Source organism: Adiantum capillus-veneris, chromosome 18 (assembly GCF_014529385.1).
Source record: "Adiantum capillus-veneris isolate H3 chromosome 18, ASM1452938v2, whole genome shotgun sequence".
Taxonomy (NCBI): domain Eukaryota; kingdom Viridiplantae; phylum Streptophyta; class Polypodiopsida; order Polypodiales; family Pteridaceae; genus Adiantum; species Adiantum capillus-veneris.
Genome location: NC_140948.1, coordinates 51,902,528 through 52,190,885, shown reverse-complemented (window position 1 = coordinate 52,190,885; position 288,358 = coordinate 51,902,528). Strand labels below are relative to the sequence as shown.

Sequence of the window (288,358 nt, the reverse complement as noted above, 5' to 3'; positions counted from 1 at the left end):
TATGTACTTAGTGTATGATTTGGCAATTCAAAACCTTAGTTGCCACTCCTCTTAGCCTTTGAAAATCGGCTCTTAAGTATCTACACCCATGGCTCAAAGTGGTTAATTATAGAGAGTAGAGGAGTAGGTCTAACATAGCAGAGTTGCTGAGGGTTAGCTCCTTTCAAACTTCTTATGGCTCAATAATGGTAAAGCCGTAGGCAAGTCTAAAAAGACTCCATTATTAAGTCCAAAGCTCCCGAGATGTGCACCATATCCCACATAGTAGGCTCAACAAAACCGATAATAGATCCCAGTTCCACTTACCCTAATATAATTAACAACATCAACCATTTATAGGCTACTTAAGGACCTCTCTTCTTAAGCAAGAAAAGAGAAACCAAATGCTCTGATACCAATGTAATGGAAATGGCCTATGAGCTTAGAGAATAGCGGAATTAAGAGAATTAGAGTGATCAACTTTGAGAGCATAGATGGTGAACTTAATTGGTAGTAGAAACTTAATTATAGCACTTAATTAACTAGGCATGAGCAATACCTTTACCATTGGCCCTGTGTTGAGATAGATCTATAAGCACATGTCTATATCTTAACCCTTGTTTTCGTTTATTCTCCCACATTAAGTGATCAATTTAATATGAGAAAATCATTTGGGTTGGTTAGATATTAGTTTTTATGACATTACCTCTCTCTTGAAATCATAGTCGTCCTCGACTATGAGGTAGAGATGGTAAAGTCTCACCTGTTAGTCCATTGGTCTTAGCGGGTAGAGGATCCATTTTTACCCTACGACATCATTCTAGAGTGGATGACTAATCCACTTGGTGCTTGAGAGACATTGTCTGCCGCAAGCATGTCTGCTCTTTTTAGTCCATATCATACTTCCAAAGTAGAGTGACAAGTTCTACTTGGTGTTTGGGAGACGTAGTCACCACAAACATGATCCTAAGTATGCATGGTTCTTAAAATTTGTGCATGAAACATAAAAAGAAAGTCTTGTAAGACAAAAACATGGATCATTGAAAATGCATTTCTTTTACATTTGCTTACTCTTTTGTGTCATTGTAAGAATCATTAACAAGGTTCATATTATCCTTAAGCTATGTTCTTTTCATGCATTTAGCATCTTTGAAAGGATAATTCTTAACTTAAATAAGATACTGTCAGTAATCTTACCATTTCTTAATACCTTGTGTTCCTGTCGAAGGATGAATTTGGGTTGGAGCTCATTTGCTTTATCTTCGATCTCTAATGGGTCTACATTTATAGCCTCTATTGGTGGCTCTCCTTAATAAGGCTTGAATAGGCTCTCATGAAAAATGATATATATGAGCCAATAGTTGGGCAACTTTAATTGTTTAGTAAGACCCAAAGAAAGATTTCTTTTTCTTGAAAGGATAAGGCTCTTTTATGCCTAATGGCAGGAGCCTCTTTTGCCTAGCTTAAAAGATGGATATAACGTGTTTAATCTTCTAAAAAGATTCGTTTTGATCTCGGCTATACTCCTTTTCAATGAAGATCTTCCCAGGTACCTTAAGCTACAAGGGATGTTTGGATCTTCCGTCTTTAGCCTCAAAAGGTACTTTCCCCTTTAGAAGTATGTTCATGTTATTAGAGACATACTGTTGTTAGGGTAAGTACTTCTCCCATTTTGAGCATTGATCTACCTCGAATCACAAGCTTTTAGTAGATCAAGGATCATTAGTTTTCTAATTTTCCTTTTGGCCATCCGTTGGAATAGTAGGCCAACATAAAAGGGTTACTCTAGTTTTGATAGAGACTCTATCAAAAATTAGTGGTCATGGTAGGATTTCTATCCGACACAATTAGATGTTGGCATGCCATGGTCCTTCTATCATACTTCATCTTTTGGCAAACCATACATTTTGAAACAAACTCTTGTATGTTCTCGTTTCTTGGTAAGCCAATACAAGTATGCTTTTACTCCTAGCATAGTAAATTCGAATTCCTCTTTGCCCCGCATGTGGGAGGAGCATGGGAAGTGAGGAAGATATAGCCTATTGAGGTATGGAAGATAACCATCCTCTATCGTGAGTGGTTCTTTTTCTTCCATTTGTAAAGGATATTATCATATCGCTAAAGCCTGGGTTAGAAGTATTTTTAACTATCATAAAACATAGTTCATTGTAAGTTGCTATTGATACCCTATCTACCCTTAGCCATCGGAAAAGTGCATCGGCTACATGTTGTGCTTGCCAGCAATGTGAGCAATGTAAAATTTAAATTGCAAAAATAAATTTGCCCACCTCATTTGATTGTCGAAGAGCTTGGTTCATATCATGGATGGAGTCCGCAAGAAGTACTTCCATGTGTCAACGGCATGTAAAATAGCTCGTAGTTCCTTTTGTATATGTCCAGCATTCGCTCATTGGATTTGAGTCTTTGAATCTTGTATTCTATGGTATTCCCTTCTTGAAGCAAATTTTTGCTTGAAGGCATGCATCCAGGCATTACATTGGACCTCAAATAGCTTTGAGAGATCCCGTAGTATAAGCATAAGTTGAGAGATAAGTTTCTCTTTGAACTTTTCAAAAATATTTTTCATGTGTCAAGAAGTACTTCCATGTGTCAACGGCATGTGTCAAGAAGTACTTCCATGTGTCAACGGCATGTAAAATAGCTCGTAGTTCCTTTTGTATATGTCCAGCATTCGCTCATTGGATTTGAGTCTTTGAATCTTGTATTCTATGGTATTACCTTCTTGAAGCAAATTTTTGCTTGAAGGCATGCATCCAGGCATTACATTGGACCTCAAATAGCTTTGAGAGATCCCGTAGTGTAAGCATAAGTTGAGAGATAAGTTTCTCTTTGAACTTTTCAAAAATATTTTTCTCTCTTTGTAGTCCATGTACACTTAATGTTGTTTTTTGTTAAGTCATCTATTGGACCTGCTATAAGCATGAATTTTTCCTATGAAGCATCTCTAGTATGCACTCATACCTTTAGAGTTTTGCAACTCATGTAGACTCCTTGGATTAGGCCATCTTTTTATTACCTCTACCTTTCGTGGATCCATACAAATACCACCTTTAGAGATAATGTGACCTAATTATTGAATCTCAAAAGAATCCACTTTTCTTTTGGTTAGAGGAAAGCCTAACCTCTCTCAAAACTTACCAGTTCATGCTATTGCCTTTTGAACTCCTCTTGTGGAGCTTATAAAGCTCAATAAGGAGGCTTATTAGGCAGTGAGCTTCATGGTAAAAGCTCCATTGCATGGTCATTGTCCCCTCATTGTGGAGATAGCTCACGGGGGTATCATCAATAAAAACATTTTGGAATCCATTTAGGAATGTAGAAAATTCTAATTCGTCTTTATTCCTGTCTTTTTTTATTATTGTTATTGGTTGAAACATTGAATTCATTTACAGACTTTTCAACAAAAATCATGTATATGAATATATAGATTTTCATTAACTTACGAAAAGCATGCATATTTACATGGTATAGGATGCTACCCGACTCATAAACATGTATGTACATATCTCCTAGCTTAGGAAAAACAAAAGCCTTTTGCTATGAGCATCCTCTTTTGGAGTTTCCAGCATAGAAACTCAAGGTGGCTTGTTGCATGCATTTCTTTGGGGACAAGCACGATAGACATGCCCTTTTTGTCCACACTTGTAGCATTTTTTATCCTTACGATAACACTCTAGCTCTGTTGGAGAGAGTCTATTCTTACCTTTGTAGACTCCTTTCTCCTTAGCTTTGTTATCGGTGTTGCTAGAGTTGCCTTTCGAGGAAGTTTGAGCATTATTCCTTCCTCTAGGCTCATTTTGATCCTTCACTTCCATGGGCTTAGAGTTTCTCTTAACCCCTTGTTGGAAATTGATTTAAGAGGCGACCATAGTATGGTGTATGACCGCCGATATGGCATTAGGCCTTTGTGAGTTGATATACTCGGCCATCTCGTCAAAAAGACCCGCACAAAATTGTTGCTTTTGCTCCTCAAAGCCTATCTTTTTGTAGACACTGGCCTTGAGAAGTAAATCCCAAAACTTATCTACATACTTCTGAATAGACTCGTAGGGAGAGAGTTTCAAGATTTGCCATTCTGTGAGGACATTGTCTTTAGTGTTGCTTGCCAGAAATTGTTTCATGATGGAGGCTCTTAAATCCTTCCATGTCCTTGGAGCTTTTCTTTGGGCTCGTAGGCTAGCCCACTATTCATGAGCGGAGCTCTAAAAATGCATAGATACCTGACGCAGTTTAGAGGACTCCATAAAGTCCTCATCACCAAAAGCCACATCAAACTGTTGGATGAAGGCCAAGATCTTGTCCGTAGCACCAAAGGTGCCATCATAGGTAAGAAAAGTGGTGTCCTTTCCTCCCTCCTTGAACTTCTTCAGCTTCTTGGACCTTCTCCATACCGGATAGGACTTGCGATGTCCTTTCCTTTTGGGATCTTTGAGAGAAGAGGCGCTACCTTCATTGGAATATGAGTAAGGTGATGAAGATGGAGAAGAGGGTGACCTCTTTCTCTCCTTTTCCTTCTTTCGGTACCTCTCTTCCTTTTTGTGATAACGAGGAGGAGGACTTTCCGGCAATCTTTCTCTCTTGGGGGGAGTTGGAGATCGTTGAGGCTGCCGTCTTCTTGGAGCCACATCTTCAGAAGTATTGGGAGACTCACTTCTTTCTCCTTCTCTTGGGGAAGACTCTATAGTAGAGACTTCACCTTTCTTCTTGGATGGAGGTAAGCCCGCTAGTAATCGTTTAAGCGCTTCATATGGGTACTCCTCTTCTCTCACCGTAGAGAGCCCTCTCTTGGAAATCTCTTGAAGAGACTTCTCAGGTGCTCTCTCTTTTGGGGGAGTTTGGAGAATCCCATAACTATGAAGTTGCTGGAAAACTTCACCTTGTAGGGCTGGGTTTCCCATAGCTTGTTGCAGCTTAGAGACAAGAAACTTGATAAACATGGGAGCATCATCATTAGCACCTTCATGTGCAAAATCAAAGTTATCAATACTCGTTCTACTCTCTTGATTATTGTCAACCATGTTAACAAAATTTATGTATGTACTTAGTGTATGATTTGGCAATTCAAAACCTTAGTTGCCACTCCTCTTAGCCTTTGAAAATTGGCTCTTAAGTATCTACACCCATGGCTCAAAGTGGTTAATTATAGAGAGTAGAGGAGTAGGTCTAACATAGCAGAGTTGCCGAGGGTTAGCTCCTTTCGGACTTCTTATGGCTCAATAATGGTAAAGCCGTAGGCAAGTCTAAAAAGACTCCATTATTAAGTCCAAAGCTCCCGAGGTGTGCACCATATCCCACATAGTAGGCTCAACAAAACTGATAATAGATCCCAGTTCCACTTACCCTAATATAATTAACAACATCAACCATTTATAGGCTACTTAAGGACCTCTCTTCTTAGGCAAGAAAAGAGAAACCAAATGCTCTGATACCAATGTAATGGAAATGGCCTATGAACTTAGAGAATAGCGGAATTAAGAGAATTAGAGTGAGCAACTTTGAGAGCATAGATGGTGAACTTAATTGGTGGTAGCAACTTAATCATAACACTTAATTAACTAGGCATGAGCAATACCTTTGCAAGAGAGAGAGAGAGAGAGAGAGAGAGAGAGAGAGAGAGAGATTTTAGAGAATATGACAACAGTTGAGGACCGGATTACGGTCCCCCCTCCAAAAGGCATTTGTATTATAGATTCTCTCATTAAGAGAGACTTGGTACAATACAATCTTTGTGTTCCTTGAGACCTCTTTGGCAGTATGGAGATGGAAGCTTCATACACCAAGATTTTGCATAATATCAACAATCAATCTTAGCTTGAAAACAATCAAGAACTCGTGAACATCATTAGTCTTTGTGTTCCTTGAATCATTTGAGTGCATGAGGATGTATACTTTTATGCATCAACTTGTGCCTAAAGCAACAATTAATCTTCCTTGCAATACAATTAATCTACTTGCATTAAGTAGCTAATCTACTTGCAATAAACCATTAGCCTTCTTGCAATAAGCATAACATGCACTTTGTGGAAAGCATTAACTATCCCAAGCCTCAGTCCCAAGACCTCAAACACCTTCGAAGGTGGAGAGAGCTAGCAGGGAATGAGGGTAGGGAAGAGGAAGAAGAAGTATTCCATAGGAGAAAGAAATAATTCCTCACTTATCATCACTCTTCTTGCTTAGCATACATAATATCATAGTAATGAAGATGGAGAAGATGGAAAGCTTAAGCATTGAATCATAGCTCTTGGTTGGATTTGCATTCCATAGCCAAGAGTGTTGGTGTAGGCTCTCAACTTCTCAAGGATCTTGGAGAAGGAGATGGAGCTCTTGCACCTTGCCTAGCACACCATGAGAGTGTTTGTGAGTGTGTGTGGGTGAGTATACTGTTAGGAAATAAGACGTAGCTAAATAGATAATTGAGTAGATTACTTAATGGAGAGAGACAGATTTATATACACGAGATTATAGAGTAGAGAGAGAGAGAGAGAGTACACACGATATACGTGGTTCACCCAATGTGGGCTACGTCCACGAGAAAGCAGCCACTCAATGGCTTTAGTACTTCAAAACAAGAATTAGTTTACAAAGGGATTATACCCTTAATGGAGCTCCCGCCTTGCTTCACTCTCACCACCTCACACTCACCTTGTTGCATCAACTTCACACTATGAAATGTGTGTAGGAATGGCCTCCTTTTATAGGCCAAAAGGGCTGCCCTCTCTTATGAGAGACAGCCATGTGTAGCCGCCCTTGTGCAAATAAGTCCAAATCGGACCCTCCAATCCGCCCATGTGTGGCCACCCTTGAGAAGACAAGTCCGCTTTTGAATTCGGCCACCGGCCACCGGCCATTGACTTCCGACCACCGGCCATCGGCCATTGACTACCGGCCACCGACCAACCCACCGGTTGTTTTCAAACCACTTTCCGGCCGCCGTCCGGCCATAATATTCCGGCGAAAAAGAATATTTCGGCGAAAAAAAGTCTCGGGCGCCTCCGCCCCCGAGGCCTTTAAAGTTGCCCCTGATTCTTGTCCGTGAAAATTTTGGTTTCCGGTGAGTGATTTTCCTTCACGCACGATGGCTTCTCCTCATAATGAGGGCCTTACAAATGTGCGCTTTTACCACAGAAAATTACAAGGGTAAATCAGGCTCCATACTTAACAATCTCCCACTTGGAGACTGATCTCCAAACCAAACCTGTGACTGCTTTCCATTCTAGCTTCTTATCCTTGAATGCCGATTGAAGATGAGCAAAAGCTCAACTTCTCCTTGTTGACCACCTTTGTAAACATGTCTGCAGGATTTTCACTTGTATGCACCTTTCCTAGCTTTAGTTGTCCCTCTTCCAAAAGAGTGCGTATGAAGTGATATCTCACCTCAATGTGCTTTGTCCTTGAATGAAAGGCTGAGTTCTTCGCAAGACTGTACAAGACACAATTGTCTTGTTTGAATCCAAGCTCTTCCAAGAATTTGTGAAGCCACAGAATTTCTTTGCTTGCCTCCGTCATTGCTACATACTTTGCTTCCGTGGTAGAAAGTGAAACCACTTTCTGCAGCTTTGAAGCCCAGCTTACTGTTGTGCCTCCAACCGTGAACACATAGCCAATAGTGCTCCTTCGAGTATCTTTGTCACCTGCCATATCTGCATCAGCATACCCTTCTAGAAAAATATCAGTTCCTCCAAAATACAAAGCATTTGTTGTTGTCCCTTTTAGATACCTAAGTATCCACTTCACAGCTTGCCAATGCTCTTTACCTGGGTTGTCCATGAACCTACTCACAACTCCCACTGCATGTGCAATGTCTGGCCTTGTCCAGACCATAGCATACATTAGAGAACCTACCGCTGCAGCATATGGAACTTTAGACATATAGGCTATCTCCTCTTGTGTCTTTGGACACATATCCTTCGTTAGTTTAAAATGACCAGCCAAAGGTGTAGAAACTGGTTTTGCATTTTGCATTGCAAACCTTTCTAGTACCTTCTTGATGTAATCTTCTTGAGATAGCTTTATTGTCTTCTTCATCTTGTCCCTTGATATTTTCATACCAAGTATCCTCTTTGCAGCACCTAAATCTTTCATTGAAAAAGATTTGGACGGCTCCTCTTTTAGGTCTTTGATGTCCTGTATGTTAGCACTTGCAATAAACATGTCATCAACATACAACATTAGGATGATGAATTTCCCATCTCCCAAATTCTCCATGTAGACGCAGTGATCCGAGTTGCATCTTGTGAATCCATGATCCAACATCCATCGATCAAACTTCAAGTACCATTGTCTTGATGCTTGCTTTAAACCATACAAGCTCTTCTTTAATCTGCAAACCATTTTCTCCTTACCTTTTACTTCATACCCCTTTGGTTCAAGCATGTAGATTTCCTCCTCTAAGTCACCGTGAGGGAATGCCGTATTTACATCCATTTGCTCGAGATTTAGATCATGAGCAGCCACAAGGCTTAAGACAAGCCTAATTGAGTTCATTTTTACAACAGGAGAAAATATTTCATTGAATTCAGTACCTTTCTTTTGAGAAAAACCTTTTACCACAAGCCTAGACTTGTACCTTTTCTTCCCACCTTCTTCTTCCTTTAGCTTGTACACCCATTTGTTTTGAAGTGCCCGCTTACCTTTAGGAAACTCAACCAACTCCCATGTTTGGTTGCGATGTAGTGAGTCCATCTCCACTTGCATGCTCTTCGTCCATTCTTCTTTGGATTCATGTTTCATAGCTTCTTCATATGATTCCGGCTCTCCAGAATTTGAGATCAAGAGATGGTTGAAGGAAGGAACAAACCTTTTTGGAGGTCTACTTGCTCTTGTAGATCTTCGGGGAATAGGTTGAGGCTCCTCATTTGGTTGACGTTGTTGCACATTGTCACCGTTTGCGGTCCTTGAGTTTTCACCGTCCTCAAGCTCCATGTACTCATCACCTGTTTCTTTTGTTTGTTTTCTTTCCAAGTAATCTTTGTACATATTTTGTTCATTAAAAATTACATCCCTACTCCTTAAGATTTCACCATCTTCAAGGATTCCATAGGCGATACCCAAAGTCTCCTTCTCCATAGCCAATGAATAAACACTTTTTGGACTTTGCATCTAACTTTGATCTTAGGCTTCTATCTATGTGCATGAAAGCCTCACACCCAAACACTTTGAGAAATGCATAATTCACCGGTTTACCTGTCCATGACTCTTCTGGAACTCCCCCATCCAATGCCGTTGAGGGTGACCGATTGATTAAGTACACAGACGTACTTACGGCTTCCGCCCAAAGCTCAGGCGATAGACCTGCATGTAGCCGCATGCTTCGTGCTCGTTCCATGATTGTCCTGTTCATCCTTTCCGAAATCCCATTTTGTTGAGGTGTCCTTGGGGTTGTCCTTTGCCTCTGAATGCCATTGCTAGCACAAAAGCTTTCAAAAGCTTGGCTGCAATATTCGCCTCCATTGTCGGATCTGAGGCATTTAACCTTGGTACCTGTTTCATTCTCCACAAAGGCTTTCCACCTTTGAAATATGGAAAATACATCGGATTTATTCTTCATGACATAAACCCATGTTTTTCTAGTCGCATCGTCTATGAATGTTACATAGTACAATGAGCCACCAAGTGATGGTGTACTTGCAGGACCCCAAACATCAAAATGAACCAACTCAAGTTTTTTATTTTTTCTTTCATTTCCTGATTTTTGAAATTTTACCCTCTTTTGTTTACCATAAACACAATCTTCATAGAACTCTAAGTCCACTTCTTTCAAACCTGGTAGAAGCTTCTTTGTTTGAAGGATTTGCATTCCTTTGGCACTCATATGCCCAAGTCGGTAGTTCCACACCGCACTGTCAACTTCTGTAGTTGCTGCACAAGCTGAAGGTTGCGTGCTAACATTACACAAGTAAAGTGTACCGACTTTTTCACCCTTGGCAACCACCAAAGATCCCTTTGAGATCTTCCACCGTTTGTTTCCGAATGCAATGTTTTGACCTTCATCGTCCAATTGTCCTGTAGAGATCAATTTTTTGCGAAGAGAAGGAACATGCCTAACATCTTTAAGCTTCCATTCATTTTCGTTAGCAGTTTTGACAGAAATTGTACCTTTGCCGACAATCTCATAAGCTTCATCATCTCCCAAGTATACATACCCAAAATTACCTTTGGTGTAGTCTTGGAAATGTTGCTTGTGTGGTGTCGCATGGAATGAAGCCCCGGAATCTACTATCTAGGAATTAGATACATTGTCTAATGAGAGAATTAGAGCATCTTGCTCTATTTTACCTGTCACATTGGCCTCCGATGTTGGCTTGTTGTCTTGAGACTCTGTCTCCTTCTTCTTCTTGGACCAGCAATCCTTCTTGACGTGGCCCTTCTTGCCGCAGTTCCAACATTCAAGAACTGACTTTGTGTGTGACTTGCTCCGCCTTGAGCGATCACGACCCTTTTGGTTTTTGAACCTCTCCTTAATCCTTCCTCTTGTTTCCATTGATAGTGCAGCACTTGATGATTCTCCTGTGCTTCTCCTTCGCATTTCCTCGCTTAGGAGAACACCCACAACATCATCAAACTTAAGAGTATTTGTGTCAGAGATAGAATTACTTACAGCCATCACAAGGCTGTCCCAACTATCCGGTAGAGATGATAGTATAAGGAGAGCTCGCACTTCGTCATCGAAATTGATTTTCACTGATCGAAGTTGACTTATGTTTGTGTTAAAGTCATTTAGGTGTTCTGCAACTGAACCATTCTCTGCCATCTTTAGATTGAACAAGCGCTTCATAAGAAATACCTTATTGGATGCCGATGGTTTCTCGTAGAAGTCGTCAAGTGACTTCATCAAGTCCTCCGTGGTCTTCATCTTCGAAACATTGAAGGCCACCGTTGACGCCAAGCTTAACCGGATTGTTCCCAGTGCCTTTCGATCAAGGACAATCCATGCTTCATCTACCATTGTTGCGGGCTTCTTCCCAAGACCGCCTAGTGGCAAATAGAGGTCCTTTTGGTAGAGATAGTCTTCAATCTGCATCTTCCAATGTTGGTAGTTTTTGCCGTTGAACTTCTCAATCTTGAGCTTCCCTTCCTCGGCCATAACTCCCACTCAATTCAAGGAATCCTTTCCTTGAGATAATTTAGCTACGAGCAAACCTTGCTCTGATACCAGTTGTTAGGAAATAAGACGTAGCTAAATAGATAATTGAGTAGATTACTTAATGGAGAGAGACAGATTTATATACACGAGATTATAGAGTAGAGAGAGAGAGAGAGAGAGAGTACACACGATATACGTGGTTCACCCAATGTGGGCTACGTCCACGGGAAAGCAGCCACTCAATGGCTTTAGTACTTCAAAACAAGAAGTAGTTTACAAAGGGATTATACCCTTAATGGAGCTCCCGCCTTGCTTCACTCTCACCACCTCACACTCACCTTGTTGCATCAACTTCACACTATGAAATGTGTGTAGAAATGGCCTCCTTTTATAGGCCAAAAGGGTTGCCCTCTCTTATGAGAGACAGCCATGTGTAGCCGCCCTTGTGCGAATAAGTCCAAATCGGACCCTCCAATCCGCCCATGTGTGGCCGCCCTTGAGAAGACAAGTCCACTTTTGAATTCGGCCATCGGCCATTGAATTCGGCCACCGGCCACCGGCCATTGACTTCCGACCACCGGCCACCGGCATTGACTTCTGACCACCGGCCATCGGCCATTGACTACCGGCCACCAGCCAACCGACCAGTTGTTTTCCGACCACTTTCCAGCCGCCGTCCGGCCATAATATTCCGGCAAAAAAGAATATTCCGACGAAAAAAAGTCTCGGGTGCCTCCATCCCCGAGGCCTTTAAAGTTGCCCCTGATTCTTGTCCGTGAAAATTTTGGTTTCCGATGAGTGATTTTCCTTCACGCACGATGGCTTCTCCTCATAATGGGGGCCTTACAAATGTGCGCTTTTACCACAGAAAATGACAAGGGTAAATCAAGATCCATACTTAACATATACCCCCTAAGCAACCCCCTAGCTTGCTTGGGTCGACCCCCCCTTGTAGCTCATTCTTGAAGCTCATTGGACCCCTCCAGGCCTAGCCAATCATAAGCAGGAGGCATTACAAGCAGCAAGGGTAGCCTTGGGACAAGTGTCCCCCTTTCCCCTTTGAGAGAGAGGACTTGATAAATGCAAAATCAATTAATTAAATCCCCTAAATTATCATTGGATCCCTTGGGTGGCCAACCAATAGGCTTTAGGCACACCATGAGGGCAACATGAGGAGGAACTTGACAAGTGTCCCTTTTGGTTTCGTTGTACCATGCATGCCTTGTGTGACTATGTGGGTGTTCTCTCTCATCCCCCCTCATGTAGGGATCACCCCCTCCTTGTAGGGATTGAATCTTTGACTTTTTGACACCTCAACCCCTCATGAATAGGCCCAGTTCCCACCACAAGTTTGGCCCTTAAGCACTTTAAGCTTGGGCTGGGTTCTCGCCTCAAGTGTAACCCTAACATCTCAAGCATGTCAGGCACCTCAAGCATCTCAATCATTAAGCACCTCAAGCATCTCAAGCACCTCAATCATCAAGCACCTCAAGAACCTTAGTCATCAAGCAGGACAAGCACCTTGAGCTGGGTCGGGTTCCCGCGCCTCAAGCTCAGCCCTAGCTTACCTAAGGTCAAAGGACTTTTACACACATTATTGGAGGTCTTCAATGAAGCTAACCCTAAGGTCTTATTCTCCATTGGTTAGCCTTGCTCTTTGATAGACCATCTCTCATTTGGGCTCCTTTACCATTGGCCCCGTGTTGAGATAGATCTATAAGCACATGTCTATATCTTAACCCTTGTTTCCATTTATTCTCCCACATTAAGTGATCAATTTAATATGAGAAAATCATTTGGTTAGATATTAGTTTTTATGACACTTGAGGTGAGAACCTTAGGCAAGCTAGGGTTGTGCTTGAGGTGGGAACCTGATCTAAACTTAGGCAAGCTAGGGCTATGCTTGAGGTGGGAACCCGATCTAAACTTAGGCAAGCTAGGGTTGTGCTTGAGGTGGGAACCCGACCTAAACTTAGGCAAGCTAGGGCTATGCTTGAGGTGGGAACTCCACCTAAGGTGCTTGTCGTGCTTGATGATTAAGGTACTTGAGGTACTTGTCACATTTAATGAGGAAGTTGCTTGAGAAGCTTCCTATGCATGGGAGGTAAGATGCTTGAGTCAAAAAGAGAACCTACTCACTTAATGAGGAAGTTGCTTGAGAAACTTCCTATGCATAAAAATCTCAAAGTTAGGGGAATTCTAAAAGAGCACATGGGACACATGTCAGACTCTCACTAAGCTTAGCCACATGGGTGCTTGAATGCTATTGGTTGGGCTAAAGAGGGGTCCAATGAGCTTTTACTTCCACCTAACAAATATCTAGATATTTTCAAGCTCTCTCTCTCTAAGGGGTAAGGAGGACACTTGTCAAAAGACTACCCATATGCTTGACTACATGCTAGATGTGATTGGCTAAGGGGAGAGGGGTCCAATGAGCTTGTAGCAAGTAGAATTTTCGCCCAAAGCAAGAAAGGGGGTTCTAGGGGGATATACACCATCACACACACTCATTAGAGACACCATTCTCACTTGGTGAAAGTTGAGAAACACCACCTCCTTCTCCAAGCTTGTGAGAGTGAAAGCCTACGCCAATACTCTTGGCTATGGAATGCAATTCCAACCAAGATTCATGCTTCAATGCTTAAGCTTTCCATCTTCTCCATCCCCATTACTATGCTATTATGTATGCTAGCAAGAAGAGTAATGATAAGTGAGGAACTACTTCTTTCTCCTATGGAATGTTTCTTCTTCCTCTTCCCTATCCTCATTCCCCGCTAGCTCTCTCCACCTTCGAAGGTGTTTGAGGCCTTGGGACTGAGGCTTGGGATAGTTAATGCTTTCTTCAAGTTTATGTTATGTTATGTTTGTGATGCATGAAGGTTTCCATCTTCATTGCATCACCAAGGTCACAAGGAACACAAAGACTCTGTATTGTAGCAAGTTTGGGAGAAACTATAATACAAATGCCTATTGGAGGGGGGACCGGCTCCATATGAATCCGGTCCTCAACTATTGTCATGTTCTCTAAACTCTCTCTCTTGCAAAAGTATTGTTCATGGGGCAAGTTAACTAAGTACCATGTTTATGTTGCTACCATCAATTAAGTTCACCCGCTATGCTCACAAAGTAATCTCTTAAAAGTGCTTCACCTACTTTCCTAATTCTGCTACTGTTAAAGTTCATAGGCCATTTCCATTGCATTGGTATCAGAGCATTTGGTTTCTCTTTTCTTGCTTAAGAAGAGAGGTCCTTAAGTAGCCTATTAATGGTTGATTTTGTTAATTATATTAGGGTAAGTGGGACTGGGATCTATTTTTATCGGTTTTGTTGAGCCCACTATGTGGGATGGTGCACACCTCGGGAGCTTTGGACTTAATAATGGAGTCTATTTAGACTTGCCTATGGCTTTACCATTAGTGAGCCATAAGAAGTTCAAAAGGAGCTATCCCTCGACAACTTCGCTATGTTAGACTCACTCCACTACTCTCTATAATTAACCAATTCGAGTTGTGGGTGTAGATACTTAAGTGCCTATTTTCAAAGGCTAAGAGGAGTAGCAACTAAGGTTTTGAATTGCCAAAGCATACACTAAGTAAACATGTAAGTTTAATTAGTATGGATGACAATAATCAAGAGAGGAGAATGAACATTGATAACTTTGATTTTGCACATGAAGGTGCCAATGATGATGCTCCCATGTTTGTTAATTATCTTGTCACTAGGTTGCAACAAGCTATGGGAAACCCCACTTTGCAAGCCGAAGTTACTCAACAACTTCGTGCTTATGGGATTTCCTTTCCTCTCCAAGAGGAGAGAGAGCTTACGAGGCCTCTTGAAGAGACCCCCAAAAGAAGACTCTCTCCCATACTAGAGGAGGAATCCAAAGATCAAGAAAGCAATGAATCCCTAAATTCCTCCGAAGATGTGGCTCCACAAAGAAGGAGGACTAAACGATCACCAACTCCTCCCAAGAGGAAACGGTTAACCCATAGTCCTCCTCGTCACTCCAAAAGGGAAGAGAGGAAACCAAGGAAGAAAAGGGCAAGAAAGAGGTCACCCTCTTCTCCTTCTTCTTCATCTTCCTCCTCTACCGATGAGCGCTATGGCTATTCTCCTAGAGAATATAAGAGGGGAGGACATCGCAAATCTTACCCTGCATGGCAAAAGTCACAAAAGCTCAAGAAGTTCAAAGAGGGAGGAAAGAGTATCTCTTTTCTCACCTATGATGGAACCTTTGGTGCTACCGACAAAGTATTGGCCTTCATCCAACAATTTGATACGGCCTTTGGAGACGAGGGCTTCACGGAGTCCTCCAAGCTATGCCATGTAGCTATGCACTTCCAAAAATCGGCTCGTCAATGGTGGGATAGTCTTCGAGGCAATGGCAAAGCACCAAAGACATGGAAAACTCTACGAATTTCCATCATGAAGCAATTCCTTGCAAGTTATGCAAATGACAAAGTGCTCACCGAATGGCGGACTTTAAGGCTTCTCTCTCATGAGTCTATCCACAAATAAGTGGACAAGTTTTGGAATTTACATCTCAAGGCTACTGTCTTTCAAAAGATAGACTTTGTTGAGCGAAAACAACAATTCTGTGTAGGATTACCTGAGGAGATGGCCGAGTATGTCAACTCTCAATGGCCTGACTCTATCAGCGAAGTAATCCATCATACCATGGTTGCTTCACGCATCAATTTCCAACAAGGGGCTAGACGGAATGTCAGACCCATGGAAAATAAAGACAAAAGTGATGCAAAGGGAAAAATTAATGCCCAAAATTTTTCCCATGGCCATTCCAACAACAACAACAACAATCGGTCCAAGGAGAAAGGAGTTTACAAAGGTAAAAAATTACTCTCTCCTGAAGAGCTTGAAACTTTTCGCAAGGATCACAAATGTTTTAAGTGTGGGGAGCAAGGACATGGCTATCGTTCTTGCCCCAAAAGAAATGCTCGCAATGAGACTCCTAGAGCTTCCACAATCGAAGCTTCAAAAGAGAATACTCATTGCAAAGGATCACCTCTCTCCTATGCTTGGGGAAAGGTAAGGGAGCATGATGCTTTCATCCTGTTTGACCCTGGTTCTGGTCTCAACTTCATATCAATGGAGTTGGCCACCAAGTTGGGCATTCAAGCTTTTGAGATGGGGGATGCTGTAACGGCCGATGCCGCTTTCAAGGGACAACAAGCCTCCATTACTCCCTTGATTGGGAAGTTGAGGCTTCATGTCCAAAGCTATGTCGACAAAAAAGACTTCTTCATCTCTTCTCTCCAACATGAGGATGTTATCCTAGGGATACCATGGTTCAACCGCATGGCTGCCAACATGAAGTTCCCTGAAAGGAGAATCTACTTCACCTAAAGGGGGAAGACTATGTATATAGATGCTAATGAGTCTGGTCGTACTATAGCACTTGTAAATCCTCTCGCCCTTGATAAATCAATGAAAAGCTCAGTTTTTGTGTACATGATTTTTGTCAAAGAATCCCAAAAAGATCATAATGTTTCATCAAAGGTGAATGGTAGGAATCAACAAGAGTTAGACTTGTCTAACTTTCTAAAAGGATTCCAAGATGTGTTCATTGATGATATCCCTATGGACTTACCTCCAAAACGAGGGGATGATGACCATCGAATTGAGTTCCCGTCAAGAAGCTCACCGCCTAACAAACCTGCCTATCGAGTTTCACAAGCTCAACAAGAGGAGATCATGAGGCAAGTACAAGAATTGGTAGACAAAGGAATGGTGAGGCCTAGCTCCTCTCCCTTTTGCTCTCCAGTCCTTTTAGTGCAAAAGAAGGATGGTACATACCGCATGTGTGTGGACTATTGCACACTAAATCATATCACTATCAAAAACATATTTCCCGTACCCCGGATAGAAGATCTATTTGATAAGCTACAAGGCTCTACCTACTTCAGTAGGATTGACCTTAAAAGTGGCTACCATCAAATAAGGATAGTGAATGAAGATATCTTAAAGACTGCGTTTCGTACAACGTTTGGCCTTTATGAATATCTAGTCATGCCTTTTGGCTTGACTAATGCACCAGCTACATTCAATCGATTAATCGAGAAAATTTTTAGACCCTACTGCAAATTCACTGGAGTGTTCTTTGATGATATCATCATCTACTCCAATTCCTTGGAGGAACACAAGCAACATCTCCAAGTGATTTTTCAAGCATTAAGGGAGAATAAGATTTTTCTCAATCAAAAGAAAAGTGATTTTTTCCTTCAAGAGATTCAATACTTAGGTCATATTATCTCTCGAGATGGTATCCGTATGGATCCATCAAAGTTGGAGGTAATAAAAGCATGGCCTAATCCAAGGAATCTACATGAGCTAAGAAGATTTATTGGTATGTGTGCATACTTTAGACGCTTCATAGCAAAATTCTCTCAAATAGCAGGACCATTACATGACTTAACAAAGAAAAACGTTAAGTATTCAAGGACTGCTAAGGAGCAAAGTACTTTTGACAAGCTCAAAGAGAAGCTTATCTCCCAACCAGTCCTTATGCTTCCGGATCTCTCAAAGCCATTTGAGGTCCAATGTGATGCTTGTGGTGATTGCCTTGGAGGAGTCTTGCTTCAAGAAGGGCATGCCATAGCCTATGAGAGCCGAAGGCTCAACACGGATGAACGGGTCTTAGGCATTTATGAGAAAGAGCTATTAGTTGTTCTACATGCCCTAGACACATGGAAGCACTATCTATTGGGGACTCCATTCATCTTACGAACAGACCATCAAAGTCTCAAGTACTTCATGACGCAAACAAAGCTTTCCGACAAATAAATGAGGTGGGCAAATTTTCCTTCACAATTTAATTTTCACATTGCTCACATTGCTGGTAAGCACAATCAAGTGGCTGATGCACTGTCGCGATGACCAAAAGTTAATGCTGTGTCAATAGCAACTCACAATGATCTATCTTCTATGAGAGATGAGTATGCTACTGACCCTGATTTTAAAGACATAGTGTCAGCCCTTGCTTTGGGGAAGAAAGAGGAACCATTCACCTTGCAGGATGGTTATCTTCTCCATGGAAATAGGCTATGTTTTACCCACTCCCTTCGTGAGAAAGTCATGTATGAATCCCACGCTCCTCCCTATGCGGGGCATAGAGGCATTCAACCTACTCTTCAAGGAGTAGAGACGTACTTTTATTGGCCTACCATGAAAGTGGACATACAAGAGTATGTTTCAAAATGTTGTAGTATGCCAAAGGACCAAGTATGATAGAGGGAAGCAACCCAGATTACTCCAGCCATTGCCAATTCCTAATTCACCATGGGAGAGTATATCCATGGATTTTATCTTTGGATTACCAAAATCTATCCATGGGAATACGAGAATATGGACAATAGTCGACAAGTTTAGCAAGCAAGCACACTTTATCCCTATCAAGAAGACTATTAAGGCACACCAAATGGAAACTCTCTTCATATCACAGATTTTCAAACACCATGGATTTCCAATGTCCATCGTGTCACATAGAGATCCTAGAATGATCAGTAATTTCTGGAAAGGTCTCTTTGAAAATCTAGGTACAAGATTGAATTTCTCTTCGGCCTATCACCCACAAACGGATGGCCAAAGTGAGATAGCCAATCTTACGCTTCTTGATCTACTAAAGACTGTTGGACCGGTACGCCGCGACAGACGTCAGCACAGCGAGAACTCACCTAACATGTAATGTCAGCTAAGGATGAAGCTCGACCTGCAGGCACGTGGAAGCAAGCATAAGGTGTCAACCTACACTCGACCGACTCCTAACTAATTCCTACAGAGGTCTCTACCAATTGTCTAAGTCACAGCCTTCAAGAGTGCATAAGACGAAACTTCCTACAACGCTGTCTAGAGCCGAACACCCATCAAACATTCTCGAAACGCCATAGAACTTGAAGGAGACCCTACTAATACCAATAGGTCGCTCTCCCTAAGGTCTTTGAACCAAAATCCCGACCCAAAACACCTGGTGCAGAAACACGTAGGATGTCTGGCCAAAATCTGCAGGTCTTCGTTTCCGAAATCTAAAGTTCCTAATGTGTAGTTCTACTCAATGTGAACGCGTGGATATGCTGCAATGCAAAATCGGACAACGTATACTCACCCAAACACCCGATGAAGCTCGTAGAAGGAGCTCGCAAAACCGGACCGTACGCGCGCAATGTAGATATTGGCGCGTAGCTCTCGTCGGGGGCAACACGCTGCACTTCTCCGCTTTCAATTCCGACCACCAGAGCACACGTAGCGTCAAGATGGAGCTCACACTCTCTCTCTCTCTCTCGTACACAGTACGCTCACTCACAGACTTCAAAACTTGTTTTAAAATGCGAAAGGTTTTTCATTAAGGTCAAAAAGTGGTATATATACCTTACAATTTCTCAAACCCTAAAGTTCCAAAATCAACCATCTACTCAATCTAACTATCAAAACTGGGATACAATCTGGAAACTTCTGTAAGTCTCAGTAATTACAAGGTGAAAAATCAGGTTTTCCTCAATGAATGAATAATTACAAAAAATAATAATCCTCCGAGTAGTTACTACCGTGGGGTGTGTCCAGCTTCTAACACTCCCCCCCTCCTTGCTCATGTCGTCCCTGACATGACCTTGATCTGCTGCTTCATCTTATCGTTTCCCGCATCTTTAGCAGTGATTCATACCTGGCATGTAGGTTCAGCATTGTTGGGCCAAAAATGTCCGTATTTATGGTGAAGAACCTTGTATAGAATGCTTCTTCAAAAGCTTGGAGGTGATAGGATGGTAGAAACATGATCCTTTGATACAGCGCATGTATCACCTCCTTGGAAGGCTGACCTGACAGATCATAGGCGCATCTGTATGTATCTTGGAAGAAGAAGATGTTGTCAGTCACCTGGCCTGGCTTGAAGGTCTCGAACACTGCTAAGATGGTTCTACAGATTTTCCTCATCATAATGCATGTAAGGTCAGGCGAGCCAGTGAACAATTTTATGGCGCCGGTTAGGATTTTGACCATGTATTGGACACTTATTCTCTCACCTGCCTTCACGCCCGGCAGCTTTGGGTAGTTCAGCCAAGTGGGTTGGCTTCTTTGCAAAATTTCCTGTGCCTTCCACGTCCTAACCCTTGGTAGAGGACAGAAGTTGAGGTTGTCTCTGATATTTTTAGGTGCCTCTACCCAGTGGATTAGGTATTGTGGGTGATGATTTTACATTTAAGACCATTTACCTTCTCCACAAGACCATTGCATTGAGGATAGTATGGCGTTGAGTGCCTGCGCTTGATTTTCAACTTGCTCATCAATTGCTCGACTAAATCAACTCGAAATCTCGGTCCCCTATCGGAGAGAATCTCCAAAGGTGTGCCAAAACGGCAACAAATGCACTCAAAGGTGAAATCACTCACGTCCTTGGCTGTGATGCGCTTTGTGGGTCGAGCTTCTGCCCATCTGGTCATATACACCACCCCCATAATGATGTACTCCTTTGCTGATTGAGTGCAAGGTAGTGGCCCTATTGCATCTATTCCCCGTTTTTCAAAAGGCCCGTAGGTTTTAATTGGGTGCTGATTTTCATGAGCAAGACGCTTTGGTCCGGCTTTTTGGCAAACCTCGCATGTGCGGCACCAGTGTTGTACATCTCGATGGTGGCTAGGCCATATAAACCCTGCTTGTAAGATCTTCCTGCTAGTGATCTCTTGTGCAAAGTGGCCACCACACACACCTTCATGACAGCTAAATAAAATATCCTTGATCTCTTGGGATGAGGGAACTCTCCTCATGACAATATCTTTCCCCTTACAATACAAGTCCTCACTTACCAAACTATATCTGGTAGCCTTTTTTGCCAGCCACCTGCGTTCACTTTTACTCATACCAGAGGTCGCTTCACAATTCTCAAGAAAGTAAAGTAAATCATGCAGCTCCTTCTTTCCCTGGTATAAAGGACTTCTCACAAGGACAGCACCTACCATGAGAGTTTGTAGTTCTTCAGCTACTAAGGCATCTGCTTCTCGATTTTGATCTCAAGGTACAAAGTGAACGCGAACTTCTTTAAAACCCTTCAACAAGGCCTTTGCTTCCCTCATCTTAATAGACAATTTGTCATTTTTACAGGCCCATACGCCAACCATTTGCTTAACAATTAACATGGAGTCACTAAAAACGTTTAGCTTTGTGATGCCTTGAGAAAGAAAACATTGTAAACCTAAAACAAGGGCATGGTACTCTGCCTCATTGTTAGAATGAACCTGTTCTAGGTGAAACCCTTTTGCAAAAATCCTCTCCTTTTCTGGACTTAGTATCACTATACCTGCAAATGCCTTGTCTTTTGTTCTCTTGTAAGCTCCATCAAAATATAGACGGTGTACCCCTACTAGAAGTTCAGGCTCCGAGATAGGTGGTACCTTACTAGGTGCCTCTTTCTTGATCTTCTCATAACACCTTTGTGTGAGGACGTCTACCAAACAAGCACGAGTGGAATCCTCTACCTGTAGTGTGTAGTCAAACTCTTGAAGCTGCACCACCCACTTTGCTATTCTTTGAGACAGTTCCATGTGTTGTAGGGCATATGGAAAGACTTCCTCAGTTGTGATCACCACAAATTGTCTCGGAAGCAAGTAAGCCCGAAACTTTTCCACTACAAACTTAAGCGCTAGCACCAATTGCTCAGTTGCGCTGAAACCCTTTTCAGCAGCTGTCATCACTCTACTAGAGAAGTAAACTTGTCTCATGAGAGATTTCTTTGGGTCTTTTTGCATCAAGACATCTCCTAGAGCTTCTGGGCCTACACTAGGATTCACATAGAATAATTCACCCCATGTGGGCTGCAGGACGACAGGCAATGAGCTCAAGATGGTTTTAACTTCTTGAAAGCACCTTTCACCCTCCTCAATCCATGCCAATGTAGTGTGTTTAGTGAGCTGCTGCAAAGGGTAGATTGCCTGAGAAAGGAGATGTATGAATCGTCCCATGTAGCGAACCTTTTGAATGAAGGAGACTAGCTGCTTCACATTTGAAGGAGTAGGTAAGGCTAACAATATCTTTACCTTTTCAGGGTCAGCCTCGATACCATCTTGTGACACAACATGACCTAGTAGAGTAACCTTACTCTCACCTATATGGCATTTGTCTTTATTTAACTGCCCACCCAATTGGGCCAGACGGGTGAAGCCTTCATCAACCTTAGAAAGATGCACTTTCCTAGAGCTGTAAATGCAAAAATCATCAACGAAGACTCGTACGGATTTACCAAAGTAGGGTTGAAACACCAAGTTCATAAACCTTTGGAAAGTAGCTGGGGCGTTAGTTAAGACAAAAGGCATAACTTTGTAAGCAAAACACCCGCAGGGTGTTATGAAGGTAGTCTTCCTTTGATCTTCATCTGCAATTCTGATCTGGAAGTAGCCTGAGTACCCGTCACACACTGTGTACCTTTCATGACCAGCCACGTCATTTAGTATCTCATCTTGGAAAGGCAATGGAAAATGGTCCCTTTTTGTGGCTGCATTTAGAGGCTTGTAATCAACACACACCCTCCACTTCCCATTTTTCTTTGGTGTTACCACAACGGGGGACACCCACTCGGAATCTTCCATTGGGTAGATAAATCCTGCATTGAGTAATCTTTTCACTTCCTTTAAGAGCGCATCTTGTTGCACTAGCCCTAATCTCCTAAGTCTTTGCACCACTGGCTTGGCACCTTCTTTCAATTGGATATGGTGTTGAGTCACTGTTACCCCCTTAATGTGTTCATGATCAGTTATGAAGAGACTAGCATGCTTCTTTAGTACTTGCAAATAGGGTCTTTTTTCTTCTTCTGGTAGGTCTTTAGCTAACATCTCTTCTAGGCGTGTGACTTCCTCATTGTTTAGAGAGTCTTGACTACCCTCTCCTTCTGGGTCTCGTAGTACTATACCCACCTCCAAAGAATTAGCATCCTCCTCAGATGACTCACCCTCAGACGAAGAGTAGTTGCTTGTGCTCCATTCGTCCACCGAAGTCTCCATATCCAGGTCTTGTTGTCTACCCTGCTTCATGTCATACACAATTTTTTGTTGCTTGCCACCGGCCTTATGACTTGGGCACAACTCAAGGGAACCTGTCTCTGAATCCTTCCTAGCCTTCATAGCCATAAGCCAAGCTCTTCCAAGAATTAATGGGTAGCCCTCCCCCTTAGTTGGGATCACATAAGCATCAATTGAGACTGCCACACCAAAAGCTGAAACCTTCACTCCATTAACCTTTCCCACACAAGCCACCCTTACATTATTTGTCATCTTAGCTTGTAAGGAACTCTGTTCGTTTACTTCCAAACCCAACCTGTGCATCAATTTCTCTGTCATAACACAAATCTCGGCTCCACCATCCACATACACATTGGAGACTCGCTGACTCTTAATCTCTACATCAATGAGTGGCACAATATCCTTCATGCCTCTTGCACTAATGGACTCAACTGACTTTGCCTTAGCCCTCCTAGTGCTAACCATCTTAGACCAGGTTCTACGCATCTTTGGGGAAAGGTGGAGGAATTTCTACCATGAGATCTTTGGTCCTTACTTACTCACATCTGCTATGAGGTCATAGGGTATGGATCCCACCCCAAGTGGAAAGTCTTCTACTCCTATGGGCCTCCTTGACCTACTCTTCCTTTTTTTGTCTCCTATCACTTGGGAGGAACCCTCATTCCCTTTATCCGGCTCTGAATCTTCCATTTCATCAGTTCTTTGTCTCCTAACTCTCTTTATTGGCATGGCAACAGCTTCCTCCATTTTTGCTTTCCCTTTATCCTTACCATTGTCAAGACTTATGACAGAGAATACCCTATCCTCCCCACCTAATGGTAGTGGAGGGATCTCTGCTGGTGCTTGTGGTGGTGGAGGAGGGGGTCTCAATATTTGAATTGGTGGAGCCACATGTGCATTTTGTCCATTTGGCGGCCTTGCTCGAGGAGGGGTGACTTGTTGGCGGGGAGGTTTTCTTTGATTTCCATTTCCTTGATAGCGTCGTGGGTGAGGGCAATAATACATGGCGTGACCTACCTCTCCGCAATTGTAGCAAACGTACTCACGGGTTTTCCTTTGTCCTTCTTCTCTATTTCGTTTTCATTTCCTGGCTAGGGAGCCCTTACACCTTGAACCAAATTGATGGACAGGCTCTCTAGCTGATTGGTGATTTGTTGAAACAGATCTTGTTGAGAGGACTCTTGGTCTGTTGCTCCTGTATCTGCTACTACCCTTGTCATAGGTTGAGCTAGCGGTGGAGGCTCCATTCCTCCTTGTAGCTGAGCTTGGAAATTTAATTTCCTATCCTTCTCCCTTGCATAACTCATAGCTTTCTCAAAGGTGTCTGGGAATTTACCTTTTACCTTTTCTCGAAGGAGGAGGTAAAGCCCTGCTAGGAAACAATCCTTCTTTAGGCACTCTGGCACCCTTTCCCCTTCGCCTAGTGATGCACACCACTTCTCCCATTGGTTGGAAAACTTCCATTCATAGCTTCTATAGTCATTGGGTGATGTTTGGTGTAGCTCTAAGAGTTTTCTTCATATCTCCTCTGGAGGCTCATGACGGCGAAATTCTTCAATGAAGGCTGTTTTTAAGGCTTCCCAGTCTCTTCTTTCTTCGGGTGCCAAAGTTTGATACCATACTTTAGCACCTTCCCTTAAGACTAGTGGAAAGGCCCTTAGCTTTGTGGCCTCATCATCCCTTCGTGACACTAAAAATTCCATTTCCAAAATATCCAAAACTCTAAAGCAACCTCCCCAGGCTTACCATAAAAATTAGGGAAGGCCATAATGTAATTGAGAGAGTATACAATTACACGAACAGCTCCAATTTATTGAAAGTAGAGTATGATAAGTACAATTTGGAGTTGTAGCATAGCTAGCTCAAAATAGGATGAATATTGACACATCAAAGGAGTGGTGATAATCTAGTAAGGGTAGAATGACAGGGTGAGGAGAGCGCAAGATCTCCGCAAGTCTTTCAGATCCAAACAACAATGCTATTCTTTGCTGATAGAATAATTTCCTATCATTACATATACTAACACTCATATGACACACAAAATGGAAAGGAAACATCCGTGGATTATTATTGTCATTATTGGCATCCATACCTACCCACACAAATAGACTATCTTAGTTGCACCATCTTTGGACCAATGAGCCTGATCAGCCACAGAAGGTCGGCACCTCGGATCACTTCTATTCTTCCTGACGCGTCTGTGAAGATGTAGGGGGTGATGGCAACACCTCTTACTATGCCGAGCCTTTTTGCAAGTAGTAGTTGGATGCTATTGCCATAATCAGCATGACAAACAAAAGTTACACCATTAATGTGCAAAACATCACCAACAAGGACAATATCTTTAGATTGAGATAACTTCTTGAAAATTAGCAACAAAGGTAAAGCGGGAAGGCTCTTCACCCGATCACCAAAGCACTTTGGACAATATCCAAAGAAATCTTTGCCGGACAGGAGGTTGGCTTAGGACTGGTGGCGTCTGGATTCACAAAGTGCACTGGGAGCACACGCATACGAGTGGCAATCTTATAGGCCAGCCTCCGCCTCTTTGCTTCATGAGGGAATAGGGGGTTTGATGTTGAAGTTGGTTTCTCACTGGCCTTTTTCTTACCAAAAGTGGTCATGAAACCTCCACTAAATGAGATGAGACCAAACGTCACCTTCACGCTTGAGCACGTGCTGCAGCTTTAGGCCACTTAGGTGTGGATGTGATCTTCCTTTTCTTAATTACCTTTTTTGGAAAGAGAGGTCTAGTAGTACTCTCTCTTCCTTTAATGTGCGTCACGGTACCTTCGTGTGTATTGATGTAGAGAATTTCAATTGTTTGTGCATCGGGGGTTATTGGAGCATTCATAGGCTAAGAGGAGAGGTAAATCAAGCTCTTCTCCTCATTCTTCTTCGTTGGCAACGATCACGAACAAGGCAAGGAGAGGAACTTACTTCTTGAATGTCGATGATGCTACAGCCAGGCAACAACAAGATCTCGATGAAAGCTTTCCGGGCCTCTAGAGCCTCCTCCTCCTGTGTGCTCCAAATTGCAAACTCTTACGCCACTCGTCCATGTTGAAAATTGCACACCTTCATTGTTTGTGAACTGAAGGTCTATGTAGCCCTCCTCCGTGGGAGCACCAAAATGAGGGCCGGAATGCAAAGCCGTCAGGGGGTGGCCTCTACACCTCCTTGCCAATCCTCCTCAATGGCAATGGGACAGACAAATCCGCCAAAACAATAGGGGGCACCACCTAGCTTGTGTGCGGCTAGGACGCAAGAGAGTGAGTAGGTAACACACTATGCAATGGACCATATGGAATGCTTCTTGTCATGAGAGAGAGAGAGAGGGAGAGCACTCTACCAAAACCCTAAATAAAACACATCACTCACTGATCCCCAAGACCATGGGAGAAGAAGAGAGTGGAACCATCTTGACCATTTGCATGACCTTGCACGCACATAAACAAATAGAGAGAGAGAGAGAGAGAGTGACAGAGAGAGAGTTATGGGGCTGCGTTTTAGGTATTGTATTCTTATTCCATCACGAGAGAGTGATGGAGAGGGAGTTTTAGGGCTAGGATTTCACATACAACCAAGTGATAAGCAATACATCATGCACAATAAGTAAGAGTAAGAACCACGAGAGAGATTTGTGGAAATATGGCATAAGGAAACCATGTAACTATCAACACAAGACCATACTTACAATAGAGAGACTTAATGGGCAACCATGGATACTCCAAGTGTAGGCATGAAGCTCAAGCACCAAGGCTTAAGAGGTGGTGTGTGTAGCGTAACCCTCTAGCAACTTGTTACCCTATTGTGTTGTATTTTTTGTGTGTAGAAGAGGCCTCTTTATATAGGAGAGGGGAAGCTTGATTAAGATGGAGTTAATTGCTAATTGAAATTAACTTTTTCAAAGCTGATGGTGCAGTGATGATGAAGCTCCTCCCCACCACTTTGGTTTTTTGCATGATGGCCAACTGTTGACTAGGCCTAGAAGATGCCTCTAGCCATGTGAGTGGCCACTCTAGCTAGAGGCCAAATGATGTGGTAAGTGAGGTATAATGATGTACAAGGTGAGAGAGAAAGGGGGGTTTTTTACAAGGTTGGGTGAGAGAGGGTTGAGGGTAAAGTGGTTGTGTGTGTGTGTGTGGAAGCAAGGAAAACAAGGTAGACAAACCTGTCACTGTGAGCTGCCAACAAGGTCCCACCATTTTGGACATCGCTCCTCGCTCAGAGCTCCAAAAAATAATATAAAAATATTGGCAAAGAGATGAGCTCACGAGCTACAACTTTTCTTCACGTCACTCTGACAAATTAAGGGTGGAGCTACATGCTAAAATTCGAGCCAATAAACATGTATTTTCCACATCCCAAAAGTCTTTTTGGTGGACCATATGACCTTACCTTTCCTTGTGCTTCCAAAGATGACTCATTGATGCCTTGTGTGAGCATGATGTATACCCATGGCTCACCTTGCAACCATCCAAGAGAAGATGATGATAGAGATATGCAAATATAATGAAAATAAAAAATAGGAAATAACATATAGCAAAATGAAGGAAAAATAATTAGTAATGAGATAATAAATAGTAAAAATATTAGAAAAATAGATAATGATGCCGAAAGTGTTCCTCACTTTTATTAAGATAAATATGATGGGTTTTATTTATTTTTGAAAGATAAAATAGGAAAAACAAGCCAAATCTACTAGTAGGAAAAGAATACTAAAGATAGAAATGCTAAAGGTGGTTCATACACTAAAAGCATTTGGCTTCTTTGGAGAGGATACATATGAAAAATACCGAGTGGGGGTGTATGTAAAAAGGTACCATCAGGAGTGAGCGTAAGAAATGGTCTTCCCTGTAGGAAAAATGGGCTCTTGTTGATGCATGGAAGATTGAGCTGGGTACTCATACTGACATCACATCGCTAAAGTTTGAGCCATCTACAAGCGTACAAGGCATTCCCAAAAAAACAGTGGCGAGTTATTTAATGCATCTCGATTTTCGGGAGTGTTTTGAAATTTTCTCATCAATCTACGGTTGTCAATGACCCAAAAAAAAAACCCATCAAGTTGAATTCGCAATTTGTTTGAGCTTTCTTTTTGTTAAATGGAGTTGCTGCAGCTCTATTACAGAGGTGCCTTTTGACAACAGAAGCATTCAACAGCTATAGATCATGCTAGTTTTTTCTCTCAGCTTTCAATTGGTTTTTCTCAAAAAAGTTTTAGGTTTTTCATCGTTCTAGCATAGATTTTCCTGTTCAATTACGCATCACCTCAAGCCCACCAATACCCTTATGGAGATGGATGTATGTCGCAAAAATTTTATCTCTTCATTTGCCCCTGGTCGTTCCTCGTCTTGTCCATTTTATTGGGATAGCGACCTAATGTTTGCATAAGCGAGATGTATGAGTTCCATGCCTTGATGATGTCAGCATGATGACAAATCTAGCCCTGAAGTTCAGTCCCTAGACCCTAAGCCATTGTATGATCACTCCCCCCAGATGAGGCATTGGAGTTGATCCCTTCATGCAGAGTCCATTCTCAGCCCAAAAGTGTAAAAAAGATGTCCATCTTTTTTCTCCCCTAAGGGCAAAGATGTGGTGTGTTTGGGTGCTTGGACGAACAAACCTACCTTGTTGGCTAGCACCTGTCTTGTAATGTAATCCTCATCGCATAATATAAGGAGGTGCCCTCGCATGGAACAGGCATGCCCAATTCGATCCTATCTTGCCTCACTCTTGCACATCACAGTATTCAAAAGAAAATAATTCAAAAAAACTCAAAAGACGAAAAAATTCATTAAAATTTTTTTTCAAAAAAGTTAAAAAGAAAAAAGAAAAAAGAGAAAGAACACATAAATTTTTTGACAAAAACATTAAAAAAAAGCCAAAATTCCATTTAAAAATCACAAAAAGTTTTAAAAAATCACAAAAAGCTAGAAAGTCAACCAAAATGCATTAAAAATTTATTAATAGTTAAAAAACTTCAAAAATTCACAACAAATCATAAAACTCACAAAAGAAACCAATAAAATTTGTAAAATTCACCAAAAAATCCTTAAAAATCAAAAATTTCTCAAAAACAACATAAAAATATCAAAAAAGTAAAAAATTCATTTTTTTCAAAAAATAATAAAAATAAGAAGGTAGGAGTTGAAACAGGCAATGAAACAAAAGAGTCATTGAGAAATTCACACACCAAAGCGAGCCAGTCGGAGAAACATAAGAAAAGAAATCACAAAAAATAAAAAAAGCAAGAATGGCAAAAACGATCAAATCAAGCTGAACAAAATGAGTTGTGGGTGATGCATGAATTCTTTTTTTTTTTTGGTAAAAAACTAGCAAAAATCGCCAGAAGCGTCAAAAAAACCGAAAAGCACAAAAACAACCGAAGCGAGCCGAGATAGAGGAAACATTTACAATTTGTCAAAAACACGTAAAAACAAACTTCAAAAAACCAAGAAATTGGATGTGCATCGAAAACTGACCGACTAGGATGCATTCACACGAAGACTCAATTCAAAAATGAATTTTGAGTAAATTTGGCCATTAGGGCATTGTTGAGGCTGAAATTGCGATTCGGGGCTACTACGAATCGCACAGTTTGGGTGAAAATTGGCAAGTCCAAGTTGCAAAACTCGCAAGGGGTTTATATTTGGACCTAGAAATATTGAAATCATCAACAGTCAGTTTTGGTAAACATTTCGGCCAATAACATCACGGGTCAAGCCCATTTTTGGACAATGTTTCCACAGTTCAGTCAAAAAAGGCCAGAGGCTAAAGATCATGCCGGCCAAAAATTGGCTACTACAAGTAACTGCATTGCAAATTGAGCTTCTAGTCAGACGAACAGGGGCACAAATCACATTAGATTGCAGAACATGCTATCCAGGCCCCATATTTTCATTGTTTCAAAGACCGTAGTCAAGTCTGAAGCATTGAGCTAGAGTTAATCAACTCTTCTTAGTCTAAAGAGCAGTGAACTACAAAAGTGCTTTGACACAAGCAGTCTTGTAAAACCCGAGCAAGAGAAAATTGATCGAGGAATGCCAAAATCTGCTAAAGGAAATCTTTACAGACCGAGCTAGCATGGACTCAAATTGAGCCGAGAGTTCAAGTACAGCAGAGCATGCCAGTAGTAATGGAAACACATGCACAAATGAAACAGAGCAGGTTTTACATCTCTATGGCTACAATGGAGATAAAGTACTGTATACAGATTCACAAGGCCATAGATACCTAATGAGCAACAAAAGCAACTCATGAGCCAAGATCCTATTGATCAGAGTGAAACCAAATCCAGAGAACTCCCGGATGTTCATTGATTTCAGTGGAGCCAGGTATTCCAGGTTAAAAATGCAGTGAAAATAGAGGTGTAGAAAATAGATCCAAATACTTATCTAGACATTTGCACAAGCCAACAAACCATACAGTTGGTGCACATGCAATCATGGTCATTGTACATGGATTTCATTGGTCAGATCTATAGTTGAGAGCTAGAAATGGAAGACCCAATAGATCAACCATTAGAAGCAAGTCTAATCGGAGAACCAAGCCAAAGACAATATAAAGGTCAATGCGGAGCAGTTTATAGCTTGATGCTCAGTATTTTGAAGGAAGATGCTAACAACTTGGCAAACACCGAGGTCGGATCTTCTCAACAAGAGCTTGAGATGGATGAACCAATTGAAATACCACCACTCATGGTGTATTGCTCAGATTGTGGAAGAAAAAGTGAATTTTTTTGAAAAGATTGTCCAAGAAATCCAAACAATAGGGACATGGCCATTGCAAAGCAAAGCATAGAGCAAGCTAGAAATATGAATCCCGATGTAAGTGCACTAAGTCGTTATTTTTGGTGCAATCAGATGTTCATGCATTACCATTAGAAGCACCAGTAAAAGCATGACAAAGTCAAATTTTGCACGAAGATGCACAGGCACATGAAAAGCTTAAAATTTATTCTTTGAACAACAAATTCTTGCGTGAGTTTGGTCAAAGTGTCCAAATATCATCAAAGATTGAAAAGAGCGTTAGGTTTGTAAATGATTCTGCATCCACTACCACAAGTGTGCAATCATTCAAGAGTCTAAGGGACAAATAAAAGAGAATGATGTTAGCATTGTATGGCACACATAATTCATATGCACACTATGTAGATAAAAAAGGCCATTGTACAAAAAGGATCAACCAGAGTTAGAACGGCCCACATACCAGCTCATACAAGTGTGTTCAATGATAGATTTTAAAAAATGGTCCATTTTAGAGGAAAGAATTTATTATAGCTCATCCTCTCTAGAGCTGAATGATATTACCCAAGTAAACCCAGAAATATGTTCAGAGCCAAACTCTCCTCCATCAAAAATCAAGCTTGAACGTTGTGACCAAAAAAATATATACTTTGACCAAAACAACCGTAGATATAGACGAGAGTCTAAGATCTATGATGCCTTGGGTCCTAAAAACACAAAAGATTATATCATTAGAGACCCATGCGATAGACAATATCAGGGCGAAGTTTATGCTACCTACAACTTCACTTGGGGAACTATTTGTCATGTTTCACGGAGATACATAAGCAACTATGTAGAAGGTTTACAAATGCCAAACATCAATAGTGCTACCCACAGTGTGCCTTCACATTCCCAAAAGATGAGATCAAATCAAAATCAAACAATCTTGAGCCAAGCTCATAGAGAAAGATTTAGTGATCACCCTAGGAAGGGGGGAGCTGCAAATCCATCAAACTCAACTCATGTATCAGGAAATGCAACACCAATTATAAGCCCTAGCGCCTCTATATTGCAACCCTCATCAAAGCAAAAACGATTGTAAAATCATATGGTTGTTGGAAGTTTCCAATTGACGCAGATTCCCTCAGAATCTGTAGACAAATGCTTCTATGAAGATCATCAAGGACAAAAGTTTTAGTTGATCTCCACAAGTGAGAGTCAAAAGCCGATGAATCCCATAATGTTCAAGCAATTGCATGTGACCAAGCTTACATATGCATATCAAGATGCAAATGACAATGAATATCAACAGGTTCATGACCTTGTACAAACCCCTACGGATGGTAAGACTGAAGTCAAAAACTATAGAAAGATGGTGCAAAACCTCAAGCTATCGGAACATGTAACAAATAAGTCAAAATATATGGCCATGGGAGAGAAATGAAATGATATATAAACTTCACGATTGAGGCCAAAAAGATATATTAACCTCTTTAAGAGGCCAAAATGACCTATGAGACACAAACTTGTGAATTTAATACCATGTTTGGGTATAAAACATAGAAAATTAAACTAGAAGTGCTACTAGTTGGAAGAGAGAGAGAGAGAGAGAGAGAGAGAGAGAGAGGGAGGGAGAGAGAGATAGATAGATAGATTATCGTCCACGGAGGTCAGATATGACCCATGGGACCAAAACAAAACATTACATCTGTTCTTTCGGGGTGTAAGCGTTAGATACATATTAGTTAGGGACTGAGGGTCCATCACAGGTAAAGGAAAAAGAAAAAAGGAAAGGATAAGAACAAAAACAAGACTTATAGGGGGTCAGGTAGAGGGGGAGCTGGCTTCGGAGTTCGAAACTCCTGAATGATGGCTTTACCGCCACGATAGACTGCCCATTTACCTTGTTTACGAGCTTCATGCATCTTTTTGAGCTGGGTTGCGGGTGGAGAGAGAGAGAGAGAGAGAGATCAAACAAGATAGGAGACAAACTGCAGTAAGAGAGAGAGAATTAAGTCTTTTGGTGGTGAGCTCACTTAAAGATTGTGCTAAGAAGAAGGATTTGTACCAAGGTAGTAGGATGCATGCTGATATTCGTGATAGTTGGTTACCTGAAAAGAACACATACTTACGCAACACGTTAGTCAGCATGTATGTCAAGTACAACAGAACCCTCAACAAGATTTCTATCCGCAATGTTGCCTATGGAGTTCATTGATTGGAGGATATGTCCAATAGAGTCAGGGTAAAGAAGGTCTCGGATGCTTCTAATAGATATAGAGAGAGGTCATTTCTCTAAATACAACCATGTCCACTTGCACCTTGAAGGCAATGTGGCATTGCAGAAGATGCTGATATAGTCGTACTTAATTGCAGAGGGTATAGAGGAACTTGCGGGTGATTAACATTGGAGAGAGAAAGAGAGAGGGACTTTGACGGACACACACACACACACACACACACACACAGAACAAACTGGAGAGTGAGACAGTCTAGAGAGTGAGCGAGACTATTGTTAGGTAATGCAAGTGATTAACACAGGAGAGAGAGAGAGAGAGAGAGAGAGAGAGAGAGAGAGAGAGAGATCAAACAAGATAGGAGACAAACTGCAATAAGAGAAAGAGAATTAAATCTTTTTGTTGTGAGCTCACTTAAAGATTGTGCTAAGAAGAAGGATTTGTACCAAGGCAGTAGGATGCATGCTGATATTCGTGGCAGTTGGTTACTTGAAAAGAATACATACTTAGGCACCACGTTAGTCAACATGTATGTCAAGTGTAGCGCAATCCTCCACGAGCTTCTCGGGGGGTGCACTATGTGTAAAACTACCATATCACGTGCGTTCAGACATGTTTGTAAAACCCCTTATATGTGAATTTTGTTAAGAATATAATGTACCCTTTTCTTTTAAAATCTGTAAGTTTTTTCCTCAAATTTGAAAAAATAATGCCCTTCTGTATATATATTTCTGTAAGTTTCAAGAACTTTAAATACCCTTCTGTTGAACTCACGTGATAGGCTACATTTTTATTGGGCGATCTCCCCAGGACGAGCTTCCTATCCGCAATGTTGCCTATGGAGTGCTAGCGGTTGGCCCCGTGTCTAGGCTTAGGCATTATGTCCAACCATAGTCAGCAATCACCAAGTGCTCAAGAGGTGGTGGTGGTGGTGGTGGTGGTGTGTGTGTGTGTGTGTGTGTGTGTGTGTGTGTGTGTGTGTGTGTGTGTGTGTGTGTGTGTGTGTGTGTGTGTGTGTGTGTGTGTGAGAGAGAGAGAGAGAGAGAAGCAATAGGTACGATAAGCACGTGGACATACAGTGGCTTGATCATGCAACATAGCAAACAGGGGCTCCAAGCCTCAATTATGCACTGCTGGAGCTAAGAAAAAATCTACATAGCACTACCAAAGGTAGTACCTCCGTCGAAGGGGGCACCATTGTACTAGTACTATTATAAAAGGGGAAGGGATTCCGGTCCCCTCCCCCCCCGTGGTAGAACTTGCTTGCTCCGGCCACTTCCGGCAAGTGTGCGCTATGAGAACGGTGAGAGAGCCAATGAGAGTGAAGGAAAATGTAGGCTGCAGGCAACCTAGCACTGTGCAGGACTTAGCGGACACAAGGACTCAAGGTTGACAATGCAATGACCTTTGTGTGTGTGTGTGTGTGTGTGTGTGTGTGTGTGTGTGTGTGTGTGTGTGTGTGTGTGTGTGTGTGTGTGTGTGTGTGTGTGGACTTGTGACGAGTGTTCAATTATATAGAATGTACAGATGCACGTGAGGGTGATTGACAAATAACATTGGGGGCCCGGGGAGAGAGAGAGAGAGAGAGAGAGAGAGAGAGAGAGAGAGAGAGAGAGAGAGAGAGAGAGAGAGAGAGAGAGAGAGAGAGAGAGAGAGAGAGAGAGAGAATCTTTGATGCAAAATACAATGAGAAGACTCCCGCTTTGAGGCGCCAATCTATAGCACTCCATTTGAGCTCCAAGCTCATGCATAAATTGTTTATAGAAACACACAACTCTCACATTCTGGCAGAGAAGAGTCTTACATCCATGTCTCACAACCTGCCACCCGACCCACTGCATATTGCCTCTTTCGTGCACGCCTATCAACCTGCCTCCCAAACCATTGCTTTGCCCTTCCTATGATCGTGATTCCATTGAGCTCTCATCTCTGTTTCCTTTCGGACCTAAGGAACACACACACACACACACACACACACACATGTAAGATCCACTCCTCACAAGGTAATATACAGCATGATGGCACACAAAAAATCTACATTTGTCTTTCCACTCATCTTGACAGACATCTTCTCATTCCTTCTCTCACCCTCTCTTTGCTCCGCATGTTTCGTCCCATACTTTGTCATGTGCCCACAGAGAGAGAGAGAGAGAGAGAGAGAGAGAGAGAGAGAGAGAGAGAGAGAGAGAGAGAGAGAGAGAGAGAGAGAGAGAGAGAGACATAGTTCTATTATCGTCCTCGGAGGTCAAATATGACCTATGGGACCAAATGAACATGTCACATGGTGTGAGTGGAGGTCATAAGTGACTCTCGATGCTCAAAAATGGCTGAAATGAGCGTCGCAATAGAGGGTTCACATCGTGGTTGGGAGAGGAAGGTATGTAGGGAGAGTTCATGGCTGAATATATGGGGAGAAGAGGACCTAATGTGGTCAAAATCTGAGCACTCAAGTAGTGTATGGTACGCACTCTCTCGCACTTGACGAGGGCATAAGGTGCAAAGTCGATGAGACTCCTCACAAGTGCCCCAAACTCCTGTCTCACAGCGTAGAGAATGGGAGCTAAAACAAATGGAGGCAATGGTGTGGATCGCACTCAATGAGAAATTTGTAGTTTGGGGCAATGTGTGTGGTGTAATGGCTGAAGCAAGAACCTCCGGATTTCTCACAAGCCATGATACATTGGCGTTGTTAGAAGGCCTCATTAACTTGGGAGTCGATCGATGCATCCTTGACCAAGTGACATGCATCCCATCTTCCAAACCATTTCTTTGATGTCAAGCATCCACCCCGAACTTAGTATTTTGCTCTTGCATGTCTTTTGGACCTTTTGACTTGCTTCATATGAGATTCTAGGAAGTTGATACAAAGGGCTATGTTGTGTCTTAAGCATGTACTGCACAATCCTTTGCATGCCCAAGACCTCAATGGGAAGCGATCCGGACTCAAGAAGTTAAAGCATGTAGGGTGTTTATGTCTTTACTTGGAGAAAGTTGGTGAGAAAATAATTTTGCACATTGTCAAAGTCTTTCCAAGTAGACTTCCCGATGCTACCACCGCACACCTCCACTCCGTAAAGAAGCACCGGTGTCACCAATGTGTCAAAGAGGTACTTTTTGAGAGCCCAACACTTGATCTCTCTAGCATTGAACATGTTCTCAAATTCATAATAAGACCTCTTTCCGGCTTCCAAGCGACGCATTGCAAAATTCTTTCATTTATGATTGGATGGAACCTCAAGGCCAAGGTACTTGAAGCTATCTACCACTTCAAGTTGCTCATTGTTGTATTCAATGCATGGATTTTTGTCATTGAGGGTCTTTACAAGCAGAACCTTGGTTTTGGATTCATTCACGATCACCTCACTATGTAGGCAAAAGCATTCCAAGACACTCATAAGCTTTTGTGCATCTTTTAAGGTATGTGCCGAGAGCGCTACATCATCAGCATAAAGCAAAAGCATGATCACCGCATTTCCAATCTTAACCTCTTCTATGCCTTCTTGTTTGGCATAAAATCAAGGACCATGCATTCCAATTCATCAATGAGTAGCCCAAAGAGGGTTGGGAAAAGTGGGCATCCTTGTTTGACACCAATGGTGCTTGCAAAAAATTCTGAAATTCCATCTCCCATACGTAGTCAACATATCACTTTTTGGTAGATGCGAAAGACTGCATGCATAAATTCTCTCAGCACTTGAAGTCTTTGCATATGTCTCCAAATATTTCCTCGCGATACCATGTCAAAAGCTTTCTTGAAATCCACAAAAAGCAACAATACAACTTTTTTCAATCGAGACGCTTCCATAAGCACTTAAAGAGTGACAAGGTGATCAATAGTGCTATGATTCTTTGGAAAACCTCCTTGGCCAAGTGCACATTTGCCGTTCTTTTCAGCCCATTCATTTATCTTCATCTCCATGATACATCCAAATAACTTTGCCATCAAAGAATCAACCATTATAGTACGATAGTTGTTCACATTGTTTACATCTCCTCCTTTGTGCAAAGGTTTGATCCAATTTGCACTCCAATCATGAGGCATGCCATGCTGAAGTGCAAGGTTAAACATATCGTATATCCAATATTGTGTTTTCTTGCTTGTCCATTTAATCATTTTAGCCTTGGCACCTTGAAGGTCCCCTGCCTTGTGAGTAGCAAGTTTCTCAAGCGTGCGGCATACATCTTCAATGGTAAAGAAGGGAGGCATAAACGGAAGGGATCTACAACACTCCATCTTATCAACATTGGGTTGCTCATAGAGGTTCTTGCAATGCGTATTCATATCCTCAAGAGTCAAGTCACCAAAGCTCTCAACATGCTTGCCTTTTAGATTTTGTCAAAACTTGCCACATGCATGTGCTTTCTCTTGGGCTAAAAGAAGCTATTTTTTGACTTTCCACCTTCTCCTCTTTTTTTGAACAAGTGCTTTGTATGTGTGTAAACGTTCCGAGTAAAATTCTTTGTCTTTGCTTGCATCCATCCTTAGCAAGTGTTTGGGCTTAATTACATTCCATGTCAAACCATTTCTTCTTGGTGCTACCCTTCTTAGACCTTTTGCAAGACATGTGTTTCATAAAAAAGCATTCCTTCAACAACAAAATTACGTCAGCTTCTCCAAGCTCCTGCTACTATAAATTGGTTGTGTACGTATACATGTTTGAGAGGTGCTCTATTCTTTGACGCGTGGCATGGTTGAATTCCATAAAGAAATAGAATAGATAGATTTACTTCAAAATTATTTCTATCAAGGAAAAAAGATTTGGCATTCTTCTTGAGACCTCTCTCTCTCTCTCTCTCTCTCTCTCTCTCTCTCTCTCTCTCACACACACACACACACACACACACACACACTCACACATATACACACGTGCACCCTTCCGTTTTGAGGCTATTCGAGATCGGTATTCGATTAAAATATTAGTTATAAAATCTTAGCTAGATTCTTAGTTTTCCTTGAAGTAAACTGGCAAAATTTTGATAGTGTACATACGAACAATTTCTTAAATTCTGAACTTTTTATGGCTATTGGCTTTCCAAAAGCAAAATTGAGCCACCCTTCAATTGGCTTTCAAAAGGAAAAGTAGAGTCAAACCTTTTTTTATTTTTACTTGATAGGTTAAAAGTTGAAAGTTAAAAAGGTTCACATATTCCAAGCTTCATAAGAGCTAGTATGTGACTCGCACGTTGTTGTGGCTAATTAGAAGCCAAGCTTAAGTCTGTGACACTCTCCTCCCTCATCTTTCCCCAATGTGGCAACATGTGTATTCATTCTCTATGCATCGATGAGGTAGTGCCAAAAATATTCTTAGATGCTTCATTATTCACTTAGATCATCCTCCAAAGCTATGATAAGGCAACTATAATAAGTGACATCTCATATAGAAAAATAGAGAAGATGACATCTAAACCCTCTGAGAAGACAATCCCATGAAAATCCACCCACATAAAGTGTTTATCCTTATAACCTTTTTGAGACATAAAGTATTTGTTGGCTGCTTTAAGTTGTTACATTGTTCCATTGAGCTGGTTATTCTTTGATGTTCATTTGGTGGTTGGCAAATGACTTAGTGGTGATACATTTTTTTGCTTGTAGCATGGCCTAATTATTGTATGATCTATAGATGGGATAAATAACCATGGTGTACATGGTGTGTAATTTATGAGGATTTGCATGCTTGCATATCACATAAGATTCCAATCATAATTTTCAAGATTTTGTTGTTGAATTAGCCAAGAAAGATGATGCATAAGTCCATCTCTCTCTCTCTCTCTCTCTCTCTCTCTCTCTCTCTCTCTCTCTCTCTCTCTCTCTCGCGCGCGCGCGCGCGCGCGCGCGCGCATGCACACACAAAGCAAAAGGGAATCTTCACATACAACATTGTTCATTACAAAGGAATACACAAAACTATATAAAGCGCCGTTGTGAATTTTCTCTGATTTGAAGTAATTGGCCCTGAAGTTGCCTGCTTACCTAACTCTTTGTTCACCTATGTGCTATGCTAGGTACTGGACATATTGATGCACCATGTGTGTGTGCATTGTGGGGGGCTTTGTTAATGGCATGGATAGGCTCTCTGGCCTTATTTATCTACCTATCATTGTTTGAAAAAGATTATAGACATTCTTTCTCTCTTAATCACTTTGTATTAATAAAAATAAAAGAGTGTTTGAAAAAGAAAAGAGACATTCTTCTTCTTAATCACTTTGTATTAATAAAAATAAAAGAGTTTTTCCATGATTATTTTGTAATTGAAGCTTTAAACTACACACAATGCAATCTTAAGTCATTACTACAATCAAACTTTAGCTAGGTGAACATGAGATTGAGACTGAGATAAAGCAAATATCAATGAGTTTGATCCATCCAAATTTCTCATTGATTGTCCACACTCTCGTTTCCTCTCTCTAAGTGTGTGTGTGTGTGTGTGTGTGTGTGTGTGTGTGTGTGTGTGTGTGTGTGTGTGTGTGTGTGTGTGTGTGAGAGAGAGAGAGAGAGAGAGAGAGAGAGAGGGAGAGAGAGAGAGCAAGGGCGAACTTATAGAGCTCGTGCGATGAGAGATAGTGTTGGAAATTGGTGGGTGAAACCAAACCTAATCAAATTCAGTAAAACTTGAAGCTAAATGTGTTCGTTAAAAGGAAATTGGAGTAGTGCCATCATCATCTTATTGTCTCAACACACTATGATGAAGTAGGAGACCCATGTCTTTGAAGCATAAATTTTCCTACCAAGAAATCATTCTTTAAAAGCGATATCCCACACTTCATCATCATGACCATACACTTACTAATGCGTTGATAATGAATGGTGATGTAAGAGAGTGACATTGAATCATGATAACCTTAACTATATTATGGTGATGGCTGAAAACTTCAAACATCAAATTAAATAATCAAGTTGTAATAATTTATAACAATCCAAATTACTGTATGTCCATCAATTGCTAAAGCACGTTAATATTTGAGAGATGATCTATTGAACTCACCTTTCAATTCTTGTGCCTATGTTGTCGTCCACATAGGGAGATGATCTATTGAACTCACCTTTAAATTCTTGAGCCTATCTTATCATCTGCACTTTCCACCTACAAAGTGATCCAATTTAGCTCCCACTCCCTTTTCTATGAATTATGGTATAGGGACTTTTGGGAAGTGTTCTCCATTATTGCGCATACACTATACCCCTTGCAGGTTTAGTAGGCTTAGCTTCTTACCCAACTTGAGTGCTCAGCTTTTATCACATTCAAACTTGCTTTCGTCACATTTGTAGCCTTCCAGTTACTTCATGGATACTCAATTTTCACGCTCATCTCCATAATCCTCAAGCATCGAGAGCCATTAGTCAACCTAGCATGGTGCACTGGTCCCATAGATCATAATATCACCTTTGATGACAATACTTCTCTCTCTCTCTCCCTCTCTCTCTCTCTCTCTCTCTCTCTCTCTCTCTCTCTCTCTCTCTCTCTCTCTATGTGTGTGTGTGTAGCTGTTTTAACTTATGTAATAAAACGTAAATGAACTTTTACATTCAAAAGACAGTTGGTTTTAGAGAAAAGGCAAAAATTAGTAACAAATCAGTCTTAGAATTATATTTGTACATGGCATATGAGAATGAAGCCACGTCTAGTATACAATGATAGTGATCCAATAAAGAATTACTTCCCAAGTGGTAAGAGAAAGTGTACTATCTAACAGACAATAGCTTTAAGCCAAAAAAATTCCAAGAAAGGATAGAGTCCTCACTTACATACATCCAAACAAGACAACAAATACGTTAGTTTTGGATGTGTTTTATAGGTGTCAATGGACTATATCAGTTTTGTTATCCATGTCCGTCTTACAACTTTTTTAAAACTTAGAACCACTGTCCAAAGTGTTCATGTATTTTAGTCTTTTGGTTTTAGTTACCCCAAAGATTTTAAAAGAAGTACTTATAAGTATGGTATTTGTATATCCCCATTTTTTTAATTAAAAATCCAATACCATATATACCATTTTGAAAAAAAAAACCACCATCTCTCCTGAACCAAGAGTTTTAATCCCCATAACATTTCTTAGATCAGTCTTTCAATACCAGAAATACTTTGCCAGTTTTGTCAAGCTCCAAATTTTTCTAGCTTTTTTAAGTACCTTGAAGCCATAAAGTATCCCAAAAAACAGCTAAAAATATTTCTCAAAAAGAAAATATTCCATTTTTTAAGGTAACAAAACTCTACAGTGTTATCATGCTAATTCAGATTTCTCATGCCCATTCGGGATTCAACTTACCTCAGTTTGCATGCCAAATGAGGAAAAAAACCCATTAAATGAGCCAAAACCAGTAACCTATTATAGCTTGTCTATCAAAAAGAAAAACCCATATTTGTTTTACCGTTCTTTCAGCGTCATGCTATATAAGACAATGCGCAAGACTATTAGCAAGTATAATAATCCCAAAAGACGGCATAAGGGAAGAGGAAACCCCATTTACACCACGCAGTAATATGCAGATTTTTCCACGCGTCAGATACAGAGTGAAAAAAGCCACATCTTTAGGTTGCGCATGGCCGACCATACAAACGTCAGTACCAATTACCAAAAGATCCCAAATTTTTACTGTCCAATTACTGCAAATCAAGAACCACTACTATGGTTATGCATGGGTTCAACCATAATGAATTTAGGGCACCATACAAGTTATCAAAAGTCCTTTGTTATAAGAAGCCAACATCCTACTATAAAAACCCCTAAAAAACCAAACAATAATCAGTGTGATTAGTAAAAAAATCTTTAAACCCATCAATAATTATCTCCAATTTTATCAAAAAGAACGGGTCTCCCCGACCAAAGTGTTTTCACCATCCCTCCCATAAACTATTAGTTTATGCATAGTATGCAATTACGACAGAATTCCCAACATGAAAACCAGGTTAAGCCAGGCAATGCCTGTGCAACATTAATAATGAAGTATTCATGCAGTATGTACAACACCATTAATCAAGGTACCCTTGCCAAGGAGAATATCAACCTATGATGGTAGTTCAATGACTTCCATAGCTGCACAATGTTAAAGCCCTTGCCAAGGAGAATACCAACCTGTGATGGTAGTCCAACGACTTCCATAGCTGCACAATGTTAAAGCCCTCACTCCTTGCTTTGAAATACACACACAAATAAGAAACACCCACAGACTAAGTGAGGGGCCAAAGCACCCTCACCTTATATAGCGCATCCGGCTAGCTAAATGGTGAGAAGACACCCCACGATCGGTTACTCAATGGCTACGATCTCCCAAGCCGCCTCTATGGACACTCTTGCTTGCATACGGGGAGTTTAGAGGGAAAGAGAGCAAGTGTATAGGCTACTGCGTGTTGTAATATAGCCAAGGGGGACAGAGAGCCCCAATAGGTGTGAGATTTAATTAAGGTAATGAAGGCCACGATCCTTACAAAATCTCCTAAGGGGTGGGTAACCATAAGGTATTAGGAGGAGGGTTACCCCCTATTTAAAAAAACCTTACCGACTTAGTTTCTATAGTTTAGATTTTCAAATTAGGAATAATACACAAGGTAAGTAGCGATCTATGTATGTAAAAAATATGTTTTTTTATATAATCAACCAGCTGTAAAGGTATACATGTGTAGATGTCTGTGTGTGTGCGTGCATGCACGTGTGCACGCTTATACCCGCCCTGTCCCAGGCACCATACACAATGGGTCGATAGTAGGCCCATTGTGAATGGGCCTACTACCTAATCAGAGAAATGAGGTTAATGTGGTTGAAATGTAAGCCAGGTCAATCGATTTTAGAAAGGGATTGTATGATTTTATTAATGATGTCCTTTCTTTTGAAACCATTAAGGCAATTTAAATTTATGTACAAGAATCTCAATATCTTCCCAAGCCAAGAAGCAATTGGAAGAGGAGTAAACTATAAGGTATAGGAGGCTGATACACGTACTAAGAGTAGTCTTTTGTGGACAGTTACTGTTCTTTTTTAAGAATTCAAAAGGTGGGATATCTAAAAGGTCTCTTTTCCAAGAGAACTTTTGGTCATAGTCTCCCACACAAGGGTTATGTAGTTCAATTGAAAAGTTAAGGAATTGGATAGTAGTGGCAAAAAAGGCAGTTGGTGTAGTGAACGCGTGTTTAAAGGTTGATTCAATTTTTAAGCGGTTGGGATAAACATGATTAATCTCATCCAGAATAATTTATTGTTGAGGCTTAATAAGTCATCCATATATCTGTAAGTATGATTAAAAAGTAAAAGTTTATGATAATTACTTTTGTCGCTCGTGGTTTTGAGAAACCATTTGTATTCAAAGAAGGCTAAGTATAGATTACACATTATAGGTGAGCAGGAAAATCCCATGGGAATGCCCTGGCTTTCATTAAAGCACTATCCTCCAAAGAGGATGGTACAATTATCAAGTACCCAAGCTATGTCATTGAATATTTTACATCATCAAAGTGAAGGGGATGAGAAGATTTTGGTTTTTTAATCCATCTAGGTTTTCTGGAGAGCGATATGTAAAAGAATCCATTAATCCTAGCATTCTTGAAGGCTAGTTTAATCCTCTGAGATAGAACGTCTTTCACTCCTAATTCACCTTCCAAAAGGTATTCTCATAGCACTGAGTAATATCAGCTGTGAAGAGATGAAAATTTTGTTTAGGGAGGTTTATTGTAACCTCAGTGGCATTTTTTACCAACCAGAATGAGTTATAGTGAATTTGAAGAAAGTTTAAGCATATTTTTTGTTTAGAGGCACAGACATTTTCAAATTCTGAAAGAATTAGGTCAAGACAAAGAGTAATATCTTTGGTAATGTTAGAAAAATACTATTCGATGCATCAGATATCCATCTAAACTTATGCTTGTGTAACTTATAGGTGGGAAAAAGTACAGGAAGTTTGGTATTTTGAATAAAATACCCTATACTTTCAAGATATTTTGAAATATTATAGGTGACCTCATAAGGGGAAGTTACAAGAGATTCAACATTTAGGTCACATTATCTCTCAAGATGGCATCCAAATGGATCCATCAAAGTTAGAGGTAATAGAAGGATGGCCTAATCCAAGGAATTTGCATGAACTAAGAAGCTTTATAGGTATGTTTGCATACTATAGATGCTTCATAGAAAAGTTCTTACAAATCGCGAGACCATTAGATAACCTAACAAAGAAAAACATTAGGTATATATCGTCCACCAAGGAGAACAATGCTTTAAAAAAGTTTAAAGAAGAGCTTATCTATCAACCTATGCTTACACTGTCGGATCTCTCAAAGCCATTTGAGGTCCAATGTGACGCCTATGGTGATTGCCTTGGAGCTGTTTTTCTCCAAGAAGGGCACGCCATAGCCTACGAAATTCAAAGGCTCGACCCTATTGAGCAAGCTCTAGGTATATATGAGAAGGAACTCTTAGCGGTCCTACATGCTCTAGACTCGTGGAAGCACTATTTATTGGGGACTCCTTTCATTCTACGAACGGATCACCAAAGCCTTAAGTACTTCATGACGCAGACCAAGCTCTCCAACAAACAAATGAGGTGGGAAAATTTTCTTTTGCAATTCCATTTTCATATTGTTCACATTGTTGGCAAGCATAATCAAGTAGCCGAAGCACTCTCAAGATGACCGAGAGTGAATGTGGTATCCATAGCAACTCACAATGATCTATCTTCTATGATAGATGAGTACGCTATTGATCTCGATTTTAAAGATGTGATTTCCGCTCTTGCACTAGGGAAGAAGGAAGAACTTACCTTACAAGATGGTTATCTTCTCTATGGCAATAGGCTATGTGTTACTAACTCCCTACATGAGAAAGTAATGTATGAATCTCATGCTCCTCCTTATGCGGGGCATAGAGGGATTCAATCTACCCTAAAAGGGATAGAAACATACTTCTACTGGCCTGCCATAAAAGCAAACATACAAGAGTATGTTTCAAAATGTATGGTATGCCAAAAGACAAAGTTTGATAGAGGGAAGCAACCTGCTTCCCTAATTCACCATGGGAGAGAATATCCATGGATTTTAACTTTGGATTTCCCAAGTCTATCCATGGGAATACAGGAATATGGATGATAGTGGACGGGTTTAGCAAACAAGCACAATTCTATCAAGGCCCATCAAATGGAAACCCTCTTTATATCACAAATCTTCAAGTACCACTGCTTGCCAATGTCCATAGTGTCGAATAGAGATCCTAGAATGACTAGTAACTTCTGGAAGGGTCTCTTTGAGAATTTAGGTACAAGGCTAAACTTATCTTCGGTCTATCACCCGCAAACGAATGGCCAAAGTGAAATAGCTAACCTAACAATTCTTGATCTACTAAAAGCTTATGTCACAGAAGTAGATCAAAAGTCCCAATGGGAGAAGTACTTACCTTTAGTGGAGTATGCTTACAATAACATTGTACATACTTCTATGGGAAAAGCACCTTTTGAGGTGATAGAGGGAAGATAAAAAAGTCCCCTGCTACTCAAGCTACATGGGAAGATCTTCGCAAAATGATTGGGTCTTGCTTAAGTTTCTCAAGGTTCGATTAAGGCACACAACGGGCAAGAATCCTACGGGACACAAAAGTACTATGCTAAGTTAGCAAAAAGATACTATGGTCCCTTTCACATTCTTAGGCCATTATGTGAGATGACCTATTAACTCAAGTTCCTCAACCATTGGCTCATACACAATGCTTTCCATGTGAGCCTACTAAAGCCTTACAGAGGAGAGCCACCTCAAGAAGCAATCATTGAAGACCCACCGGAGATCGAGGACCAAGAAGAAGTGCTGCAGCCCGAGTCCATTCTCCGACACGAAGACAAGGTATTACGAGGCGGTAAGACTATTCGATGATATCTTATTTAATATTAAAATTATCCTTTTGAAGATGCTAGATGGATGCAAGGCATACAATTAAAGGATAACCCAATGCTTACAATGATTCCCTAGAGTAATATAATGTAAATATGTACAAATCAACAAAGTTTTTGTCTTATAAGACTCTCTTTTTTCTTTATTGTGCACAAATGTTAATAAGTATGCATGCTTAGGATCATGTTTGTGGAGACGAAGTCTCCCTAACACCAAGTAGAGCTTGTCACTCTACTATGGAAGATTGATACGGACTAATGTGCAGACATGCTTGCGGCAGCGAAGGCTCCCAAGCACCAAATGGACTAGTCATCCATTCTAAAACGGTGTCATAGGGTAAAATAGGGATCCTCTACCCGCTAGGAAACAGATTAATGACTAGACTTTATCTTCTCTACCTCATAGTCAAGGACGACTATGATTTCAAGAGAGAGGTAATGTCATAAAAACTAATATCTAATTCTCCCAAATGATTTTCTCATGTTAAACTAATCATTTAATATGGGGAGGGACCAGGGGAGTCAAAGCTAGAATATTGGTAAGGCTGCCAGACCGGTCTCAGCAAGGATCCAAAGGAGGGAAAATAGAGATCCAAAGGGGGACAGTCTGCAAAAGAGCAATGTGCATCAATGGAGCTTAAAAGACCTAAGGTTTGGCTCCATTAAGACTTCCATAGGCTAAATTTCCTCAATTTTATTAAATTATCCAATGGCCAAAAGTGGGGAAAATTGGATGGTTATGGGAAGACTAAAAAGTCTTCCCACATCCCTAGGAAGGAGGGGACGAGCCCTAATGGTAGGGGAAGAGATAGAAACACACACACACACACACACACATACACACCCAAGCTCTCCCAAAAGAGAAGAATGGACACATGGCAGGCTCCTAGCCCAGTTGCCCCCAATCTCCCCTCAAATCCTATTGGATGGCCATAGAGGTGGACCAATGAGAATTAGGCTAGAGTAAAACTAGTCTAATTAATTTAAAAATGCTTGATAAAAGAACCAATATAAATTAAGCTCCCTAGAATACTATTGGATAGTCTACAAAGGGGTCTAATGCGCATCCAACAGCCCAATGGCTTGCTTGATTCCTATTGTCCAGAAGACTAAAAGATCCAATGAAAGTTTAAATAATTTATTTTAATTATCTAAAGCTCTCAAAAAAGGGGAAAGGGGGACACTTGTCACAACGCTATCAACTATGCTTCTTAATTGCTATTGGCTAAGCTTTGCAGGAACCAATGGGAAGCCCGCAAGAGCTTTCGGGAAGAGGGGTTGACCAAGAAGAGAGAGGAGGTTGGCATTTTACACACACCAACTTTGCTACACACACACAACTCATGTGTTGAGCAAGAACTCCATCTCCTTTTCCAAGCATTGAGAAGTAGAGGCCTACATCAACAACTCTTGGCTATGGAATGCAAATCCAACCAAGAGCCAAGCTTCAATGGCATGCTCATCTCCTCTACCATGCTAATTACTAAGCTAAGCTATGCTAGCAGAGTGATTATGAGTACCTATGCATAGCTTATGTCGCTTCAATTCTAGCGACTACTTGCAGGCAAAAAACAGACATCGTTTGATATACTTACGGCCACAAGTAGCTCGTAGGTGCACGAGTGTGTATGCTCCGTTCCGCAAGAAATGCTTGGCGTTGTCGTGTAGCTCTTGCCGAGGCTAGCATGATGGTGAAGTCATATCTACAATGCAATGAGCGAGCAGGGAGTAGTGCAAGGATGGAGCTCATGCTCTCTCTCTCTCTCTCTTTCTCTCTCACACACAGTCGAAGGCAGCTTAAAACTTCATTATGATAAAAGTTTTCTTTACAAAATGACCTAGGTACCTTATATACTAAGGTCGCCTTAGGTTAAACCTAAAATAGAGTTTGAGGGATCAAATGGCTTTGTATTTACAATCTGGAAGTTCCATTGCACCTCGGCTTCTGCTACTAAACTACCTACTTATTACAAATGATGTTTATAACCATAATCCTCAGCATTCCATAACTCTTAGAGAATAAGGCTTAGTTGAGTTATGTCGTGTTGTTGACCCAGCCATCAAAAGACAAGCAGCCTTCTCTTCAATCTGCTTCAGTGCTCTCCCCTGGCCTTTTTCATCCAAGGACCCAAGCTTTTGATCGCTTTCTGAATACTCCTAGAAAATAGGTCCCAAGCATTAGGTTTTTCCAGATTAACATCTTTATTGAGTTTGCTCAAAACTGTCATGGTAAGCCTTCTAAACAAAGGGTCTTTGAATAGGTGTGTGCCCCAGTAACAAGCAACTTCTTACTTCCTTTGGGGGCCTGCCCCTTCCCCTTGGCTTTCTTGAGTTTCAAGCATAAAGGTAAATGGTCTAACATGCTCTTCATTGAAAGCAGCTTCATCTCAAGCAGCGACAAGATCTAATCAACTTGGTGAGAGCAATAGCACCTGTCAAGATGGGACATCGTACGAGCATACTGGAGGCTTGTGTACGTGAAGCCTGACGTGCTGTTCCAGGGACCCAACTTTCAAAGATCCATCGTAGCCCATTTCTCATAGAGACCCAGACATTTAGTTTTGTGATAACCTGCCAACAGACTAGCAGAGCTTGTTCTATCCTTGCTCTTCTCCACCATATTAAATTCACCTATCAATGGCCACTCTCCTTCAATAGGGGAATCCTTAAGGGAATCCACAATTTGGCTTTATTCTTGGCATTGGAGGGACCCTATATGTTTACTATGGTGAAAGGTTGATCTTCCCACATGACTCTCACTCCTAAGACTCTCCCAGAGGGTGATTCAGAACCACTTTGGGTCCCAGTCCTTGTCCACAATAGAGAGGACGTCACTGAACCCATCCACTCCCTCTCCATAGAACACCAACTTCTTCCCAAATGCATATTTTCTTTTGCTGTGAGCATCCAAATGATGTTCTTGGATGGCCTTGCAATTGACTTCCTTATCCTTTCTGACTTCCTCCCAAAAGTGTGTGTGCTTCTTCCGGGTCTTCAATTGTTTCACATTCCAAGATTGCATAGCTAGAGCTTACATAATTGGAGAGAGGGACAAACTCCTCTACAACTGATCCATGTCCGATCTCCTCCTCCATGCCACTAGGAGAATCAGGATGTTCTTCAAGGTATGGGGATTTCTTTTCTTGTAGCACCTCAAAGGGATTGTGAAGGAGGATAGCTCCAGTCACCCCTTTTAGCAAGGTGGGGGGAGCCAAGGAGCCTATCCCATTCAAGACTCAATTAGCCTCCAGTGTGGTAAGGATTCTCTTGCCACTACCTTCACCCTTTTGGCCCTCTTCAATCCCGCAACTTTCACAGCTGACGTAGTTGTTAATGTCAGAAGCTTAGGTGAAGGTGCAAGAAAAGAAAACGAGTATTCTTTCTAAGGGTGTTCGGGTTTTTGCAATGTGAAGCTCTGTACCTCAACGTTCCTCCCTTGCAATTTGTTGACTTCATTGTCACAGAGCATAGCCTCTTTTTCCTCCCTTATACTTGTCCTTTCGCAGCTCTTTACTTGATTTCCACCCCCTTCCACTATTGATTCCTTGACATGGGCATAATTGACTTCTCTTGAACTGGAGACATGGGTTGTAGGCTCGGAGTTCACTTTAGACCTCCTGGGGAAATCCTTGGCAAAGTGTCCAAATGTGTTGCACTCAAAGTACGCACCAAAGTAAGTCGCAAAATTGAGAGAAATAGTTACAACCAACATTGATCACCATGCTTTTTGGTGGTGTCTTAGACACATTCTAGCCTATACACACCCGGTAAGAGGACCTACCTAGGCCCCTCTTGTTAGGAACAAATAGGGGGGTGCCCAGTTGACTGGAAAGCATCCTAATATTATCCCAGAGCCAACTTGGCAACCCTACAAACGCGATCCAAATTAGATGAATCCTCTGGAGGGATTCAGTCGAATCAAATACAAGCTCTTATGGTACAACATAGACAATTGTTCTATTAAACAATAAAGGACCTTTATATGTGCCTTTATGCAAGATCTTCACAACGTCAGAGTCATAATTGTACCTTACAGAGCAGAAGCCCTTAGCAAGGTATGTAGTATTTTCAATTGCCCTTTCATACCCAAGGATTGATGGTCCCTAAATCCATTGTATCAGCTCGTACCTATTTGGGATTCTCCCACTAAAGCCAAATACAAGCAAAAGATTTGCTTGCATGGCTAGCTTTTTTTTTACAAGTGCTGGCGGGATTGCCACCGTGATAGTCTCGACTACCTCCACTTGTTGCAGAAGAGACTTCTTTAAAGCACTATATGCTCGATCCGTAAGCCCATCTTCGAGTATCCCACTACTTTTGGGATGTGAGCTAGTCTTTTTCTACCACTAAGGATGATCTCTATATGTTTGTTATCTTCTTTCATTCTATGTTCGAGTTGAGTCTTTACTTCCATTAGTTTTCCCTAACCTTCAACAGTCAATGCCTCAACGTTGTGACTTTGTTACTACCCATAGGCTTGGGACCCTTGAGAATGTTTGCAAATGAGATGCCTGGTCTAAGGGAAGTTGGCTATTTTCATACAAATGGTGCCTTGGGGCACCGCACCCCTGCCTTGAGTGTCTTTACCTCAAAGTTATCTCCTTTAGTGTTAGGGTCGAACACTTTGTGTTGTTCCTTAATAGGGAATATATTTTGAGTTGAAACTTCTTTATTTTCTACCTGGAGATGGACCCTTTGACAAATTTTCACCTATCAAAATATCAACGCTTGTTCATCAAGATGCCAACCCAGTCCCTACGTCCATTAGCATGATACCCTCCTGCACCAGCAATTTCCTAGTTGCAAGAATTTGTGAGAACTTTAGAATGTCCTCCTCCAGGGGCACCATCTCCTCATCCATGTTAGAATCCATAAGGAGGCAACACTTAATGGTAAAGGGGGAGTTGGTAGATAGAGCGACAATCTAGTGGGACCCGCCTCTACCAAAGGGCAAAAAAAAGCAAAGGACTAACACCAAAGATGCGGGCTGAGACAACGCCCAAGGTAAACCAAACAAAAAAAACCCTTATTGTGTCGTGGGCATAATAATCACGCACAAGATAAAGGTTATTCCCTGTGGGTAGCGCATCAGGGCAGAAGACAAAGAGAAGTGGAGGATAGTAGCACACTAGCTCAAAAGGGCTGGTACCTCTAGTCCTCCCTCGACATTGTGTGGCCCCCCACCCTCCGGCTTGGAGAGATGTTAAGCACACTGATTACTAGCTTGGATAGCAAGCACAACCAACAAAGAAGTTGAGTGCTCTCTGCTGACTGCAGTGGATGCCAAGGAATAGCGTCGAACCTCCAAAGGGAGGTACAACATAGACACGCGATAGGGTTGACTTGAACTCAAGAGCCCAAGCCAAGATTGGGCTGGAAATGTGGGCAACAAATCAGATCTAAACCTCCTAACTTATCTATGCAGCAACAACACTCCAATACAATCACTCATAATTGTGGTTTTGCAAAAAAGAAAAGTAAAGGAACCAATATTCTTTAATCCTCACTGCTTTCAAGCCCCTTTTTTAAAACACATTGTCGGAGTGAGAGGTTCTTCAAGGTCGATCAAGAAAGCACCGGGTTTTTGGCTGTGAGAGAGATAGAGACAACAGACAAAACAAGCTAGAAAATTGCAACACAATTTCATCCCGACCCTAAATTCCTTGAATATCCCAAATCATGTACAAAGTCTAGTCGAAATTGACCCTCAATAATCACCAAAAATTGTTTAAAATCTTGGGTAACGGTAATATCATGAGCACTTGCATCCAACACGTTGAATATGCGTTGCCTGGCCTCCAACCAATCATAAATGCGGTTCTTGTCTATTGCATACTCAAGCCGACATTGGCGGCATACACCCGAGCTCGCAATGATCACAAGCTAGCTTTGATCCAAGCTTTGGAATCCACCCTTTTCAAACCTATTCTATCAAATCTGCTCTGCAGTCCCCCTCCTGTGCTCTATCAAGAATAAAACACTCCCTATGTTCTCCAATGTCAAAAGAGGAAAAAAGACGTGCTGATTTTCTTTTTAGTCTTCACTCCTCCCTGGTCGAGAGAGAGAAATTCCCCTGACTATCCACCTTCTCTTCTTCCCATTACCCTCTTGTACACACCCTTTTCATGTAAATCCCTTCGATGAGAGCTCGAGGGAGAGAGACCGCCCTAGATCTCCTCTCCTTCCCCACGTTTCTTCCCCTCCAAGCCAAGATCTCTCATTCTTTCCCCACATTCCTTTCTTCTCTCCCTCCCCTTCCCCCTTTATCTTCACCTTATTCTTCCCAAAAGAAAACTTGTTTTTTTTTTCCTTCTGCTTCTTCTTCTTCTCCTCCTTTTTCTAAATTTTCTTCTCCTCTTCTCCTTCTTCTTTTTGGCTTTCTAAAAGAAGCCTTAGTGTTGACTTGGGTTAGGCATACTTTCATTGTTTTCAGTGCCATGATGGAGACTTACCTTAGATGTTATTTCCATTTTAAAATATTAAATGAACCTTTCTATTTGACCTTTCATTTCACATCCTTACACCGCTTGACTTCACTTGCATTCTATTCTTTTTAGAATGCTAAAGTGAAGCTTCACCTTGCATAATTCTAATAAATTCTATACATATACACACATACATATATTTATTTATTTTACACACACACACACACACACACACACACTAAATGAGCAAACCATGGTAAAGGGAAGAAAAAATGGTGAAATATGTGAGAACTTAATTTAAAAATCTTGCAAATTCAAAAATTCGACTATTATTTTCGGTTTGCTTCTTTGCAAGGAAGAAACCCAGTCCCTTAATAAAAGAGATATTCTTGAAGAATGTTTTACCTTAAATAATTTTAGTTAAACTCAACCTAATGATTTTATCATTTTCTTATTGTTTTGAAAAGCCATCGTGACCCTTTCACCTTTTTTCTAAGTTTTCTTCTTCTTCTTATTCTTATTTTTCTTTTCTTTTTCTCCCTCGTCGGAGCTCTTTCTTCCCTTATTTACAAGTTTTCTTACCCACCCCCCCCCCAAAAAAAAAACCAAGCGTCGATATAAGCCAACAAAAACGAAGTGGTGTCTACCCTTCCTTGTTTTCGAAATCTCCCACCCTTTGTTCATGACCTCTTTTGCATGATAAATCTTTTGGGAAAGTCACGACGCTCTGACTTTCCTCTAAGCTTCTCTTCAATTGCAAGGGCTCACACCATGATAAAATAGCAAACCTGGATTTGAACGCACATGTGTGAAATTCAAGCAAGAGACCCGTCCCATCATTGAGGATGGATGCTACAACACACACCAATAAACATTGTCATGTCTATCATCATGAATGGGACAACATTGCATCTCTGTCTCCATGGGCTTGCAAGATCGGACCATCATAGCCGCCTCAAAGCGAAGCTCCCATATGCAACCGAATCTGGAAATCTCGTCATCACCGAGTTGTACAAATGGCTCAAGCTCTGGCTCAAGCTCCAAATGTTGGAGCATTGTCAAACCCTCCAACATATGTAGCTGCAAATACTCAAAATGTTTGATTATCCTATGGCATTATGTTATAGCTTGGTCCCAATACCATGCATCCACTCGGTTTGAACTTCATGTTGAGCACATAGCACCTGTAGTCTTTGTGAAACATGGAAACTTGTCATGAATCAAGAGAAAATACCCAAACCTTGTTGATGATTGGGAATAGAATTTGTCTTTTGGCACGCACACAAGAGCAACTACTCCTTCTAGTGACAACCATAAGATACCTAACACAATCAATAATAAGGGAAAGACAATAAAAAATCCATATCGTGCATATCCTCTGAGAAAGATAGCAAGAATTTGGAAAATTTTGGTTGCTTTGCCACCTCAAAAGACGATCCGGCTCACCCTCTTCACACCATCTAAAATTAAGATTTTGATGCATTTGCTAGTATCCCATTCCCAAATCATCCACTTTGACACATGGAAGCTCAATAATATTCTTTGCATCTAAAATTAAGATTTTGATGCATTTGCTAGTATCCTATTCCCAAATCATCCACTTCGACACATGGAAGCTCAATAATATTCTTTGCATCTGTACAATTTGGCACATCACTTGCACATATAGACTTGTCTATGCATAAATCCTTTGCCTAATCTTCTTTATAAATGTCAGTGCCTATTGGAAGTTCATTCTCCCTCTGTTAAACTTGCTCCACCTCTAAATAGGCATTCCCATCATAATGGGTATCACCACATATTGAACAACATGTACATAAACCACACAGGAAAGCAGGAATGATGACATCCTTATCTTGCTCAAACATATCATTACATGCATGCACCTCCTCCACAATACACATAGGCTCTCGCTCATGTTCATATGTATCAAATGATACGCCCATGGTACCCTATGCAGTTTCCACATCATGACAAGCATTGTCTTTCAGACTCAAAGACTCTTCACATACTTGTATACAGTCCACATGTATGGTGTCCCTCTGTAAGTTGATCATAGAACAATTGGCATCTTTATTAATAATTTCACCTAGGTTGCTAATGGCACAGTCATTAGCTTCTGAAAATTTTGCATTACTTTCAATTTTTGGCCCTTCAATTTGTGCAATGTCTCCCAAGGTAATTGCGTTGCTGCTAATTTTGCATAAACTTGTTTCCAAAATTCTTCATAGTTTGGTGCCTGCTCATCATTGTATTCCATTTCCCTTGCCACATATTCATTACTAGAACCCAAAACAACTTCCTTCCTTGCATCATCCGGTTTGCTAATGGCCCAGCCATTAGCTTCAAGTTTCTCTGGAAAAATTACACTCGCTTCAATTTTTGCTTTAGATGGTCCTTCATCGTGCTTAATATCCCAAAGTGCATTATTCTTTAAGGAAAATTTTGAAAGACCCAGTTTAGCATAAACCACCTCAACTACATCTTCATCTTGAGCATAAATTACTTGCTCATCTTGTAGTAGACATGCATTGAACACGGCTTCTAGCTTGGCGCACATAGCTCAATATCTTCTTAAACAATCCATTACTTGTTTCTTCTAGAGCATCCTTTGTATAAAGAAGAGACTCCTCGGCTAAAAAATGTGCATTTACTTGAAAAACGGTCTCTTCAAAAGTATGCCAACAATTCCCATATGCTTTAAAAAGCCTCTGCATGTACTCATACAAATCCGGATTTATCATCTCTTGAAATGCCACGATCATACGATGATCATGTACATCTTGGAGTCTCATCTCAAACCTGGTAAAAGAAAGATATTCCTCTGCATTCTTCCCATCAAAAACACCCTTTACATGATATACCAGTCAAGTGCTACTCCCACTCCTTCATCTAGTTCTTTTTGTGTCGATCCTCTTCGTTGATTGATAATTTATCAATCATCTCCATCAACTTTGCAAAATGTGGGGTCTGTCATACTTCTTAGAGAAATTCATCGCTTTCATGTGCTACAAAATTTTTCGTATCCCTCCCTACTACTCCATCTTCACTCTCTCACCCCGGTAAAATTCGTGTCGAGTTCACCAAAAATGTCGGATTGTGCAGTTCTCCAGGGTCGATCGGGAAAGTGTCAGGCTTCTAGCCGTGAGAGAGTTGAGAGAGATAGAGATAATAAACAAAAAGAACAAGAAAATTGCAACATAGTACACCCCAACGCTGAATTCCTTGAATATCCCAAAGCATGTACAAAGTGTATCAAAATCGACCCTCAATAATCACCAAAAACTATAAGAAAACGTGGGTAATGATAAAATTATGAGCATTGGCACCCAACATGCTGAATATCCATTGCCTAGTCTCTAACCGATCAAAACTTCGGTTCTTGCCCATCGCATACTCAAGCTGACATTGGTGGCTACAGGCCGTGATGATCACAAGTTGGCTTGGATCCAAGCTTTGTAATCCACCCCTTTGTGTCTCTGCCCGCCCAAACCCTTCCCTGTTGATATGCCTTCATGTAATCCAGGGCAAAAAAATCAATAAACCTAATTTTTGACGAGACTAAACAAACCTACTCTATCAAACCTGCCGTGCATTCCTCCTCCTATGCTCTATCAAGAATAAAACACTCCCTCTGTTCTCCGATGTCAAAAGAGGAAAAAAACGTGTTGATTATCTTCTTAGTCTTCACCCCTCCATGGTCGATAGAGAGAAATCCCCCTGACTATCCTCCTTCTCTTCTTCCCACTACCCTCTCGCACAAACCCTCTTCATGAAAATCCCTTCGATGAGGACTCAAGCTCTAGAGACTACCCTACATCTCCTCTCCCATGCTTTTTCCTCTCCAAGCCAAGAACTCCCATTCGTCCCCACGTTTCTTTCTTCTCCTCCCCCCCCCCCCCCCCCCCCCCTCTCTTCTCTTCACCTTATTCTTCCCAAAAGAAAACCTTTTCTTCTTGTTCTTCTTTTTCCAAATTTTCTTCTCCTTCTTCCTCTTCTTCTTCTTCTTTTCTCTATCTCCCTCGTCGGCGCTCTTTCTTCCCTCCTTCACAAGCTTTCTTTCTTTTCCCCCAAAACAAACAAAACTAGGCTTTAGAATAAGCCAAAAAAACCATGGTGTCTACCCCACAGCCTAAGTGACACAAGAGTGCACGTGGGGGCGGGTAAGGGGATTGACGGTGAGGGAGGACTGGCGGACATTTCGAGGTGGACACACCCACCCAAAAAATGGAGATGCCATTGAGGAGCCTGGATTGGAACCCATTACCTCATGCCCCAATGCCTTTTGAGGCTTGAGCTAACCACGTCACCCGTCCGCGTGCATGTGAAAGGAATGCCATTTTACATGGTGTTATAAACGATAAACCTGAACTGGCGTAGAACTAAACCTGGACAGGCCCCATGTTCGGGTTTAGTTCTTGGTCAAGTGTGGTAGTAATGTGTGTGAACACACACTTAGGTTGGTGAAATATGCTCCTGACATGATCCTGCTTGGTGGCCTTCAAAAGGACAATCCTACGTTGTATGTGAATATAATAAGCAAAACAAGCTCAAATTCTCTCTTTTAGGTCGTTAAAAGTCCGTAGCACGAATAGAGAATCCCTAGGACCTATGGCCCTCATGAGAAATTTTGTATCGGGGATCAAAATTGGCTATTGATTTTTTATTAGAAGGTTTCATGTGCAAATCTTTCTCATCAACATTGTAGGACAAAGCTTTTGAAATTGTGTCTTCCATTGTCTTTGGATGGAAATCAGTAAATTTAGCCTTATTTCGGGATGCAACTACAAAGCGACCCTCAATTTTTTTGTAAATTATCCAATTCATTCGATTTTAGGATAATTTCTTTGTTCTTGGAGATATAACTAGTTACAAAGGAATTTTGCATACAATAATTGTCCCATTCCTTTTAATTCTTCTACACCTCATTATTGGGTAAAAACTCCTTCTAAAACACAATCTTAAAGTGTGACCACGTCTTGGGTTTTTGTGTGGGTTGACGAGCTATCCACCACTTGTAGGCCTTGCCTTCTAGGGCTAAATTGATCTCTGTAGGCTGAAAAGCATCTGGTGCAGCACGTGAATGATACAAGTCCATCCACTTATGAAGAAAAAGTATTGACAAAATCCTTATTACTTTTTCTCCATTTTCTCCTCTAAGTTGGAGCTTTAAGATCCTTCATCCATATGAGTTCTTTTGAGCATTGGACGTATGCATTGCAAAAAAACGTGATGGATGTATCTCGCATGAAATATTATGTGCATGCAAATGAGGTGTTGATCAGTCAGCCACCAACCTGCTCATGAAATTATCAACTAAGGTATTTAACTGGGTCAAATGGTTGTTGAATAAAGCCAAATTTGCCCAACGTTTTTGAGTGAGAAGAGGGTCCCACTAGGACAGTCACGGCGCCGTGACTATCCCCTAGGGTCTTAAGAGAGCACTCATGCATGGCGTGGGGCTCAAGGCAAGCCGAGATTAGCAGGGGAGGTTCATGCAAAGAGGCAGTCCAAAAATAGCAGGAGATCGACTCGAGAGAGGGGCAGTTGCATACGCCCAAGGAGGGCCCATCTTTTGCGGTGGAAAAGGCTCCTCATTTTGAAGGAGAGGAAGAGCTTGGATGGGAGTTTTTTTGGCAGAGGGAGAGAAAAAGAAGCTTTGGGGCTGGATTTTTGGCTCCACTAGAGAGGGTCGACCTGGGAGGTACGGCTTTGGTGTCGACGATGAGCCAAAGGGCTACATATTGATTGTTTTTGGCTCGTCGAGGGTGTACCAGCTTGGAGCTATTATGTATATGGTGTTTTTCACAAGCCAAGCCATCATTGCTACGTAGTTGGTGTTGATTTTCCCTTCCCCCATCTCTTCTCTTACTTGTGTGCGTGTGTTTTTGGGCGTGAGTCAGCAGTTGTCACCCCCCCCCCCCCCCCCCCCCCCCCCCCCCCCCTCGTCGATGATCTCTTGTGCACCAAGGGAATTAAAGATAGGCTTTGTGTACGGTGAAGGCAATGAATCGGGCTGCACAGGGTGATTGATATTTCTTGTGATATCACAACATGTGCGTGCATGTGTAGTTGTGTGCAAACAGTGGTTTGCTTGCAAGACTATCGAGTTTTGAAGGTGAACTCTAGTGTTTAGGGATAAAGTGATTATCTTGGGATATAGAGAGGCGTGCTATTTGTGTGCCGAGTGTTTTCCCCTTTCCCCCTATCCATGTTCTGGTGCCCCCATTGAGGAGCATCTGATTGCTCCAATTTGAAGACGGAGTCGTGGTGGCTGAGGTGATGAAGAGCGAGTTTTGAAGAGTAGGTATTGTTCAAGAAAGATGTGGACGAGCTTCTTACTTTCATTGGGGTGGAAGATGTAGAGACCTGGCTGTAGGATTATGGTTTATCTGTGCTGGGAAGCAGGTTGTCTAGAGAAGAAGGCGCGGCTCAAGTTTTTCCACTCCTGATTCCTGGAAAAGCGAAAAGATGGTACGAGGGATTGCGAGATGAAGAAAAAGCGGAATGGATAGCTTTAGAAGCGGCTTTTTGACGACAGTATGTGTCAGAGGTGCAAGTGCATGAAGTGAAGTGGAGGTTGGATGGTCTAAAGCAAAGCTTGGATGGTGATTTTCAAGCATTTGTGTTGGAATTTGAAGCCCTTTGGAGACAACTAATGGAGGTAACTACTTCCCAAAGTGTTGATTATTTGAAATCAAGCAAATTTATGGATTGTGTGCATGAGAATGTTTGAGACAAGGTTGAAGCCGATGGGCCAGTGATGTAAGCCGAAGCGTTACATTTCGCAAGAGGTCAGATCAAGAAGATCTTGAAGAAGCGGCAGGCAATGCAGGGTTTGTCAAATACAGTGGTGACTAGGCCAATTGAATTGGCTGAAGTGAATCCAAGGCTGGTGCAAAGAGACATGCCGATGCAAGAGAAACCAAGGGTTTTATGGTTGCAAAGAGGTGGAGCAATTTTGATGCCAAGGATGCCAAGTAGGGAAGCTCTAGTTGTGGAAGAAGTGCAAGCAATTCCAGATCGAGTAGAAGATGCACGAACAAACTCAGGTATGGTTGGTCAAGCTCCATTGGCAAGTGCTAGGGATCAAAGAGTACGGTTTGCAGATGATGTTGAAGTGGTGAAGGTAGAGGAAATCCTAGATCTTGAGATGGAAGAAGAAGCAAAAACAGAGGATAGTAGTTCTATGGATGCCGTCACAATGTGGGAAACCGATTCTTCCTACTCAAAGTATGAGGAATTTCCTCTTCTGCATGTAGATAAAGATGTGCTAAAATGGTTTGAGGAGCAAGACAAAGTGCAAACCAATGTGCTTGATGAAGTCCAAGTGGAGGAATCTAGACCTACACAAGTAGACATCCATGTAAAGATCATATGTGGTGCCATGTTGATAGTTGTGCTTGTTAAAGTTGCTATGGAATGTGCCACAGTGGTGCAACAGGTATGGAGTTATGCCATGAAAGGTAAAGCAAGATTGGCTTTGGGAGGAGACCAAGGTAGTGCGGTAAAGGATTTTTCCTTATCTTCTTTGGCCGAGGATGAAATGGAAGAGCAGACAGATGTAGTTGACAAAGCGATGGTGCTGATTGATCTTGAAGGGCCAATCGATGATGAAGGATTTGTAGATGATGCTAGAATTGAGCTGAAAGAGGAGGTGCAAGAGAGAATGAAGCCAATGGTGGAACTAGTGCAAGAGGTGTGTTCTATGGCATATAAAGAAGATTCCCAAGATGTGTCTAAGCTTTCTAAGGAGGTATACAACTCATGGTTGAAGGGTGTGGTTGTAAGTGCAGTTGTGCAGAATTTTATCCATCGGATACGAGGTTCCCTTGAGAAGAGCTCTACTTTACATGGTTGGGAGGGAGGGTTAGAAGTGTTGGTTGGTACATATGATGTGGTTACAGAACCACGTGCATTGGTTGGTTCTGGTGATATGTTTGATCAGCCATATATGTTGATGAGACAGGGTGGTGTTCGAAGAGGTGTTAAGGTGTTACGAGCCTATTGTGTGTGCATGGATGGTTGTGTGCTTGGGTAAATCACTATTGGAGGTCGATGCAGATGGATGGAAGAGAGAAAAGCCAGGTATTTGATCCGGGAGGATAGAGTATGCAGGGGGTGGGGCACCCCACCTGAGGATTGGAAGCAAGTTCAAGGTGTTATCTACTTTTGCAGTTTCTAGGGAAATAAAGGCTTTTTGTGGTTGAACATTGAATGTTTAACAAAGGGGTTGGGCAATGATGGTGCAACCAAAGCTGGTCAACCATAGAAGATGGCACAAGCAGGTATATGCAAGCTAGTAGGTGCATCACAAAGAGATGGAGCAGCTATAAAGAGCCTGGGCAGGCAAGTAGCAGTTGATATGTATGCATGGTGTGGTTTTTTAGACCAAAGGGGTTCTAAAAAATTCCAGATAGGGACGAAGGTGAAGGATGTTCAAAAGGGATTTTGGCATGGATATGTAGAGCTTGAAGTGTTGAGTCAGCTGGTCCAAAGGCTCATCGAATGGAGATGTAAATTGCAGGATATAACAGTTTAAAGTTGGAGGTGTTTGCAGATTTGAGACAGACAGGGCGGGTGATGCCAGGTAGTCTGGGCCAGTTTGGAGCTATGGGTGTGTAGTGCTTGATTTATGGAGCCTGCTGGTCTTTTCAGGTCGGCAATCGGAGCCATGATGAGAGAAATATTAGCAGATGAAGTTTTCAGGGGGGCTAGTTGTGTGCCCAATTGACCGCCTCGGTCAACTTGCCACATGGAGTTGGAAGTTAACAGTTGGTGGCCACCAGGAGAAGTTTGGTGATTTTTTGCCAAGTTGGGGCGCTCAGTTCAAGGCCATGCGTAGGCCCGCATGCAGAGAGGACCAGTAAAGTCGAAGTCGGGTATTCCAGATTTGAGCTGGATTTGATGGCTAGGAGATCGGGTCATTGGGTAGTAAATTGTAAGTGCTTGAAGGCAAGGCGGAAAGCATGATTTTTTTAGGCTTTGTATAGTTTTTGGAAGAAATTTTGGAGCTCAAGAGGGCAGTCAACAAGGAGCCGCCACGTGACCAAGCTCAATCCCACATGTGTTGTTTTGAGGCAAAATGCACGCTATAGAAGCTGCAGTGTGGAGCTCACTAAGCATATCCAAGAGGCTCGTGGGAGCTCATATACGTGGAGCTATGGCGGCCTCTATTGGTGGTGCTGGTTGGCATTTTTTTGTGGTTGTGTACAACACATGAGCGTGATGTTGATGATGACGTGGCACCGCAGTAGGGGGCCATGCTCGCCTATCAAAAATGGCACCCAACTTTTTTGAGTGAGAAGGGGGTCTCATTAAGACAGTCATGGTGCCGTGATTGTCCCCTAGGGTGTTAAGAGAAAACTCATATGCATGGCGTGGGGCTCAAGGCAAACCGAGATTAGCAGGGGAGGTTCATGCAAAGAGGCACTCCAAAAATAGTAGGAGATCGACTCAAGAGAGAGGAGCAATTGCACACGCCCAAGGGGGATCCATCTTCTCGGGTGGAAAAGGCTCCTAGTTGTGAAGGAGAGAGGAGAACTTCGAGGGGAGTTTTTTCAGCAGAGGGAGAGAAAAAGAAGCTTTGGGACTAGATTTTTGGCTCCACCAGAGAGTGTCGAACTAGGAGGTACGACTTTGGTGTCGACGTAGAGCCAGAGAGCTACATATTGATTGTTTTTGGCTCACCGACGATGGAGTATAGGCGGCGAGAGAGCTTTTGAGGGAGCTTTGTTCGACTGGAAAATTTATTGAAAAAGCTCTCTCTATGAGCATTGTGTTGGTTTCTTTAATCTTATGCAAAAAGCTCCCTCCGCCAAACGATGAGCTATGCCCTACATCAATAGACAAGGAGATTGATTGGCAATTGGTTGGTTAGAGGTTATATTTTCATTTTGAACCATGTGCTTGCATACAAGATATAGTAAATGTGAAGAAAATTGCATTAGTCCAACTTAAAATACAATTGAACTAAAATAAGAGGTTCAAAGTGCTGGACAGAACTTATTTGACGCAAAGCACGCTGCGTGGGGGGAGGGAGAGAGATAGATAGAGAGGAGGAGAGAGATGTACTTAAAAATTTGAGAGAGACAATCACAACTCAATCGGCATGTTAGTGGAGGTGCGATTGTTAAGAAGACCTTTCATACTTCATCTGTAAATGTTTTTTTTATAATTTCTCAAATACCAACTCTTGGCAATGATTTGAGACGATGATGGACGGGGGGAGAGATAGTTAGAGAGAGACGGGACAAGAAAGAATGATTCTTGATTGTAGAACTGCGAATTTGTGATTCTAAGCACAACTACAAACAAAGTAGAAACATAGTGATTCCAAGCCCAATGAAAAGTGCTACAATAACACAAAAATTTATTTACAAAAGACTACAAGAAGCAATCGTTCATAGCGACTACAAAGATTATCAACACATTATGCGAGTAGAAATTTGACATTTCTATTCCAGTTGAGTGCTAGTAGGATCTAATTCCACAATTTTTGGATGTGGATCAATCAATGATGTTTCGTGCAATGTGCGTCCACCTCCTCAGCAAGCTTTTCTATCTCGCTCTTGAATCTCTTTTAGCCATTGTGCTTGCATTTCAAGAACTGAGCGTAGTTTGTTGGAGAATCTTCGTTGCTCTCATATATTGTCATCATTCGACCCATGTGGCTCCTGCTCCCCAGAAAATTCATTGCTCCACAGTCACCTCCGTATTGCATGACAATGTCGTTCTCATTTGTACACTGGGAAAGTAGCTGCCAAAGAAACCAATGTCCACGTTTCATACCTCCTGGACGACAAACAATAGTCAAAGATAGCCAAGAAACTTTACTTTGCATTAGGGGTGCCAAAGTGTACCTCGCATAGGTGTCTCATCATCCTCCTTTGTCCAATCACTCTCCTCCATCCCATCAAACCAAGCATCATTCGATGGTATGTCAATTGCCTCTGAAATCCAAGTGTGCTCTTTTTTCATTGCAGATACCAATAATGTGCGCACAATCCTATTATCTTTCTTGCATATTGGTGTCTTGCAGACAACCACATTTACGTGGTCTTCAAGCCATCCAACTGTAGCGGAAATATCCTGCACCATTCCATAATTATCTGATAGGTAAACAACTATGAGCACACCTCTGTCATCTGATAGAGACAGTGCTAGACTGGCAAGCTGTCCAAACTTTCATACATCCATGTTGTTCCATTCAAGCACTTCGGTGTTTGACAGTCCATACACAGATGTATTGCAAGGCAAAAAAACAATGGAAGTGTTCACTGCAGAATCCACGGCTGATCCATCTCGTAACGGACGAAGGGATTTTTCCACAATGTGTGGCCTCACTGAGCTTAGCAAGGCCATCTTCAAGTCATCCTCTGTCTTGTCCGAACCGAAATGAACAATCTGAATATGGTCGTCATCGCTTCCTGTAGACTCCTCAATCAACAAAAGATAGATCTCAAAACACATTGCAACTCTCAATCAAGATTTCCACATACCAGTCATCGGGTATGTAACCATTGGCAGGTCTGAGACATGCATTATCTTTGTTTCTAAACTCGTTGCAAAGTCCACCACCTCCTTTGCTTGCATTTTACTTCTCTTACCTAATCACCAAGAAAAGCACAATTTTCAAAGCGTATGAAACTATGTTCACCATTTAGAGGTTAGTAAGCATACTTACATTTCTCTCTTGCATGAGCTACCCCATGCAAACTCAAAGCCTCCCGGGATTGCTCTATCTGCAAAGAATTATCAAATATCTAATTCAAAAATTATTATAACGATGTGGACAGGCACCATACAATTATGAAGGCATCAACTTTCATACCTAAGATGTTGTACATACCCCTCCATTGGAGGTCTTTGGACACTTGAATCTGCTATCACAAATATTTGTGTGCCTCCATGTGCTCTTTCTTCTCTATCTTTCACAGCGTCATTGTGTGCCTTCGCCTCGTTTGGAGGGAAGTATCCCTCACCATACTCCAAGAACCATGGAAAATCTTGGTAGACTCTACTTCTAAAGTTGCGTGCCATCTGCATTAGGTTAAAAATATGCTTCGATTTTTCAATGTCGAGCATTGCTTTTTCAAACTCTTGACCCCTTTTATGTTAAACTTGCGAATGTGCAACCACCTAATACGAGCAAGGACATAGTTAGCGTCATAATCTAGTTCACATCATGTAAGGTAATTGTCCGTTGCGCATACCTGCAAAGACATCTTTTTCTTGCATCGGCAAATGCCTTGCTCACCTCACACTATGTTCCCTTTTTCATCACACCCAACTCATAAGCGAAGATTTTGCTCTTATGTATCAACTTAGCATCTTCAATGAATGACTCCAAGTCCAAACCAGGCATTGATTGCAAATGTATATTGCGAGTACAATTGTATACGTTCTTTGCCTCTCTAACAATGGAAGACCAAAATACTTTGATCCTCAACCACTCTAAAAAAACAGCAGACTCTCCTGTGACAATGAAAACAATGGATATCTCAAAATGACGAAATCTATCCACATGACTTGGTAGTCCAACAACTAGGCAAACAAATGTACTCACCAATTTGAGGAATGTCTAGACTTTTCACATCTCTCAGATCATCTGATGCCATCGCATGCAAGATGAAGCTTTTTTTGTTTGATGGGAGAGCTGCACACGCCAACCCATATAATCTTTCCTCTGTTATCCACTTTGGCCGACTAGTCCACTCGATTGCGTGCAATGTCCTACACAAGAGTCCAAAGGATTATATGGTGACGTGCAATAGGAATTGTATTTGTTCTACCTTAGAAAGATAGCCAAGACCAACCCACCTCCACCATTCATCTCCTAAAGCAGGGTCAACTATCGCCAATGCATATCTTGACTTTGTTTTTTGACTGCGTGTCTGCATCAAAGAATGTTTTTTTGTATCGGGCTTGAAATTCGGTCAACAGCTTGCTATTTTTCTCTGCCACAATCTTTTTCAAGGCAACAGTATACTTTTCCTGCATAAACATGAAGACATTGATCGATCAAATGTATGGATCTAAAACTTTTTGACACTCAATAGTTGAACAATCTCAAAACTCATACTGGATGTAGCAGCTGAGACATTGATCGATCAAATGTATGCATCTAAAACTTTTTGACACTCAATAGTTGAACAATCTCAAAACTCATACTGGATGTAGCAGTTGAGACATTAGAGCTACATGTACATTGTACCATGAGACTTCTTTCCCACCCTTTTATCTATTTCTGCCTACATCCAGTTGTATACAACACATGGCAGTTTCTCCATGATTGCTTCCTTCGAAGCAAGACCCATTGCCCGCACCATCCATAACATGTATGTGCATGATGTGGACACATATCTTACACTATTAGTCAATATTACACTATTTCAAGTCAAATGCACACTCCAATACATCAAAGAGATATTACTTGTTTACACACATCACTATGCTCAACATGTCGGTCTCATTTGAGGAGTCTACTTTGACTAATTCCACTCTTACTCGAGGATAAAGATCTGCATCTTTCTCGTAAGCAACACCTAACATCATAAAGATGGTTTATTAATTGTATTTCTTAACATAGATGTAAATTGATACCATAAAAAATGCAGCTAGCTTACTCTCTTTGAGCACTCCCATCCAGACAACAAGCCTATGGTTGCCATCCCAGGTATACAACATTTTACCGCATAGATCACTCCAGCAAGTGTTTTAGATTTCAGCCTCAAACTCATCGTTTATTGCATGCCACAAGGGATCCCATGTCTTCTTGGTGTCATTGTCCACAACGATGCTTTGATAACATATCTTGTCGAACTGTAAAGTCTTCATTGATGGGAAATTCTCCCCCAGCGTTTGCCCCTGCAGTCATATAAGCCTCCATTATCATCAATCTCCTCGTTAGAGTTGTATTTGTCTTCCACAAACCCAGATGATGCTCCTTCCTGCACTTTAGCTTTTCCTTTTGTATTTTTTTTTGGATTTCTCGATAGTCGCGACAGGTGGAGATGGCATCATACTAGCTGCTATGCTCTTCGAAATAGTCATAGCAGCAAATGAAGACTATTCTTCTTGTTCTTTCCTTGAGATCTCGGTGACCCACTACCAAATAAATAACACAATGTAAATTAATTAACATACAGACTTCTAACAACTATTTGAAAGATAATACTCAAATACAAGAAACACCAACTTTTGGAAAAATGAACATAGCAATTACCAGATTAGTACTCTTCAAGGAATAGAAATGTATTTCTGTTGGTTTGCCATGAAAAGTAAACATACAATAGTATGTTTCAAAATGTTTGGTATACCAAAAGCTGAAATTTGATCGAGGGAAGCAACTTGGATTGTTATAATCGATATGCTTAACAAGAAAACACACTCTATGCCTGTCAAAAAGACTATTAAGGCACATCAAATGGCAACCCTCTTCAGATCTCAAATTTTCAAGCATCATGGCTTGCCAACATCCATAGTGTCGGACAAAGATCTTAGAATGACCAGTAATTTTTGGAAGGGTCTCTTTGAGAACCTAGGAAGTAGATTACATTTCTCTTTCGGCTTATCATCCACAAACAGATGACCAAAGTGATATAACTAATCTAACGATTCTTGATCTACTAAAAGCCTATGTCATGGAAGTAGATCAATGTTCTCAATGATAGAAGTACCTACCTCTTATAGAGTATGCGTACAATGACATTGTACATACTTCTATGGGGAAAGCACCTTTCGAGGTTAAAGAGGGAAGATCCAAAAGACCCTTACTCCTTAAAGTGCATGGGAAGATCTTCGCGTGCTGATGAATATAGCCGAGACTCACAGAATCTTTTCCAAAGATTAAAGAGGTTATATCCATCTCAAAGCAAGGCAAAAATGGTTGCTGCTAATAAGCACAGAAGAGCCTTAGCCTTTAAGGAAAATGATTGGGTCTTGCTAAAGTTTCTCAAGACTCATCTGAGGCATACTACGGGAAAGAGTCCTATGGACCACCAAGACTATGATGCTAAATTGGCAAAAAGATACTATGGTCCTTAAAATTCTTAAGCCAATCAATGAGATGGCTTATCAATTGAATTTGCCCAACCATTGGCTCATGCACAATGTTTTCCATGAGAACCTACATAAGCCTTACAAAGGAGCACCACCAAAATAAGCACTAAGTTGTTGCAGACCCTCCAAAAATTGAAGATCAAGAAGAAGTACTTCAACCTGAGTCCATCCTATGACATGAAGACAAGGTATTAAGAAACGGTAAAATTATCTGACAATATCTTATTAAGTTTAAGAATATTCTTTTAAAGATGCTAGATGGATGCAAGGAACCTAGCTTAAGGATAATATGAACCTTGACAATGCTTACAATGCTACACTATAGTAAGCATATGAAAATGCATTTTAAATGAAAAATATTTTTGTCTTAAAGACTAGTTCTCTCTTTATTGTGCACAAATTTAAGTAGTATGCATACTAAGAATCATGTTTGTGATGAAGACGTCTCTCAAACACCATGTAGAATTTGTCACTCTACTTGGGAGGATGAAATGGACTAAAGAGCAGACATGTTTGCGGCAGCTACGTCTCCCAAGCACCAAATGGACTAGTCATCCATCTTGGAATGATGTTGTAGGGTAAAAAGGGATCCTCTACCCGCTAAGAAACATGGACTAATGACTAGGCTTTATCTTCTCTATCTCATAGTCAAGGACAACTATGATTTCAAGAGAGAGGTAATGTCATAAAATATAATATCTAACTTTACCAAATGATTTTCTCATATTAAACTGATCATTTAATGTGGGAGAATAAACGGGAACAAGAGTTAGAATAGAGACATGTGCTTCTAGACCTATCTCACGGGATCAAAAGGAGAAATGGTTGCATCTCAATAGGGGTCCAAAAGGAGATGGTCTATCAAAGAGCAATGTGCAATAAGTGCTTCTAGGCTTACCTCAGCAGGGGACCAAGAGGAGAGATGGTTACATCTCAATAGGGGTCCAAAAGGAGGTAGTCTATGAAGGTGCTCGAGAAGCTTCCCATGCATGGGGGGTAAGGTGTTTGAGTCAAAAAGAGACCCTACAAACTTAATGAGGAAGGTGCTTGAGAAGCTTCTCATGCATGGGGGGGTAAGGTGCTTGAGTCAAAAAGAGACCCTACAAACTTAATGAGGAAGGTGCCTGAGAAGCTTCCTATGCATGAAAGTCCCAAAGTTAGGGGAATCTTTGACTTAACCTTCCACTCACCCAAAGGGCACCCCTTTTCTGAAAGGACACATGGAACACCTGTCAGACTCTCCCTATGCTTAACCACATGGTGTGCTTGAATGCTATTGGTTGGGCTAAAGAGGGGTCCAATGAGCTTCTAGTTCCATCCAACAAATATCTAGATATTTTCAAGCTCTCTCTCTCTAAGGGGTAAGGAGGACACTTGTCCAAAGACTACCCATGTACTTGAATGCATGCTGCATGTGATTGGCTAGGGGGGAGAGGGGTCCAATGAGCTTGAAATATGTGTAAAAGCTATAACTCGCCTCAAGCAAGCAAGGGGGGTGCTGGGAGGATATACACCACACACACTCATTTTGTGGAATCATTCTCACTTGGTGAAAGTTGAGGAACACCACCTCCTTCTCCAAGCTTGTGAGAAGGGAGAGCCTACACCAACACTCTTGGCTATGGAATGCAAATCCAACCAAGAGCCATGCTTCAATGCTTAAGTTTGCCATCTTTTCCATCTTCATTACTATGCTATTATGTATGCTAGCAAGAAGAGCGATGATAAGTGAGGAACTATTTCTTTCTCCTATGGAATGTTTCTTCTTCCTCTTCCCTACCCTCATTCCCCGCTAGCTCTCTCCACCTTCGAAGGTGTTTGAGGCCTTGGGACTAAGGCTTGGGATGGTTAATGCTTTCTACAAATTTTATGTTATATTTGTGATGCATGAAGCTTTCCATCTTCATTGCATCACCTAGGTCACAAGCAACACAAAGATTGTATTGTACCAAGTCTCTCTTGATGAGAGAAACTATAATTCAAATGGCTATTGGAGGGGGGACCGGTTCCGTATGAATCCGATCCTCAACTACAAGTTAGTAGTATATTTCAATCTTTACAATTTGCCATTGCTTGTTGTTAACAACTAGTTTTATAATCTGTTCCTCCTTATTATTAACATTGTTGCAAAAACCTCTCCCAAGGCTGACCAAACAAGACTAGCTACAATATCTTGCTCACATACAAGGAGTAGTAGCATGTGCCACAATCTTGTGATGATTCCTGCTTCTCTCTACCTCCTTGCTTAGTTTTGTGCTTGCTTTTATAGCACTATGGCTACGGAGGTGCACATGTTAGCGCGCACGCGCACGCGTGCACACACACACACACACACACACACACACACACAATCCCCTCCCCCCAGACACACACTCACAAAAGTATCGAGGGGGCCGCAATGCGCACATGTGTTCATGTTTGGTTTGCTCCTGCATGGTATTTATGACTTTATGTATAATTGAACCTGCATCGTTCAAGCACCTTTGGATACAACACGAAGCTGGCTTCATATATTGCAAAACCTTGTGTATTATTAACTGGCTCAATGCGAAGCTGGCTCCATGCTTCGCAGCGAGCGAGCATGAGGAATGGTCTGCATAGAGGTGCATTCAGATGGCAGTGGAGGTCGTTTAGTACCTCTTGCGGCTCAGAGACGAAGGCTATGCTGGAGGTTTGGGCATGGGGTAAAGGCGATGCAGGTCAGCTCGGTGCAGAGGACGATAGAAACCATGAAACCCCGCACCTCATCGCCCGCATCGATCCCCCCCCTAACCTCCACCTCGCTCACATGCAGGGACTCTCTAGGCACACTCCGCTCTCTCAGCTCTTCCCTGCTCTAGATTCTATCTTATCATATTGCCATACCGACAAGGATTCCGTATCGCAACAAGATGGTTCCCTCCTGCAACATAAGACAGCCACTGATTCTACGTCCCCTCCAGCATCTCTTGGCATCTCATGTGGCTTGTTTCATTCTGCATTGCTTGTTGATGGCGAACTCTGGACTTGGGGAAAGGGTGAAGCTGGTCGGCTGGGTCTTGGGTCTGAACATCCCAAGTATACACCAACTTCAAATCCTTACCTCGAAGATGTTCAGAATGTGGCACTGGGAGGGTTGCACTCTGCGGCCACTACCAAAGATGGTTTTCTTTACACATGGTAAGTGCTTACAAGCTTGAATTCTGAGTAATCGCAAAGAAGAGGAACGGAATGTGTATGATGTAGCACATGCTGGATTGTTTTTAGGCACTTGGTTGGCAGTCATTGATCATGATCCGACTTGTCAGAGATGTACTTTGGAGCCTGAGTCTTTGAGGCACTGTTTTTGGGTTTGCCCATATGCACAACCAGTGTGGATGACAGTTTGTTGTCTAGTGAATAGAGTGGGCATCCATGATGTGTTTGTGACGTGGGGGGGCAGTTGCATGGCTTTTGCAATTTCCGTGGTCTCACACCCTTTTTCAGGGCTTGCCGACAGATCCGGTCTTCCTGCCAACTCCCTTAGGATATAGACCAGGCACCCTACAAACGATACCAGATGCAGGGCATGAGTTGGATTTCTAACACCGCGACAGAGTTTTTACCACAATATGTAGCATTACACTGTGGACCATGTGGAAGGCTCGCACCGCGATACAATTTTAACCACAATATGTAGCATTACACTGTGGACCATGTGGAAGGCTCACTGTCCCCACATTCTGGGCTCTCAGTTCTCCCCTACATCCACTGTTTTGACAACCAGTTGGACACAGCTGTTGCATACTCTTCGTAGTTAGTGGGATTATAGTGGGATTATTCAGGCAGCTCCTCCAGGGCAGCGGAGCAGTGTAGATGCATCTTTCTTCACAAATGGGCAAGATCGTCAGTTCTTTTTTGTCGTGATCATGGCCACATCATATGGCATTATGCACCCCCACAGTGGTTCCTTTTACATTCATCATGCAGACCACCTTGATGTATATGTAGCTCACACTTTGAAATTTGTTAGCCTATTTTTGTACCTCCTCTGGGAGATAGGCCATTGTGCATCTCTAGAGGTCTCTTATGTACACAGAATACAGCTCCCTTTTCCGAGAGAGAGAGAGAGAGAGAGAGAGAGAGAGAGAGAGAGAGAGAGAGAGAGAGAGAGAGAGAGAGAGAGAGAGAGAGAGAGAGAGAGAGAGAGCACGCTAATTACTTCCACGAAACCCTATAGACTGTGCGACCTGGCTGTCTTACGCAAACTTAACTGCCTATTGCGCGCCATGACTGCCCTGCGCGAACCCTAGCTGACTATGTGCAAACCCTAGTTACACTGCGCAAAGTTCAAACCCTAACTGACTGCGCACGCTGTTGACCTGCGACCTGCTTAAATTGCACGAACCCTAACTGACTGTGCGTGGCTTGCTAAGCTGCTCGCCTGTGACCTTGGGTAGGTTACAAGCAACATCTGCCGCCCGCTTGGTGGGTACTGTCTTACACAAATGGCTTGGAGTTGAACAATACTAGCTTGTTGTTTCTCTTGCTTTTATAGTAAAGGTTATCACATTATTTCCAACCCCTTGCTTCGAGTGCACTTACGACCAAAGGCTAAGTTACGATTCTGAGAGAGAGAGAGAGAGAGAGAGAGAGAGAGAGAGAGAGAGAGAGAGAGAGAGAGAGAGAGAGAGAGAGAGAGAGAGAGAGAGAGAGAGAGAGAGAGAGAGAGAGAGAGAGAGAGAGAGGCTTGTCTCCATCGGCATCTTCGCCCTCTTGAGGTTATATCCCATGGCGGCTATTGTACCGTTTTTGGGCACTTCTACGATTGCCCCATCACCCACTACTTGGACTTATGACCTCACAGTAGAGGATGACGCCGCCATTGAGGCAGCCCCTCGACACTATCTGGATGTACTCTTATTGGTCGGATGGTTGGCCAATCTCCATCTCGCTCTTCGATTCGCGCTGGATTCAGTTTGCACTTGGAGGTGCCACGGGCCGCATCTTGGAACTCACCATGTTGGGCAGGGAAATCCTCTTGGTGCAGTTATCGGACGTCTCCAGTACGGACTCTCTTCTTGCTCGCTCCCCTATCATATCTAGGAGTAGATTGTTGGTACTCGATCGATGGACCCTAGAGTTTGTTGTGGAGGAGTTTGATTGCCAGCAACGCATCCGCAGATTTTTGGTGACCCTCTCTTGCCCCTCTTTACCAGTTACTATGCGCGCATGTATTCCTCGCCTTGTATCACGTTGGGTTATCATGATTCCTGGATCACTTGTTACTGCAGTTGACACTCCTCGAGTACAGGTCTATGCGCCAGGTGACACCTAGTTCCCGGATATTGTTCGTTTCAGATCCTAGGCTACTAGGAGGACCCGCTTACAGCGCCTGGTGGTTACTGGTCGGTCGGATCAATGCTTACGTTGCCATGCTTTTGGTCACCTAGCTCGAGCCTGCCCCACCCAGCCTCCAACACGCTCAGACTCCAGAGACGACACTCTTCGCCTTCACCGGGCAGCTACAGACACTATACCGGCACCCCCTGTAGCTTCCCCCGCTGCTTCCCAGGTGTCTGCCACCCCTCTGGCGCGTGCCTGTTCTCTTGGACTTTGCCCTCATGCATCTCGAGCGCATCCTAGAGATCCATCTACCTTAGTAGCACAGGTTGCACTAGATCTTGAATTTGATAACCTTTGCATTCTCCTCATGCAGTACTCCTCCTCGCTCGCCCCCTCCTCCAGCGACAAACATCCCACTGCTCACTGCCCCCTGTCACCACATGTTCCTCGGGCCTTCATGGATAGTGCTCCTCTTGAGTGGCAGTCCTCTAGAGCAGAGCACAGTGGGGACGCTTCAAGCCCTATGCTGGTGAGACTCTATATTCTTTGCCGTGCGAAGAAGGGTCAGGTATTATTTGGCAGCCATTGGAGTCCCATGATGTCCTTCACCTTGCCTTTTGATACCACTGCGACATGGACAGAGAGCGCGATTCTTGAGCATTTAAATTTTACATTAGCATACTATGCAATCAATGCAATCATGGCTCTGGTGTTTACCACCTTTCTTTCCGGCACAGCCGTTCCCTCAGAGTATTGGTGCGGTGCAGTGGTTGGATATTGATGGATGCTACTGTTTGCCTATCATATTCTCGGTGGAACTGACATGGCAGCCCCCACAGACTATGAGAGCATGGCCACAGACAATAGTTATTGAGGCATTGCATTGTCCACACCAATATTTCTTGGCTTGGTATACCGCGGCACGATCGTTTTTGCCCGGCCAACTTATGCGGCCATTGCCATTGGATGTTGATGCATTACCATGGGTAGTTTGGACCCCTTGTCAAGGGGCCAAAGGCGCGCTTTGTTAGAGCTATGTACGCTTATGTGGTTCACCTCTTTGCATAGTCGTTGTTATGGTTTTGCATATCGTGTCTTGGAATGTAAATGGGTTGCATCACTCTAGCACCAGTGGCCCCAGGCCAAATTTGCTGAGAAGAGATCTATGTACTCGTGTATCCGGTAATGTGGATATTTTGCTAGTGCAAGAGCACAAATTATTTGAGCAGAGATTTCATGCATGCAGGAAGCTATTGCTTGGAAATTCATATACATATTGGGAGACAACAGTAGGGGATCATCAGACAAGTGGTGGCGTATGTATTTCTATGGGTTCTCGATGGAGGGATTCTGTTAGAGGTCATGGTACTCTGGTTCCAGCCCGTTCTGTGGATCTCATGCAGATTGGTGAGAGACTACTTGGTATTCTATGCATTTATGCCCCGATTCGTGCTCGCTTGATAGCCTTGATTGCGCATGCATTACCTACTGTGGACTATGGCAGGGGACTTCAATAATGTCGAGACATCTGGGGATTGGCAGTCTGTTGTGTCACGTGCACATCTAACCCTATGTGTACGTGGACAAGCTGTTCCTACTTCTAGGGTTTAGGTAGCCTAGGAGGTGTTCTGGTAACCTTGTGAGCCTGTGCATAGGCCGTGCATGTCCAAGCACTTAGAGTAGCTGCATACCCTCTTATTGCACAACCTAGGATCATTAGCATCATGATATAGTACCAAGCATGAGCATTTTCCACTGCACGTTTCAGTTCCGACCTCGCGTGGGAAACACCTCTTATAAGTCATTTTATTAAAAGTGACTTTCGGAATTCTTTTTTGTAAGTTTGTTGGGAAGCTTGACCTACCCAACATCTCTTTCCTATAAATGAAGACCTAGCGCTAGCAGAAGAAGGTAGAAGAGCCAAGGACAGGAGGGAGGTAGGCACCGCAGTAGATAGGCAACACCTCAGTAGGAGCCCTAGCGTTTCTCAAGAAGAAGACCAGCGTTTTTGCACGAGCAAACCAGCGTTTTCAGATTTCAGCCCTTAGAGAACCCGCTCCCACCCGTTTGCAGATCCTCGCTGTGTCCCATCTACACCCAGATCAGCCTAGCGTTTCCAGATTTCAGTAGATCAGCGTGGCGTTTTGCAGACTCAGCAAAGACCAGCGAGCGTTTTGCAATTTCAGCCACATCAGTCAGCGTTTTTGCATTCCCAGCCTCGCTCGACTCGGCGGTTGCACGTAGGGGTGCGACAGTTGCAGATCCATAGCGGAGCATCTGGCGTTTTCAGTTTTCAGCCTTGGACGCCGTCATCGTCGACACCATCGTCATCATCGTCATCGTCATCGTCATCGTCATCACAGATCCCTATCTTGACGACGACCCATCGTCGTCGTCGACATCGTCGTCAACTTCGGCATCATCAAGTACCACAACATCTAGAAGTATTGTACCAGACTTTGTGCAATCTAAAGCAAATACCTCTCTAGCAATAGAGAGGGGGGCCCTTGGAGGGGGGTTTGGGACCCCATCTGGTGCCGTCTCTTCTCTCTCTCTCTCTCTCTCTCTCACACACACACACACACTCACTCACAGTTTGCATTCCACTGTCGTATTTTGGGTCATTGCACAATTCTCTCATTAAGTCAAGGAAGGCTCTCCCTTCCCGTCAATAAAAGGAACCTTGAGCACTTACTGTTCACTCATCGTGAGCCATACACCATCATTCACTTCCGTTGCACATTACATGTTTAAACCCGTGCTCTACTTTCTATTGCGAGATCGGAGCATGATGGATGGGATCGATTATTTTTCTCACTTTCTGTGGAGGATGCATGGCATGTTTCTTCCTTTGGCTACACCTCCCAGTCCTTAAATGTACTTGGGGTTTTCGGAGGCAGGATGGTAAGTTGCTTGAGCTCTTGGATTGATTTTATGTTGGGACATGGGTTGCTTCACTGGGAGGCACGATTACCATTTGGCCAGCCACAGTTTTGTATGATCATGCTCCTGTCGCATTGCTTTTGCAGTTCCAGACATCGTCAGGGACTCGCAGGGGAGCGCGTATTCCCGACTGTATTGCAGGATACTTCGCTGACCCACTCGCTACAGTTGAGTTGATGTGCAGAAGCTCCTACTACATGTGGTTCGGCTCAGCAGCTTGCTTCTTGCGTTGTTGCATCATCTGATGTATGTAGACACGTTGCAGGCGAGAGACGTAGAATTTGTTTCGACGTGAGCGGCAACTCCAGGATAGGCTTGCTTATATACGGCGTTTGCTTGAGGATTATCCAAGCGATGCATTCTTGGGAGATAGACAGACACTAACTTCAGCTGGAAAAGTATGACTAAACCTATCATGCTTCAATATCCTCTTGGATTTCTAAAGGTGATAGGATGAACAAAGATTTTTTTGCACATTTTCAAGAGCGGTCGCTTGGATTTTTACGGGCATTGCGGGATACCCAGGACACTCTACATATAGACCTAGATGTAGTGCGTGCTCTGGCTTCAGACTATTATGAGCATTTGTTTACAACGGAGGTGATTACGCTTGCCATCCTAGAGGCCAGAGAGGAGGTTTGGTCTCATGTGCAGCATGTAGTTACATGCTTCAATATCCTCTTGGATTTCTAAAGGTGATGGGATGAACAAAGATTTTTTCGCACATTTTCGAGAGCGGTCGCTTGGGACATTTTTACGGGCATTATGGGATACCCATGACACTCTACATATAGACCTAGATGTAGTGCTTGCTCTGGCTTCAGACTATTATGAGCATTTGTTTACAACGGAGCTGATTATGCTTGCCATCCTAGAGGCCAGAGAGGAGGTTTGGTTTCATGTGCAGCATGTAGTTACAACGGATATGAGCATGATTCTATTAGCTCCATTCTCACTACAGGAGATGCATGATGCGGTGCGTGGCATTGATAATGCCTCTTGTCCAGGGGATGATGGATTGACCCACAATTTTTTCAAGTACATTGGGATTTGATTTGTCACACACTATTGCGAGGGTTGCAACATATTTTTGATATAGGGGAGATGCCTCTTGCCATTTCATCTGGGCTAGTATCTCTTATATTAAAAGGTGGGGACTCTACTTATATACGCTAGTGGCGCGCGATTACTCTCATGTCTTCTATGTACAAGATTCTAGCCCGTATGATTGCTGCTCGATTGCGACCATTTATGCCTGATCTCATTCATGCTTCACAGACTGGCTTTGTTTAGGATAGATGCATCGTGGAAAACATTTTTACTTTTTATGAGGCTTTGGAGTGGGCACATCAGTCTGGCCAGCCGGTGGCCTAGAAGGCACTCTATAGAGGATGGGTTTTCCTGCACGGTGGATTACGGGGGTTTCTTCCTTATACAATTTTCTTATAGTGCAATAGCTATCAATGGTCGTATTGGTCGCTGGTTTCACCTCTTGAGATCTGTGCGACAGGGATGTCCTTTGGCTCCTTACTTTTTCTTGTTCTTTGCGGAGGCTATGTCTTTATACTTGCGTGTTAGGACTCTTTCGCTGCACGGTCTTCACATGCAAGTGCAAGGGGAACCAGATTTATTGGATCAAGAGTACGCAGATGATACGTTGGTTTGCTCTCAGTATGCACCTCATTTGTTGGATAGATTGCGGGATGCTCTTACCGTTTTCTGCATTACGAGCGGAGCTCTTATCAATTGGAATAAATCGTTTGGTTTTCTAATTGGTGTTGATGAAGCTCCACAATGGGGTGTGCAGGATGGGTTTACTTGGTTGGCTCCTGGACAGTCATGTCGGAGTACTTGGGCTTTCAGGTTGGCATTGATGTATCGTCGGAATAGCAATTTGCGCCACTTCTACAGTCAGTTAGGAGGAAGCTTTGTCAATGGTCGTCTATGCATCTCTCTCTTGCGGGCAGAGCCTTGACTGTGAACCAGGTTCTCTTGGTAACTATTTGGTACACCGCTTCTTGCTAGACTATGCATTCTGGGTATTCACTGGGCTTCGGCGTTTGGTGCACAACTATTTGTGGGGAGGTTTTGATGGCATGCACGACACCCGTCCTAGAGTTAGCTAGGGTTCGATTATATTGCCTTGCGAAGAGGGAGGGTTGGGCATCATTTATTGAGAGATGTAGAGTGGTGCTCTGCTGGCCAAACTTATAGTTAGAGGATTATTTCTTGGGGCCGAGCCTTGGAAACAATATTTGTATCATGCTTTGTCCCGTGGAGTGCCACGTTTTGGATCATTAGATGGCGAGGGGCCTTGGTGCATGACTATCTGTTTCATCTCATTGATGCTCCTTTGGATTATACTCAAGTTATCTCCTTTTATGAGATCACTTTTATGGATTTGGCTGACTGTACGTCAGGGTATGATTCGCTGAAGACCCGATGCATTGAGGAGATTGAGAGACAACCCTTAATTTGGAATGCATATGTTCGTGATTATGAGGGACGTCAGTTAGGGGAGCGGACTCATATTGACTGGGCAGATGGGATGATGGGCCAACAACTTCTGTACAGATCTGGTTAGAGGTAGGTTTCCTTGATGCGGATTTCATTAGCATTGAGTTCGGTATACGCTGGGGAGTTGCCACCCGAATGCTAGAGTTTGATGGATGCTCTTCCTCCGGATTGGCGGTAGGCTATCCTCGGTGACTCGGATTTGCCCATGCATGTGGGCTTTTTTTGATGATGACAAGCATCCACGCTTGGTGCGCAGAGGCACTCTTGTCTTCTCGCTTGTAGATCACGGACATAGTAGAGGGCGTGACATTTCAGGGCTCTTCTCCTTTGGATGAGCAACCTGATTTGCATTATGAGCCAGTTCGAGTGGTAGGTGCGTTTGGCAAGCGCTTATGTGTAGACCCTGTGTTTTCTTCAGAGGAGGCAACGTTATGGAGGTTGTGGGTTTGGGAAGGTTTACCACTGACACAACTTGTCTGGGATCCGGGAGAGGGGATGTGGCTGGGACATATTATAGAGGAGACGGTGTCATTTTGAGTACATCGCGTGTATTGGTAGACATATCATTTTTCGCCACCAGACTGTCCTCCATCAGCCACGTCAGCTACAACATTGGTTGGAGCAGAAGCTCTCTCATGCATTCATGTATCAATATTGATCATGCATTTGGACTTTTCATGTCAGCCGTCGTATTTTGTATTTCCTCTGGATGCTAGCGCATGCAGGTCTCCCGGTTGGGATGTGGGCTACTCGGGCAGGACATGAATGATGATGATCCTGCTTGTCAGTGTTGTTCGACACAGGTGGAGGAGATGCTCCACTATTGTTTCTGGATCTGCCCACATGCACATTATGTGTAGCGTGCTGTTTGCTGCCTTTTTTATAGACTTGGGATTCAGAATGGTTTTGTGACGTGGGGGGTCGTCACCTGGCTTTTGCAACATCCGAGGTCACATACCATGTATGAGGGATCTTCCACAGATTCAGTATTTTTGTTGACAGCCTTGCGATACAGATGGGGCACATTGGACATGGTGCCTGCTTTAGTACATGAGTTTGACATACAGCCTCGTGATATTCTATTTGCTACGATATGCAGCATAGTATTGTGGATTATATGGAAGGCTCGCTGTGCTCAGGTTCTGGGTGGTCGTTCTTCCCATGTGACCATTACTTTGGTTGCAGTTTGGTCTGAGCTTTTGCATACCTTGCGCAACCAATGGGATTCTTCAGCAGGCCTCTCTAGGGCAGCAGAGAGGAGACGACATCAGTTTCTTCGACTATGGGTGCGCACTACAGTTCTTTCAGTATGGATAGAGGCACGATCACGTGCCATTATGCCCCTCCACGGTGGTTTATTTATCATTCTTCTCAGTTTCCACCTTGATGTACATACAACCCTGCCACTGATCATCCACAGTTTGTATTTCTTCTAGAAGATAGGCTCTCTCAAGCATCTCTAGAAGTCTCTTTGTTCTCAATATATAGCAAGTTCTTTTGAGAGAGAGAGAGAGAGAGAAATGAAATGTTATATTAACGTCTTCAAAAGGCCATAGTGACCTATGAGACCAGAAAGTTACAAGGTGGTGGATCTGATACAAAGTCAGAGTAACAAAATAACCTAACAACAGTACAAAACAAAGATATATACTATGGGATCCTAGATTGGTCGATGTGAACTAAGCAAAAAAAAAAAAACTAAGCAAAAATGGGCGGCTTGCTGGGAAGCTGAATCAAAAAGATCTAGCAGCGGTCGTTGGAGAATCTCATCAATTTCCTCCATGGTTAGTAGTCTGACCGGGCGTCGTGCATGCCTGGCCTGCGTGCTCCGAATCTTCTGACGTAGCCTCCGTCGATGCTGTGTAGTCCTTCGCAGTCGTGGGCGCCTGGATTTCCCCAGTTCAATCGCTCGGTCGATTAGTGTGCCTCTGGTGTGAGACGAAGGGGAGATCTGCTGTGGGAGTGGCTCTTGCGACTGTCCCGTGTCTGCTCTGAAGAAGTCTGTGATCCGTCTTTGAGACTGGCTAGCCTCGCCATTCATCAGGCTCTCTCTGTGTCTGCGCAGCTCGAGCAAGAACAAACCCAGGCATCTCTGATCTTCGTATCCCATTACTCTTGAGAGTGGTCCAAAACCCTCTCTAAACAAGCAATGGAAGCGGCCTCGTATCTTGTAGTAGACTGGGCAGTGGCATGTATAATGCAGCTCTGTCTCAGGTTCCATGTCACACAAGGGGCATGTCCTGGCCTCTGTTGGTACTCCGCTGTATCTGCCAGTTTCAATCCGCAGCTGGTGAGACGATGTGCGTAACTGGCCAATAGCACATCGTATCCCATGAGACAAGTGTGTATCCATGTATCTGGGTCTCGTCACAAAACCATCTTCCGTAAGCTGGAGAAGGTGGTCTCTGTAGAAAGCCATCTTCGTGCCCAATTCTTGTGCTAGTTGTATCCATGTCCTCCTGGTGTCTAGCTGGGTCAGGTCTTGGCGGATGAGCTTGGTGATCTCCGACTGTGTAAGAATGAGAGATGGTGCATCCAATGAGTACTGGAATGGTGGCAGCCTGTCTATGCTGAACCCATGCGCCTGAAACCATGATGTCATCTCCCCATATCAGCATGTTGTCTCTCCTTGTATGGCTAATTGTCGAGAGGACTCAAGTGCTATGTGAGCATATCTGTCTCTAGGAAGTTCCCATGTGCGGTTTATGAAGGAGACTGATCTGGTGAGCGCCTCCACCACTAGTGGGGGGGCCGCTAGCTCTGCTCGGATAGTGGTCCGTGGTACGGATGCCTTGGCTCTAATGAGCCGCGAGATCGCAGAGACGAGAGGTTTCTCCATGTTCCCCCATCCGTCTGTGCGACCCGGCCTCCCGTGGTGATCCAATGAAGGTCCCCATATCTCAGCCCCATAGAGCAATGCTGAAGCCACCAAGGTGTCAAAGAGCAAGAGCTTCGTCCGGGGCTCCTGAAACTGAACCTGCGAACACATCCTCTCCAATCTACCCAATGCTGCATGGGCTCTAGTCAGTCTGGTCTCTGCTGCTCTTCTGAGTGAGAATGTAGGTCCGCTAAAAACCACTCCAAGGTAAGTGTAAGCGTCTGTGTACTCCACAGTCTCCTGGCCGTATGTGAATGTAGGTGCCGACCTCCTGATCCACTATGGGGTGGTATTAAACACCATAACCTTGGTTTTACCAAGGTTGACAGACAAACCACTTTCGTGGGCAAACGTATGCAAAGCATCCAATTGACGTTGCATTCCCTCTGGGGATTCGGAGATCAACACAATATCATCAGCATATAACAAAAGTGGAATCCATGTCCCTGCCAGCTGTGCACCTTTATCCCCATCGCGTCAATGTAGTCAGAAACCTTATCCACATACATACCGAAAAGAGTAGGAGAGAGCGGGCAGCCCTGCTTCACCCCAATAGTGGAGTGAACCGGTGTAGAAAGTCCCTCCGGGGTGCGTACATGCCCTACTACTGATCTGTACAATGCCATGATCCCCCAAATGAGCTCTGTGGGTACTCCCATTTCCCGTAATCTGCGCATCAATCTAGCTCTGGGTACTGTGTCAAAAGCTTTGCGGAAGTCCACAAAGCTACAATAGATCCGTCTCCCATGAGATCTGCCTTCCTCGATGATGGCCCTGAGTGTCAAGATACGGTCAAGAGTAGAGAAGCCTCTCCTGAACCCTGCCTGCCCAGTTGCACGCATTCCTTCCCTCTCTGCCCATCTACTCAGCTGTTGCTCAAGAATGGATGCATACAACCGTGCCAGTGTGTGCCCAATCATAATAGTGCGATAATTCCCAGGCTCCATGGGGTCTCCTAACTTGAAGATAGGTACGATCGTAGATAGGCTCCAAGTGTCCGGTAGGCCCTCACACATGGCACAATTAAACATTACTGCTAGAAGCTCTGCTAGTAGGTCTTTGGCATGTATGAAATGCTCAGCGACTAAGCCATCATGATCATGTGCTCTCCCAGTCCTCATCGTGTCAATAGCTTTCTTCACCATCTCAGCGGTGAAAAAAGCACATGTGTGTGGGCATGGGTCGGGGGGGTTGGGGAGGGGTGGCTGTCCAGGTACTGCGTACAAAGATGATGCGTATTGACCCCAGGTCTCTGTGGAGGAAATAGTAGGGGGGGGGGACTGCTCATGAAAGAGCCGCCACGCCTCACGCGAGTCCTGACTCAAGAATAGCTGATATAGATCTTGCTCGAGTCGAGCCAAAAAAGCCCTCTTCTTCCGCCGTACCAGGTGTCGGAAGTCGATCTGTGGCTGTCTGTGAGTGACGTCCCCCAAAAGCACCTCCCTCTGAAGTTTGGCTCTAGTCTGGCGGCACTCCTCATCGTACCAGCTGTTCTGAGGCATGCTCCGTGATCGGCGGCTCTGCTCAGGCTGGGTGTGTGGGTATGCTTCTGTTGCTGCCTCATGTAATGTCTGTGTCAGTATAGTAGTTAGCTCCTCCAGAGGTCGCACCGGGTCCTCAGTGCATAGGCGTCTGTAGATCCCGTCCATGTATACAGAATCCGTCTCCCGTGTGAATGTGTAGCGAGTAGGGGCTGCTACTCGTGGCCTGTGTGCTACACTGAACTGGAAAGAGATGGTCATCGACACCAGAGCATGATCTACTGCTACCCCGACCGGTCTGGGCCCAACTGTGAGATCCTGGATACTAGGGATGAGATTCGGCTGTGCCATGACATAGTCCACTGTGCTGGCTCCATGCCTCTGTGGGAAGCATGAAAACCTCCCGCAGAGCAGGAAATCTCTGTAGGCCGTTCAAGATGGCCAATCCATGTGCAATGCCCATGTCTATCAGGTGTCGCCCATACTCAGTATATTCCACATCGTGTGATAGTCTGGACAGGCCCGTCTCCACAACATCTAGCTCTCTTAGCATCTCCTCTGAAGTATCATAAAACACTGCCTGGTGATGGGCAGTCCTAGCATTGAAGTCCCCTAGGATGATAATGTCACCATTCCTAGAGAACTCCCATATGTCATCATCCAAAATAGAGAAAGGGGATTGTCCTCTGGGTGATGCATAAACTGATGTACTCGGGGGAAAGTAGCAAATTGCTAGGTAGAGATATCTGCTTGTCTGTGCTTTCAATCTCACCCACATGTACCTAGCCTGCTTATCCCTGCGAGCTATATGTATCAGTGGCTGCAGATCCTCTCTAATTAACTCTGCCACTCCCCCCGAGCCCCACCCTCTCTGCTCTGAGCGTGTCTCCTGTCTGTAAGCTGTCTCCCACCTGTATCCACTGATGTGAGGAATGGATTGCCCCGGGGCCTGGTGTGTCTCAGAGTAAAAGATGATGTCTCTTCCAGTAAAGCTATCCTCAAAAGCACCTACATCAAGATGCGTAGATCCATTACAGTTCCAGGCAGCCACTTTGAGTGTGGTCCCATAAGTCTCGCATCGTCATGTGGAGCGTCGCTCTAGTATTACCACTTTTCCATCTCCGTAAAAGGCAATCTTGCCTTTTCCCCTTGCCGCTCTAATCTCCGGCATTACTTCCTGCATATGAGCGATCTGCGAGAGGGTGAGATCATCCCCGAGAAAGATGCCAGTCTCTTTAAGAGTTGGTCTTTTCTTCAAGAAGGACTTCTTCGCTTCCATGGAGGGAAAACGGAGGATGAGTGCTCTTTCTTTTGAGGTTTCTCCACTGCTTCCAGTTTTCTTTATGTTGCCCACTCTCCATGCCCTTGTGTGCGTCGGCTCATGAACCCCCATCAAGGTTGTGAGTTCTTTTACTTCTTCGTCCACATTGCCTTTGTCTTTAAGACCGCAAATTCTCACATGTAAAGCGCGCACCCGTCTCCTTTGCTCCTCCTCTAGTGTCTGATTAATGATAGTGGGTGTGGACGTGGGCGTTATCTCCTTGCCTTTTCCTTTGTTGGCCACCTTGATCCATTTCTCGGCTTCATCCGCCTTCTGTTGAGTTTTGGTAAGAACATCCACCCAAGAAGTCGTCATTTCTTTGTGTTGCTCTTCTCCCTCTTTGATGGCCCGTACTTGCTCCTTGATTGTGTTGATTTCTTCGATTACTGAGGGTTGCAATTCGCCCTCTTCAGTGTGTTTCTTGATCGTGCTTCGGCGAGATCTTTCTTGAGCGACGCAATCTCTTCCTCTTGAGTCGTCACTCGGTCTTCCAACGTACTTATCTTGCTCTCTTGGATCAGCACACGACCTTCGAGCATGTTTATTGTGCCCAAGAGATTGCGGTTCATCTTGGTAATGATCTCTGTCATTTCCTCTTTGCATTTTTGAATGGCATCCTCTAGGGGGTCGGCTTTATCGTTCAGCTTCCTCATGCTTGATCGCCGTCCGCCAAGGAGTCACTAAACGTATGTGCACCCACACTAGCAGCGGGCGCGGTAGCTGAGCGAGTGGGGGAGCGTGAGGCGGTATGGCAAGGGAGGGGGAGCGATAGAGTGCAGACGAGAGAGAGAGAGAGAGAGAGAGAGAGAGAGAGAGAGAGAGAGAGAGAGAGAGAGAGAGAGAGAGAGAGAGAGAGAGAGAGAGAGAGAGAGAAGAAGGGGGGGGGGGAGTATCAAAAAGAAATAAAATGATATATCAACGTCTTCAAAAGGCCAAATTGACCTATGAGACCAAGGTGATACAACATAGTGAATCTGATACCATGTCCGGAAAAAAATAAAAATAACCTATGAGACCAAGGTGATACAACATAGTGAATCTGATACCATGTCCGAAAAAAAAATAAAAAAATAAAATAATTTGTTTTTTTTGACTTCCTACGTGTAGAAGAAGGGGGGGGTGGGGAGGGGAGTCGGGACACCTTACGCGTAGAAGCGGGAGCGACGCGTGAGCAGGGGCGGGGCTGTAGGCGGAGCGCGAGGGGGGGGCGGGGCAGTGCAGGGGTAGAGAGAGAGCGGGAGCGGGGGGCAGGGCAGCGAGCAGGGGCAGGGGAGCCGGGCAGCGAGCAGGAGCAGGCGCGAGCAGCACAGCAGCGCGAGGGGGGGCGGGGCACAGCAGCGCGGGAGCACAACAGCGCGAGGGGAGGGGAGCACAGCACAGAGAGAGAGAGAGAGAGAGAGAGAGAGAGAGAGAGAGAGAGAGAGAGAGAGAGAGAGAGAGAGAGAGAGATATTAACGTCCATTTGGAGGCTGAAACCGACCTATGGGAAAGATCAAAGTACACCTTTTACATTGACTTCCAGCTCTGCAAAAAAGAAAATAGGATAAAACAACCTCAGTAGCTCAGAGCTCCATGGTCATGAGCTTACCGTTACAAATATGTATCACCCATGTTGTCCATAAAAAGAAAAAGAAAAAAGATGTACAACCAAGTTTCTTTCATCATGTATCATGTTTTGGAGGTGATTTGTCAATAAAGTCTCTAATGATGGCTCTCCCTCCTCTGTAGATTGCCCACTTTCCCTTCTTTCTTGCTTCTCCTACTTTCTCTAATTTTGCTGATTTGTTCTTTAGTTGGGTAGGTGTTAGCTCGTTCGAGATCCAAACTGATGTGCCTTTGAAGGACATCTACTTCATGACTCCTATCTTTTCTTTCATCTCATAGTATAAGACCTTTGCCTGTTTTCCCTTGACTTCCACATACATTGCTTGTCACAAGACGGGCACACGTGCCAATAGAAAAGAACAAACTGAACAGACTTTTAACACTTCAATAACAACTAAACTGAAAGAGAGAGAGACGACACGCGACACGGAGTGGCGAAATTCCACCCCAGAGAGTATTGGCCCCAAACCTTGGCGCCCCTTTCGGTATTTTCTTTATATTGCATCAACACAGTACAAGCTGGTACTCCAAACTCTGCACCTTCTCCGGGAAGCATGCTAGAGAATGAGCCCTAACCTCATATTTAAAGGCCCTTGGCCTGAAAAGTAGTTACAGTGAAAAGCCTTCAAAACTCAAAAGCTTCTGGTCCCAAAAGCAATGCCAAAAGCTGTCAGCGTAATTTACGGAAATCCGTATAGCTTGCCACGTCATCAGCCAACGCAATTTTCAGGAAATCTGCCGTACAGCTACCACGTCATCAACTTTGCGGGTCCTGCTTTATTTTAATCTTTATGCCACTTGGGGCCCCATCAGACGGGGTCCCCATAAGTTGGTAGGACTTCTTCTTCTTCTGCTCCTTGTTCTTCTTAGGGTTTAGGCCCCTCGGCCGGCATTTGTAAGTTGGCTCCATTCTTTAGGGCTTTGACACGTCAGCAGTTTGTTACATTGCTTCTCCTAGCTCGATGAAAGGGACCACCTGGGACGATCGTTTAGTCAGTATATCTGTTTCTACAGTGTATTTAAATCCATCTTGTTCATCTTCATGTCTTTGTGTGTCCCATCCGTCGGGAAGACCTTCGATTCGGATATGTCTTTCTATGCTTTGTACTCTCTCTTTTCTTTAATAGCAGACAAAACTTCTTCGGGAAAGCTTTGCCGGTTTACCTTAAAAAGTAGATTTGTCTTCTTCAGACTTTGGTGGGTGCTCTTAAATTGCTATTTTCTTTGTTGTCAATTCTTGTACTTTTGGGGGGGGGGGGGGCAGAGAGAGAGAGAGAGAGAGAGAGAGAGAGAGAGAGAGAGAGGCAGAGTTCCGCTTCCAAATGCATTGGCCCCAAAGTCTGAAGCCCATTTCCGTATTTCTTTCTTTATGGATGATCACAAGGTACAACTACCACAGGGTTCCTCCTCTCTGCAAGCTCCACGGCTTCTCTGCCAAAGAAAGAGGCCTTGCATTGAGCCTTTGTTTGAAGGTACATAGTGCCCTAAAAACAAGGCGCCCCAAATGTGCTTTTCAGCTCTCCGAAAATCTCACGCTAAACGAGCCCCAGACTCGGCCACATGAATGCCATGTCAGCAACCCTTGATTTGCGGCATGATTTGGGTTGACCTAGTTGCCATGCGAGCATTGCATAGATATTGATTTTGGTCCTTTTGTCCACTGTAGGATTAGGCCTCTTGAGCCATGCCACACCAACAACTTGCTACACCTTCTCAAGGGACGTGGTAAGCCATGAAAGCAACTTCTTTCAAAGCCAAGAATCGGAGCTAAAGTCTACTGCTCAAAAAGTTGGAATTTATGTTGTATAGAAGCTTCAAGAGAACAATTGCAACTCTCTCTATACACAAAGTTGTTTTACTCTGCAAGCGTTTACATACTACGCATATGGGAAAACTATGCGTTTTGTAACAAATATACAATCTTTACCAGGACAATGAAAGCAACATAAGCTTTAATCAAAGTAAAGAGACTTACAACATGGAACAAAATGGTCTTCATCATAAACAACAAATGGATCAAGCTTATTTATTTTTCATCAAAGCTCATGCATGGGGCCTTCCGCTTTGATACCAAATGTGAGACAATTGTCTCATGGCGACATTAAACTCCATCCGCTCATGAGAAAATGAGAGAGAAGATGGAAAATTCAAAAAAGAGCTAAGTGTGTGATTCTCCACTCAACCTTAGCTTATATAGTCAAAGCACTTGCTCTTTTAGGGTAGCTGATGTTAACCGGCCCTTGAGGCTCCCATTACCCCTTGCCATTCTCATTAGCTCTCTGTCTCATGTTTGTACCTTGTCTTTATAAGCACCCTCGAGCTTAGGTGTAAGGTGCAACGGAATGAATGTTTGAACTTTGCTCAAGATGAGTGCTCCGATCTGTGCTCAAGGTTCCTTTTATTCTTATGGAAGGGAGAGCCTTCCGTTCTTAATGAGAGAGTGCAATGGACACAAACAAAGTGAATGGACATTGTGTGTGAAAGTGTATGAGACTGAGAGAGAGAGAGAGAGAGAGAGAGAGAGAGAGAGAGAGAGAGAGAGAGAGAGAGAGAGAGAAGAGAATACGACACCAGAGACGTTGAAAAACCCTCCTCCGAATCCCCCACTCTCGTTGGCGAGAGTGGTCTACTATTGATTGCACAAACTGGTACAAAGTGGATGCATGAGATTGATGCAAGTCTAGGCTATGTCGAGGTCGACGACGGGGATGACGAGACTGACTCTAGGGCTGAAAACTGATGCACTTTATCTGCTGTCCAAAAACGCCAATGGCTAAAATCTGTTGCTGCCAAAAATTCAAGGAAAAACGCTGTTTTTCTGCAGGTTCTTCGTGTCTTCGGCTCCCCTAAAAAACGCAGATTTGCGGGTCTTTGAAATGCTCCAAAAACGCAGATTTGGCTGGTCTTTACTTGCTGAATTTTCGAGGCTTTGTTACTGATTTGCTGAAGCTATTGCATTGCTGAAAATGCCAGGGAAGTGGCGATGATGGTCTGCTGAAAAACGCTAGCAAAGGGGGGACCTGTGGCGATGAGGCTATGGATGGAAAACGCTAGGGGATAGGAGTCTATGGCGATGAGGATCTTGTTGAAAAATGCCAGCAGATTGGATGAGGCTACTGATGAAAAACACTAGGTGCTTAGGGTTCTTGCTTGGAGAAAAAACGCCACCAAGGGGGAAGTCTTGCTGAGAGAGAGAGGGGGAACCTGCTGCCTGTGTTCTCCGTGCTCTTCTGCCAATTAGTGCTAGCGTAGGTTTGCTTATATATTATCTTACCCAATTTGCCCTACTTAGTTCCCAACAAAAGTCACTTAAAATAATAAGTGAAAAATGTCAAAAATAGGGAAAATAGGTTAAATGCACTGGAAAATTCCCTTGAAGGATTCTGATGGGAATGCTGATGATGCTGTGTGCAGCCAGAGGATATGCATCTACACTAACTGCCTGGGCATGCACGGTCTGCGACCAGACTCACAAAAGTGCCAGAACACTTCCTAAGCTAGACTGACTGGACTGACTGAACCCTTGTCATGCTGTAGCTTGTCCATGGACACATAGGGTCGGATGTGTCTTCATGTACTCTTTCTACAACTGTGTCGTGCCAAGGAAGAGACATGAAATGTGACTTCCTTGAATGCATACTTTCATGCTCATTCATGAAAGTATACATTCCGCATACATTCGTGCTCATTCATGAGTGAAACGTGCTCAACGTACAATATGTCATGCCTAGGAAAAGGGATCACATAAAGACGCTGACGAAAATACAGGAAACGATCACGAATGAAACACTCAACGTGCTGACAAATCAGTCGAACACATAGTACTTCCTGTAAGGGTTCTTTGGACCTAGGCTCGAGAGCCAAGGCCGAGTCTTCCTGAGGGGGTTCTTGGGACCTAGGCTCGAGTGCCAAGATCGGTTCTTCGTAATTGATTGAATCTGCAATGAGGTTAGCTTCACTAGAGAAAGTATCAACTAACACATCATCCTTGTGAACAATCACATCATCTTCATGCAAATCATCCTGATTGTGAGAAATCACATCGTGATCATGCAAATCATCATGCTTGTCATGGTCATCCAAATCATCATGCTCATCATTATCATTCAAATCATCATGCGTATCATCATGCAAATCCTGTGTGTCATGCTTTGGAGAAGAAGAGACTGAGAGAGTCTCCTTCTCTTGAGTCCGTTCAATCTTCGCGTGCACATTAGAAATGAGAGATGGAGAATGAACAACTTGCTCTCCACGAATGACAATGGGTGAGTCACTTTTGGCATTGAAAGTGAACGTATTTTCCTCCCAATCAATGAGAGGGTTATGCTCACGAAACCATCGAATGCCCAAAATCATATCATATCTTGAGAGAGGAGAGACAAAAGTTTTTCTATGAAAAGCAGCTTGTTGAACTGTAAACAACACATCAAGGCACTCTTTTGTGATGAGAGAGTCCATACTGAGAGTGAAGCCAGAGACCTCGAGAGGAGATTTCTAACTAGCCTGTAGGCGGGCTCTCTCAACAAGAGAGGGACTGATCACATCCTGCATACTGCCTGGTCAAACAATATGACAAAACGCTGCCCCGTCATATGACCATAACATTTAATGAGAGACTCATCAATGGGAGGGTCAGGAGAAACTTGGGGCACACTCGTGTTGTCATTGATTGCATTGATAGAGGAAGTGGGTTCTGTGGATTCTTTAGATTCATTAGAGTCAAGCATAGGACATGTTCTTATTATGTGACGCTTAAAATGATGATGAAAACAACGACCTTCCTTAGAATAAGTGCTTTGCTCTTCCGACGTGATGTATCCTCCTAAAATTCCTTGTGCTACCTTTTCATTTGGAGTGAGCTTAGGTTTAGCAATTGTGTTAGCCTTACCCTTAGGTTCATTTTGAGAGTTTTTTTTGAGAGACTGTTGGAAGATTGGTTAGAAGAGTTACCGTTCTTACCATTCTTACTGTTCTTACCATTCTGAGGGTTCTGAGAAGTCTGAGAGGTACTTGTGGAAGTTTTGTTCTCCTTAGGCTTTCCCTTGTTGTGCTTCATCTCCTGTGCGAGAGCAATCGCTACCGCCTTGTTGAGATTGATTGGATTGAAGATTTCTACATCAAACTTGATATATTCGTCTAACCCGAAAAGGAAAGCCTCTTTGCGCTCATCATTCGATTTGCGTAATTGAGTGCTGAGTTGCAAAACACGGTTAGAAAAAGACATGACTGGCATACCATGTTGCTTGAGATTGCGCCAATCTTCTTTCAATCGGGCTAGGTACTGAGGAGGCATAAACCGCGCCTTGAGCTTGTCTTGGAAGTCGGCCCAATTTAAGGAGAGGGGCGCGTCTCCGTCGGCTTCCTCTAGGTGCATGGCTAGCTGTGCCTCTTGCCATGCGTGGTACCAAATGATGGCATCACCAGCAAGGTACATAGCTGTCGTCAAAAGCTTGCTATTTCTTGTTGTCTTAGTTGTCGCAAAATAAGCATTAAATTGATGCAACCAAGAATGAATAACACTAGCGTCCATCTTATCATCATACTTACTGAACTGGATCTTCCCTGTGACTGGGTTGTTGGAGTCCGAATCGCGGCTTGCGCCACTCGATGAACCGGGTTTCGAGGTGGTCATTCATGCGTTGTTCTCTCTGGGCCTCACGCTCTAACTCCAAAGTTCTTTCTTCGGCCGCTTCCCTTCTTGCGTCGGCCGCCAAGCGCGCTTGCACAAGCTCACGCTCAATAGTAGCCGTTCTTTCTTCGGCCGCCAAGCGAGCTTGCTCCTAGTTGGTCTTTCTTGCCGCTTTTTTTTCTTTCCGTTCCTCGGCCGCCAAGTGATCGCGATCCTGTTTGTCTTGGCGGTCACGCTCCGCGGCAATGCAAGTCGCCTCTTGCTTTGCCATCATGTCCATCATCGACTTAACCAAAGCTTCCATGGGGTTTGGTGCAATTCCTGGCGTAGGTGGCGAAGGGGGAGGGTCAGGAAAACCTCCCTGTTGTTGAAATTCTTCTTCACTACTTTCTTGCCCATCACTCTCATGCCCGGTATCCATTCCGCTTCGGGTGATGGCCATGCATTGAAGTTGTGGGTTCTTAAGTTCACGAGGAACTTGGGTTCTTGTGGATCTTGGGTTCTTGGGTTCTTGAGGTTCTTGGGTTCTTGGGGGTCTTGAGTTCTTGAGGGTCTTGAGGTTCTTCTTTTGCTTGCAATCTGTGTTAGAGAAGGATCTTCTCTTCACCCGAGTTCTGCTCTTTTCCGCGGGCGCACCCCTTGGCGGCCTTGCGCTCACACCAAGGTTGCTTTTTCCCACCTCACGTCGATTGGTCGTCTGCTAAGTGCACGGTCCGCTCTCAATGAGTGAAAAGCGGCACAAGGAGAGACTGGACAAGCCCTTCTTTCCTGGGATTCCTGTCACTCTTCAAAAACACGATTAGGAATCGACACGCCCAAGCGAACTTGGGTTCGTGCGACCGCAACAAGCAAAAAAAAAATCTGTGGTTCTTGTGGTTCTTTCCTTGAGTGATACAGAACACTGCCAAAGCTCTGATACCAATGTAAGGTGCAGCGGAATGAATGTTTGAACTTTGCTCAAGATGAGTGCTCCGATCTGTGCTCAAGGTTTCTTTTATTCTTATGGAAGGGAGAGCCTTCCGTTCTTAATGAGAGAGTGCAATGGACACAAATAAAGTGAATGGACACTGTGTGTGAAAGTGTATGAGACTGAGAGATAGAGAGAGAAGAGAATACGACACCAGAGACGTTGTAAAACCCTCCTCCGAAGGCCCCACTCTCGTTGGCAAGAGTGGTCTAATATTGATTGCACAAACTGGTACAAAGTGGATGCATGAGACTAACGCAAGTCTAGGCTATGTCGAGGTCGACGACGGGGATGACGAGACCAACTCTAGGGCTGAAAACTGATGCACTTTATGTGCTGTCCAAAAACGCCAATGGCTGAAATCTTCTGCTGCCAAAAACGCAAGGAAAAACGCTGTTTCGCTGCAGGTTCTTTGTGTCTTCGGCTGCCCTAAAAAACGCAGATTTGTGGGTCTTTGAAATGCTCCAAAAACGCTGATTTTGGCTGGTATTTACTTGCTGAATTTTCGAGGCTTTGTCGCTGATTTGTTGAAGCTATTGCACAAACGCCAGGGGATAGGAGTCTATGGCAATGAGGATCTTGTTGAAAAACGCCAGCAGATGGGATGAGGCTACTGATGAAAAACATTAGGTGCTGAGGGTTCTTGCTTGGAGGAAAAACGCCACCAAGGGGGAAGTCTTGCTGAGAGAGAGAGGGGGAACCTGCTGCCTGTGTTCTCCGTGCTCTTCTGCCAATTAGTGCTAGCGTAGGTTTGCTTATATATTATCTTACCCAATTTGCCCTACTAAGTTCCCAACAAAAGTCACTTAAAATAATAAGTGAAAAATGTCAAAAATAGGGAAAATAGGTTAAATGCACTGGAAACTTCCCCTGAAGGATTCTAATGGATTCTGATGGGAATGCTTATGATCATGCTGTGTGCAACCAGAGGATATGCATCTACACTAAGTGCTTGGGCATGCACGGTCTGCGAACAGACTCACAAAAGTGCCAGAACACTTCCTAAGCTAGACTGACTGGACTGACTGAACCCTTGTCTTGCTGTAGCTTGTCCACAGACACATAGGGTCGGACGGATTCCTAGCTACTTTCCGCAATCCATGCCTACTCTTGGTGCCTTTTTCCTTGTGTGTTGCAGTCACACTTGACATGCCTAGCCATCCAACCTACTTACACACTTGCGCTTGGTCTATCTTTAGGACCTATGCCTAACCAAAGACCCTAGCTAATCTTGGATCTTGTAGATTCACTGGCCTTTTACAGCGTGGCACTTTGTAAATATGCCAGGTTTTACTTGAGGTCGAACAACCAAGGCCTTCTAGGCGGCTCTGTCCAATCAATATGGGTGAGATGGTGTTTTTAGGGTATTCCCACATTTATATTTTTGTCCAATGATTGCCATGCCTACACCTAGTGCACTTTATATGTGATGAGGGTTGGTAGTCTATCACTTGTGATTTGGAGTATAGTACAATCTATTCATTCTCTGTCAACGTTTTTGTCTCGCACTCTTTTTATTACTTCCGCAGATGCCCACTATCGCACTTGAGCCTTGACTCTCTTGAGACATCAGAGACAAAGATTGAACCTTGACTCTTGAGACAACAGAGGGAGCTTGAGCCTTGGCCTTTCTTGAACTATCATATTGATATTGCTACCAATCTATAACAGAAGTTATTCAGTTGGGACTTTGACTATTCCTCTCCATCAACACAACATTGTATATGGCACAAAGGGTCAGTCTTCTTAGGCAGAAAACTAAATGTAGTTTATTTTACCTGTGAAATATCTTCTTGAACGTATGAAGGTATGTATCCGTTTCTAAGAGCTTGCTTTTGCGACATAGTATCCAAACTCTTAGATGAGTGTCTTTTTTTGTGTGCTATAAAAGATCAAACTTTTGTAAATCTTATGTCAATGTGTCGTTAATGCGTGCAAGTTATAACCCTTGGTTGCACGCTAATTGATTAGAATATGAAACTAGGTTTGAACATGATGGTAAAAGTTATGTGATAGTGAGCTTGTTTTGATGGTAAGGCTTGCAGGGGGTTTGGAGGTTTTGGAGCATTGGGCCATGGTCGTTACAAAGCAGAGTTTTTACCAAGACGACTACTTCTTAGTGAAGATGAAGATGTCCGTGTGACTTATGTTGCAGGGGGTGGGTCCCACTCTGCGGCAATTTCGTCATCAGGTATGTTGGGTGTATTCTATTGTCTCTAGCCCATCCTTATAATTTACATATAGCTACATTGTAATAGGTCTAATTTGCAAGTAAATTGCTTATTGCCACCCAATTTCATGGACTTAGCACTCGCGTTCATAATTTTGAAGCAAATTGTGCTCATTGTTTTAAGTTTAAGCAAGTCATTGGTATACATTAGTAAGGCTTTTTTTTAATAGCAATTTTAATTGTTGTGCTCCCATTGTGGCTTTATTAGGTGGAGTTTGTGCTTAGATTGTTAATGTTCCATGTTTCTTTCAGACCCTCTTTTAAGAGTGATTATGAAGTTAGCAAATTGGAAGACACGATCATGATGAGAAAGAAAGATTTTATTAGCGTCCTTTGGAGGCCAGCTTGACCTAAAGGAAAGATCAAGTACATCTTGGTTACATCTTTTGGGCATACATGCCAAAATGGCATATAAAAACAAAAACGAAAATACAATGCTTTTGAAAAACCTCGTATGACCTCTAAGAGGTATAGCTATAATGGGGTTTCAACATATAAGATGGGATGTGGCTAATCTAGATAGGGGTGTGTGTCTACTTCTTGGGGAGTGGAATGTAAAACTCTGCAATGATAGCTGTGCCTCTTGTGTAGACTAGCCACTTGCCGTTCTTCCTTGCTTCTTTCACGTTAGCCAATTCAATTGGTCTATTCTTTAGCTGTAATGGTGTCAACTCATCTTGCCGTTCTTCCTTGCTTCTTTCAGGTTAGCCAATTCAATTGGTCTATTCTTTAGCTGGAATGATGTCAACTCATTTGCTATCCACACCTTTGTCCCTTTTAGTGATTTTATTTGATTCATTATTGGGGCCATGTCAGATTTATTTATGTAGGTATCCTTTGCTTGTGTACCTTGCATTATGATGGAGTATGGGTTTCCTAGATCCACGAATGGGACACCTTGTTGCATTGTAGCCTTATACTCTTTTGATTAGCACAGTTGTACCCCACAAGGCTTGGCCACTTTCCATCTTCTCTCTCTAGCGTCTCTCTCTCTCTCTCTCTCTCTCTCTCTCTCTCTCTCTCTCGGGTGTGTGTGTGTGTGTGCTAATAAAGAGAGGAAAATGGTATAACCTTTCTATCACCCAAGTGTGGTAGATTGGTTATGCCATTTCCCTCTTGAATAACAGGTCTTGAGTTCAACTCTCCTCGTCGGTTAGATCTTTAAGGTCTCTTGGGATAGTTTCCTACGACGTTAAAACTCTCTTCTTCTTCTTCTTCTTCTTCTTCTTCAACAAGGACACGAAGGAGGCCATCAAAGAAGAACTCACTAAAGCCCTTACCGAGAGCTTGGAAGACAAGCTCGAAGCCACAAAGGAGGGATGGGTAGAAGTGGTCAAGAAGAACCTCAAGAAAGAAGCGAAAGAGGACGCCCACAAGGAAGAAGCTCTCCTTGTACACACCACCCTTGAAGAGGAGAAGATGCGGAATGCCCGTCGCCTCAATATATGAGTCACCGGCATTGACGAAGGGAAGGAATCCACTCCTGAGAAAGATGGTAAAACCTTATGCAACACACTTAGTTACAAAGTAGAAGACCCAACCCCCTTCACCAAAGCTTGGCGAGCCGTCAAAGACCTCACCAAGAAGAGGCCTCTTATACTCCAATTCCCATCGGAAGAAGCACGCACCCTTTTCATCCGAAAGAGGGTAATCCTACGAGGTCTCACGGGCCCCCCCATCTACCTAGATGACGACCTCACAAAAATGCAAGTGGAGCATAGAAGAGCATGCATGCCCTGGATCCAACAAGCACGCAATGAAGGAAAACGAACCTCCTATCGCGACGGCCGGGTCATCATCGATGGCAAGGCCGTAGCATAGGGACTCGCGGCCTATGGGACACTATATGAGGAGATACACATGGCAGTTTGGAACTGCAACGGCTCTCTGTGGACACACCCAGGGAGATTGGAGGAGGTGATGCATGACAGAGACATCATTCTACTCACAGAGACACATGAGAGCTCAGAGAGAGGTCTACCCCGAGTACAGGATTATCAATGGGAATCCACACACAGGAAGTGCACACGGCACAACACCACTAGAGGATCTGGCGGAGTAGCAGTCCTCTACCGCCACTCACTCCATAGCAGGATACGGATAGTAGCCCGTGACCCAGGAGCACGCTACATGTGGGTGTGGATTGAGCTCTCTGATGAACACATTCTCTACATTTCCATTTGCTACTTAGCACCCAGTGGTTCTAGATTTGCACAGACAGGCGGAGGAGAGACAGATGAGGCTCATACACAGGGTGGAGAGGAGGAGGATGATACACTTTCACCATATGCATGTCTGAGGGAGGAGATCATGGAATACTCCAAGCTGGGAGAAGTTTTCTTCACGGGAGACTTCAACGCCAGGACAGAGTAGACAGTGTGACATCTACGACTTTGACGACCCAGAGCTACTCTCCACCATGGAGAACACAGAGGCAGAGAGGTTTTCCAGAGAGACCACCACACCGACACCGTACGGGCGACATCTACGTCGCTTGGGATCACAGCACCGTCTCGTTATCTACAACGGGATGGCGCAATGGCCATCATCTTGAGGCCTGACTTGCATACCACCATCAGTACCCAGCGGCGGCAGTACAGTGGACTACATCATCGGCTTCAGAGAGGCAGCTTGCCTGCTCACATCCTTCACCATCCCACCACTACCTATTGGGGTTGACCATGCATATCTTGCCCTCTCTTTCACTAGCTCACCCATCTCACACACACCACCATACATTTTACACATGAGCTAGCCAGAGTTTACTCATCACATGTCTACGAGGGGATCTACACTCTCGACCCAGATACACCACTCTCTACACTCACTGGCCAGCTTTTCGTAGTTCTACACACCTCAGCCCTTAGCTGCTTTCCACATACTACCCACACTGGTAGACCTCCACCCTCTGGGACGATGCCCCAGAACCGGTGGTACGACGATGAGTGTAGGGATCTATACAGGCAACTACGGGCTCGACGAGCCTTGGAGGAGATCACTGAGAGCGAGGTCCGGTGACAGATGAAGGCCATCACACGCCGTAAACAGCGGGCCTTCGAAGAGGCACAAGAGCTTGAGCTATACCACCTTCTCATGAGTACAGACTACGCCACCGCATGGAGGATTCTCAGAGAGCCACGCCCTACCACCCCCCTGGAGGATCCTCAGATTTGGCATGATTACGCCGAGTGCCTATACCAGATACCTGGGCAGGCACTGATCCCGGAGCCACCCAACCCTCGACCTACCACCTCGAATTTCTTCACATCTAGTATGGTGAAGAGGGCTATTCGACGCCTTCAGCATGGCCGCTCAACAGACCACACTAGACTACAAAGCGAGCACCTCATCTATGCAGCAGACACCCTCTCCCCCTTGATAGCATGTCTCTTCAACCGCGCTTTGGTTGAGGGACTACCAGAGGAGTGGACCATGCACACCAATGTGCCGATCCACAAATCTGGCGACACCTTGGACCCAGGGAACTACAGGACTATCATGATTGGCCACACATTGGCCAAACTATATGGGGCAGTTCTTGAGGCAGAGCTCAGCACATACGCAGAGGCATCAGGGCTTCGTGCACCAGGACAGGCAGGGTTTCGATGCACTTTCTCGACCATTGATCACATCTTCGTGCTTCGTTGCCTCGTCGACGGAGCGAAAGCACGGAAGAGACGACTCTACTGGTGCTTTGTGGATTTCCGCAAGGCTTTTGACACCATCCCTAGAGAGAGACTCTTTCAGCGTCTCCAGGAGCTACAGATACCATATGAGATGATATGGGCCATTCATTCTTTGTATGCACAGGTCATAGGTAGAGTGCAGTGCCTAGGTGGAGTATCGGACCCCATTGCTAGCACCATTGGTGTGAAGCAAGGATGCCCCCTCTCCCCGACCCTATTTGGCCTCTACATCGACGAGATAGCAGATTACATCCTACGAGCAGGCGGGGCGGGCTCCGACTTGGCAGGTACACCAGTCCATATTATGCTCTATGCAGATGATATTATTCTAGTTTTTGAGACACGGGAGGGACTACAGAGCCACCTACACGCCTTGGATGATTTCTGCACACATCGAGGGCTCACAGTGAACCTTGGCAAGACCAAGGTCATGATCTTCCACACCTCCAGGACAGTCCGGAGTAGAGCAGTGCTCATGGTAGCAGGTGGACAGGTTGAGATAGTTGATTCATATGTATATTTGGGGGTGACTTTCATTGGCACCACGGGCAGATTTTCCATGACCCAGGCAGCCAAAGACCGGCTTACACGAGGATATGCAGCACTGGCCACCTTAGAGCGCAGATGCCACCAGGCCCACTTCCAGGAGCCCCGCACCAAGGGGTGGCTTTTTGACACTTTAGTTACACCTGCCATGATGTACGCTGCCGCAGTATGGGCACCAGGACTCTCAACATCTCTCTGGACACAGATAGAGCGCCCATAGATCATTATGATTTCTCGTTTGCTCCATAGCAAACCATCAGTACCACACAATATCATCAGAGCAGAGCTAGCGGCACCCCCGATGCTAGTAGACGCCCTCTTCCATACAGTTTGCTTCATCCAGCGCATGCGAGAGCTTCCACCAGACAGACTCACATGCAGAGCTTTCGAGGCATCGATACAGCTACATCAGGAGGGGGGCACCAGAGCATGGTACTCACAGGTCACAGAGTGGTTCACATCCCATGGCTTGGACATCACAGACTTGCCCCCTTTTCAGTATGATCTCGACTCCCCATACATACGCCTCTCACATCATGAGAGGAATCGAGTTCTCAGACAGGATCTCTGGCAGCTATACATCCGAGAGACATGGATCACACCCAGAGAGCCTCTTCCTACGAAGAGGCAATACTACAGAGACCACTTCCTGACGATCCTAGCAGATGGTTTCATCCAGAGACCGAGATACATGGATGTCCACATGCCACATAGAGCACGGGTCGCCATTGGACAGCTCAGAGTATCATCACACCAGCTAGAGATTGAGGCAGGGAGAGCTGCACATGTCCCCAGGGCAGAGAGGATATGCAGACTTTGCACAACAGACATTGAGAGTGAGGAGCATTTTGTGTGCAGATGTAGAGCATATGCGGGGATCAGAGGCAGATATCCGACTTTGTTTGCAGATCAGCCCACCTTACTCCAGATTCTTCAGTCCAGAGACCAACGACTTTTTGGCGGCTTCCTCATAGAGACATAGCAGCACTGGGACTCTCTCCTTCAGACATCATCAGTCGTGAGAGACGAGTGCCAGACACAGCTTACAGATTTCTTCCAGAGGGGCACAATAGTACCACCATCCCAGACTACTCAGAGAGGAGTGACTCTACAATAGGCTTAGGAGGTCCAAGCTCGCAGACGTCCACGTCCCCATGGACGTAGGGCACCCCGACTTCACCAGAGAGAGATTCAGGAGATCCAGGAGCGCTACTACAGATCTCTAGAGGAGAGACGCATCCGGGCTTTTGTAGATCCAGCTGCCATCCTACGGGGATTGTTCACACCTCACCCACCCATGCATCATGTCTTACACCCTGATTATGTGACTGGATGGAGCTAGAGATATGATAGCATTTCTTTCATGATTGTATATACCCCAGCATATAGGATTGCATCTCTCCGCTGTTTTTAGAACCCCACCCTTGTAACACCTCCCTCCTCCCTCAGTCCTTACACAGGATAGCTATTTTTGCTTTGTACCTTTCATCCTTCACAGGATATCCAGAGGACACCCACCCCATGTACATTGATTTGTCTCATAGGCCGATTTCGGCCTCCTATGGACGTTAAAAAATCTTTCTTTCTTTCTTTTCTCTCTCTCTCTCTCTCTCTCTCTCTCTCTCTCTTCGTGTTCTCTTGTCACTGCACCCTCCATTGCACTTTGACACACACTCACACATGCACGTCCACACGCGTTCACGCGCGCGCGCGCACGCACACACGCGCGCGTGTGCGCACACACACACTTTTTTTGTAAATCAATTTGATTTAACTATCTGTGGGAAACCTCAAAGAGAGGAAAACCCACCAAAAAGATGTACAAGGAAAGGAACACAATAGTGTTCAGCGGTATAAAATATCTAAAAGCATTCATAAGAAAGCTGATGTATCTCTGCTGTGATATCACCAACTTCCAAGGCAAACCGCAAAGACTGTCGAAGGGAAATCTTGAAGAAAGGTAGTGGATCCATATGAATGTGATGGAACATATAGCCATTACGCTGTCGCCACAGGCTCCAGTATGCCCAAAACCTGACCCACATGAAGAAGGATGCAAAGCACTGCAACGCCGGCGAGAAGATACCAAAAATCCAGAACCGCTTATGGAAGACCGTCGTGGGAAAACGTAGCCGCATACACGCAGAAACCCGACGAAGGAATTCTCGAGTGACACAGCAATCCCATAAGAGGTGACAAACATCCTCCTCGGCAGATAAGCAACGGACACATGATGAAGAGCGGATACGGCGCATCCTAAGAAAGGTACCCAATGGGAGGACACCAAGTAAACACCGCCAAAGAAACAAACGCTCTTTCAACGGCAAACGACTTTCCCATATTGCAGATATAACCCTGCGCCACCAAATATCTGATTTATGCATGTGCCAAATAGCATTGCAATGATCAACAATCCATGGACGAGGCAGAAGAAGAGCATATGCCCGGCCAACAGAAATATCTTGAAATGGCATTTCCCCAAGCTTCCAATCAGACATGCAATCACCATCAACCAAAGGTGAAACCGGCAAGAAAGCTGTCAACATTTGTTGTAATTCTCTCCAAAAATGCGATAGTGCATGCCCAATCCAAAGCGACGAGTGGCAAATGGAAACTCGAAAGTGAAACCATCTGCATCCACCACATCCTCAACCACTCGAATGCCACGGCAGGAGAGGAAATATGCCTAGCGAGGCAAGCGGTCGACCAAAGTAAGAGAAAAAGCCCGACTCCAATGAAGGCTCTCCGCACGAAGCGAGTTTCGTTCTCTCTGGGCATTCCATGAAAGATGAATCGTAACCCGTTTCCATGCAGAAAGCAAGATGGAAGAAAGTGGGCATCCAGGAATACGACCATCCATCTTACCAAAGACTGCCTCCCACATGGATGATTGCCAATGACCAAATGAGGATGTAACCACATGCTGACTCAAGTGTGCAAACATAAGAGTCCAAGGCTGAGATTGTTGCACAAGTGTAGACAAAAGCATAGCCTTCCTAGCAATGACATGCCTACGCAGGTCCAAAATATTCAAACCACCAAAGCGCTTTGGTGTACAAAGTTTTGCCATTGATATCAAGCGCAAACCTTTTTTGTGAGCACGCGTTCGCCACAAATGAGACAAAATGGCCGACATGAGAGTCAAGACAATGACGGGGCCAATGCAACAATGGCAAGAAGAACTGAACATATGCCACGAGGATACTCTGAACAATTCGCAGGCGAACATGTAGCGGCCAGGTAGAAAGCTTCCAGTAATGCAGTTTAACATTCATGCGATTCATAACCCAATCCACTTTCTGCGTGTGAGTAACATTCCATAACCCAAATGCCTAGTGATTACATTTGGAAGAACAATCTCTCCTGGCCACAACAGAGCATGCCAATCACAAGAACGAAGCGGTAGAAGCTTTGATTTACGGAAATTGACTTTAAGACCAGCCGCAAGCGCAAACAATAATCTCTTGAACATCGTTTTGTTGATTGCGGGGCATAAATAGTGAGTCATCTGCATAAGCCTGCCCAATAAAAGTATGACCCGATGGTAGCTGCAAACCTTGAAGACGCTGCGCAGAGGTCAAGTGATCTAGATACATCAACAAAGGATGAGAAGCAATTGCATACAACAAAGCACTAATAGGATAGCCTTGCCTAACCGAACAACCAAGCGGCCACGATTCTGTCAATTCCCCGTCCAGAATTCCCGACGACGTACTACAATCATACAAGAAATAAATTACATTGGCCAACTTAGGACCAAATCCTAGACATCTCATTGTGGCAGCAATGAAGTCCCAATGCACAGTGTCAAAGGCCTTTTCAATATCAGCTTGCATGATGAGCACATCTTGTTGCGTATACTTAGCATATTCCATGCCAATCATAAGATTGGCCAAATTGTCCATGATTTGATGACGACGAATGAAACCATACTAAGCCTGATGAAAACCTGTAAACAAATAGTCCTTGATGCGGTGGACCAACATTTTAGCCAAAATCTTGTATATCACCGGCATCAAAGTTATGGGCCGCCAATGAGAGAATTGCTCACAAAGCGCTTGCTTGGGCAACACCTTAAGTAAGCCCTCTTTCCATGAAATTGGTAGATCTTGTTTTTCCCATGCCATATTTATCATGAAGATCAGGGGTTGTTTAAGGGCATCCCAAAACGAGAGGAAAAATTCCACAGTAAGTCCGTCCCAACTAGGAGATCTCCACCGGCCCAATGCAAGCAGGGCACCATGCAATTCGGCGACAGAGAAAGGATCCTCAAGGCATTGTGCCTCCTGCGAAGACAGGATTGGACGAACATAAGAAAGCAACAATTCACGCGCTCGACAAGCTACTGAAGAATGCTGAGATGGGGCAGCAAACACCGTACGGTAATGTGAAACCATAACCTCAGCCAATTCCCGCTTCGAAGAAGTCCAAGCACCCGAGGGAAGCATAACCCGTTTAATCGACTGCGAGACTCTCGAATGATGCAACTGCTTAAAAAATTTCTTCGAAGCACAACCTTTATCCATAAAGGCCTGTTGTCGGGCATGCGTCTGCCACTTAGCAAGCTTCCTCTTATCATTTTGCTGAATACACACTTTAGCTTCACATAACTCTGTCATCTTAGAGTCAGACAATGGGCGAAAATCAGGCAACTATTGTAATCGTTGACTAACCTGTTTCGCATCACCGACATTCTCCCGAATACGCTGCATATGCTGCCTACCATAGTCAGAAATCACAGTTTGTACTCTCATGACAAAACGATACCAAGCAGCATCCAAATCAATATGCATTTGAGCCAACAGCGGGGGAATAATATCGACAACCATGTGATGAAAAGCTTCATGAGTAAGGTAGGTATTATTAACATGCAACAAACGTTTCTTGTGAAGAGGCCGATAAAGAGACTGTCCAAAAGACAACTACAGCAAAAGAGGATAATGATTCGATAACTGCAGAGCATAATCTATCCTCATGTCACATACAAATTCTTCATATTGTTGCCCATTAAGCAAATACCAACGATCTAATCGTGCTCTATAAGAGGAATGAGCAGCATGTTGAAAGGTAAAACCAAAGGCACATGGATGCAAAGAACGCCATATATCAATCATCTGAGCAGATGCAACAAGAAGATCCCAATTATGTTTCTCCGCAAGCAGCATATGCGAATTGCCTGTGGTGCTGTCAATCATATCAGGAGTATTATTGAAATCTCCACACAAAAATGCATTCGATGTCCATGGGTGAGACGAGATTTCTCTCCACAAAGCAACTCTTTGCCCAGAGGCCGTATATGCATGTGTACCTCCAAATTCATGAACTCGACCATTCAACAAACACGGTAAAACCATCCAACGACCATGCGGATCATTGTATAACAGAACATGCTGAAGCTCATGTCGAATTAGCATCAATATACCAGAGAAATCTTGCAAGCCAGCATACGCAATCCAATATCCGGCAAAATAGGAACATTGACCATCAAACTCATGCTGATTGTGCTCTTGCAATACAGCTATGTCTGCCCTACATGTATGTACATAGTGCCAGGTCAGCCGCCATTTATCCAGGTTGCATAACCCACGCACATTGTAGGAGATGCATTTAATATGACTTTGCATTGGAAACATATGTACATAAAGCAACAAGTATCAAAATCAAGTGGAGGTGCCCATAGACACGTCTTCATTCACTGCATCCGTACGAGGACCCATCCTCTGAGTCAAGGCAGGAAACGTGTCCACAGTGTTCACATGCGATGTGGAAGCCTCACCAAGGAGTACATCTTTGTAAGAGTGCATCGCTTTGTCCCATGCATCAATCAACGTGCGATTGTCATTGCATGGAAGTTGCTTAAATGATGCATTCTTGTTAGCATTAACAGAAGGAACGTAATTACGAGCAGAAAGTGGCGTGTGAATCTTCATTGCTTTTTTCGGCACCACCCATGTATTGACATCAATAGGTCCAACATTTTTGCCTTTAACAACAGTCCCATTCCCAAGATCAGTAACTTGCTGTACCTTGCCTTTCCCTTTGTCCACATTCGAAGCCACTTTAGCAATAGAGACTCCACTTTGCTTGGCTTCACTTGTGGGTTTTCCAGTAGGGAGAGAGGTGGACAAAGGAACAGCAGAGGGAGGGGGTTGCAAGACCGGCTCTGGACATTCAAATTGCATATGACCAAATTTGCCGCATCGAAAACAAGAATTCGCAAATTTTCCCTATTTAAGTTTAAAGGGGCGCTTGCCTACCCATGGATCACCTGAGTCAACCATAATACCATTAGGGGTAATCTTATCCGTGTCCCATAGAATACAAAACCTGTTGGTATTCGCATCCAATTTTGGAGGACAGATAACCTTTCCAAGCTGCGCAGCCAACAGGGGCAGGAAATGTCTCCACGTGCGAGGGAAATCAACAATTTCTACCCACACCGGGCATTTGTGACGAATAAGACTCTGGTAGTCTTTAGTGAGTGCCCACGGGAGAACATGTGTCATCTGCGTATTAAAAAAGAGGGGAGACATCTCAAGAAAAAGATTTCGGGCTTCTATATTTGCAAGCAAAACTTCATAAAATCCACACGCCTCAAAGTAGACACCATGGACAGCTTGCCGCTTAAGAAGAAAATCGACCCATTGGCCGACATCTTGCGCAGTAGGCATTTTCCTCGGGAAAAACAGAGTAACTGCATTCATAGCGTACTGCGCAACTGGGTCCATGAGATCCTGCACTGGAATGCGCACCTCAAGAGCAGGCGCCCGACCATTCCATGCCTGTCGAGCCTCCTCAAAGTCCTCATACAAGCATGCCTTGATCTCAGAAGCTGCCTCCGACGTGGAATCCATCGCCTTCCGACGCTTAAAGACGCACAGTGAGTCAAACATAAATTAAAAGAAACTCCTTCTGCAAACAAAACCTACTGGCGAGAAACTTTTGCAGTCTACTGTCGAGAAAACCTTGCAATTAACATACGAACCACAGCTATGTACATGCTTCACCAAAAGCAACAACCAAAACCCACAACAATATACATCTCCTGAATTCTGCCCAACGAAATGGAGCTTGACTGAGACTCTACCTGTATACAAACTGCTCTGCCAGTCCTGCAGAATGATACCACAATTGGCGTGCAAAGCCTTCTGCAACTGTCTACCTACAGTCTTGCTGTTCAATACTGCACTTCTCGACGGCGACAAACAAGAGGGCGCGCTGCGTACTGCTGCTGCTGTGCACAGGGAATTCACACAGCAGGAGCTCCACGCGCTGTCTCACAGCGCACTACCTTCAGCGTTTGCCCACACCCACACCCACGCGCGCACACAGTCACCCACCCTTGCTGGCGCAGGCGCAGCAGCGCGCAAGAAATACTCGCAGCAGATCAGGAATTTCACGCGCAACTTGTATCTCCCACACACACACACACACACACACTGTTGTACAAAGAGTTCTCATTCTCTGACATGAGCTTCACTTACCTCGTTTGGGCCTCTCACAATGCTGAGGCTCTCTATGGGGCTTTGACTTGTTCTAGATCATCGGGCTCTGACTTTATTTTCTTAACAAATGGTGTTCTTATCTTGACAAAATTAAGGTCATGCTACTTTAGTCCCTTAAATTTGGAATGGTTTATTGAGGAGCCTTGGCTTGACAGTGGTTCTAATTATTTTTCACTTATCGCCTCCTGGAGGAATTTTTTGAAGGGCTTTCTTGGTTGTTGAATAAATGGATATGTCACCTTTCCCCTTTTAATGATTGGTGTCACAATAGCTTGATATTATCCTTTGGTGGAAATCTACCCTCAGCAAGAACTTACCCTGGTGGGAACCTTCCCCTTCATATCTCAATGGTGGTTGCCACTTTGCCTTGTTTTGCTTTGGGTTTGAGGATGGAAATAACTACCTTTTGGCGGGCTCACGATTCTAGCACTCTCTCCCTTTTTGCATTGTGGCAATGTCACTCTTCTAAGAACTTCTCCTCTACTAAGTTTGCATGTGATGACATCGTATATACCTTCTGCTTTGATGATGGGCACTAACCTCTGAGTTGTGACATCTATGGCTGCTTCTCCCATTCATGCTACGGGATGCTATTGGTTGAATAATCTTTGGATCAATGCTTCTCCACCATGGTGAGTTACTCTTACTGTTTTGTGACGTCTTATGAGACGTTTTTCCTCTCATATGAATTAACTTGTTCATGGCATTCACTAGCCCATGTGTGCCCTAGAGGCTTTCTTGTCGCATTATTCCTACTGGCTGACATCTGGTGCTAGGAGTAGTGACAATAGCCGGGCATGCTTTAGGAATTGCAATGCTTTCTTTTGATCTTTCATGCTGTTGTACCGCCATCCTTGAAATCTTTCGATTTGTTAGGCATGTATCCCGGTTACGGATAATAAGGGTATCCATACGGACTCCAACCATTGTAGCTTGGTGGTGTGGTGGGAGAGGTGGGGGCAACGGCGGTTGCAGTGGATCAGGGTTAGATGGCTACACCATATTCCTAAAGACTCCCTCGATCGGAACAGACGGTTGGGAAGGTTGCCGGTTGGAAGCTCTCGTATGTTCTGATAGCGGAGGATGATGGAGGTATCACTTAGGGCATCATAGGGTTAACATGTAATTTAGAAATTGTTGAAAACTTTGCAGCATCCGGAGATTTTGTTGCGGATGCCATGAAAGAATGTCGCGAAGCTCTTCGAGGAGAAACTGCAAGTACTCTGCTGAATCAATGAACACCATGTCTTGGGTTCTTTATGGCTTACGCCTTGTAAGCCACAAAGACAGAGCGATGAAGACGCCCGATGCGCGATGGACTAAGGGTGGGAGTGGCTAATAAGTCCGGGGTCGGAATTTGGAAGCGCTGGTGTGCTCTGTCTGCTCTTTGCTAGGACTAGTATGCTTTCCAAAAAGCACATGCTTGAAGCTCTAATACCACTGTAATAGGAACGGGCACCACGTGCCAACAGAAAAGAACAGACTGAGCAACTTCAAGCACTTCAAATAACAATTGAATTGAAAGAGATGCACGACACAAGACGAGAAGTGGCGAAGTTCCACCCCAAGAGAGCACTGGTGCCAAACCTTGGGCGCCCCTTCCACCCCAAGAGAGCACTGGTCCCAAACCTTGGCGCCCCTTTCGGTATTTCTTTATATGGCTTGAACTTAGTACAATGCCGGTACTCGTGCTCTGCACCTTCTCTTGGAAGAGTGCCAGAGACCGAGCGCTTTGCACATATTTAAAGGCCCTTGGCCTATGACAAGCAGTTTACATGAAAAGCTTGAAGTTCTAAAAGCATCTAGTCCCAAAAGTTGGCCCCCAGAGCTGCTAGCGCAAATTATGGAAATCCTTACAGTTTGCCAGGTCAGCAGCGTATAACACGGAAATCCATACAGTCTGCCACGTGGCATTGCAACGCAAAATGCGGGTGTCTGTACAACTTCCACGTTCATGCTCCACGCAAATCTGTGTGTGTGGGTATGCTGGTCCTACTTTATTTTTCTCTTTAGGTCACTTGGGCCTCATCGGATGGAAGGTGCAGCAGAATGAATATTTGAACTTTGCTCAAGATGAGTGCTCCGAACTGTGCTCAAGGTTCCTTTTGTTCTTATGGAAGGGAGAGCCTTCCGTTCTTAGTGAGAGAGTGCAATGATCACAAACAAGTGGATGGACACTGTGCGTGAAAGTGCATGAGACTGAGAGATAGAGAGAGAAGAGAATGCGACAGCAGAGACGTTGTAAAACCCTCCTTTGAAGGCCCCACTCTTGATGGCGAGAGTGGTCTACTTATGATTGCACAAATCTCTACAATGCTTGGACTTGCCGACGATGTCGACGACGATGAAGACGACGACGAGACGGGTTGAAATCTGGAAATGCTAATGGCTAAAATCTGCAAATCTTCTATCTGCTGAATTTTGACTCTATGTCGGGGACGATGTCGATGGCGACGATGCGACGATGACGCGCTGAAAACGTAGATGCTGAAATCTGCGTTTTCCGGGCTGAATCTGCAAACTACGTTGGATCTGATCGTGCGGCGAGGAACTGCTGCGGGAAGGTGAGGTCTGCGAGGTTTGGTGCTTGATCTGCGATGTCTTGACTGCTGAAAACTGAAAACGCTGATGCTTATGGGGATTCCGTCGCGAAGAATCTGCAAAACGCTGGGGCTGATCTGGAAATAAAAAACGCTAGGGCTGAAAATGGTTCTGCTGTCACCGGATGGCCTGCACCAACTGCAAACGCTAGGTCTCTTGTTGAGTCTTCCGTCGCCAAGGATCTGCAAGAAGCAAAAACACTGGCTGATCTGGTCCAAAAACGTTAGGACTTGGGGTTTTGTTGAGAAGTTGCCTGTTGAGCGATGGTGCTCCTGCTACCTCTTCTGCCAATTAGTGCTAGTCTAGGTTTGCTTATATACAAACTTACTCAATTTGCCCTACCTACTTTCCAACAAAAGTCACTTAAAAATAATAAGTGAAAAATGTCAAAAATAGGGAAAATAGGCTCAATGCACTGGAAAATTCCCCTGAAGGATCCTGATGGGAATGCTTATGATCATGCTGTGTGCTTCCAGAGGATATGCATCTACACTAAGTGTACGGTATGCGAACAGACTCACAAAAGTGCCAGATCACTTCCTAAATCTAGACTGGATGGACGGACTGAACCCTTGTCGTGCTGTAGCTTGTCCAAGGACACATAGGGTTGGATGTGTCACATGACATCCCCTCCTTTTCAAAGTGAGGTACTGGTACCGAATTGTATGGCGTCGAGGGAGATCACCAATAACATCCGAAATCCTGGAAGGGACTCTTCGTTGGCCCACTTTGATGCGTGGGTTGTGCGGTACTTGAACTTCATAAAGGTCTGCAATGCTTGTTTCTTTGAGCCACGCCGAAAGCGACTCAAAGTCTTTTGGGGTTCCTTCGATGCTTCAACTTCGTCTCTACTTCTCCAAAGCATGACACACATGATTTGCATGATGATGATTTGAATGATAATGATAAGCATGATGATTTGGATGACAATGACAATCATGATGATTTGCATGATCAAGATGTGATTTCTCACAAGCATGATGATTTGCATGAAGTTGAAGCATCGAAGGAACTCATGCTCATCACCTCCAAGCGAAGTATCCATTCCGCTTCGAGTGATGACCATCCACTGAAGTCTTGGGTTCGTGTGGGTTCTTGTGGTCTTGGGTTCTTAAGTTCACGAGGAACTTGGGTTCTTGAGGTTTCCTTTCGCTTGCAATCTGTGTTTGAGAAGGATCTTCTCTTCACTCGAGTTCTGCTCTTTTCCGCGGGCGCACCCCTTAGCGGCCTTGCGCTCACACCAAGGTTGCTTTTTCCCACCTCAGGTTGATTGCCGGCCGCTAAGTGCACGGTCCGCTCTCAATGAGTGAAAAGAGGCACAAGCGGAAGCTGGACAAGCCCTTCTTTCTTGGGATTCCTGTCACTCTTCAAAAACACGATTAGGAATCAACACGCCCAAGCGAACTTGGGTTCGTGTGACCGCAACAAGCAAAAAATTCTTGTGATTCTTGTGGTTCTTTCCTTAAGTGATACAGAACACTGCCATAACTGTGATACCAATGTAAGGTGCAGCGGAATGAATATTTGAGCTTTGCTCAAGATGAGTGCTCCGAACTGTGCTCAAGGTTCCTTTTGTTCTTATGGAAGGGAGAGCCTTCTGTTCTTAGTGAGAGAGTGCAATGATCACAAACAAGTGGATGGACACTATGCGTGAAAGTGCATGAGATTGAGATATAGAGAGAGAAGTGAATACGACACCAGAGACGTTGTAAAACCCTCCTCCGAAGGCCCCACTCTCGATGGCGAGAGCGGTCTACTTATGATTGCTCAAATCTCTACAATGCTTGGACTTGCCGACCATGTCGACGACGATGAGACGGGCTGAAATCTGGAAATGCTAATGGCTGAAATCTGCAAATCTTCTATTTGCTGAATTCTGACTCTATGACGGGGACGATGTCTATGGCGACGATGTGACGACCTCGCGCTGAAAACGTAGATGCTGAAATTTGTGTTTTCCGGGCTGAATCTGCAAACTACGCTGGATCTGACCGTGTGGCGAGGAACTGCTATGGGAAGGTGAGGTCAACGAGGTTTGGTGCTTGATCTGCGATGTATGACTGCTGAAAACTGAAAACGCTGATGCTTTTGGGGATTCCGTCGCGAAGAATCTACAAAACGCTGGGGCTGATCTGCAAATAAAAAACGCTAGTGCTGAAAATGGTTCTGCTGTCGCCGGATGGCCTGCAACTGCAAACGCTAGGTCTCTTGTTGAGTCTTCTGTCGCCAGGGATCTGCAAGAAGCAAAAACGCTGGCTGATTTGGTCCAAAAACGCTAGGTGGTTGTTGTGGAGGAGCAAAAATGCTAGGGCTTGGGGTTCTGTTGAGAAGTTGCCTGTTCAGCAATGGTGCTCGTGCTGCCTCTTCTGCCAATTAGTGCTAGTCTAGGTTTGCTTATATACAAACTTACTCAATTTGCCCTACCTACTTTCCAACAAAAGTCACTTAAAAATAATAAGTTAAAAATGTCAAAAATAGGGAAAATAGGCTCAATGCACTGGAAAATTCCCCTGAAGGATTCTGATGGGAATGCTTATGATAATGCTATGAGCATCCAGAGGATATGCATCTACACTAAGTGTACGGTCTGCGAACAGACTCACAAAAGTGCCAGATCACTTCCTAAATCTAGACTGGATGGACTGACTGAACCCTTGTCGTGCTGTAGCTTGTCCACAGACACATAGGGTTGGATGTGTCACGTGACATCGGATGGGGTCTGTGTCACAAACGGAAGCGCATAACAATGTAAAATATACTTCGATAAATAGAATTTATGTAATAGACTTGGACACTCCAACTTGGACACTCCAAGTCGAGAATTCTACTGCGACAACACAAATAAACACTTCAAAACAGTTCACGGTTTATAATTGATTTGACACTGGCCCGGCGGAGTTCCGTGCGTAGAGATATTGGCCCCAAAGACTGGCACTCCTTTCGGTATTTCTTTTTGTATTAATCTGTGTTGAAAGTACAGGAGTGCGGGCAGGCGCTCACACTCAGACTCTGCGTCCAAATGCTCTGAGTTGTGAGTGGCCTACCCCCTTATTTAAAGAGTACAAGGGATGCCAAAAGCAGAGCCCAAAAGCTGAAAATCAAAAGCCCCAATAATAAAGCAAAGGCTCTTTCTCTCTCTTGCTTGTCAAATAAAGGAAGTCCAAAAAGCTATCCATAAAAATAGCTTTTAATATAAAGCAGAAGAGCTCTCTCTGAAGCTTGCGTAGAAAAAGCAAGAGTCTGTCTCTCTCCCACTCTCAATTGCGTAGCCAAAAAGCTGCCAAAAGCTGAACGTTGATTGTGCCGGAAATCATGGGATTCTGTACTGCTGCCATGTGTCATACTCTTCGCAGTTTGCGGGATCCGTACAGCCTGCATCCACGTCATCTTTTTTTTCTGCCTGCCAAGGACTGTCCCATGCCAAGGGAGGGTGTGTGTGTGTGTGTGTTAGGGTTTGCCACGTCACCATTTGTGAAGCCAGAGAATTTAGAGAGAAACAGAGAGAATGAGAAGAACGAGATCGACACAGTACTGGGGACCAGAAGATGGGTTGCCCCCTCTCCCTCCCCTAAAAATATCTTTATTACCGGGGAGAAGTCTATACAAGCACTTGAATCGAACGTATTACCATGCTCGTTCTAGAATAAGATTTGATGGTTCCCGGAAGCCTCAGCTTCCCATCCCTACGGCTGAATCCTATTCCAAGGAACTTTCGCTCCTTACTCCGAATCCCGGTTCTCGCCTCTGAATCTCATCTTCCAGACTTAGGGCATGACATCCTTGCAACTCTTTTCCGACTGTGTTTCTAGAGTCCTCTTCCTGCATAATAACATTGCTTTCTTGGACATGGAGTCCTTCCTTGGGAATCTCAACTTCCGGATCCCAATTCGAGAGTCTACCACTCTCTGATCCGTGGGTCTACTCCCAAACTCAAGGTGTGTAACCCTTGATGAGCGCGCGGTGGTGTGTGCAAGTGATAGAGCACGCGAAGATGTGCAGGCCTTGAGGCTTGAAACGGAGGCACTGTGCTGCAGAAGGGAAGCGCTTGCAGAACGAAGAGGGAGAGAGAGAGAGAGCTCATGTTTTTGGGGAAAACTCAATAAGTGAGTTTTGGGTTTTCCCACTTTATTATAAGTGACCTTTAAAGAATGTGTCCAGGTTTAATATGAACCTGGACAAAGTATAAAAATGTACAAAAAGGGGTTATTTAGGCCTTTAACCCAACAACCTCCCACTTAAAGGCATAAATGACGCCTTTAAGCTAACCAACTCCCACCAGTTGTATGCAATGCTCATGTTGAGCCTTAGCAAGACTCTTGGTGAGAACATCTGCAGGGTTATCTTGTGTATGGATCTTAGTCAAGCTGACTAGACCATCCTCCAATACCTATCGTATGAAGTGGTACCACACATCGATGTGTTTGGTACGCGCATGAAACATGGCATTTTTGGCTAAATAGACAGCACTCTGGCTATCACAACCCAACACGGGTGTATGAGCAGGCATGCTAAGTTCTTTTGCAAGTCTGCCCAACCAAATGGCCTCTTTTGAAGCCTCTGTGGCTGAAATATATTCAGCCTTAGTAGTACTCAATGCCACAATTTTCTGTAACCTAGAACACCAAGAGACTGCACCACCAACAATGGCAAATACATATCCACTGGTAGATTTCCTGGTATCCATGTCACCTACCATGTCTGCATCACAATATCCCTGCAACTTTAAGTCACTTTTGCCATAACAGACACACTTTGATTGTGTACCTTTCAAATATCTCAGAATGCATTTGACAGCTTCCCAATGCGCTTTGCCAGGATTCGACATGTATCGACTAACAACTCCCACTGCATAAGCAATGTCGGGACGAGTGGCAACCATAGCATACATAAGAGAACCACAAGCTGATGCATAAGGGATTCCCTTCATTGCTTTCAATGCCACCTTATCCTTTGGGCAATCTGCTTTGCTAAGCTTAGTGTATGGAGGTACAAGTACTCCAAGAGGCTTAGCATCAGCCATATTAAGCCTGTCAAGTACTTTTGCAATGTACCTTTCTTGAGATAAAAACAACAATTTCAGCTTTCTATCTCTTCTAGCCCAAAATATGCTTTGCATCACCCAAATCCTTCATAGCAAATGTTGAATTTAGCTTACGTTTCAGAGCATCAAGACTAGTCTTATGTTTCCCGGCAAGCAGCATGTCGTCAACATAGAGAACAAGTATGACGGGACTACCATCTTCATCCCTTTTCGTATACAAACAATGATCTGCATGGCTGCGTTTGAAGCCTTGAGCCAGCATAAAAGTGTCAAACTTCTTATACCACTGCCGTGATGATTGTCTCAAACCATACAGAGCCCTTTTTAGTTTGCATACAAGTTCCTCACGTGTAGGAACTACAAAACCTTCAGGTTGTTTCATGTATATGTCCTCTTCAATGTCACCATGCAAAAACGCTGTCTTTACATCCATTTGATTCAATTCCAAATCAAGCACCGCAACGAGAGCAAAAAGGACACGTAAAGTTGTAAGCTTTTCAACGGGAGAAAAGATTTCTTGAAAATCAATTCCTTCTTTCTCTGCATATCCTTTTGCAACCAATCTTGCCTTGTAGTTGGGTTTTTCATCCACAATCTTAATCTTGTATACCCATTTGTTAGGAAGAGCCTTTCTCCCTTTAGGCAATGGCACAAGATCCCAAGTATCATTTGCATACAAGGATTTCATTTCCTCTTGCATTGCAAGCTCCCACTTACTGCTTGACTCACATGTCTTTGCCTCTTTATACGTAAGAGGCTCTCCCTTATCTGTCAACATAATGTAATGCAAAGAGGGATCATATCTACTGACAGTCCATCTTGGACGAGTAGACCGCCTCACCCAATGATCCACATTATCCAGTAATGGGTCTACATCAGGTGGCATAATAAAATCATCAACAATGGGCTGCTGTACATCATTTTGAGCACCATTTTCAGCATTGTTTCGTGGCTGCAAATGTCCTTCAGGAGCCTCAATTTGCTGTCTAACATCATCCGGCTCAAACACCACTGGATCATCTACATTTTCAGCCATATGTGGTGCATCCTGAGGGTCAAAAATAGGCCTAACAAGTGTTTGGTCATGCTGAAATTTGACCCTTTTATGGTCATGCTTTGAGGCACAATTGTTTTGAAGCAGCCTTCCCTCATTAAAAACAACATCCCGGCTGCGTACAACCCTTTTGAGCTGAGGTAACCAAATCCTGTAACCCATTTCGCCTTCTTCACCATATCCCATGAAAAGGCCTTTAATGGATTTGACATCTAGTTGACTCCTCAACTCGGGTCTGACATGCACAAAAGCCTCGCAACCAAAAATGCGTAAGTGATCATATGAAGCAGGCTTGCCAGACCAAATCTCTTTAGGAATGTCACCTTTCAAAGACATGTGAGGGGATCGATTGCATATATGCACTGCAGTTTTCAAAGCTTCTCCCCAAAATCCATGAGAGAGATTAGCTGTGGACAACATGCATCTCACCCTCTCACAAAGTGTCCTATTGAATCTTTCAGCCACACCATTAGAAGAGGGGCTGTATGGCACAGTAAGCTTCCTCTTAATGTCCAAATTTTCACAAAATTTGTTAAATTCAGCACTTGTGAACTCCCCCCTATTGTCCATACGCAATCATTCTAGCTTTCTACCTGTTTGGGTGGTCACAAATGCATGAAATCTCTTAAACGCAGCAAAGGCTTCATCCTTAGATTTAAGCAAATAAACCCAAGTTTTTCTAGAATGATCATCAACAAAGGAGACAAAATAGCATGCACCTCCCATAGACTTAGTAGGCATGCTACATACATCAGAATGTACAAGATCAAGCACACAAGATTTACGAGAGACACCAGAGTAATAAGAACGCTTTACTTGCTTGCCATATTGACATTCATTACAAAAGTCAAGGTTTGTGCCTTTAGCATCAAGCTTGTTCAAAGTACAAAGTTTAGAAAGGCCCTTTTGGCTCATATGGCCAAGCCTCTTGTGCCACAACTCCATGTGAGAGTTAATTTCAGCCAATGCAATAAACTTGCCCAACACGGCCTTTCCATGCATGTAGTAAAGTGTCCCTTTCTTTGTGTCCTTTACAATCAGCCTTGAGCCTTTAGTCATTTTCCATGATCCTCTCTCAAACAAGATGCTGTAACCATGCATATCCATCTGACCAATAGAAAGTAGACTCTTCTTGATTCCCGGCACATATCTAACATCATGCAAGACAAGCTCATTTGTGCCATCTATGGAGAGATTCACAGTGCCAATACCCTCAGTGGAACATGCATGATTGTTTCCAAGGTATACATGGCCACGCTTGCCTGCATCAAAAGTAGAGAAACACTCCTTGATAGGAGTCACATGAAATGAAGCACCGGAATCAACAATCCAAGTCTGGGATAATGCATCATTGACAGTCAACAAAGCATCAATAAGATCACTCTTGGTGATCTGCATGTCCTGTGAATGAACATTAAGAGAGACATCAAAGTCATAAGCATCATCATCTGACAAAGTGGCACACAAGATGTCCTCTACATCTGACAGCTCCTCTATCACAACACTAGAAGCCACATTGGCCTTCTCTTTGTCCTTTGAGCTATCCTGTGCATCTGTCTTGACTTCCTTCTTCTCTTTCTTTTTGTCTCCGCCATTCTTTTTCCGTTCTAACTCGGCTTTATAGTACCTGCAATCGGGTTTCTTGTGACCTTTCCTGCCACACTAATAGCAAGTCACATCACCCTTGCCTTTGCTGGCATTTCCCCTTTCCTTACTCTTACTCTCACTCCTTTGTGCATATACATTCTTCTTTTCTGTCCTGCCTCTAACCATGTTGGCAGAGCTGCCTGCCTCTCCACTTGCTTTCCTCCTGATTTCCTCATTCAAGATAGAACCCCTAACACCATCAAAGGTCAAATTGGGGTTATTTGAAAATGAAACCACCAATGTTTCCCATGACTCAGGTAAGGTCATAAGAAAGAAGATAGCTTTCAGCTTATCATCAAAAGGGGCAAATCAGAATCCTGTAACTGCGACAAAGTACTTGCGAACAACGACAAGTGCTCTGCAGCGCTCTTGGACTCATCTAGTTGCATGCCAACAAGTTTTCGCATCAAATGCACTTGGTTGACAGGCGTTGTATTCTCATACATTCGCTTTAACTTCTCCCACACATCAAAAGCACTTGTGAGACCTTTCATATCAATGACTGTCTCATCGGTCATGGCCATTTTAATGTATGTAACATCCTTCCTGTTCAGGCTAACCCATGCTTCATCCATCATATTCTGTGGCTTTACCTGTTCAAGTGCCCCTTCACAATCCTTAAGAAATAGGATTCTCTGGATCTTGTCTTTCCAAAGGTCGAAACCTGTTCCATCGAATCTCCTAATCTTGAAGAGATTCTTCACATCCGAAGAAGATGAGGCCATAGTTGCACGAATAAGAGGGCTAATACGTTGAATTTTTGGGCAAAATGCGCAAAAACGGAGTATAGCCTTACAGAGGTGTGCACTACAACTCCAAATGGTCACAGGAGCAATTTGGGGCAAAATAGGTCGATTTGGGCACAAAAAACAATTTCTGAAATTTATGCACAGGAAATTTCAGCAAGCGAGTTTGTGCTCAAAAACAACAAATTTAGTTGTTTTTAGCTTCACAGAACATACATAAGGCTAATGCACAGCCTTTAGAAGCATGTAAGAGCAAAAGCCCCAATTTGTAGCATCAAATTGCATGAAATTGAGCCACAAATGGTCATACATAGCCAAACTTTGTCAAACGTACTCAGTGGATGACCAAGTTTGAATTAGCATCTTCTCTCGAGATTCTGGAAGGATATGTACAAGCATTACAGTTGAGGACAATTGTTTAGAAGCCAGAGGGATGTTGCCAAATGGACTATTTTCTTATTTTTCTGAGTAATTTCTTTTTATTGAAATTAGGATATTTAAATGTGTGCACTTGAACCGTTGGATCTACGGGAATTATTTAAAGCCATTAGGAACGAACAACTCTGATGTGTCATATGATGGGTGACATTAAGCATTGGGAAGGGGTTGTACCGTCAGTTCGGTAGGAGAGACCGGAAAACGGATATTCCTGATGCGTCACGTGATGGGTGACGGGAGCTGAATATTCCGTTGGTTTGGCAGGAAACCCGAACTGGAAAAAGGAATACGCATAAAGACGCAAGCACAAGAATAAAGATGGGTTCTGAGAAGCTTTTTCTAATAGTGGAATATTTTTAAGCGTTTTTTGGAAAGAGCAAATGCTCTCCCGCGAGAAATTTGTGTTTGCATTGCATCTGTGCTTGAGAACTGCACTCGGGGACGCTTGGAATGTGATTGCATAGCATCACTTTTCAACTCACCGAGTTTTATGGAGTTTTGTCCAGGTCACTTTTTTTTTTTTTTGGAAAGTGACTTGCCGCCCACTTGTCAGGTGCACGGAAGAGAATAAGAATTTGCTCGAATCTAGTACTCCGTACACAAACACAAGGGACACTTTATTTCACTTGAAAGAATTGAATTGAACTGAAAGAAAGAGAGGCAAGAGAGAGAAATTAGACGACACAGGGATGTCGGATCTCAACCCTCAAGGGCCCCCTTCCTCTGTTGCCAGAGCAAGTACTTGCTTTATTCTTGCACAAATGCTACTACAATGATGTTGATGCTAATGGGTACTGATACTATTGATATTGGGTATTGAGGTACTGATGATCTATGTCGAGAACGACGATATCCACGATGACGAGGTACTGCTGAGGACTATGTCGAAGACGGAGATGGCGACGACGGGTACTATGTCGACGATGGTGAGGCCGATGATGAGGTCTATGTCAAAGACGATGAAGTCGACGACGGTTCTATTACCGAAGACCGGGAGGTCGACGGCGGTCTTGTTGCCGAAGACCAGGAGGTCGACGACGGTTTTGTTTCCGAAGACCGGGAGGTCGACGACGATGACGATGATGACGTCGACGATGGTATTGATGATGACGGCGTCAAGGTTGAAACTGAAAACACTAGGGATTCCGCTTCTGTCGCATTGCTATGGGCTGATCTGCAACTACTGTTGAGGGTGTGGTTCTGCAATGCAAAAACGCCACGCTGATCTAGCTCAAAAATGCAAAACGTTGGCTGATCTGTTGAAAACGTTGACTGACGTTGGGTAATGAAGATTGAAAACGCTGATGGTACCCTGCCGGTCTTGTTGAGAAGATGCACTTAAAGTTGCTTGAGCTCCTTCTCCTTCTACTGAGTAACCATGGGGTTCCTTTTATATTTCTTTAGCAATTTGCCCTACTTACTTTTCTAACAAAAGTCACTTATTAATAAATATCTGAAAAATGTGTACTTTGGCAAAAAGGGTTCTATGCTCTGGAAAATGCTCGTGCTAATTGACTGTGCAAGAGAGGATGTGCAATTATGACCGGCTTGGGCATGCACGTCTTGCTAGAGGCTCACAAAGTGCCAGGCTCAGTCCTAAGCTAGGCTATGATTGATGCTAAACCATGGTATAAGCGTGTACACGTGGCGCAAATGACATCCCCCCCTGTTAAAAGTGAGACACAACTGTCAAACTTCTATCTGTACTTCTGATGTTGATTGATGAATGCTTCTGATGCTGTGGATGCACAAACCAATGCAGATTCCTCCGAAACCAGGGACTGATGGTACTGCGGGTGCTGTGGGTATTGCTGGCGATGCAAACACCGTGTAAGCGTCACTGTCCAGCCTTACTACGATTGCCGAATATCAGCTTGGGCTCTATACCAGATAGTGCTGACTCTGCTGTTGTAGCAAGAGCTGTTCCCTGAACATTGACTGTGGTGAAAACAGTACTGGTGCTGATGGACCGAGGTGTGGTTCCGGAGTCCTTTTCAAAGCTTCAATGACGAGGGAAATGGATGCACGCTACATGCGAATGCTGGGTTTTCGTGCATCTTATGTCGATCTTCCTTGAAAGACCTGGCAATGAAGATGGGAACTGGTAAGTCCATGGTCGGAACTCAAAAGATTCTTCACGAAAAAAAATTGAGAGAGGTTCCTTGGGTTCTTTGGTGCAACTTGGGTTCTTGATGGTTCTTGGTTCTTGAGGTTCTTAATTCTTCTGGGCTTCTTCTGCTTCCTCCCTTGAGTTCACGAAGCTGAAGTACGCACATAGCTCTGATACCAATGTCAGGTGCAACGGAAGAGAATAGGGATTTGCTTAGATCTAGTACTTCGCACACAAACACAAGGGACACTTTACTTCACTTGAAAGAACTGAATTGAACTGAAAGAAAGAGAGACGAGAGAAAATAGAGACGACACAGGTATGTCGGGTCCCAACTCTCAAGGGCCCCCTTGCTCTGTTGCTAGAGCAAGTACTTTCTTTATTCTTGCACAAATGCTACTACAATGATGCTGATGCTAATGGCTACTGGTACTATTGATGTTGGGTATTGAGGTACTGATGATCTATGTCAAGGACGACGATATCAACGACGACGGGGTACTGCTGGGGAATATGTCGAAGACGGAGATGTCGACGATCATACAATCATTGAGCAAAGCGCAAACAATCATTCCGCTGCACCTAACATTGGTATCAGAGCGTTGGCAGTGTTCTGTATCACTCAAGGAAAGAACCACAAGATTTTTTTTTTTGCTTGTTGCGGTCGCACGAACCCAAGTTCGCTTGGGCGTGTCGATTCCTAATCGTGTTTTTGGAAGAGTGACAGGAATCCCAAGAAAGAAGGGCTTGTCTAGCCTCCCCTTGTGTCTCTTTTCACTCATTGAGAGTGGACCGTGCACTTAGCGGCCGGCCAATCAACGTGAGGTGGGAAAAAGCAACCTTGGTGTGAGCGCAAGGCCGCCAAGGGGTGCGCCCGCAAAAAGGAGTAGAACTCGGGTGAAGAGAAGATCCTTCTCAAACACGGTTTGCAAGAGAAAGAAAACCTCAAGAACCTCAAGAATCTCAAGTTCCTTGTGAACTTAAGAACCCAAGACCACAAGAATCCACAAGAACCCACGACTTCAGAATGGTCATCACTCGAAGCGAAATGGATACTTCGCTTGGAGGTGATGAGCATGAGAGAGGCGAAGAAGAATTTTCCCCACCAGGAGGTTTTTTTGACCCTTCCCCGTCTACGTCAAGGATTGCACTAACTCCTATGGAGGCTTTGGAGCAATTGTTTCTGAAATAGAATTTAGAACGCGAAGCAAGAAATGCAGAAAGAATGGTAGAAACGAAACGCAGACACGCAGAAGACAAAGCAGAAAGAGAAGCCGAAAGAAAGGCAAGACAAGAATGTCGTGACCGACACATGCAAGTGTTCTTGCGACTCTTGTCTCAAGTGCCGGCACAGAGGCAAGAGATTCAGGAGAAGGAAACTCTTATAGTCTCTTCTTCTCCAAAGCATGACACAAGATTTGCATGATTGTGAGAAGCATGATGATTTGAATGATGATGATAAGTATGATGATTTGAATGACAAGCATGATGAGTTGGATGACAAAGATAAGCATGATGATTTGGATGCCAATGACGAGCATGATGATTTGCATGATCAAGGTGTGATTTCTCACAAGCATGATGAGTTGCATGAAGAAGACGTGATTGTTCACAAGGATGATGAGTTAGTTGATGCTTTTTCTAGCGAAGCTAACCTCGTTGCAGATTTGATCAATCATGAAGGATCGATCTTGGCTCTCGAGCCTAGGTCTAAAAGAACCCCCTCAGGAAGAACCGATCTTGGCTCTCGAGCCTAGGTCCAAAGAACCCTCACAGGAAGTATTATGTGTTCGCATGATTGATACGCACGCATTGTTCGAGTGTTTCAGTTGTGATCGTTTCCTGTATTTTAGTCAACGTCTTTATGTGATCCCTTTTCCTAGGCATGACATTGTATGTTGAACACGTTTCTCTCATGGATGAGCACAAATGTATGCGGATTTTTCATGAAAAGCTGAAAAGTATGTATGTAAGGAAGTCACATTCCATGTCTCTTCCTTGGCATGATACAATTTCCGAATGAGCACATGAAAGTATGAGCACCAAGCGTGGGCATGTCCATTGTGTTTTGCCACAGTTGATTGCTCTAGATCCTAAGAGAAAGATTCGATCTCATTGTTTGCGTGTGTTTGATGAACGGGTTGTCACTCCGTCTCTATGTTCATGTACATTGCATACACAGTCTTTAGAGAAGACAAGATTTTTTCCCTTCACTTTACGTGGAATAGGTATGTTTATGGTTTTGTGTTGGAAATGGTTTCAGGAATTTTCAGCCCTGGAGATTCTTGAAGAAGAAAGAAGCATGACTCTCGACGAAGTTGAAGCATTGAAGGAGCCACAGAAGACTGTGTCGCTTTCGGCGCGGCCCAAAGAAGCAATCGTTGCAGACCTTTATGAAGTTCAAGTACCGCACGCCCCACACATCAGAGTGGGCCGGCGAAGAGTCCCTTCCAGGATTCCGGACGCTGTTGGCGATCTCCCTCAGCGCCATACATTCGGTACCAGTACCTCACTTTGAAAAGGAGGGGATGTCACGTGACACATCCAACCCTATGTGTCCGTGGACAAGCTACAACATGATCAGGGTTCAATCAGTCCAGTCAGTCTAGATTTAGCAGTGATCTGGCACTTTTGTGAGTCTATTCGAAGACCGTGCATGCCCAATCACTTAGTGTAGATGCATATTCTCTGGTTGCACACAGCATGATCATCAGTATTCCCTTCAGGATCCATCAGATTCAGTCAGGGGAATTGTCCAGTGCATTTAGCCTATTTTTGGTATTTTTCACTTTTTAATTTTAAGTGACTTTCCAATAAAAGTAGGTAGGGCAATTTTGCTAAGTTAATATATAAGCAAACCCAAGTTAGCACTATTTGGCAGAAGAGGCAGCAGGAGCACATGCTCAACAGGCATTCTTCTCAGCAAGAACCTTCAATCGCCAAGCTCTTCATAGCCTAGCATTTTTGGACATCCTCAGACACCTTCCACCCCTGGCGTTTTCGAGATTGGCTTCATCGCCATAGATACTCAGCCTAGAGTTTTCAGTTGACATCGCCAAGACTCCACTGCCTTGGCGTTTTGAGCCATGATCGCCAGCAGCAGACCCAGAACAGCCTAGCGTTTTTGCTAGCGACAGCAGGCAGCCCAGCGTTTTTGGTTTTCAGCCCTTTTGCAGCAGAAGACTCAGCGTCTTCAGCATGCAGGATTAGCAGCAGATTCAGCCCTAGATGGTTGCAGAAGAACCTCATTTTCAGCCTATAAAAACAGAGCCAAAACAGAGATTTTCAGCCACCGAAACAGCCCCAAAATTCAGCAGATAGAAGACCACAGATTTCAGCCCTAAAGTCGTCGTCGTCATCACCGTCGTCGTCATCGGCATAGTTCCAAGTTGCATCAGTCCATTGCATCCGCATTGTACCACTTTGTGCAATCAATAAGTAGACCACTCTCGCCGACGAGAGTGGGACCTTCGGAGGAGGGTTTTACAACGTCTCTGGTGTTGTATCTCTCTCCTCTCTCTATCTCTCACAGTGTCCATTCATGTTGTTCGTGATCATAGCACTTTCCATTAAGAACGGCAGGCTCTCCCTTCCATAAGAACTAAAAGGAACCTTGAGCACAGTTCGAAGCACTCATCTTGAGCAAAGCGCAAACAATCATTCCGCTGCACCTAACAGAAAACCTCCGAACGACGTAGACGGGATGTCTGGGGAGCGTTTGGTTGTATGCTTGAAAATATTGTTGTTGTTACTCCCGGCCCAGACCTGGATGGTTACGCGGGAGGAGTATTAAGAAGTCTAAGCAGCGGTTACTCTCAACACCTCCAAACAACGCAAGCTGCGGTCTGGGGGTGTTTGGTTGTAAAAGGCCTCTAGAACTCCCAGCCCGGACCTTTTTAGGTTATGCGGGAGGAGTGATGAGGGAGACGTTGAATATCTCCTGGCCCGGACCTTCTTATATTATTCGGGAGGAGTGTTCATCGACGACTTTATGTTTCTATGTCTTGTAACATGCATATGAGAGCATGTGTTCCATTGTGATGTGCCAACCACTGAATATTCCTAATTGGATGAGATTGCCTGGGTATGTAATTTTAGTGCATCAAGACACCTGTGGAAGATCAACGCGGTCTGGGTGTGATGGCTAATTTTACTACGCCGGAATATCAAGAGTTCTGATCTGGACGCAAGGAGAAGCCAACTCCTTGATCAAAAGAGCGAAGAGGAGAAGTCAACTCCTCAAAAAAAAAAAAGAGCAAACTGATTGTCCCTCGAAATGACCCTCGGAAATTTTTGTGCTAACTTGAGTTGTTTTGCAGATATGTTGTAATTGTGGACGATTACTTTCTTTCAAGAAGGGGGGATGTCACAAACTGTTGACGTGTCAAGTCACTGAAGAACGGAGCCGACTTGCAGGTCCCGGCCAAAGGGCCTGAACGCTAAGAAGAACGAGCAACAATAGAAGAAGTCCTACCAACTTATGGGACCCCGTCCGATGGGACCCAAGTGACAAAGGAATTAAATAAAGCTGGACCCTCGCACACACACAAAAGACTTGCGCAGAAACTGATGACGTGGGAGTTGTATGGACAACCCGGATTTTTCGCTGACAGTGTTGACGTGGTAGATTTCCGCAAAACACGCTGGCAGTGCGGACATGGCAGTTGTATGGATTTCCGCAAAACACGTTGGCAAATTTTGGTGCTAGTACTTTTTGGACCAAATGCTTTTGAGTTTCAAGGCTTTTCATGTAAATTGCTTTTGGGCCTAGGGCCTTTAAATATGAGGCCATGGGCTCATTCTTTGGCATGCTTCCTGGAGAAGGTGTCGAGCGTGGAGTACCGGCTTGTACCGTGTTGATGCAATATAAAGAAATATTGAAAGGGGCGCCAAGGTTTGGGACCAATACTCTCTGGGGTGGAACTCCGCCACTCCGTGTCGCGTGACGTCTCTCTCTCTTTCAGTTCAGTTGTTATTGAAGTGCTAAAAGTTTGTCCAGTCTGTTCTTTTCTATTGGCACGTGGCACCCGTCTTGTGACAGTTTTTAGCAGGAGGTGCATGCTCTTTCAGCGGCACTTTAGCCTGTGTACGTCCTCCTTCGACTTGCGGATATGGAGGGATCGACCTTGGGTCTAGTCTTTCATTTGTTTTTGCATATGAAAAACCATATCTCCAAATGCTCCTTGTTGACTGCTAATTGGTAAGAGGTTCCCCCTCTATGTACTACTATGATACTATCTATCAATGATTGATTGTACACTATGGACTCTAATTGCTATGCTCAACTCAATTTTCAGCCGATATTGGAGTGTGTGGAGAGAGGATGGACTTTCATGAGCCGTCCCATCCATGCGATGGCCGCCATGCTTCATCCTCTCTCCAGGTCGCCAGAGCTATGGAGTGATACCTTCCTTAGCACAAAACAATTTGAGTAGGTTGGGCTCATGTTTTCAGAGGATGATCAGCTTTAGATAGGCAGGGAGTTCACCAACTACATGAACGGCATCGACGCCTTCTTTTACGAGGGCAGTAGCCTTGAGGAAGGAAGCCACAAAGTTTCCTGTGACGTGGTGCCACTATTATGGGAGAGTTGGTCTTCTTAATCTCTCACGCAAGGCTCTTCGTGTTCTTTCTCAGGTAAGAATCCATTTAACACTTTACTTTTTCATCTTTTTATAGTATAATGCAACCATAAATTCCACCCACTTAATTCCGCGCACAGGATTGCTCGGCTGGAGCATGTGAGCGCAATTGGAGCTCTTACTCTCTCATTCACACGAAGATTCGAAGTCGCCTTAGCACTTGTCAGTTGGAGAAGTTGGTGTTTATAGAGCTAACATGAGGCTCGTGCGGAGTTACCAATCTTTGGGGCAACCCAAACAGGTAAATGATTTTGGCGTATGGCTGCTGGCATAAACACATAATATAACTTTTTTGTTCACTACCAATTATTTTACTCTTCAACAGGTGGATGTGACACAACTCAAGATGGTAGATGAGTCTGCTCCAGAGGAGATGGACGGACAGATTAGAGACGAGCAGGAGGGAGCTGCATAGAGAGCTTGAGAGTGTGGATTGTGGTGTGACTAGATCATGTGCACAAGCTCTCAGCATTCCTCTACGCCCGACGCTTCCTGATCTAGACACTGTGAGACGAGAGAGTATTCGCAGGGGGAAGCTTCTTGTTCACTCCTTGCACGCGAGTAAATGAAGCTGTCCAGCTCATTCACACCGAGATTGTTGATTTCTCTGAGGAGGCTAGCAGTGCAAAGGTGCTTGTTCAAGATGCCGCTGTTGCTGAGCCAGAGTTTGATGAAGAGGGCAATGTCCTTGATGATGGGAGCATGCTCTCTTCCGACGATTTATCTTCGGCATATGACACAGACTTTGAGGCTATAAGCATGCTGCCTAATAGCCTATGTGCATGCTTTTTAGAGCAGCAGACTTTTATTGTGTTTCATTATTTTGATTCAGTTTGTATGGCATATGCAGTGTTTGGTTGTGGCTGATGCCACAGACATTATGCTTGTAGTCGAGTTTGTACCTGTGTTTCATTGTTTTGTTTTAGTTTGTATGGCATTTACAGTGCCGGCTTCTGGCTGGCGCTAGAGACAATATGCTTGTAGTTGAACTTGGTTTTATGATTCATCACTGAGGCTTGAGGCATTTGATTTTTATGTCCAATTATCAATATGTTCATTTTTAGCATTGTAATTTGTAATGTAAATTTGTTTATGAGTCTATGGGTATTTCACTAAAACATGGGTCTTTTACAAATGGTACGTACCTATTACGTACCTGAAAGGTGGTTCAGTATGGTAGTATGTTCCGTACGTACCTAAAACATGCCGTACACTACGTACCTTTCCACCTTGATCAATGCAGATGTAACGAGTTGCTTTAATGTTTGAAAACCTTGATCGAGCTCAATGGTCCATGTGATAGATGGACTAACACTATGGTTCTTGCTTTTAACTCCCTTTGGCAAACGCGTAAAGGGCTCAACAATATTGGCATAGTCTTTGAGGAATTTTCGGAAAAATTGGGTGAAACCTAGGAAAGATTTCACTTGCCATGTGTTTCTAAAATAGGCCATTGTAGGACCACTCGTACCTTTGCAGAGGCATTGCCGATGCCATCAACCGAGAAGACATGGCGGAGATGCTGTACAAAAACTCCATGTGAAAAAATTTGCTTTTGCTCCTATGATAATGCTTTCGCTTGGTAGCCATCTCGGTTCTTGGCAGCCTTATGGGTTTGTTCGAAAGACGACGACAAGATAGCTAGGGTGCTCGAGCTTACCTTGCCAGACGATATTCATTGCCCAGGATGGATGACCTCATGGATCGACCCTCGGGTGCGCGATATCTCACCAAGATTGATCTTCACTCCTGCTACCATCAAATACAGATATACTCATGTGACATCTTGAAAAACGTATTTTGTATGCGGCATTACTATTTTTTGGTCTTACCTTTTGGATTGGCTAGCGCTCCTGCAACTTTCCAACGGATGATGAATGGCCTCTTACGTGCGTATCTAGGAAAGTGGGTTGTCGTGTTGCGCGACGACATACTTGGTTATAGCCGGGCACTCGAGGAGCATTTGCAACACCCCTTCTCATAAGGCTGCTGAGAACCGAGATGGCTACCAAGCAAAAGCATTATTGTAGGAGCAAGAGCCGAGTCCACAAAATGGTGGAAACCTTGTCACGTGACACATCCAACCCTATGTGTCCGTGGACAAGCTACAGCATGACCGGGGTCAGTTCAGTCAAGTTAGTTTAGAATAGGAAGTGTTCTGGCACTTTTGTGAGTCTGTTTTCGCCGACCGTGCATGTCCAGACACTTAATTTAGATGCATATTGTTGCTAAATTGGCTTTATCTTATAGAAAAATAATTCTAAATGAATTATTGGATTTATAAGTGAGAGGGTTCTCTCCCTTGGAACACCGAGGAAAAATAATTCTAAATGAATTATTGGAATTTTAAGTGAGAGGGCTTTTCTCACTGTAGACATCCGAGTACAGAGTATTCCTAGTGCGTCATTTAAAGTAATGACGGGAACACTGAGAACGGGAATATCTGTAAGGCCACCAGGAACGGGTACTTCTGATGTGTCACATCGGATGGGTGACAGGGACCATCGGAAAGAAGTATCCGACCATCCGGGAACGGACATCTCTGATGCGTCATAGGATGGGTGACATAGAGCATCGTGAAGGAGATTGTATCGTAAGTTCAGTAGGAAAGGACTAGGTGATGGGTATTCCTGATGCGTCACAAGGTGGGTGACGGGTGCATCGGAAAGGGAATATCCATAGTCGGGAGGAAATTCCGAACTGTGTTAGAATTGTGCACAAGGAAAAAGCAAGCACTTGAATGAAGATGGGTTCAGAGGAAACTTTGAGGAAAAACAGATGCTTTTTGAGAAAGCGGGATTGCCTTTCGGGAAAGCAGATGCTTTCTCGCGAGGAAGTCTATGTCTGCATTGCAACTGTGCATGTGATTGCATCCAGGGACGCCTGGGAAGTGCTGTGAAAGCATTGTTTTTAACTTATAAGGTTTTATTGAGTTTTTGGACAGATTCAGATCATTTTTGAAGGTGACCGACCGCCCACTTAATAAGTGGGCAGCCATCTGATAAATAAGGCAACAGATCAGCCAGCGTTTTCTCTCTCTTTTTTTCTGGCAGAGCAGCGAAAAAAAAAAACCGGCCACGATCTCTATGCGAGCAGCTATTCGTGCCCGTGGCTAGGAGCTATAAAAGCATCACATGCCCTTACAGAGAGAGGAGGACCTATCTTTGCAAGGAGGAGATGCTGCTGCAGATTTCAGCCGTAAAGAAGACGTTGCCAGGGATGCCCATGGCTGCCCCAAGTGTACTAGATGTCGCAGTGCCTACGAAGAAGTTCCCTCGCGAAGAAGTGCCTACGAAGCGTGTTTCCATCGCGACAAGTTGTTGTTTTTCTCTGTTTTCAGCCCATAAACGTCGTAGACAGGGCTGATTTACGAGAAGGAACCCGAGAACACACCTCTTTTGTGTGTAGGATTGGAAGAGAGGATTTTCTATGGAGAGATCTCTTCCGGGGAATTGCTTTTCGAGAACGGAGTTGTGTTTCTAGCGTCGAGACTTTGAAGGTAACGATTTTCATGTTATGAACTCTGAGTGTTTGTTTGTAGGCGTACTGCCTCTTAGTGAGGGAGTAGGAGCAGAGGAAGGCATGAGCCTCTGTAGGAGAAAAGCGCTCTGAGGAACTAGAGCCAGATCAGCCCAAGGGTTGAGTACCCAAGTTTGGGAAGCAGATCCACGGATCGAAGAGAGGTAGACTCTCGAGATGTGATCCGGAAGTTGGAATTCCCAAGGGAAGGACTTCGTGTCCAGGAAAGCGGAGTTAATCTGCAGGAAGAGGACTCTGGAAACAGAGTTAGAAAAGAGTTGCAGGGATTCATGCCCTGAGTCTGGAAGGTGAGATCCAGAGGCGAGAACCTTGGTTCTCAAGGATTTGGAATAAGGAATGGAAGTTCCTTGGAAGGACTTCGTGTCGAGGAAAGCGGAGTTAATCTGCAGGAAGAGGACTCTGGAAACAGAGTTAGAAAAGAGCTGCAGGGATTCATGCCCCGAGTCTGGAAGGTGAGATCCAGAGGCGAGAACCTTGGTTCTCAAGGATTTGGAATAAGGAATGGAAGTTCCTTGGAATAGGGTTTTGCCCTAGGAATCGGAAGCTGAGGCTTTTGGGAACCATCAAGTCTTATTCTAGAACGAACGTGGTAATTCGTTCGGTTCAAGTGCTTGTATAGACTTCTCCTCAGTAATAAAGATACTATTACGGGGGGGGGGGACCAGCCTATCTTCTGGTCCCGAGTACTGTGTCGATCTTTTCACTCTCTATCTCCCTCTCTATTTATTTCTCTCTATATCCTTTGGCTTCAGTAATAAGTGATAAATCCTATTTATCCGAATGTATTTTATTGTTATGCGCTCCCGTTTGTGACACATATCCTCTGGTTGCACACAACAGATTTCCATCAGAACCCATTAGGAGCATTTTTACAGTGCATAGATCTATTTTCCCTATTTTTGACATTTTTCACTTATTATTTTTAAGTGACTTTTGTTAAGAACTAGGTAGGGCAAATTAGCAAGTGAAGTACATAAAGAAACCTAGCGCTAGCACTTTCTGGCAGAAGAGGCAGTAGGAACTTCGGTTCAACAGGCACCTTCTCAGCAAGACCCCAGCAGGCCTAGCGTTTCTACAACACAGCAGCAAGGACCTAGCGTTTTGCAACCACAGATCAGCCTTGGCGTTTTTGCATGGCAGATCAGCCTCGGGGACCACAAGACACAGCAGATCAGCCCTAGCAATATCAGATTCCCCAGCGATAGCAGATCAGCCTTAGTGTTAGGAGTTTCCTCAACAAAGACAGATTTCAGCCCCTAGCGTTTTTGGTTTTGCAGATCAACCTCAGCGTTTTTGTAGATCTTCACGACAGAATCAGCCCTAGACTCAGCGTTTCCAGTTTTCAGCAGTCAGTTTTCGCAGTAGAACCCCCAAACCTCGTAGATCTCACCTTCCCGCAGCAGATCCTCGCCGCACAGTCAGATCCCGCGAAGTTTGCAGATTCAGCCCGGAAAACGCAGATTTCAGCATCTGTGTTTTCAGTGCGTCGACATCCTACCGTCGTCATCGACATTGTCACCAACATAGAGTCAGAATTCAGCAGATAAAGATTTGCAGATTTCAGCCCTTAGAATTTTCAGACTTCAGCTCGTCTCGTCGTCGTCCTCATCGTCGTGGACATCGTCGGCAAGTCCAAAGCATTGTAGAGTTTTGTGCAATCAATAGAAAAGACTTCTCTCACCATCGAGAGAAGGGCCTTCGGTGAAGGTACCTCTTTTCACTCATTGAGAGCGGATCGTGCACTTAGCGGACGGCCAATCGACGTGAGATGGGAAAAAGCAACCTTGGTGTGAGCGCAAGGCCGCCAAGGGGTGTGCCCATGGAAAAGAGCAGAACTCGGGTGAAGAGAAGATCCTTCTCTAACACAGATTGCAAGCGAAAGAAGAACCTCAAGAACCCAAGACCCTCAAGACCCCCAAGAACCTCAAGACCCTCAAGAACCCAAGACCCACAAGAACCCAAGTTCCTCGTGAACTTAAGAACCCAAGACTTCAAGTGTATGGTCATCACTCGATGCGGAATGGATACTTCGCATGGAGTTGGTGAGCATGGGAGTGGCGAAGAAGAGTTTTCTCCACCAGGAAGTTTTTCTGACCCTCCCCCTTCCCCATCTATGCCATGGTTTGCACCAAATCCTATGGAGGCTTTCGTGAAATCAATGATAGACATGATGGCACGACAAGAAGCGACTCGCGTTGCCTTGGAACGCGAGCGCGATGAACGAAAAGAAAGAAAAGCACAAAGAAAGGCGGCTATTGAGCAAGCGCACTTGGAAGCCGAAGACAGACGCGAGGTGCAGAGAGACCTACGCATGCAAGAGTTGGTCTGACAGGCTCTCACCTCGAGACTCGCGCCCGACAAAGATGTTGGTAGTTCATCAGTGGCGCAAGCCGAGATTCGGACTCCAACAACCCCGTCACAGAGAAGATCAGTGTGATGGTAAGATGGATGCTACAGTTATTTATTCTTGGTTGCATCAATTTAATGCTTATTTGTGACAACTAAGAAGATAGGCAATAGCAAGGTTTTGACGACAGCTATGTACCTTGCCGGTGATGCCATTAATTGGTACCACGCATGGCAAGAGACACAGTTGACCGCGCACCTAGAGGAAGCCGAGGATGGCGAGCCTCTTTCTTTCAATTGGGCCGACTTCCAAGACAAGCTCAAGGCGCGGTTTATGCCACCCTAGTACCTCGCACGAATGAAGGACGATTGGTGCGGTCTCAAGCAAAATGGTATGCCAGTTATGTGTTTCTCTAATCGTGTTTTGCAGCTCGGCACTCAATTACGCAATTTGGATGCGGAGCGCAAAGAGGCATTCCTTTATGGATTGGACGATTATATCAAGTATGATGTCGAGGTGCTCGATCCAATCGATCTCAACAAGGCGGTAGCGATTGCTCTCGCACAGGAGATGAAGGATAACAAGGGAAAGCCCAAGGAAAACAAGACTTCTCCAAGTACCACTCAGATTTCTCAAAACGGTAACTCTTCTAACCAATCTTCCAATAGTCTCTCAGAAAAGAACTCTCAAAATGAAAGGGTAAAGCTAACACAATTGCTAAACCTAAGCTCACTCCCGATGAAAAGGTAGAACAAGGAATTTTAGGTGGATACATCACATCGGAAGAGCAAAGCACTTATTCTAAGGAAGGTCGTTGTTTTCATTGTCACATTAAGGGTCACATAAAAAGAACATGTCTTAAGCTTGAATCGAATGAATCTATAGAACGCACAGAACCCACTTCCTCTTTCAATGCAATAAATGAGAACACGAGTGTGACCCAAGTCTCTCATGATCCTCTCATTGATGAGTCTCTCATTAAGTGTTATGGTCATGTGAATGGTCAGCGTATTGTCATATTGTTTGACCCAGGCAGTAAGCATGATTGGATTAGTGACTCTCTTGTCGAAAGAGCCCGCTTGGAGGTTCGCAAGACATCTCCTTTCGAGGTGTCTGGCTTCTCTCCTGGTATGGACTCTCTCATCACGCAAGAGTGCCTTGATGTTCTATTTACTATTCAACAAGTGTCCTTCCGTAAAAAATTTGTAGTCTCTCCTCTTTCAGGATGTGATATGCTTTTGGGCATTCGATGGTTTCGTGAGCATAACCCTCTCATTGATTGGGCGGAAAATAGGTTAATTTTCAATGCCAAAAGTGACTCTCCCCTTATCATTCGCGGAGAGCAAGTTGTTCATTCTTCATCTCTCATTTCTAATGTGCAGGCGAAGATTGAAAGGATTCAGGAGAAGGAGACTCTCTCAGTCTCGTCTTCTCCAAAGCATGATACCCATGATTTGCATAATAATGACAAGCATGATGATTTGCATGATCAAGATGTGATTTCTCACGAGTATGATTATTTGCATGATCAAGATGTGATTACTCACAAGCAGGATGATTTGCATGACAAAGATGTGATTGTTCACAAGGATGATGGTTTAGTTAATACTTTGTCTAGTGCAGCTAACCTCGTTGCAGATTTGATTGATTACGAAGAACCGATCTTGGCTCTCGAGTTGAGGTCCAAAGAACCCCCAAGGAAGTAGTATGCGTTTGAATGATTAGTCAGCACGCATTTTTCGAGTGTTTCATTCCTGATGCTTTCTTGTATTTTAGTCACCGTCCTTATGTGATCCCTTTTCACCGGGATGACATATTGTTCGATGAGTACGATTCACTCATGAATGAGCACGGATGTATGCGGATGATTCATGAAAAGATGAAATCTTTGTAGTCAAGGAATTTACATTCCATGTCTCTTCCTTGGCACGACACATGCATAGAAAGAGCACAAGAAAGATTGAGCATCAAGCATAGGCATTTCCATTGTGATTTGCCATAGTTGATTGACTTAGATCAAAAAGTCACGATTCGACCCCATTGTTTGCGTGTGTTTGATGAACGGTTTGGCACTCCATCTATATGTTCATTTGCATTGCATGCACAGTTTTTTTGAAGGAATAGTATTTTTCCAGTCACTTTACATGGAATGGGTATGTTCATGTTTTTGTGTTGGAAGTGGTTTCAGAAATTTTCATCCTCGGAGATTCTTGAAGAAGATAGACGCATGACTATTATGAAGTTCAAGTATCGCATGACCCACGCATCAGAGTGGGCCGGCGAAGAGTCCTTTCCAGAATTGCGGATGCTGTTGGCGATCTCCCTCAACGCCATACAGTTCGGTACCAGTACCTCACTTTGAAAAGGAGGGGATGTCACGTGACACATCCAACCCAATGTGTCCGTGGACAAGCTATAGCATAACCAGGGTTCAGTTCAGTCAAGTCAGTCTAGAATAGGAAGTGATCTGGCACTTTTGTGAGTCTGTTCGCAGACCGTGCATGTCCAGACACTTAGATTAGATGCATATCCTTTGGTTGCACACAACATGATCATCAGATTTCCATCAGAACCCATCAGGAGCATTTTTACAGTGCATAGACCTATTTTCCCTATTTTTGAAAATTTTAACTTATTATTTTTAAGTGACTTTTGTTGGAACTAGGTAGAGCAAATTAGCAAGTGAAGTACATAAAGAAACCTAGCGCTAGCACTTTCTGGTAGAAGAGGCAGCAGGAACTTCTGTTCAACAGGTACCTTCTCAGCAAGACCCCAGTAGGCCTAGCGTCTTTGCAACACAGCAGCAAGGACCTATCATTTTGCAACCACAGATCAGCCTTGGCGTTTTTGCATGGCAGATCAACCTCGGCGACCACAAGACACAGTAGATCAGCCCTAGCGATAGCAGATTCCCCAGCGACAACAGATCAGCCCTAGCGTTAGCAGTTTCCTCAGCAAAGATAGATTTCAGTCCCTAGTGTTTTTGGTTTGCAGATCAACCTCAGCGTTTTTGCAGATCTTCGCGACGGAATCAGCCCTAGACTCAACGTTTCTAGTTTTCAGCAGTCAGTTTCCGCAATAGAAACCCCAAACCTCGTATATCTCAGCAAAGATAGATTTCAGTCCCTAGTGTTTTTCGTTTGCAGATCAACCTTAGCGTTTTTGCAGATCTTCGCGACGGAATCAGCCCTAGACTCAACGTTTCTAGTTTTCAGCAGTCAGTTTCCGCAATAGAAACCCCAAACCTCGTATATCTCACCTTCCCGCAGCAGATCCTCGTCGCACGGTCAGATCTTGCGGAGTTTGCAAATTCAGCCCGGAAAACGCAGATTTCAGCATCTGTGTTTTCAGCGCGTCGACATCGTACCCGACATCGTCACCGACATAGAGTCAGAATTCAGCAGATAAAGATTTGCAGATTTCAGCCCTTAGAATTTTCAGATTTCAGCCCGTCTCGTCGTCTTCCTCATCGTCGTGGACATCGTCGGCAAGTCCAAAGCATTGTAGAGATTTGTGCAATCAATAGAATAGACTTCTCTCGCCATCGAGAGAAGGGCCTTCGGAGGAGGGTTTGACAACTTCCTGGTGTCGTATTCTTCTCTCTCTATCTCTCAGTCTCAGCACCTTCATTCACAGTGTTCACCACTTTGTTTGTGTCCATTGCACTCTCTCACTAAAGGAACGGAAGGCTCTCCCTTTGGTAAGTAAAAGGGAACCTTGAGCACAGTTCGGAGCACTCATCTTGAGCAAAGTGGAACATTCACTTCCGCTGCACCTTACAAACCTGCTAGATGCTGTGGGCATAGGGAAAAGGAATTCCTCGACCACAAGTTATGCACGAGTCAAACACAAAGAAAATGGTGAGCTCATAACGTAGAAGTTGATATGACTTCAAATAGTGATGAAGTCGTAGGTCGAGCAGCAACACAACCTCAATCCATCAGTTTGAGTCTTGATGCTTTGCCTAACGGATCACCTTAAGGCAATCGGCAAACCGTATGTCGAGCCTGAAATTATGCACCACATGAGAAGAAATCAAATTCATGAGTAGAGCCATTGTCAAATAGTACCGCTACGGTCGGGCCATGTGGACCAAACATGATATTACTGATGTGACCACCTAGGCATTTACGTGCATTAAATAACATAAAAATTTTCTGAATTAAAAAAGAGAGTACTTGGGAGTATTAGAACATCCATGGAGGTAGACATTGTTGTTGAAACATACCATTGTCTTTTGCATGAGACAATCCTTGTGCGCTACGGAAGTGGCAGGTGTGTTTGAAAACTGCTTGTGCTAATGTTTTGTTGACTAACTTGCAGTTGCCAAATTTGTCTTTCGCTTGAGACAATCCTTGTGCGCTGTAGAAGTGGCACGTGTGTTCGAAAAGTGCTTCCACTATTGTTTTGTTGACTAGCTTGCGGCTGCCAAATTTGCTGACGTATTGAATTCAGCGAAGCGGGACACAGTGAGGAGGATCCCCAATGGTTAGCTCACGCCTCAGGACAGCCAAAGTGTTGTCGAAAGCCTTTGCAAAGTGTTAGATGTCATGTAAAGAAAATCCATCGAATGGCGCAATACATCAAGCGGGTGTGTAGGTTGCGATCCCAACATATATATTTTCTGCTAGAGAGCTTGCGGATCCTCCAAAACGGGCTTTAGGTCCATCTCTAGCATGCAATAGATCTATTGAAAATGTGCCAAAGTTGCCTGCTGAGTAGTACCACAATCCACCATGCATAAGCCTAGGCATGCCGACCATTTCACCAATCATCATCCAATGGGGTGACTTCGAATTGTGAGTCCCCCAAAAGGGGCCGGGACAAGTTCCAAGAGACAAGAGACTCTTGGGCGAAACATGGGACGTGTGAAGCGGGAGTTGGAGAAGAAACACCCTCGGGACGAAGCCCGTGCATGGGTGTGAAGTCGGGAGGAGAAAGTGGCATTCCCGCGCCAATCTCATGCGGAGACTCTAACTTTAGGCCTTTTTTGCTTATGTCTCTGGAAAGGAAGGCTACCTATTTCTCTTATTGACTCTTTTGAGTATTCTTCGGGTCCTTAAAAGTCCTTTGTTGAACTTTTTGGTTCATTTGTAGCAGCAAGTTTTGATGTTTTGCCCTACCCTGTTATGGTCTAGGGTTGTTTTTTGCTTCCGCGCACGCACACGCACACGCACATGCATTTACATTGCTAAACTGCTCGTCAAAAACTAAGACTATACTTACGTGGATTCTTATAGGTGCATATACATTAGATTTCTAGTTTTGGTCCTAAAACAATTGGTTGCTCCCTCTTCCATTTGTCTAGGTTAGCAGGCCTTTGTGAATTTTCACCTTGAGCATGCGGAGACTTGAGTTAAACTTTGATTTCTTGTGCATGATCCTATGACATGTCACAATGACAAGTGCATTGTTTGTTTGACTAATCTATAATCGACAGGTAGCGCTTTTGCAAGAAAATTCTAACTTCCAAATTCTGATTGTGCATGCTATGTAGTGTTATGATGTATGTTTTTGAGGTACTCACACAGTTGCACATGTACTCACGCAAACGTGCTATACTTATATATGGTTCCGGTCGTATGTGTTCAACAATTCAGAGTTGAGGTCCAATTGCTTACATCGTTTTTTTTTCTCCTTGATTTATGTATTCTATTTAATGTCCATACACCTTGCCATTTGGTTGATTGAAGCATGTAATCACTCTCCTAGGTGACTTGTATACTTGGGGCAGAGATGAAGGGGAAGGCAGGTTAGGGCATGGTGAGGATCTTGTCACGGATGAAGGAGCTTTTAATGTCCCCTTGCAAGCGATTCTTATGCCAGAGCCAGTTGTGTCTGTGAGTTGCGGAGGTTTCTTTACCATGGCATTAGCAGCAGAAGGGAAAGTTTGGAACTGGGGAGGTTGGCTCTCTTCCTATTTCTTTCATTGTCTCGTGGTAGAACAGTTTAAGATTTCTTTTTTCTGTGTATCTTCCTCTTATCAATCTGTATTTTGTTTGGAAGAAGTTTTTATTCCAAGTTGATGTTTTCGTGAAATAGGTAATGCCAATTATGAACTAGGGAGAGGTGACAATCGGTCACGTTGTAAACCATCTATAATTCCAGAGATTGAAGGCATGCATGTGGTTCAGATAGCATGTGGTGGCTATCACTCAGCTATCTTGACAGGTAACTTTTGGACACATGCTCTACAAAGGGTTACATTTAGTTGTCTTAACAGTCCTTGTATGCTTACCGGTCTTCTTAATAAATAATGACTGTCTTGGTTGGAAACTACAGTTCGGTGACGTTAAGCGTTGTTCCCATGCTTTTTGATCGATCTTCATCTGTGTCTTTTTGGCTTTCTAAAACTAGCTTTAGTGAAGAAAGGAGCATACATTTGATGTGAAGTATTGACCAATTAAAATTTTCTTTGATATCTTAGTTTGTAAAAGAGTCCTTTCATTTAAGAGCCTCATATGGGTCCATTTCATTAGATTGTTTTATTATTTCCTATGTTGATTGGACTTACTTTTTCATATGAAAGCTTTAAAATCTTCTTTTGTTTTAACTTGCCAATAGGTCCCTTCCATTAAGAGCCTTACATGTCTTTACGTTCTTTTCATTTTATTGTTTCAGAATGCCAAGGTGAACCTTTCACCTTGTTTATCTATGTTTCGATCTTTCTTCATGCTGTCTTTTTGGATGTAACTTTTTCATCCCTATGCCTGTTAGGTATGTGCATTTGCTTAGTTATTTGCTCCTTTTGGTCATTTACACCGTCATAAAATAGCAATGGGGTGAATTGGAGCCTTTGTCACAATTTTTCATTGCAGCATGTCCCACATATATGTACTGCATGGAATTTTACCTCAGGTTTGAACTATGTCTGCAGCTGAAGGACGAGTCCTGACTTGGGGTAGAGGTGGTGATGGCCAACTTGGCCATGGCTCGTGGGATAATGGAAGAACACCCAAGGTGGTGGAGGCTTTGGCACATCTTCGCGTCGCATACATTGCATGTGGAAGTTTCTCTACTGCTGTCATTACCGGTATGTTCCTTTACATACTTTTGTTTTTGTTCTTGGCAATAATGTTGAAAGATTGAAAAAATGCTGTCAAAGTACAGGCTAGTGCAGCCGTACAGTTTAGGGACGGTAGATTAGATGGCATTGGCATGATAAAATAAAACTCGAAATACACAATGGAAGTAGAGTGGAATGTAGACACAAACTTGATTACTTGACTAAACTAAAAGTGTGTACAAAGAGGCTCATTATGTAGAGCGAGTGCAAGCATCTCATCTGGCATCATGCATGACATCACATAGAAGACCCAAATCAGCCCAACTTGCAAACTTGTGGGTGACCTTGGCATTTTAGGGACCTCTTAACTATCTCAGGTGAGTCCACATCTAGTAATGGCCCCCATGGGTACCCACACCCCTTGGGTGCCTTTTCCACATGTTACCACATGGTTCTATGCCACCTATGCATCTAGTAGACAAGAGGTGTTATACACAAGCATAGGCTAAAGCTCAAAACCCTAACAGCAGGGTACATGCTACAACATGGTTCTATCCACCTATGCATCCCAATAGACAAGAGGTGTTACACAGAAGCATTGGGAAAGCTCAAAATCCTAACAACAAGGATGTTTCTACCAAAATCTTTTACATTCAACTCCTGGAGTTTCAGTGATGTTAAGAAAAGTGCATGCACACAGACAAGAGAGAGAGAGAGAAATGAAATGAAATAAAATGTTATATGTTATATTAACGTCTTCAAAAGGCCAAAGTGACCTATGAGACTAGAAAGTTACAATATGGTGGATCCGATACAAAGTCAGAGTAACAAGATGACAAAATGACAGAATGACAAAATGACAAAATAAAATACTATGGAATCCTACACTGCTAGGTGTGGACTAAGCAGCTAAACAACTAGCTGGGATGGCTAGATCATAGGAGATCTAGCATCGATCGTTGGCGGATCTCATCAATCTTCTCCATGGTCAGTAGTCTGACCGGGCGTGCATGTCGAGCCAAAGTGACCCGAATCCTCTGATGCAGCCTCTGTCGATGCTGTGTAGTCCTCCGCAGTCGTGGGCGTCTGGATCTCCCCAGCTCAGTCGCTTGGTCGATCAGTATGCCTCTGGTGTAAAGCGACGAGCTCTGCCGTGGTAGTAACTCCTCTAGGTGTCCAGTGGTAGCTCTAAAGAAGTCTGTGATCTGTCTCTGAGACTGGCTAGCCTCTCCTCTCATTAGGCTCTCTCTATGTATGCGTAGCTCGAGCAAAAACAAACCCAGGCATCTCTGATCCTCGTACCGCATGACTCTAGAGAATGGTCCAAAGCCCTCTCTGAACAAGCAATGGAAGCGGCCTCGTATCTCGTAGTAGACGGGGTAGTGGCATGTGTAATGCAACTCTGTCTTAGGCTCGATGTCACATAGGGGGCATGTCCTGGCCTCTGCTGGTACTCCGTTGTATCTCCCAGTCTCGATCCGCAGCTGGTGTGAAGATGTGCGTATTTGGCCAATAGCACATCGTATCCCATGAGACAAGTGGGTGTCCATGTATCTGGGCCTCGTCACAAAACCATCCTCCGTAAGCTGGAGGAGATGCTCTCTGTAGAAAGCCATCTTCATGCCCAGCTCCTGTGCTGGCTGTATCCATGTCCTCTTGGTGTCTAGCTGAGTCAAGTCCTGGCGAATGAGCCTGGTGATCTCGGACTGTGTAAGAGTCAGAGAGGGCGCATCCAGTGAGTACTGGAAGGGAGGCAATCTGTCTATGCTGAACCCATGCGCCTTAAACCATGATGTCATCTCCCCATACCAGCATGCTGTATCTCCCTGCATGGCTAACTGTCGAGAGGACTCAAGTGCAAGGCGTGCATATCTGTCTCTAGGAAGTTCCCACATGCGGTGTATGAAGGAGACAGACCTGGTGAGCGCCTCAACCACCAGTGGGGGGGCAGCTAGTTCTGCTCGTACAATAGCACGTGGTACTGAAGCCTTGGCTCTAATGAGCCGCGAGATCATAGAGACCAGAGGCTTCTCCATGTCCCCCCATCCATCACTGCGGCCTGTCCTCCCGTGATGATCCAGTGAAGGTCCCCAAATCTCAGCTCCATAAAGCAATGTAGAAGCCACCACAGTGTCAAAGAGCTAGAGCTTCGTCCGAGGCTCCTGAAACTGAACCTGTGAACACATCCTTTCCAATGTACCCAATGCTGCATGGGCTTTGGTCAATCTAGTCTTTGCTGCCCTCCTCAATGAAAATGCTGGCCCACTAAAAACCACTCCAAGGTAAAGTGTAAGCATCTGTATACTCCACCTTCTCCTGGCCATATGTGAAGGTGGGCGTTGACCTCCTGATCCACTGTGGGGTGGTATTGAATACCATGACCTTGGTTTCACCAAGGTTGATGGACAAACCACTTTCCTGGGCAAACCTATGTAAAGCATCCAAGTGACGTTGCATCCCCTCCGGAGAGTCGGAGATCAACACAATATCATCAGCATATAATAATAGTGGAATCCATGTCCCTGCCAGCTGTGCACCTCTATCACCGTCTCTCTCAATGTAGTCAGAAACCTCATCTACATACATACCAAATAGAGTAGGAGAGAGCGGGCAGCCTTTCTTCACCCCAATAGTGGAGTAAACTGGTGTGAATAGACCCTCTGGGGTGCGTACATGCCCCACTACTTACCTGTATAATGCCATGACCACCCCAAATGAGCTCTGTGGGTACTCCCATCTGCTGTAATCTGCGCCTCAATCTAGCTCTAGGCACTGTGTCAAATGCTTTGCGGAAATCCACAAAGCTACAATAGATCTGTCTCTCACGCGATTTGCCCTCCTCAATGATGGCTCTGAGTGTCAAGATATGGTCAAGAGTAGAAAAATCCCTCCTGAAACGTGCCTGCCCAGCTGCGCGTATCCCCTCCCTCTCTGCCCATCTACTCATCTGCTGCTCAAGAATAGATGCGTACAACCGTGCCAATGTGTGTCCAATCATGATAGTGCGATAGTTCCGAGGCTCCATGGGGTCTCCCGACTTGAAGATAGGTACAATAGTAGATAAGCTCCAAGTATCAGGCAAGGCCTCACACATGGCACGGTTCAACATAACTGCTAGAAGCTCAGCTAGTAAATCTCTGGCATGCGTGAAATGCTCAGCCACTAGATCATATGCTCTCCCAGTTCTCATCCTATCAATGGCCTTCCTCACCATCTCAGCGCGGTGAAAAAAGCACATGTGTGTGGGCATGGATCGGGGGGGGTCGGGAAGGGGGGCTACTCAGGAACTGTGTACAAAGATGATGCATATTGGCCCCAAGCCTCTGTAGAAGTGATGGCCGGGGGGGGGGGAGTGCTCATGAGAGAGCCTCCATGCCTCACGTGAGTCCTGACTCAAGAATAGCTGGTATAGATCTTGATGTAGGCGAGCCAAAAATGCCCTCTTCTTCCGCCGCACTAGGCGTCGGAAGTCAATCTGTGACTGCCTGTGAGTGATGTCCCCCAAAAGCACCTCCCTCTGAAGTCTAGCTCTAGTGTCCCGGCATTCCTCATCATACCAACTGTCCCCAAACTGCGTATCTGCTCAGGCTGGGTATGTGGGTATGCCTCTGCTGCTGCATCATGTAGTGTCTGTGTCTGTGTCAGTATAGTAGTGAGCTCCTCCAGAGGTCGCCCTGGCTCCTCTGTGCACAGGCGTCTGTAGATCCCGTCTATGTATACAGAGTCCGTCTCCCGCGTGAAGGTGTAGCGAGTAGGGGCTGCTGCCCGTAGCTTGTGCTCTACACTAAACTGAAAAGAAATGGTCACTGACACAAGAGCATGATCCACTGCCACACCAACAGGTCTGGGTCCAACCGTGAGGTCCTGGATATTGGAGATGAGGCTCGGCTGTGCCATGACATAATATGAGAGAGAGAGAGAGAGAGAGAGAGAGAGAGAGAGAGAGAGAGAGAGAGAGAGAGAGAGAGAGAGAGAGAGAGAGAGAGAGTGAAATGAAATGAAATGTTATATTAACGTCTTCAAAAAGGCCAGAGTGACCTATGAGACCCAACTGATACAAAAGTGCTGAATCTGTTACAATGTTTGAAAAGTGTGAAAGTGTGAAAATAAACGTGAAAAATTAAATACAAAGTATTAGATAGACTTCTTAGGAGCATTCTGGGTGTCTGGCTAGAATGCTTCTAATCCTTTGTTGTAGTCTCCTCCGGTGAAGTGTGCTTATGCATCTCGGTCGTGGTCGTCTCGATTTCCTAAGCTCAATCGCCCTGTCAATGAGGATGCCTTTGGTATGAATGTGGGTACTCCTTTGTGCTGGCTGCTGGCCTCTTGCTTTTCCTTCCATTCCTGCTTCTCTCGATCCGAAGAAATCTGTGATGTGCCTCTGAGGCTGTAGTGCTCTTTGTCTTCTCATTAGATTATCCCTGTGCCGATGTAGTTCCATTAGATACAGGCCTAAGCACCTTTGATCTTGGTATTGCATGACTCTATCTAGAGGTCCAAAGCCTTCTTTGAATAGGCAATGGAAACGCCCACGTATCTCATAGTATACGGTGCAATGGCATATGCAGTGTAATTCTGTCTCCGGCTCCATTTCGCATAACTTGCAAATTCTGCTCTTAGGTGGGATTCCCCTAAATCTGCCAAATTCAATTTCCAGCTGGTGTGAGGATGTACGAATCTGACCAATAGCACATCTCAAACCATGAGACAGGTGGGTATCCATGTAGCTTGGGCGAATCAAAAAACTATCTTCAGATAGCTGTAGGAAGTTTTCTTTGTAGTCGGCCATCTTCGTGCCCAATTCTTGTGTAGGGTCTACCCATGTCCTCTTAGTGTCTAACTGTATAAGATCCCGGCGGATGATTTTATTAATCTCCGTTCGTGTGATTGCCAGTGATGGAGCCTCAAGAGAGTATTGGAAGGGGGGTAATCTTTCCATACTGAACCCGTGTCTCTGAAACCACGAGGACAGTTGTGCATACCAGCATGATGTATCTCCTTTCATTGCTAATTGTTGAGAGGATTCAAGGGCCAATCTAGTATATCGGCAATTATTTGTATCCCATAAACCATGTATAAAGGACACTGATCTGGTAAGAGCTTCAATTTCTATCGGAGGGGCAGCTAGTTCCGCTTGGGTAATCGCGTGTGGTACGGAGGCCTTGGCTCTAATCATTCGGGAAATCGTAGATACCAAAGGTCTCTCCATTGACTTCCAATTATCTTGATCCATAGATGGTCCCCAAATTTGGACCCCATAAAGCATAGCCGAAGCCACCACATTATCAAAGAGCCACAGTATTAGAGTTTTGTTCGTGGTTCCTGAAACTGCACTTGTGAACACATCCTCTCCAACCCTCCCAAGGCCGCAGAGGCTCTGGGCAATCTAGCATCCGCTACTTTCTTAAGAGTAAACTTCGGTCCTGTAAATACCACACCAAGGTATGTGTATGCATCTGTGTACTCTACTGTATCTTGGCCATATGCAAATGTAGGTGCCGATCTCCTAACCCACTGCGGTGTGGTGTTAAACACCATAACTTTGGTTTTACCCAAATTTACCGACAGTCCGCTGTCCTCCGCGAATTTATGTAATGCATCTAACTGCCTCTGCATTCCATCTGGTGATTTTGCTATCAATACAGTATCATCTGCATATAACAACAAAGGGATCCATGACCCTGCAAACTGAGCACTGTTGTCACCCTCTCTATCAATGTAATCTGATACCTCATCTATATACATACCAAATAAAGTAGGGGACAATGGGCATCCCTGCTTTACTCCAACGGTGGAATGAACAATGTCGGAATCCCCTTCTGGAGTATGTACATAACCAGTTACTGACCCATATAAGGCCATGATCCTCCAGATAATCTCTTTGGGGACCCCTAACTCTTGCATTCTGCGCATCAATCTGGCCCTTGGTACTGTATCAAAAGCTTTCCGAAAATCCACAAAGCAACAATACATCCTTCTCCCGCTTGCTCTTCCTTCCTCAATAATGGCTCTGAGCGTAAGAATATGATCTAAAGTGGAATAACCCCTCCTGAATCCAGCTTGTCCTGTTGCCCTTATGCCCTCATTCTCTGCCCATCTACTCAATTTTTGTTACAGAGTGGATGCGTACAGTCGAGTCAATGTGTGACCCACCATAATGGTACGGTAGTTCCCGGGTATCATAGGATCCCCTGACTTGAAAATAGGTACGATAGTAGATAATTTCCAAGATTCAGGTGATCCTTCACACATGACCCGATTTGTCAGACGAGCAAGGACTTCTGAAAGTAGATCCCTTTCATGGATCAGATGTTCTGCTACTAAACCCTCATGATCATATGCTCTTCTTGTCTTCATCTTATCAATGGCTTTTTCCACCATTTCCGTAGTAAAGAAAGTACTAGTAGTAGGGCATGGCTCTAGCGGATCTGGTAATGGAGGCTGTCCAGATACCGTATATAATGATGTTACATATTGACCCCAAATCTCAGGAGAGGTAATTGTCGGAGGCGATGAGTGCTCGTGAAATAAACGCCAGGCCTCATGTGAGTCCTGACTCAAGAAGAGCTGATATAAATCCTTCTCCAGTTTGGCTAAAAATGCCCTTTTCTTGCGACGTACTATACGCCTAAGAGCAATCCGAGACTGCTTATATGTGATGATCCCAAGTGTAAGCTCTTTCTGGACCTGGGTTCTCGTCTCTCTGCATTCCTCGTCGTACCAACTGTTTTGAGGCATGTTCCCAGATCCTCTCTTCTGATCAGGCTGAGTATGTGGGTATGCCTCTTGTGCTGCTCCATGTAGTATCTCTGTTAGCTGAGAAGTAATCTCCTCAACAGTATATATTGGCTCGGCTGCCCACATCCTATTGTAGATCTTTTCCACATAGACTGAATCAGTCTCTGGCGTGAAAGTATATCTTGTGTGTGTCTTCTTCCTTTGTACTTCAGAGGCATTGTATTGGAAGGAGATTGATAAGGTCAAGAGAGCATGATCCACTGCAATCCCAACCGGTCTGGGTCCCACCTTAAAGTCCTCGATACTAGAAATAAAGCTTGGTGAAGTCATGACATAATCCACTGTACTGGCCCCATGCCTGTGCGGGAAGCATGTGAATCCCCCAGATAAAGGGAAATTCTCTAGACCATTAAGTATGGCCAAACCATGTGTAGTTACCATTTCCATGAGATGTCTCCCATATTCAATGTGTTCTTTATCCTGTGAGTTTCTAGTAAGCCCCTTCTGTGATAAATCCACTTCTCTGAGCATTTCCTCAAAAGTATCATAGAATACTGCTTGAGAGTTGGCCGTTTTGGCATTAAAGTCTCCTAAGAGAACGATGTCTCCATCTCTAGAGAACTCCCATATGTCATTATTCAATATGGAGAAAGGGGACTGTCCGTTAGGTGAGGAGTAGACTGATGTACTTGGGAGGGAAGTAGCATATAGCGATATATAGAAATCTACCTGTCTCGGCTCTCATTCTCACCCACATATACCTTGCTTGTTCATCTTTCCTGATAATCTGTAATAGTGGTTTCAGCTCCTCTTTAAATAAGACTGCTACTCCTCCTGAACCCCGGCTACCTCGCAGAGATCTCTTGTCTGGTCGACCAGTTGTTTCCCATAAACACCCCTTCACATGTGGCATAAGCTGTCCCGGTATCTGGTGTGTCTGTGAGTAGAAAACTATGTCTCTGTCCCTAAAACTGTCCTCAAAGGAACCTACATCTAGCCTATATGATCCATTACAATTCCACGCGGCTATCCGGAGCGTCGCCCCATAGGTCTCGCAGCCTCATGATGAGCGCTTTTCCAGAACCACTACTTTCCCTCCTCTATAAAAGGCGATTTTTCCCTTTTCTCTTGCTGCCTTTATCTGTGGCATCAACTCTTGCATGTGTGCCACTTGTGCCAATGTAAGGTCATCTCCCAGGATTTTTGTGGAGCTCGCTGCTGCTGTTGCGCTACCCACTCGCCATCGCAACCTCCCCCTGCCCCTCCCCCCCCTGCCCTCGCGCGCCACCGCTGCCCATTCCCCCCTGCCCTCGCCGCCCGCACCTGCTGCGCGTACGCCAGCGCGCTGCCCAGCCTGCCCGTAGCCCTATGCCCGCCCTGCCCACCTGCTCGCCAGCTTTCCCCCACTCCCGCCTGCCGCCCCGTTTTCTGCCTCAGCCCCCCAGCCCCGCCTCCCAATCCTACCTCACAACGGCCATCCTGCTTGTCGGGCCTCGCCAGTACCAGTGACGGGTTCGGTCGTGCAAAAGCTTCGTTTTTCGACTACGTTTCTCCGCCCCTCCCCTACAGCAGCAGACACAAATGGAGGCCCCAGGTTTGCCACAGAGGGACTCTGATGAAGCCCCCTCGCCCGACCCCGCTGAGCCCACCATTCGACTTGCTCTCTCGCCTACAGAGCAAGCGAGCCTTGCCGCAGAGGTAGAGAGATTGCAGGCGACTTTGGTCATCTGCAAGGTTCTCGGCACTCGACCTAGTAGAGGAGGGATGCGAGACCTTCTCCAGGCCCACCTTCTCTCAGAGGTGGGCAAGATCTTGGATGTCCAGATTCTCGGACGGGGGTACTACCAGATTGAGTTCGAGACTTCCGAGATGGCTTCCAAGGTCATTGCTATGAGTCCACTGGCCATCCGAGCATCACGCGCCCACTTTCGACAGTGGCGACATGGTTTTGACCCGACTTCGGATGTGCTAGTAGAGGAGGCAGACATCCCCATCTCAGTCTGCTTTCCGGGTTTACGGAGGGAGTACCTTCCACTTCTCTCCAAGATTGGCTCAGCCATCGGGACAGTCCTGGAGACACCTCGTACGGCAGCATCAGTAGCTGCCAAGGCGGCTGGCATCCCTTCAGTTCGAGTTTTGGTCAGAGATACCCACACGCTCCCGAAGGTCATCCTTTTGCCTCGGGTGAGTGGGGGTTGGTTTCGACAGAGTGTGGAGTACTCGGGTCTCCCGAACCAGTGCTTCATTTGCAGACAGATGGGCCACCTAGCGAAGGCCTGTCCACGGAGGAGACCACGACCCGCACCCCAGCCTCAGCCCCAACCTGCCAAGGCTGGGCCGCAGCCACAGCCAGCGACACAGAGCACAGATTCAACGCCACCCTCCGAGCCTGGGGCTCCAGCGGAGGAGGGGTGGCAGCAGGCCCGTGGCCGTCGACGCCAGGGGCCACAGCGTCAGCCTGGCACTCAGAGTGGCCCCCAGGTCCCTACTCAGCAGCAGTGGGTTCTCACGGGGAACCGCTTTGGGCCTCTTGAGCAGGAGGAGCCTCCTTCGCCAGCCTCCACCTCCGCTTCTCCCTCGCCAGCCGCTCCGCCGTCCGATCTCCCCTCCTCCTCCTCATGCCCTCCCCCGCCCTCTGCTACCGCTCACCCCCCACCTCGCTCCCCCCATGTCTCTGCCGCCCCACCCCGCTTCTCCTCTCCCTCGCCCCCCCCCAGCCCCTTCTCCCCCTCCTCCTGCTTCAGTACCTCAGTCGGCTCAGGAGACTGGACCCTCGCCGGCGGCTAGGAGATCTCTTGGCAGCGCCTTTGCCACGAGTCGCCTAGCGAGAGAGGGTCAGCCCTTCATGCGGCCGCCTCTGCAGATTCAGACATCTTCTCTTGTAGCTATCCCGCGTGGTTTGACGAGCATTGACCTCCGACGCCGCTGGGATTTCTTCGATTATGGGTTTACTCGTTTTCTTGGCGACTCCGCAGCAGACCACGAGGCAGCCTGCTTCAGAGTCCACGCTTTGTTCCTCGCCGCTAGGGGGACAGAGGCCTTGGACTCAGTAGTTGGTTTCTCCTTCCCCCTCTGTGGCAGGACTGAGACAGAGTGGTCCCTCGACTCAGTGGTTGGATGGTTGCATACACAGGTTCTCGAGTTCTCTCACCACATGGGAGAACTTGGCGTTACAGATTTGCTGCAGACGTTGTGGCCACTGGCCAAGTTTGCAGTGACACCCCCAGACTCAGCAGGATGTAGACACATTGTGGTGTACTTTTTTGCTGATACGCAGTGTTTGCCTTGCTATGTATTCATTCATGAGGACTCCTGGACAGAGGAGGTTGCTTTACGCACGGCTCGCTCTGCTTGGGCTTGGACCAGGCACTCACTGCAGTCTTGCCTATCTAGAGGACGCTCGGATGCGGATTACTCCCCATCCAAGCCTGCTTCGAAGATAGCTCGTCTTGCTGCTGTGGCAGCATCTGTTCTCTCTCGCTCCCCATGAGGATCGTCTCGTGGAACGTGCAGGGACTAGGTGGGCCCCAATTTCAGCGACAGCGGGGCCGATTGCGTCAGGAGCTTCAGCGTTGCCTTGTGGGAGGAGAGATTGATCTCCTTATGCTTCAGGAGCACCATTTGTCTGAGAGCCGCATTCGGCGATGTGGTCAGATTTTGCGTGGACGCTATGATACCTTTTGGTCAGCTGCTTTTGGACCTGGAGGCATCCAGGGTGGGGTATGTATGACTATTGCGGACTCGCTTCAGCAGGCCATTGTGGGCAGAGGGATTATTGTACCAGGCAGGGCTCAGTGGATTACTATGCAGGTTCAGGGTAGCCTTGTGGGTTTCTTGAACATCTATGCGCCCAATGTGGCGAGTGCTCGTGCAGAGTTTTGGTCACAGATTGTTGAGTCTTTGCCACAGGTTGACCAGTGGTGTGTAGGAGGGGACTTCAACATGTTGGAGGACCCTTCTGACAGGATCGGAGGCAGCCATGCTACTGTGCATGGAGTCGAGTTAGCAGCTTGGGAGAGGTTTTGTATGACGCTGAGGGTCTCGGATACATGGCAGCATTCTGGCTTTGTGAGGCCTCCAGAGAGTCTTGCCTTCTCTAGATCGGACCGCAGAGTGGGAGGAGTGAATCTATCGCGCATAGATCGCTTCTACACTAGTGACCACTTCAGTGACTTGGGGGGATCAGTGGGCATCCTGGCAGGGACATCCTTCTCGGACCATGCACCAGTGATTCTCACAGTGGCAGATAGGCAGAGGAGTGGGAGCACGATGCTTCGCATCCCAGAGCGGGTCTTGTTGGACTCAGCACGCAGAGAGAGGGTCGAGGCTCTATGGACAGAGGGCATGGACAGCCAGGCTCCACCTGCAGACAGAGTGGCCTCAGGCCTAGCTCAGCTTAGCCACTTCTTTCTCCGGGAGTCTCTGGCTCGACGGGCTGCAGCGAGAGAGGAGGAACAGCGTCTCAGACGAGGCATTGCTTCACTACAGAGGATGCAGGAGCAGCATCCAGACAGTCCATGGTTGGAGGAGCAATTACAGCAGGCTCGACAGGAGCTTGCTTGCACAGAGGAGAGGCGCCATGAGTTTGCCTTTCATCGACAGGCATCTCAGTGGACTCAGGTGGGTGACAGGGTGACAGGTGGTTTCTTTGAGACAGTGGGACCTCGGCACTCGCATGCCAAGGTCAATCAGTTGAGGAGACCCGATGGGTCAGTTGTTTGTGAGCCTGAGGATATGCGTGCAGTCGCTATTGACTTTTACCGTGAGCTACTGTCAGCTGAGCCCGAGTCAGAGAGACAGGATGTATGCAGGGAGCAGGTTTGGGCACAGATGCCCTGTCTTGTGACTCAGGAGATGCGGCAGAGGCTTGAGTTACCTCTTCAGCTTGAGGAGCTGCACACGGCTCTTAGGGCCCTCCCTCGTGGTAGCTGTCCAGGTGAGGATGGGTTGACTCCCAGCTTCTTCTTGGAGTACTGAGACCTGCTTGGCCCAGATCTTTGTAGTGCCTTTCAGTACATTCTGCACACAGGAGTGATGCCGGATAGCATGAGTGAGGGCCTGATTTACCTCATTCCAAAGGAGGGTGGCTCCTTGGATGAGATTCGACAGTGGCGCCCCATCACCATTCTCAACTCAGCCTACAAAATTCTTGCCAAGGCTCTGAGTTTGAGGATTCAGCCACTTTTGGAGAGCCTTATACATGGGACTCAGACAGGTTTTGTCAAGGAACGTAGTATCCTTGACAACATCTTCACTTTTTGGGAGGCTTCTGCCCTTGCACGGCTCCGTGGGGAGGACCTTGTGATTCTTCTTCTCGATTTTGAGAAGGCATACGACAGAGTCGACTGGGACTTTCTAGAGGGCACGCTACGCAGGATGGGCTTCTCAGAGGCTTGGATCAGAGGGGTGTCAGCTTTGTACAGACAGGCTCACAGTCAGGTGCTTTTGGCAGGAGGTAGAGGTGAGCGCTTCATGCTCACACGATCGGTCAGACAGGGTTGTCCTCTTGCCCCCTTTCTCTTTCTGTTCTATGCGGAGGCGATGAGCAGATTTTTGGTGTCACGGCAGGTTGGTTTGAGGGGCTTAGCACTCTCTCTACGGGGAGATGAGCTTCTGGACGTTGAGTTTGCCGACGACTCAGCCTTGTACTTAGAGGGCCAGGAGGCCAATTTACACAGATGTGGGCAGGCTTTGGAGACCTTCTGCTGTGCATCGTGCGCACTGATCAACTGGAGAAAGACAGTGGCTTTCTCGGTTGGTAGTGCTCCTGTGCCAGATTGGATGCAGGAGAGGGTTTCAGGTGGATTCCTCCAGGGACTGCAGTTCGGTACTTGGGTTGTCAGGTTGGTTTGGATTTGTCCCCCGAGCAGCAGATTGCTCCTCTTCTCCTGTCCATCAGGAGAAAGCTGTTACATTGGAGCTCAGCCCGACTTTCGCTGGCTGGTAGAGTAGTAGTTGCCAACCAGGTGTTGTTGGCGACTATGTGGTACATCACTTCTTGCTGGATCTTCTCGAGTTCTTGCATCAGCCAGGTACAAAGGCTGATCAGGAACTTCCTTTGGTCAGGTCGCGACACTCAGATTGCCCGAGCCAAGGTGGCTTGGTCGGTCATCACACTTCCTTGTTCTCAGGGAGGGCTTGGGATCATTGATCCAGCACAGCAGAGCAGAGCCCTTCTTGGGAAGTTCGTCGTCAGAGGACTTCTTCCAGGCGAGGAGCCCTGGAAGGAGTTCTTGTTGCAGAGGCTTCGTGCCAGGGTGCCTCAGTCAGGAGGCCCTTGGCAACCTTCGACCAGATGGATCTTTACAGAGTTGCGTCGAGTTGGTTTGAGCAGGAGACTGGAGGACCGATTCGTTGTGAGTCTGCTTCGTTCTTGGGAGCTATTACGGCGTGGCCTAGAGCAGAGACAGCCGACGTGCACGGAGGAGCGCCTACGGCAGCCCCTCGTCTGGAACCCCATGGTTAGCACTCAGCGAGGCCACTTGGTTGGGAGTAGGCCTCATGTTTCTTGGGGTCCCATGGCAGCAGGTCCAGCGCGCTCTCTAGGTGACTGGCTAGAGTTCACAGGTTTGTCAGAGGAGGTGCAGGTTGTCCAGCTACAGGGCATGAGAGGGGTTCAGAGCATGTGTCAGGACATCTCAGAGTCAGTTCCAGCTGACTGGCTCACGCCTCTCGAGCCAGTGGCACCCCGGTGGATGGGAGCCTTCACACGATTGGAGGTTCTCATTTCAGTCAGGGCTTGCTCAGAGACTGTCCCAGCCCTGTTCTTCGAGCTTCAGGGTGGGGGACGACTACAGAGAGTTGCAGTTGAGGCCCCGTAGGTAGCAGAGTGTTGTTTCCAGAGGATCCGAGTTGTGGGCTTCTGTGGGAGGACTTGCGTCATAGACCCTGACCCAGCAGCTCTTGAGACAGGACACTGGAGGCTATGGGCCTGGGAGTGCTGTCCACTGGCACGAGTACAGTGGGATCCTGGTGAGTGGCTATGGAGGGACCCATTCTCTTCTGCAGACCGCCCAAGAGTCCCTTTCTTTCAGTACACTGTTCGGCTTGGACGTCATATACTTGCAGCACAGAGTGAGGCCCGCCCCGCTGCAGCACGTCATTGGCAGGAGGAGGGTCTCACAGTTGAGTTCTTGGCAGCTTTTTGGCAGAGGCTGTGGGACTCCAGACAGCCGAGGCGCGTCACCTTGTTCCAGTGGTTGGTTGCACACAGAGCCACAGCAGTAGGGAGTTGGCTTGTACATTGTGGTCTCTCGGCCGCATGTACAGCCTGTGACCAGTTGGTGGAGAGTCAGCGTCACTGTCTTTGGGACTGTCCCTCGGCCCAGCAAGTGTGGCTACGAGTTCTTCGGCTGATGCCTGTCCTCTCCACGGCTCGACAGTACACTTGGGGGGCAGCGACTTGGTCCACCCTCACGGGCCCGGCACTTCAGTTTGAGCTATCTTCCACCAGCAGGATGATAGTGATACAGGGGGGTCGACCTACACTCCAGCCTGCTACAGACCTTACTCCACAGGAGTGGAGCAGTGAGAGAGCGGAGTGTTGGGAGCTCATCAGCGGCCTAGCTCTCTGGTTCATCTGGCGGGCCCGTTGTTTCCGCATCTTTGAGGCTCGCCTTGTACCACCAGCAGAGACTGTTCGTGACTTTTGGCTAGAGCTGATCCATACTCTCAGAGGACAGCTTGAGGGACTACAGGGCAGCTCCGACCGCATGCGGGAGCGCCGCGAGGCTTTCCTTCGACTCTGGCGCCCTGGGCCGTTCTACGCCATGGTCCAGGGGGTGCTCAGATGGCACTACTGTCCACCTGTGTGGCTTTTCCCTCCTCCCATCTCTTGATTTAGCCCCATTGTACATATGCTGTTTTTTCATTGGGAGAGTCTCCCCACCATGCTTGTCGTAGCCCTCTCTTGCAGAGGTGGATGTAGCCCTATGGGCAGTTTTCATTAACTAATAGAAGGATCTTTTTCTATAAAAAAAAAAAGGTCATCTCCCAGGAAAATACCGGTTTTCTTAAGAGTTGGCCTCTTCTTTAGAAATTCTTTCCTTATTTCTATATTCGGGAAGCGGAGAATAAGTGCCCTATCCTTTACGTTTCCCTTCTCGTCGATTCCTTTCTTGCCTACTCTCCATGCACTTGTGTGAGTAGGCTCTGTGATGCCCATGCGTTGTAGCAGTTCCCTCACTTCTTCATCTACATTCTCTTTGTCTTTGACTCCTGTGACCCGCACATGTAGAGCCCGATTCTTCCTTTTCTGCTCTTCCTCAATGGTCATATTAATAATGGTGGAGGTAGGTGTGGTCTCAAGCATCTGGGCCTTTCCTTTCTTCGCATCCTCAATCCATTTCTCTGCTTCATCAACCTTTTCTTGTGTCTTAACAAGACGTTCCGCCCATGAAGATGCCGTTTTCGATTTCTGTTCATCTCCTTCCCGTAGAGCTTTCATCTGATCCTTCATGTCCTCGAGCTCCTTCAGCACGGAAGGTTGGTCGTCTCCCTTCTCCTTAGTTGTAGATTTGCAAGCCGCAAGTTCTCCTTTTAGCTCCTCGATTATTGCATCTTTTTCCCCCATGTGCTTTTCCATATTTGTTCTCCATGCTTCAAAACTTGCTACTGCCTCATCGAGTTTCTTTTGCATAACGCATTCTGTTACATTTACTTCGGCCTTGATTAGGTTTCGTAATTCCGTTTTCACGATCTGAATTTCCTCATTCTGTATCCCCCGGATCTCTCTCCTTAGTTCTCTCATCATGTCTCCATACATGGAGTTCTTGTAGCTCTCAGCGTTCGCGTGCATTTCCTTCCTGATGTCATCCCTCATATAGTTTAACTCTGATTTGAGCATCACGTGGACCTTCTCCATCAGTAGCTCATCATGTATCCTGGAGGTTTTCCCAACTTGTAAGGATCCTGGTGATAGTACAATATCTCTGTTTCTCCGTTTGAAAGTAGCTGTCGTTTTTTTTGGGGTTGTGTAGCTATCTACACCCGGCCCTTCCCCTTCTGTAGGCGGATCCATCGGACCCGAGCCACAACGGTGGGGTGGGGTGCTAAGGTGAAGGACTCTGAGTAAGGCAAACTTAAAGCTTTAAAACCTTTAAACTTTAAAATTTTATTTCAAAGCTTAAAAACCTTTAAACATTAACGTAGGAAATCTTTGTCTTTCTACGCGTAGATGAAGGAAGGGTGCCGGGGACGTGCTACGCGTAGGAAGTCCTTCTACGCGTAGAGGGAGAGGGCTTGTGTGCGAAGCGGGTTGCAATCGAGGTTCTCTCTCTCTCTGGTTGTGGACGACGCGCAGGGCAACAAGTAGCTCCTCTAGCTGTGGGCGACGCGCAGGGCAGCAGTCCTCTCTCTCTCTCTCTCTCTACTGCGAACAGGTCCCTGCTGCACAGTGCTAGGCATTGCCCTTACTACCCGCAGGTGGAGAGAGAGAGAGAGGGCCTTGTGTGTGTGGAGGGCACACGCCCCCTGTGGAGGACTCCGTCCCCTTTTCTATTCTGAGAAAACCTGTAGTGTTTTCGATTTCTTTCCTTATGTTCATTACGTAGCTTCTTTCTTGTTCTTATGTAGGTTCTTTCTTTCGTTGCCTTGTTTGTCTGGTAGAGAGAGAGAGAGAGAGAGAGAGAGAGAGAGAGAGAGAGAGAGAGAGAGAGAGAGAGAGAGAGAGAGAGAGAGAGAGCTGATGGTGTGCAGAGACAGGAGAATTGTATTGCTGGGGTAAAAACAAAGATCATCGACTAGGCTTTGGCGGGACTATGGATTCAGAAAATGTCCCGAGACAAGTTTTCTTTAGTCGAGAAGACAGGCAGCTCAAGAAAGATGCTGCAGTTCTTGCTGTTGCACTAGGAGCTCGTCATGGGATAGCTATTGCCTTGAGTTGATACTGCTTTGGACCCCCTCCTGAGGGATGTTTGGTTGAACAGGGAAGGTTTCTGATTCCTCATTTTGCACGAGGTTTTTGAAGCAGTCCACCTCTTTGTCTTCCTGCTAAAAGAGAGAGAATTCAGCTGTTGTTTCAAAGGCAACAATCTTTCGTGGCAAATTCAGCAGAAATTTGTCATTCAGTTGTGCCGTTGAGCCTTGAGACAAGAGACTCTGCACATGTGCGTGTGCGCACGCACGTGCGCGCGTGCACACACACACACACATGCGCGCTCACACACACGCACACACACTCTCGAATGCAGGCACTGAGATCATATAGGCCTTCCCAGATTTTGTCAAGAAAGTGCCTAAAAGCCCCACTGACATAGTACCAAGAATGCTGACTTGAACACAATCAAGATGAGAAGCTCACTTGATTGCTCCCTCGTCATCTTCACCCCCATCTTTGAGATGTTCTTATCAAAACCTTCAATAGGTATATCATTAGGAGGGTTATATTAAAATAGGAGTTACAGAATTACATGTTCATAAGGCTTCTTTAAATCAATTCAGAAAAAAATTTGGTAGGTTTGTGAAGAGAAAGGGGTCATTTTATTCATAAAAGTAGAGGGTTTTTTTCTATTATGTTTTTTATTTTTCCTTGGAACCTTTACTCCCATGGATGTTTGCCTCTCAGTATACGGTGTATCTTCATTCCTTCCACATTTAGTGTTTGGCATGATTGTTGCCGGGTCTTGTGCTTAAGAGTCTACTGTAGCTGCGACTCTAGAAGGTCATCTCACAGGAGGCCTTCACCCAATTGTCTTTATAAAAGATCTGATTTCTTTTGCTATGCTCTTTAGTTGAAAACTCATGGATTATTGACTTAGGTTCGTTAGGGATGGTGCACCAACCACTTTCATCACTTGTCATCGTGAGGACATAGCAACAGATGACACACTAAAGATGGTGTTCTAATGCCCTTTCGGTTGTCCAATGTTCCACCATGTCATAATGTTATGTGGATAATATTTTTCGTTCATATTTGGACAAGAGTTTCGTCATCTTTTTGGATGGCATCCATTTTTATAGTGTTTCTCAAGAGAAATGTTTGGAGCATCTTCCTAAATTTCGAGTGGCCTTGCAATCACAAGGTCCATGCTCAGGAGACAAGTGGGATTGTTTGAAGTGGAAAATACAGTATCTTTGATGTGTTATTTTTAAAGAAGTCCTTGAAATGGTTCAAGCCAAGATACTCAAGAGGCTGCCTCCTACCAACCTGGAGGTATTGTATTCCAAGGTACTATCGCGAGTTCAGCAAAGATTATGCAAAAACTGTGGTATTCATCGCATACTTAAAAGCTCAAGGGCATGCTTTTACTTGGAGAGTGGTGCAGCAATGGAGCTGTGATAAGCTAAAGAGTAGCTTTGGCTAATGCTCCTGAGGTCGCTATTGTGGATCATCACAAGCCATTTGTGTTGGGGATAGATGCTAGTAACAAAGCCATTGGTGTAGCGCCAGTTGTAGACAGTAAACATTGTCTTTCTGAGAGCAATAATTAGATAGAGCATAGCAAAACTGCTCTACTCATGAACATGAGCTCTATGTTATTACTCATACCCTACATGAATGGTGACACTACTTGTATGGAGAGCACTTTGAGATAGTATTTCATCATGCGAGTATTAAATGGTTTATCATCTTAGACAAGTCTGAAAGGTAAAAAGGTTAGACAATCAAAGATCCTTCAAGAGTATGATGGCGAGCTGCAATATTGTAAAGAACAATAGAATATGGTAGTGGATGTTCTAAGCAAGAGATTAATGATTTTACCAAGTTAAAGAGTGAATTGTTGAAGTCTCTCAAGGGCAAGTGTGAGCACGATCCACCATTCTCTTAAGGTCTGGAGTGTGGCTACAAGGAGTGATCTCTCTCATTTCAAAGGAAGCGCAAGTGTTAATTGCACAACTCTCTGCTTTACCAAAGCCAAGAGTAAACTGTTTCAAGTTTCTCAAGAATAAGTGTAAGCATGATCCTTCATACTTGCCAGGAGAGTACTCTCTCAAGCGAAAATGGTAACTTCACATATGGTCCACCTCTCACAAGTGATGTGCTAAATTCTTTGAAGCATTTTTCCACTGATAATGGGTGCTTTAGCAAAAAGGAGAAGTGGATTCAAACACTAGGTGCCAAGTTCTTTGTGTTAGTATCATGATAGTCCAAGTGGTGGTCTATAGCATCATGAATATGAAAGTCACATGCATTCATAAGATGATAATTTCAATGACCAGAATGGCATCAAGAAGTTCAAGATTATGCCTTGCGCTAGTATAAATGTCATGTAAACGAAGCTAAGCATTAGGCAAGCTCCTTCATCTACTCCAGATCTCAATTGGGAAATAGAAGAGTATCTATATGGATTTTATAATAGGTCTCCAATTGCAAATCGCTAACATGATTCAATTTGGTCAATTGTGACTAGTTGATGAAGATGTGTAGGTTTCTTTCTACAAATTCAATAGACTAAACTCTCTCTCTCTCTCTCTCTCTCTCTCTCTCTCTCTCTCTCACTCACTCACTGATGGGCCTACTCTATGCTTTGCCCAATGCCCAACTACTCAACCCATCCCTAGGCAATTTTTTTTAGCACAAGCACACTACTAACTGACCCATCATGCAACACAAAGGCAAATAATGTTGCCCAACATCAAGGGCAGGCACCCATGGTGCTACCCAGTATGAGGCGGAGGAGAGGGGGCAACTCTAAAAACTTGCTTCATGATGTGTATATCTTGGCATTCTGCCTTTGAGCGCTCCTCATTCTTTTCCCAAACATTTTCATGTGGACTCTTGTTAAGCTTCTTCATTGACCTTTTTTTGGTGTTGCCCACCTAGCTATGAGGCTACGCACTACCTTCATCTGCTTCTAGCCTTCTAATGTTAGATTGGGGTCAAATCGACTCTCATTCTATGAATAAAAACAACCATCAAATTTGAACATATATGTAGCTTTCAAAGTGATACTAATGATGATATTGTTGAAAATGGCTATGTTCCTTATCAAGTCTTGAACTTCAGGTCACAAACAAACCCCATTGTTCTCCTACCACTTTAAACATTTTTTGTAAAAATTGAAGGAAATTGTTCTTAATTGATGTGTAAATCATGTTCCCCTAAGCGTGCCTCGATTCACATTAATCCATGGAAATCAACACTATAAGGCATAAAAAGAATTGGTCCCTGTTCTTTTGCTCATTCTATGAATGAAACAACCATCACTATTTGAGCATTTATGTAGTTTCTAAAAGTTAAACTAATGATGATATTGTTGAAAATGGCTCTGTTCCTTATCAGGGCCTGAACTTCAGGTCACAAACCCACCCCAACTTTAAACAGTATTTGTAAAATAAAAGAGTGTTCTTGATTGATGTGTAAATCATGTTGTCCTAAGCTCGCCTCGATTCACATTAATCCATGGAAATCAACACTATAAGGCATAAAAAGAACTAGTTCTTGTTCTGCTTCAGAACCATAGCTTCATGAGAATGTCTTAAAAAAAGTCAATCTTTAATGGTTAAATTTTGACAACTACTTCTTGGAAAAATAACTCAACTTGTTAAAATGTCTAGCTATGCTTAACCTAAAATATACTAAGTATTATATCAAGTTTTTACTTATGAGTATTATATATCTTGGAGTGTTTGATGCAAGTTACCTATATAAAAAAATTGATCAAAATTTACCTCTATAAGACATAATTTCACCCAATTCAATTAATGATATTTCTTTAGTTCACATGCGGTGTAGATCTTAGAATTGTGAAGGTGCCAAAGCTAGGGTTTTCACAATTTTATGTCATCCAAGTGTCTCTCCTAGCCTCCCAGTCCAAATTGGCTATGCAAGCACATATAGTGTAGCCTCCATGTTAGCAAATGTTTGGGGCACTTTAAATAATAAATTGAATACCCAACCAACAAGCAAAGTGGATACACGTGATCTTGCACCCATCCATTCTAGACCTTTTCCAATACTCAAGAAGGTTAGATTTCCTAAAAGTTGTAGGTCCATCTAGTGGAATCCACATGTCTATCTAGTGTTTTTCGTGTGAATCGCTTACGAAGATGGCTCGGCATGCCGACATAAGCAATTAACATAGACATGTTGGTAGACTTTATTGAACCTCCATTTTAAACATCATCTAAAAAAAACTAAAGATTTTCACTAGACTTAAGGAGGGGTACAATTGGGACACATGAGTGCTATAGAGGTATTATGTTTAGAAGTAATTTATCTTGCCCTAATCCTAATCCATCTTGGGCTCCATTTGTCATGTTTGTACATAATCTCTCACTTATGAATTTGACATAATTAGTCTCTCAATCTCTCATTTTCTGTATCTTATCACTGAACACTCTAATCATGGTTTTTAAGATATTAACCCTAATAACTTTAAATGCCAAAAACCATTATTAAAATTTCTTTATCATCTCTAATTACTTTTACCAACCTTTATTTGGTATATTCCAATGGTAGTTATGACCATCTTTTGATTATTTTTATTCATAATAGAAAACCCTACATGAGTCACATTTATTGTTAATGCAACCTAAAAGACAAGAAATTGTCAAGTCCCGTTCATAGCAAAAAATTGTGCCACATGAGAAAAGTTTTCCAATTGTGAGCACCTTCCCTATCTTACTAATTTGACATGTGGCTACTTGTCCTACTGTCAATACCTATGTGTAGGATCTCCCTTGGCTGAAATGGTAGTTTATGGGTTGCTCATGCTAGAATATATACCTATGTATTGGTCACCCGTTACACGGAGTCCTTGTGTGGCCACCTGCCATGCATGTGCTCTCCAAGTGTCCACTTTCCTTGCATGTGTTGCCACCTGCTAGAGTATACCCGTGTGTAGGCCGCTCATGCAAGATTATACTTGTGTGTGGGTCATTTGGTGCATGGAAGCCCATGTGTGTCCTCCTACCACGCATGTGTTGTCCAAGTGTCCACTTTCCTTGCATATATTGCTGGTAATTTAAGGGACTGCCCTTTTACCGAAACACACTCTTTGGTCTAGAGAGCTTTAACTAAACCAAACACATTTTCAAGGTCATGACAATTTACAACAAAATTGTATGTAAGCTATATAGTCACTACAATAAAATGGAAAGCTGGAGAGAGGAGAAAATCCGATGGGGTTGCAGCCACATGGCTCCCTGAAATCCTTGCTAGCTAATGTATGGCATAGACAGATATAGATATAGACCAAAAAGAAACAAGTGATAAATCAAGGCTTACCCTTAAGGTGAGTTAATATGCAAAGTGAAGCAAAGAAAGAGACCCACTTCTATGTTCTCTCTCTCTCTCTCTCTCTCTCTATATATATATATATATATATATATATATATATATATATATATATATATATATAATGTGTGTGTGTACGCGCGCGCACACACACACTTGCTTAAAACAAATTATTCTTTTTTTTTTTTTGGGGGGGGGGGGGGTTGCTTAACCCTACAAAGTGAGAAAAAAATTTTGTCAGACTATGGAGCCAAATGGTAGACTACAATAAGTTCAACTAGGAAATTGATATACCCAACCAATGAACATTCCCAATCTATTGGAGGACTTGTCCTCCATGTCAAACATATTTACAGATAGCCATTTGAGCAAGTGTACTACTTTCTTTTGTAATTGTCTCTTTGATCATATCCCAATGTGAGTTTGATATGCACCCCCTACAATGCCTATTGTCAATTGCACATGAAGGGCCTCTCACCCATGCAACATGCAACCCAATCTATTTGTGCAAGTTGCTTGCAGAAGGGCCTTCTACCCACAGTCCATTCAACCCCATATTGCCCGTACAATGAGAGTCTCTTATTGACCTCATGTAGCCCAATGCATGCCCTATCACCCTCTTGCTCTCCCCTATCCCCTACCTTGTCCCACCTATCAGTTACCTCGTGTATAGTACACAACGAGAGAGAGAGAGAGAGAGAGAGAGAGAGAGAGAGAGAGATTTTACTATAATCTTGGAAGGCCAAGTATGACCTATGGGACCACAACAGCGTATCAAGTGGTACGTTTGGGGCTAATAATTGATTCTCGATGCCCAAGGATTGTAGAAATGAGCGTTGCAATTGGGAGGCCACATCTTCGTTGGGAGAAAAATACATATGGAAAGAGAGAGAGAGAGAGAGAGATTTTCTACCCTGCCCCCATACCCCTCCCATCCCTTCTTTAGCATAAATGTAGAGAGAGGTATGGAGTAAATCCCATAATTAAAAAACTAAGGCAATACAAAAGAATTAAGAAATAAAGAAGTTTGAAAATCGATTAAATTATTAAAACTATCTTTTGTTTAGAATTCATAAAAAAGAGAAAACACTAGATCAACAATTTCTAAGATTTAAGAAAAACAAGAATTTGTAAACTTAAAACTAAACCATCTATTTTTCTCACGTGAGCTCTTTTTACACAAGACCAATATTACAAAGTTAGCAAAAGTTTACTTGAGGTAAAAGTTTAGCAAAAACTTCAACGTTTCATGCCTTCATCCCAAATTCCTTCCTTGGTTAATGAGCATTCACTTTCTATTTCAAAATTGTAGACACTTTTAAAGTCCATAATTAGATTTAGAGAGTAGTCATCTAAATGAGTGTCCACTATTTTATTTCAACCAATAAGCATTTTCGGCCTCAAAAAACGCTTGAACATACAACACAACTTTTTTCCTATTTTAGTCAGTAGAAAGAGAAAGCATCTCTATAGTCTTTTTCCTTTTGGTGGGCCAAAAAGTTGATAAAAGCATCTCCTAACCCAATTTATTTTTTTTACAAGCTGACACCAACCTCGTGAGCGGAGCCGTAGCGTGCCATGGTTTGCACGTCCTGTTCTTGCGTGCTTGCTCATGGGACTTTCACCAGCTACCCCCATGCTCATCGGATTTTCCTGTTTTTCTCGCCCAGCCACGTTGCTACCACCGCCCACCAGCTGGCCTCTTCAAGCAAATTTCTTCTTTTAGGAGAAGTACTGAATTGAATTGGAAAAAAGGGAAAATTACGGAGGCCCCATAGGTAGGAGAGGGGCAATCCTAGCTCCATAAGGGGGAGCCTGAGAGAGGAATCAGGAAGGGGGAAATAGAGAACAATAACTATCAATAACATACATTCTAAGGGGCTCATACAATGACAGGATGATATTCCTCCATTAGTGCCATCTGAATGATTTTTGCTACACTTTTGCAGCTTCCTTGATGTGGCCCTTAATCTCCTTCATAGAGCTGAGAAATCCAAGGGACAATGGCAGTGATGAGAGGGAGTGTGAATGCCCAAAAATTGCCTTGTTTCTTTCATTCCATATATGCCACAAATAAACACCCCTTAGGCAAGTCCAAAGTGGGATATCACAAGAGCTGTTTTCACCTAACAATAATGCCCTCCAAGAAAATGGACTTGTGACTGAACGTGCTTTTTGAAGCTCCACTTTGAAGGAGTCATTATGTTTGCAGCTGACAAAGAGATGGAAGATAGATTCCTTACTAGCTTGCATCTCTTGCAGATCCAATCATCTACCCAATATTTTTTGCTTTGGAGCCAGACCAGATACCTTGATGCAAGATTAACCACATAAGAAAAATATGTTTGCTTGGTAAAGGAGAAGCCCTGATACACTTAAATCTCTAAGATCACTACTTTGGGTTCCATGAGACTCTGTTTAACTTCATATGAGTATATAAGATGGCATAACTTAAACAAGGGGATATTCCTCCTAGGGCTTTGAGGCGTCATGTGTCTCTAAATCTCTGATATTCTCTCCAAAACCAGGTTTGCACACCCTTTGGTAAGATTATATTGCTACATCAACACTTGCTTAGATGCCCAAATACCATCTTTGTACACACCCTTCCAAGATCTGACTCATGCTTTGTGACACTTGTGAGATTTCCTTGTAAGTTGGTCCCTCTAGGGCAAGTTGAGCTTGCCAAACCAAATAGAATCATGCAACCAGAAACTAGATGAAAGAATCCACTGGTCTGAAGGAGTCCATTCCTTTCTTTAATGCAGCCAAGCATTCCAAAACCTGCAAGGGAGGTCAGAACCCCTTGGGGGTATAGTTAGTATTGAAGGTTATAATTTCCTATAAAGTGAGATCAGACCAAGATTTGTAATCCTTGACTTTGAAGCTACTAGAATTTCTCTTGATCAAGGTGGCCCAGTAGTCATTAGAAGATATAGATCTCATTACCCATTTGCTTGTTATCTTGGTTGCTAGGTGCTGAAGGTTGAGGATTTCCAATCCTCCATTCTCTTTGTTGGGGTAAAGCCCCATGTGGTCGGTTAGGCTAGGTGCCCGTCCACTATACTTATTCATTATGTACATAATAGAATAAGGGGGCTCACATGTAGAGAGTGAGTTTTAGCCCCTGCAAACACAAGGTCTCCTCTTCTTCTCTCTTCTCCATTGCTACACACACTCACACGCCCCCGCTCACGCACTTTAGCTGGTATTAGAGCACAGGGATTGGGAGCACCGTTGGAGCTCAGCGGGGAAACACGTGGAGAAGCAGCAAAAACTGCAGCACGTTTTTGCAGACATGTTTTGTCCTACCAAAACGTCTTCATTCAAGCTAATTCCATGCGGTCCTGAGTAATTTTTTGTCCTCTTCAACTTTGCAGAAGAAAGTATTCTCAAAATCTTCACCAATTTTGAGATACGTTACTCAGGCTGCCTGCACGTGTAGGGTACACAGTTGCAGATTTTTACAAATCTGTTTCGACCTGTAAAAGCAACACATTTCAGGTCCATTCCCACTATTCCCAATTGTTTTTGTGTGGTCTACAACTTTGCAGAAGGAAGTTTCTGCAAATTCTGAACGGTTTGGGAGATATGGACTAACCGGCTCTGCTGCTGCAGGGTATTTGAAAAGTTGAAGATTATGTAATGCATATTGTGGTGATTTGCTACATTCGGAGAGCTTGGATTGAGCTTTGTTATTCTCTTGTTTTGTGCATTGATGTTTTGATCTCAGTGAAGAGAGTGTGGGTTGAGATTTTTAACAAATTTATGCTCATACGTTGAGAACACTTTGTGGATGTATGCATTCTTGTGGACTCTTAGGATTCGAAAGTGGATTCATCACAGGCTATGTACATTGACTTGTGCGATTAAGCAGATTTCAAGAGTGTTCTGAAAGCATTTTTAGCATGATTGAGAGCTGAATTTTTAGCTGATTTGGATGCTCTTTGATAAACATTTGGTACATACTTCATGCTGGTTTATATTGCCATGTGGATGCACATGATGTGAGTTTTTCGACGGATGATATTCTTCGCCTTGCAATGGAATATGTGGACTGATTTTTAGCTCTTCTGAGCATCAATTTATGTCATATTTTGGTTGGCTTGCAACCAAGTTTATGCTAGTATATGCCTCGCTTGTAGAGAGTGCGGTTGATGCACTTTGTGTTTCGGATTACAGGATTGTTTTCCAAGTTTAGGGAGTTGAGACTTTGGGGTAGCTCATGTATGCTTGAATGCGGATTTTGCGCATGATTTGCTCATGGTTTTGAGCATGTTTATGGCATGTATGGTTATTATGGTTAGATAGCCAAATACTGCCGACACTCTGCCGGATTTTTCTTGCGAGTTTATTTGTTTATGCGCTCAATGACTGCTTTGCCATCGTGTTTTGGCATCACATTGTTAGAGTGTTTGCTCACCAGATTATGTCATTTGACATACATGTGGTAATCTCTTTAGGAGGGAGATTGCTGATGATAGTTTCATCGACTACCACATAGTGCTATTGGATTAGAGTGGGTGTTTTGGTATCATTTGAGCGATTTTTCTCACTTGTTCGTTACATTGATCACCATATTTGTTGATACTTATCTTAGACAGCTTATGTTGTATTTTGACAGTACTTGGTGTAAGAGCTAGCCAGACTTTGGCTATTGTCAATTGATCGATTTGTGCTTGGTCTTGTCACAGGTTATCGCCATGGATTTGGCATGTATATTATTGTCAGGGTTTGTGCTTTTCCATACAAAGTTTGATGGTTCAAACTTTGAGAATTGGAAAGTAGGTATGCATGATGCATTGACTCAGTTGGGCCAAGTGTTGCCACTACAGGGATGCTAGGCTAGAGTCTATGACTGACGATGAGTGGGAGGACTTGGATGAGCTTGCACGCTCGATGATCATGTTACACCTTGGTGAGTAAACATTCTAACAATGTGATGCCAACTAGAGAGTTATGGAAAAGATTGTGCAATGCTTTTGGCACAAATGAGTCAAAGAGAGATGCCTGCAATTAAAGGACGATCTCACAAAGATAGAGATGTTGTGTGTTGGCATTGTGGTCATACAATGCATGAACGTAGGCGTTGTTTTCGGCAAATGTGAGAGCACAGGAGACAACACAAGAGGGATGCTACCACTTTGGATGATGTGGGAGCAGATGCAGCGTATGTGGCTACGCATGACGGACATGCAATGTATGTGGCTACGCATGACGAAGATGTTGCCTTTGCTTCCATGTTTACTCTTGACTTTCTTATGTCGGTTTTTGACGACACATTACCTTCGCATTGGATACTAGATGTGAGTGCTAGATTTCATGTCACGCCGAGTCGTGAGTGGTTTAGCACATATGCTAGTGGTATGCTTGGACGTGTGTGTCTAGATGATGGTTCAGTGCATGACATAGTTGGTGTAGGAGATGTCAAACTATTGTTGCCGACTGGTGCATCATAAACACCACATTAGTGAATTTGGGAATCTACCAATTCCCAATTTCAAAATGATCTTAAGATTTGACCACATGGCCAAATATTAGCCAAAGTTTTAAGAGCATGGCTTGAAAGATATTTTCAAGTACTACCTTGTAAAAGGATTTGTCCTTAAAAAAATAGTTTGAGATTTGTCCATATGGCCAAATCTTTAAGACATTAGTGATTCCCTTATTGGCTCTAAAGTCTCAAACTCTTTAATATGGTGTTCATACGTGTTGCGAGATGTACGCCATGTGCCAGGTTTGACATAGAGCTTGATCTCTGTGAGTCAGTTACGAGACAACAGATGCCAGGTAGTGCTGGATGAGCACAGTGTCAGATTGCATCGTAGACAGCTAGTCATAGCGAGAGGTGCTAGTGTTGGCATGATATTCATGTGATGCAAGTATGTCACGCTCGAGACGGTACAGTCTTTGTGAGTATGCAGCCATGCAGAGAGACGAGGCATGTCTCCTTTGCGGATAGGTTGCATGATGCTCCAGTTTGTGAGCATGTTGAGCCAGTTGTGCAGTAAGGCATGTCATTCGTGGATACGATGACGGATATGAATGACTTGAGTGTTGAGGATTCAGCCGTGATTCAGTCATTCATGGATATGCTTAGGCCAGAGGCTGATGTGTATGAGTTAGAGCTAGGCAGTTCTCTTGCCACATAGGGTTCAGGACAGACAGATGCTCTTGGTGCGCATGTGAGATGCGATGGACACGAGGATGGATTCCAAGGATCGGAGTTCTGGTGTCAGTGTGATTTCCATGAGTGGAGTTCTGAGCCAAATTTGTCTGAGATGGTCAAATTGGCAGGTATTGCTAGGATTGCATCAGCATTTGGGAGTCTCATGTATGAGATACTAATCTCGAGACCCGAGATTGCATTTGTAGTAGGTCCATTTGCAGTGGGAGCAGTTAGTCGTGCAGTGACTGACGTTGGCCTTGAGCATAGGGGCACTTTGTAGCATATGGTGAGATACCTGTAGGATGTGTGCGGCTTTGGTGAGGAGTATGGTGTCGATCGCTCTATACTTTCTCTACAATCAGAGCTGGATGCACACAAATTCAGTGAGCCAATGGGCATTGGCTGAGGTCATACTTGTGATGGCCTTGCACAGGTTTTGTACGGTTTTCTTTTCTCTCTCACGGCCGCATTGGCCTTTACGTGGGACGCTGTTGGGGTAAAGCCCCATGTGGCTAGTTAGGCCAGGTGCCCGCCCACTATACTTATTCATTATGTACATAATAGAATAAGGGGGTTCACATGTAGAGAGTAAGTTTTAGCCCTTGCAAACACAAGGTCTCCTCTCTTCTCCATTGTTGTACACACTCACACACACTCTCGCTCGTGCACTTCACTCTTTGGGTTGGCAACAGGTATGTCAGGCCACTTTGTTGAAACCTTCAGAGCAGCCCCATAAGAATATTTTGGCCAATGTGAATACTTTGTTGAGCTAGAACTGAGAAGGCTTCCAACAAGACATAAAAAAATAGAGAAGACAATAAGTAGTGGTTAAGCACAAAAATCTTGGCAGACAAATTAGGTTGGTGATTTTTCTAGGTGAATAATCTCCTTCTAAATATTCCCAAAAGCCAGTTCCACCTCTAGTTGAAGGAGACTTTGAAGCCCATAGGAATGCCCAAAGCCTGAAGATTTGGGCATCCTCAATTGTTTTACAACCAACTTGTGTAATTGCAATAGGACAAGGTCCTTTGGACACTTTAAAGCCAATTTTGGAATGGTTGATGCTGGAGCCACTAGCAAGACAGAAACTTCAATGCATTCTTAGAATAGTTTCACCGAATGGTCATCATTTCTGATTATGGAATTGGTGTCATCTGCAAGCTGCTGCAAGCATAGCTGGTCATCACAATATTCAACAAATATTTCTTTTATCTTACCTTGCTGTAGCAGGTCCTTAACCATCCAACCAAGAGCGTATGATGAGATAGCATAAAGTAGAGGTGAAAGAGGACAGCCTTGCCTTACAGATCTATGTAAAGGAACGAGGACAACCCTACCTTACAGATCTATGTAAAGGAAAACATTTAGTGAGAAAAACATTAGTTGAAATCCTAGCAAAAGCAGTACAAAACATTAAATGCACAAATCTTATGAAGACCTTTCCCAAACGCATATCCTACAGACTCCGAAGAATGAATTCCCATTGAATCCTGTCATGTGCCTTATCAAATTCTATCTTGCAAAGATATAGTCCTGCTCAGTTTTCTCTGCATATTCCATTCCTTCCCAAAGTGAAATGATAGCATCCAAAATGAATCTCTCTTTATGAAACCATTTTTCTCCTTCAGAATGAATTGGTGCATGAGAGGGATGAGTCTTCTAACTAAGGAGAGGGCAAAAAATCTTGTAGATAGAAGTAAGACATGGAATTGGCCTTCAATTAGATAGGTCCTCTCTTGAGCCCTTTTTATGTATGAGTTTGACTACTCCTGCATTGATTGAGGAAGAAAGAGCTTTTCAGGCCAAGGCTTCTTGCCATACTAGCATAAGATATGGAACCATGAAATCTTGGTACTAAAATAAAACTCATTATAGGAATGCCATCCAACCCAGGACTCTTGCCAGGTTTTAGTTTTCCAATAGATTCTCTTATTTCTTCTTCAGTCAGTGGGAGGTCTAACATTGAGCCAGGTGATAGGGCATTGTTTTCCTTCTAACAGATGCAATCCTTGCCTTGGATCTTGTAATTTCATTAGTTCTTACATGGAGAGAAGAGACTATTTTGGAAAAATAAGACCTAGCAATCTCCATGTTGTCCTTATGGGAGGAGGCAAGCACGTTAAGCAAAGGTGGGATATAATCCCTACATTTTTTTTCTTAGCAGAGCCAACATCTGTGGGTTGAGCTTATCAAAATTTACAGCCCAAAACTGCCTGATCCAAGCAAGGGCACCCGGGCCTCTAAAAGCTCTTCCCTCCTTAGCTTCACTTTAAGATAATTGAGCTCAAGATAGGGCATGTCTAATCGTGTTTGGGCCATTCTTTTGTTTACTTCTTATCTCCTTAGCCTTTTTTTAAAAATTGGGTTAAAGCCTTTTGGGTTTCTTTCATTACATAATACCAAGCTAAGATTGCAGTTGAATGTTGAATGTTGAATGAATGTATTATCACAAATGTACTTCACTTTTGCTTTTACAGAAGATAGTTTGAACAAAGTACTATCAAAGTGTGGTCAACCATCTTTGAAGTTGTGTTCCCCTTTGTGCAAGCCAAAAATGATACTAGGATTATGACCAGACAATAACAAAGATGAGTTAGGTTTGCAGCTTACCATCCAAAAGGAGTGCAAGAGATCAAATGACATATACATTCTGTCCAGCCTTGCAAATCTGTAGCATTTGCCCCTTCGATTGTTAGACCATGTGAATCTAGTCTCCTTTGATGCATCCATAAGGGAGCGTGTGTCCACCAACTCCTCCCAATTTTGGTTTTCCTTACCTTAAATGAACTGCCCTGAGGCCTTCCACCTATCTTGGGTATTAGTAACCATATTAAAGTCTCCAATAATCAATAGAGGATTAGAGAGAGCTCTAATTTCAACGTAGGTAGAACTTCTTCTGACAAAGCATTAGATGCATAGAGACACACTATGGTAAAATTGAAAGGCTCCTTGAGAGTCACAACAATCCATTGTCCCACAAGCCCATACTGGATATTGCAATGAGCTGTTCATGCTTGAGATCAATACCTATGGTTGCCTCACCTTTCGCTGCATAATGGTTAGTTTTGAACCATTTATGTTCCTTATTGATTCTGTGCAAACTCATATCCAGGTCAAACCCTTTACCTTTAATTTCTTGCAAGCAGATGAAGTCCAAATTGAGATGATCCGAGATCCATTTTTTAATCCTTATAGACCTTACAGGGACAATCAGACCTTGCAATTGAGAGAGAGAGACTAGAAATTGGATAATTCATTTCTTAATAGATTTTGGAGGTTACTTTAATGTTGCATGCCGAGTCAGAAGTTATATCAATAGGTATCTTGAATCTAGAGTATGGGGTCCTTCCATTGTCGAGAAGTTGTGTTGCAATACCGGATGATGCGTATGCCAAAGCACTCTCTCCACGTATCTAGAGAGCAATGCATTATAAAGATAAGTCTTTCCTGTTCCACCTAGCCCATCCAAGAAGAACAGAGTCCGACTATTCATGCCAATGGCTTGTAAAACCCAATTGTAAGCTTCCCTTTCTCCAACATTCAAAGATTATTCCATTCGAGCACAAACCTCTTTGTTCCTTTGCATCATACATTAAGTTTTCAGCAAGCACTCCATGCTCATTCATGATTTGCAATGTGCGATCCACTTGTGGCATTCCAGAGTAATCTGAGAGCCTCTTTCCATACTACTGAAGCATTGTCTCTAAGTTAAACAATGCTTGGTTTTGTGCCATGCATTCACAGATACACACATTAATTGTGAAAGTCCTCATATGATATACATGGTCCTCATAAAGCTCCTTACAAAAGTGATTCCATAATGCACCACGATATATCGGCTCACAAAAAACCAAAATGACTACAAACAGTAGCCATAATTATTTTCCTGTTTGTTGAAATGAAGCTTCTTCTAAACAAATAAACCATTCATCATCAACTTGCAATAATCCCCGTGCATTGCATGCTTCTTTAAACGTGTCATATACTCGTCCATTGAAGGTCCAAATATCCTCAAATACCTACATCCTTTGTGCTTGTTGAGTAACGTAGATAAATAGTATAACTCTCCGGTAGTGGGAACTATGTGGTACATTCTTCCAATCAAGTCACCCTTCTGTCTTGGAGTCCATGTTCTTGCTGGCTTCCAAACCCACTTTGTTGCAAAGTCTATGTACAACAAATTATTGGCCTCAAGATATTTTTGATTTGCAACAAACCACTCACTGAGCGTAGTCTTTTTGTTGGCCTCTCTCCCCATCACACTTTGTACAGTCGCTCTGTCATTAAAGAAGACTTGATTTTGATGAGGTAAGTGAACATGGAGGCATTGTATGTCAAGTTTATCTTGATGCAAGTCAAACCCAAATATCTGCTAGATAGCCTTAGATGTTGATACATATCATGCATTAAGATAGTTTGTAACTTCATCTAAAATCCCTTTAGTGTCTTGTAGAGAAATAGTCGCCCTGTCATGTCCCTTATACACACACACACTTGTAGAGATATTTCACAACGGATATAGTGGAGCAAACCTGCACATTGATATGTGCATTGTACCTCATTAGGAAAAATATGAACCCCAAAGGGGCCTTGTAAGAGCAACCAATCAGATTTCAATCAACAATAGGACATAAAGGGGGGCGGCATGGATAGCCCGTATCTACGTACCTCAAAACTATATCATGTAGCATAACTATGGATAGATATTGGCAATGCGATCCAAATGCATTAGTGTTCGATAACTAGGAATTTAAAATGCTCAAGTTAAAAAAGCAAAAACTTGTGGAACCGTGGCCACAAGCCCATTTTCATTGGTGTAGTGAGTATATTCCAAAAGCATCTTTGACCCTAAAGGGCCCTTTTTTGGGGTTCATATTTTTCCTAATGTCACCAAATGGATTGTATCGAACAATCCATTTATTATCCATTTGCACTTTCTTATAATTAGTGTGATTTCCATCATCCCTCCTCATGTATGTTGGGTATCCCTCCCTATCCACAGTACTTGATGCATTGAAGCCTCGAGGGTATTTAAACCTGCACTTTCTCTCTACCATACATGGAACATTTTTATTCAAGTTTCCACACGGACCATGTACATTACGCCAACTGGTAATGTCATACAGCTGTGGAAACATCACCTTATTAGGAAGCTTTGCACACACCATCTTATCATAATGGGCTGTCTCTGTTGGTTTGTACTCGGGAGCAAGTATCAATAGAATGTGGGCATGAGGAAGGCCTCTCTTTTGGAACTTAATCACAAAAAAATTGTCCAATGACCTTAAAAAAATATCTTTCTTAATCAACAAGCCCATCAAATCCTTGAACTTATGGTAGAAAATATGTGCAGTAAGGTCAGGATGATCACATTGGAGGTTTGTCCCGGCAGTAATACGTCTTCTATCTCCTTCCATCCAAGATTGCATGTGAATGTTATGAAGAGATCGGCTTTGCCTCTTTTGCATACAATTGCCATGGAATCCTGATAAAGTTGGTGCATATAGCATGGACCACCAACATAAGAAGAAGGCAATACAACCCTCCTTCTAACATTAGCACCCAATAACGGTTCTCTATCATCCCTGCTCCATCTCTTGCTTTGATCATGTCTATCAAACCTTGATACACTTCACTGCATAGATCACTCTAATGATTGCAAACCCATAAAAGCCTCAACTTCTCCATACAACTATATGCATCACAAATTTATTATTGCAATAGCCTACCACCACGTAGAAGACATTGTGTCGTGGCATCCTTGATTTGCAATCTATACTTGTAGAAATTCATTGTAGAAATATACCTTGTATTCTCATGTGCTTGCTTTTTGTTTTCTCGTGGCCTGTCCAATCGTGGTATGTAGGAATTCCAACCTTCTTCACCACTTGGAAATAGAAACATATATAAGAGAGGCATGTACGACCTGTGGCAATTTGAGATTCTTTTTAGACCACCACCAAAAAGGTTCAGCACAATATCACGATGGCCAATGTTACTCTCGTCCCCTTGATCAGGCATGATTGTAGCAACTTTCACACCTATTGCCAGCCATTTGTATGTTTCTTAGTGATGAACATCCTAACGATAGAATATTGGAAGTTTGAACCATTGTAGCAAACTGCCTGAAAGCTTGAACATACGGATTTACTCGATGCATCATTGAGTGCAAGCTTTCCAAAACATCTCCTTTAAGTTTAGAAACATGTTACATCCTATTTTGCAACTCATTCTCAGTGTCAAAAAAATACAACTAAGCAAAGCGAGGGATTTGATCTGATTGTTCTTCTGGCATCAATGGACCAATTTTATGATAGATAGATCCATGCACTTTGAAGGTATAGATTCCTTTTCTTTGATAGAGAGATTCATATATATGAGATTCTAAAGAAGCAAATACCAACACACTATCGTATGCTCTGATATGTTTTAGGAATTTCTTGCTTCTAGTATTACCCCCGTGCATTAATTCTCTTAATTCTAAAGGAGGTTCACATAATGGCAGCAAAGAAACACTCCCTGAGTTGCAAGAACTCTTTCCCACAAATGTGCGAATAGTCTTTGCTTCTATCTTTGAAGCAAAAGCACCACAAAGGGAACATGAAAAATCCAAGCTGCCTATGTTGTGAAGTATAGACTTTTTGTGAAAAAATGACAACATAGAGATATGCATCAAGGATGCGTTTTTAGGATATAAGTAGTCGATGGATAGGAAATATGTCTCAACTTTGGAGTAATCTCCCTCTCTAGAGACAATTATGGACTCCCCACAAACATCTCCATTATTGGCTTTCAAATTTCTTCTCATTTCAATCTCCTCAAAATTTTGCAGAAGCATTGAATCAATATCTACATCCATTGTAGCCCATCCCTGAGAAAATTCATTGCATTGATTCACATTTATCAAATGCTGGCAATCTTCCAAGCGAGCTACATTAATCCCCCCCCCCAGAGAGCGTCAAAATCTATTTCTTTCTGCTTCACGTCGTGTAGCTCGAGAGGCTTGACAGGTCCTACTATGTCTTGCATGTCTAGGAGACAACACCTTCGGACCAATAACCATCTATCCAAAAAAGAACTCTTATAAGTACTCTCAAATGTGGAGAATTAAGGAGAGAGTATGGTCAAATTTGTGAAAGTAAGAGTGGATTTTCCAACTATGTCCATCTCTCTTTCATGATGGAAACTATGAGAGAGAGAGAGAGAGAGAGAGAGAGAGAGAGAGAGAGAGAGAGAGAGAGAGAGAGAGAGAGAGAGTATGGCCAAGGTTGTGGAAGGAAGAGAGGATATCCCCCCTCCCACATGGGCCTTTTAGAATGTTTCAGATGCATAATTTACATAAATAACTCCCTCCCTCCCTCCCTCCCTCTCTCTCTCTCTCTCTCTCTCTCTCTCTCTCTCTCAAGTATGCTTTGAGGGAGAGAGGGAGAGAGAGGAGAGAAAAAGATTCTCTCCCTGTCAAGTATGTTTTGAATGCATCTAACCGCCATAAGGTGGAGAGAGAGAGAGAGAGAGAGAGAGAGAGAGAGAGAGAGAGAGAGAGAGAGAGAGAGATTGAATTATCATCCATGGAGGTCAAATATGACTTATGGGACCAAAAGCAAAACATTACAACGGGTTCCTTCTAATTGGTTTGTAACATACATCTAAGTTAAGGAGTGAGGGTTCAACAAGGGGTAAAAAAAGGGGAAGACAAACGCAAGTCCTAAGAGGGGGCAGGTGAGAGGCAAGCCAGCTTGGGAGTTTAAAACTCTTGGATAATGGCCTTACCTCCCTGATACACTGCCCATTTCCCTACTGCCCGTACTTTACATACTTTTTCAAGTTCTACTTTCTTGTGTTTGAGTTGGGTAGGTGAGATCTTCTGCAAACCAACATCTAGTGTCCTTGAGAAGCTTTGATTGCTTGAGTAGTTTGATTCAAGCCGCTTTGGTCTTGAAGGTGAGGATGGCATGGTTGGTTCAATGCTCGTGCGCAAGAGTGGTAATTGACTCTTCATTCCATTAAACCATGGGGATTGCCGCTTGAATTCGGGGAAAGGACTTATGGAATGTGGTGTCACTCTCCCCTTTCCAATCATTGGTAAGCCCACCAATGCGAACATTGAGGGAAATGTCTTCTTGATCATAGCAAAAATGCTACATGGTCCTCAACCTTGCAAGAGTTGACTTCATGTACTTGCATTTTGACTTTCTTTGTGAGGGTGGTCTCTACCTCCGCCTTGGCTTTAGTGAGCATGGCTTCCATGTGTTCCATTTCTTCACTCTTGCACTTTTCTATTGCTCTGAGACAACACTCAATTGTGGCAAGTCGATGTTTTAACTCGTCATTCTCCTTATGGAGCCTCTCGACTTCATGCTGAAGCTGGGTGGTGCTGTCCACTTTTGGTGGAGTCGCTACGACTCCGAAAAACGTGAGCTTCCGTGGGGATGAGGCCCGAGTGGTCATGACTTTACCACTGATTCACTGATTTGACAAGCTTTGGTGTTGCCCCTTTGTGTGCACAAGGCACATTCTGTTAATGCACACAAGGATCTTCTGCAGGCAAGATTCCCTAGGTCTGCCTGCAGGCAATTCAGAGCATCCTCGTAATTGCGAGGCCGGTAGCTGTGCTGCAGGTTGTAGGCTCTGCTGCATCGCGAGATAGGTGTTGTCAGGCAAGGCTATGAGGCTGCTGGTGAGTTGGATGCAGGATAGCTCTTTGGGAGCTACCCCCCCCCCCCCCCCCCCCCCCCCCCCCCCCCCCCAAGGCTGCCCTTACACCTAGGGGAGATGGTGTATAAAACAACTTTGGAGAGAGTATGACCAAATTTTTGGAAGGAAGAGAGGATTTTCCAACTATGCTCCTCTCTCTTTGATGATAGAGATGTGTGTGTGTGTGTGTGTGTGTGTGTGTGTGTGTGTGTGTGTGAGAGAGAGAGAGAGAGAGAGAGAGAGAGAGAGAGAGAGAGAGAGAGAGAGAGAGAGAGAGAGAGAGAGAGTGGGGGAGGGAGTTTGTGCACCAAATTAGCATGACCACTTTGAGACAAAGAGAGAGGATCTAATAGAAAGAGCGAGAGAGAGGGGGAGAGAGTTGGTGCATAACACAACTTTGGAGAGCACTTCTTTCAACATGTTATGGCCACAATTTTAGAGAGAGAGAGAGAGAGAGAGAGAGAGAGAGAGAGAGAGAGAGCTTATATAGAGCTCATCATGTATCCCCTACCAAAATGTAGTATCAAAAAAGGACAACCAAGAATTGTGAGCAAATTCGTATCCACTACATACATGACAGAAATATTCAATATTTGCAAATCCACCAAAATGTAGATCCCCATAGCCTATAAATGAGATAGAAGAACATGAAGATCCGAAAAGCCTATAAATGAGAAAGACGTGAGTATTATCATACACTAGATTATTCACTTCCTGTGAGGGGCCCCTTGCTGATGGAACATCTCCACTCACATTAAGCCCTGTCTTGGGCCAATGGGTTGACACCAAGGCATTGAGCTTGTTTATGATAGATCTGACTTCAGAGGCACATGTATTATGTTGTATTGCTACGGCAATGAAGTTTTTGTTGGTGCTTTGCAATTTAGACACAATGGTTTTTAAATCCATGCTATCTTTGTCAGGTTTGTTCTCAAGAAGAGACCTCTCTAAGGGACTCATGATTTTTTTTGGTTGCTTTTTATGTCAGAAAGTTGTTCGTGCATTGAGTTTTGTTGCTGCAAAATACCATTGATTTGTATTTGCATTTTTCCCTCTAAACGGTGATGATTAACCCCTTGCTCATGTTGTAAATGGCTCAACCCGTGAATGCTCTCTCTGTAGGAAACTTGAGATGCCTCCACTCTCTCACATGAGGCTTGAATGTTGGAGCATACTATGTGGATGGTACCTCGTCCATTTGCAATCTGCCTCTTTGAAGGTCCATCCCCCCCTCAAGCAACATGCTTGGCATTTTGCACATTGTTGATTTGGTCTCTCTCTGGAGTAGAAAAGACCACCTCCAAAGAATCTCCTCTAGATTTAAGGGTTTGTTCCATTATCGTGAGAAGATTAGGAATGGTTATACATGATTTTCTCTCTATCTATTTCTCTCTCTCTCTCTACCCATCTATTTCCCCCTTTCTCTCTACCCGTACCTCTCGTTAAACTCCTTCCTCCTTAAATCTCTCTCTCTCTCTCTCTCTCTCTCTCTCTCTCTCTCTCTCTCTCTCTCTCTCTCTCTCTATCTATTTCCCTATTTCACCATATCTATCCCTCTAGCTCTCCATTTCTATCACTTCTCTCTCCACTTCTCTTTGTGTCCATGCTTCTGTTAGTTTCTCTCTCTCTATCCCTATACCTCCTTTTCTTTCTACCTATCTTGCAATTTCATTTCCTCCTCTTCCTCCTCTCTCTCTCTCTCTCTCTCTCTCTAGTGCAGTCATTTTTTGACCTAGTAGACAACAATTCACTCGTTTGATCATAACTTCTTCATCTAATCTCCAATTTGGGTGATCTATCACCTCAAATGAAGAGCATGATGCCCTCTAGGCATTGATGTAAAGATAGAATTTTTTAGAGTTATGAAAGGCATTTTTGTAGCAGCATTTTTGAAGTGAAGAGGTTCAAGAAAGTTGACTCTCATCTCTTATTTTACATACAATGTCTTCCAACACTCACAAGGGTTCTTCTTCTTCAACAAGGTCCACAACGATTGTGGAAAATGATCCAAAATCTCCTAAGTGTGGAGATTGCAACACAACCACCCAACCAACGACATCGAAACCATGATCATGGCATACTTGGTATCGTTGCAAGAAATCGTAAACAAACAAGGCGAAGACTTATGGGCACTTGCAATGGAGAATGGCACACTAAGGGTACTTGTGGTTGAGAATGAGAATCTCAAGAGGACACTTGAGATGCAAAAAATAGGTTTGATGCAACTTAAACGCTCTCTTGTGAACTTGAATGTATTGAAGGAGCGCATGAGCAAAGTAGAGCATGACCATGTATTGAAAGAGGAAAAATTTGACACCATGAGCCGGGATGTATGTGACATGAAAAATGTATGCACAAATAAGTCTTGGTCTGATGTATGTGGTAACAATGTGGTTCCTAATTCCTCACTCATGCAAGCTATGGCTCAAACAAAGAATGTTGAGAATGTGGATGTGGAGGAGTTGACGGAACGGGAGCGACGTTCCAAAAACATTGTTATTCATGAAATTCCTGAATAGAAGTTAGAGACGTCTCCTTGTCTTGCCATTATATCAAAGATTTCTTCAAAACCCACTTTGACATGTCCGGAGTTATGGTCTATGGAGCACATAGAGTGTGTACTCGCTCGGGAGAATGGCCAATTGTATGCACCATGCCGGATGAGGCCAAACGAGAGATTATCCTTGATAATAGTTGGATCAATTTGAGGGATACAAAATGTTTTGTATGTGAAGATCGCACTATTAAGAAACAAAATATGCGTCACAAGGCATATGAGAAAAAGAATAAGAAAAACAAGGAGATCTCTCACGAAGAAAATGTGCCCAAGGAGGAGGCAAGTCCTTCGAGAAAATAGGGATACGTGACCTATGAGACTGAGTTACAATTGAAAATATGCTTTTGAAATTGTAATGGATACCCAATGGAATGCGAGGGCTGGCATTGATGAACTAACAAGCAAAGCCGGTGTACATTCATTGATGTGGTCAAAGAATCTCAAGCAACGAAGAGAGTAAGGAGGGATAGCATGTATGGTTAAGAAAGGATTGAAAGATTTTGGATCAATTGTCAAAGATGACAAGTACAAACATTATGTATGGCTGAAAATTATGACACCAAAAATAGCACCCATTTTTGTAGCCGGTTACTACATTCCTCTCATCATGATTCTCCCTTTATGCTTGCATGGATAGAGATCATCCATTTTTTGATTTAGAAGAGGACATTTCTTATTTCAAAGGCGAAGGTGATGTTATTGTATTTGGGGATATGAATGCTTGCACAAATACATTGCAACATGATACTCAACAATTTGATATGCCATACATTTCAAGGGAGTTGGAGGAAGTTTACTTGTATGATCGTACTTCAAGGGATGAAAAAGAGCCGGACCACTATGAAAAGTTACTTTTACACATGTGTAATAGCACGGGTATACTCATTGCCAATGGTGTATCTTTGTGGAGTGGAACCAATGGATATAAATGTAGGAAACATAACGGGATAGTGTGATTGACTATATGCTACTCTCCGAAGCCATCATGTATCACATAAAGAGTTTTATGTTTGGCCAATGGACACTGGAATATGACCATCGGACATTATGTATTGACCTTTCATGTGGAGAAGCAACTAAGCATGATAATCTAACAACACTTTTCAATATGCAACCAAACATAATCATTTAAAGTGAACTCAACGAACTTATGCGTCTTGTTTGCTTGTGTAATGTAGCGTGCTTGTCTTGTTTGCTTGTCTAATGTAGCGTGCTTGAGCTTTTTGGATAGCTGTGGTGACTTCTTGCAAAATACAAATGTGATCTTGTGTAAGGGTGTTGGCCACAGGAACATTACTAGTGATGGTGGTCATAGGGACAAGCAACTTCTTACCATAGACAATCTCGAAGGGAGATTTGTTTGTGGCAAAGTGGGGCGTGTTGTTGTAAGCAAATTGGAGGAGAGGAAGGTGTTGGGTCCCAATTTGATGCATTGTCTATTGTGTAGGCCTGAAGGAGGTCAAGGATAGTACTATTGGTAGCTACGGTCTGGCCATTACTTTCAGGGTGGAAAGTAGATGTGAAGTCCATTTTGGAGCCTAGATTAGTGCACAAAGCAGACAAAAAATGATTGCAAAATCAACCATCACGATAAAAAGTTAATACTTTAGGAAAACCATGGTGAGGAAAAATGAGACTCAAAAACATTTTTGCAGCTTGAGGTGCAGTTAGAGTTTTTTTACAAGGAATAACATATGCTTTCTTGCTAAACCTACCAACAAATAGTCCATATCATATCATTGTGCAAAGAGATGGGTAAAAAACCTATGATAAAATCCATGGAAATCTCTTCCCAAGGGTCCTTTGGAATATGCAAGGGCATAAGAAGTCCATGAGTTTTACCATGGTGTCTCTTGAAACGTTGACAAACAATGCAGTGTGAGACAAATTGTGCGACATTATGCTTCATGTCAGGCCAAAAGAAGATAGAGTGCTTTGAATGCCCGGTGACCCATATAATTTGGTGCATGCATTTTGTGAATAGCAAGTTCTCTAAAGTGTGTATTGACACAAAGCTTTTGATAATAAAAGAGAAAATCATTTGCAAAAGAATAGTCATCGATAGACAAATAATTATTGGCAATCAAATCAGACCAGGCATGTGAAAAATCCATACCTATTTTGTAAGCATCAATCATAGTATCAAAAGATTGAATTTCAGCAAAACAGAAAGATGATTAAGATACACCGTGTGAATGTGAGCAAATATGTAAGAGTGAAGGTTAGAGGGTGGTGCATCATCTACTGGCCTACGACTAAGAGTGTCAGCTACGCCATCGGATTTTCCAAGTTGGTACTGTATCATTGGGTGAAAGTTTTGAATGAAGCCTGCCCACTTAATGTGCCTATCAGAGATAGGTAGGTTGAGAGAGGAGCTGCTTGATAGCATGTTGGTCAGTTGTAACAAGGATTTTGGAGCCCATAAGATAATGTTTCTAGATGTCTAATGCATGAACTACTGGAAGGAGTTCCTTATTATATGCAGTGTAGTTGGCTTCACTAGGCTTGAGCTTCCTACTTTCATATGCAATGGGGTGGTCATTTTGCATTAACACAACACCTATTCCGGATCCACTAGCATCAATGATTACAACAAAGAAAGATTGTGTAAAATCATGCAATTGCAAAACAAGTGCATGTGTGAGAAAATACTTGAGTGTGTCAAATGCTTTTTGTTGACTTTCACCCCAGCAAAAAGTTGTATGCTTATGTGTGAGAAAGGTGAGAGGGAGTGCAATACAAGAGTAATTCTTTACAAATTGGATAAAAGCCAGAGAGACCTAGAAATGATCTAACATCGTGTGCGCTCTTGGGGGATTGGCCAATTTTGGATGGTCTCTGTCTTCTTGGGTTCTGGGTGAATACCGTCACTAGAGACAATGTGACCTAAGTACTCTTTTTTTTGTTTGGAAGAAATGACTCTTATTAGGGTTAGCATAGAGATCATGGTCACGTAAAAGCACAAAGACAATGTGAAAATGTTGTTCATGTTCTTTTTTCAATTTACTAAAAATCAAAATATCATAAAAAAGACAATAACAAAATGCTGGTGCTCCAACAAGATTTTGTTCATCATCGGAGACAATGTTGCGGATGCATTGGTGAGACCAAAGGGAAGTACAATAAATTCATAGTGCCCGAGCTATGTACGAAATGTGGTTGCAAAAATTTACAAATACATCTGGGTGCATACAAATTTGATGATACCCAGATTTGAGGTCTATCTTGCTAAACACAGAGGCACCTTTCAATTTATCTAAGGGGTTATCTACACGGGGAATACGGTAGCGGGTCTTCACAGTGACCTTGTTGAGAGCCCTATAGTCAATGCACATTCTAAATTATTTATATTTTTTCTCGACAAGTAGGATAGGAGCGCCAAAAGGAGAGGAGCTAGTACTTTTTATAAGAGGTTAGAGACTTGTCATTGGATCTCATGGTGGTGCATAGGACTGTGATGATATGGTGCACGATGCGATGTTTGACTGCCAGAGGTGATTTCTATTGTGTGGTCTATGTCACCTCGAGAGGGAGGTAAGTGAGGTGGGTAATCGTGAGCAAAACAGTCATCATATACATGCAAAAACTGCTGTTGTTGAGGAGAGAGAGGGGGTTGCTTCTCTTCCTCAACCTATATCACATATACCATATAGGCTTTGTTTCCTTTCCTAAGTGCACATTTAACTTGAGTGTGTGAAAGGAGTGAGTGTGTCTCAATTTTGGGGTTGCCCGTGAGAGTGATGTGTTGAACGTTAAAAATGAAGTACATTATGTGTGTCTTATAGTCAATGTTGGGGTTATGATCATGACAAAAATGCATACCTAAAATTACGTCGATGGATTGCAGTGGTGTAACGAGAAAATTACATTCTTGTGTGTATGCACCTAAAGTGATTTCAACATCATTAACCATGTAAATACCATTAAACTGTGTGCCTTGGAATGCACTCTTCACTTTAAATGGTTATTTTATTTGAGTTAAATGTAATTTGTGTGCAAGATAAAATCATGTGTGCTACCGTCGTCCTAAAAAAGAGAAACTATCATATCGTGTATAGAAGCATTCATTCGTAACAAAGAGTGTATAGTAATAGGAGTACATGTTGCATCAACAAAGTTGATATCAGTAGGTAGGGGATCGGTAGTCCAGTCATTGTAGAGTTTCTTTTTTGTGTCAAGATGATGAAGCTGGGCCACATGATTGGGGCATTGGCAGTTGAGAGGGCAATTGGCCATGACATGGACAATCCTGTGATAGTGATGACATACTATGCAAGGACGATTATTTGTGGGACGTGCAGTGGTGGGTTCAACCAATGGAGATGCAAAATTGTGAGGTGGTTGTCGAAATGTAGGGTGTTGTGGACCAGAGTTAAAGACATTGTGGAGGTGGTGTATTACATAGAGCGTGTCTGATAATAATTGGGGTTATACATGCGATTATTGTTGAAGTGCGAAAAATTGTTGAAAGGAGGTGGTTGATGCCATGGTGGATTAACTTGTAGCATATGTGTAATCAAATTGATCTCCTTTTCAGCTCATGTACATAAGAAATTGCCTCGTAGAGAGAGGTTGGATTCAAACAATGGAGCTTGGCTTGAATACCACGATGAAGTCCATCTTCATACTTGATTTGGAGCTATCTTCTGAAACATCCTCCATCATGTGCAGGAGCAGAAGGCGTTCCCAAAATCTATCAGTGTATTGGCTCACTGTCTCTCTTTATATCCAAGAGAAAGCAGACCAAACACATTGAGCCTGCGGAATTGGGGTGGGGGAAAGTTGTGCTTGATTTGGTCTTGAAATTCTAGCCAAGTGGCTGGGCATTGTGCACTCTTGCGTGTGACATTCCACCAGAGCGAAGCCTTGTCGGTCATGTGGTTCATGGCACACTTGATCTTGTCCTTTCGAGAAAAGGATTCGTCAGCAAAGTAATCATCAAATTGGCTAAGCCAAGAAAGGACTACGTTACCAATTTTGTGGCCATCATAGTGGGAGAAAGTAAATGCACAGTGATTGATTTTTTGGTCTTTATGGTTCGCTTGGTTGTCAAAAGTGGTCTTGAGAATCTTTGCAAGTCATTCATTGCTGAGTTCTACGTCTTGGTCATGTTTGTCATGTTCCACAAGTTGGTGTTGGAGCTCTTGGACATCTTGTTGTAGAAGCTCGATTTGTTGCTCGGTAGGAAGTGTATCAAGTAGAAAAGCATCATTTGGCATGATGCATCACTTCAAAAGGGCGTGATGGTATGCATGGCACCTTAAGCATATGCAAGGCGAGGCTAATTTTTTGCTTCTTCAATAAGTGTCGATGCAGCTTGCTTTACTTCAATTGGCAACGACTAGTTTTGATGCGGTTTGCTTTGTCTTCAAGCTACATTGATTAGGGTCGATGCATCGTGTTTCTTCTTCAATTGCCATCGATTAACTTTGCGAGGGAGGATCGTGATGGAAGAACCAAAAAAAGAAAGCATACAAGATGCAAGCATGTGTGTGTGTGTGTGCGTGTAATCGATGTGAATAATGTAGGTGCGTGTGTGTGTGTGTGTAGGAGCCTTGCTTTTTGTATAGAGGGTGGCCAAGAACACAAAAAGAGAGTGTGTGTGTGTGTGTGTCAGGACCCTTAAGGCTTGTGTTTTCTATGTACAAAAATAATAATAATGTATGGGAGGGCGTGTTTCCCTCTCTGTGTGTAGGCAGCCAATTGAGTAGTTGGGGAAAAACAAGTAGAACATAGGCAGTGCCACTCTTGGTGGCGGTTGCCTGGACATGTTGGGAAAGGGGATCCATAAAAGAAAAAAATTACCCACCATCGTGTAGAGCTACAGTGGCCCCGACAACAAAAACGAAAACATGCAAGGGTAGAGCAGCTTGGGGTGAGGTGGTGCAACGTTATGGGGTGTTGCATGTGAAAACTAAGGGCAAGAGAGTTGAGAAAAGGCAAGTGGGATTCCTTCGAGCAGCCCAGGCAGCAAGCGGGAGTTGGCTAAGAAAGGGTGGTTGGTTCCCTGAAAGAAGAGAGGCTAGGAAAAGAGAATTGAATTATTGGCCACAGAGTGTAGGATGGATGAGGTCAAGAGGGAGAGAGAAGGCCAAAAAGACAGTCGAGTGTGAGTTTAATGGGCGTCACCATGCAAGAGGGATCCAAAAGAGAGTGGGAGACATAGTGGATGGCCCTCATTTAGAGAGAGAAAGCTAGAGAAAGCGAGTGATGCAGGCATGACGAGTTTGACAGAAAATAGAGTCCTGCTAACCTACATTGTGAGGGGCTGGGGATAGGGCGAAAGTTGGGGAAGAAACAGCCACTAGGCGGATAATAGAATGAGATTGACCAGCCGGAGCTATGCCATCACCTGAGTGGTGGTTGGTCATAAGAGATGCCTCATAGTCTTCCACAATCTTCCCATGCCATTTTTTGACGATCAATAAGCATAATGCAAGACACATGATACAGATTGTAGCCATTGCTAGGTGTAGGCCACTTTGGACTCGTCTTGAAAGAAATCCAGAGCACAAAAATTTCATGCAACCTCATTGCAAATGAGAGATACAAAGTAAACCCAAGCCAAATGAAATAGATGACCTCAATCGATTGCACACACTAAGGCTGTCAAAGTCCTTTAAAATGGTGGCATATATCTCGGGCAATAAGACTTTGTACTTATACACTCAAATCTTTGCTCCAATGCACAATTTCAGTAATATATAACACTACAATTCACATCATGATTGATTTCAATTGAAATTTGCATGTTGCTAGATGAAGTTAAGATGTGATTAGCAAAAAACATCATACAATTAATGAAAATTTGAAGCAATTTCTTAGTCATAATCCTACTTCTTAGTTTCACAGTTGCACTTATCTTTAGATGAGTAGCCTTCATAGTGTTGAAATTGATTGGAGCATAGACCTGGACTCTGCTACCACTATTGCAACCAAGGAAATTGTGATGACAAAGACACACCTCATACTTGCGTACATGCCCCTCTAGATCGAGGGTACCATGTCTATATATATATATATATATATATATATATATATAGATAGAGAGAGAGAGAGAGAGAGAGAGCATCGGTTACAATCATCCTCCCATGCCTAGAGTGAGCTGGCTTCCTCTACCTAGGCATGTATCTATATTAATTGATAAAAAGGGTCAGATCATAAATGAGGCTATTCACGTTCCACTTTGAGGATAAAGGAACTTTATTGAATTAACTAAAACTCTATGTCTTATTGGATTATTCCATGTCCTGCTAGCTGCTGTCAGCCACTTGCCCATGGCTTAGTTGCCTTGACCTGCTACATCATGCACACATGACCATAAATGTTAGTGTCCACCTTCTCATAATCCATTCCATAACAGATTGTTACAACAACAATTTTTTTATGATGACTCCAAAAGAGACTGAAAAAACTAAGTACTAGGGACTCTCAATCCGTGAAATGATTATGGGAACCGTACAAGAAACCGATTGAAATGTAGATCCAAATGCTAGAACCTACATTAGCATGGCCAATCAAAGAGGAAGTGCAGCAAAGAGTAGCCACCTCAATCATGCCAACAAGGAAAGAAAGGCAAAAACCACCTTTAACAGGGGAGGAATGAGTGACATGAGGATGAGAAGAGGTCCACATGAGTCACACTTACCAAACAGCTGGTTTGAAGCATTAATGAGAAACACTGGCTAGAAGGGAGAGAGTGGGTACGGAACACAATTGTAGAGTCAGACCATCAAATTTCCAAAAGTGGTTCAAAAAATATAGCGGGTCAGGGGATCCATATGACCATTTGGCCAACTTCATATAGGTTTTGAGAGCTGAGTGCATAACCAATTTCCATACACAGTTTGAGGGATTTGGGATGACCTTGGTGGGCAAAGCTTTGACTTAGTTCCAGACATACCTCCTAGATCGATAACCAACTTACCGACTTTGGCAATGAGATTTGTTGCTATTTGTTCTAAAATGGGAATAAAGAATTGTACAGTGGCACAATTCTATAGCTCCTCTCTCTCTCTCTCTCTCTCTCTCTCTCTCTCTCTCTCTCTCTCTCTCCAAGCTTTCCATAGCTACAGCAGATATGGAAGCTTTCCATAGCTGCAATACATACGGAAGCTTTCCATAGCTTCTCAAAACACTCTCCTCTCTACATGCTTTCCCATTTTCATCTACACCTCCACTGTCCTCTCTCCCCAAGATCTCCATGGCTGCAGCACTTTTGGAGACTTTACCAAGCACCTCTGCTACCTTTTCTTCTACCACTTTGTAGCCCATCATCTACAAGCTATCCATGGCTATGGTTGCAACACATACGGAAGCTTTCCATAGCTGCTCACAATATAACTCTCTCTCTCTCTCTCTCTCTCTCTCTCTCTCTCTCTCTCTCTCTCTCTCTCTCTCTCTCTCTCTCTCTCTCTCTCTCTCTCTCTCTCTCTCTCTCTACGTGCTTTCCCATTTTCATCTACACCTCCACTGTCGTCTCTCCCCAAGATCTCCATGGCTGTAGCACTTGTTACCAAGCACCTCTTCTACCCTTTCTTCTACCACTTTATAGCCCATCATCTACAAGCTATCCATGGCTATGGTTGTAGCATTGGGGTAAACTTCTCTAACCCTCTTTTACCCTTTCAAGTACACCTTCTTAGCTCATCATCTCCAAGATTCCAATGGCTAGAGCACCTACAAAAACTCTATCAACCACCTCTTGGCTCCTTGCCATGGCTGCAGTATTGCACTCCAAGGTTCTCCATTGAAGGTTTAACCATGTGTATCTGTTACGAGATTGGGCACCCTCCTGTTGTAGTGGTTAGCTGCAATTGGGATAGCTGGGAGTAATGGTTAATTATGTGCTGTCTATTTATTTTCTAATTGATTTGATGATGATTTTGTAGAGTGGAATGCGGGGAGTTGATGATGAGGCATCGGCAATTACTCTTGGCCATTTTATATTTGCACAATATTTTAGAATCTCATTTCAATAAGCCACTATGGCTCTGTAAATAATTGTGGTGGGAACTCCCCTTATGGGTCATGCAAGAACTAATGAGCTTCACTCATTTACAAAAGTGAAGTGGTTGTAAAAGGAGGGGCCTCAATTTTTGGCACTTTAAACTCAAAAATAATATATTAAATACCAACTCCACAAGAGAGGTGTCGTGGAGTTTGGGGCTAGATTTAGGCCTTTCTCTTGCAGATTCTCTTCTCTACTCTCTTAAGCTATGGTTATTTGTTGTGTACTCTCTAATCTAGTCTCCATCTCTTACACTCTCTTACAAGCATGTCTATGTCAATTCTATGTTTATTGTGTGTGTGTGTGTGTGTGTGTGTCATAGTCTAGGTGAGTGTGTGTGCTTGGAAATTGGAAGAAGAGGTGGACAGGTTGATGGTGATTGCTTGGAAATTTGTGTTGAATATTTTAATCGATCGATGCCTCATCATCAACTCCCCGCATTCCACTCTACAAAATCATCATCAACTCAATTAGAAAATAAATAGAAAGCACATAATTAACCATTACGCCCAGCTATCCCAATTGCAGCTGATGCTTTGAGTAGAAGACCCTCACTTAATCATCTATCAACCATTACGGGAACTTCATTTGACACTATGCCTGACACTTATGCACATGATGATGACTTCAAAACGACATGGTTGCACATGCTTGATAATTCTGTACACACATTTCTCGAATACACTATTCAAGAAAACTTCCTTTATTTCAAACAAAAATTGTGTGTGACTAAACCTTTCCGTACATTTATTATTGAAGAATTGCACAAACCCCCTTACGCTGGACATAGAGGATTTGCTGCAACTTTTCAAAATTTATGTCGTGATTTCTATTGGCCTACTATGAGAATGGATGTTAAACAGTATGTTTCAACTTGTTTGATTTGTCAAAAAATCAAAGCAGCTATTGTAGTGCTTTTTGGACTACTGTGTTTGACAATCTTGGCACTACACTTGAGTTCACTTCTGCATTTCATCCTGAATCTAATGGTCAAACAAAAGTCACCAACCGCACTATTATTGACTTGTTAAAGGCTTATGTTTCTTCTCAACCTAAGAAATGGGATGATTACCTACATATTTTGCAATTTTCATACAACAACACCACTCACACTGCCACCGGTAAGTCTCCATTTGAAATTGTATATGGTCACTCTCTTCCTACTCCTGCTTCACGTCTTTCTAATGTTGTGCCTGCCGCTGATGATTTCACTACTGACTTTCATGATATTTATGCAAGCGTGCATTCTTCCACAAAACACTCACAAGAACTTTACACCAAGCATGCTAACAAGCACCGCAAGGCACACCAATTCAAAGAAGGTGATCATGTTTTACTTCGCATCGAAAAACGAAGGATCAAAAGTGTTGATACTAATGTCTTTGTTAAGCTTGCTCCTCGTTTTTATGGACCCTTCAAAATTTCAGCTGTCATTAATGATGTTTCTTTCCGTTTAGAACTACCTGCACATTGGCACATTCACAATGCCTTTCACATTAGTCTTTTACGCCCATTCCGAGGACCCCTACCTACACACCACATTTATGAAGACCCACCTTCACTTGTAGACCAAGAAGAGCAACTCATCCCTGATAAAATAGTTGACCATGAGACCACCACTACACGCACTGGAATGGTTTATAACTGTTACCTTTTGACTTTCAAAGGCCACCCTAGAGAGGATGCCAAATGGATGCCTGAAAAGTTTTTTCACAACTTTCCGGACCTTCTCCACACTTTCCATCACTCATGGTCCAGTTGATTTCTCTATTGAGCAACTGAGGACAGTTGCTATCCCTGGTGGGAGGGATGTTACGAGACTGGGCACCCTCCTGTTGTAGTGGTTAGCTGGAATTGGGATAGCTGGGCGTAATGGTTAATTATGTGCTGTCTATTTATTTTCTAATTGAGGTGATGATGATTTTGTAGAGTGGAATGCGGGGAGTTGATGATGAGGCATCGGCAATTACTCTTGGCCATTTTATATTTACACAGTATTTTAGAATCTCATTTCAATAAGCCACTATGGCTCTGTAAATAATTGTAGTGGGAACTCCCCTTGAACTAATGAGCTTCACTCATTTACAAAAGTGAAGTGGTTGTAAAAAGAGGGGCCTTAATTTTTGGCACCTTAAACTCAAAAATAATATATTAAATACCAACTCCACAAGAGAGGTGCCGTGGAGTTTGGGGCTAGATTTAGGACTTTCTCTTGCAGATTCTCTTCTCTACTCTCTTAAGCTATGGTTATTTGTCGTGTACTCTCTAATCTAGTCTCCATCTCTTGCACATCTCTTACACTCTCTTACAAGCATGTCTATGTCAATTCTATGTTTACTATGTGTGTGTGTGTGTCATAGTCTAGGTGAGTGTGTGTGCTTGGAAATTGGAAGAAGAGGTGGACAGGTTGATGGTGATTGCTTGGAAGTTTGTGTTGAGTATTTTAAGCGATCGATCTCCCCCTCTTCTCCCAACAGTATCTCCCTCTCTCCAAAAACATTTACTTCTTCATCCATCTCTAGCTCATTCAAAACCACCATCAAAACCTCTTATTGTAGCCCCTTCCTCTATGTAGCAATGTCAAACTCTACTACTCACAAAAAGCCAAAAGGTGAGGTAGAAAGGGTTGTCTTGTACAACACCAGAGATTATAATGGGGAGTGGGTGCTTCAAATGTTCCACAAAGGCGCTTGGGTCTTCATGCAACCTGCAACCACCATGACTCATTGTGTTTGAGATTGTGACACTTGGATCAACATTGGAAAGGGAGGCTTCTTGGGTTCAAAGACCATAGGATCAATGGGATGGTGGTTGTTATTCACCATGTGTATTCAATGCCTAATATGCAGTTAGGGCACACTAATCCAAGACTTTTTCCACCTAACTATACGTTGCTTCTCTTTGTTGTTGCAATAGACATATGCATTGAGTTGACCTATGTGTTCAAGTATGCTAGTATGTTTGTTTTGGGCCATTTGATGTCTATTTCCATCAAACTTGGTGAGCAACAACAATTAAGAAATCTCTCAGGAACCTTTCAAGGTTTTCATGTTGACATTGGTGCCATGATGCTTCCCAGTGTGCAACCATCGATGCTACTGCAAAGCAGAATCTTCTTCTACACACACACAATAGTGCCCATCTTTGAGCATTGTTATGGTAATATCAGCGGAATTGACATGCAATCACTTCTTAGCATGGAGTGGCTGCAGCGTGATGTTTGTCATCCAAGTATCCATAAAGGAGAAGATGGTTTTTGACATTCTTTCCTTGTTGAAGTTTGAGAGTTCGTTTAGGTTTATAGGTCTAAGCTGATGTTGTATCATGCATGTTTTTGTGTATTTATTTAAGGCCCTGCCATTCAATGTCACACCCACTATATTTATATGCAAGAATATGTCTTTTGAAGCATTACAACCCTTGTTAGGAGAAAATTGGGGATTTATAGAGGATATACATCAGGGAGATAGATATTGATGCAAGCTAGGGGCTTTAGGTATTGGGATACAATAATTAAAAGTTTGCACAACTTTGTATATATGCTTCCACCTAGAACTGTGGATGTGTAAGACAGGGAAATGGATAACTCTACAAAGCCTTGAAGGGAATCTTGTGACATTTGACATTCATATTACAATACCAAATGATGTCCCTGAAACTGTGCAAGTTAGTAATCGCACAAGCTAGGGGCTTTGGATACGGTACTTAAAAGTTTGCACAACTTTATATATACGCTTCCACTACGAGCGGTGGATGTGTAAGACTGGGAAATGGACCATGCAAGTTAGTGATCACAATCGTTGACACAGTTGCCTTGGTCACTTCAAATATTGTAGTTGCAGAGCATGCAAACGTCATGGAGGAGGAGTTCTTGGCAACCCAAGCCAAGCTTGTGGAAAATCAACAACCTCTTCATGTTGAGTCACTTGACTCTGATGCCCCAAACATTGTTGACAAGAGGAGATCGTCCCTCAACCTTTACCTCACACCAACTATGGACGATGACGGCAGCATGCGGTAATTGTCTTCCTTGTGTAATTGGCCATCCCAATGTATTTTCCTAACATGAACTTTTGCAGGATCTTTTGGACATGGAGGTGTGGACAGCTCACAAGGCAAGAGAGCACAATGTTTTTGGCCCAAAAGTAGCACTTTCAAACTACATCGGCAAACTACCCATGGGCGACATCTACATTATCCACAAGGACTTCTCCCTTGATGGACATTTTTCTTTGTGGGTCTTGAAGGCTGTCAACAAGATGTTGTGCTTGTCTACTATACCTCAGACTGTGCAAGTTGTTTTTCTTGTAAAAAAATTCCTTGCAATGGCCACTTTTGGCATAGGTTTTTGTGGTAAGGTCTTAGCCAGTGTAGCTATCAATGCCTTAGGAGTGGAAGACCCACAAGCCATAGCAGCCTCAGTCCTAACTTCCATCCTACCTAATGCTGAAGCAAGACGCAAGGAAGCACAGTGCCTCCTAACAGAAAACCTGTAATGAGCCCCTTTTTTAATTTCATATATCAATATAATCTCAATTCCACGTGTACTTTTGTATCTTGACTTACAATTTGGTGTAAATACATGGGTTTTAGTGAAATTTAAATTTCTAGTTCTAAATGGGCAAGTTTATTGTGTGTTTTATTAGCTACCTTGAATCTTTATTTGGTATAGAGACATGGTGTTCATTAGATCAATTTAAAAGCTATGCTTGTGCAAGTGATTTGTGGGTCAGTCTCTATCTACTGTGACGATGTCAGGGGTCCCAAACTTGCCAGACGGAGGGGTCAATGTACATGCAAGTAATTGTCATAGGATGTGTCATTAGCTTTCAAATGGTATTCTTAATGCTAATGTTGTGTTGGATTTGTCCCAGAAACTGCAAAAAACCCCTATCCACAAGGCACCAATTTTGGGCAAAACAAGTGCGCTTGTTTTGCCCAAAATTGATGTCTTGTGGACAAGGGTTTTTAACAGTGTTTGGGCCAAAACAAGAATATATGGTTCCTTCTAGATGTCAATCAAAGGCATTTTGGTTGTCTCTCAATCTTCCACAGGTACAGAAGGTTTGGAAGGCACTAATAGCCAAAACACTATCAATGATCACTTTGTTGGGTCTTATTTTCTCGTTGAGATACACACATAATATTTGTTTTATCCTTGGTGGTGCAGGAGGATCCTGTCCACAAGGCAACGAGTTTGGGCTAGACGGGGCTCCTGTCTGGCCTAAACTCACTGCCTTGTGGACAGGGACCTTTTGCACCACCAGGGTCAAAACAGATATGATGTGTGCATTTCAACAAATGGCACTTGAAGCCTGTTGTGAAGGTTTTTTAGCACTAGCGAACAAAATACTCATCCACAACTCCCCCCCTCCCCGTCTCCCCCTCCGTGCTCAATGGCATGGTGTGCAAGAACCACCCGACAATGTCCAAAAGACTTATAAAAAATATATTGAACACAAATTAAATGCAAAGAGCTTACTTGACATAAGAAGCAAGAGATTCCAAAATGAGTAAGGATCATTTCATTTCGACATTTGAAGTCATTACATATCCATTGCAAAAAGGTGTTGTTGTACATATTACTAGCTACAAGTTCGCTCATATCCGACGGGCTAGTGACAAGTCTTTTTGCATTATAGTTACATGCTTAGCATGGATGACACACAAGTTGGTATCCTCAAATAAACCCACCAAGTATGCCTCTGTGGCTTCTTGAGTCCTTCAAGGCTGATGGGATGCATGCGTAACTTAGTGTTGTAGCTTTGCACAATCTCCCCGCATGTCTGTGCAAAAGGAGCCCTTCGGATGAGAAGTTTCACACACTTTTTTTGAATAATGTTGAATATCAACAAAGGCTCCGCTAAAACGGAGTACTCTGCGAGGTTGCCTATATAGTGCCGCTTGCCCATCTTGCTGTAAAAATTTGTTTTGTAGCAATGCTTCTAGGACAAATGTTTTGTTGCTAGACTCGTCTTCTTGAGGTCTTAACAACAAAAATATGACACTCATCCTCTCTAGCCTTCATTGCTTCACAATTTGGCACGCGTCAAGCTTGAAAGAAAACTACAACTTAGTTCCAAACACTACAAGCTTGAAAGCAAACACCAACTTAGTTCCAAACACTACAAGAGAAGAAAGCCAATAAGTAAAGGTCATACAACGGCAATGATCGCAAAACCTCACATGATTCTTTCCTCACCATTAGAAGGTACTGCATAAAAGAAAACCATTTCTTGTTGAAGCCTCTTCAGATGGACAAAATATTATTTGACATAGAGTAAGCAAACTCCTTGTCAATATTATTAGCACGATTCCTTACATTGGTAGCTTTGTTATCACTCTATGGAGATTCTACAAAGATAGATGAGGGCATTGTCTCTTTGATATGAAAATAGTGACCTAGATGTGAGAAAACATCTTCATTGGAGGCCCCCTAGCAAGTTTCACCTTGCATGGCACTCGGAATACATTCTCAATAACTCCTTGTTTCCTCAAAGAGTTCTTGAAGAGGCCATGTGGTGCACTGTAACCCTTTGTACTAATGCCAACTTCATCACATTCCTTCTGCAAATCAACATCACTCATGCGATTAGAGAACTTACACATCACCTCCTTGGTTACAACATCATTGATAATTTTTCCTTTTGGTGTGTGCAGGAGTGCTATGACATCTGCCTTTTTAAAGAAACTAGTAAGCAGATGAATGGGATCCTCTTGGCTTTGGCTACCACATGTGTCTTGGATGAAATCCCTGCAATAAGAATAAAAAACAAAACAATCACCACAGAAGTGACTTCATACATGTAGGAAATATGATAGGGTATTCAAAAATGCACCTTGTCACTATAACTCTTCTATTCCAAGCACCACCTTTGGGAGAAAGGGTCTCTATGGATGAAAATATCCTCTTATCCTCTCTTGCACCTAAAGGTGTCTCTTTCAAACTCAATATGGTACCCTCAAGCTTTGCAATCTTACCATCCTTCTCTTCCACATCTTGTTGAAGAGTTTGTTCTTGTTTCTCCAGATGGATGATCCTCTGTTGCAAACTAGAATTGCTATGAATGATAACTTGGTTTTGGTGCATCCACCATTGGACACTATGAGCTCTGATAGTGGACAATTGCTTGCAATAGCCAAGCAGACCTGGCTCCCCTCTACCTATATTTATGTTGGATACACATTAACCAAAGGGTCATTGGGGTAGATGCAACCATCCACCCAAAGGTCCACATCTGTGTGACCTGCACGGCGGCATTGTTGTGTTGTATGTAAGTCATAACATTTGGAAGGTGCAAGCTCTTTTGACAACAACATATGTACACGTTTTGTTTTTTACCATGATGATCATGCTGTGGATGGGATATTTGTATTGTCATTTGTATCCATATCATGGAGAGATGGGGTTGTATATCATAGAATGAAGGAGGTAAAGAGGGGCCAAGGCAGAGATTATGGGCTATATATTATGGGTTGCAAAGACCATTGTATGCTATCAGCTCCAATAGACGACAATCGCTTGCAGTATCCAAGAAGATTGTGCTCCCCTCTATCTACATATTGTAAGAATGAAGCAAGGCTATTGAATGTTGGATACACATTGATGGATAGATCATTAGGGTAGAGGCAACCATGCACCCAAATGTAAAGATTGGTGTGACCTGCACCACGACGTTGTTGTGCAGTTTGCAAGTAATGATGCTTTGAGGGTGCAAAGTCCTTTGGTAGCCAAACATGTAGAGAAACCGTTTCCGAACTTGACAATCTTGCTGTGGATGGGAGGTTGCAATGTCGCATAGCTCCATGGAAAGGGGAATAAAGATATCCTCAAGAAAGAGTGGAGAACTGCAGCAAGGCAACGGAGGGGAGAGGTGAGCTATGGAGTGAAGAGCTATGGGATGGAGAGCTGCAGGAGAGCTATGGAGTGGAGAGCTTTGGGATGGAGACCTGTAGGAGAGCTATGGAGTGAGATCTATGGGATGGAGAGACGCAAGAGAGCTATGGAGTGGAGAAGAGGGCTATGGAGTAGAGAACTATGGGGGGGAGAGCTGCAACAAAGCTATGGAGTGGACCTGCATCAAGAAGAGGTAAAAGTCATTGATGGAGGTGAGGGGATAAGAAAGAAGAGGAAGAGTGTGTGTTGAAAAGTAGGAGAGAGAAGAGAGAGGTAGAGGAGTGAGAGAGGGAAGGAGGAAGAGTGTGTACTGAAAAGTAGGAGAGAGAAGAGAGAGGGAGAGGAGAGAGAGAGGGGAGTGATTTTGGAGGGAAATAAAAAGGGTGGGAAGATTGATATTTTGTAGGTCTAGCAGTGAGATTTGAGAGAGAAAATTGATTTTTGGGTATACATATAGGTTGGGGAGAAATTTTGAGTGAAACTAAGATTTTTTTGAAAAAAGTTCTTTTTTGGACTGAGGCTATGGACGCCCTTGATGATGTGGAAAAAAAAGGGGGAGAGGGTAGTTATTGTCACAAGGACCACCACTCTTTTGGGTAGAGAGAGAATGTACCTATCCTCCCTCCCTAGCCTCTATTGCACCCTATAAAAAGCCTATGAGAATACCCTCATTCAATGGCCTTGTCTCCTAAATCACACACATTTTCAGTCTTAATCCCTTAAAATTAGGGATCCTTACAAGGCCCTTTTGGGGTTCATATTTTTCCTAATGGATCTACTGAAGTTGAGACCACATCTATGTGGAGATGTACAAACCACCATGGAAAAGATGGGAATAATAGGAGCATCTCAAATGAACCTGGAAAATTTGAAAAACCAGTAGGTATAGACTAGACTTGTCAAGTTTGTACCTATGAACAAGGTCAGGGACTATTGTGAAGGGAATGTGGGAAACACAACCCTTTCAATACAATACAATGATTTAATGACCATGGCTATTTTAGACAGTGGAGCAGGAATTTCCATAGCAACCAAAGCTGTCTGGGAAGCTTGGGGAAAGCTAGAAACCAAACAAACAAGAATGAAATTGCAATTGGAAAATGGACACATAGAGAAACCAATGGGCATACTAGAGAATGTGATAGTCACCTCCTATGGGATTGACTACCAGCACACTTTTGCCATTGTAGACTTTGAGAAGAAACTCAATTATGAAATCATCTTGGGAAGACCATTCATGAGACAGATACAATTAATCGAAGATTGGGGCAATGATTATCTCTACCTTAAACAAGTAGGGACAATTACTCAAGTGAACTTGAAGGAGCATTCTTACAAGGATTTCTTGAGGACACCAATACAGGAATTGACTCGAAGACTTGTGGTGAGAGACCAAATTGCCATCATGGATACATAAAAACACTCCAATTTGGATGTGGGGGCTTCTCAATTGGGTAGTTTAAGAAGGGAAGACTACATTTTAGACAAAGAAGCGAATGATGCAGATTACATACCGGAACCATTCCTTGAACATATGTTTGAACCCTCTGAATGGACTCATACCCTGGCCACAATGGATGTATGTGTTTATTGAAATGGTATTTATTGAGATGACAGGGGAGCAACATGTCTTCTCTAATCACTATTATGATGCTACGGACGAGAGGAAAGAAGAACCAATTACAACAGAGGAATCGTACTTTGAACATCTTTCTCCAATCTAAAGCAAAGCAAGATAGAGCAAGCACTTTGGCTCTATCATCAACACTTTCATGTCACTACTACCAAAAGACCTCCCAAGTACACAATTCCAAATCATTTTGTGGCTTCCACTTTCACACAGGCCTTAAAGGAAGAAGGAGTGATAGAAGTGAATCATGCACAATATATTTATACAACCCTCACTCATGTGAAAAAGCCAAAGAACATCACTTTTTTGGGAGCTCTAGAAGTGCTAACATGGATCGCTTACCATGCTATAGGCCAGGTAGAGCATCTACTGCCTACCTCAGAGAAAAATTTATGGCTACTCCGTAGCACTGTTGATGAAAAATAAGTGCAGACAAGAGTTCCACCAATGGCAACAAGACTGAGGACATGTCCCTAGCTAGGAAACTGCTACTACAACAAAGGCTGCAAAAAGAGACAAAGAGCAAGAAGAAATGGGGTAGAAGGACACTCCTCTCAAAAGGAAGAAGAGAGAAAAAGGGAAAACGAAAGTAGATGATGCAAAACCTACAAAGTTTCCAATACCTGTAGTAGCAGCATAGGAACTAGCCCAAAAAGCAACAAGAGTGGAAAGATAGACGACGGCTTTTGAGCTTTTGAGAGAGGAGTTGAAGGAGACTTTGAGGAAAAATGGAAACCATCTCCTAAGAGGGTCAAAATTCAAACCAAACACCCCATGTACAATATGAAGGACGTCGGCTTAGAGCATCTCTATCAACAAGAAGAATATCAACAAGAGCAAGCCAAGGCACAAGGAAAAGAGAATAGACCGTCTAAAGAGGACTCACCAAGGGAACAAGAAAACACTGATGAAGTGATTCCACACTTCACTCCTCCAAGAGGGCAACCACAACCAGAGGAGATTATTCCCATTGCCAGCAATGTAGAAACAAAATCCAAACTGCCTAGAGAAACTGCCAACGAGCAAGTGGATGAACTAGCCATCCCAACAGAGGCTCCAAGCACACAACCAGAGGGCGACCACAACCATAGGAGATTATTCCCATTGCCAGCAATGTAGAAACAAAATCCAAACCGCCTAGAGAAACTACCAACAAGCAAGTGGATGAACTAGCCATCCCAACAGAGGCTCAAAGTGGATGAACTAGCCATCCCAACAGAGGCTCCAAGCACACAAGAAAACCATGCAAATGAGCCAATCACAACCGAGGCTCATGACACATCAAGGGATCAACCTGAAGTGAGCAACTCAAGAAGATTGGAGATTCTAGAAGACATAGATGAATACACCTAGTATGCCCATGATGTGGTGGACAAAATGAGAGACAAGATCTACACTTGCCACCAACAGCTCCACAATTTGTATCAGCAACTGCAACACTCAAATGAAAGGCTTGAGATGGCCAACATTTGTAATGAATCATACAAAGAAGCCATGGAATTTAAAGATGAGGAACTGGTTGAATTAACCGCAAAGTCCATAGCGGACTTGGAAGCTCTCCAAACAAGGAAACAACAGCAAGAACATCAGTTCAAAGGGGCCACCTCCTCTTTACAAGAGTTAGCTTCCACAATAAGGCGGCTACAAATTCAACTAAACATTACAAATACTCAATTTGCACAGTCAGAAGCTTGATGCCAAGAGCAAAATACATTACTAAATCATCTCAAGGACAACCCTACAGTAGCCACACTACAAGGCACAAATGAGGCATATCAACCGATGGAACAAAAGGTTAAAGACCTTGAGATGGAGCTAAAGCTAGAGAAAATGTAGAGAAGAGAACTTTCCATCGGGTTTATGGAGCAAGAGGAGGAAATACATCAAAAAGAGATTGACCAACTCAAAGCAGAATTGAGCAAAGCACAAGAGGCTGCCACCAGGGGAAGAACCAATAGATTTTCCAATGAGAGATAAAGACACCCTACAATTTATGGACTTTGAAGCAGTTACAATCAACTTGAGGCCAGTCGGGCCCAAAGCTGGATATTTCTCATGATGAAGCAGGACCCTCAGCTCAACTAAAAATCTTAACTGTTGAGGGAGAAGCGGCATTAAAGAAGCAAGTGGTAGAGGAGACCAAGACAATCTAGAAAGAATCCATGCAATGGGAAGAGCGAATATTGCACTCCATCAATGCCAACCTCCTCACATCGTCCACTATCAATGAGCAATGGCATCAACAAGCTCTCCCCTTCCCGCCCATAGAGTTTGAAGTACTCTAGATAGATTAAAAAAAGACTACTCAAGGACTTCCAAGCCAACCCAACACTGATACATCCAAAATAGCGGGAGATCTAGCTAAACCGGCACTCCAGGTATTTTATTTTGTATACAAATGCACCATTACATATCAAACAAGATCCTGTGCAATGCGTGGTACTGAGAGTCAGAAGCTGGGAACAACCTTCTATCATCCAACAAAGAGGCCCGCTTGGCTCAACTACCCCACGTTTCCACCACCCCTGAATAACCAGCCTACAGAAACATATATGGTCGAAACATTATCCTCAATCATTCAGCTATTTTGAGGGATTGTGGATTTAGCATGCATCATGTTGGTAAAGATTGCTAAAATGCTCCTAGCTTGCTTGCAGACTTTTCACTGCGCAGAGCAAACAGATGCAGCATGGATGTCATTCCTTGAAGGCGCCAAGGGCTTATGCTATGATTTATCTAGCCAACCTTTAGAAGAAGTGCTCCATGGCTTCTATGCTAGGGCTACCATCCTACTATATGCAAACATTTGAAGAAGCATTCTATATGGGCTTCTTCACTTACATATCCAAGATCTTTGGCCCCGTCATCACCAACCTGCGAGCAAGATTTGTTAGCTACTCTGAAGTTGGAGCAAAGAAACAAAATCACCATGCAATTTATGTCAATTGATGACAAAGAACTCCACCTCAGGTACCAACAAGGTCTCAAGAAGCATGCAAAAAGGACTGCAACAAGGAAGCTGACCATAACACCTTAAGTACCTGTGTCGCAGACAACATGTTCAAGGAGGGGGGAAATGTTAGCTGCTCAACGAACAAGAGCAAGAGAAAGCCTGCATCAAAAGGGACGCCACTCATTTTTTAAGACAATTGATTCTATTAAACCCCTCTGTATTACTAAGAAATCTTGCAAAGTCCAAATCCATTGTAATATTATTGATTGCCAACAAGTCTAAAGGGGTTCAGGGCCTCCAAGTTTGTAATTGTATGCAGTTGTTAAGCTTTGTATTGAGCACAAATAGCTAGAAATCTATTCTTTGAACCTTGGCTAAGGTATAAAAGCCAACTTTTGAAATTATAAATCTAAGTTTTGGATAATGAAAGTAAGTGTTTGTTGTAGAAGCTCAACCGTGAGTCCACTGTTTCTTCAATTCCTTGTGTCTCTCTTGTACGATGTTGCATTGTTATTCCCAGCATACCAACGCGTTCGCAGGTAAAAGCTCTTCCATCTAACGTAATTTTCTTGCGATGAAATGTGGTTTTAGTCATGTTTTCTACAAGCTATTTTTGCTTCCTACACACAATACACGCACCAAAATTGGTTTTTGACCTTAGGAATAGATAAAGCATGTCTAGAGGAAGCCATAGAGTGCTTCGGATGCCAAAACTAACTGACCTAAAATAGACTATTTATCTTATGGGTGATTTTGTCAGAGTGTCAAAAATGAAATTTGAGTACATGAGAGTGTTAAGGATACACTGCTCATACTAGGCAATAAGTTTTGTTGCATTCGGAGTCTCATAGCTACACAAATTCATTAGATCTAGCTTGTGGTAAGAAAAGAACCTTTTACGTTTGACACACATTTGAGACTGAGTTAAGTAGGAGCGGCTTAGACTTGGGTTTTTTGAGAGCTTAGCTATCTCTTGTAGCTCCATGCACTAGTTGGGTCATCTACGTTCCACAGATTGAAATTTTATGTATGTGGTTCTCACTTTGCTAGCATCGATATGGTGAGGATTGGCAATTGACCAACATCCAACATCGAACTTTGCAATCGGGGGAGCCATTTTTGTCAGGGAGGCTTCACCTTGCTCCAGAGGTTTTCAAGCCAAGGGCCAAGTGTGTCTAAATGGCTCGGTACAGTTAGGAGCCGAGGACAAGGGCATATGGTTAAGGGGTCCTACTTGTAAGAGCCAAGGGCTATAAGTAGGGAGGTTGGAGGAGATCAGTATGCTGGTCCATCCCTAGGTCTCATCTTGGTTTCAGAGACTCAAGTTTTTGGGAAAGAGGGGTGTGGTCTCTCTGCACTTGCATGATGTGCATGCATGCACCGTGGGTATGGTGGCTTGGCAGGCGAGGATGAAGCCACTCTTGGCCATGTGCATGGTCGCTTAATAGGGGGAGGGGCCGCTGTCAATCAATTCCAAATCATGTAAGAAGAATCTCAACGATTCATGCCAGCTTGGGTACCACTGTGGCAACCCAAGCCAAGCTGTGTAGCGGCCTCCATCTCTCCTGCTCTCTCCAGCAATGCTGCAAGCCCGCCATATATATATATTTTTTTGGGTGCTTTGATACAAGGGCTCCCAAGGCGTCCAAAACTTACCCTAATTGCGACTAAGGGTGTGTGCCCACCCTAGACACACACCCTTCGGCTATTATCTCTAGCCACCAAGGCAAGGCACATCCTTCAAAGCGAGGGGAGCTTGCCAGGAAATTAAAGGTTGCTAAAATTCTACTATCTCCAAAAAATTACAGATAGTCTAAAGTTTTCAAAGCCATTGAAGTTTTCAAAACTATTAGGTTTTCAAAGCAGTTGAAGTTGTTGAACTTTGATATAGCATGCAGTAGCATTAAATCCAGCAAACAGATTGAGGGAAAGATCGACGGCACGAAGTCTCACAACATTTTACGACTTTAAATGGTAAAAAAATAGACAAGGTCCTTTCTGATGACCATTTAAAATCGTCAAAGCTAGCAAATTGGAAGACAGATAATCTTCAAAACTTCTACACATGTCTCATCATTTGCAGGTCTCATATTATCTAACCTTTTTCTTGTATCCTTGTCATAGTTTATCTTTACATTCTCACTATTAGATACATAAACACATGCTATGGTGTGTAACAACAGATACTTGGTTGACAAAGAACCATCAATGAGGTAGTGTTCATTGCCCTCATAGTCACAATGCAATGTCATAGGAAGCTCAAGTTTTCTTCTTGAATGACTGTATGTAGTCCTTGAAAAACACATTTTGGAGGTAATAGACTTTGAAGATAGTGAGAGATCAACAATACCTTACCATTGTGTAAGGGAATATCATGCATAACAGTATTACCATCAATGTGCCAAGAGAGAAAAACATAGCTTGAAGTACTCATGATTGAGAGTTGTTTAGCTATGGAGGACAAAAAAAACGTGAGAGAAACAAAAACAAAATGGTATTTTATTCTTTGTGAAAAACTCAAAAGACAGTATGTCACTTCACAATGAGGCGGTCCGGGGTGGTCCGGGGCGGGCGGCAAGAAGAGCGGCCTCTAAACACCCTTCGAGGATCCTGTGCTGCTCAATTGGGGCTGGGGTTGGGGCAAGCACAATCAAAGACAACAACAACCCACAACCAAAAACGAAACAAGGAAGGGGAACCACCTAGTTGTAGATGCAAACTAGACGCACGTGATATCTCCTTGTACTCAAACACACCAAGGGAGGGGAATGCAGGATAGCCACACACACAAAACACAAATATTCACCACACCAGAGTGAGATAAAGAGCACAAATCAACTTGAGCAACTCAGTCTTAGCCTTAAAGACTAGATGCACACAAAGCTTGGTGAGAAACAGAGAGACAACACAAAACTTGATCTTGTTGCCAATACATAAATTGTCTTAGGGTCACGGGAGCCCTCTCACCGAGCACCCTCTTACAATTGACTTTTTAGGCAAACAATTCAACAAGCCCTGAAACCACCAAGCATGAAATGGCACAACATACTTCAATGACAATATACCTTCGACCACCTGATGAGCCAACTTATCAAGTCAATTTGGAGAGAAGAGTCGTAGTTGTTTCATACAATTGCACCCAAAACTATAATTCTTATTTATGCACAAGAGTAGGCTACAAGTGTGATGAAGAGTATGGAATCACTCCACTCTTGTAGATGGCATAATTAACTTCAAGCTTTTCCATGCACCTATGTGTAGTGTTAGAAATGAGCGCTCACAATCCACACACTCTACACAACTAGACTTAAAGAGTGGTGTGTTATGTATGGAAAATGGTGTGGTGTAGTGTGATCATGTGATGATTTACAAGGGAGAGAAGGGCTCTATTTATAGGTTTTAGAAGCCCCGATTAGGATTAGACCTAATCAAGTTTATTTGAAGAAATCAAAGATTATGCATATTTCTATTTTTTAAATGAGGGTGGGTCTCTCTTATCCTTTGAGTCACATGGATGTGGGCTCAAGGGAAGAGAATTATTGAGGATGAAAGGAGAGAGGATTGAGTGAATAATTTGGGAGTGCCTACTCTAATAGAATCACTACAATAAGGTTAGTGGTTAGTAATAATCACTACAAAACATTTACAAATCATTCACCAAATGGTGAGATATATGATGAGTAAAGTTAAGCTTGTAAAGAGAGGTTGAAGCTTTGGAGAAGTTGACATTCACCTCTTTACAGCACCGGCGGTAGAAGAAGCGGTCAGCATGGCGAAGTTGCACGTGTCAATGAAGCTATGTTGTCTTCACACCTTGGATAATTCATGATAAAAGCCTTCATTTGCAGAGGTTAACCTTGGATTTTTTCTGATTTTTTGGATTTCTTTAGAAAGCTGAAGAGGGTATGGTAATATGGACATATATGTAGAGAGAAAGGGGAGCGCATAGGGGTGTAGAAATGCAAGATGAGGGCTATGGAGGTGTGAGAGAATTGGAAATGGTGAAGAGGGTGAAATAGGACATGAGAGTTGCAGGTTTGGGTGTGGATAAGAGAGGGATGAGTGTGTAAGAGTGAGTAGGTGTGTGGAAGGGTGAGAGAAAATAGGAAGATTTTTTTGGTGTATGAAGGGGCAGTTTTGAAGTCTGCCATAAATTTCATGTAAAATCGCCCTTGACTTCAAAAATTTCTTAAAAACTTATGAAAAATACTTCATCTCACGAGCTACATTTTCTTTTTTTGACACATCCTCATATTTGGATCAAAAGAAGGTGCCAAAATTCGAGCAAAATCTGTCCCTGCAGCACCTAATAAGGCTTGAAGTGGGCCACTATTTGATTCTTTTTCCTTTGTGGTCTTCCAAGTGAGCCCCCCATACATCAACCATGACCTAATATTTCCAAGGAGCTTGCACACATGTATGGTATAGGATAAGTATCAACTATAATATATACTTGTAGGATAAAAAGATAGGCTAGCTAGTCATGAAAAATGGACACATGGAAGGCATGGTGGCAAAATATATAAAATAAAAGGATAAAAATCATGAGGAAAGGGACCCTCAATTATTCTCTACTTTGAGTGATTTATGGAATTTATCTGAAGATGAAACCTATGTACTTGTGAATATTTATCTGGGAGGGATGGAAAAAAATATGATGGAGCCGATAAGGTTATTGGTGAATTTTTACGATGAAGTCACATAAGGGTTTTTCAAGGCTTGTGTGAGTAGAGCTTAAGGGATAGAATGATAGTAAAATATGTATAAGGAATGACACTTGATGGAAGCTAGCATACTTAGGTCTGATAATGCACACCTAGGAATATATATTTATATAAATACAAAAAATTTGAAAAAACCCATTTATACTTAGGTCCTTTATTTGATAGAAAATATTTACATGTAAAGAGGACCGTAATTTTTTTATTTTTTTTTGTCTCCTAGCCCAATGACTCGCTCAATGATTTGATTAAAAAAATGTGATAAAAACCCTAAACGCACGCACACTATTTACAATGAAAAAGCAATCCTAGTCATTGAGCTAGGGTGTTTTTGTGGGGTGAAGTGGCTTCGTGAAATATTTTATGAGAGCCAAAAAAACGGCTATCATTTAGCCCTCCCATAGTTGATGATACATTCATGTACCATCAAAAGGCATATCTTCCAATGAGAGTGTTTTTCGATCCTTTGTGATATTTGGTGCCTTAATCGAATCTTCATCTTGTAGTATCAAGCCCAAAGACTTACATGGTATTGTAGCTATTCGATGCTCTTGTAGATCCACTGGTAGAACTCGGCTCAAGTAAGGCTTTAATTGATACCCATTCACCTTCTTGGGGTGCTCCTTGCCATCCAAATCCATAAGTTGATAGTGGCGTGAATAGTAGGCCTTCTTCACAATGTAGGGACCCTGCCATCTAGTATTGAACTTCACATCAAAGCAATTGTCAAGGCGATTATCGTACTTTAGCACCAAATCTCCTTCCTTGATCCCTCTGTCTTTCATCCTTGTCCTTTATTTGTGTAGCCTTTATTTTATAGCACTCATAAGCCACCTCCCGTTTCCATTCTAGTTCTGCGAGGGTGAAAGGCGATCTTCCCATGCTGCTTCTTCACCTTGTGCCACCTTTCCATGAAGTCGCATCGTGGGAATGTTCAGCTCGATGGGTTGCAAAGCTTCTTGACCATAGACTAGGTGGAAGGGTGTGAACTCTGTCGCTTCCTTGTAGGTAGTCCTGTAGGTAGTCCTATAGGCCTACAATGCTCCATCCAAGAAGTTATCCCATAGCTTTGTCTTGTTCTTTACCATCTTCCGGATTATTTCTGTAATGATGCCATTAGCCTTCTCTAAACCATTTGACTGAGGATAGTAGGGTGTGCTATGCCGATGTAGAATGTGAAGCTCATCACAAACTTTTGTGAGCAAGCCCTTCCTAAATCCTAGATCATTATCAGAAACAATCTCCAAAAGTGTGCCAAATCTACAACAAATGTGAGTGTACACAAACTTGCTTATTGTCCTCTCATTTATTCTTGCCACACTTTGAGCTTCTACCCACCTAGTCATATAGTCTATGGCCACCAAGATATACAATTTTTGATTTTTAGTCCTAGGCAATGGACCCATAGCATCAATGCCCCATTTTTTCAAATGGACCATTTGCAAGGACTAACTGACGTGGACCATGTAACAGGCGCTTGTTTCCATTAATCTAACAATTGTGGCAGCTTTTACACCAATGTTGAACATCAATGTGCAAGATTGGCCAAACATACCAGGCAAGAAAAATATTTTTTGCAGTGAGTTCCTGTGCAAAATGACCACCACACGTTTTCTCATGCAAACCTTCAAGAATGGCTAGAATCTCCTTGGTTGTCGGTATTCTCCTACAAACTTGATCTTTTCCCCTTTGGTAGAGGGCACCTTCCAAAAACAAATATGAACTCGCCTTCTTAATGATCCTTTGCTTTTGAGCTTTTGTGAAGCCCTCTGGAAACTTGCTCTCTAAAATGTAGCTCACAATGGGAGCCAATGACTCCATCCCCTGGTACCTTGGTTGCTTAATCATTGTTGCTGCCATGATCACCTGCACTTCACCTTCAACACATGCAACTGCTTTTTGGGCAAGCAAATCAGCATCTTCATTTTGTTTCCTAGGAATATGATACAATTGTACTTCTTCAAATTGATTGAAGAGTTTACGGATGGCATGAACCTTTTGCCTTAGCCTTTCATTCTTACAAGCCCAAATACCTAGAATTTGCTTCACAATGAGAAGTGCATCCCCTTTTACCATGAGACGCCGTATCTTTTGAGCCACACACATCTGCAAACCATGGATTAGTATGTCGTACTCTGCTTCATTGTTGCTCGTGGAACCGGGAAAATTCACATGCTCTTTCATAACAACCTCACCATTTGAATCAAGCAACACAAGCCCTCCCCCTGCTTTTCCTGTAGCCTTCTTAAATGATCCATCAAAGAACAAGGTGAATGCATTAGGTAAATGCGTTGGTGGTGGTAAGGGTAGGGTTTTCACTTCAGGCACCTTGATGTCCCTTTCATGCACTCTATAGGTGAGAATCCCTGCTAATTGTGCATGTACACTATCTTCTACTCTGAAAGAGTATTGGAACTCTTGCAATTCCATGATCCATTTTGAAATCCTGGGACTTAGTGTCATCTGAGATGACACCCAAGGAGACAAGTTTTCAGCAGTGATTATGATAAAGGGTTTTGGCAGGAGGTAGGATCTAAACTTTCTCACTGCAAAGACAAGAGAAAGCATCATAGATTTTGCTTTTGTGTACTCCTTTTCAAGTGCATTCATGACCCGGCTAGCAAAGTAGACAGGCCGCATCCTAGTGTTATGAGGATCTTGCTGCAACAATACCGCACCCAATGTCTCCTTACCCACACTTGAGCTAACAAAGAATGTAAACTCCCAACGTGGAGGCATGAGCATCAGTAGTTCCACCAAAACCATTTTTATACAAGAAAAGTACTCTTCAAGCTCATCAGACCATGCAAACTCTACATGTTGTGTCAACTTTTGGAGGGGGTGAAGTAACTCCAATGCCAAGTGAATGAAGCGTGACATGTACTTCACCTTTTGAATAAATGAAATTACCTCCTTAAGACTCTTTGGTGATGGTAGCTCAATGAGAGCTTTTGCCTTTGCTGGATCCACCTCAATGCCTTTGGAAGAAACCTTGTGACCAAGCAAGATCACTTCATCCTCACCTACGTGGCACTTGTTGGGATTGAATTGACCTCCCATATCATATAGCTTCTTAAGCTTTCTTCTACCTTCTGTAGATGCAATAATTTAGAGCTATAGATGAAAAAATCATCTATGAATACTCTAATAGACTTCCCAAAGAGTGCTTGAAACACCATGTTCATAAATCGTTGAAACGTTGCTGGAGCATTTGTCAAACCAAATGGCATGACTCTAAAAGCAAAACAACCCCAAGGGGTGATGAAGGTTGTTTTTAATTGATCCTCCAATGCAATACCTATTTGAAAGTAACCAGAGTAGCCATCACATACCGTGTACTTTTCTTTACTTGCTACCTCATTAAGAATCTCATCTTGAAGATGTCGATTGTGGGCAGATGTCGGTCTCTCATGGGTTTTTTGCCTTTCTATAGCTTTAGGGATTTTGCACCATGATCTTTTGTGATATTTACCTCAATCGGAGAGTCGTTGAAGTCTAAAGTGGTTGCCCTTCCTTCTTCTACGATGCTATGTAAGAGCTCATAAGCCCTCTTGTAGTCCACACTACAGGACTCCAGCTCTATGTAGTCTTTGATGCCAAATTTTTTCCCAAAGTGGCATGATTGCCTCTTCTTTGACAAGTTCTTAAGATTCCTTTGGCAACATCTAAACTTCTACTTTGTATCTGTGTGCACTTTTGAATGATTCATGGTAAATAGTGGCATGTTGAATTTCTAGTTGTTCTTTTGCAAGCCATGTGACATTTTCTTCTTTCAAGTAGTCTTCCTCTAACTAATATGGTGGAAGCTCATCAAATTTTTCCTTCATAGTCTTCTTTTTTGGAGTTTGTGAAGTAGATGACAGTGAAATTGGCAGAGTATCATCCAATTTATTGGTCGGACCAACTCTAGCAAGTCCTAGCCAAGCAAAAAAGCTAATAAGGCAACAAAGAGCTCTAAAAAGCACAATCCTAGAAAACTTTATCTTAGGTGCACCTAAGATACAGATGGGTGTAGGTGCATGAAAATTGGTGTCATACTAAATTCATAGGAACTGTATGAGTTGTTGGTGACATGCAAAAGGTCTGATAGCTTCTGGACACCTGCGGTGAGAGTTGTGAACAAATTTGTACCGCTTTTTGAGCTTTTGGTGACTGATAGAGTTATGTTGTGCCAAACTTGATGAAACTTGTCAAGGTGCTTTATTTGACCTCTGTAAACATATCTATGTCCTCAAATTGAAATTCAAGTCCCCCCTTTATCATTTCTATCTTAGGTGCACTAAGATATTAAAAAAGCTGATTTGGGGCAATTTTGTGCTCCTGGCACCTTGATTGGCTGTGGAGTGGTGATTCTCAATGTCCAATAAATTTTGTTTGATTTGACACACTGTAAGTAAGTCTTGGTCACTTGAGTCTCTTTAGTGCGGTAAAGTGCATTTGAAAGTAGTTTTGCATGAAGCAAGTGTAGTAGTGTGATGTAGGCTTTGTGATAGGTAGGGGGATCATGCCAATGTGAAAACGTGTGCAAAAAAATTCTTCCATTATAGAAGATCATCTTTGGTGCACTTAAGATAAAATTTGCAATTTATTGTAATTTAGGCCCTAATCTTGCCCCATATAGCTTCTACTAGGTTAATTATGAAGGTTGAAGCCCTTGGTTGCGTTTCTTGTTGTCCTTGATGAGATCGACAGTCCTCTTTTGAGCCGAACTTGACTTGGAGTCATTAACCACTAGTTGTATGCCCACTGAAGGTTGGTAAAGGTCCAATGTATTGTATAGAGTGCCCCATTTGAGTTTGAGGTCAAATGGATCAATATTTTGCATTGTGGTGCAAAATGTCGCTTTGCGGTAATGATATGGTCATTTTGCCCTACACTAATGATTGGGACACCAATGCATCCCTAACTCTCCACAGTTTCCAAACATGATGGTCCCAACATATATGTGAAATCTAATCCAAATTTGGTCCCTCCATCTTCGGCGCGCCGAAGATACGAGGTTAGCTTTTCTAACATATTTTGCATCTTTGAGCTTAGCAAATGTTTCCCTACTAGTGATGAGCCCATGGTTCATTTTTGGTGCAATTTGGATGTTTGGTGTGGCCAATGTTAGTGTTTCTAATCTCGAAAGTTCCCAGATTGTCCTTTAGCTCTTGTGGTAGGCAATGTGATAATCAAAATGCTTCCATACACAGTTACGAATTTACCCCTCATTTGACTGGAGTGAGTAAGAGGCTGATAGACAGTGCGTAGGAGAGCATGGAAGGTCGCCAAAATCCACAACCAGGAGCTCTCTCTCTAAAGGATAGAATGCAAATGAGAGGGAAAATGACCCAAGGGACTATACATACCTGGACTTTTTCGACACCCCCCATCTTGTACCTACCCAATGAGCTCATTAGGCTACATAGTGTACTCCTGGATCAAATTTTCTTGAAAACTGACATCCATGGACCTTTTTGTCGTGCAATTTGTTCTAGATGATTAGTGAGTTGGAGTGGCCGCCGAGTTTTTTTTATTGGAATTGCCCCCATAAAAATTTGGCCTTTCCATTGAGCTTCAAGATTTGGCGTTTAAAGTTGGGATCCAATTCTCATATTTTTGCTTATTTCTTTATTTATTTAACTTTTATTAGCTTTTTTATTAGTAAAAATGAAAGGAAAATTAACCAGACTACTCAAAACTTCCATTCCACACTCAAACATACTAAAACACTTCTAATTTTATTATTTGGCTATATTTTTGTGGATTGCTCCATTTTCATAATGATCTTGGCCAGAAAACACACAATATGAGTAAAAATCACACTATTTTATGTCTTTTGGCAGATATGTACAATATATACACACACCTAGGGGTTATGCTATTGCATACTCCACTCATCTTATTATTAGGTCAATCACCTAATCTGTTCAAGAAAGATCATACATTAACACACAATTACATCAAAACATTGCCCCTCTCTCTTCCAGATTCATATGATTTTGTCCATATTCAAATTTTCTCCTCCCCTCCTTGCTTCAATCCTCCAGGATGAATGAGTACCGTGGTTGTGTAGTGGGTAGGTTATAAAGTCATGTCTATGCATGTCCCGGATTGGCCCTATGATGCTATTGATGTCAATGCAATCAAACTCACTATGTTGTGCAAGAGGTGGGTCTTGAGTATTTCACTCAAGGGTTTCGGATGGCAAGGTATGCTGTGATTGAACTCTCTTGAAGAGTAAGTCCTGTAGCAATTGAGCTTGTTCTTTGATGGTGCAATATGCACTATCCACTGTGTGATGATTGAAAATAGTATATATGGAAACCAAAGAAGAAATATACAGCTAAGAGTAGAAGAACAACTGCCCAAAGCGACAAGTCAAACTATGGGTACCAAAGACCCCACTGCAAGTCAAGCCAACCTCAATCAGGTATAAGTGGTACCTAAAGTCTCAATAACGATGGGTGGTTTGACTTTAGGTACCCACTTATACCTGATTGAGGTTGGCTTGACTTGCAGTGGGGTCTTTGGTACCCATAGTTTGACTTGTCGCTTTGGGCAGTTGTTCTTCTACTCTTAGCTGTATATTTCTTCTTTGGTTTCCATATACATTTCTTTAGTAGTGGTGGTTTCTATTGAGAAGGTGGATGCAATGGATTTAACTTCGGGTTGTTAGTAGTGTACAACAACTTTTTGGGCACCCGATTTGTTGCGGTCTGTTGATGAGATGACTTTTGGGTATTCAAACTTGCCGGGTTCCCTACATAAGTTGAGTAGAAGAAGTCCTTAGTGAAGCAGTAGTTGTAATTGTGTCTGATGACATGGAAGTCACCAAGTGCATCATCTTGAATAGCTTTATAGGTTCTCATCCAAGGAACACCTAATATTAGGTCCTCATTCATATGTTCATCCGCTATACATATGAATGTATGTGGGAAAGAGAATCCATGAACTATAATATTCAAGTCGATTTTCCCTAGAGTTGGAGTGACTGTTTTATTGCATCCCTTGACGGTGGCTCGAAAATACTCACGTGGTTGAGTAGTTGCTTTGCGATAAATAGAATAGCTGACCGCATTGAATCGGGCTCCTGTATCTGCTAAAGCCTTGACTTTGTAATCCTTATTTAGATTTATGATGATTCTCATATCAAGACCTTCCATCCACTTGTTATTAGTCTTGACCTCGTCCTTTGCTAAGGGTTGAATTTGGAGAGTACTGAGTGGTACAACTTGGGGTACAGGTTGTCTTGCAGCTTTCCATTTTAAAACCTAAATGCACACCTACTCTTGAGCCTCCTCAATAACCTATTGTCATTTAATATTCCTTTCCTTAGATGCATGCATTCTTTGCAGAAGTTCATTAGTCAAGGGAAGGTTGTATTTGCAGAGTTGACATCCACTAATTCAACTTTCCATGATTTCTCCATTTAAGGTGGCTAACTTGATGGCCCCACTTGGTGAAACATCTTCAATGACAAAAGGACCATGTCCTTTTTGCTTGAACTTGGGTATATGTTGTTTCAATAAGTATACTAGGACTAAATTCCCTGGTTTAAAAACTTTCATCAGTAAATGTGAGTCAAAGAAATGTTTTTGTTTTTGTTTTTCTTTTTGTGCATATATGTGGACAATGGACGCTAAACATTGTTCATCTAGGCGTTCTAAGTCCTTGAGTCGTTCTGGCAACTCAGTTGCAACTCTAAGAGTGGGTAGTAAGAATTCCATTTGCAATATTGCATCTAGGCCATATACCAAATTAAAAGGATTCGTGCTCAAAGTGGTTTTGAAGGAAACCAAGGGTGTACTAACCAAAATTGTTTTGAAGTTCGTTCTGCTGGAACTAACAATTTTGGTTAGCACAGAGCTCAAAATTTTGTTTATATGTTCTGTTTGATCATTTTCTTGAGGATGATAGGGTGCAGATTTTTTAGATTACCATGAACTCATCTAGTAATTACTCTATCACCTTATTGAGAAAATGCGATCCGCGATCACTCACAAGCTCAATAGGAAGTCCATATCTAGATTGGAACCTATCCAAACCCAACAGTCGAAATTGAACGAGTCCAACAACTGAGGGGTTTGGTGGAAGAAACTCAATGAACATTAGAACCTGAACCCAAACACATCCAGATGTCAGACACAGTGTTTCCCACACAAGTTCAACCTCACAAGAACTACAGGTCGTTAGCTATACCCGATATCATTCGGGAAGAGAGTGAGGGTAGGACATCTGAAAGTGGACACACACCTTTCCTACTAGAGAGAATGTTTGGTGAGGGAATGCCCGACCCCCTTGAGGGAGTGGAGATTCCATCTTCACCATTCTCTTGTCAGGGTCCTACGTCCCACAAGATGCCATTAAATATTGCCAAATTGATGGATTTCATGTCTTCAGAAGTTAGAACCACCATCATGTCCAAACTATATAAAGACCCCGAGCTAGTCTCAGCTCTTCGAGCCTTCCTCAATGGAGAATTACAGGCCGGATTACCACAGTTTGCACATATGAACAAACCTGACTCGGTAATGAATGATGAGGAACATTTAGCACCACCATCTGACCTAGCGGGACATGAATCTGTAATTGAAGTACCTTTTAACAAGTTGGGGCAATACTTTGAAGGTGATGAATCTAATGCTACTCTGCCAATCACTACTAAAGGATTAACTGTAAAGGGAGTCCTTGACGGTGGTGCGAGAGTCAGCATGGTGACAAAGAGTTGTTGGGAGTCTATGGGGCGACCTCACCTTGAAGCCACAAGCGTAGTGGTAAAAATGGCTAATGGATCTATTGTTACGCCTATTGGAATGCTAAAGGATCTCAGAATCAAGGTCTTGGGACACAAGGTAAGGCAAACTTTCATTGTTATGGATTTTTCCAAGCATCCTATGTCATTTGAGATGATCTTAGGGCGTCCATTCATGAGGGAAGCAAAAATGGTGCATGACTGGTCCAAAAACCACGTCTACTTAGCGTTCCAAGACTCTGTCATTTGAGTTGATCTTTTAAGTGGTCAAACGCATCCTCTAGGAAATAAATTCATCATTGATAATCGATCAGACACAACAATTCACTCAGCTCCATTACAGTATTGTTACACGTGTAACGAAGACACGGATATTGGGGAGAACTCTCCTTATATGGATATCCTACCCGGAATGGCTGAGTCAGACAATGTCGATTGGGTACACCTAGCGGCAACTATAGATACATGGGGAGCTAGAGGAACAACCTGGGTAACACCAAATGGGGAAGAGATACCACACATTGCACCAGTAAACATGTTAGGTGTAGCGCATGTAACATCCGATGATAAGAAAGAGGCACACCTACGTGAGAGTGAAACCGATGATTCCTCAAAGGCTTCAGGCCAATACACATCAGAAACGGAATCTCAGGGAGAAATGGATTCAGAACCTAAGGAAACATCGAGTGAGCCAAGTATAGAAACTGAACACTCAATGTCTAGTACGACCATCTATGGTAATTTATATGAGAGTGAAGAAGATACAAGCGAAGACCTATCAAGCGAGTCGAGTTCAAACATTTACCAAAATCAAAACCTTAACAAGAAACAAAGGTCATATAAGAGACGACGATATCGAGCGAATGTGAGAGCTAGGATAAACAAGGAAAGATCTACTGGAGAATGGCTTAGCTATCTAGGGGCATGTGATGCTCATCGAAAGCTAGTAGACAATTGGGGTGAACATCTCCAGAGTGTCATGTGGTGCAGCCCGCGACCCATTGACCTCGCTCAATTGGAGGTTAGAGAGCCGAAATTGAGTCGAACTATAAGAAGACGTCAAAACCGAGAGTTAGCACAACAACAAAAGGAGGCAGAACTAAAAGAAAGGTCTCCGTCAGGACAAGAGCCTACTGACTTACATACGGCTCCTGAACATTTTAAATCTTATACCACGGGGGAGCGAAAGGTTGTGTATGCCAAAGCCCAACGAATACCTACCAATGGAAGCAGTGGAGTCTATGATGGTCCAGTGGTAGTTAAAGAGATAGAATTAGCAGAACCAGGTGAGGAGTCTAAACCAGTCTTTATTGCTCAAGACCTTACCGAAACTGAAGAGGCTGTACTTAAGGAGCTCCTCAAGGAATACAAGGATATCTTTGCTTGGACATATCATGACATGAAGGGCGTTCCACCTTCTGTGGTGCAACATACAATTCCCATGATCAACACTGCTAAACCCGTCCAGCAATGACCCTATCCAATGAATCCTAAGTACGCCAAAATTGTACAAGAGGAGATTGAAAAACTTATCCAATGTGGATTCATATACCCTATTGAGCACTCAGAATGGGTTTCTCCAATAGTCATTGTGCCAAAAAAGAATAGGAAACTAAGAGTGTGCGTGGACCTCAAGAAAGTTAATGCAGCTACTAGGAGAGATCATTATCCCTTGCCATATTCAGAACATGTGCTTGAAAGAGTTGCGGGCAAGGAAGCTTATAGCTTTTTAGATGGGTACTCTGGTTACAATCAAATCACAATTGCATTAGAGGACCAAGCTAAAATTGCTTTTATAACAGAGTTTGGAGTGTTTGCATTTCGTGTTATGGCTTTTGGCTTAACGAATGCACCTGCTACATTCCAACGATTAATAAACACTGCGTTTAAAGAATTTCTAAGGGAGTTTTGTGAAGCTTTCCTAGACGACCTTTGTGTTTATTCTTCTTGGGACAAGCATTTGTTATACCTACGAAAAATATTTGAAAGGTGCAGATTTTATCGCATCTCATTGAACCCTTTCAAATGCCAATTTTGGGTTAAGCATGGAGTCATTCTAGGGCATATAGTGTCCAAGAACGGAATATCCACAGATGAGAGTAAGATTAAAGCCATTGCCGATTTGCCACCACCTACGAACTATAAAGGAGTTCAAAGATTTATGGGCCATGTTGGTTATTATCGAAGATTTATTTTAAACTTTGTCGAGATAGCGCGTCCATTGTACAAGAGTCTTATCGAGTTTCACTGGACGGAAGAATGTCATCAATCTTATGAGTTATTAAAGAAGGCCCTAACAAGTGCTCCAATCCTGCGAACACCCGATTGGAATGTACCTTTTCATGTGCATATTGATGCATCAAATTTTGCTATTGGGTGTGTTCTAACTCAACCAGGAGAACATAAATTGGACTACCCTATTAGCTTTGCAAGTCACCAATTAAATGATGCCAAGATGAACTACACTACTACAGAGCGCGAAGGTCTAGCTATGATTTACGCAGTAAAGAAATTTCGCTATTACCTTCTTGCTACCAAGTTTGTGTTTTATGTTGATCATCAAGCATTGCTATATTTGGTAAACAAGCCATGTTCCACAGGTCGAATTACACGATGGTTGTTAATTCTTCTTGAGTTTGACTTCACCGTTGTTGTGAGGCATGGGAGGAAACATGTCATGGCGGATCATTTATCTCGTATCCCTAATGGCGAAGCTCCTACGGGGGTTGATGATGAATTTCCTGATACTCCTTTGTTCATTGTTGAGACAATGCCTGAATGGAGTGAAAAGATTGTTAACTTCTTAGTTAATGGTTTTCCACCCAAGGAACTGCGAAAAGATATAGCTCAAAAATTAATCAAGGAATGCAAACCCTATTGCTTATTGGCTGGAACTCTCTATAGGAGAGGAAAAGATGATGTTCTTAGACGCTGTGCCCGCGAGGATGAGTATTTATATATTCTACAAGAGGCACACATGGGTGTAGCTGGTGGTCACTTTTCAGGAAACTTGACTGCCCGAAAGATCTTACAGTCAGGCTATTGGTGGCCCACTCTGTTTAAGGATGCATCACTTTTTGCAAAGGGATGTGATGAATGCCAACGCTTCAACAAGCCACAAAGAAGGGATAGGATGCCTCTACATCCCATCAAGGTAACCCAACCATTTGAAAAGTGGGGCTTAGAATTTGTAGGACCGATTAGTCCGGCTGCACGTAACACGCAATCACGATATATCATTGTGGCTATCGACTATGTAACCAAATGGGCTGAAGCAAAAGCAACACGAAAGGCGGATGCAAAAACAACAGCTAAGTTCCTCTTTGAGAACATTATCACACGTTTTGGATACCCCTTTGAACTTGTGAGTGACAATGGAACTCATTTTATAAATGAAGTAATAAAAGAACTCACATCAAACTTCATGATATCTCACCACAAGTCTACACCCTATTATCCCCAAGCAAATGGCCAAGCTAAGAGTACCAACAAAACTCTCATCTCCATTTTGACAAAGACAGTTGAGGCTCATCGCACTAATTGGGACCTAAAGCTTACATCAGCTTTATGGGCTTATCATACTGCGTATAAAGTTGCTATTAATTGCACACCGTTTAAGATGGTGTATGGCCAAAAAGCAGTTATGCCATGGGAGTTTGTCATTCCTAGTCTTCGAGTAGCTTCTCAAGAAGGTTGGGATGGTAACCCCTTAGTGGAGCGATTATATATCCTGGAAAGGCTAGATGAAGAGAGGCAATTAGCTGTGCGAAATGCTCTAGTGGAGAAGGATAGGAGAAAGAAGTGGTTTGATAGCCATTTAAAGGATAAAGACATCAAGGTTGGTGATAAAGTTCTTATGTACGGGGTACGTAATGAAAAGAAGAAATTGAAATACGCTGGTAAGGGACCATATCGAGTGTGTGAAATTACCCCGCAAGGTACCATTCGTGTAGAGACTCTAGATGGAGTTGAAACCATTGGATTCCTTAATGGGAGTAAATTCAAAAGATATTATGATCCTCTAAGCCAGGAAGAGTTGCAAGCCATCCATCAAAAGAAGGCTGCCAAGGAACAAGCAGAGCTTTAAAAAATCCAAGCAAGAGTTGAGGCTCCAGAACGACAACAACGTCTTAGACGCCAACGAGAGGCTAATCTGGGGATCACGCAAGCATTTTTCGAGGACACAGATGACGACTCATTAGAATCTGAGCCACCCCTACGATACCCAATTGAGCTAAATAGCCCCTATGGGAAAGTACTATACAATGCCTTATTAGATACGGGAGCTAAACACAATTTGTTATCCTATGGATTTTGGTGTCAATTAGGAAAACCGACCCTATCCCCGAGTACGATGCAAGTCAAGGGCATTAATAAAAAGAAAACTGCGTGGAGTCCTTCAGACCCCTGTTGTCTATGACAATGGAAGCATAGTGCAAAGGTTTCTAGTCATTCCCGCGGGAGCTATGGAAGGCAACATAAACTTGGGACGCACGTGGATGTTGGCAACCAAATGCACTATTGATTGGGATATTGTTAGTGTCACGACGCGACCACCAACTCTTATCCCTATCATTCAAGCAAAGTCACCTACGTTGCAAACTCTAGCAAAGTTGAAGGATAGCCAACATTCACAAGCCAAGGTGGTTAACTCGTCTTTGCCTGCTACCCATGAACCTAGCACTTCAACACTTGTAGTTGCAGCAAGCAGTAATATTGCAAGTACTCAACCTGCACGACCTAAGAGTACATATCAATGGGTCCCCAAGGCCTTACTTCCAACTACCTCAACCCTCCCATCCATTCCAAGAAAAAATTTCCTGGGAAAACCAAGAGCGCGCCCTAGGAGAGTCAAGACCAAATCACGATGGATTCCAAAACAACTATTAGAAGCCCAAGGCTACTATGATGGAAATGAGCAAATTTGGGTACCTAAACGTAAAATGTGTCCTTCCCTATCGACAACAAACCCATATGAGTCAAACAGTGTAACGCTAAAGCCAATGGCAGACCATGGGAAGGGAAAGATCACAGAATGCTACACACCTAGTCCAGAGCTAGTTTGGGCTCCAAGGCAAAACCAATTTATTCCACCTAGCTCAGGAAGGGGGGAATTCCATGAAGCTTCTAGCTCCTCATGTAATACATCCATAGAGGTAAAAGCTTCTACACAGCCTCCATCTATAGTAATGGACCTCCATGAAGCTACAAAATAATCCACACCTCCCCGTGTTCAAGAATCACCTGATGAACCACTTCAAGTTCGATCCTGGGAGATTATCTTACCACCCTTGCAACTTGACGAGGCACCTAGGGTAATAGAAAACTACTGGCAAAAATCCTCACCTATTACCAAGTGGAACAATTGGTTTCAAAGGGTGACGACACCATTTCAAATAGTATGATCTACCCAAGGAAGGGGGGGAGTGTTTGTGAACATCCATCATTCACTTGCTTCCCTCTCAACCTTTCTCCCTGACCTCTTAATCTCCGATCTTAGGGAATGTATATATAAAGCCTTATACTCACAAAAACAAGATAAAAAAGTAAAAGAGCAAGATCCATAACACAAATCATAAAAACAAATTATGCACAAGAACACGACCCTTGTAATATTTGCACTCTAACCATCATCTATTTGCATGTACAGATATGGCTAGTACGCTAGAGTCATCCACTCCTGCCTTGGGTGAGAGGTACGCTCGTTACTTTTCACAAATATTTCACATGGTCTTTCCAGTGCTTGCATGTGAATGGGATTTGATAGGTACGCTAGCATGTGAGAGGAATTTTGAGGAGTTAGAATGGTTGATACGTCTCTTGACCACGTCTGATCCATACTTAGTAGAGAGCGTTTCTCCCATTGCACAAGCCTACCCTTTTGACCAAGATGACTATAGGCGTCTAGTGACCTTCTTAGTAAGCATGGGCACCTATGATGAAGAAGAAAATTTACACGACTACACGGATGGCACATATGGTCTCATGGATGATGACTTTGTTTATCTCGACGACGAGGATAGGGGTTTAGCCTTGGGGTTTCCCCCCAACCTCTACAATATCCTATTCCCTTGACTCTCTAGGGGGAGTGCAGTCAAATTAGCGACCCCAAACTTGTTTAATTTTTTACCTTTACATCTGTTTATGCATTTGATTACATTGCAATTTAATGTTCATTGCTGACAAATTGTTTGAAATTCTTTTACCAATCAATGTGTCTACCTAAAACTGCATATGCTTTTTAATCACTTATGAGAATGCAATTACTGTGCCAATGTTGTTTGATTTTGCAGTGACTGAAGAAGACTAAGGACATTCATCTCAAATGCTCTTCCACCTCGACGAACGAGCTTCAACTCAATAGCTTCCGAGAACGGAATCTACATCAGGAAGGGGGGCATGTTAACCCTCACGGCTCACGAACACCCCATCACCTACGACGGACGTGTATTATGTATTTGGTAGAGTCAGGTATCGGGCTTGTTGGACCAATAGGAAAAGGGTAAGAGTGATCGCCCATGAGAGGCGCACTCTAACTGGGACATTCAAGGGATTAGTTGGCTAAGCATGGGCGCCCAAGTGTGAATGGGGTGAGCTCATATAAAAGCCAACTAAACCTAAAATTCACTTATTCTCTCATTTGTGCAATAGAAGAGTGCTCTTGCTCCATCTCCATCTCCATATCCATCTTCTTCTTTCTCACCTCCTCGTGTGTGTGTGTGTATGTGAGAGAGAGAGAGAGAGGGAGAGTGTGTGTGCGATCGAGCATTACGAAGGCACAACGGCGGCGAAGCGGTTGAGCGCGGCACGACTGCAACTTCTTCTTCATCGCGGCGAGGAATCCTCCACGACAGGAGCATAGAGCGGTGAGTGACACACCATAGCCCTCTTTTGAGCTTGCTAGATTAGTCTTGTTGTGTGCTCGGAGCTATTTGTGGCTCGCACACGGTGTATCGGCAAGTCCCTTGCTTCGACAGTGCGGCAAGGAGCGCACAACTACCTTGTTTCTAGGCTTCAACAAGCCATGGGAAATCCATCCATCCAAAGTGAAGTGCAACGGCATCTTCGTGCTCATGGGATTCTCCAAGCTCCGCACCATGACGAGAGAGTACCTAGGAAGCCTCCTTGTGATACTTACAAAATAGGCCTCTCTCCAATTCGGGAAGAAGAAGAGGATCCATACGAAAGGCTCAAAAATTTGCTTCTTGATGACGCATCTCCTTCCCAAAGGACAATTCAAGATCCCCCACCAAAGGAACGAGAAGGAAGTGAGTCTCTTGCCACCTCGGTGGAGATGGCTCCACAAAGACGGTGGGAAAAACGCTCTCCATCACCTCCTAAACGGAGAAGACCATCGCACACTTCTCCACACTATAATTCAAAGAGGGATGACCAAAACCAAGAGAAGAAAAAGGTGAGAAAGAGGTCACCCTCTTCTCCATCTTTCTCAAATTCTTCATCTTTTGAAAAAAGCGATGGTGCAACTTTTGAACCATAAAACATAAGAGGCCATAGGAAATCCTATGCCGCGTGGAAGAGATCGTCCAAGCTCAAGAAGTTCAAAGAGGGAGGAAAGAGCATATCTTTCCTTACCTACGATGGCACCTTGGTGCTACAGACAAAGTCTTGGCTTTCATCCAACAATTCAATGCGGAATTTGGAGATGACAGTTTCACAGAGTCCTCTAAGGTACGCCATGTAGCTATGCATTTTCAAAAAGTCCACCAAGAAATGGTGGTCTAGCCTATGGGCAAACGGTGAAGCTCCACGACCATGGAAAGCTTTAAAGCTTCCATCATGAAACAGTTTTTGGCTACCGATGTCAAAGAAAAAGTACTCACCAAATGGTGAAGCTTGAAGCTCTCTCCCTAAAAATCCATTCACAAATATGTAGACAAGTTTTGGGACTTACATCTCAAAGACACTATATTCAAAAATATGGATTTTGGAGAGAAAAACAACAATTTTTTGCAGGCTTAACTAAAGAAATGGCAGAGTATGTCAAGTCCCAAAGGCCACGCACCATATCTACGGTTATACACCATACTATGGTGGCTTCTGGAATCAATTTCCAAACAGGGGCTACGAGAAATCCTAAGCCCACGGAAAAAAAGGGTTCCAATGAGCCTAAGGGGAAGGACAATGTCCAAAAGTCTTCGAAGGGAAATTCCAATAACAACAAAGCTAAGGAGAAGGGAGTTTGCAAAGGCAAAAATAAACTCTCTCCTGAAGAGCTTGAGAGTTATCACAAGGATAACCGTTGTTTCAAGTGCGGTGAGCAAGGGCATGCGTACCACGCTTGTCCCCAAAAGAACACCCGCCATGAACCTCCTAGAGCTACCTTGGTTGAAATCCAAGAAGAGGAAGCTCACCACAAAGGATCTCCTCTATGCCATGCTTGGGGAAAGGTAAGAGAACATGATGCTTTTATTCTCTTTGACCCTGGTTCTACTCACAATTTCATATCCACAGAGTTGGCCACCAAGCTAGGCATCCAAGCCTATGATATGGGAGATGTGCTACCCGCCGATGGTGCTTTCAAGGGGCAAGAAGCTTCAGTCACTCCCTTAATTGGGAAATTGAGGCTCCATGTCCAAAGCTATGTGGACAAAGAGGATGTCTTTATCTCTTCTCTCAAGCATGAGGATGTAATCCTAGGGGCACCATGGTTTGATTGCATGGCTGCTAATATTAAATTCCCTGAAAGGAGAATCTACTTTAGGTTCAGGGAAAAGGATATGTACATAGATGCTAAGGAGTTGGGTAACACCATACCCATTGTACATACGCAAGCTTTCAATAAGTCAATAAAGAGCTCTATTTCTGTGTACATGATTTTTGTTAAAGATTCTCAAAATGAACCTAATGCTTTAGCAAAAGAAAATATAAACAATCACAAGGAATTAGAGTTATCCAATTTTCTGAAGGGGTTTCAAGATGTTTTTATTGACGACATCCCTTGTGAACTACCTCCTAAACGAGGCAATGATGACCATGCAATTGAACTTCTTCTAGGAATTTCACCGCCTTATAAACCTCCTTACAAAGTTTCTCAAGCTCAACAAGAGGAGATTATGCAGCAAGTGCATGAGTTAGTTGAGAAGGGCATGGTTAGGCCTAGCTCATCTCCATTTTGTTCACCCGTGCTATTAGTGCAAAAGAAAGACGGCACATATTGTATGTGTGTCGACTATAGAGCACTAAATAGGATCACTATTAAAAATAGGTTTCCCGTTCCACGGGTAGAAGACCTATTTGATAAGCTACAAGGGTCAACCTACTTTAGTAGAATTGACCTAAAAAGTGGCTACCATCAAATAAGGATAGTTGATCAAGACATTGTAAAGACCACATTTTGCACTACGTTTGGTCTTTACGAATATATAGTCATGCCTTTTGGCTTGACCAATGCACGAGCCACATTTAACCGCTTGATGGAGAAGCTATTCCAGGCCTCACTGAACCTTTACTGGAGTGTTCTTTGATGATATCATCATCTACTCTAATTCATTAGATGAACACAAGCAACACCTCCAGGTAATATTTCAAATCTTAAAAGAGAATCAACTTTATGTTAATCAAAATAAAAGTGCGTTTTTCTTACAAGGATTCAGTATTTAGGTCACATTATCTCTCAAGATGGCATCCAAATGGATCCAACAAAAGTAGAGGTAATTAAAGGATGGCCTAAACCAAGGAATCTTCATGAACTAAGAAGCTTTATGGGTATGTGGGCATACTATAGACGCTTCATAGAGAAGTTCTCACTAATAGCAGGACCATTACATGACCTAACAAAGAAAAATGTTAGGTATACATGGTTTGCCAAGGAGAACAATGATTTCGAAAAGCTTACCTCTTAACCTCTGCTTACACTTTTGGATCTCTCAAAGCCATTTGAGCTCCAATGTGACGCTTGTGGTGATTTCCTTGGAGCTGTTTTGCTCCAAGAAGGGCATGCCATAGCCTACAAAAGTCAAAGGCTCGACCCTATTGAGCAAACTCTAGGCATATATGAAAAGGAACTCCTTGCAGTTGTACATGCCTTAGACTCATGGAAGCCTCATTTATTGGGGACTCCTTTCATTCTGCGGACAGATCACCAAAGTCTTAAGTACTTCATGATGCAGACCAAGCTCTCCGACAAACAAATGAGGTGGGCAAATTTCCTTTTGCAATTTCATTTTCATATTTCTCACATTGCTGACAAGCATAATCAATAGCCAATGCACTCTCAAGACGGCCGAGAGTGAATGCGGTTTCCATAGCAACTCACAATGATCTATCTTCTATGATAGATGAATATGCTATTGATCCCAATTTTAGAGATTTGATTTCAGCCCTTGCATTAGGGAAGAAAGAGGAAACATTTACCTTACAAGATGGTTATCTTCTCTATGGTAATATAATATGCGTTACTAACTCACTACGTGAAAAAGTAATGTATGAATCCCATGGTCCTCTTTATGCGGGGCATAGAGGGATTCATTCTACCCTAAAAGGGATTGAAACATATTTCTATTAGCCTACCATGAAATCAAACATACAAAAGTATGTTTCTAAATGTGTGGTATGCCAAAAGACTAACTTTGATAGAGGGAAGCAACCCGGATTGCTTCAACCTTTGCCAATCCCTAATTCACCATGGGAGAGGATATCCAATGTATTTTATCTTTGGATTGCCTAAGTCTATCCATGGGAATATGGGAATATGGAAGATAGTAGATAGGTTCAGCAAACAAGCTCATTTTATACCTGTCAAAAAGACTATCAAAGCCCATCAAATGGTAACCCTCTTCATATCACAAATTTTCAAGTATCATGGCTTGCTTATGTCCATAGTGTCCGATAGAGATCCTAGAATGACCAATAATTTTTGGAAGGGTCTCTTTGAGAATTTAGGGACAAGGCTAAATTTCTCTTTGTCTTATTACCCGCAAACGGATCGCCTAAGTGAAATAGCTAACCTAATAATTCTTGATCTACTAAAAGCCTACGTAATGGAAGTAGATCAAAGGTCCCAATGGGAGAAGTACTTACCGTTAGTGGAGTATGCCTACAATAACACTGTACATACCTCCATGGGAAAAGCACCTTTTGAGGTAATTGAGGGAAGATCTAAAAGTCCCCTGGTACTTAAGGTACACAATGAAGATCTTTGATGCAAATGAGTATAGCCGAGATCTACAAGAATCTTTCCAAAGATTAAGGATGCTATCTCTATCTCACAGCAAAGGCAAAAGGCTACTACTACTAATAAGCACAGAAGATCCCAAGCCTTTAAAGAAAATGATTGGGTCTTGCTTAAATTTCCCAAGGCTCGATTAAGGCACACGACAGGCAAGAATCCTATGGGACACCAAAAGAACTATGCTAAGTTAGCAAAAAGGTACTATGGTCCCTTCCAGATTCTTAGACCAATCAACGAGATTCCCTATCAACTCAAGTTGCCCCATCATTGCCTCATACACAATGCTTTCATGTGAGCCTACTAAAGCCTTACAAAGGAGAGCCACCTCAAGAACCAAGTATTGAAGACCCACCGGAGATCGAGGACAAAGAAGATGTGTTGCAGCCCGAGTCCATTCTCTGACATGAAGACAAGGTATTAAGAGGTGGTATGACTATCCGACGGTATCTTATTAAGTTTAAAAATTATCCTTTTGAAGATGCTAGATGGATGCAAGGCATACAATTAAAGGATAACCTAAACCTTGTCAATGATTACAATGCTTCCCTAGAGTAAGAAAATGTACAAATGTTTAAAATGAACAAAGTTTTTGTCTTATAAGACTCTCTTTTTCTTTATTGTGCACAAATGTTAAGTAGTATGCATGCTTAGAATCAAGTTTGTGGAGACGTTGTCTTCCAAACACCAAGTAGAGCTTGTAACTCTACTATGGAGCATTGATAGGACTAATGTGCAGACATGCTTGCGGCATCCTTAGGCTCTCAAGCACCAAATGGATTAGTCATCCATTCTGGAATGATGTCGTAGGGTAAGATAGGGATCCTCTACCCGCTAGAAAAAGGACTAATAAATAGGCTTTATCTTCCCTACCCCATAGTCGAGGACAACTATGATTTTATTTGCATTAATTAATTACCTAAAGCTCTCACAAAAGGGAAAACGGGGACACATGTCACAAGGCTATCACTTATGCTTCTCAATTATCATTGGCTAAGCTTGGAAGGGTCCAATGGGATGCTAGCATGAGTAAAAATCAAGACGGGTCGACCAAGAGAGAGAGGGGGCTGATTTTGGCAAGGCATTATCACACACACACACACACTCAAACAATCTAATGTGTGAAGCAAAGAAGACTCTCTCTCCTTCTCAAGCTTTAATGGAAAGCTCATCACCTACTCCAAGCTTGTGAGAAGGGAGGCCTACACCAACAACTCTTGGCTTTGTGATGCAAATCCAACCAAGATCCAAGCTCCAATGCATGCTCATCTCCTCTACCATGCTAATTACTAAGCTATGCTAAGCTATTATAAGTGATTATGTGAGGAGATATACTTCTTTCTCATAAGAATACTCCTTCTTTCTCTCAATCTACTCTCATACCCTGCTAGCTCTCACCATCTTCGAAGGTGTGTGAGATCTTGGGTCTAAGACCGTGAGGGAATTAGTGTTGTTTTTTCAAGTGTGAGATTGGTGCTTGAAGCTTCCATCTTCATTGCACTATCAAGTTATTGAAGGAACACAAAGTATTGTATTGTAAAATATCTCCCTAGATGGGGGGAACCTATAATACAAAGCCTTTTGGAGGGGGGACCGGCTCCATGAAAATCCCGGTCCTCAACTGTTGTCAATAGCTTAATTTCTCTTATTGTTCATGCCTATCTAACTAGGTGTTATGCTTTTGTTGCTCTCTCCATCCAAGCACTCTTGCTATGCTCATTAAGGATCTATTCTAATGAAATGCTCACTATGTCTATGTTATTTTCCGCTACACACAAGTTACTATACCATTAAATGTTACACCATGCCATTTCTTCAGAAGGTATGTTATTTTCACAATGAGTGGGTCAATCATTAAATTCAAGTTAAAAAGGCAAATGAAGCTTTCAAAGTCAGACTCTGTGAACAAGTAGGACTTGCAACAAAGAAGTCAAAGAAGGGTGAGAGGGGTGCTAACCATAACATCCGAGGATATGATAACTTTTTTCAATTGGCTTTTCATGATGGTGACCTTTGGGATCATCGAGAAGATATTTTCAAGCTTTGGGAAGAAGGAAAAATTAAGGGCCAAAGAGTGAAGCTTCCTACTACAACACAAAGAGCAAAAGGTGGTAGTGAAGAACCCTTAAACCTATCCCAAAGAGATGAAGATTACTCCCTAGCGTTCGCTACAAGGAATCCAAGAGAAACATATTATTCTTTCAATTCTTGCACGAGTCAAAGAAGGTGCATTGTCCCTTGATGAGATGTCTAAAGAGTTTGAAAAGTAAGTTTTAGGAAAATTCTTTTGTTACATTGTTTTTTTGTTATTTGTCTAAATTCTTTTTTATTTTCTCTAGGCAAAAGACATTTCTTTACATGTAACGCATCATGATTGAAAAGCTTCATTGTAAGGATTGGACCGAGATACAAACTCATCATCCAACTACAGTCACCACTCTACATTGGAGCGTTTTATTTTTCTTTTTAAAAATGTGGTAAGTGTTTCATTGTTTAAGTATTTTCCATTTTGAAATACAACTAATTCATTCTAGTTTAAGTTTGAAACAATCATCTTGTGTTCACATCTTTGTATTCTAGAATACAAACATTGTGTTCTCATTTTTTTAAACAGCGATGTAATATGTTGGAAGTATTCCAGAATACATGATAGTATTTTATTTTGTTTTTATTATATTTTATCTTTTACAAAATCGTACTTCACGAGATCCAATTAAAAGCATTCCTCAAAGATTTGAACAACATTTAGGACGAGTTAGAGCTGAGAGAAGAAGACTGAAGACGTTCAAAACATTGTTAGCACTCCTAACATTTGTATATGTATTTCGGATGATGTTATTACATTGCCTGTCAAATACTCTGTGTTTGAAGGCAAAGTTGAGAACACGGAGATCTTTTTTCCCAAGCGCCACTACACTCTTGGAATTGTAGATGCTACTTATGGCTTCAAACCACCTCATTTTGTAAATGATGATGTTAAATATGGTCTTAGTGCTTACAAAAAGGTCATAGAAGCTTTTGAAAAAGTCACAATCGCTAAATCTTGGGTGTTAGTATTCTTTCATGCTCATGATCAAAGTTCTGCTACTAAAAGTCTTTTACAGATAACTCCATGACCCATCAATTATGCATTTGGTAAGTCAAATGGTTCATAATTTTTTTAGCATTCTTTTTTTTGGCATGATGATGATGTAGTTTGTCTTTTTGACAGGACAAAATCTACATAAAAGGCTATCAATTGGATAGGTTATCCTTTGCTGCAGAGTTTGCTACCATGGGATTTTTTCTCCCTCTGGTCTTGATTATAGAGGTAGCTTCAATTTTGCTACAAAACCAAATCACACAAATATTTTTGATATACTAGGGGTGTGCAAAAAACTTCGAGATCTTTCTGATGATTCTAGTGAGATCATGAATCCATATCAAAAGCCACAATTGTTGATGATGGATTTTATTGATCTTCTCTCAAGGAAAGGAGAATGGGTCTTAGATCTTTTTGTAGGAACAAGTACTACTCAATTTTAAAATTTATACATTGATGATATTTGTTTTGATAAAGGCATGTCAAGTTTTGTATATTTTTTTATATAGGGACGGACAACTACAGTGAGTGCTTTGATGAATTTCAAGAAGTTGGTATGAAAAACATGGCAACACATCCAAGGGTTATGGATGTATCAGGTGAACCACAACCTCCCTTTGGACTACACGAAGGAATGCAGTTTGTTGATCTGGAACCTTTTGAGGAGCCAAATATGGTGGATATAGGAGATGGGGAGTGGTCATGGTTGGTGATGGTGGTAAAGATAATTCTCCTTCAACCAATCATGAAGAGGATGAGGAAGACAAAGAGAAAGAAGAAGAGTTTCCAATCAATCCATATATATTTGGGCTTAATTTAGTATTAAGACCAAGTTTTGAATTTTTTTGTTGTGAAGATCTGGCAAATAGATTGCCTATATTTATTATAATGGTTTCTCTTAACTTTTAGAAAAACTTTAGTTTTTGTGCAAGTTTAAATGTGTCTTGCATTAAAAGTTAATTTTAGTTTTTAGTTTTGTTTATGAAGCTTTGTTTCAAAAGTAGAGGTAATCTTGTTAGTTACCTCTTTTTTAAATTAGATGCAAAATTTGGAAATTGTAAATTATAATCTTGTTATTCATTTGCATTTTTAATCACAATAGTGAAAGCAAAAATTTTATGTTTTATTAATTGGTCAAAAATTGATGTGATTATGGAGATGTAAATTTTTTGAGTTAAACATGTGATTATAAATTCATCAATTTTTTATTGTTTTCAAGATCTTTCATTGTTAAATGAAGGATGACATAGAAATTTTAAGATTTTTTAGCCATAATTTTTTTTGAAAAAAACTTGCAAGCTTAAAAGCTCATTTTTTAGTTTTTTGTGCTATTTTTGGGTTTTTTTTATGGCACTCAAAACTACCTTATGCCCAGTTGTAATTTTTGATGACCAAGTGTTCAGGTATCCATCTGAAGGTCACAAGACCCTTGGTTGTGACTTGCCTTTTGGTTGAGCCTTGTGCTATATGATTGATCTCCATGGTTCCATGTTGAGCTGCTACTATTAGTAACCATACTCAACTGTTACCTTCATAAAATCCTTCTGCTTTGAGTAGCTTGTTTGGAATCATCTGCTGCTTCACATGTCTTTGTTGGGTAGCCTATTAGACGTTTAAATTTGGTACGGACATAATTTTTTGACGAACGCTTTTTTGGAATTCGACGAGCAGATTCCAAAAATATTCTCTCTCTCTCTCTCTCTCTCTCTCTCTCTCTCTCTCTCTCTCTCTCTCTCTCTCTCTCTAACTCTCTCTCACACACACACACACACACATGTGTGTGTGTGTGTGCGTGCTTTCAATGGTTGTATGTGTGTTAAAAAAAGAGGAAAATGGTACAACCTTTCTATCACCCAAGCTTGGTAGACTGGTTATGCCATTTCCATCTTGAATAACTTGTCTTGGGTTCAACTCTCCTCGTCGGATAGATCTTCGAGGTCTCTTAGGGTAGTTTCCTACAACGTTTGATCATTCTTCTTCTTCTTCTTCTTCTTCTTCTTCTTCTTCTTCATTTGCTCTCTCTCTCTCTCTCTCTCTCTCTCTCTCTCTCTCTCTCTCTCTCTCTCTCTCACACACACACACACACACACACAAACAACACCGGCGAACACACCTTGATCAAACATCCATTATTTACAAATCTCTCTCTTTTGTCTCTCTCATGTACACTCATACAAGCACATAAATGCACCCGAATCATTGCACACATAGTCTTCTCAAACGTTATGATATATGTTGGGCAACAAGCTTAACCACCAACATGACAGGTGTCTCTCTATTTTGTCACACTTGTGTGCACTCATATACAAACATGGAAAATATACCCAAATCAAAGCATCATGATTAGCCGTGCAACAAAATTAGCCATCAACCGGAAAATGATATATGCACAAAATTTATTCACAACAAGCCAATTTCAATAGTTAACAATCCATAATAATCCAATTTGACTTTGAACTACATTGAATTGTTTTTAAAGACTGCAATAACAAAACCACATAGACTAATATTAAAAGGATTGAAAGTACACATCTTAAAACAACAACTACAATAAGATATTGTGGATCAAAACAAAACAATACAATATGCTCATATGGTGTCAAGGGCTTATTTCTCTAACAGGAGCGAGGAAAGGTGAAATCTAGTTGTCCTCATTGCTAGTTTCATTGTTGTCATTGTTGGATTTGTTGTTGCCATAGTTGGCTCCATTGGCTTATCCTTGCATAGCAATGTATGTAATCTACACTTCTATCCAAGCCTCCACATGTCATTTGAAAGTTGCGCACTCCTGTGGGCTGCGAAAACCATGTTCCCTCCATATCATGATTGCATTGTTGGTTAGAACAACAACTTGCTTGATATCCCCTTTGGTTGGATGTGCATTGAAATCAAGGCCATGCATGACATTGAATATAAACATTGTGGCCTCGTTGATTGCACGAAAAGCTTCCGTGTAGTTGCATGCACTCTGTATTTTGTATCAATAATTCATAGCATACACATTATTGAGAATGTAATTAGTGTGCACATTGTTGATGGGGTCAACACGGGAAGGGGGGGGATTGTTGAACACGATGAGGGCCATGCTCACGTTGTGCAGGTGGCCCACGTTGATCGCATTTTTCATGATTTCCACTCAGCATGATAAATATGTGAATAAGAGAATACTAAAGGATTATCTTTTGAAATTAGAAACTTAGAGAAACTTGCAAATGAATGAAATTAGTGTTTTTTTGTCTATTTTTAAAGAACCCCGAGTGACTTTACTTCAAAGATCATTCGCACCATGTCCTCCATAATATTTTCAGATAAAATAAAGTGGAAAAAAATATCACTAAAAAATTAACCACCTTCAATTGACTTGCCTTTAAAAATCAAAACGTACTTACAAAAATCTAAACATAGTGGCAAGCACATTATGCATGATACTCATCGATAGTTAAAACATTGTATGAACAACTAGTAAGTTTTGATATGCCATTACATAGAGAATAAGTTCATGTGGAGTAATCAATACAAATTGGGATTTAGGTTCTCGATGGCCACAATTCCTATGGAGGTTGTGTTACTGGGGCATGTGTAGGTGGGGGCCCCATAGGTAGTGTGGGAAATAGTGGCCGACAGAGCGGTTGACCATGGCTTGGCCAACTTGGAACTATAGCTGGAGATCTACTCAGAGGAGGATCAGATGGCACAATCAACTCCTGTTGACGTCGTGAAGGCGATGGAGGTGGTTGTGACTATGCTGAACATGAGACCTCTCCCACATGAAGAATTTATCCTAGACCAGTAGGAAGCAGTTGCTATAGTTGAACACATGCCAAAAACAATTTGCAATCCCAGTTGTTGATGTTGATGCAATGTTGTTGTAGATGCTTGCACTCCATTGCCAAGCCACCACATCCTAGAAGACAATCCAAGACTGCATCTACAACCTTTGTGAAGGTACCCAACAACCACCTATTTATGATAGCACAAACATTAGAGGACATTTCAATAGTAGAAACCAAGCATAGAAGTGTCCTCCTCGACTTATCAAGGAAAGAACTCTCTCTTCTCCACTCCAAGCTGAAATGGTGCTCCAAGGGCATCAAGTGTCCATGGCAGGTCCCGTAGTGTCTCTCGGATCATGTCAAACTTGAACCCATTGTTGTCTACTACCACATCTCCTACCTGATGACCATATAATGGAATCACTAGAAGCCCTTCAATTTTACAAGTGAACATGGCGAGTAGCAAAGTCTCGACCTACAATATGGTTACTATTTAAAACAAAATCACACCAATATTCTCCAACCATGAAATTTGTGGAGAAATGGTTGAGAACTTACTGGATCCGTGAAGTCATCTATCACAGCGTATATATGTGACACCATCTAGAGAAAAATGGTGCAAAGATGGCAAACTCGGTGATAAGTGCCAAGTGGTCTTCTTAAAATGCCATGATTACTATGCCATCCGATAGTAAAAACTCTGCAACTAGGATGAACACACTCGCAACAAGCTTGATAGAGAATAGATTCCATATGGGTATGCCACAAATGTCGTATTCAAGTTTGCAATGTGTGGGAAGGTTTGCCCACACAAGTCGCACCCCTCCAAGCCACTGAGTAGACTCCTTTTACAGGAGTGTGAGAGAGACCCAATCAAATGTTGGATCACTCAAAGGCTCCTGCAATACAAAGTACCATGCAAAAGAAGATTGGTTGAGTGCTTATCAAGTTCAAAATTGAAAGTAGATGCCAAAGTGACATAAACTTACTCATAAGAGTTTTTTGGATCCATGAGAGCCTTTTGTAGATGGTAGAGATCAGCAAATATTGCAAGTTGTACTCTGACTACTCCAACACTTATATTTTCTTCCATTTCTGCATCAGAGTGAGTCAAAATTGTGTCGCACGCAAAATTTAATCAAATATTAAGTACCACCAAATTTTGAAAAAAAAAAGCATTGATCTGTGGTTGTGTTTCTTAACTCATGGAAAGGAGGCAAGTGGTTCGAGTGGCCAAACCAAAATTGAGTGGCTGCCCTCACTTTGCCCAATAGCAATGGATATGGTTTGCTCGAGAACCCCACATCTCAAAGGCTGGGATGGACTAGATTGTTGTGACTCCAAGTGAAAATCGGAGACACCCTGCTCATAATCTGATCCGCCACCTTGATTCTCTCTCCTTTTCCTATGAAAGTCCTCCAAAAACTCCAAAAAATCTTCGATGACTGGTCATCCTCTCTTCTTACCTTGTTTAGGTCTGCCCACTACAGTTTTTGGGCTTTGAATTCCCTTGGTCGTACTAGGGAAAATGGCATCGGTGGGAGGCTGATTGATGGTGACACTTTTGCTTTTGCCCTGTTTCTCCACATGCGCTAAATTTTATCGTTGTAGGAAATAATCAATCGGTTGTCATATCCTTGTTCTTCTCTTGAGCTTGAGTTTATTGAACATCCAATTGAAACTTGGAAACACTGCTTCTTGATCTACTTTCAATTGTGTTTTGTCTGGAGTCAGCTTCTCTGAAACAATGTTTGTTGATTCTTCAGGTATGTTAATGATGACATATTCTGGTGGTTGCTTTTCTTCCTTCGTTTGCACTTTTGCATCATGATGATGGCAATGTTTGTATCACCTATTCCGCTTTCACACTCACAAAGTTTCATTAGCTTCCTTCAACACCTTTATCATAAAAGAGGGAACTATGTCATAGCCTTCCTCATACAAAACTTTGTTGTTGGTATTTCATTTACGCACATATCTAGAGTAGCGAGTATTTGATCCCAACCAAAAGGTTCAAATGAATCTTCAAAAAATGGCTCTCAAATGTAGTCTTGATCCTAGACTAACCTCTCTAGGATGCAATCCTCTTTCCTCAGGCTCCCAAATTTGGATGCTTCGCACATCCAAATATGTTCTTTGTCATGCAACCGTGCAGGTATTTCTTCTTCATTGATTTTTGTTGAGTTTAATTCCTCTATAGGAGTTTGACTAACATCCCTATAGCTATGATCTTTGAAATTTATGCTCATTGTAACATTCTTATGCTGCAAGTAGATATGCTCATAGCCCCAATCTTGCACCGTCTTAAGTTGACACATAAATGGTCATCCCAAAATAACATCAAAGTTGCTACTTTTACCAAAGTCCACTATGGCAAAAGCCTAGCAAAAGTATGCTCATATTCAAAATCCCACAAGAGGATACTATGATATGTTCCAACATATCCAAAGATCTTTCTATAAATCCATCTACAAGTTGGAGTCTCTGTTATGTTTTTTGAGGTACGGGAATGTCTTAATGGAGACTTTTCAATCCCATCTTCTCTAAATATTTTCTCCTTTATCCCCATAGATGTGGTCTAATTTTCAACAACTCTAAGAGAGAAATTGTACATTGTATAAGAGAAGACATCAATTCATGCAAGCTTTTAGCATCCATCATTTTCTGTGTGGTTTTCCATTGAGATGGTACCACTCAAATCTCAGATTTTGTTTCATGTTCTCCCATGAAAGATGGCAAAGTCCATAGAGAGGGCGGCTTGCTCTCTTTAGATGCTATAGACCCAGCATCTCCATATAGAGATCGTATATCTCCAGGGTAGAACTCGCTATCCATATTGATGTCAGTGATAGGTGCACATTGTAAAGTAGCACTACCATCTTTGTGGTTTTTGATTGTTTCCAACAAAGATTGTTGCCATAGTTCTTCCACTTCTGGAATAGGTTTTATTGCTTGAGACTTAGCCTCATTTATTGTGTTAGCTACCACCCTTGGATCTAATGGTGTTGCATTTTTAGGTTTCATTGGTTCCCTCATTTTGTCTCTTTTGTGTTCAATTTTCATGTACCTTTCATGGATTAACACTATTTGTTTAGAAATGTCAAATGTATCTGACTCCATTAGCATGTGAGCGGTCTCTATGAGATGTTTGCACATTTTTAGTCTCTTTGTTTCAAATTCAGGATGTAGATACCTCAACCATCTTTGTTCTAATGCCTGGTTGTTTTTCAATCTTGCCTCATAGGCTTGCATCAGGGCATCAAAATGCTCATTAACTTTTGCTACCAAGATTGAACCTCTCGATGATATTTTAGATTATTTTTCTTTCTCTGTTTGTTCTATATTTTACTTTTCTTGTTTCAACTACTCTTTCATTTGTTGCAACTCAATTTCTAAGGTGGTTTTCTCTTTAGCCTTTTTGCTTTCATTTTGTCTCATTTAGCTTTCCAAGATTTTCTTTGTGTCCTTACTAATAAGCTTTTGCTAAACTGGGAGTTTTTGTTCCCCCTCAATAGTTTTGTTTTTTGCAGCTCCTTGAGCTTGAGCTCGCGTCATCACATCTATAGGAACATTGGTTCTACCTCATATCCGCTTGTTAAAGATATCACTTCTACAAAGTTCATTATTGCTTTCCTCTTGTTATTTGAATGTTTTGGAAAACTAGGAATGAGATGTGTAATAGCACATTCTAAACAATATCCCAACATCTCTATGTTCTTTACCAAATGAGGACAATCTCTTGGCCAATGGTTCCCCCCACACTCATGGCATGGTCCTACTTGTTGTGTAGTTGATGGTGCAACTAATGGTTGTTCTTGCCTGGTAAGAATTGTCTTTGAACCATACTCTTGATTGGCTATGAACATCAAGGTTTTCTCATCCATGAAATACTAATTTCTCATGGGTTGTGGCACACGTGTTGGCTGAGAGTAGTTGACTACTACTCTATCATCATTCAAAAGAGGTGGTTGTTGTCCTAACATACGTTGCGGTCTCTATTGAGTGTTACACCATGGGGTGTGATGATCCCCTCTACAAGTGTCACATCTTCTTATGGGTTGTTATCGTTCATGCAGGTTCTCTTTGTAGCCTTGGTTTATTCTTCTCGCCACTTCTTTGACCATTAGATCAATAATCATTATGGTAGGAGTTTGAACACTCCACTTCATTGTGGATTTTCTCATCGCAGTGGAGGCACTAGTCACGTTATTTGCATCATCCGTCACCACTACATAGGCCTTACAATTGTCAACTAGATATAGAGCCTCTCTAGTGACTTGCTCAAACGTTGTGCATGCTCTCAAATGCAGTTCATTTTTTAAGGTCTCATTTTTCAAGTCCTCAATGAAGAGAAAATCTCTCATCGTGCAGTAACTCTCTTATAGCTCAAACGTTGTACATGCTTTCAAATGCAGTTACTTTTCTAGAGTCACGTTCTTTAAGCCCTCAATGAAGAGAATTGATAATCTCTCATCTTGTAGAAACTCTCGTATAAGGCATCTCTCTACGTACTATTTGAAGCGAAGCAAAGCTTCCTTCACATTTTTGTTCTCTTTTTGTCTGAAAACGTCGATTTGTGACACACTGTTGTGATTGATCCCCCTTTTGGAGAACTCTTCTACAAATTCTTGCAAGAGTTGTGCTATGTTTGGAAAATCATCTCTGTTTGGTGGTTGCAACCACAACAAGGAAGTTCCTTCCAATTTCAACCCAAATCCTTCGTACTCTGTGTGGAAATATACAATTTGTTTAGCTCTCAAAACTTGTTTGAATAGTGAGACATGAGCGTACAAATCCCAAATCCATTGTACTTTTTCTTGACACAGTTGGCTACTTGAAATGGTCTCATTTTTCATGATTTGGTCTAACCAATCCGGAGTCTCTTGTAAAGATATCTATCTCTCGCTTTCTCTTCTTATCTAGGAGAAAATCCTAGTGGAATCCTCTCTAATATATTCTCCCGTGTCGTAGAGATTGGAGTATCCTTGTACGTATATCTTTGTAGGTCAATAGGATCAACACGTTCGTACGTGGAAAATTTCCTTGGATTAAAAATTGCCAAATCCCTTTAATTGTTCTAGTTTTTAGAATAGGGTTGTACCCACATCTTTTTAATGGGAATCTTGAAAGATCCCTTGGCCATAGGAGAAAGGGAAAAGGAAAGGGCATACTTTGCTTTGAAAAGGGGATTTGGGGGGGGGGGGGGGAAGGAAGCATGGAGAGGTGTAGCCAGGTTAGGGTAGTGTTAGAAAAAAATCGGGGTCTAGTGTATTTTAACTGACTGAACTTGTAAAATCCTGGTTAATGTTTGAGCTTGTGCCTTTAAGAGAGCCGAGAAATTTACACAAGTTTTAGTGAAATGTCGGTAGGAGCTTCAAATTTTGACCTAAAATCCAAGAGGGTAAAGTAGTCAACCCCTGCACGTCCCAACGTTTTTAGAAATTGAGATCCGTTCTTGAGTGCTTAACATGTACTTTGTCGCAAATTACCTTGCAGAAAAGGGCAATTATGTCTAAAAATAATGAAGCAACTCATCTCCAAAGCCTACACAACCAACTCAAATTCTAGTTTTAGCATCTTGTATTGGTAGACAATTAGTCTTCTTAAGAAAAGCTACAATTTTTTTCTAATTTTTGCAAAAACTGATCTCACAACCAGGGGTATTTAGGGAATTTTGGAAAATTTGAAGGATATTTTAGGAATCTATGACAAAATGTTGGCGGTATTTTGGGATTTTTTGAAATTTGAGGGGTATTAAAATAAAAGGGAAGGGTGAGGGGGAAGAAAGGAAAAAGAGGGCGGCCGGGGGGGATCAGTTAGTGCTTTTTTTTTTGGCTTAAGACCACCACAAAAGCCACCATAGGCTTGTAGCCTAGTGGTTTAGCTCATCCCTTATAATTTCAAGGTGATGAGTTCAAATAATGAAATTTGAAATTATGAGTGGTTTTGTGTAGGTTTTGAAATGGAGAGTGGGTGGAGTATCTTATCTAGATTCCATATAAAGAATTGAAAGTTGATCAAAGGCTTAAAGTGGAGTAGTTTACTCAAGTGGGCAACCTATTCAATGGTGCACTGAGAGAGACTACTCAAACTAATATCTTGGCATTCAAACGTAGTTCACAAGGTAATTTGGCACTTCAACAAGCTTGTAAATTTTTGCCCCAAAAATTTCACTAACATATGCAACTTGCTAGAAAATTGCCCACTGTATTTGATTACTGCCATTGGAATGCTCCCACTGTATTTGATTACTGCCATTGGAATGCTCCCATAGCAACATTATTCATGGCATCTCTTTGGAATCTCGATGAACATGAAGCTTTTCTTACTAACTAGATCACTTGGGTTTGCTTTTTTTTTTTTGGCATGCATCATTTTCAAACAACCTTCTAAATACATATTTTTTCAATCTTTTTGGTTTACTAAGAGGCTATTCACACAATACTATAAAAGGCCTTCCCACGTAAGCAAATGAACGACTCAAATTGTCATGTCCATTTTTCCTACAAAGTGAAAATTTTCACACTACATCATCATATTTGCCATAGTGTCAAGACCTAATGGGCTTTGTTATGGTGATCATGCTAACTCAGTTCTTGCAAGGCAATTATCATGCTCTCCTTCTCACAATTATGGACATCTCAAAAAGAGAAAAAACTTCTCAAATTGTACCGCATACCATTGATGACCATAAAAATCTCTTTACATGGTTAGCCTCAATAACCAATGAACCGCAGAGATTGATCGACACCCGCCAATACGTTCTTTGGATGGTGGAATGCCATTCTATTTCATGATTTGCATACTATCATAAAGAAAGAAGTTGGATTAATCACAATCAAATTAAAACTAGGTAAAAAGTCACAATGGGCTATATAATAGGATGAGAAAGTGTGTCTTAGACCCATTACTCATTTCTTCATCTTTATAGACATAGGAAAACAAACATCAACTATCCATCAAATCCATTACTCATTTCCCCTCTTTATAGACATAGGAAAAATACATTAACTATACCTGAGAGAGGTATGCAAAGCTTCATTAGTGCATATCTACCAAACAAGGTGATCTCTCATGATGGCTTGCTTAAAATGTGTTGGGGGCCGCGCATTTTGGGGGGAGAGAGGGAGAGAAGAAGAAGAAGAAGAAGAATCAATGGCATGAACATGGTAATGTGTGTGTGTGTGTGTGTGTGTGTGAGAGAGAGAGAGAGAGAGAGGGGGGGGGAGGAGAGAGAAGGTTTAATGTGTCTTAGCAAGAGCAATCCCTTAAACACCTAAAACAAGAGTGTCATAGTAAGAACAATCTTTCAAGGACGTGAAAAGAAAGCGAGTGTCATAGTAGGAACAGTCCCTCAAGGCTCAAAGACCTCAAAAGAGAGTGTCGTACTAGGAACAATTTCTGAAACGCCTAACAAAAAAGTGTCATAGTAGGAACTATCCCTCAAAGACCTCAAAAGAGAGTGACTGTTATGACTACTGCTCCTTTTTTTTTTTTTTTTTTTTAAAGAACTCTAAAAAGAAAATTAAAAGTCAAACTCAAAGCTGTCAAAATGTGAAACTCAAATTTGAAACTTTCCACCAACATTACAAAATTGCGAATTTTAATTTTTGAAATTTTAAAAAGTAAGCACAAGAAGAAATTTGCGTTTTGAATGATTGTGTTGTCCCACCTTTAGAAAAAGAGCCAAGAGTCCCACTTTAATAAAATAATAGCAAAATGAGGACAATAAAAAAGTCAAATAAGTAGATCCCACCAGTCTCCTTTCTCCTTCAGTCGGCCTTTAAAATACGAAAGAAAAATTAACTATGGCCTACATAAGGCTATTGTGAAGAATTTCATAATAAAAAGTTTCTTTGTGAGAACGAAAAATAGAAAGTGACATTAATCTTTTAAAAAAATGTGATATCATATTAAAATATTGTTTTTTAATGTGAGAAACAATGAATTATTTAGATTGCAAAAAACAAAAAAAAATGTTTGACAAAATACTCAATGCTCCTCTTTAAAGAGAGGGGGGTACACAAATGTCAACACCCTCTCATAAGGTCTTAAAAAAACATTTTAAAAAAAAAGGGTTTTATAATTAGCTTGCCATGTGCCACTAATATCCAATCTTTATCCAATGGTCCAAAGATGCACCCAACATCCAACCCTTTACTATACGTAGTCCAAAAAAAGACCTTAGTAATTTTCCATGTGGCACCAATCAACAAGCTCTGCACAATGTCCAATGGTTCACTAAGGCCCTATGTAGACCCAAAACTAGTCACAATGACGCGTCACGGTGCGGAAATTTTGATAGGTAAACCATGTGCATTTATTCCACACCATCAAAAGACATCTGAGAAACCTTGAAACGTGGCTAGAGCGTGTTGTGATGGCATCATGGCTCTCAAAGCCACAAAGTCAACCATCATATTAGCAACATAAAATTTGTTGCTAAACTTAAAGTCAACCACAGTACTAGCAACATAATTTAGAAGATAAAGGAAAGGGGGAGAGAGTCCCATCACTATCTCAAACGGGCATGGGCAGGAGGGGATCAATGGCCCACGTCTAATTCTCGGAGCATGGACATCATGGGTCGTCGTTCTTACGACACGCCCTGAATTTACTAAATTGGCCCGTATTTACACAACGAGGAGTTCATCATAGAAGAAACCCTTCTCCTTATGCTTTCAACAAGCACACGCAGACAAGGTGGTTAAGGTGGTAGGCTTGCAAAGGGAACGTCCTCGGTTTGAATCCAAGGGGGGGGAGATAGGGGGGTGGCTCGAATTTACAAGTTTTGTTACACCCGAACTTACAGGTTTTCCCGAATTTGAACAAAGCGCATCGGACGGTTGAGGTCGCACCCGATCCGCGAAATGGGCGTGGGCCATTGATCCCATCCTACCCATGCCCCACCGCGAGAGAGAGAGAGAGAGAGAGAGAGAGAGAGAGAGAGAGAGAGAGCAATTATATCCATTGACCATAATGATGGATGCTCTCTCATTGCCATGGTAGTAGCACGTATCCTGATTCCTCTTTCAATTGTTTGTTCATCTCATTGAGAGTTATCCATATTTGACTTTTGATGTCGCTTTCATTCTCTTCGTCAACCTACAGTGCCAATGTGGTCACATTTCTAGTCATGCTTTACAAAATAAATTCTCTTTCTAAATTTTTTTCCCACCTTCTAAAATATCTAACGGTATATTCACCCTTCAATTGAGATCTTTTATATGATCCTTGTCTTTTTGTGAACGTTTGTCCAAACGACAATTCTCTGATTAGTCAAGCACCAACAAACTTAGTGGTGAATTTTTTTTTGGGGTATTTTTATGTATTTCACAATATACTAGACATTAATTTGTGAATGCATCCATATTACAAAGAAAGACTCTCGATGCTTGGCTCATTGTGAAGCATGCATGTCATTTTATTCTAATGGCGATCGACTATCGACTTTGCTTTGCCAGCTTGTCGTGGAACATACAATGTATCGACAATTCTTAACTTTATCCTCCATTGAAAAAAGAAGTAGAAAATTGATTTCAAAATTAGGTGCAACACGCTAGCACACACTCTTCAGCTCTACAACACACATTCTTGTGCGCTCTCTCTCTCTTTCTCTCATATCATATATGTGTCACAATTAATTAATGGACCTTGATGCCTTCTCACCTCAGTGAGTGGTCCCTCTTAAGCTAATAAGTTGTATTAAGTTGTTCTTTTTGAAATCCCACTTTAAGCTAAGCTTTCAACACGTCAACTCCTTTGACGTGTAAATGATGTCCATTATCAACCTCTAGGAAATTTAAAGGTGGCCCTTTACTACGATTACAAAATCACTATTTAGGGAGCTAATTAAGTAGCAACTTGCAAAATGGAGTTTAGTTGGGGATTCAATTTTACACCAAAAGATACCTATGCTACTTACGTTTATTCCATGTTGGATTAGTTTTGCACAAGGTTGGATAGTGCTATAGAGATTCAAAAATTGAAGAAAATCAATTCTTAAGTCTCTATAATAAAAGGATAATCAAATTTAAAAAAAAATGTGAGCATTGCTTTAAAGGGGAGTGCTAAACTTCATTTGGGTTTGAAGGGATTTTTTGGCTACTCTTTAGATGATCGGAACCTTCTCTACAAGGGTAGAATTTGTGTTCCCTCTATCGGTGACTTTAGGTGCCACATTCTTGCTTAGAGTCATGATAGATCAAGCGCAAGTTATTCCGAGATTTAAAGGACTTATGCACTAGGTAGAAGGTAGTTTTATTGCCATAGTTTATTACAAGAATTCCATAACTTTGTGTTACAATACAAGAAGTGTCGAGTCAATAAGCATGAACACCTCGATGTTCAAGGGTTTTGAGAAACCCTATGGATATTCCTTAAGGAAAATGGGAAAACATTTTTGTGGATCCGTAAATTGCCTAAAACAAGTCAACGAAACAATTTGGTTTTGGGTAGCTTGACTAAAATGGCAAAGTTCATACATACTAGGAAGGATGGGAAAACTCTTGAGCTTTTTAGTTTATTTGTTGAACATCTTTGCAAGCTATATGGCATGCCCATAGATATAGTGTCAAATAGAGATAGAAAGTTCAATAGGTATTTGGCTATAGGCTTTAAATCATTCATATTGATGTCTCATTGATGTATGGTTTTAAGCCTAACTATTCCTTGGTCATAGGGCTAGAGAAGGCAAAGATTTAGTGTGCCAAGTACTTCCTTGAAGACATGAAGGACATATTGAGGGAAACAAGACAGAGCATTCGTAGTGCACAGGATCATGTCAAGACATATGGTAACAAAAGGCATACTTACCACCTATAGGCTAGTTTGTTTTTTGGAAAGTTCCAATGTAGTCAGAAACCATGAAAATGGGAAAGTGTGCTAAACTTTTTCCACGGTATTGTTTTCGAATACTTAAGATTTGGGATGCAACTTACAAACTTGAGTCGCTAAAGAGGTGTCAAGTGAAACCTATAAATCATATTAGAAGGTTGAATGAATCGCTTCACCCACATGAGCATGTGGTTTTTACTGATGTCTTTGTGGAGCACGTAGAGCCACTTGTAGTTCTGAATGAACCTAAAAATATTTTTGGATTTAGGGACTATCGTATCAAACATATAGTGTATAAAGAGGTTTTGATAAAGTGGAAGAATAGAGATAAGAATGTGTCTACTTGGAAATGGGGTTGCACTGTTATGAGGATAATTCCTATGGGAAGTCATTATATGTAAACCCTCTGTATTATGTGCGATCAAGGATTACTTTAAAAATCCTTTACTTGTAGATCTTCCATGAATAAAACACACTATTTTCTTTTCAATTTGTGTAACCTCCTTTGTCTGATTCCTTTTTGTATATTAAATAATGGTAAAATATGTGGTTTAAATACCCCTTGTATTAAACTCACGTGCTATATTAACATATTTATGGGTGAGCCCCCCTCCCCCACCAAGATAATTCCCCATTTTGATTTTGAGGACAAAAAGTCTTCTTTTGTCGCTCGTGGGGGAGGGGCTTCTTGTCTAAGAGTGGCAACATGCATGCCTAAGGTTCAAGAATAAGGATGCATATTATAGAGTGCATATGCAATCAAGCCGGTGTATGTGGGCAAGCCACTACATATAGCCTACACAATGAGATGCACTATCATCATTCCCTCTATGATTGAGTGACGAGCCTAAGCCTTGTCCCTCTGGTGGATTTTGAGCGTTAAAAAAACTACACACTTTTTGGACCTCATCTAGTCATTAAGTCTAAGAATCATATCCCGACAATGAGAGATATTTTGGGTGATTGTATGACCATGCTTTAAATTCTTGTCCTTCTTATTATTGAGAAGGAAATATTTGTGTAATGCACTCCTAAAATTGTCTCATGTCTTGGGATAACTGTGCAGTTTATATGTTATCATTTGTAGGCCTTTTCTTCAAATGTGAGACTCATTTGCACTATCCTAATTGGAGATAAAGTGAGTTTGACATGAATGATGAATATCTTCCCACTTGCGAAGAAACATATTTACTGCATCTATATGGCAGTCTCTCTACGTATTGCCAAAATAAGGAGACTTCATACTCTTGAATAATTAGCCACATCTTTTGAGTCAAGATATTGCAAACGATGTTGGTTTCATGTGAAGAAGCTACCCCTTGGGTGGCTTTTCCTAGGAGAGCTACCCCTTGGTCATTAGCTCTGGAGTGCAATGCTACTGATCTAGAGGATAATACGCTTACTAATTCATTAAAAATCAAAAGAAAATCCATGAGGTATGTCATGCTTTCATTGAGTGCCTTAAATTGTGCCTCGCATTTGTGCATGCCTAAGTATTCTAAATTTAATGATTTGACCAATTCATTGATCTTTGTGATTGGATTCCTATTTTGTGCAAGTCATATGGTCATTAGGGGAATACAATACTTCATTCGTAATAGGCAAGTCTTGATTGGTCAAATCTATGCATGGGTGGCAAATCTAAATCCATAATTCATCATGAATAAAGTAATTATTACCTGTAAAATTTTCTCCTTCAGCAATCCAAGACAATACATATGAGTGTCAAAGAGAGCACAATACACCAATCGATGCCATGGATAGTTTCTTACATCTAGCTTAGTACAAACATGTCTTGCATGTGGAAAAAAAAAGCGACTAAACCAAACAAGTGACTTATACCATAGGAGATCAATTTATATGCACATGCACACAAGATTGGAACTTGAATTATTGATGCGAATACTCCAATTCTTAAAAATTGGCCCAAAACTAGGAGCTGACAAATACATGAAAAGTTAAAACCACCAAAAAAATTACAATATTCATCAAATTTGTGAAGTCAAAAATTGAATTTTGATCAACTCAAACTATATGTGTCGAAAATTGTAATTGTCATTACAAGATGGCACAACACACAAGGTTGGAGTTTCCGCTTGCTATTGACATCAACATTTGTAATGATTTGGATATCTTTAGGTGGATCCAAATCTTGGATTACTTTAGATGTGCTTCTAAATCCAAGAATTAGTCACACCAATATGGTACAAGAGGGCGAGAACCCCCAAAAATGAATCACTTCATTTTGAATTTTCAGAGAAAAACCAAAGTCTCTCTAGTCAAATGCGTAGACTTGTTGCAACGTCAATGTGAATATAATGGGCTTCACTAGGGGCACTATTCTTCCATTGGGTTGTTTCCCTTGGATATTTATGTGATGAGACACCTTAGCTCTTAGGGTTTCTTATATTTTCTTATAGCCACTTATGTGATAATCAATCTAACTAGAGAAGATAGACTACAGAGTTCTAGCGCTCAAACTGTGTGGCTTCTCCTTCTCCATTTTATCTCCCTACTCTATGTTTTCGTTTTTCTTATGTTTCTTGTTCCATCATCTTCAACAACTGGTATCAGAGCAAGGTGATTTTTAGAGCCTCTACTTGTATTTCCATGTCCACAAACCATATGCACAATCAAGATTTAAGCAACTTTTAGGGAAATTGTTCATGGAAAGTATCCTTAACATTCAAGGGAGTATTCTTACTTGAAGACCTTATGTGTTATCCCCTCGTTCAAAGCCGTTTGTGCCCTCAAAATCCCGATTTGAGCAATGTACCAAAAGATACTCTATGGAGGCATTCATATCGAGAGGGCGTGTTTTTCTATAGATTTGCTTTGGGTGAATAGTTCTTTTGAGAAGCATGTTGTCTTAGCATTGTGATGAGATTCATATTGACAGGGTGTGTTTTTCTATAGATTTGCTTTAGTGAATAGTTCTTTTGGGATATCTCTTGTCTTAGCATAGTGATGAGATTTTGTTCAGATTTTTGTTTGGATTAGAGATGAGACTTGTGAATCTCTTGGAGATTCTCTTACTCTTTCTTTTTCATTTACAGTATGACTTAATCAATAGAAAAGGACACTTTTGGTGGGCTTACATCCGAAGATAAAATAGATGGTAGAAATTGTTCTCTTTGGTCATTTATGGAAAATAATGTTTTAGTTGCTAAGGGGTTGTGGGAATATGTATTTGGAGGTGAAGTTCATCCAAATAATGTTGTATCTACTTTGCATGTTCATGGTAAAGGGTGTGATGTGGTTGTTGGTATAGGACCCGCATCACTTACTCCAAAGAAGAAGAGATGGGAAACTAAAGATGCACAAGACTTGGAAATCCATTCTTCGGCCATAAAGCAGTCAATCAAACCACATATTTGATCTTGCAAGACTTCCCAACGTGCATGGGTGATTTTGCAAGATTTTTTCGAGTCAAAGATTGATGCCAAGATAGAGAATTTGAAGAAACAACTTGACAAGATTCATATGGAAGAAGGTGACAATTTGGTTCATCATTTCACAAAGGTCAAGGATCTTCAAGAGCAATTGCTTAGCATTGATGGATATCATTTCAAAAGCACTCTTGTATTTGACTTTTCAAACATCTTTGAATTTGTCTATGCAAGCTAATTCTCAACCTCTTTGTTTTGAAGAGTTAGTGACTTTGCTATTGTAAGAGGATCAGTCACATAAGGATAGGTCTTTACATGTTGATAGTGGTCATCATGCTCTTGTTGTATAAACAAAAGCACGGGTAAGGAGAGTGCTCATTAGTCCAAGTTTGGTGTTGGATAGTCTTTGAAGAAGTCAAACACTGATTCCAGAGGTCTAATAAGAAAGGTAAATTTCACTATTGCAAGAAACCCCGATCACTATATTAGTGAGTGTAAGATGCAACTTGCTAAAGAGAAGAATAAAGAGTCAAGTTCTTTTGTTTTGGATTTTGGTACTTCTTCTTCAACTAAGGAGGAGTATGCAAACTTTGTGCATGATTCTTATGCTTTCTTAGTTTGTTCAAATTTTGTTGCTTATAGTGTTGATGAGACAAAAAATGGTTTGGTACTTTGATAGTGGTGTATCTAGGCATATCACTTCAAGAAAGGATTTGAAAAGTTCATTGAATGCAGCTCCATTAGGAAAGAAGGTCACTTGTGCAAATAATGCTTCTTATCCAATTAAAGGTGTTGGTAAGATTTGTATTACCATTTTAGATGGTTGAGATTTATGCTTTCTAGATGTCTGTATGTTCCAAGGATCAAGAAGAATTTGTTATTTGTATCCTCTCTTACAAAAAATGGGTTTTGAGTCGATTTTTAGGATGACATGTGTTTTGTACGAGACCAAGAGAATGGTTACTCTATCATCACTATGGGTACACTAGAAAATGGGCTATTTGTGCTAAATTGTTATGTGAAGCAAATTTGAGCGTGTATTGTAGAAACAAAGACTCTGGCCATGAAGGATGATGAGTTATGACATGCTTGATTTGGGCATGTTGGTTATGGTAGTTTGATGACTTGAAAGTGTCATAAAATGGTGCATGATTTGTCTTTATTGGAGATGCTGCCTAGACATGTAAGTGAAGGTTGTGAAATATGCAAGATTGGTTCTATAGGATTCCATCAATGGGTAATAGCCTTTAATTTGTAAACTTCTTTGATGATTTTGTTGGGTCTATCCACTCAAAGTAAAGTCAGATGTGTTTGCTATTTTTCAATATTATGTCTCTATGGTTGAAAATGAAACAGGTTGCAAAGTACAAACTCTGCGTACAGATTGGGGGGGATACATGCCAGGTGCATTTAAGGATTTTTTTGGCAAAGAAAGGCATTAAACATTAGGGCACTATGCCATACACACCACAAAAAAATGATGTTGCAGAAAGGAAGAACAAGTCTTTGATGGAGATAGAAGTATGCTCGAGGCCAAGAGTTTGCCTCATAAGCTATGGATGGAGGTAGTTCCTTATACAACACATGTTTTGAACATGTGTCCTACTTCTGCCTTGAAGACATTACTCCATGTGAGGCTCCGTATAACAAAAAGCCTTCAGTTAGCTATCTTTGTGCCTTTGGTTGTCTTGCTTATGCTCATATTTTCTAGTAATTATGTGGGAAGCTTGGTGATAAGGCAATCAAATTTATTTTTGTACGGTATAGCAATGGCAATAAAGGTTATAGACTCTACAATCCTATTAAAAATAATAAATTTGAGAGATGATGTAATCTTTGTGGAAGTTTCTACTCAACGTATGGTTGCTTTACTTTTAATGTATCTCATGTATAGACACAAGATATATTTAAATATTTGATTCCTTTATTTCTGGACACTGAAGAATTGCAGCAAATTGATAATATTGATTAGTCTTTGGAAGACATGTGACACCTCATGATGTAGAGAAGATTGTGCATGAAAAGCAAGAAGCTCTCAGCAAAGAAAGACCCTTGCCTAAGTAGGCTTATAACTTTGTAGGATAGCAAGTTAGATGTGCCAGATGTATGATCTTGATTTGTTGCATTATTATTTGGGTATTTGATTTATGCAGACTAAAGAAGGCATGTACATGTATCAAACAAAGGATCAGCCTAGGATTTTTGAAAAAATTTGGTATGCAGAATTGTAAGTCAATCTCTACACTAGTAGAAATAGAGCTAAAATTGACCATGTATGCATGATGTTGGAAAACAATCTGATATACATACTTACATAGCGGTTGTTGGTTACTTGATTTATTTGGCAGGCAACACATGTTCAGACATTCAACTTGGGGTTTGACAAGCTAGCAAGTTTATGCACGGTCTAGGTACAAAACATTGGCGAGTTGTGAAGCACATACTTTGCTATCTTGAGGGGATTTGTTCTTTCCAAGGGGGGATAGTTGGGGAAAGAATGTTTCTATGCTGCTTCTTAGTTTGCAGCAATTTAGATGGGATAGAGATTTAAATATAGGCCATTCGATAAGTGGAAATTTACTTTTCTTAGGAAATCAATGTATTTCATGGTTGAGTAAGAAGCAATCCATTGTGGCTATGTCCAATTCTGAAGCCAAGTATAGGGCAGCATTTATAGTGAGCATTGATTGTGTATGGCTAAGAAGGTTATTGGAAGACCTTCATGAGTGTAAGTAGACACCCCACTACTAATTTTACTAAGAGCCAGAGTGCTTTGGCAATTGCAAGGAATCTTGTATTTCATGCAAGGACCAAAAGTATAGAGGTTCACTACCACTATGTCAGGGAAAAGCTACACGCAGGGGAGATAAGCTTAGTTCTTTGCTTTCATTTCATGAATTGAAAGTTATCTCAAGTATTTGCCATTGAGTTAAATGTTGGCCCTCTCTCTCTCTCTCTCTCTCTCTCTCTCTCTCTCTCTCTCTCTCTCTCTCTCTCTCTCTCTCTCTCTCCAATGATGATTGCTCCGTGATCCCTGATGTATATTCTATGTTGGCAGGTATTCCAATCCAATTTTCCTCAAGACACAACATATGAAAATAGTTGTCGTCAACCATGGCCAATGACTTTAGATGATGCAAAAGTTGCATGTGTAAAAGAAAAATCGCACAAAACCAACATGGGCTATATAGAACCATCCATAAAATTCTACAAAGCACCTTTTTTGTAGGAATTTTTATTCTCAAAAAACCTACACAAAGGACAAAATTGCATGCGCAATACTATCGATAGTGGAAATGGAGGTTGGAATGAGCATAAATCAAAATGTCAACAATAACAAGCTCACTCAAAGGTTATGTTGCATTGGAAGTGCTCACAAAAAAATCATCTTAGTCTAAGAAATTGAGCCAAGAGGATACTAGCATGCGTTGCTCGAGACGTTGAAAATATTGTTGCAAAAATGCATGCGAAGTTAGAGAATATGAAGAAGAAGCTCAATAGCACACAATGCAAGAATTAGTTTAACCTATGAAGAACCTTTGCTATTTGTGTCAAAGGCTACAATCCAACATTGCATAAGCTAGGACCATGGCTTTCCCCGAAGGGTGGTTACAAAGTGTTCCTTCTTGATGTTGTCATTATACAATGCATCAAATACACTCACCAACCAGTTCATCTCAAATTTTCTACTTGGTTGTCAGCGTTTAGGATTTGTTCTCAGCCTGCATTTTGGGGTTGCGTATAGGTTGAGACATCCTTCTTGGTGTAGCCCTCAAAGGTAAAACTATTCATGAGGGGCTATAACTCAATGTATTATGCCCTATGACTAATGGACTTGTTGGCCTTATTCACAAAAGGTTTTGTATTGCAATTACCACCACCAAATGATAAATATGTCTTGTAGGTCCTTCAAGGGTTTGGCCATGTGCTTCTAGAAGAGTTAGCACTACTTGACCAACACCCTATAGTAGATACCCTCTGAAGACTAACCTTTTGTTGTTTTATTTTCCCCTATTCTTTATGGAAGCTCCTAAAATTATTGTTACATGAGGTGTTGGAAAACTTTCCTCCCTTTTTGTCACTACTTGTTGCAACTTTAACCACATTTCTAGTGTCTTTTTTGAAGTTGTGTACCATATGTAGGCATGTAGTAAGGTGGAAGCCTTTAACGCATTGCTCCTTCTCTTCTTCTTTTGTAATCAAATCAAAGAACTAAACTAGAAATTTATCACTCAATGGTGATCCCATATTTGCAATTTTGTTCCCATGTCCCAACCAACTCCAAGCAAAACATCCAACAACACTAAGATAACCAAAATGCTCAGGATTTAAATACTAAACCCAAGAAAAAAAAGATATTGAAGGGCTCTCTACACATGAGAACTTTCTGGACTGACCTTACCAATGGCAATTAATTGCTTAATGGGGTTTTTTAGTCTCCACAATAATGCATCCATATCCTCCGCCTCGTGCATAACCTTTAACTCTAGCTCCTTATGCAAGAAAACAATTTATGCCAAGTAGAACCTATATGCAAGGAAGCTAGTCTCTCCCATGCTTGGCTTGTTTTTCATTTTGAGAAAATGTGTGCAGCAATGGAAGTAGAACTAACTACTTGTGAAGTCACCTACCAAATCCTAAAGAGATGAGGAAGTTGAAGTGCAAAGAAGAGGGAGAAGGAAGAGAACTTGGACATACATCAAAGTCAACCAAAAGAGAGATCTTAATAATCAAGATTTTCATATACATAGGTATCCATAAAATCCCATGCATCCTTACCTTAAAAAAAACTATTTTTAAATTATCCTTTTGCATGTATCACTAGCCAACCTCTATGAGGTTATACCCCCCCCCCTTCCTCCTCCTCAAGCATAGAGTATCATGTGAGAAAACCCAACAATCCCCCTTGTCACACAACTCCTCCCAAGTGTGCACTCAACCCAGAGAGTAGATCTATCACCATAGAAACTATATCACACCATAGAGCCCACCATGCACGATCACATGCTCATACACTTCTAATTGGGTTGTCTTATCAAGTATAAATGTATTGGCAATGTGTAGAACCCATCGAGATGGACTTTATTTACCATAAAACCTACTAACTATTCCCTCAAACTCAAACTAGCTTGAGGTTTTATTGACAACTAATTTCTAGGATATTACTGTGTGCAAGAAGATTTAGAAAACATCTGAAATGAGTCGGCATCATCCATAATAGCTCCTGCAAAAAGGTGCATATGGAAAAGTCTTCTACATGGATTTAACATGAAAATCATACTTTAATCCGAAATCAATTTTTGTACAACATGATTCCCATCTTTAATTGTTGGCAGCAAGTTGATTTTGTCAAGAACAAATAATCAATAAAAACGATTAATTTTAGAAAATCTTATCAAGCCACTACATATGATGACAACTTGAGAAGACATAAAACTTGTCGGTGAGGCCAAGATGTAGGACCACTACGTGTGAAATTCCTCTTAAAGGCTAAACAGAGCATGACACTAAAAAAACATGGAACTCTCACAAGCAGCATGTAGAGTCTATAGTGCTCTAACAATTTTGATTGTAGCAACTAGTAAAAGACAAGTTGGGATCACTTCCTATGAAAAAAAACTTCATCCGCCTTGGTCATGACATCTTGTCTATAATGTCATTCACAACTTGCATAGGAGGACGTAGGTAAGCTTTGCCATATTATGACCTCACACAATTTTTTCAAGTCTTAGAGGGGGTGTTGGTCAAGGTAAGAGTCTCTCTCTCTCTCTCTCTCTCTCTCTCTCTCTCTCTCTCTCTCTCTCTCTCTCTCTCTCTCTCTCTCTCTCTCTCTCTCTCTCTCCCCCCTACATTGAAATTGTGCAAGTGGGATTAGCAAAATGGTGAGAATGACATGGATTAAGCACATCGTTAAGGTGGGTTATACCACACATAGTTAAGGTGGGTAATACCACACATGAAACTCCACAGATTAGGGACTAGAGAGAGAGAGAGGGTTTTGCACACTCAACACTTAATCTCTTGCATTCAAGGTACATTTCAATGCACATGGCTCATCACAAAAGGCTCATACAGAGCAACACAGCCGCTATACATATCAACCATTACAACATTGTTAAATGCCCACATCCACACCTCTTATAGATTTTCACGCGTAACTTCAACCACATGTAGTGCTATCAAAAACACACTACAGATGTGCAAAGCAAGAAGTATAGTTGCAAAGCAATGTGGATTATGAAGAACCTTCCTTATGCAAATGTGTGCTTTTACCGCACGTGTCGGATGTTGGGGACTTGCCGAACACTGTGTGCAAGCCATGAATAGTTGCAAGCACACAACCAGACTGTCCTAGTAAGCTCAAAGGGGCCAATGGTGTGTCACTCATCGCTCTACGCTTGCCATCGTGAAGGATTATGTGCCTCAAAGAAGAGGGAGCCGTCACCACCACGTTCAACTGCCTCGCCGCCTCCAATGCCACCGCAATGCTCAATCACTCTCTCTCTCTCTCTCTCTCTCTCTCTCTCTCTCTCTCTCTCTCTCTCTCTCTCTCTCTCTCTCTCTCTCAAGCATACACACACACTCGTGAGCACAGGATGGAGAAGAAGGTAGAGGTAGAGGTAGAGGTAGAGGTAGAGGTAGAGCAAGAGCAAGAGCACTTCTTTATCATGCACCTTCAGAATGAGGATTTTACGTACACAGACACTGGGTGCAATCCTCCCCCGTGCAAGAGTGACCGTTTCCCTCTTGCACGTATTTACTTTATAGATTTCTTGAATGGTCAAAGTGAGTACAAACTGGTCGGCCAGTCATAAATGGCCAAAGCTCATAAAGAGCACTCATAAAATGTACATAAACCGTATATCCTTTCGCATAGTCCAATAATTGCTGATGCTTTTGCCACCTGTCAGTTGCAATAAATAGGTAATTATCAATTCCATTACATACCTCTCCCTTAGAAAGCAATTGTCCTCAGTTGCAAAGATAATAATCTGCAAACAATACTTGTCAAAAACAATGAGTAGTATGCTGTGTCAAAAATATCGCATAGTAAAAGAAAAAACATTATGAAACTAAACAACATTGCTTATGCGTGTTGTCATCCGCATACTACCTATTCTAGTGTCCCATACCACTGGAATAAGCAGTATATGTCATACCCTGATGAATCAGGATATCATTGGCCACACTCGTCATTCAATAATCAATTCTCATCAATCTCAAATCCAATGCCATAAATACTATCACGACAGGAAAATGTCATATACCAAGTCCAAATCCCACATAAATCGAAGTCCAAATACCTGCCAAGATATACACCCATTTCAAATCCAAATCCAAATATCCTTCATTTTGTATAGCCGGGTGACAAAAGCATGCTAGGGACAGTGGTGGCCAACCACTGCAGCATGATTTTGTGATTGGTGTTGCCTAAATTGGCGAATCTACACATGATGTGCTGCCTAAATCGGCGAATCGGCACTTGTGCTGCCTAAACCAGCGGATATGCACTTAACATTGTTGGAAATAGTAAAAGTCTTATTTATCAGTGTGCTGTCTGAATCGGCGAATCTGCATGCACAATTGGTGTTGACCAGGGTGAGCATTTACACATTGCCTAAACTTGTGAATCTTTGTGTGTGATCAATGACTAGACAATGCATAAAAATTTACTTGGTACCAAACTGAAGTAGGTTGAAATAAAGAAGTAAGTACCAAAGATTGACGATCATCTCAAATCAACTGAGATTATGTGAGTACACTACAACATGCCGCGCAAGAATCGACGTGGATATCAACGACTCAAAGCTTGTTTTAAAAGTAAAATACGCTGGGAATAATCATCGGAATAGGCGCCGGTATGGTGTCGTCAGTATATGTACCGGTATTTTAGCCATCGGAATAAGCTATAAATAGGGCAACACTGAAATAAGCATTGGTATGTTATTTTATAATACCAACGTGGTCTGGCCAATCGTGCATGGTCCACATGAGAATTCCTTGCACATGTACATTTCATCGTTTGATTGGTTGGGACATATCAACCACATTGATTCCTGTCCACGAGATTTGGAGCTTTATTATAAGTGGTGCCAGATAGACGTCCATGTTCTTTGCTTTGTACTTTCTTGAGACGATGAGTGACAACAACAAATGGCCCTTCTTAATAGCTAGCCATGGTGGAAGAGTATAATTAAGCAAAAAAATAGGCCACGTGCTCAATGACGAGCTTCGTAATCCAAATGGGTTTACTTCGTCCATTGCTAGACCAAAGCGGATACATCGAGGCTCATTTTTAAATGTAGGCCAACTTTCCTCTATGTGCTTCCATGCACGAGAGTCAACAGGTACCCGTATCACATCATCTCTCGATCTAGTATTTGAGTGCCATGTCATCAAAGCGGCTTTAGACTTGTACTTGAACATGCTCTTTATTCTTGGAATGATAGGAAAGTGTCGAAGTACCTTTGCAAGGATAAATTTTCTTTGTGTGTCCTCTCTATACCTGTTTGATCCACAATTGGGACACTGTTCCAAATTTTCATACTCATTGCGAAAAAGTAAACAATCATTAGAACATGCATGTATTTTGTGATAATCCAAGCCCAAATTAGTAAGAAGCTTTTTAGCAGTTGGATGGGTAGGAGGCATGTGATTCCCTTCCGACAAGATTTGGTCGTTGAGAAACCTGTCGTTACATAGACAAGTCAACCCCTTGATCACATTATTGAAATGTAATTTGCACTTTATCATGCTTAGGATACAATTTATTTACCTAAAAAGCTATGTGAGACGGAGGCATCAGACCACCCGTAGACAGACTGTAAATTAAGCATTGCCAAAGCAGTATGGAGAATTGAGATTTTCGCACCATTATCAAGCGGCATATGTGCAAGAGTTTTCATCATCTCGCCCTCTTTATCGTTGCTATCATGCCATCGATATGGACGGGATGACTGAGGTTGGTGAAGGAGTACGAGCGGAAGTGCGACACGAGAGAGACTGCGAGAAGAAGAGCACGACGATATGGTGAACTCGCTCTACTGTAATGTGTAGAGCATAGTGAGTTCTTATTAGGTTTTAACAAAAGAATATGTGTACATACCTGGCGGCCCGCCCACTTACCTAGGCAACCACATTGGGCTTTATACCCCAACAACCTCCCACTTAAAGTTCAATGTGGTACTTTAAGTGTGAGAGAAGCTACTATACAAGCTAATATACAAGAGATGTAGAGAAGTGATGTACTACCCTACACCTAACTGCTTGCAAAAATGCGCAAAGCTCTCTGAGGGAAGTCCTTTTGTAAGTAGATCAGCAGGATTTTCTGTGGTGTGAACTTTGACAAGCTGAAGTTGCTTATCCTCGAGCATTTCCATGATGAAATGATACTTCACATCCACATGCTTTGTCTTTGAGTGATAAACTGGATTGCGAGCCAATTGTATAGCACTTTGACTATCACAATATAACACATGCATCTCTTCTTTGATTCCCAAATCTGTTACTAGTCGATTAAGCCAAATTGATTCTTTGCATGCCTCTGATTCTGCAACATATTCAGCCTCTGTAGTAGACTGAGTAACACAATCTTGTAATCTAGAACGCCATGATACTGCTCCACCAGCCAATGTAAAGACATACCCTGACGTAGACCTTCGGTTGTCTAAGTCACATGCAAAATCTGAGTCTGTAAAACCCTTTACACTTAGCTCCTGACTCCCATAGCATATACGCATACTATTTGTAGCTTTCAGGTATCTCAATATTCCTTTCACTGCCTCCCAATGTTTCTTGCCTGGGTTTGACATGTATCAACTTACTACTCCCACTGCAAATGCAATGTCTGGGCGAGTAGCAATCATTGCATACATCAAACTACCCACTGCAGACACATATGGAATCTTATCCATTTCAGCCTGTTCTTCCTCAGACACAGGACAATCTTGTTTGCTAAGTTTCACATATGGTGGCAATGGAACACTCAATGCCTTTCCCTTCTCCATATTGAAACATTGCAAAACCTTGTCAATATACTCTGTTTGAGATAACCAAATCAACTTCTTTGATCTGTCTCTCTCAATGCGCATACCAAGTATATGACTTGCCTCACCCATGTCTTTCATGTCAAACGATTTTTCCATCTTTGACTTCAAAGCTGAAATTTATTCCAAGTGCTTGCCAGCAATCAACATGTCATCCACATACAAAATAAGGATCAGCCAACTGCCATCCTTAGCCTTCTTTGTATATAGACAGTGATCGAACTCACTACGTTTGTAGCCTTGAGAAAGCATAAACATGTGGAACTTATGGTACCATGCCCTCGGTGATTGTTTTAAGCCATAAAGACTCTTCAACAACTGGCATACCAAATCTTCCTTGCCTTTCTCAACAAACCCTTATGGCTGCTGCATGTAAATTTCCACATCTAAATCACCATGCAAGAACGCTGTCTTGCTATCCATTTGGTGCAACACCAAATCTAATATGGCAACCAATGCAAGAAAGCATCTCAATGTAGTCATCTTGACCACCGGAGAGAAGACTTCATCAAAGTCAATGCCTTGTTCTTGCTTAAAGCCCTTGGCAACAAGCCTTGCTTTGTACTTTGGCTGACTATCATGAGCAGTGATCTTATACCTGTAAACCCATTTACAAGGTAGAGCCTTTTTGCCCTGTGGTAATTTAACTAGCTTCCATGCCTGGTTTTTATGCAGAGCTATCATCTCTGACTGCATGGCCAATTGCCAATTCCCGGAGTCCTTCATTTGCACTGCTTCCTTGTAACATGAAGGCTCATTTGCACTGCTTCCTTGTAACATGAAGGCTCATTGCAATCAGTCAACCATGACATAGTTCATAGATGGAACAAACTGATCAGGAGGTCGTGAGATCCGTCCCGATTTACACAAAATAGGTGGCTGAGGCTCGGCCATAACTTGTGGTTCCACTCTATCCTGTCCTTACTCCTCTTGAGCCCTGACATTTTGTCTTGCACGTGCAGGTCCATCTTCTTGGAAGACAACTCTTCTAATCTCCTCAACCCTCTCTGGTTTAGAATGATATTTGGCTTCATTAAAGTGAACATCATTGCTGCAGATAACCTTTCTGGATTCGGGATCCCAAAGTCTGTACCCCATCTCACCAGAATTACCATAGCCTAAAAAGATGCACTTTCTACTCTTTGGCTCAAGTTTGTTCCTAAATTCCTTTCGAACATGAGTATATGCCTCACAGCCAAAGACTCTGAAATGCTTGTATGAGGGCATTTTACCTGACCATACCATCTCTGGCATTGAAGCCTTCTGCAAAACCTTTCTAGGAGATCTATTTATAAGATGAACAGCCGTTGATACAGCTTCAGCCCAAAACCCATTTGGCAGTTGTGCATTAGACAACATACTTCTGACCTTCTCTTGTATGGTCCTATTCATCCTCTCAGCAACACCATTTTGAGGAGGATTGTAAGGAGCAGTAAGTTCACGTTTTATACCTTTTGACTCACAAAAGTCCTGAAAGGCCTTTGAAACATACTCTCCACCATTGTCAGTGCGTAAGCATTTAAGCTTCTTGCCACTCTGATTCTCCACAAGTGTCACAAACGTTTTGAAAACACTCAACGCTTCATCCTTGTGCTTGAGAAAGTAAACCCATACTTTCCTCGAGTAATCATCTATAAATGTCATAAAGTAAGAAGCTCCCCCTAGAGATAGGTTAGGCATAGGTCCACACAAATCACTATGAACAAGTGCCAACTGTGTATCTCTTCTACTGCTTCTATGCTTATGTGGCTGTTGTGTTTGCTTACCATACAGACAATGTTCACAGAATTCAAAATCATTAAATGAAAAGCCAGGAAAATAACCAGAACGAGACAAGATTTCCATTCCCTTCTTGGACATATGTCCTAACTGGCTATGCCACAAAGAAATGTTCGGCTGCTCGGTTACATTGATTACATTTTTAGAGACATTTGATACATAAATCATGTAAAGTCCTCCAGACTTTACTCCATGTGCTACTGTCATAGAACCCTTGGATATCTTCCACATGTTCTGTCCAAAAGTGGTGACGTAGCCAGCATCATCAAGTAAATCTGTGTTGATCAAGCTCTTTGTAATTGCGGGAACATGTCTCACATTCTTCAGCGTGAAAGAAGAGCCATTCTGAAACTTCAATTGAACATCTCCAACACCTAAGATCTCACATGTCTTCCCATTGCCTAGCCGAACATGATCTTTAGTGGTCACATAAGAGGTAAACCACTCCTTTTTTGGAGACACATGAAGTGATGCCCCTGAGTCTATAATCCAGTCACTCAGTGCATTTCCATCAGATGCTGTAAGAAGAGCTGAGTCCATTGTATTCTTCAAGAAGTAGATGTCTCCTGACACTAGACTATCATCCTCTACAACAGTGTTTGTCACATTTATTTCTTGAATCTTCATTGAGGACTTCTCACGATGGTCTTCAGCTTTCTCTTTGCCTTTTTTTGTTTTCCATTCTCTGCGGTCTCTTTTCATGTGACCTTTCTTGCCACAATGGTAGCATTCTATGTCACTCTTGCCTTTAGCACTACGGGACTTGCTACGAGACCGATTCCTCTTTCCACCTTTGTAATTTTCTTTGGTCCTTTCCCTGACAACTAAGGTTGTTCCTTTGCCTTTGTCCATTGTCTTTTTGTTGGTTTCTTCAGTAAGTAGACTGCCTTCTACACCTGCTATGGTCAAACCATCTGGAGGTGCCGAATTACTCAAAGCTGTGCGAAAAGTGTCCCAACTTTTCGGCAATGTGATCAACAGGAACATAGCTCTAACAGGTTCATCAAACTTGAGACCTTGAGCTGACAACTGACTGTAGATGGTGTTGAATTCATTCAGATGATTGGACATAGGTGTCCCTTCTTTCATCTTCAAGTCAACAAGCTTCTTAAGCCAATATACCTATGAAGCTGCACTCTGCTTCTCATAAAGATCACTCAGCTTTGTCCATGCTTCATAAGCCGACATCTCGTCTTCTACATTGAAGTAAACGCTTTCTGCCAAAGTCAGCATAATGGTAGAAAGTGCCAATTCATCCATTTCGCTCCATTCATCTTCGTCCATATCTTCTGGTTTTATCCCCTTGAGCTTTATAGGTTTTATCTGCTTCTTTTGTACCAACACGTGCCAAATCTGCTTCTTCCACAATGGGAAATTGGTTCCATCCAGCTTCTTGATATTGTAAAGAGCAGTGTCCTGTGATCCAGACATAGCTACGCTTCACAGTAGTTTACTTTCCTGGGAAAAATTCAGCAGAGTTTCCCCTGTAAACTGACCTCTAAACCAATATCAACCTATCAAATGAACCAAGAAAGCTTTAGATTCTGCAGAAATTTTGGCAGAGTCTCCTTTGTAAAATGGCTCTGGTGTACTCAAAAAATAGACCAAAAACAGCTCAAAAAACCACTGTCTCTCTAACACTGTAAGCTGTGGGTAAACCTGTCTTGCACTTGTACTGTCTCTCACTGTCATGTCACTGTCCTGTAAGCATAGACTGCGACAATGCCTCAACAACAGTAAAGCAAAGATGCAATCCCAACTATCTAACTCGGAGTCAATACATCCTAGCTGCCTATCTAAGGGTGCTCGAGGGATCGCTCCAAGACCTGTATCACCGAAAGGATCTCAACATTCGAGAATCCCCCAGCTCAATAAAACCTCACTCGACCCTCAACAAAGGCTGCAGTAAATCTGACAGTACATAGACTTCCCACAAATTCATACATCCACAAATTTCCCACTGTATGCTGTAACCGCTGCGGCAGTTGTTTGCTGCGTGACTCACAGCCAGCAAACCCTCAACAGACATACATCATCTCTAACAATACATCCCATGTGAAAGTACCTGCAATGTCACGATGAAATCTGGAATATCAAGCAGCAAACACAAGCTACCCGATGAACTAGTGGATGTCGCCTACAGTCTATGTGTAGGTGCGCCCGTGTCGTATGTGACACGCCTCCAAGAACTATGAGCCGTCCTTCGTTGTGTAGACAGCCACAAATCAGCACTCTGGAAGTGCAGATATCCTCAGCACTTGCAGTCGTAGGCCGAAACCCCAAATTTGCAGAGTCGAATCTGCACCCACCAAGACCACGTAGTCGAAAATGGCCTGCGTAGAGCTTTGTCGAAGCCGAACGGTGGCCGAGATGACCTCAGAATGAAATTTTGAGAACACCAAGTCCTTCGAGCTTTCCTACAGGATTTGGGGCCATGTCTTCGCCTGTCAAATCTCACTCCAATCTGAGCAGGTGATTCTAGCTTCCTGCAATGCTACCCCGAGCCTTGATCTGAGCTCTGATACCAATTGAAGGAGTACGAGCGGAAGTGCGACGCGAGAGAGAGTGCGAGAAGAAGAGCATGACGATATGGTGAACTCACTCTACTGTAATGTGTAGAGCATAGTGAGTTCTTATTAGGTTTTAACAAAAGAATATGTGTACATACCTAGCGGCCCGCCCACTTACCTGGGCGACCACATTGGGATTTATACCCCAACAGTTGGTTCGCAATATTGCCTTAAATGTTGTTGTCTTTTTCTGTTTTCAATGATGGGATCCATGTCAAAGAACGCGTCTAACATCTGCTCCATCTTTACTTCTTGAAATGCCACATCAGGTATTGGTTGGGAGGACTCGGTCGATGACTGTTCGTTTGAAAATCATCTTCTCTGGGATGAAGTTGGAGCAATATCTACTCGGAGGTTGATCTATTGTCTCTGGACCGTGAGATCGATAACGCGGGTCTTGTAGTTGCTCTATGGGAAAGAGCCATTATTGCGTATGTGCTGGTCGCAGATTTTTCATTTTCGAAAGATCTAATGCTTGCAATGCGCACAAGGACACGCCATCCAGCTATCGTCCATACTTTATCTACCAATGATGCAACAAATAATTAAATCACTCTTGTTATAACTACACACTACTAACTACATGACAATACATGACAACCTCACGTTCTCTAGCCATGCCCGATCCCCGCACACCTCGATCTAGAGGTGCACGAAGATTAGGACCACAGGGTAATAATATCGTCTTTATTGGTCAATGACTATATATTAGGATTCTTGAAGTCTTTGTGCGCTTTTGAAGTCCGATTGCATTATTTTACTTTATTTATCAAAGTCAGTTTGCATTTTGAAGTACACAAGTCATTTTCGTAGTCCGTTTGCGTTTTTTCAACTATTTGCCGCTAGCTTTAACAACCTCACATTCTCTATTCGTGCCCAATCCCCGCACACCTCGGTCTAAAGGTGCACGAAGATTAGGACCACAGGGTAATAATCTCGTCTTTATTGGTCAATGACTATATATTAGGCTTTTTGAAATTTCTGTGCGCTTTTGAAGTCTGATTGTGTTCTTTTACTTTGTTTATCAAAGTTTGTTTGCGTTTTTTGAAGTACACGAGTCATTTTCGAAGTTTGTTTGCATTTTTCTTACTGTTTGTCGCTAGCTCTAACCTAACCTATAATAACTTAAACCTAACCTAACGGCAGTTCGTTTGCGTTTTTTGAAATACACAAGTCGTTTTCGAAGTCCGTTTGTATTTTTTCTACTATGTGCCGCTAGCTCTAAGCTAACTTATAACCTAACCTAACCTAACCTATAACCTATAACCTAACATAATCGAAGTCCGTTTGTGTTTTTTGAAGTACACGACTCATTTTCGAAGTTTGTTTACATTTTTTCTACTATTTGCCGCTAGCTCTGACCTAACCTATAATCTAAACATAACCTAACATAACTTATAATCTATAACCTAACGTAACCTAACCTATAACCTAAACCTAACCTAACCAAAGTTCGTTTGTATTTTTTCTACTATTTGTCGCTAGCTCTAACCTAACTTAACCTATAACCTAAACATAACCTAACTTAACCTATAAGCTATAACCTAACGTAACCTAACCTATAACCGAACCCATAACCTAAACCTAACCTAATCGAAGTCCGTTTGCATTTTTTGAAGTACACAAGTCATTTTTGAAGTCCGTTTGCGTCTTTTCTACTATTTGTCACTAGCTCAAACCCAACCTATAACCTAAGCTAAACTATAACCTAAACCTAACATATAACTTAACCTAACCTATAACCAAAACTTAACATATAACCTAACCTAACCGAAGTCTGTTTGTGTTTTTTGAAGTACACGAGTAATTTCTGAAGTTCGTTTGTGTTTTTTCTACTATTTGCCGCTAGCTCTAACCTAACCTATAACCTAATGTAACCTATAACCTAAATCTAACTTAATCTAACCTATAACATAACCTAATCTTTAACCTAACCTAGTCTATAACTTAAACCTAAACCTAAACCTAACCTAAACCTCAATCGCATGATGATGATGAGATGGTAGCAAGAACGTTCCCCAAAGCATAATTTCAAAATAAAATTGCATAAAAATTTAAAGCATTGAAAGCACACACATATACTAAATTGCACAAACCTACAAGCAAACTTGAAAAGAATCTCACCTTGATGTTAAGAAGTAGTCCACGAACGAGAATCTCACCTCCGGCAAGTCGTTGAGCAGCAGATCTGCAGCAGTAGGTGAGGAGGAGGAGGGCAAGAGAAGAGGCAAAAAAATGAGGGAAATGCACAGGGAAAGACCCGCGGTTCTGTTTTTTGCAAGGTCCACCGATACAGGTGCCGGTATAGACGCCGATATGAGCACTAGTATAGGCGCCGGTATAGTCCTCAGTATAGGCGCCAGCACAGACGCCGGTATGAGCGCCGAAAATTCAAAAATTAAAATTTTTAAAAACTTGATCTCCCTCTAGATTTACCTACACATATACCGACGTCCGCCATTGATGCCGGTAATTTGACGTCGAAATTTAAGCGAGCTCTTGTAGTGGTAGTTGTATGACAAGTTATCTCAATGTAGATTTCAATGAATGTAAGTACAGTGCCATAACATTGAAGAAGATTGAATTTACAATTTATAACACAATAAAAGTAAGTGAAGGGGTAAGATGGGGGGGAGGGTAGTCAGTGGAGATTTGTATTGTGTGAAAGCAATACGAAGACCAAATAATATCTCTAAATGAAAAACTAATCATGGTGCTTTTGGTTAAAAGGTTGTTAATATAAAATTCAAAAGAAAATATATTCCTAGTACATGACCTTATATTCATAATGTTTTACCTTAATCATCATAAAGGAGTATAAAAAACAGTAGCATACCATATGATGGAACATTAAAGATAATCATAAAGCAATTAAATTGAAAATCTAATTTTGTTAATCTAATTCCGTTAAGTCACTGCTAATGAGTATAATGGTACATTACTGAGTGGGAGTGGTGATTCTATATTGTTGCATCTATCGTGTAGTTGGATGTCAAGTGTGTGGCTTCTGTTTGTGTGTTGCAAAAGTGTCTACACGAATGACCTTCTTAAGTGATTGTTGAATATATAACTTGATACCGATTCAGAGAAATGAGTGCATGGCAAAGAGTTAAAGGGATCGAGTACTCATACTTGTGAAGTGGGCAATGGGTGCCATTAGCAGCACACAAAGCCCACTATTCTTGAACTGAGATAGATGGATAGAGAGTGTAAGCCACTAGTACTTCCAGTGTCGCTAACATTTTAAATAAATATTCATAGGCCTAATTAGGAAAGACTACTGATGAGGATTTTGTTCACAACTAGTTTGTGAGGCCCCCTTTTCACGGCTAAGGGGAGTTAGTGACATGCAAGCAAGCTGGTGGGAACTAATCATGACCATTCACCTTTTGTGTGTTAAGATCGTGCAAGCAAGTTTGACAAATTTTAGATAAGGCGCAGTGTTTGGGAAAAGTGTGCCTCAACTTAACCGGGGGGCGATCGAAAAATAAAAAATAAAAAAAATAAAATCATAACCACTGGTTGAAGGGAAGAGGAGAGGGAGGAAATCCGCTTGAAGAAAATAGAGTTAAATTGCAAAAGATGTTGATTATTTTTCAAAATTTCCTCTTTAAATCTACCATTTTGGTATGTTTGTGAAGTAGCTTTTTGGCCTGCCCAAAGGGCAAAGGCTATAGAGATGCCTTCTCTTTTTGCTGACTAAAATAGAAAAAAGATTGAGTTGTATTTTCAAGTATTTTTTGATAGGCCAAAAATGTTGATTGGTTGAAACAAGATAGTGGGCACTCATTTAAATTAAGAGTGTGTAAATCTAATGATGGACATGTCGTGAGTTTCCAAATATGAAGTGAATGCTCATTGCTCATTTACAAAGGAAAGGACATCTATATTCTATATATCTATATATTATATTATATTATATTAAAAAGACGGGGGTGGTCGTCCATGTGTCTACAAGCACACATGCCCCTCCCTTTCTTTTCCTCTATGAATGATCTACATGGTCTATCCAGCGGTGCTTCGTTTGGCCTTCCCTTTTCATCAGTGCTTGCTGATCTACCAACGTGGGATACCAACGACGACCTGACTTGAACATTTTCATGAGTGGTGAGATATATTTTTAAGTTTGATTGGATTGGATGGGTCTCATCGTGTCAGGTCATGGGTGGTGGGATTGCACTAAGACTATGTTAGGGTTACGAGAGGTTTTTGACTATGCACTCATCCATAGCGCTATGTTTGCGGCAGACTCTCCAGCCATGGAACGTCTTTGTGTGTGGACTCTCCCCCCCTATGCCATGATGTTACACTGCTTGCTTGGACTATCAGAGATGCTATCCATGAAGAGCTTATTGTTGGTTTCACTCATGTGAGTGAGCTGTGTTTTTTTAGGGCTACCTTGTTTTCCCTCTTAGATACAGCAGGCATCTAAGTGTGTTGATTTCTTGCTTGCAGGACAGTTAACTAAAGGTCAACGATAGGGCAAGGTGTTGATTACCATCCTCCAACGTTGCCACAGAGGGTTTTGTTCTTCAAATGAGGGACCGCAAGGCCTTTTTGCATTCAATCTGCCGCCCATCCACTGATGACGTAAGTGCGCTATCTAGGATGTGAAAGGAGCTTGTGAGGGTGGCTTGTGCTCCACTCATGGCTAGTTCAAGAACTTCAGCCCTCAAGGCCTCGGATGCAGGGGAATACCTCTGGTTGTGGTCCCCCCAAGCCTGACATCGACATGTTGACTTGGCTTGCCTCATATCTCATTATCCCTACCTTGCTACATTACTAGTCCCTGCTTGTTACTTGTAACTCAACTTGTCAATCCCTCTCACTTGGTGTGAGCCTACTCTCAAAATCTCATGATCATCTCGCTTGGAAAACATGCAGCAGAGGCGACTTGGATTTATGTCTACGTTTTTGAGGTTAGTGGTGTGGCCAGGTTTCTTTTATTGAAAGCTTGGTATATTTCAACTTTTAACTACGCTTTGTCTGCTAGGCATTTATTGTTAAGGATATAAAGCACAACAGTGATAAGGAATCCCACAAGCCATCATCTAGAGCTGCAGCTCTCTCTCTCTCTCTCTCTCTCTCTCTCTCTCTCTCTCTCTCTCTCTCTCTCTCTCTCTCTCTCTCTCTCTCTCTCTCTCTCTCTCTCTCTCTCTCTCTCTCTCTCTCTCTCTCCCCCCCCCCCCTCCCCCTCCCCAGGCACAAGCATGGGCCACTGGATGTGTGTATGTGTGTGTGGTGGCCATGACCACCGTGCTAGACATCTATCAACATGGCCACCATGGCAGTTCCCACGTGTGCCATGCCAAACTAACACTCTCCCATGCTTTCTCGGTTTGTACACCTTCTCTGCAAACACACTCTCAAATTCTCTTTCCATCGCTCCTTTAAGGCATCCTCATAATCTGCCAGCAAGTTGTCATTCAACTATTTGATTGAGTTTTGAGGCAAGTCTCCAATTCTCGCTTGTTGGTTGGGACTTCAGGGCTCGAGAGTCTGAGTGCCCTTGCAAATCGACACTCATGAGATCACTGTGGCAAACCTTGTTTGATTATTTTGCAATTGATGACCAAGGTGGGATTAAAATTAGCTGAACTGCAGGTTTTGTGTTGGGGCTCTAGTCGTTGTGCAAATTGTAAGTAGCAAGTGGGTTAGGTGGGGTCCATGCATAAGGGCATTAGCTCATGGAGGAACACTCTACCCAGTTGTAAAGCTCTTGCATTTTGATAATGTGTCATTTTCATTTTTGAAACTCTTATGCTCGTGCTTAAGTTTGTTGTCCACAGATTTTGACCATTCGTGGCCCTTTCCACTCCTCGTGGTAAGTGTGAAGCAAACTACATTTTGTTTAGTTCTCTGCTCACTGCCATGGTGGCTTTTTATTGTTCTCCTACAACAAGCTTGCAATAGTTGGCACAGAGGCTCCAGGGGGCAGTGATGCGGTGCTCCACAGATCAACAACACTCTGCTTTTTTATTTGTGATGTGACTGCTTCAGTGTTCTTCCCCTTCTTGCAACTTAGTCTCAAATTTTAGCATCCTTGCAGATGTTTTTGGCATCATTACTAGTTCCCATTTGTTCCTCTTCTTTCAACTTAGGCTCATGTTAAGTGGGGTTCTCAGACGTTACTTAATTTGAGTTACTTAGTCTTCTTTGGTTCTCCAAAAGTGGGTTTTTTTTTGCTGGTTTTTGATGCTCAAAAGTCAAGGTTGAATTTGAATCGCTTTGTGTGTTTGTTTATTGTTGTGCCATGCTGTTGTTGCACAAAAAATGTTTTTTTGTTTTTTTTTAAAAGCCTAATGCTCAAGCTCATGTTTGCAGGGTTAATTTGCTTTTCTATTTTTGTGTTTGTTTGTTGTCCGTGCTCTAATGGTTGTGCTTGTTGCCTAATTTAAATCAAGAAGTTGTGGCCATGGGAATTGTTGCCACCTTATTGTTTTGAATGAAGGTTGTCTATAGTTAACCTAATAGTATTTATATATATATATATATATATATATATATATGTGTGTGTGTGTGTGTGTGTGTGTATATATATGCTGGTAAATTTGGAGAGTAATCTATTGAATTTTTTGTGGCCTTAGACTTAAGTGGTTAGGCGTGTATTGGGTCTTGAGGCTTTGCACTTTAAAATGGGTGATCGATCGCTGGGCTCTTGTTAGTGGAGAGAATGTAGTGGAGGTAAGCAAACTTTGCACTCTCAATATGTGCCTACCTTGACTACGGTGTGCTCAAGCAAGCGACAACCATTACCCTACTGATCTTGTCCTGGGCAACTCCGCTCGACACTTCTACCATCTCTAGACAACACTTGAAAGACTCTCCATTTGAGTCCAACACTACTGCCATGTGTTTGTGAGAGAGTTGTAGTTGGCATAGCCTTTGTGGGTGCCATCGAGGAGTTACTACCTTGAAATGGCAGGCCTTGTGATTTTATCACTTGTTTTCCTCCGAATCTGTGTAGATCCCATTGGTGAGTAGAGAAAAAAAAGAAAAGAAAGGGAAGCTAACAAAAAGGTGGGGGCAGATGGCAGGCGCCGCGCGAGAGCAGGGGGTTCTGTCTGAGGACGGAGGGAGGGCAAGGAGTGGAGGAGACCTCAATGGTGGTCATCACGAGGAGGAGGGGTAGGCGGTAAAGAAAAAATGCTCACCCAACTGTATGCGACCAACAATTTTCATTCATCCCCCTCACTGCCCTGCACCCCACACTCGTAGGTTCTGCTTCATGCGCAACAAAACCAGTTCTCGTTGAGGCGCAAATCGCCCACCTCCACATGCACGTAGTACTCCAGCCTACACTGCCTATAGGGTGGTACGGGCACCTTGCAGCCACGATTGTGCCATAGCAGAGAGTGCCTTGACCAGTTGTAGTTGTGACAGAGGATCGATATTGTCGTGCATATGCCAGAATGGCCAACTAGGAGTACTTTCCCTGGCTGCAGTACGGAATAGCTGGAGGGGATGTTGGTTTTGAGGGAGGTGAACCTCGTTTATAAATAACACGGGGTCCAGTTCGAGGGATTGACGGCAGGGGCAGACGGATAGAGCTCCAGGCTCGTGAGAGGGAGGTTGTGGGTTCAAGAGGTGCTCGCGACGGCTGGAACCCTCAATTTTTTATTTTAATGGGTGGGCGATCAACGGCCGATTGATTCTCAGCCGCTGATCCCTCGAGTTGCGCCCGTGACACTTATGGACGAGGGGGGGTGAAGGTGGGGTATATTTCATTCCATCAAAATTAATGGGAGGCAAAAAATAAGGGCAGTAGTGTGATATACACTTTTCCTATCCCCTGATCACTGCCAGCAACCTCTATCTATTCCTCGCAATCCTCATTGGAGAACTCTAGCCGCTCCTACCAAAAAGTTGTGGCTCTACGCTTGAAAAGTTGCGGCTCTACTTCTTCTCTACGGTGGTTGCATGCAGGCCGTCAAATTTTATGGCTGGGGTGGGCGGATATGGAAAAGAAATGTTGGAGGATGAGTGGTTGAGAGAGAGAGAGAGAGAGAGAGAGAGAGAGAGGGAGAGAGAGAATAAAAGAGAGTATGTGTATTCGAAGGGTGCGCAAGTTCAGTAACTGAGAGAGATTGAGAGAGCGAGAATGGGACATTAACTGCATGAGAATTGGGTGAGTGGAGTGGAGAACGCCACCGTTTGGCTTAGAGAAAGAGAGAGAGAGAGAGAGAACCACGGAACCAATGGTGGTTGGTCGGCTTACAACAAGGAGGATGAACACGTGGGAAAAAGATTGTGTGTCCGCATATTGCATGCGTCGTGAGCAGCAAAAAAAAAAAAAAACCAACATTGCCAAGAAAAACACCCGCAGAGTGTGTGTGTGTGGAGACGTTTTCGCCCAACCAAAAAAAAGTGCATGCAACTGAGAACAGTGAGAAAAGCGGTCGTGGTGAGTGTATGAGAGGTGGGGGTTGGGGCAATTGGCAGAGTGCTCGATATTGGATAGTCGACAAAAAAAGGGTTGCAACTCGTGGTTGGGAGGGGATAGAGCTGCATGGCGCTTGAAAACGAGAGAGAGAGTCTGTTTGTGACTGAAGAGAGAGAGAGAGAGAGAGAGAGAGAGAGAGAGAGAGATGGAGGTGCGGCTTCTCTCGGTGCTCTACAACCACCACCACCCACATGGCAGTTACTCACCTATTCCAATCTTTCTCGTTCTCTCTCATGCAGCATATGTGCGTATGGTTGCATGACCCCTAACAAGCACACAACAACCACTGTTGATGGTCTCTCAACCAATTGCGCTTAGTTATAGCAGAGCAGGTCACTTAGAGCATACAAACCTATCATTAATGTCTGCAAGTCACTCACCAACCATGCTCTCTTGTTCGTGTTCACTGCTACACCCGTCACGTTGTCCCAAGCGTTGCCGTTCGTTTGCCACTCATGCCCACGTTGGTTGACGCCATCGTTGATGATAAGCCAAAACCCTTATAATGCTACCAAGTGGTGGTAGTGCCCACTACCGAACTATACAAGGGCTTATGGTGTTTGTCACAAAGAAGCCCCTTGGGTGCTCGCCTACTCTTGCTGCTCCATATTCATTCTAAAATTTAATATTTAGGATAATTATATTTAGCAAGCTTTCCCACTAGCTCAAGAATTTAGTTTAATTTCGTTTTGACTAGGTGCTCTATGGTTTAAATCCCTCGGATAGACGCTTGAGGTTTCTTTGTTTTGACACGATGATTCGCTTGTGTGTATCTCATTCTTCACCTCAAGGAATTGGTCGTAAGTCCAAGCTCGATCAAGAATAATCTTTAATATCTTTGTGGGAGTATTCTTACGACATGAAATCTTCTCTACTACTACTATTACTACTCTACATACCTGGTAACTTGCACAAATCCATAATCAAGCTCAACATGAACAGAGAGAGACAAAGAGCGGAACAGAGCGAGAGAGCATGTGCAGGCGCACCTCCTAGAGCGGAGTGCTACGCCGGGATGGCGAGAGAGAAGAGAGGAGAGGACAGAAGAAATACATAGACACTGGGTGCAATCTCCCCCCGTGCAAGAGTGACCATTTCCCTCTTGCACGTATTTACTTTATAGATTTCTTGAATGGTCAAAGTGAGTACAAACTGACCGGCCGGTCATAAATGGCCAAAGCTCATAAAGAGCACTTAAATCATAAAATGTACATAAATTATATATCCTTTCGCATAGTCCAATAATTCCTGATGCTTTTGCCACCTGTCAGGTGCAATAAATAGGTAATTATCAATTAAGACATACATTAGTTATAGGAATGTTTATGCTTCCAATTTGGTATCCTACTCGACATGGTCGAGGATTGGGAGGGTCAATTTTCTTTTAACTCTGTCTAGGCTTTGAGTAGGGAAAAAAGGTAGCACCCCAAATTTGGGCTACACGTTTGGAGCTCATTCTAAGCTGTGTCATGCAAAGATCTCTTTCTAGCATACCTTTACTTGCCGAAGGAGACAGAGGTGCTCGATATGGCCGACATGTGGCAAAGGTGCTCAGCATGGCCAACCATTTGTTACAATTCACGAAGCCGACAAGAGCCTCTCTTTTTTGTCTTTGCATTTTGGGGTTTAAATAGTTGCTAGGACATAGCACCCATTGGCTATGAGCATAAAGATTCCATCCTATGTGATTATTTTGAAGTATTTATGCGAAGCAAGGCTTCAATTTAAAGACATATTACATAGAAGTTCCCAAAGTTTGGAATATGCTATTAGCATATGAACTTGGGAAAATTTTGCAACATGTTTGCATGATTTTTCACTGGAGGTCGGTATGAACCAAGCAATGAGGGCATGCATGGTATCTCTGACCACTCTGAATTTATCGACATATATATGGCTATGAGCCAGAGAAGCGACAAGGCTAGCAAATTTCAAGTTCTTCTAGTTTTTTTATGTTTTCAAATTATAAATTGGACAAGATCTTCTACTTTGCAAAGAAAAGTGTTGTGCAAGCCATATGAGAAAGCAAATTTTCTAAACCCAAACCAAGATATTGCTCATTGACTTGGGATCAAGAGCAATGGCAGAGAGGTTTGAGCATTGGCAACAACAAGAGGATATAAGCTCACATTTTTTACAATTTGGAAATGAAGCATTGTGATGTATCCATTCCAGTACACATTGTGTAAGGCACGTATGGCATCAACTCACATTGTTGAGACCGTCATTGAAGACAAGGGCTTATCACTATATTATTTTAATATGCATGCATGGCGTGCAAATATAATGGGACTCATCCCACTGAATCATTATTTATGCTTTCACTATCACAATGACTTTTATGTCAAGGACATCCTTATCCGCCTCATAGATATGGTGGATTCCACTGCCTGTGATGTCTACATGCATGGGATTCACAAAAAATTTAAGACAAGGTAAGACCTTATTTGTTTTTTATTTTTGCTAAAGGCATGCACACTACATGTTTTGGGCCCTAGTGCTTAGTAAAAGCTAATTTTGTGTGACATGCAAATTCATGAAATTGATAGCTTCTAAAGCATTTCACACTATATGTGCAATATTTCTACAAGATTAATTGTGAATCTACCAATCACCATTAAACGTCATGGCTCGGTTTGAGTGCTTGTAGATATGCTAATTAAACTTTGTAAAGTTGAAGTTAACCAAGTTAGTTGTTCTTAACATTGTTGATTATCCTGTAATGTTGCAAGGAATTGTGATTGAAGTTTACCAGTCATTTTGGGAAGATTTTTTGTAAACTGTTGGGAAATACAACTCAGTACTGCCAGTCATCCAGAGGCAGATAGGTAGTTTACAAGTATTAATCTTGTGTTAAAGGATATGCTAAGGGCGTACATTAGCACAAAGCAATCCAATTGAAAATGTTATCTCTCTAGTTGGAGTTTGCTTCATGTTTAAGTTAGGTTCTCAACTTCGATCACTAGGTATGGTGGGGTTGTTTACTGATGAGAAATGCTAACAAGTCACAGACTTAATCTTTCCTAATGAGTTATGTAAGCATGTGACTTTCATGGAAAGTGACGAGGTATTCTTTAGACACCTCTTAGTTGTGGTAACTCATTTAGACACCTCTTAGTTGTGGTAACTCACTTTAAATACTCTAGCGAATTATAAATAGAGTTTGCACACTATGTTGGTTATAAGCTGGTTACACAAACGGATGCAAAGGAACAACAATGTGGACAATCAAGATGTTTTTCTTCGTTGCATTGAACCTCCTACCGAACCGTGTCTCGGTCAAATGACAGCTGAATCCGTGAGGGATGCTATTGTGAAAAACATAAGTGTTCTTATGAAGATATCACCACTTTTGTTTTCGAGGATGAAAATACCTCTCCAAGGTGGGAGTAATGTTAGGCCTAGGGCCAGGGCCAAGGGCCTGAACACACATGCTGTACATTTAGCAAGCTAAGGGCCTATATTAGGCATGGTTGGGTGGAGATGTGCATGTGCTAGTCTCCATTCTCTTAGACTTGCAAAGCTCCAACCTTTGTTGATATGTCTCCGCACCCAATTGACAACCACGATTCTGATATCACTTGATGTGTGTGTGTGTGTGTGAGAGAGAGAGAGAGAGAGAGAGAGAGAGAGAGAGAGAGAGAGAGAGAGAGAGAGAGAGATGGCGGAGCAAGCCTTCAATCCTACAATCATTGCAACTAGACTTCATTGTGTGCTCCCCCCCACCCCCAATGACACAAACATGGGAAGAAGGGATCAAGGGTGGGGAACAATTACGACATGTAGAAGGTTTTGTGGGCCATTGCTCTTGTGGGAAAAATTTATTCAAATTTTCAAATATAAGAAAATTTGACCAAATACATAACAATATGCTTGCAAGTGCTATATATGTAGAGAAGTGAATGTAGACATACTGATGAGGACCCATAGATGTGCGGCCACCATCATGGTTTCGAGGTCGATGGTGCCTTGATTTGGGCCTACGTTTATTGACTGATTTGAATTTACTAGATTGTCAAATTTACAAAGTGCATCAAACAATCGCATCTTTAGATGTGGATCCCTTCCTACTTTAATCATATGAAATAGTTCCATGGTCTTCTTGGTCTTCTAATGTTGTGTGTATGTGTGTGTGTTCTACAATCATAGTAGGCAGATCCTTAGAATTGCCTCTCTTGTACACAAACACACAATCTGCCTACTATGATTGTAGAACTCTCTCTTGTTGAGAGCAGAGCTAGGGTGGCTGATGGCGAAGAGCTGCCATAGCTTGGAGGGTGCACACACACACACACACACACACACACACACACACACACACACACACACACACAGAGAGAGAGAGAGAGAGAGAGAGAGAGAGAGAGAGAGAGAGAGAGAGAGAGAGAGAGAGAGAGAGATGAACTTGACAATTAAAAAAAGCACGCTATGCTATATTAATAAAAGCTTTACATATATAGCCTTTTAGGCAAACATTAGCCATGCAAACTAGAAGTGATTTGCATGCCTTTAAGAGGTATTTCCCACGGGTATACCAACAACTGAATGAGGGCTTGAACCCAACATCTCTCTCTCTCTCTCTCTCTCTCTCTCTCTCTCCAGCATGCTATGCATGACTCGGTAAGTTGGTTCTCTTTGAACTCGAGTAGGTCTCAACAAAGAGGTGAGAAGTGGGTGGGGGAAGGCGATGAGTGGCGAGGATGTGAACTCCTTGCGCTCGAAGCCTTCCATGGAGTTCCTCACTAATGGCATTCATTCAGGCTATCTTAGCATACTAACCTTTTTTTTTTTTGCCATATTCAGTGGAGATGATATATTAATTCAGCAAAGAATGTACAATGAACCTCAAGCACTACATGTGCCTTGAGGGGACATATTTCCACGAAAGGGGGTGCACAATTCATCCGCCCAAGCCACTCATACCACTTAGTGCATGTTTCCATTCCTCAACTTGCACATTAGATTCTACCTTGACCCTATTATAAATATAAGCTCCTTGCTCTCAGTCACGATATCCCTTAATTGTGCTACTACAAAGCTTCTCTCAAAGACTCTAGTGTTCCTTGCTTTCCAAATTTGCTTCAGGTAATAGTACTTGATAATTTGTGTGCATACCAAATTGCAAATTGCAGCATACTAACCTTTTATCGTGTGTATAAAACTTACCCACTTAGCCATTAGAAAATTCAAACGATAGAGGACCCATATGCTGGTGGTTCTTATAGTAATCAAAATTGTGGGTGATATCAATTATGTATTTTTGACTGCGGACCTCATTATTTGAAAAATGGGCCATCTTTTAAGAAAGGGTTCTCTAATATATTAGCAGTGATGCATGGCGATGGCGCTCTACCCCACACACAGTGATGCGGAATTCCTCGAGATGAGATCGTGGGTCCTCTTCCATCACCTCCAAAGCTCAAACGTGGCCTCTTTTTCCATACTCTTACGAGCCTACACCCACAGAGTCAGTTTCCCCTTTAAGCATCTCGGTATGAATTCTATCTCTTCTCTCGAACGCACGCAGATGATTTATCTGATGCTCAAGAGATAGAAATGACGCTTTGAGTAGGACCTTCACAGCAGCAGCCCCCCCTCCACCCCCCCCCCCCCCCCCCCCCCCCCCCTCTCTCTCTCTCTCTCTCTCTCTCTCTCTCTCTCTCTCTCTGTCTGTTTCTGTGTCACACATACAGCGTCTAGTAAAACCCTTTTCTGTTGTTTTTCTTCACGAACAGAAGTCACCTCACCTTCTTGGAAAGCCTCCATTTGGACTCTCTCTCTCTCTCTCTCTCTCTCTCTCTCTCTCTCTCTCTCTCACACACACACACACACACACACACACACACACACACACACACGCACTTTTATACCGCAAACACATACAAGACGGTGTGCATATATATGAGCCCTATGGGAAAATTTATTATGCTACACAAGCCATCGATCAGACGCTCTTATGGAGCTTCATTGATGTGAGTACACATAGACATACATACAGACATCTACAGGCTGCTATGTAGCTCTTTTGATCTGTGTAGGTACATACATACGTGTATGTAGTTCTCTCCATAACACCCGCTTAGCGCTTATGTGTGCGTGCACACATCTCCATACACACAAACACGAAGAAAGCTTCCATGTCATCACCGGCTAGTGGATGGATCTCTTTTTGGGAGCAAAATCTTCTGGGGGATCAGCAGCACCCAGACTTCGAATGGAGTGACCCAGGGTCCTCGCTCTGACTTCATTTGTTTCCATCTATCTTTACTGACCAGGCTCCTATCTAATAGCCCCTTCTACTTTTTTGCAGTCTTGAAGATGCAGCTATCAAAGGTGACTCCTTCAATATTCAATGCAGCTCTATTTCCTGCAGTACTGAAAATGAAAACTCTAAAGGAGATTCTTTCCATCAAGACAGCAAGAAAAGGTCAGAACTTAAAAAATGTGTCTATGGGTGTGATATATGAGAGAGAGAGAGAGAGCTCTAGGGTAAAACCCCCAACTTAAGGCCACCTAAGAGAGGGAGCTTAGATCTCCGATTTCCGAGCTCAATTATAACCAGTCAGTAGTTCATTTGATTCGCTTCGTCGAGAGCTTTACGAAAAAATTGATCTCAACTTTTTTGACGATCGGAGCCGAAAGTTATAAATCCATTTATGCATTCCTGTGTAACAAAAATGGGTGTGAAAAAGAAGACACACCAACCCCAAAAGAAAGACATGGGTGCCAACAAGGGTTAAAGTCATCCATTGCCCAATGAAAAGGTTGCATTTCAAAAAAGATGAACGATGAGCATTTTTTTGAATTGCACAAAGTTGGTTCAGCTTTGTCTTATTATTGGGGGTGTCATTGTCCTTTCTTTGGGGGGTGGTTTTTTATTGGCCCCTTTACCCTACTTTTAATGCTGATGCTCTTCTAGCACTCTTTTGGACTTGAATGCCTATTTTGCCAGCTTTTTTTTCTTAGACCTTGAACTGTTCAGGGTTTGTCTTGGTTAAATTGAAACTTGATGGCAACATGTGATGGAGAATCCCATTAGATTAGGAACCTCATCAACAAGACAATTGTGCATATGAAGCTCGAAGCTTCCAAGCTGGATTCTTCCTTTTCAAATTCCTGCCGTTAATGTCATTGTTTTTGTGGTCCTATCCAAAGAAGTGCACGTTTTTTCACTTTGTGCCAAGGCCTCCTATGACTAGTAGTTTGAGCAACATTTGATTCAAATGAGTAGTCCCACTATAGCAAAGTAAGACAGGATTTTAGAGAAACTTTTTAAGTATGGTAAGAATTGCACATGTCAAGAACATGTATCCCTTCTAGGAAAAGGGAGACTCACAATTCTAATTTTCGCTACTAGTCTCAATCAGTTGTTAATGCGAAGTGAGGTTATGACTCTCTTACATACCACTAAATCAGAGTGATTGACGTGTGACTAGTGATGAGGAAGATTTTCTTCATCTCACTAATATTCTAAGTGCACAGTGGGACCTCTCTCTCTGAAGTGTGGTAGATTGGTTATGCCATTTCCCTCTTGAATAACAGGTCTTGAGTTCAACTCTCGTCGGATAGATCTTTTAGGTCTCTTGGGATAGTTTCCTACAACGTTAAAATCCTCTTCTTCTTCTTCTTCTCTCTCTCTCTCTCTCTCTCTCTCTCTCTCTCTCTCTCTCAATCAATCAACCTCATGCATGTAGCTTCTCAGTTCTTGCTCTAACGTAGCACTCACGCACGCAACACACGATCCACACACATAGCTTCTCCTCTTGCTTTATCTCAATCACATTGCACGCTCCATGTACACAGGTCCACAAATCATACGCGTTCAACAATTCAATTATTTCTAAGGTGCGTGAATTAGCACCTTAGCACTAAATGGAGGGCCAACTCAAGCACTGGGTTGTTTGGGAACTAAGGGGACAACTCAAGCAAGGGGGCCTCTTGGGAAGCAAGGAGACATAAACAAATTGAGGGCTACATGGGCCTTGTTTAGGACGAAGGAGGGATCAACAAAGGTTAAGAGTGGGCCCCACGGGTATGAAAGCAAGCAAATGGAGTGGGCTCCATTGGAAATTGACAAAGGTGATGGAGAAAATGGAAGCACTTTGGAAGTCACATAGAACGAAGCAACCTTTGGGACTTATCAAGGGATGCATCCTCTGCGACCTAGAAGGGACGAATGAGGTGTGCTACATTGGAGAAATCAAGAAGCTACAGCTGAAGGAAGAGGAGCCAAGAGTGGAATTAGTAATCGTCAAGGCCGTTGTGGAGAAGGCTCATCCTTGGAAAAACTAGGAAAACTCAGCCTTGACCTTGAGGAACTTAAGGAGAAACTCAAAAAAGAGTGGGTGGACACGGTGGAGGAAGAGGCCAAGGTGGGTTTATGCCCTTATCCTCAGTCTTGATGCATACTCTTGGAGCGGCAGCAGCAGTGCTTTTTGTAGATGTTGGTTGTGCGACTTGTGAGTCGGTTGGCTTGAGGAGATTTCTTGATAGAGCTGGATTTACTTTCAGTGGACAACATTATACTTCTCGGACGTCTTTCGAGGGTAGCGGTTGGATGGTATACTGGCGAGGTACTAATCAACCTGAGAATTCTGTAGCAAATATTCTCGTCCACGAAACTCTCTCTTTGTAGTTATAGATTGCTCACTCCAGCTCCTTGGTTTGACATCCTTTCCAAGAGTTGAGAGGGGGTGTTAGTGTCACGTGTACATCTAACCCTATGTGCATGTGGACAAGCTACTTCAGGTCTAGGGTTGAGGTCAGCTTAGGAAGTGTTCTGGCACCTTTGTGAGCCTGTGCGCAGTCCGTGCATGTCCAGGCACTTAGAGTAGTTGCATATCCTCTGGTTGCACACAACATGATCATCAACATTACAGTCAGTACCCATCATGAGCATTTTGCAGTACATTGAACCCATTTTCCCTATTTTATCAATTTTTCACTTATTATTAATAAGTGACTTTGTTGGGAAACTGGGTAGGGCAAATTTGCTAAGCTCTATAGAAGAAAACTAGCGCTGGCACTTTCTGGTACAAGAGACAGCAGAGTTCCAACAACTGAAATGCACCTTCTCAGCAAGAACCGGCAGTAGACTAAGCGTTTTCAGCCACAAGACAGCCTGGCGTTTTGGTAACTTCCCAGATCAGCCAGGGTTTTCCAAATCCTAGCCCTAGCGTTTTCCAGTTCGCAGAGTGTCACATGACGGTCACCACGTGCCAATAGAAAAGAACAGACTGAACAGACTTTTAGCACTTCAATAACAACTGAAGAGAGAGACGACACACGACACGGAGTGGCGGAATTCCACCCCAGAGGGTATTGGCCCCAAACCTTGGCGCCCCTTTCGGTATTTCTTTATATTGCATCAACACAGTACAAGCCGGTACTCCAGACTCTGCACCTTCTCCAGGAAGCATGCCAGAGAATGAGCCCTTAGCACATATTTAAAGGCCCTTGGCCTATGAAAAGCAGTTTACATGAAAAGCCTTCAAATTAAAAAACTTCTGGTCCAAAAGCAATGCCAAAAAGCTACCAGCGTAAATCACGGGATTCCGTACAACTGCCACGTTAGCATTGTCAACGCGTTTTGCAGAAATTTGCCATGTTAGCATTGTCATTGTCAGCGTGAAACGCGGAAATCCGTACCGTTCTGCCATATCATCATGTCAACGTGAAACGTAGATTTGTGTGTGTGTGGGTCCTGCTTTATTTTAATCCTTTATGTCACTTGGGGCCCCATCGGACGGGTCCCCATAAGTTGGTAGGACTTCTTCTTCTGTTACTTGTTCTTCTTAGGGTTTAGGCCCCTCGGTTGGCATATGTAAGTTGGCCCCATTCTTCAGGGCTTTGACACGTCAGCAGTTTATGACACAAAGTGCCTAGCGTTTTTGCTACAGTTGCACTGGCGTTTTTGGTTGCAGAACAACATCAGCGTTTTGCAGTTTCCGGTGATAGTTCAACCCTAGCATCAGCGTTTTCAGTTTCCAGCACTTAGACACCGCAAGATCAGTCCCTAACCTCGCAGATCTCACCTACCCGCAGCAGATCCTCGCCGCACGGTCAGATCAGCCAATGTTTTCAGTTTCAGCCTGCTGCTCGCAGATTTCAGCATCTGCGTTTTTTCAGCGCATCGTCGTCGCTTTGTCGCCATCGCTGTCCTCGCCGACACAGTGTCAGAATTCAGAAGTTAGTAGATTGCAGATTTCAGCCCCTAGCGTTTTCAGATTTCAGCCCATCTCGTCGTCGTTATCCTTGTCGTTGACATCGTCGGCAAGTTCATTGCATCTAGATCATTGTACTAGATTTGTGCAATCAATAGCATAGACTTGGGCCCTAGGAGGAGGGTTTGACAATAGTCTAGTGTCGTATTCTTCTTCTCTCTCTCTCTCTCTCTCAGTCTCGACTCTCAACACCTTCATTCATAGTGTCATTCACTTTATTTGTGATCATTGCACTGTCACGATTGTGACTATGTTAACAACAATACATCTACTCCTAGTTGCAGATATGCGAAGTGCCATGCCAAGGAGGACCCCTACGCTTGGATGGTCACACCCCTTCGCCCAAGAGACGTGCCTCTTCGCCAAAAGCCACACTCCTTCTGGTCACACCCCTTTGCTCTATGGGTGCGACTCTTCGCCCAATGGTTGCAGCTCTTCGCCGAAAGGATGTGTCTTTACGTCTAAAGTCATGTCTCTTCACCAGGAGACATGTCTTTTCATTTGTGTCTCTTCGTCTCCTATATAAGAAGCCTATTGTACTCAGTTTCAAGCAGTCATTCAATCAATCAAACAGAGAGTCTTTTGAGTCTTGTTTCTGAGTTCAGTTCAAGTTTCTTAAGTCTTAATCATGATTTTAAGTACTTAATTAAGGATTAGTACCTAGAATCCTTACAGTGGTATCATAGCAAATTTCTTCCCGGGACTCGAAGGTTGTGAACCTCTCACCCTCGCCGCTACCCTCTCCCCCCCTCCCCGGAGTTGCATGGAAGCAGAAGAAAGATGGAATTCCACTTCTTCGTTGATGGTATGAGGTAACATGAATTTATGTGTTCCAGTTACATAAATAACAGATGGAGACGCAGATGTGTGTGTGTGCGGTGTGCCGCGTACCCGGTGATTTTCGTGGAAAATTTTGTGCTTGGTGTCTGTGATGGAGTCCGATTCACGAACCTCTTCATTGGAATGCGTCCTTTTGAAGCTGAGCCATGTCCCTTCATGTGAACAGACACCACCCTTGGTTCGTGCCTCTTGGCCTGGTGCCTCTTTACTCGCAGCCTTTTCACCCGGCACCTTTCACTCGCACCCCTTTGCTGCCCTTGCGCACCCTTTCCCTACACTACTGGGCTGATTTTTGGAAAGGTTGCATGCTGAAATTTCACTGGTTGCTGCCCCTTCACAGTGCGTACCCCATCCCCGGCAGCAAGTCCCTTCGCGCACCCTCTCCTCAGAGTGTTGCACTGTTGGGTTGCAGTTCCTTGGATTGCCTGGGCTGCGTGCGCCTTTTCACGTCGCTGGCTGTCCCTTCGTCAATCGCTGGAGTTTTTTTTAACGTATATAACCAGCCAGGGCAAGCCTTTTCTTTTATTAAAACCCCAAGGGGGTGCCCAAACTGGCCAGTCTCAAATTTCTTTTTAACCTCATGTGAACTCACCCTTTACGTAAAAAAAATGCCAGAAAACCAGCCATTTAAATTCCCGCACGCTGCTTCTATGCCATCATCTAGTGCTAGCCTTGTGTGCATCTCCTGCGTGCGGTACATTTCCCAGTCATGACCGACGAACCTCTTCCGTATATTTCGTACATAAACGAAGTTTCCGCGGAAGACTTACTGGCATATCCTTCCCCTGTCGGGAGATCATTGTCATTCCAGACACTCCAGAGTTAGAGTCCGAACCCGAGCCGGAGGTTATCATAATTCTTGATTACCCGACTCCAAAACCCAAACCAATTCCAAGCCGGAATATATTCTAATTTTCGATTTTCCAGAATTAGTACCCGCTCCAGAATCGGTACCTGTTCCTGCGCCTCAGGTCGTGCCGGCCCCACAGGATTAGATGATTTACATCACCCATCGTCACTGAACTCAGTTACAAAAGTGAATGGTGTGGAGCATCTACAGACGCGCAAGTCTCGTCGTCTCCCACACTTCGAGTACATCCTTGGGCGGTACTCTACTCCCTGACAAAGTGCAGATTGGACGCCGTCAACAACATTATCTTCCTCCAGTCCTTGGTGCGTGTTCACAGCGAGCTCTTAGTCCCGGATCACACACCTTTGTCGCCCGCTCCAGAGGAGACACCTCCCATTCACGAGGTCGAGATCTCTATGTCGACGTCCCAGAGAGAAGATGATCAGCAAGCGCACATGTTTGCCCTTCTCAAAGCTCAAATGCAAGCTATGCAACAGACTTTCTCAACAAGTCTTGCTTCCATCAACACTTGCTTGGACCAGTTACAGATGCAAACCTTTGAATCGACCAAATCGGAGGTTTCGTAGCCAAAATTCTCTCACCCAAAGCATGGTTTCTCAGAGACAACTAGACATAAAGTACCTTCGTGTGAGCAACAAAAGTCTCAGCATGAATATTCTTGGAAATGCTACAGTTCTAAGCAACCAACCTCTTATCAGAATCATCAGCAGAAGTAGCAATATGAAGCTTCCAACGGATCATCAGCGATATCAAGATGGGCTTACTTAGTGACACATATATCCAACCCTAGTCGAGTACTCGGTCGTGAATGCCGCGACGCTGGACAAGTTACCCCTCGCGAGCCATGTCCTACATTTAAGTCTTTCTTGTTTGATGGTGGTAAAGTCGAAGATTTGTTGATCCTTTCCTTGTGCAAGAGGATCCTTCAGAGGTCTAAGAGGCAACAGCTCCCTCGACCTCCCCCTTCTCAATTGGAAGCCTTAATACACGCTGAGAAAGCTGAAGATTCAGAAGATTCCAGTTCTTATGTGACAACCAACAAGCACATAACCCCTTCTTTGGCCGTGATCCAGGCAGGAAAATTCGCCGCGTCACCACCTTTGCAGAATACAGTCTTTGTCTCTAAACAGATACCAGATGCTATGGTGAATGATAATTTTTCAAACTTGAAGACTCCAATCCTTGCCTTCAACGGTGCAAAGGATAAAGCAGATACAAACTCTTACAGCACGACTTTAGTCGCTGCAAATGAATCTTTGGACACAACTTGTTCCAGTGATAAACCTTTACAGATGGAAATACCTCCAAACACTACTCTGTCTAAGTCTACAACATCCCTTCAAGAGGATTTTACTGTTTCAGACAAACCAATGGAATACCTTACAGATTTTCAACCAGTGGTCATCACTCAACAGAAAACTCAAGTCAATCTACCAATAGTTTCACTTGAAGCAGATAAAGATTCAATCTTTTATTGGACAAAGCTCGAAGTTACAAATGACTTTGACAAAGACACTTATCAAGTTGCAGATATGATCAGTTTTCAATTTGACAAAATAGTCATGGTCAATAACAGTGCCATGACATGGGACTTAACAGAAAGAGCTTTGGATGCAGAAGCACAACAACAATACATTTCCTTCTCCCGGAGTTTCTACAACTACCTTGGGTTTTATTTAAAGAGGGAGGGAATGTCACGATTGTGACTATGTTAACAACAATACATCTACTCCTAGTTGCAGATACGCGAAGTGCCATGCCAAGGAGGACCCCTACGCTTGGATGGTCACACCCCTTCGCCCAAGAGACGTGCCTCTTCGCCAAAAGCCACACTCCTTCGATGATTGGTCACACCCCTTCGCTCTACGGGTGCGACTCTTCGCTCAATGGTTGCAGCTCTTTGCCGAAATGATGTCTTTATGTCTAAAGTCATGTCTCTTCACCAAGAGACATGTCTTTTCATTTGTGTCTCTTCGTCTCCTATATAAGGAGCCTATTGTACTCAGTTTCAAGCAGTCATTCAATCAATCAAACACAGAGTCTTCTGAGTCTTGTTTTTGAGTTCAGTTCAAATTTCTTAAGTCTTAATCATGAGTTTAAGTACTTAATTAAGGATTAGTACCTAGAATCCTTACATGCATCCTCTCATGAAAGGAATGGAAGGCTCTCCCTTCCGTAAGTAAAAGGAACCCTTGAGCACAATTCGGAGCAAAGTTCAACATTCACTTCCGCTTCACCTTACATTGGTATGAGAGCTTTGGCAGTGTTCTGTATCACTCAAGGAAAGAACCACAAGAAATTTTTTGCTTGTTGCGATCGCACGTAACTCGAGTCCACTTGGGCGTGTCGATTCCTAATCGTGTTTTTGAAGAGTGACAGGTAACCCAAGAAAGGAGGGCTTGTTCGGCCTCCCCTCGTTCCTCTTTTCTCTCATTGAGAGCGGACCGTGCACTTAGTGGCCGGCCAATCGACGTGAGTTGGAGAAAAGCAACCTTGGGGTGAGCGCAAGGCCGCCAAGGGGTGCGCCTGCAGGGAAGAGTAAGAGAAAAGCCTTCTCTAACTCATATTGCAAGCTAAAGAAAGACCTCAAGAACCTCAAGGACTCAAGAACCTCAAGAACTCAAGAACCTCAAAGACTCAAGAACCTCAAGAACCCAAGAACCACAAGAACCCAAGTTCCTCGTGGACTTAAGTACCCAACACCTCAGTGTATGGTCATCACCTGAAGCGGAATGGATACTTTGTGTGAAGGGTGATGAGCATGGAGGTGGTGAATAAGAGTTTTCCCCACCAAGAGGTTTTTCCGACCCTCCCCCTTCCCCATCTACGCCACGGTTTGCACCAAATCCTATGGAGGCTTTGGTCAAGACAATGATAGACATGATGCTACAACGTTGCGCCACCTTTGATCGCGAGCGTGAGCAAGCGTGCTTGGCGGCCGAAGAAAGAAGGGTAGATTTGGAGCGTGAGCGTGAGCAAGCGCACTTGGTGGCTGAAGAAAGAAAGGCAGTTATTGAGCTTGAGCGTGAAAAAGCACATGAAGCGCAACGCATAGCGGCCGAAGACAGACGAGCGGCCTTGGAATTAGAACGCGAGGCGTAGAGAGATCAATGCATGCAAGGGTTGGTCCTACAGGTACTCACCTCGAAGTCCAAGCCACTCAAAGAATCATCAGGTAGCACAAGCAGAGATTTGGACTCCAATAATCCAGTCACAGAGAAGTTGACGTTCAGTAAGTATGACGGTAAGATGGATGCTACTATTCTTCACTCTTGGTTGCATCAATTTAATGCTTACTTTGCGACAACTAAGAAGACAAGAAATAGCAAAGTTTTGATGGCAGCCATGTATCTTGCCGGTGATGCCATTAATTGGTATCAAGGGTGGCGAGGCACAATTGGCCGCGCACCTAGAGGAAGCCGAAGAAGGCGTGCCCCTTTCCTTCAATTGGGCCGACTTTCAAGACAAGCTCAAGGCGCGGTTTATGCCACCTCAGTACCTAGCATGGTTGAAAGACGATTGGCGTGGTCTCAAGCAAAATGGTATGCCAGTTATGTCTTTCTCTAATCGTGTGTTGCAGCTCGGCATCCAATTACGCAAATTGAATGATGAGCGCAAAGAGACATTCCTTTATGGATTGGACGAGTATATCAAGTATGATGTTGAAGTACTCGATCCAATAGATCTCAACAAGGCGGTAGCGATTGCTCTCGCATAGGAGATGAAGCACAACAAGGGAAAGCCTAAGGAGAACAAGTCTTCTCACAGTACCTCTCAGACTTCTCAGAACTCACAGAACGGTAAGAACGGTAACTCTTCTAGACAATCTTTCTCTAATCCTTCAGAAAAGAACTCTCAAAATGAATCCAAGGATAAAGCTAACACACCTGCTTCACCCCAAATGAAAAAGCAGCACAAGGAATTGTAGGAGGATACATAACGGCAGAAGAACAAGTCATTTATTCTAAGGAAGGAAGATGTTATCAATGTCACACTGAGGGTCACATAAGACGAGATTGTCCTAAGAACGAACCTAAAGAACCCACAGAATTCACATCTTCTAATAATGCAATCAGAGAGCACACTAATGTGTCCCTAGTTTCTCACGATCTTGCCAATGCATCTCTCATGCATTGTTATGGTTATGTGAATGGTCAACGCATTGTGGTCTACTTTGATTCTGGTAGTATGCATGATGTGATTAGCGACTCTTATGTGAAGAACGCACGTCTAGAAGCTCGACCCATTGATCCCATTGCGGCCTTTGGGTTTGCTCTTGGCATGCACTCTTCGTTTACGCATGAATGTCCTGATGTGACCGTGTCCATTCAAAATGTCCGTTTTCGTTGAAAGTTTTTGATTTCTCCTCTTTTAGGATACGATGTGATTTTTGGCATTGAGTGGTTTAAAGGTCATAATCCACAAGTTGATTGGAAAGAAAACACTCTCTGTTTCGCAGTCGAAGGAGCACCTCTCGTGGTTCTTCAATGTGACACTAAGATTCCATATATGTCACTAATCTCTCACTCATGTTTTGGACAAGGATGAAACACGTAGTCTCATTCTAGAGAAGCATGATTTGTTGCTTGACAAAGAACATGAAAAGACACATGAAACAGAATACGAAAAAGAACAGGAGAAGGAGACTGATCTTGCATCTAGACGAGAGTTTAGCATCAAGGGGAGGTGCTAGGGAGTGAGGGCTGTTTTGTGGCTGTGCTCTGCCAGTGTGAGGTAGGTCTCTCATGTCGGGTCGTGTCTAGCCATGTTTAGCTCGGGTTTTGGCTTGGTTCCATGGTCCTTTGTGGTCTTGCAGGTTGGGATATTACTCCCTAGCCTTGGTACATTTTTCCCTTGGACCCCTTGTGCATCCAGTTCCCTCTTTCCACTTGCTCCCTATTTTCCCCCCATTTACCAAGGTTGTGGGGCTGGAGGTGTGGGTCGGGCAGCCAGCCTTCTGGCCTATATATGCAGAGGGGGAGGTTACCTAAGGAGTACTGTAGTTGAGCTGAGAGGGGCGCCCTCCCTTGGGTACCCCAGAGGGGGTTGGACCAGATGGCAAGGCTGCCTAGCGTTTTGGCATGACAACAGCCTAGCGGTTTTGGCATGACCTCAGCCTAGTGTTTTTGCTCAACAGGACAGCTAGAGGTGATCTCCAAGCAATGCATCTGTTGCCCATGAAAAACGTTGGGCGGTGCAACGCTATCTCACGGCAATCTTTCACAAGCCTTGTGCCCATGCAGTAGCAGGTTTCCTCGACCAAGATCTAGATCCCCATCTAGATCTAGCTAGGAGGAGATGCACCAGACCAGCTCTCAGAGCATGTTGGAGGTGATGTCCATACCGAGACTGTGTTAGTGGTCTCGTGTGCAGGAGCAGTTGGTAGTGTCAGTAGCAGTCGCAGTTGTGTGCACCTTGGGTCCATCCATTGGGCATGTCAGTTCGATGCCGGACCACCCTTGGTCACTTGTATGAGCAGATTGTTATCAGCATGGAGAGCCTTTCCCAGATCTCTCTCTCTCTCTCTCTCTCTCTCTCTCTCTCTCTCTCTCTCTCTCATTCTCAGATGTCTTGTCTCTCTCTACCTCAGTGATCTCTCTTCTCCACATGTGTGCCTTGTTCATGTGTTTGGCCCCAAAGACTGGCGCCCCTTTCGGTATTATTATTATTATTAATGCTTCACAAAGTACAATGTCCAAGGGTCCTCGTCTCAGCAGTGCTCCCAAGCGTATTTGCCTGAGACTGAGGCCATCGCACTTTATTTTTAGGCCCTGGGCCTTTTAAAAGCAGTGTACATGAAAAGCGTCAAGTCTAAAAGCATCTGGGTCCCAAAAGCTAGCGCTTATCAGCGCGATTTGCGGAAATCCTACAAGTGCCACGTTAGCAGCGCAGTTTGTAAAGGTTCGTACGATCAGGCACGTCAGCAACGCCCCGTACAGTTGCCACGTCATCAACCCTTTATGCCTTCCTTTTTAGCCTTAGTGCCTTTGGGCCCCATTGGATAGGACCCCTAAGTTGGTACAACTTATAAAAATTGGTGTCCTTTCATTTTTGGCCTCTTAGATTGGTTCTGCAGGTTGTTACAACTCTTTCTGCATCTTTCAGCAGGGCTTTGACCTCTTTCTGTCCGAAGTCTGTCCTTTAGATCATGCCACGTCATCACTTTGTGACACGGATACTTGCAGTTTATGCCTTCACCCTCCGTTTTGATGCTATCTCTTGGAGTGGTCAGCAAGAGTACCTTCTGCTGATGCTCGTTGTGCAACTCGTGAGTCGGTTGAGTTTAGGAGATTCTTGTTATGGGTTTACTTCTAGCAGGTAGCATTTTACTTCCCGTGCGTCTTTCGGGGGTGCAGATTGCATGCTGCGTATTGTTCGACCTTGGAGTTTTGTTGCAGATTTCCTTGTTCATGAAACCCTCACCTTACAGTGCATATTGTTCACTCCAGCTCCCTGGGCCATTTCCCTTTCCAGGAGCTGAGAGGGGGTGTTCGAGTTTTGGCATCTCTTTGGAGTCCGGATTCGTCTAGGCGGTCCTGGTATCCTAGGGACGTTGAGTGAGGGCTTTTTTGTGGCTGTGTCCGGTTGGAGTGAGGTAGTTTTCTCATGCCGGGATTTTCCTAGCCAGGTGTAGCCTTGGGTTTTGGCTCTTTCCTAGGCCATTTAGGCTCTTGTAGGCTGGGAGTATTTTTCCCCAGCCCTGCCAGATTTTTCCCGAGAGCCCTAGGGGCCTCTGGTGCCCTTCTCCATCATTCTCTCCTTATTTTCCCCTCTTTTCCAAGTTGTGGGGGCTGAGGAGTGTGTTGGGTCTGGTCCTATATAGGGAGCAGGGGGCCTGGGGGGTACCACTTAGATGTACTGTAGATAGCCCAGTAGGAGGTGCCCTCATAGGGCAGCCCTTGGGTTGCTGATGGGCCAGCAGGCAGGAGGGTAGCCCTATGGTTTTGGGGCAGTCATCTCTTGCGTTTTTGGTTAGCTTCTGTGGCGTTTTCAGATCAGCCCTTAGCGTTTTTGCCAGGCAGTAGGTGCAGTGTGGGCTCTAGTGTGCAGTTCGTTCCTTAGGGCAGCTTTTCATTGGCTTGGTGATCATGCAGTAGCAGAGTTTCTCATCTGAGATGCAGGCTATGGCAGAAAGATCCATTGACATCTAGACTCGAGGGCAGCCGCCTCCTGTCGGCCTTGAATCACGTCTCTCTCCCTGCAGATCCGTTTCCTTGCCAGGAGGAGATGCACCAGATCTACGCTCTCAGAGCATGCATGAGTTGGTACTCGTGTGGGGGCAGAGTCAGTGGTCTCATGTGCAGAGGAGCAGATGGCAGTAGCAGTTGCGTATATGAGGGGTCTATCCATCGAGGGCAGGTCAGATCTATTTCGGACCAACCTTGGCTACTTGTATATGACAGTGGATTGTTCTTAACAGCACATCCATTGGGAATCCCATCATGAGAGGTCACCTACATGTACAACTAGTTTTGTATGTTGTATCCCTGCACACTGAGTGCGTCTTTATAATGAATGATGTGTTGTTTGCCACCAGGATGAGAAAAAAGTAGTCAAACAATAGGTGAATTTTGGGTCTTTCCAAGATTACGTAGAATCAGTTCCCATGAATTCAATATCGTCTGCTCCTCCATTGCTCTCTCTGCTGTTGTCTGTACTTAAACTACACTATTGGATGGAATACGCTACGGATGGAATATGGCGTGAAAAGTCATGAGCTACTTGCAAAATTTTGGACGTTGTTCTGTGATGATGTATCTTTAGGAAGTGGTATGTAATTTTGTTTGAAATGGTCCTTCGTAACTTTGTGCAGTTTGAATTAATAATAGGCCTAGAGATGATGGATCGAGTGGAGTGCAAGGAAAAGCTTGTCGGGAAAAGATGCGAAGAGACAGGATGAATGACAGGTTTCTGAATTTTTCTTTTCTGTTTATTAGCTGAATTCTCTAAGGTTGGAGTGGATTTACCTTCTTGCATTTGATCACCTCGCTTTCCCATGCACAAAATTCATGTGTCTTGGAGTTATAGTGGCTGGTCCAGAAACAAGTAACGCGCATGCACGCTCGTTCTCGACAATCTGCAGATGCGAAGTGCATTATGGCTGAAGGGTCATGTTTTTTGAGCATGCCACATTTTTCATCTCAGTGGTGTAGCTGAATGTGTGTTTCTGCTAAAATATCTGGGCGAGGCTCTAGCTATAATGCACTATAGTGTATTGGAGACTTTGCTAGAGGTCATTCATATACACATTTTTTGTACTGGAGTAGGACATAAAAGATTGTTAGGTACACTGAATTATCAGTGGTTTGATGTTTAGATTTGTGGAATTGAGTGCTGTTCTTGAGCCCGACAAGCCCCCAAAAACAGATAAAGCATCCATTCTGCGAGATGCGGCCAGGATCATTAGCCAGCTTCGGGCAGAATCCAGACATTACAAAGAAACAAACAGTCAACTGCATGACACCATCAAGGAGTTGAAGGTTGTCAACTTGACTTTGCAACTTGAAGTAATTTGTAAATCGTGACATGGGTTGTTTTCTTGTTTGTGCAACTGACATTTTCATGGGGAAGTAAATCAAGAAATTTCAAATCTTTGTCATGCGTTTTTGTGGGTGAGAGTGTCCATGATTTTTCCTCATGTGCTTAAAGAAAACCTAGGTTCAGTAATCCAAACTACTAATTTTGAGGTTTATTTTAAAATTTTAAATGTCAAGGTGAGAAAACCTACTTAACTGAGAGAAATTTGAGTAAAAATCTAAATATAGTCAATTTACCTTTAAACTTTCAAGCTTTTGGAAAAATGTTTTTTTTTGGAGCACTGATGGTAAGA

At 42.8% G+C, this 288,358-nt stretch overlaps 2 protein-coding genes, 1 long non-coding RNA gene and 2 pseudogenes across 6 annotated transcripts in view; 4 read left to right on the top strand and 1 right to left on the bottom strand.

Annotated features, from left to right (window-relative positions):
* Positions 1-69,925: 69,925 nt before the first annotated feature.
* Positions 69,926-186,580, top strand: LOC147435657 (RCC1 domain-containing protein RUG3, mitochondrial-like). 4 transcript variants are annotated; one of them, XM_086488652.1, is made up of 6 exons: positions 69,926-70,579; positions 94,111-94,256; positions 136,911-137,102; positions 137,241-137,369; positions 138,076-138,231; positions 155,964-156,504. In XM_086488652.1, the coding sequence occupies exons 1-6, from the start codon at positions 69,966-69,968 to the stop codon at positions 156,017-156,019; spliced, it is 1,293 nt and encodes a 430-aa protein (XP_086344778.1). In that variant the 5' UTR covers positions 69,926-69,965; the 3' UTR covers positions 156,020-156,504. The 4 variants fall into 4 exon arrangements, with proteins under 4 accessions (XP_086344778.1, XP_086344779.1, XP_086344777.1 ...); XM_086488653.1 differs by lacking the exon at positions 155,964-156,504 and adding an exon at positions 186,432-186,580 and having other exon boundaries at positions 69,927-70,579; XM_086488651.1 differs by lacking the exon at positions 155,964-156,504 and adding an exon at positions 154,645-155,412 and having other exon boundaries at positions 69,928-70,579.
* Positions 97,809-100,026, top strand: LOC147435658 (uncharacterized; annotated as a pseudogene).
* Positions 186,581-230,231: 43,651 nt separating the features above from the next.
* Positions 230,232-237,745, bottom strand: LOC147435656 (uncharacterized). Its single transcript, XR_015185097.1, has 4 exons — positions 237,549-237,745; positions 231,521-231,626; positions 231,090-231,430; positions 230,232-231,006 (listed from the first exon to the last, which is right to left on the bottom strand). It is a non-coding gene; the product is annotated as an uncharacterized LOC147435656 (long non-coding RNA).
* A 6,766-nt stretch (positions 237,746-244,511) lies between these two features.
* LOC147435655 (uncharacterized) lies at positions 244,512-245,432 on the top strand (annotated as a pseudogene).
* Positions 245,433-273,204: 27,772 nt separating this feature from the next.
* The window catches only part of LOC147435654 (transcription factor ILR3-like), a 15,789-nt gene continuing 635 nt past the window's right edge, over positions 273,205-288,358 (top strand). Inside the window, exons 1-4 of the mRNA XM_086488649.1 lie at positions 273,205-273,823; positions 273,905-274,021; positions 287,358-287,435; positions 287,846-288,008. Of these exons, the coding sequence (XP_086344775.1) occupies positions 273,732-273,823; positions 273,905-274,021; positions 287,358-287,435; positions 287,846-288,008 (450 nt within the window). The 5' untranslated portion in view covers positions 273,205-273,731. The remainder of the gene's footprint in view (positions 273,824-273,904; positions 274,022-287,357; positions 287,436-287,845; positions 288,009-288,358) is intronic.

Bases quoted from the DNA above. Each gene is read 5' to 3' on its own strand.
- LOC147435657 (XM_086488650.1), top strand. From the start codon at position 69,966: ATGCGAAGCTGGCTCCATGCTTCGCAGCGAGCGAGCATGAGGAATGGT. The intron at 70,580-94,110 runs GTAAGTGCTTAC...TAAGGCTTGCAG, and splicing joins GATGGTTTTCTTTACACATG to GGGGTTTGGAGGTTTTGGAG. The intron at 138,232-154,638 runs GTATGTTCCTTT...GATGGTGTGCAG, and splicing joins CTCTACTGCTGTCATTACCG to AGACAGGAGAATTGTATTGC.